Source organism: Doryrhamphus excisus, linkage group LG6 (assembly GCF_037039965.1).
Source record: "Doryrhamphus excisus strain RoL-2023G ecotype Guam linkage group LG6, RoL_Dexc_Guam_v1.1, whole genome shotgun sequence".
Classification (NCBI taxonomy): Eukaryota; Metazoa; Chordata; class Actinopteri; order Syngnathiformes; family Syngnathidae; genus Doryrhamphus; species Doryrhamphus excisus.
In genome coordinates, this window is record NC_136362.1 from 11370598 (window position 1) to 11586178 (window position 215581).

Below are 215581 nucleotides of genomic sequence, written 5' to 3' on the forward strand. Positions count from 1 at the left end.
ATGCCAATGTATCATCGCTGCTCACCCGCTTTATTTACAGGCTTATTACAACTAACAGGATTTAAATGAGCACTAATTTACCGCCACAAGTCATAAATACAGCTTTGAACGCACCAGCTCATGCTTTATTCAAACAACAACTAAGTGTAATTATCCAAAGTCATCGCCTCCACACCTGCCTTGAGTTAAAAATGAATTCTGCCGTTAATTACTTGGCCCACACAGTCGCTGCTCTCAGGAAGTATATCAAACGTCATGACAACTTCATGTGATTTTATTCTCAGGTTGAAAATATGGTGAGTAAAAGTAAAAAGCGCCATTAGACAAATACAGTATTATTCTTTTGTTTCCGGAGTTTGTGTTGATTTTGTGTGTGGATTTTAACATTATTGCAAAAAATAATGAATTCCTTGCAAGTGGGGTCTCTGCAGAGAAATTATATCACAATTTAAGTGTTGCACCTGCCGAATAAAGTTTGAAAGTATGCTTTAATTGCTCCCTATATTACAGTTACTGGTTATTTTATGTACTACATCCATGTCCATGGTGTTTTAGAGGCTGTGATGCAAATTAGATTGTGTGTGGCAATGCTATGAAGCAGCTACAGTGAAGGAATTTCACATCTCAAATAATGAATAATCATTTTTGCTAAGTAATTGTTCTGTATTATTAATATGTTTGAAAGGGTTCCGACACAGCCATGGAACTTACTAGCTTTCTTCGTCGCTAGTTGACAAAAATCACGGTTCACCTTTTGTTTACTCGCTGTTATGTGGATTTTGAATGTTTTTTTTAAATATATCCTTGAACATGCATTGTGTTCTCAACCTTATGGTGTATTAGAGCGATCTATCGGTGCTGTGTTGTACACTTGCGTGAGAGTTGAAGTGTCCAGCAGGAATAAAGATGTAGATGTAAAGATGCACTGCCGTTTTTTCCTGTTGAAGAAAGGCAAACGTTAGAATAATGTAAATTAATCTTCAATTTAAACATTACAAGACAAGAGTAATGCTTCTGAAGGCTAAGATATCACAAAACTACTATGATTGAAGACAAAACATGACAAAACATCACCTCATAGTACTACTACCCTACTTACTATCTGAGCAGCCATCAAAGTTCCTGGAGGAATCAACAAATGGGAATTGTAAAATGCAAACCAGACTTAATGAGGAACAAATGCAATATTTATTAAGATTCTAGTGATCTGATAGCACATACTAGACATTCAGCAGACATACATATGTAAATCCCATCATATTTCTATGCAAACGCTGAAGTGATTTCTTGTCCATTTCATGAATGGAATATTTTCAAATAGCATAGAAAATTTGTTTAGGACTTTCTAAATATAGTTTGTAACATTATTACAGTAATGTAGACATGAAATAACACCCATAGAACCACCTCTATATTATTTTTAAAAACAAATTGCTAACCTCTTATGCTGCAAGGACTCAGATGACTGCTCACTAGCAAGCTAATGAGCTAGCAAGCTAATGAGCTAACAAGCTAACGACCTAACAAGCTACCAAGCGAACAAGCTAACCATTTAGGCTGGAATGTTTTTCTTCTAAATTTAAGAAGCCAAAAAAAAAAATCCACACAGAATGGGATTACAATTAGGATTGAAACTTGTTTTCAGTCAAAGAATCAAGCAAAAAAAAAACCTTTTATGCTGCAAGGACTCACTGCTCACTAGCAAGCTAATGAGCTAGTAAGCTAATGAGCTAGCAAGCTAACAAGTGAACAAGCTAGCAAGCTAATGAGCTAGCAAGCTAACAAGTTAACCATTTAGGCGATGTAGCAAAAAACAAAGGATGAAGCAAAAAAACCTCTCGTGCTGCAAGGACTGCTCACTAGCAAGCTAATGAGCTAGCAAGCTAACAAGCTAACCATTTACGCCAGAATGTTTTTCTTCTAAATTTAAGAAGCCAAAAAAATTCACACGGAATGGGATTACAATTAGGATTGAAACTTGTTTTCAGTCAAAGGATGAGGCAAAAAAAAACCTCTTATGCCGCAAGGACTCAGATGACTGCTCACTAGCAAGCTAATGAGCTAGCGAGCTAACGAGCTAACAAGTTACCGAGCTAGCAAGCTAGCAAGCTAACGAACTAGCAAGCTAACAAGCGAACAAGCTAACCATTTAGGCTGGAATGTTTTTCTTCTAAATTTAAGAAGCCAAAAAAAAATTCACACGGAATAGGATTACAATTAGGATTGAAAGTTGTTTTCGGTCAAAGGATGAAGCAAAAAAAACCTCTCGTGCTGCAAGGACTTAGATGACTGCTCACTAGCAAGCTAATGAGCTTACAAGCTAACAAGTGAACAAGCTAACCATTTAGGCCGGAATGTTTTTCTTCTAAATTTAAGAAGCCAAAAAAAAATTCACACGGAATGGGATTACAATTAGGATTGAAAGTTGTTTTCGGTCAAAGGATGAAGCAAAAAAAAATCTCGTGCTGCAAAGACTTAGATGACTGCTCACTAGCAAGCTAATGAGCTTACAAGCTAACAAGTGAACAAGCTAACCATTTAGGCCGGAATGTATTTCTTCTAAATTTAAGAAGCCCAAAAAAAATTCACACGGAATGGGATTAAAATTAGGATTGAAACTTGTTTTCAGTCAAAGGATGAAGCAAAAAAACTCTTATGCTGCAAGGACTTAGATGACTGCTCACTAGCAAGCTAATGAGCTAGCAAGCTAATGAGCTAGCAAGCTAGCAAGCGTACAAGCTAACCATTTAGGCTGGAATGTTTTTCTTCTAAATTTAAGAAGCAAAAAAAACTCTTGTGCTGCAAGGACTCAGTTGACTGCTCACTAGCAAACTAATGAGCTAGCAAGCTAAAGCGAACAAGCTAACCATTTAGGCTCGAATGTTTTTCTTCTGAATTTAAGAAGCCCAAAAAAAAATCCACACGGAATGGGATTACAATTCGGATTGAAACTTGTTTTCAGTCAAAGGATGAGGCAAAAAAAAACCTCTTATGCCGCAAGGACTCAGATGACTGCTCACTAGCAAGCTAATGAGCTAGCAAGCTAATGAGCTAGCAAGCTAGCAAGCGTACAAGCTAACCATTTAGGCTGGAATGTTTTTCTTCTAAATTTAAGAAGCAAAAAAAACTCTTGTGCTGCAAGGACTCAGATGACTGCTCACTAGCAAGCTAATGAGCTAGCAAGCTAACGAGCTAACAAGCTAACGATTTAGCAAGCTAGCAAGCTAATGAGGTAGCAAGCTAATGAGGTAGCAAGCGAACAAGCGAACAAGCTAACCATTTAGGCTCGAATGTTTTTCTTCTGAATTTAAGAAGCCCCCAAAAAAATCCACACGGAATGGGATTACAATTCGGATAGAAACTTTTCAGTCAAAGGGTGAAGCAAAAAAAAACACTTACCTCGTTACGAAATCAAGTTTCAACTTGCTTTCTGATGGGTGGCTTCATGGAAGAACTGTTAAGAATGAACTCCTTATAAGATCCAATAATTGTAAATGTAAATTCTTGCAATTTTCCAACTTGTTTGATCAGAAATAATAATACAAAATTAATTGTTTGTTGTATTTTATGTATTTTCAGCCCCCATGTTTCCAAGAAGGCAGCAACAAGTGCCGTTTAAAAATGAAATAAATACACTTGAGTGTAACAACTATATTTTTTGCCAATTAAAAGTAAAATGCTGAGATCAAAAGCTTGTGTTTGGGTGTTCAAGTGGCCTTCTTAATTATTCCCTATCTGTGTAAAAGTGCCCTATGCAACACTGACACAAAGTTACAGAGTCAAATGGGAAAGTTCGTCTTTCTCTCCGCGGTCCGTACTAATCCCTGCTCTCCAAATAGCCCCCTTGATGCACTGGAACAAGGTAATTACCCGTGAAAAATGTAGCGCGACATTTACTCTGACAACATCTTCTCCATATTGTGTCCTAATTGGGTTGAATTAAGACACTCAGGTTCTATTGTGAAGATCACCCTCACTTAATCATCTGAGTGGGACTGGGTAGCTGATATTTTGTTGGCTTTCTAGGTCATCTCGGTGGTTCCGTCAAGGAAGATGTCTAGGCAGAGCAAAGGATCATTGCTTTAATGTCATGTAAATCAGAGGAACGGTTCAAACAGAGTGCTCTACTTTCTGTTATGTTGATCATTTGTTGTGGTTGATCAGATTTGCTTCTACTATCAACGTACTTGTCAATGTTCTCACCATGACATTGCAAATATTTCCATTTCTTCCTGGTTCTTTGGACTTGGTTGCTATGGAGAAGTAATAATTAATCACACAATTTTAAAGGTTTACAAATTGTATAAAAAAAAATTAAGAGCAATATATTTGGTTAGGGGCTGCACGGTAATTGAGTGGTTAGCGCGGAGACCTCACAGCTAGGAGACCAGGGTTCAATTCCACCCTCAGCCATCTCTGTGTGGAGTTTGCATGTTCTCCCCGTACATGCGTGGGTTTTCTCCGGGTACTCCGGTTTCCTCCCAAATTCCAAAAACATGCTAGGTTAATTGGCGACTCCAAATTGTCCATAGGTATGAATGTGAGTGTGAATGGTTGTTTGTCTATATGTGCCTTGTGATTGGCTGGCGACCAGTCCAGGGTGTACCCCGCCTCTCGCCCAAAGACAGCTGGGATAGGCTCCAGCACCCCCGCGACCCTCATGAGGATGAGGAATTAGGAATCTCATGAGGAATTAATATTTGGTTCGGGCGAGTGGTTAGCATGCAGGCCACACAGCTAGGAGACCCGAGTTCAATTCCACCCTCAGCCATCTCTGATGCGTGGCTTTTCTTCCGGGTACTCCGGTTTCCTCCCACATTCCAAACACATGCTAGGTTAATTGGCGACTCCAAATTGTCCATAGGTATGAATGTGAGTGTGAATGGTTGTTTGACTATTTTGTTTTGTTTTGTTTATCACATTATAACTCATACTATTTCAACTTCATGCAACCAAATGACGTTATTTTTCTCATAGTATTACGGTATTCTCATAAAATTACGACATTAAAACGTTTTGACTTTATTCTCTAATAAAACTCTATTTTTATAATGTACCACACTTTGGACACCCCTGCACAATTGGGAATGTATTTTATGTATTTATCTATTTTACTAATATCCACATTCCAAAAACATGCTAGGTTAATTGGCGACTCCAAATTGTCCATAGGTATGAATGTGAGTGTGAATGGTTGTTTGTCTATATGTGCTCTATGATTGGCTGGCCACCAGTCCAGGGTGTACCCCGTCTCTCGCCCGAAGTCAGCTGGGATAGGCTCCAGCACCCCCCGCGACCCTCATGAGGATAAGCGGTAGAATATGAATGAATACATTTGTCATACATTCCAAATCAAAACAATTCCATTCTTATTCCAGTGCAACATGATTACTGTATGTTAACTAAAGATTGTATGTGAAAAAAAAAATGCCTCACCTTGGTGGCGTCCACAATAGTCAAAGAAAGTCACCAAAGCTCTCGGGATATGTGTCGGGGGAGGCAACAATAACTTCCTTTAACTGTGATTGTCTTTCCCTAACTGTTTTGCTGAGAAGCAAATCATTCGGGATTGCAATGATCCAACGTAATCTCAGGAGGGTGCTAACATAATGGCAAAGTGGCTTCTAAAACCACCCAAAAGTTATTAAACTTCCATTACTTGTCTACGGTGATGCCTCCCAAATGGTTTTTAAGGCAATATTGATAAATCTTTATGATACCCCGCTATCCATTTATTCCTACCTGTGCCGAAACTCTCTAAAAAGAAATGGGGAATATGAAGGTGCTGGTAAATGCTAGTGGTAATAATAATAATGCCCTTCAGTCCTTATTTTGAGACACACAATTCTGCATCATACAAAACATAAGGAAATATCTGCAGTAATGTATTGTATATATATTGAGCAGACACAAACAGCTATTTGAGCATATTACATTATTTTCCCAGCCTCAGATTGCCTAACATTAGTTGTAGTTGGGGATATTGGTCATATTATCTGAGCACAGAATTGTGTGTCACATAATCCCGGGACCATGCTACATTCCCTCGTATCGTGACACATAACACACACCTCGTTCGGGGATTCCAGAACTGAGACAAACAGGGTACAATGATTATTGGAGAAATCAGTAGAAATGGTGAAACGAAGTTGAAACCTTGACGCTTGGGTGAAGACTTCGAAATAATGGTTCGGAGTGTGTAACCAAGCTGCAAAGATCATGTGACCAATGGCGTTAGGAGCATCATAAGTCAAAGCTACCAAACCACCAAACTATGTGGGCATGGAAGGAGAGGATTGGCTAGTTCTTTGGTGGCATGTCAAATTACCGGAATAGAAAATTACTGGTTTATTCCTGAATAGTCTAAGTGCATTTGAAATATTCTGACTGCATTCTGAGTGCATTCTAAATACTAGATGGAAGGATGGATGGATGGATGGACTTTCTTTATTGTCATTGCACAATAACACAGCAGTGAAATTGCCAACGAAATGTCGTTATCTGGCTCCCGCATAATAATAAATAATAACACGGAGAATAAATAGATGACATCAAATATGAACAATGTACAGCATAAACAGTTTACAAATAATTTATAGAAATGTATACAAATAATTTAAATCATTTAGAATCAATAATAATGATTTAAAATTTTGCGTGTGGGCAGGTAGAGGGGCTTATTTGGCATTCAGCAGTCTGATGGCCAGGGGGAAGTAGCTGTCTCGAAACCTGGTTGTATACTGTAATACTGTAATACTGCATTGCCCCGAATGTTTTGATCATGATACTTTTGAGGTGTCTTCAATGACTGCATTCAAAATATTGTTATGGTATTCAACAATCAGTCCAAACATTCTGATTCTGATCAGTCTGTCGAAACGTGCCTCACACTTGATGCTACGCCAAATCACATCACGCCAAAGAAAAAAAAAGCCAACTCCAAGAAGCCCTTAAAGAACCAGTGCCTATTCCTGATGATGTTGCACCTTCCAACCAGACTTCGGACTTTGCAGCAACTGAACAGTTCTCAAAGTTTTTGATTATGACTGCATTCTAGCTGTATTTTTAATTTGAGTCAAATGTCGAAGAATTATTCAAGACGGATTTCAAACCTAATCTTTGTAATGGGAGCATTCTGACCGATACTCTCCCAAATGTGACATGAAACCTTTTCATTCCGACTGGTTCTGCTTGATTCGTGTTTAGTGTGTGACAAGGTCTCTAGAAATGGCGACCAGTGTTCACTGTTTGGTGACATATATATACGTAGCTTGGTTTGATTCCACCAGATGTCCTAAATGTTGCTTTCACCAAAGCACTACAGCTCCAAATCTGTTCCGGCACAATTTGAAGGAAAGCCTCAAAGCTCCATGAGGCTTCAACACCCCATCTCCAGAAATCAGGCAACTGATTGACAGCACATGGGGATAAAAGAGCGTCAAAACAAGACTCGAGGGCAGCGGCACAATAACCTGCTTCACTCTGGCAGTGAATTGGAAAATTTGATCAGTACACACATGTACTTCTTTCGTGAAGGTAAAAGTAACCTTAACTGTTCATGTATCCCTCATTTGTTTTATGCATCTACAGCTACAATGGTAAAACTATAAAACCATGTTTTTTGTTAACAATTTTGCAACAGTAACTATGTTAGTTAGCCAAGAATTACAAAATCAACTGCTGATGACATCATAGACGGACACAAACCAAGGCAAAGATTTGGTGTACATTTTTTCATGTTAACCCAAAAACACACTAAACGCATGGTAAATGAGGTTCCGCTGTATAACTACATCCTTATTTGAGACACAAACACACGTCCTTCTTCTTTTTTTTGTGTTCTAAAGATATATATAAACAGCTAAAAAAAACAGCTATAATAATATAATTTTAACTTGAATAATAAAGTTACTATGGTACCCATTATGTCATTGTATGGTCATATCACCTTGTGCTTCGGTACGGGACAAAAAATTACAAAATTTTAAAAATTAAAAAAAAAAAACAAAAAACACTTAAACTGTATTATGGAAAGCAGGAAGTGAACAAATGTTACAGTTACTGATTGTAAAAGTACCAGATGGAGGGGTAGGATTTAATAAGCTTTGCTTCTTTCAACTCCTTTTGGACATGTGGAACTGTGAACTGATTATGGAAACGCAACGCAACGCAACGCAACGCAACGCAACGCAACGGAACGCAACGGAACGGAACGGAACGGAACGGAACGGAACGGAACGGAACGGAACGGAACGGAACGGAACGGAACGGAACGGAACGGAACGGAACGAAACGAAACGAAACGAAACGAAACGAAACGAAACGAAACGAAACGAAACGAAACGAAACGAAACGAAACGAAACGAAACGAAACGAAACGAAACGAAACGAAACGAAACGAAACGAAACGAAACGAAACGCAACGAAACGCAACGCAACGCAACGCAACGCAACGCAACGCAACGCAACGCAACGCAACGCAACGCAACGCAACGCAACGCAACGCAACGCAACGCAACGCAACGCAACGCAGAAAGCGAACAAATGTAACAGTTACTGATTGTAAAAGTACCAGATGGAGGGGTAGGATTTAATAAGCTTTGCTTCTTCCTACTCCTTTTGGACATGTGGAACTGTGAACTGATTATGTGATGCATTCAGTTGTAATCTGATGCACGTTCAAATGAAATTAAACCATTACGCTTATTTTTAACAATATAATCTCAAATAAGCCAAATTGGACAGAACAGATTTTTGGGCACAGAACCGCTGATGTTGTATTCCAAGCTTCTTCAAGCCCTCTTTTGAAACATCTCACATGAACTCCCCTTCTACTTCGACTCGTGCCCTCTTACTCCGTTCATCCTCCCCACCAACTCACACTCGTCTTCCATCAACGGTGGCCTCTCCCTCTGACAATGACCTTGAAAGACTGGCCACAGCAGCTCTGCAACTTAATATGCCGAGGGCATTAAGGAAAGCTCAGATGAAGTGTGACACCATGGATCATATAGATTTATTGTCCGCAGGTCCAAAATGAAGGTCTGCCACATCCCCTAGTTTATCTGGTCACGTGTGCCACCTGAGCCCCATGCTTTAAATGCTTGACTCACAGCCTGTCATAGCATGATACACGAGCAGAGAATATATCTTGGAGGGCTGCTGAGGAAGTACGCAATGTGAGAGGCCTGACATGATGATGCAGCACAACACCTTCTTCAAGACTGACAGGTGTCAAATGACTTGTGCGTCCCTGCACGTCTGTCGCCATCCTCGGGTTTACGGCGCCCCACTGGTTTGAGCAATAAAACCATGGAGACGATTGTAAAAAGAACACCATCAACCTGAGATGTGCCTGAAGTTACATTTTATTATTGGCCAGAAAGGTGGCCAGAAATATTTCAATATTGAACAAAGCAAAATTTGTTCTCAATCAAAAATCACTCCACACTCTTTATTGCTCTCTGGTTCTACCATATCTTGCTTATTGTGTGGAAATATGGGGTAGTAACTATAAAAGCAATATTCACTCGCTAAATGTACTGCAAAAAAGGTCAGTAAGGATAATTCATAATGCCGCCTCCAGAGAACATACTAACTCCTTATTTCTAAAATCACAAATACTTCAACTTGCTGATATAGTTCATCTTCAAACAGCTAAAATAATGTATAAGGCTAAAAATAACCAATTAGCTAAAAATGTCATCCAATACTTCTCTACAAGAGAGGAAAAATATGATCTCAGGGAAGAACTACATTTGAAACACTTATATGCTAGGACTACGTTAAAAAGCCATAGCATTTCAGTATGTGGAATCAAACTATGGAATGGATTGAGTAAGACCCTCAAACAATGCACAACGATGAGCCAATTCAAGAAACAATACAAGCAGTTGATGTTTGCTAAATACAAGGATGAAGAGTCTTGAACCAGTCATGATGTGCTATACATATCACTATATTGACACTTACTATGGTACCCATTATGTCATTGGATGGTCATATCACCTCGTACTTCGGTACGAGGTGCATTATTAAAAAAAAACAAGCAAAAAAAACCTTAAACTCGATTATGAAAGCAGGAAGTGAACAAATGTAACAGTTACTGATTGTAAAAGTACCAGATGTAGGGTCATTGTATGGTCATTGTTTTACATTGTATGGTCATATCACCTCGTACTTCGGTACGGGACAAAAAATTACAAAATTTAAAAATTCCAAAAAAAAAATTTCAAAAAACACACACACAAAAAACAAAACAACCTTAAACTGTATTGTGGAAAGCAGGAAGTGAACAAATGCAACAGTTACTGATTGTAAAAGTACCAGATGGAGGGGTAGGATTTAATAAGCTTTGCTTCTTCCTACTCCTTTTGGACATGTGGAACTGTGAACTGATTATGTGATGCATTCAATTGTAATCTGATGCATGTTAAAATGAAATAAAACCATTACCATTACCATTACCATTACCATTACCATTGGAAAACATGTTTTAATATGAATGTTGTAAACTCCAAACCATGGATTCCATCATGTTCCAACTTCCAATGTTCCAATGAGCAAATCTTCTACCCTACATCGGTTCTAGGGTCTTTGTGATGTCATAAATCGCTCCACCCCTGCTGGTGACATTTGATGTGAAGGTTGTTAGGAAGTGAGAGGTCTTAATAAAGGACACTTCATCAAAACTCCACTTTAGTTCATTGAGCATCTCCAATTTGCCACCAAAAAATCAAAATATTTTGCTAAATTATAGCTCAAGTCTCGTTCAACCTCAAATACGAATCTTAAATGATCCTGAATGTACTCGAAGATTCAATCACTAAGTGCTGCCTCCATTGTACGCAAAAACACCACGCATTTTTCCCTGACAGCAATCAGGTCATCTTTGAAATTATAAATATCGACGTGCACAGTTTTTTTTTGTGGAAATGTGTGCTTTTAGGTGTCTTAATTATGAACTACCTGCCTCTTACCACAGCAAGATACCAATTATGTTCTCAGTCAGCCAATTGTTCCCGAGCCTTTTCAGAGATCACATTTATGGCATTCATTCAGTCTATTTGTTGTCAAACAAAACTCTTTCAGGTCAGAGTACAATTAGTGCAGGACGAAGTGGTGCTAAAAGCGTCAAGCACTGAGGAGTATTGATCTGAGCAGTAATTGCTACAAAATGTGTTTTCATGCAACATCAACTACAATTTATTATTTTTGAATTGTAGCCCAAAAAACAACTAAACCAAGTGCAATGTCTTCTCAACTAAAAAAAACATCAAACTACAAGGTGGACCATACGTTTCTGTACATAGGAAACTCTATAATGATCTCAGGGAAGAAGTAAATTTGAAACACTTATATGCTAGGACTACGTTAAAAAGCCATAGCATTTCAGTATGTGGAATCAAACTATGGAATGGATTGAGTAAGACCCTCAAACAATGCACAACGATGAGCCAATTCAAGAAACAATACAAGCAGTTGATGTTTGCTAAATACAAGGATGAAGAGTCTTGAACCAGTCATGATGTGCTATACATATCACTATATTGACACTTACTATGGTACCCATTATGTCATTGGATGGTCATATCACCTCCTACTTTGGTACGTGACAAAAAATTTAAAAATTAATGAAAATAAAAAAACTTAAACTACATTAGGAAAGCAGGAAGTGAACAAATGTCATGATGTGCTATACATATAACTATATTGACTGTTACTATGGTACCCATTATGTCATTGGATGGTCATATCACCTCGTACTTTGGTATGGGACAAAAATTACAAAATAAAAAAGAAACAAAAAAAACCCTTAAATTGTAAAATTGTATTATGGAAAGCAGAAAGTGAACAAATGTAACAGTTACTGATTGTAAAAGTACCAGATGGAGGGGTAGGATTTAATAAGCTTTGCTTCTTCCTACTCCTTTTGGACATGTGGAACTGTGAACTGATTATGTGATGCATTCAATTGTAATCTGATGCATGTTCAAATGAAATAAAACCATTACGCTTAATTTTAACAATATAATCTCAAATAAGCCAAATTGGACAGAACAGATTTTTGGGCACAGAACCGCTGATGTTGTATTCATGATGTGCTATACATATCACTATATTGACACTTACTATGGTACACATAATGTCATTGGATGGTCATATCACCTCGTACTTCGGTACAAGGTACATTATTAAAAAAAAAACAAAAACAAACCTTAAACTGTATTATGGAAAGCAGGAAGTGAACAAATGTAACAGTTACTGATTGTAAAAATACCAAATGGAGGGGTAGGATTTAATAAGCTTTGCTTCTTCCTACTCCTTTTGGACATGTGGAACTGTGAACTGATTATGTGATGCATTCAATTGTAATCTGATGCATGTTCAAATGAAATAAAACCATTACCATTACCATTTCCATTATGTATATTTGTTTGTTTCAGTCCAGATCCCCATATCTCTCGCCTCTTGATTTCTATATTTGAAGGCACTTTGGAGATACAACATATAAATCATCTCAAGGAACGTATCACCAACGCCATGACAAGCATAACTTCAACCGTGCTAATGAGTAAGAGGGAGTTCCAAAGTTTGGAAGTTCCAAAGCTCTGCAACCTTTGGTGTTTGAGGTGAGCAGGTGGAACGTTGAGGTGGATGAAGGAGTAGGATATGAGGGAACGGCAGGAGATGACAATGATGAGGACATCAGAGAGGTAGCAGGGGGGCGAGCTTGTGGATAACCTTGAATGTACACAGCAAAAAAAAATAGATTCTGGATTTGACAAGGAACCAGTGGGAGGGGGGTGATCTGATGAATTGAAGCGGTAACGGTGATGATTTCTGGACCATTTGAACCTAATGGAAGGATTTGCGAGGGAGACAGACGAGATGAGACTGACAATAATCAATATGGGAGGTGACCAGAGTAGTAGTGTGGGGCCGAGGGAGGGGGGGGAGTAGGATATTGATGTTGTGTAGGTGTCATCTGCGAAGCAATAAATATGACTTGTATTTATAGAAGATAGGAGGAGGTAAATGATGAAAAGGAAGGGTCACAAGAAAGAGCCTTGAGGCATTCCTTAAGAAGCAGGGTAGGACTGGGTTCTGTGGGACTTCAGCTGAATGAACTCAGAGCAACCTGAGACATAAGAAGGGGACAGTGGAATCATCTATGCTTGCTGACTACTTTTGGAATAGTGATACCGAATTCAGGAAGTGATCCTGTACCCTCGATTTCAGCACCCACTTCAGATCCTTCTGCTGCTTCTCCACTGTAGTTCATGTCCTTCTAAGTATTGTGTTTACAGTGTGAGTGATGTAAAAGTACTATATCCAGGTGTAAGATTTGCCTTGCGTTGTGATTGTGTTTGTATAAAACATTAATTCATTTTCTACCGTTTATCCTCACGAGGGTCGCAGGGGGTGCTGGAGCCTATCCCAGCTGTCTTCAGGCGAGAGGCGGGGTACACCCTGGACTGGTGGCCAGCCAATCACAGGGCACATATAGACAAACAACCATTCACACTCACATTCATACCTATGGACAATTTGGAGTCGCTAATTAACCTAGCATGTTTTTTCAGAATGTGGGAGGAAACCGCATGCACGGGGGAAAACTAGTAAATTCCACACACAGATAGCCAAGGGTGGAATTGAACCCGGGTCTCCTAGCCTTTTAAACATTCATTCATTCATTCATTTTCATTCCTTCATTCATTCATTTTCTACCGCTTTTTCCAAACGAGGGTTGCGAGGGGTGCTAGAGCCTATCCCAGCTAACCCAAAACAGGTTTTGAGTGGCTAGACAACTGCCAGATGAAGAGGAGGAAAGAGGAAAGAGAGACCGACAACATGTGTGACAAAGGAATTATTCGTTAATTCATTCATTTTCTACCTCTTTTCCTCACGAGGGTCACGGGGGGAGCCTATCCCAGCTGTCTTTGGTCGAGAGGCGGGGTACACCCTGGACTGGTGGCCAGCCAATCACAGGGCACATATAGACAAACAACCATTCACACTCACATTCATACCTATGGACAATTTGGAGTCGCTAATTAACCTAGCATGTTTTTTCAGAATGTGGGAGGAAACCGCATGCACGGGGGAAAACTAGTAAATTCCACACACAGATAGCCAAGGGTGGAATTGAACCCGGGTCTCCTAGCCTTTTAAACATTCATTCATTCATTCATTCATTTTCATTCCTTCATTCATTCATTTTCTACCGCTTTTTCCAAACGAGGGTTGCGAGGGGTGCTAGAGCCTATCCCAGCTAACCCAAAACAGGTTTTGAGTGGCTAGACAACTGCCAGATGAAGAGGAGGAAAGAGGAAAGAGAGACCGACAACATGTGTGACAAAGGAATTATTCGTTAATTCATTCATTTTCTACCTCTTTTCCTCACGAAGGTCGCGGGGGGAGCCTATCCCAGCTGTCTTTGGTCGAGAGGCGGGGTACACCCTGTACTGGTCGCCAGCCAATCACTGGGCACATATAGACAAACAACCATTCACACTCACATTCATACCTATGGACAATTTGGAGTCGCCAATTAACCTAGCATGTTTTTGGAATGTGGGAGGAAACCGGAGTACCCGGAGAAAACGCACTTATGCACGGGAAAACTAGCAAATTCCACACACAGATAGCCAAGGATGGAATTGAACCTGGGTCTCCTAGCCTTTTAAACATTCATTCATTCATTTTCATTATTAATTTTCTACCACTTTTTCCTGACGAGGGTTGTGAGGGGTGCTGGAGCCTATCCCAGCTGTCTTCAGGCGAGAGGCGGGGTACACCCTGGACTGGTCGCCAGCCAATCACAGGGGACATATAGACAAACAACCATTCACACTCACATTCATACCTTTGGACAATTTGGAGTCGCCAATTAACCTAGCATGTTTTTTCAGAATATAGGAGGAAACCGGAGTACCCATAGAAAACCCACGCATGCACAGGGAGAACATGCAAACGCCACACAGAGACGGCAATTGTGGAATTGAACCCGGGTCTCCTAGCTTTATTAAACATACAACCTTGAAATAGCAATTGGGCCAGACAGCAACAACAATGAAGACGGGATTGCTAATCAGTCATGTCTGTATGGCAGACATGTTGCTATTCATATCTGAATGGAGAACCGTGCCTTTGGTTCATTAAAAAATCATTAAAATGGACCCTCTGACAGATTTTGTTTATGGCCTTCAACAACAACAACAACAACAACAACAAGGCTGCGTTGTACCGGGTTATCTTATCATAGGACTGCTAATCTCGGTGCCCAGTTGGATTCAAACCTCCCTTGACAAATCCCTTTTCGTTTCTTCACTGCCAAATAAGAGAGCAGTCCCTGTTGTTGTTTCACGCTCTCCAATAACTGTCATGTTTATGGAGTGACAGAGCGGGTCCCTGGAGTAAAATGATGAATAACGGCATGCATTGATAGACATTTTCTGCTTCCTCAGCTTGTCACTTTGGAAAACCGCTGTTGATCGCTGATGTCTGCTGGCGCAAACCGAAAGAGCCCTCATGGTGTGTTTACGCTTTCATTCATTTTTTTCTTCTCCGCTTATTTTGTCCATGACAAAGAGTAATGGCTGTCAAATGACAACCGTCGGGAGGGACATTGCTCCTGGATGCCAGAAAGATCTTCTCAACTTCTCCGTGGCTTCCCTATTTATGTGATCAACCTCCATGTGCAATATTAAGGCTCTAAATGCAATATATTATGTTTCTGTAATGCCTCATATTAACTCACTAGCAAGATCTCAGTGTATAGACTGGTCATATATCTCATCTCGTTTCATATTATCTGTTATATTATTATCTATTATATATATTATTATACTATTATATTATTTATGCAAATTATGCAGATTAAGGAATATCTTAATCTTAATCTGCATACTGTATTTGTATATAATTCTGGTTAAAACTGTTGATTTTGTTAATACTTGGGTTGTTTATATTGTTTATTTTTCTATATTGTGTATTTTGTACTGCTAAACTGATTCTGTACTCTTGCTGCTGTGCAACACAAATTTCCCCACTGAGGGACGAATAAAGGCATATCTTAATCTTAATCTTAATCTGCATACTGTATTTGCATATAACTCTGAGTAAAACTGTTGATTTTTTTAATACTTGGGTTGTTTATATTGTTTATTTTTCTATATTGTGTATTTTGTACTGCTTAACTGATTCTGTACTCTTGCTGCTGTGCAATGCAAAATTTCCCCACTGAGGGACGAATAAAGCATTATATTTCTTATCTTATCTTATTTCCCCCAACAAAGCGTTTTAATTTCACCTACAACTGTGTTAGTCATTTATTTTATTTTTTTTACGTCCCAATTATCCTGCTTCAAGGTTATTCACCGAAACCAATGACAGTTGCTCACTAATTTGACACTCGGCTCCACAGTTGCCATATATTGTTGTTTGTGGTGCTTTACTTACCCCTGTCGGGTTATTTTTGGCTCAACAATGGACAGTGCCACAAGGGAGTAATTGGCATCATAGGGCTTTTCGACCTCATGAAAAGAACGCAAATGACAAAGCACTATTATTAACGTGTAGTGAGCGGAGTATTGAGTAGAGTGTTAAATCATTTTTGTAATTTATGCTGCACTGCACATGTGCCATAATTACCATTTCTACTTGTTTAAATAAAGGAACTAATTTCAAGGCACAATTTCCGCTTGAATGAAGCGCATATTTTACACACACTGACTCAACGGTACGCAACATAATAGCAGAAAGTATTGTAATAACATCCTGAATTATATTGATGATGTGGCATGACCTTAAAAATGGCGCTTCTGCAAAAATGAGTGGGCCAAAATTCCTCCACGGTACTCACTGCAAGTTACCGCAAACATTTGATTGCAGTTGTTGCTTGGAAAAGGCGGTCCAACCAGTTCAGGTTCAGGGGAAATCACTTTTTCACACTTTTTTTTCCAAATAAATTATCCTTCTTTCTCTTCCGGCTTTTCCCTTCAGGGGTTCCCACAGCAAATCAATCTCCTCCATCCAACCCTGTCTTCTGCATCTGTGTCTCTCACTCCAACTACCTTCATGTCCTCCTTCACTACATTGATAAACCTCCTCTCTGGTCTTCTTCTACGACAATATATTCACTATCTCTCCTCTGGACATGTCCGAACAATCTCAGTCTGGCCTCTCGGACTTTATCTCCAAGGCCTCTAACATGTAATGATGTACTCGTTCCTGATCCTATCCATCCTGGTCACTCCCAATGAGAACCTCAGCATCATTATCTCTGCTATCTCCAGTTCTGCTTCCTGTCCTATCCTCAGTGGCACTTTTTCTAGACCAGGGATGGGCGAATATTTTGACTCGTGGGTCGCATTGAGTTAACAAAATTGTCCGGGGGTGCCAGAACAAATATTTAACACACACACACACACACACTATTTTATACTTATAATTTTTCTTGAATTATTTGTCTAATATTATCTGTAAAAGTGTTTACAGATCAGATCAGACCACATCAAACTATGTAATTTAATTTTACAGTTTTTTGTTTTTTTGACTAAATAAAAATAAATAAATATTAATAATAAAATAATAATAATTAATAATAATAATAATGATTTTTTTTGTTTTTTTTGTTTTTTTTTGTTTTTGTTTCTAGTTTGCTCACCCCTGCTCTGGACCAAACATGGCTGGTCTCACCACAGTTTTGTACACCTTTCCTTTCATTTTAGCTGAAACTCTTCTATCCCACTTTTTTTTTAACTTTACATTTTTTTCCAATAATAAATAGTAATTTATTTTACAATAAATTATTTAACTCTGGTTTCCTCCCACATTCCAAAAGCATGCTAGGTTAATTGGCGACTCCAAATTGTCCATAGGTATGAATGTGAGTGTGAATGGTTGTTTGTCTATATGTGCCCTGTGATTGGCTGGCGACCAGTCCAGGGTGTACCCCGCCTCTCGCCCCAAGACAGATGGGATAGGCTCCAGCACCCCCCGCGACCCTTGTGAGGAAAAGCGGCAGAAAATGAATAAATGAATGAATGAATAAATTATTTATTTATTAGTCTCCAGTTGTGTTATCCCTGACTAATATTCATCTTTGTGTTTGATGATCTGAGACATTTAAGTGTGACAAAAATAAAACCCCAGGAAGGTGGCAAACACTTTGTGTACAAACACTTAATGTAAACGGGGCCAAGTGTGCTGGAGCACAGACTTGATTACTTCGACCGAGTGGGGCCATTAAAGACAAATGAGCTTGAAAGGTGTTTCATACTGTCGTCGTATGTAAATTTAAACCTGCAAACTTTCAGCGCCCACAGAACCAATGACAGTTTATTGCTTGGGTGTTCTTTTATTATTAATGCTATTTGTATTATGCAATGGTTCCTTGCTTTCGTACTGTCTCGCAGCAAGAAAGCCTTCATTAGAATCCATGATTGTTTGCGTTTTGCATTTTATAAAAGTACTTTATGTTTATACTTTCATATGTCACACTATCATTCCTATAGTGTTCACTCTCTTTTTGCACCGCACCTCTTCACTTGCTTGTTTCGTAGTTCTCATTCATCTTTCTTTCTTCTCGTTCATTTCACCTATTCTATTCCCGAGACCCGGTCAGCTCTGCAGAGTAATTTGGTAGCTAGTGAGGCCTGGGCCCCGAATCTGTCACTGTGGACATATCAGCAAAGCAACACAAGTGATTTCCCACTGGGAGGAAAGACACTTTTAATCACATCCTGAGGGACCCGAGGAAATGGAGGGAGATGGTGAACAATAACAGACAGGTGGCGAGGAGGTAGGAATAGAGGGAAAGACCATTAGATAAATAGATGGGGACACAAGCACTTGTTGAAATGGATATTATTCCGCAAAATTAATCAGGAATGGGAACTGGGATTAACCTAACGCTAGTAGTTATTTTAATTTTAATTTTCATTCAAACAAACAGAATAACTCATATATTAGGCCTGGTTTAACAAATCTATTACAAAACTGGGACAATCTGATTGTCAGTCCGAGTACTCCCCTTAGAGTGTTATCGGCTATACATGATGTACGGCCACGGAATGTATAAAAGGGATCCAGACCAGATCACTTTGGAGAATTCCACCGGGATGTCTAGAGCAGTAGTTTCTCTACCTGATGGGTTGAGGGCCCCAGCTGTGCAATGTCTCGTTAGGTGTATATTAAGAACCACATGAACTCAGCTTTAATTACATTGCTCGATGAGTGTTGCTATGACAGATGACTTGAATTAGTTTCCTTCCTGCTCCCTCTCTATATGCATATTTACATAAATCTAACATGCCGAGGATGCCGATGAAGGGGACTGTTTCCACAGGAGTGCCTAGGTTGAGTGTGTTTTGACTAAAGGGACAGGCAACCTCTACCTATGCTTTAGGAAAGACTTATATCCAAGTACCTGCTGTACCTGTCAACTGGAAGTGGACAGGTGGAAGTAGGCGTGGACTGGAAGGCGCTCATCACTGATGTTTGTTGACAGCAGCAGCACCAGCTGGAGAGCAGCAAGTACACTGCATTAAATATATAGTAATGAATGAATGAATAGTAATGAATGAATGGTAATGAATGAATGGTAATGAATGAATGAAGTAATGAAGTAATGAAGTAATGAAGTAATGAATGAATGAATGAAGTAATGAATGAATGCATGAATTGATGAATGAATGAAAAAATGAATGAATGAATGAATGAATGAATGAATGCATGAATAAATGAATGAAGTAATGAATGAATGAATGAAGTAATGAATGAATGAATGAAGTAATGAATGAATGAAGTAATGAATGAATGAATGAAGTAATGAATGAATGAAGTAATGAATGAATGCATGAATGAATGAATGAATGAAAAAATGAATGAATGAAGTAATGAATGAAAAAATGAATGAATGAATGAATGAAGTAATGAATGAAAAAACGAATGAATGAATGAAGTAATGAATGAATGAAATAAGTAATTAATGAAGTAATGTATGAATGAAGTAATGAATGAATGAATGAATGAAGTAATGAATGAAAAAATGAATAAATTAATTAAGTAATGAATGAATGAAGTAATGAATGAATGAAATAAGTAATTAATGAAGTAATGAATGAATGAAGTAATGAATGAATGAATGAAGTAATTAATGAAAAAATGAATAAATTAAGTAATGAATGAATGAATGAAGTAATGAATGAATGAATGAAGTAATTAATGAAGCAATGAATGAATGAAGTAATGAATGAAAAAACGAATGAATGAATGAAGTAATGAATTAATGAAATAAGTAATTAATGAAGTAATGAATGAATGAAGTAATGAATGAATGAAGTAATGAATGAAAAAATGAATAAATTAATGAAGTAATGAATGAATGAATGAAGTAATGAATGAATGAAATAAGTAATTAATGAAGTAATGAATGAATGAAGTAATGAATGAATGAATGAATGAATGAAGTAATGAATGAAAAAATGAATAAATTAAGTAATGAATGAATGAATGAAGTAATGAATGAATGAATGAAGTAATTAATGAAGTAATGAATGAATGAAGTAATGAATGAATGAATGAAGTAATTAATGAAGTAATGAATGAATGAAGTAATGAATGAAAAAACAAATGAATGAATGAAGTAATGAATGAATGAAATAAGTAATTAATGAAGTAATGAATGAATGAAGTAATGAATGAATGAAGTAATGAATGAAAAAATGAATAAATTAATTAAGTAATGAATGAATGAATGAATGAAGTAATGAATGAATGAATGAAGTAATTAATGAAGTAATGAATGAATGAAGTAATGAATGAATGAAGTAATGAATGAATGAAGTAATGAATGAATAAATGAATGAAAGAATGAAGTAATGAATGAATTAGTGAAGTAATGAATGAATGAATGAAGTAATGAATGAATGAAGTAATGAAGTAATGAAGTAATGAATGAAGTAATGAATGAAGTAATGAATGAACGAATGAATGAATGAAGTCATTAATGAATGAATGAAGTAATGAATGAAAGAACGAATGGATGAATGAACGAACGAATGGATGAATGAACGAATGAACAAATGAATGAATGAATAAATGAATGAATATTACTGCCTAGATGGATGATTATACTTCATACAAAGCTCAACAGACTTTTACAACAAAGTATCAGCTTTTCCTGGAGAAATGTTTTTCAGTTAATAAAATAAATAACAAAACTAATATGTAAAATAAGTTGCATGGCGGTTGAGTGGTTATCGCGCAGGCCCGAGACCCCAGTTCAATTCCTCCCATCTCTGTGTGGAGTTTGCATATTCTACCCGTGCATGCGTGGGTTTTCTTCGGGTACTCCGGTTTCCTCCCACATTCCAAAAACATGCTAGGTTAATTAGCGACTCCAAATTGTCCATAGGTATGAATGTGAGTGTGAATGGTTGTTTGTCTATATGTGCACTGTGATTGACTGACCACCGGTACAGGGTGTACCTCACTGCACGGTGCCACTCTGCAACTTGCACCACATGACTATAAGTGACAATGGTGACGCAGGAGTGATGCTGGTGACAGACCCAGCTCGGCACATCCTGTCACGTGATTCAATCAAATCGACAGCATGAGCGAGATGGATGGACATGAATACATCTCTGCCCCCCCAAAGAACCCCAATTTGTGTAAAAATATGGGAGGCTTATTATCCCTACCTAAAGAAGTGCTGGGTCTAGTTAAGACATTTTGGGTGTTGAGATGGATGGAGACATGACAGAATGATCCCGACATTCGTGACACCCGGGTGACAGCTGTGATGACAGATGGAGAGAGACAGTATATGTTAACTTGGTGGCCGCGGAGTTTTGGAAATAATTGCCATACTTGCCTTCATTTGGCCTTATGGAAAATGAAATACACAAACATAGGCATTCATTCTATACCTTATATTTCTATATAGCTGGTACTCATTACGGTCACTGGTAGGAATTAGGAATTCTTGTTAAGAACTGCTACCTGGTGTTTCAATTCTTGGATTAATATGCCAATTTTTCCGGTGGGAGTGACGTCACCGCAGCAAGAAACGAAGCACGTTTCATAAAAAAAATAATAACACCAGGGCAAATTGCAATACAAGTACATTCATTCATTAATTTTTTACCGCTTTTCCTCACGAGGGTCGCAGGGGGTGCTGGAGCCTATCCCAGCTGTCTTCGGGAGATGTTGGTGTTTACGCTTTACTGCGCATGCCCCATTGACTATTCTGGTTGATTATAGCGGCGCATGTAGACACGCGATTGGAATATTCCTTTCCATGTATACCATTGCTTTCGGAAAGGTCATTCGGAAAGATTCCATCTTCTTAGAACTGGTCTCATGCAGATGTTGTCTAATGGTTATTGGGTGCATTCAAAGAGACAAAGCTTTATTGCCCAGAAAATCTGCACAATGAGTAAATTGGACCAAAAAAAGCTAGAAGTGTTGGTATTTAAAAAGTACTTTAAGGGAGAAAACATTTATTGGGTCCAAAAGGGTACATTTTAATGATGCACAGAGGTTATCATCAGTCCACAGCGGACACAGTGGGATATAAGAAGGTCAAATCACAGGTGTGAATCACTTCCAGCTAAAAGGTCTGGAATTTCCATTGTAATGTGTTCTGTGTGAGCAAGCTGTCAGGAACGTAATCTCCATCATGTGTCTATTTGCCAGCTCGAGCCACAAACTCATCAAGAACACAGTACGAGTCTGAAACGGAAACGGAGGCGTCGATGCACAAACTGGATTTACATCACAAAGATGTCGGCTCCGTGAAAAAGGCACTAGGGAAGCACAAATTAATCCAGGTCATCGGATGGACCAAACAAGTGCAAGCAGACAAAAATCAAAATACTGATCCTGATACTAATACTGATAATACTCATTCATTCATTTTCTACCGTTTTTCCTCACGAAGGTCGCGGGGAGTGCTGGAGCCTATCCCTGCCGGCCAATCACAGGGCACATATAGACAAACAACCATTCACACTCACATTCATACCTACCATTCATACATACCATTTGGAGTCGCTAATTAACCTAGCATGTTTTTGGAATGTGGGAGGAAAACCCGGAGAAAACCCACGCATGCACGGGGAGAACATGCAAACTCCACACAGAGATGGCCGAGGGTGGAATTGAACCCTGGTCTCCTAGCTGTGAGGTCTGCGCGCTAACCACTAGATAATACTGAAAATACTGATACTGTTCTTTCTTCCTGTTTGAGAAAGTTTGTACTCAAAATAGAACAAGTTTTCAGGTGAATTGTGCTTGTTGTGTGTGCCACATATCCAAATCCCATCACGTTTTTTGTGGTATGGATTCAGTCGCAGATATGTTTTGGTCTACTAGAATTGTATTCACGTTGCGTGTCAAGTGTCAGGTTTCAGAAAGATTAACATTTCATCCTCCTTAGCTGTCAGTCTGCACGTCCTTTGGAGGCTGAGCAACAGAGTTGGTCGCTGCTTCCTGAAGGTGCACAGAGAATGGCTTCAATGGCCGCTATCCATCTTTCATCTTAGCGCTAGATGACTGGAAAGACTCTGTATACTCTTTTTATGTTTGATCAAATTTGTGGGGAAATGACTATAACTGTTACATTTGTTCACTTCCTGCTTTCCATAATACAGTTTAAGGGTTTTTTTTTAATAACGTACGTATATAACCATACAATGACATAATGGGTACCATATTAAATTAAATTAAATTAAATTAAATTAAATTAAATTAAATTAAATTAAATTAAATTAAATTAAATTAAATTTTTTGGTCACATACCGAAGTACAAGGTGATATGAGCATCCAATGACATAATGGGTACCATAGTAAGTGTCAATATAGTGATATGTATAGCACATCATGACTGGTTCAAGACTCTTCATCCTTGTATTTAGCAAACATCAACTGCTTGTATTGTTTCTTGAATTGGCTCATCGTTTTGTTTGAGGGTCTTACTCAATCCATTCCATAGTTTGATTCCACATACTGAAATGCTATGGCTTTTTAACATAGTCATAGCTATGTCAGTGTTCTTCATATTTTTAAAATGATAGTATACCTTTATTCCCATATTTTGACTTTTTTTAATTTGATTTTGTTAGTACATTTGCAACTATTTCTTATTAGAATACAAAATTGTGATGATTTTGATGATGTTTGAATTATATTTTTTGGAGCTGTTTTTTTTTTTCATTTCTGCTTTCATTTTCCAACTATTTTAACATTCTTTTTGTACATATTTTTCTCAATTTTTTATTTTTTTATTCCCACAATTTGTCACTTCTCACTAAATTTTATTTTTTTTTCCACAACCAAATTTTCCCTAAATTTCTTTATTCTTCATGATATTACAACTTCCAACCATTTTCTATGCCGCTTCTTTTCAAATTACTGGTGATTTTTCCAATTTTCCTGCTGTTTTTTTTTGTGGTTTTCATGTTAAATTGCATTTTTAGATTGTGCCACAGGTAAATAAGCAGCTGTGGTGTGTATGTGTGTGTTTGTGTGTGTTTGTGCCCTACAGGTGGGACCGTGTTCAACCATCTGTTGTTTGATTGAATATCATTTCTAAACAGTAGAGAGAAAAAAAAAAAAAACATAATCTGGATATATATGTGAATTGCCAGTATGTACAGGAGAATAAAACTCTCCAATAAAGTCATTTTTATGCATCCAATTTTCTGTGCTGCTGAAATTAACATTTAATAATAATATGCCCGATTATGACTTACAGCATTCCCATCTTCCGAATAGCTTATTTTGCCAAATTACTAAATTATTTAAGCGTATAAAAGCCTGTAAGTCGGTTTCTCTTGCTATCCTTCTAACACAAACAAGATGGTGATGTTTCCTGGCCGACTTTCTTGTAGAATCGGTGCTGACCTGCCAGAGGTGACTGGCCTCTCCCCGGCTTGGAAACACTACTTCCTCTTTGGATAACAGATGACTTGTCAAAGTGCGACACTGGCGGGCATCTGCAGGGCACGGCAGGAAGCAATTATTACAGCAGCTGCTAATCATCGATTCAGCACACCGAACGTGAGTAATTGGCTTGATTAAAAAAAGCACTAAAGGCTCTGTTACCCCCATGTGAAGTCATTTGCCATCCCGCTAGAAATATTAGTTTAATTCATATAATTATGTTTTTTTTTTTTTTTTTTACTCCAATGGCGGTCTGGGAGGTAAATGTAATTTTTTTTTTTCAGCTGAGTACAATTACTTGTGACCTCCTTTTTCTGGTCTAATGAAAGTACATTAAAAAGGAGTTATACGTTGTCGCTGTAATTAGACTGAATTAGCATGCAAAACAACCTTTAGCTTGTACAAATAAGAATTCCGTAATATATCTGTCTGTCTGGCGGTTCAATCTGCCTGACACACTTATAAAATGCATTTTGAATTATAAAAAATGTTGAAGTACTCACCGTTAATGAATGATAATGTAAGGTGATGGATGAATACATTGGATTGGAGTCACGGTGTGGAACTTTCAACTGTGCCAAATGTCAACAGTTCGGCCGATGACTGGACAGTATGATGTAGCGGTCGAAACTGTGGTACTCTGGCATGCATCGGAGGCAGTATTATTTTGTGAAATATTGATTAAAAATAGTCAACGTTAGGAAAAAGCGACTCGCTATCGCTAGTAAGAATGCGACGAGGCATCCGCCAAGACATTATGTCTACCAGTTATGTGTTAAATGTATTTTTTAATTATATATGTCTGTGTTTTACATTTTTTAAGTTGCATTTTTTATCATAGGTTGGCTGTTCCTGCCACTTATACTCCAGAGCGACTTATAAATGAAAAAAGAAATAATAGAAAGAATAGAACTTGCCTTCCAAGATGACGTAATGTCTGTTTTGGTCAAGTAGTTAAAATAAATTACCCACAAAAATGCAACTTATACTCCAGTGCGATTCATAGTCCAAAAATTACGGTATATGTGATAAATGTAGTAGACATAATAAGACAAAATAAGACATATACAACACAATTTCTACTTAATTTTGCATTTTTGACCATGTGCGACTTATACTCTGTAGCGACTTATATTCCAGAAAATACAGTATATGTGATAAATGTAGTAGACATAATAAGACAAAATAAGACATATAAAACACAATATGGTCTCACATATTAGCAATAGGAGCGTTCCATGTTCTTTCATGTTGTGTAAAGTCTCATCAACAATGAAATGTAACAATGAAAACTGCCATGAAATGGACGTAATATATTTTTGAAAAACTGTGATAGAGTGACCCCAGGGTTCGATTCCACCCTCGGCCATCTCTGTGTGGAGTTTGCATGTTCTCCGCGTGCATGCGTGGGTTTTCTCCGGGTACTCCGGTTTCAATCCAACATTCCAAAAAAACATGCTAGGTTAATTGGCGACTCCAAATTGTCCATAGGTATGAATGTGAGTGTGAATGGTTGTTAAATGTAATTTGACATCAAAACTACAAAAAAAAACAGCAGGAAAATTGGAAAAATCACCAGTAATTTGAAAAGAATCAAGTAATAGTAACTATGATAGGAATATGTATCCCTGGTGCTATAGATTGTGCAATATATGTAGGTTGATGCAGTAATGCAAGGTACTAATATAATAAATATACAAACAATGCATTTCATCTGAGCAAGCATTTCAATGGAAGACCAGCGGCATAGAAAATGTATGGATGACGCTCTGTCCACCAGAGAGAACCAAAGGAGCCATAGGGAGGCTGACGTCAGTGCAGCACTCCAATGAATGCATTGCTCAGACGCATTATGGGGAAACTTTAAACAAAATAATTATAATAATAATAATAATTCAGGGCGGCACGGTGATCAAGTGGTTAGCGCAGGAGACCAGGGTTCAATTCCACCCTCGGCCATCTCTGTGTGGAGTTTGCATGTTCTCCCTGTGCATGCGTGGGTTTTCTCCGGGTACTCCGGTTTCCTCCCACATTCCAAAAACATGCTAGGTTGATTGGCGACTCCAAATTGTCCATAGGTATGAATGTGAGTGTGAATGGTTGTTTGTCTATATGTGCCCTGTGATTGGCTGGCCACCAGTCCTGGGTGTACCCCGTTTCTCGCGTGAAGACAGCTGGGATAGGCTCCAGCACCCCCGCGACCGTCGTGAGGACAAGCGGTGAAGATTTTAACTTTTAACGGTTATGTATAAAAACTGTATAACGTCTGGATTTAGATTCAAAATCAGATAACAAGAGAACATTCAATAAGGTAAAGAAAAGAGTATTAAAGTAATACAAATAAAAATCTGTAAAAGTAACATTTGTACCGACCAATCGGTTCCATTCATTAATAAACATGATCATGTTCCATTGATTAAATCCTTGTTTTGCTCTCTGTGTTTATCCATGGTGTTTGCTGTTATTGATTGCTTCTTGATTGGTTTTCTGACAGCAAAACATTCGGCTTCAAAACGAACACAAAGAAACAAGTCATCTACATACAGGATAGCCGATCAATAGTGTTGCCAAAGATGGAAAAACAATATGAGATTGGCAGATGGGAGCTTTATGATAGTTTACCCAGAGTTGGGATTTTCAAGGACATGCTGCTACCTGAGCAACAATGCAGCCCACAAACTGAGAATAATAGTTTTGGGGCTCCGGTTCGACCTCGGACTTTAATGAGCTGCCAGTGAGAGGACTGTTAACAGGGACCAAAGTGGCGATGGGATCACACCAGCCTCCTTAATGCCAGTCAGCACACTGACACGTGTTTGTTATTCCAAACACCGGTGCATGGACTTGTAAAGGAGCCAAGTAAACAACAGTCAGAAATAGTTATTAATAATAATGAATAATGTTGTTGTCTTGGAGATGAAAACAGGATTTGAGTGGCTAGACAACTGCCGGATGAAGAGGAGGACAGAGGAAAGAGAGGCAGAGAGACCGACAACATGTGTGACAAAGGAATTATTCATTCATTCATTCATTTTCTACCGCTTTTCTATACAAGGGTTGCGGGGGGAGCCTATCCCAGCTGTCTTTGGGCGAGAGGCGGGGTACACCCTGGTCTGGTGGCCAGCCAATCACAGGGCACATGTAGACAAACAACCATTCACACTCACATTCATACCTATGGACAATTTGGAGTCACTAATTAACCTAGTATGTTTTTGGAATGTGGGAGGAAACCGGAATACCCGGAGAAAACCCACACATGCACGGGGAGAACATGCAAACTCCACACAGAGATGGCTGTGGGTGGAATTGAACTTGCGTCTCCTAGCTGTGTGCCGTGCAGCCCCGAAATAATTATTAATAATAAAGAATAATGTTGTTGTCTTGGAGATGAAAACAGGTTTTGAGTGTCTAGACAACTGCCAGATGAAGAGGAGGACAGAGGAAAGAGAGACAGAGAGACCGACAACATGTGTGACAAAAAAATTATGACGCTGTTCAATTTTGACAGGGAAGACGAAGACTTCCGTAATTGTCGTTCCCAAGAGTACGGCGATGAATGATCAAAGATCAAAGATTCCAGAGAAAAGGCACGCGGGTCATTTTTGACCCATTTATGGTAATGGTAATGGTTTTATTTCATTTGAACATGCATCAGATTACAATTGAATGCATCATATAATCAGTTCACAGTTCCACATGTCCAAAAGGAGTAGGAAGAAGCAAAGCTTATTAAATCCTACCCCTCCATCTGATACTTTTACAATCAGTAACTGTTACATTTGTTCACTTCCTGCTTTCCTAATATATTTTTTTTTAATAATGTACCTCGTACTGAAGTACGAGGTGATATGACCATACAATGACATTATGTGTACCATAGTAACTGTCAATATAGTGATTTATGGAAGGTTGGGGTAGTAACACAAAAACAAAAATTTCTCAAAATGTATAAAAAGGTATGTTAAAAATGTGAACGGCATGATATCAAAAACATGTTTTTTGAGGAATACCTGGAATATGAAATGATAACAGTTTTTCATTACGAGATATTTCAAAAAAACAACCTCACCGGGTCATTTTTGACCCACTTGTGCATCTAAGGATTAATGTGCACTTTCAATAATGCCTTGCATACTGGCACCTCAATATTACTGTATTATCATTCACAGTAGCGACACCATAGTTCACATTCTTGATGGGCTTCTGGCTGGCTCATTCTTGCAATACAGCTTTTCTCTAAATGAAAAATCTTGTCACGTTTTAATCTGGTGTGACCCCTACTAAAAATCTAAGTAATTGAGACCTAAAAATGTCTTTTGAAAGCCTGGACTTCCATGCTAAAGTCTTCTGCTAGCCTGGCATTAACATTCAACTCCAATTTTGATCCACATTTGCAATAAAAGTCCATTCTAAAATGAGTTTTGTCATTTTGAATTAAAGTTAAACGCAACTGTCCAGAACTTACCCCAATGGCAGTGAAGATATCGTTCCTGTCCCCATCCGAGACTAGATGTTGGGCGGCTACCAAACAAACTGTCAGAGAGAAAGGTTGGGGGCCGCTTGATCTCGACAATCGGTCTTGCACCGACGCAGCGATTCTCTGTTAGATAGAAAAAAAACTATGTTGTTGGCAGGACAATCACTCCTCTGCCGCCAGTAAGAGGAAGATGACTCACTGCTAAAACGTTATATTTACACCGAAATTGATGTGCAACGACAGCCGCCAGACTCTTCAACCTGACGAGGTACTTTATAACGAAACACAGCAGCTTTGACAAAACGTATCCACTTGAAGACTTTGTTGTATGGTTTATACAGCAAATCTTTTGGGTGAACTTTTGAAATTAAATAAGGAGACCAGGGTTCAATTCCACCCTTGGCCATGTTCTCCCCGTGCATGCGTGGGTTTTCTCCGGGTACTCCGGTTTCCTCCCACATTCCAAAAACATGCTAGGTTAATTGGCAACTCCAAATTGTCCATAGGTATGAATGTGAGTGTGAATGGTTGTTTGTCTATATGTGCCCTGTGATTGGCTGGTGACCAGTCCAGGGTGTACCCCACCTCTCGCCCAAAAACAGCTGGGATAAATGAATGAATGAATGAATGAACGAAACAAAATTAAATACTCAGCTTGGAATTGAATGATAAACGATAAAAGTCAGATTTTAATGTTAAAATGTAAAAACTATGACATGCTCTACATTAATAATTAATACACGGGACGAGGCGGATACTCCTATTAGTATATATTTGCTCTTTTTAGTCCCCATTTTTGTTTTTTTTAATTTTTTTAAATATGTCAGTGTTCTTCACATTTTTTTAAATAATGTAACTTTATTCCCATAATATTTTGACTTTATAATTTGATTTTGTTAGTACATTTGCAACTATTTTTGTTAGAATTTGAAATGTTGATGATTTTGATGATATTCTGATTTTATTCTTTGGAGTTGTTTTTTTCATTTCTGCTGTTTCTTTGTTTTTTTCAACTATTTCAATATTCTTTTAATACATATTTTTCCTCTATTTTTTTATTTTTTTATTCCCACAATATTGTCACTTTATTCTCACTAAATTAAATTTTTTTTCCACAACCAAATTTTCCCTAAATTTCTTTGTTCCTCATGATATTACAACTTTGAATCATTTTCTATGCCGCTTATCCTCACTGGGGTCGAGAGTCGACCCCAGCTGTCTTCGGGCGAGAGGCGGGGCACACCTTGGACTGGTCGCCAGAATCACAGGGCACATATAGACAAACAACCATTCACACTCACATTCATACCTATGGACAATTTGGAGTCGCCAATTAACCTAGCATGTTTTTGGAGAACATGCAAACTCCATGCAAACTCCACACAGAGATGTGGAATTGAACCATGGTGTCCGAGCTGTGAGGTCTGCGCGCTAACCACTAGACCACCGTGCCGCAATCCATGTTAATTCCAGACTTATAATAAGGTACCGATGTAAGCCCCACCTAGTTCTGATTAAACCACGCCCACTTTGGGTGTATGCCCCACCCATTCCAAGGGCAAGGGGGGACGATCCCACCTTAAATAATAACAATCAGTTGTGACTTATTTTTCCTGAAAAACAGTCCATTTTAGAGGCTCCGCTAATCAAATTAATAGCCTTTTCACGCCTTTTTTAGAAGAAGAAAAAAACACAAATTTGAAAAGAACAAATTAGACTGTAGCACCCAAAATAAAATGACCATTCCGTAGTCAAAACTGTCAAATAAACACACATAACTTGTACAGCACAGCAAAGTATGTGGTGGTGCCTTCAGGTAAACTCCCATAGGCGAGTAAATGTATGGTTCACTGCACCGCTCTGTGAGGTATAATTGCAGCAAAAAGGCCATTTCACCAATAACTAAAGGAAGTGCTTAGAAAAGAAAAGGGGAGACAAAAGGGAGGACAATGGATTACCTTTCCCACCTACACACTCCGACACACTTAAACACAATTCCTCCCATAATGCCACTCTCCCAAGTCTTCATCACATGGGGTCAGAAGTTGTTCAATGCCCATAATGCTGTTCCCATGAGATAGAATTAAAGTGAGGATTATGGCAAAGATGATACATATCACCTTCAAAGCCGGCGCTAGATAAGCACCCAAAAGAAGTGTGTGTATGTGTGTGTACGTGTGTAGTCACAAGGTTGTTAGCTTTTAGCAGCCATTAAGCCACTGAAGATGGTGTCGTTTAGGTGTGTCTGCGCATGGAACATCACATCAGGTAACTTACAATAGTTCTTATAGCATTCAGACTAGTGGTGTGTCATTCATGAACGAATGGGTCACATGAACAATGTCCCCATCCCTAAAATACCCGTTCAGTCCGTTTAGTTGCAAATATTTTTTTTTGATTGGCTTATACTATCGTCGCGCCTCGCTCAGTGGGTGGGTGGGGTTAGCTGACTGAAAGACCGAGACAGAGAGATTGACTGAGACTCGTCGGCCGTTCATTATTTTTACATTTGTATATTGTTTATTTTAATATTTGTTTGTATGTTTAATATGCATTTGCACTTTCTGTTGATATTTTGTAGTTTTTATTATTGTTTTTAATGCACCTCAAGATAGTAAAAACCATTAAAAAACTTATATTTTTCGTTATTCCGACTATAATTTTATATTAATATTAATTACTATATATTTATATATTATATTATATTTATGATTATATACATTATATTTATTCATATTCATTATATACATTATATTCATTCATTATATTCATATATATATAATATTTATATTAATATATTACTTTTAGGGGGCTGCAAGACGGTCAAGTGGTTAGCGTGCAGACCTCACAGCAAGGAGACCCGGTTTCAATTCCCCCCTCATCCATCTCTGTGTGGAGTTTGCATGTTCTCCCCATGCATGCGTGGGTTTTCTTCGGGTACTCCGGTTTCCTCCCACATTCCAAAAACATGCTAGGTTAATTGGCGACTCCAAATTGTCCATAGGTATGAATGTGAGTGTGAATGGTTGTTTGTCTATATGTGCCCTGTGATTGGCTGGCCACCAGTCCAGGGTTGTACCCTTGCCCGAAGAAAGCTGGGATAGGCTCCAGCACCCCCCGCGACCCTTGTGAAGAAAATGAATGAATGATTATTAACACAATATTAATGGTTGCAGCATTGGATGGGGGTGGCGTGCAGCACAATTGCAGCGTCGGGTAGCGGGCAGTGGGCATTATGGGAATTGTGTTTAAGTGTGTCGTAACACCGGAACAGGGAGCTGAGACGCTCGGATCCGGAGGGCTGTCATAATACTTGACACGATACTTGAGTCGAAACAAACGTGAACATGATTAACCGGACTGACTCGACACGGCTGACCAGGTTTATGCACACGGTGAAATCACAGGCCAATTGACTTGAATGAAATGAACGGATCTTTTTTCACTGAATGAACCGGAATGTTCACTGAAATTAACAATTTTGCCCAACACAACCATGCTCACCTACCAACATGTACACATTTATAGTACTCAACATGCAATTTGACTGTCTGTACAGTACAGGTGGATGTAAAAAAAATGTCTGTCCCATGGGGGGGGGGGGGGGGGCATGAGAGAATTTAATTGAGAATCGCTACAATAAGGTGAAAAGAAATGGTCTTCACATCGGCTGGCCAATTATCCCCACTCATGCTGTTTTTTTGTTTTTTTTATATCAGCTGCTCATACACAGCCAGAGAGGCTGCTGTGACTCAGCAAAGCAGTAAAAGTAGAAACCTAAGGTTCCACTCAAGCAGACAATAATTCAATGTTCTGTCTGTGTGACAAACCCTTTGTGGAAATCCGATAAGAGCACTTCATCAAATTACGTGCTCAACAAGCAAAAAACATGAAGAGTGGCATCTCCAGCTGCTTGTCTCTAATGAAAAGGTTCCAATCAGATTACAAAACTAGAACTAAATTTACAAGTGGTGCATTCACCAAAAAGATTCATGTCAAAAATCATCTCCCGTGGTGGCGTTACAAACATGAAATATAATGAACAGCATGAATAGATGTTGCTGAATATACGTATGGTAATGGTAATGGTTTTATTTCATTTGAACATGCATCAGATTACAATTGAATGCATCACATAATCAGTTCACAGTTCCACATGTCCAAAAGGAGTAGGAAGAAGCAAAGCTTATTAAATCCAATTTAATTTAATTTAATTTAATTTAATTTTAGTTTAGTTTAGTTTAGTTTAGTTTAGTTTAGTTTAGTTTAGTTTAGTTTAGTTTAGTTTAGTTTAGTTTAGTTTAGTTTAGTTTACATAATCAGTTCACAGTTCCACATGTCCAAAAGGAGTAGGAAGAAGCAAAGCTTATTAAATCCTACCCCTCCATCTGGTACTTTTACAATCAGTAACTGTTACATTTGTTCACTTCCTGCTTTCCAATTTAATTTAATTTAATTTAATTTAATTTAATTTAATTTAATTTAATTTAATTTAATTTAATTTTAGTTTAGTTTAGTTTAGTTTAGTTTAGTTTAGTTTAGTTTAGTTTAGTTTAGTTTAGTTTAGTTTAGTTTAGTTTACATAATCAGTTCACAGTTCCACATGTCCAAAAGGAGTAGGAAGAAGCAAAGCTTATTAAATCCTACCCCTCCATCTGGTACTTTTACAATCAGTAACTGTTACATTTGTTCACTTCCTGCTTTCCTATTTAATTTAATTTAATTTAATTTAAGTTTAGTTTAGTTTAGTTTAGTTTAGTTTAGTTTAGTTTAGTTTAGTTTAGTTTAGTTTAGTTTAGTTTAGTTTACATAATCAGTTCACAGTTCCACATGTCCAAAAGGAGTAGGAAGAAGCAAAGCTTATTAAATCCTACCCCTCCATCTGGTACTTTTACAATCAGTAACTGTTACATTTGTTCACTTCCTGCTTTCCTATTTAATTTAATTTAAGTTTAGTTTAGTTTAGTTTAGTTTAGTTTAGTTTAGTTTAGTTTAGTTTAGTTTAGTTTAGTTTAGTTTAGTTTACATAATCAGTTCACAGTTCAACATGTCCAAAAGGAGTAGGAAGAAGCAAAGCTTATTAAATCCTACCCCTCTATCTGGTACTTTTACAATCAGTAACTGTTACATTTGTTCACTTCCTGCTTTCCTATTTAATTTAATTTAATTTAAGTTTAGTTTAGTTTAGTTTAGTTTAGTTTAGTTTAGTTTAGTTTAGTTTAGTTTAGTTTAGTTTAGTTTAGTTTAGTTTAGTTTAGTTTAGTTTAGTTTAGTTTACATAATCAGTTCACAGTTCCACATGTCCAAAAGGAGTAGGAAGAAGCAAAGCTTAATAAATCCTACCCCTCCATTTGGTACTTTTACAATCAGTAACTGTTACATTTGTTCACTTCCTGCTTTTCATAATACAGTTTAAGGTTTTTTTTTGTTTTTGTTTCTTTTTTTTGAATTTTTAAATGTTGTAATTTTTTGTCCCGTACCGAAGAAGGTCTTACTCAATCCATTCCATAGTTTGATTCCACATACTGAAATGCTATGGCTTTTTAACGTAGTCCTAGCATATAAGTGTTTTATTTAAATGTAGTTCTTCCCTGAGATCATATTTCTCCTCTCTTGTAGAGAAGTATTGGATGACATTTTTAGCTAATTGGTTATTTTTAGCCTTATGCATTATTTTAGCTGTTTGAAGATTAACTTATTTGTGATTTTAGAAATGAGGAGGATATCGACTGTCTCTGTGCCAGGTTTCAGGAAGTCTGCGCTTTAGCGATAGTATTGCAAGTTCCGACATCTGAGAACATCTTACTCCTGATTTGTTTGGCATCTGAAACGCACATCGCCGCTACCATCCTACAAGGGGTCAAGTAGCACAACAGACGTGAATGTGTGGGCTGTCAAGTCGTAGCTCGCAGTCAATTTCATTAGTGATGCAGTGTAAGGTGATATTTTTAAAAATAACAGTTGAAACATTTCACAGCTTTAATTTAGTTTCCGTTTGCGTGCATAACATCAGAAGAAAACAAAGTTCCTAATGTACTTTATTTATAAGGTTTTTTTAATGGCAAATATTGAAGTAATTTCTACCTTACTTTCCCTCTAAGAGGTGTGAAGTCCACCCATGTACTTTTGTTCTACCAGATCTTAAATAAGTTTTGAAATTCTAACTTACAAGGAATGGATACAGGGCGGCATGGCAGTCTAGTGGTTAGTGCGCAGACCTCACAGCTAGGAGACCATGGCTCAATTCCACCCTCTGCCTTCTCTGTGTGGAGTTTGCAACGAGGAGGCAGGCCGTCTCATCCAGGAGTCAGGAAATGTAGTCATGTTGCAGCATCCATGTGGAAAATATTCCATTCCGAATATATCTTTTCAAAACCGTCTACTAATTGTCATTTTATCGATCCATATGTTCAAGTCTAATATCTTAAATAGTACAATCATTCTTTACTTTATTTTTACTTTATTTGCCTTTTATTTAACCTACAAATGTGTCAGATCGGGCGTCACTGTGGTCTAGTGGTTAGCACAAAGACCTCACAGCTAGGAGACCACGGTTCAATTCCACCCTCTGCCATCTCTGTGTGGAGTTTGCATGTTCTCCTCGTGCATGCGTGGGTTTTCTCCGGGTACTCCGGTTTCCTCCCACATTCCAAAACATGCTAGGTTAATTGGTGACTCCAAATTGTCCATAGGTATGAATGTGAGTGTGAATGGTTGTTTGTCTATATGTGCCCAAAGACAGTTGGGATAGGCTCCAGCACCCCCGCAACCCTCGTGAGGAAAAAGCGGTAGAAAATGAATGAATGAATGAAAGGAATGGATACAAGCAATTGCAACGCCAGCGCTGGAGAGAACGATCAGCCCACCAGCCAAGGTCTAGTGATGGAGGTCCAAGTGGCCTCTAAAGTGTAACTGACTTCCTGTTACTCAAAAGCCTTCCATGGAGGCAGCCCCAAAAATGAAACTTCCTGTTGTTTGTTGGTGTATAAGTCTGATGTGGTTTCAACCAGTCCTGAACGAGGAGGCAGGCCGTCTCATCCAGGAGTCAGGAAATGTAGTCATGTTGCAGCATCCATGTGGAAAATATTCCATTCCGAATATATCCTTTCAAAACCGTCTACTAATTGTCATTTTATCGATCCATATGTTGAAGTCTAATATCTTAAATAGTACAATCATTCTTTACTTTATTTTTACTTTATTTGCCTTTTATTTAACCTACAAATGTGTCAGATCGGGCTAGGAGACCAGGGTTAAATTCCACCCTCGGCCATCTCTGTGTGGAGTTTGCATGTTCTCCCCGTGCATGCATGGGTTTTATCCGGGTACTCCGGTTTCCTCCCACATTCCAAAAACATGCTAGGTTAATTGGCGACTCCAAATTGTCCATAGGTATGAATGTGAGTGTGAATGGTTGTTTGTTTATATGTGCCCTGTGATTGGCTGGCCACCAGTCCAGGGTGTACCCCGCCTCACGCCCGAAGACAGCTGGGATAGGCTCCAGCACCCCCGTGACCCTTGTGAGGAAAAGCGGTAGAAAATGAATGAATGAATGTGTCAGATCATTTTTGCCTGACCCTGTAGAAACAGAAACGTATGATTATATTTCCGCAAATAGTCCCAGAGGGTGAAATATGAGGGTAAATCCTGGAAGGCCCATCTCAGCGTGTTCGTCTTCTGCTCATCGAAAACATTTCTCATGGAAAAAAATACAAAAACAAAAAGTCTGGTTCCCTGCCAAGCAAGGTCAGGCTGCAGCGAACAAATGCATCATTAATCAAGGATAACCATTCGCCATGACAAGCACACGGCCCCCGACGACCCACATTACAGAGAAAAAAGATTGATAGGGAAAGCGAGGACGAAACCAGAGAAGCAAAGCACAGATGATCGCTTTTCTCTCACCTGTATGTTCTTGCTGCGAGGGGGAGCCAGGAGATAGGATTGCTCGATTACTGAAATATTAATACATGACATTCCTTCGACAGATTCACTCCGCGCGTCAAGAAGTGACACATTCTCGAGATTGGGGCGATGATGACATTCAGAGTTGGGGGGGGGGGGAGAACACTTCACTTGCTGTCATTTGGAATGAGCAGTTGGTTTCTGTCAAGTCAACACTTCCACACAGATACACATTTTTATGGAAATTATAAGCTACCGACCGTCACCTCTGGGAGATAAAAAAACAAAGGTGCGTTATGGTGTATGTGTCACACAATGTACGATGGTGTAGAAGACCGACAAGTCAACCTCAACGACCACTTTTGATGAAACATATTCATGAGCCGTTGATTGATTGCATGTGTTCATCCATACTTGACTCTTGCAGAAGGGATCACCTTTCTTTGTGACCTTGTGTCTTCAATCTGCCCTTACCTTCAGAGTATGTATCGAAGTTGGGGGAAGGTCAAGTATATCTCAAGTCTTTACTCCCAAGTCTCAAGACAGATGACCGAAATCATGACATTTCTGCGTTACATTAACACACAGTTTGGACTTTTAGGAAAAACAATCCGACTGCACTTCTGGAATAACAAATAAAAAACAGACTGTGTACATATACAGTGCATCCGGAAAGTATTCACAGCGCTTCACAGCCTCATTCCAAATTGTATTAAATTAATCTCTTACCTCAAAATTCCACACAAAATACTCCATTATGACAATGTGAAAAAGTTTTTTTTTGACTTTTTTTGAATTTATTAAAAATAGAAAACAAAAAAATCACATTTACATAAGCATTCACAGCCTTTGCCATGAAGCTCAAAATTGAGCTCAGGTGCATCTTTTTTCCACTGATCATCCTTGAGATCTTTCTACAGCTTAATTGGAGTCCACCTGCAGTAAATTCAGTTGATTGGACATGATTTGGAAATATAATAACTGTCTATATAAGGTCCCACAGTTGACTGTGCATGTCAGAGCACAAACACCAAGCATGAAGTCAAAAGAACTGTCTGTAGACCTGCGAGACAGGATTGTCTTGAGGTACAAATCTGGGGAAGGATACAGAAACATTTCTGCTGCTTTGAAGGTCCCAATGAGCACAGTGGCCTCCATTATTCGTAAATGGAAGACGTTTGGAACCACCAGGACTCTTCCTAGAGCTGGCCGGCCTTCTAAACTGAGCGATCGGGGAAGAAGGGCCTTAGTCAGGGAGGTGACCAAGGCCCCGATGGTCACTCTGTCAGAGCTCCAGCGTTCCTCTGTGGAGAGAGGAGAGCCTTCCAGAAGGACAACCATCTCTGCAGCAATCCACCAATCAGGCCTGTATGGTAGAGTGGCCAGACGAAAGCCACTCCTTAGTAAAAGGAACATGGCAGCCCGTCTGGAATTTGCCAAAATGCACCTGAATGACTCTCAGACCATGAGAAACAAAATTCTCTGGTCTGATGGCTTTCGTCTTTCGTCTTGGCTTTCATAGAGGGTGGGAATTGAACCCTGGTCTCCTAGCTGTGAAGTCTGTGTGCTAACCACTAGACCGCCGTGCCGCTATTCTGTATATTTTGTATTTTTAATTTTTTTTTAATAGATGTGTCTGCACCTACTATACCAAAACAAATTCCTAGTATGTGTTTGATCATACCTGGCAATAAACCTTTTCTGATTCTGATTCTGATTCTGATTCTGATTCTGATTCTGATTCTGATTCTGATTCTGATTCTTGGCTGAACACCTCACCAGGGAGGAGTCAGGAAGGCATCCGGACAAGATACCCGAACCACTTGCTTATTCTTTTGGTCATGGACCCAAAGCTCATGACCATAGAAAGTGGGTACATAGATCAACCAGTAAATTGAGAGCTTTGCCTTCCGACTCGGCTTTCTGCTTCCTATGACGGTGTGGTACAACGACCGCATTACTGCAAATCTCTTTGTTGACCTCATGCTCCAACCTTCTCTGAGTGGTGAACTAGATCCAGAGATACTTGAAATTTTCAAGTCCTTGAATGAGGCCGATTCTGTGGGAAATGTTGGCAGGACTGGGGTCAGCTGGTAGAGTAGTCGTACCTGAAGGTAGTGAGTTTGATCCACTGTCCTGCTGTGATCATGTCGAAGTATCCTTGGGCAAGATACTGAACCCCCAGTTGCTCCTGATGCTGCGTCATCAGTAGGTAAATGTAAAACAGCGTCAAAGCGCTTTGAGTACCTTGGACGTGGAAAAGCGCTATACAAGTGAAAGACCATTTACCAGAATGACCCTGATAGTGAACCTCTCTCTGTCCACCAGAGAGAACCAGAGGAGCCATCGGGAGGCTGACGTCAGTGCAGCACTCCAATGAATGCATTGCTCAGACGCATTATGAGGAAACTTTAAACAAAATAATTATAATAATAATAATAATTCAGGGCGGCACGGCGGTCGAGTGGTTCGCGCAGGAGACCAGTGTTCAATTCCATCCTCGGCCATCTCTGTGTGGAGTTTGCATGTTCTCCCCGTGCATGCGTGGGTTTTCTCCGGGTACTCCGGTTTCCTCCCACATTCCAAAAACATGCTAGGTTAATTAGCGACTCCAAATTGTCCATAGGTATGAATGTGAGTGTGAATGGTTGTTTGTCTATATGTGCCCTGTGATTGGCTGGCCACCAGTCCAGGGTGTACCCCGCCTCTCGCCCAAAGACAGCTGGAATAGGCTCCAGCACCCCTTGTGAGGAAAAGCGGTAGAAAATGAATGAAAGAATAATAATTCTTAATATATTTATAAATAATGTGTTTTGCATTTTTAGTAGGTGGTACATCATTTTGACTTGGTCATGTCATAAGTAGCTCTAAGGCTGAAAAAGTGTGTGTACCCCTTATTTAGAGTATACACCCTCCAATTCAGAAGGTTGAGGGAATGGTTTCTACCACCAATTCAACCCGGATAAGAATAAGAACCTGTGTTTGAACCCCTGACTTGTAACACACAGACTTACCACAATCCAAAAGGGACACTTTGCACCATTCTTTGACTTATACTGCTCCATACAGCATGCAAATCGTAGCTTCCCCATGTCCATACAGTCCAAAACCAATGGTTGTTTATTTGGATAATTATCCTCCTGGGAAGGATTATGTGGAATTCCGAATAGCACAACAACATCTTCAATATGCGTGCATGTGTGGTCTGAATAAAAAGAAAGAGTTGCAGGTGATGTTCTGTTTTCTTGTCTTGTTTTTTTTTCTGACTTCCACCTGCAGCTGATTGCAATCAGCCTACTGGTACGCTGATGTTCTGATGTTCCAGGTGGAGGACATGGGATTATTGTCACGGTATTTATCTACTCCTGGTGTAGATCTCTGTTCTTATGGCTGAAATGCTACTTTAGTGGTCTAGCCATTTGATTGCTACCTGTCCTACTTGCCTTCTTGGAAGTTGTTTTTTTGACTTTTTTGCAAGGGGTTCGTCTCGTTACGAGCAATTTTTGTTTCAATTATTTAATAAGTTATTAAAAACACATGATAGACTTGTCTGGGACCCCCATGCACACATCATAGCAGCAATGAAAATATTTCATGGAGTTTAAATGGACTATCTGTTATCCATTTTCCATAGTGGTAGTCTCCCAACATGATCCTCGGTCTGAATGAGTATGAAGGAGGTAAATGTGCTAACATTAGCCACGTATACATGGACCCAAATATTCCAATTATTATTATGTTATATGTTATATTATGTTATTTGCTCAAACGGAAAGAATCTAACCTTTGTATACACCTCATTCCGAAAGAAAAGTGCCAATCCGAATGAATATATAATCGGATTCACATGGCTGGAATATTCCTTTCCCCAATCCGATTGAGGTATCTTGTACCTGCTCAAATGGAAAGTTCTTCTTCGTGGTGTTTTTCTTCTTCTGTTGTTTATTGGCGGTTGGCAAGCAGCTTTCGTGTGCATTAGCGCCATCTGTGGAACAGAATCTAAACCCTTCTATACGACATTCACAAGTCCAGTTTTTATTTAAAAAGAAAATATACATTTATATAAAACATGGAATTTCATCTTTTCCTGTTTAAATTTATCCCAGGTGTGTTCTTGACGTAACACGCAGCTCGAGACGTTCTTCAGTTTTAAAAATGGAGGCGACCAATCGGCACTGGACTGCTGCGGAAAATCCTTTTCCATGTATACCATTGTTTTCGGAAAAGTCATTCGGAAAGATTCCATTCGGAAAAAGGAAAAACTCCTCATGTAAACGTGGCTAGATATTTCCTCCTATAACCCAAAATCAAGCAGCATAGAATTGGAGACTAGGAATCCATGTCTAATTGTGAATGTTTGTTTGTTGTGAATAGTCGTCCTTTGTTCAAATTTAGTCCACAAATATACACGTTTAAGCAAAATGTACACATTTTGCCCTAAATAAAGTCTTCTCAAGCATAAAAATGATGAAATAAACAAAAATAAAAATATAAGACATTCAAAAAAACGCATTGAAAGACATATTGTGGTATGTAGTATTCTACACTGGTCACTAGGTGTCAGTAATGTTCCACTGATGACACAATAAAGTACCTCAAAAAAAAACAACAACAAGGAACTCTCCAAATGCTAACATCTGTGAGTCGAGGGTGTTAGTTCATGTCTTGTAGGCTTTTTTAATGTTAAAAACTGTATTTAGAAGGTCATGAACAGGTTGTTTATGCTCTAACTACAAAGATGTTCCACTTACATATCCTACTTTGCAGAAATTCACTGATTATGGTTAAGTCTGGAGCCAGTCAAGCACCATCTCAAGCCAAAAACATGGAAACCCAGAATGCTAATTCTGGATCAGCACCAAACGGAACACTAACAATATTAATGCATTATTTACTTAGAAATAATGAGTTCTGCCGTTAAGAAAAAGGAGGAAAAGTTACTGTTTGTGAAACTTTTATTCAGATTGCTCATGAAAATGATAAATTGAGGTGAAACTCGTCCAAATGTGTCAGTTGATTAATTCACATCTGATGAGGAGTGCGTTATAAAGTTTATAAAGGAGACACACTCGTGAACCCCCCGTGGAATATGGCTCGACCGCACCCCGCTGTGCATGACCTGTATGTCGTGTGGTGGGACAGAAATTATAGCTAAGGTGACATGTACTAGACAAACACCTCACGCGGAGAGCGCGGCGCCCACCCCCCCACCAAGTAACTGCCCTTTCTCATCACTTTAGTGCGCACATTGACATCCTCGATCCCTGCACACAACACATCATTGGCCGGCACCGACTAAAAGAACATTATCATGCCTGTTTGGCAACTGGTTAATGATTTAAGCCACTGACCTTTCTTGTATGGGGCTTCAAAGATCCTTTTGAGGGGTTATTCTTTTTTTCACTCCTGGGTGTGTCCCTGCTGACTCCATACATAAACAAGATAGCTAGCTTCTAAATTTAAATTACCACTGCCCTCGCATATGTTCAGCTTATTGAGCAGTGGATCCCAAACTTTTCACAGTTGCGTACCCTTTCAGATATCTGACAGGAAGTCATGTACCTTCAATACTGCACATTTAAAAACAAATCACACAATGAAACATCTTTGATATATTATTAAATATATTACCATAAATTAACAGCGGTGTAGCTAATTCATGGCTAACTTCTAATATTTTTCAGCTCTTTTACTTCAAAACCACTACAATTTATTTGAATTCTGTTTAAATACCGATTGTGAGGTAGTGAGGAAGTGGTAGTTTGTCAACACATTGTAAATCACAGCACCTCATTATATAGAACAATAAAAATATAACAGTCTCACATTGTAATCTGACACATTACAAAGAACCCTAAATTCATCAGACAACAACTTAACACTCGAAAGATGTACCTGATGAATATATAACCAATACAAGTTTAAGTTTCCCCATAATGCATCTGAGCAACAAATTCATTGGGGTGCTGCACTGACGTCAGCCTCCCTATGGGCTCCTATGGCTCTCTCTAGTGGACAGAGCATCCTCTATCCATTTTTTATGCTGATGGTCTTCCATTGAAATCCCCCTAATCCTGCATATTTAAAAACATAAATCACACAATTAGCGACACAGCTGTGTAGCTAATTAATTCGTGGCTAACTTCTAATATTGTGTCAGCTTCTTTACTTCAAAACCACTACAATTTGTTTAAATACTGTGTCGGTCATTATATAGAACAGTAGTACTGACAGTGTAACAATATAACAGTCTCACATTGTAATCTGATACATTACAAAAAAAACTAAACTCATCAGACAACAACTTAACACTCAAAAGGTGTACATGATAAATACATAACCAATACGAGTTTAAGTTTCCCCATAATGCGTCTGAGGAATGCATTCATTCGGGTACTGCACTGACATCAGCCTCCCTGTGGGTTCCTCTGGCTCTCTCTGGTGGACAGAGCGTCATCTATCCAATTTTCTATGCTGACGGTCTTCCATTGAAATCCCCCTAATCCTGCACATTTAAAAACATAAATCACACGATGAAACATCTTTGATATATTATTAAATATATTACCGTAAATTAACAGCGGTGTAAGTAATTCATGGCTAACTTCTAATATTGTGTCAGCCCCTTTACTTCAAAACCACTATAATTTGTTTAAATACTGTGCCGGTCATCATATAGAACAGTAATACTAACAGTGTAAAAAATATAACAGTTTCACATTGTAATCTGATACATTACAAAAAAACACTAAACTCATCAGACAACAACTTATGTTGGAAGAATTGTACATAAAGTTATTCTATTTTTACTATATTCTTATGACCTAGGTTTCTCATGACCTACAAACATTTTGTAACACTCACATAACAAAGTAAGATTAACGCTGTACATGTGCTTGATATCACTCACATAACAATGTAAGATTAATGCTGTGACGCCTGCACTCGTGAGTACATCGTGATTAAGGGAAGACAGAACATCCCTCAGCAGATAGTTTTTAACACCCTCAGGGGACACAGGCACGGGTCAGAAGTAGATGACCTCAAAGGGTATGTGTGTATCACCAGAGAATCACATGTCAAGGATGAAGATTGTTCACACATTATGGATAACATGTTGTACAAAGAAACTGGTTTCAACTGGAATAATTAAACCCCCCTTCCCTCAGAAAACTGATTGTAACCAGGGCCTTCCTTCAATAAAAAGGCAAGAGGGCAGGAACGGCTTCAGAGTGAGGTGGCGAATTGTTACTGAACGGTTCCTGATCACTCTCCTTGCAAGTAAAAAGAAACTCATCTCTCTGTGTCTTCTTTTGTACAGGCAGTGTTTTTTACAAGTGTTGGGGTTTAAACCTGACATTTTATTGGTCCTTCGAGCCGGATTCCAAGACACCTGACGATCCCAGCGGGCAAGCGAGATCCAGGCAAGACTGTGGCCACAGCATCAAGACCCTTTCCGGGACTGGTCCCTCTCTTGCGGGCTGGGATCGGAAGGTTGAAGGAAATCCAGAGACGCAGAGACTGTGAGTACAAATTTTGTTTAAAAGGAATGAATGTAAGAAAAGTAAAATAGAAGACAAACCCTGCAGGTTAGAAGAAGAAGAAGAGTAAAATAGAAGAAGAAGAGAAAAAATAAAAACGCGAAGTACAAACCCTGACAATACTAGACTCTATCAGGTCAGACAGTTAAATTCCGTGGAGGGTAGACTCCCCTAGTTGAAACAGACTAGTTAAACTCTACAGGATGCCGGAGTCCTCTGGGCTGGAAAAATAAAAACGCGCGAAGTGTGAATGTGGAAAAAAAAGTAAAATAACAAACCCTGACAATTCTAGGCTCTATCAGGTCCGACAGTTAAAATCCGTAGGTGGAGTAGACGCCCCTAGTTGAAACAGACTAGTTAAACTCTACATAGGATATGCGGAGTCCTCTGGGCTGGAAAATAACGCGCGCAAAGTGTGAATGTGAATGTATGAATGAAAATACAATTACCACTAGGTAACTGTGTTTTATACCAAACCAACAAGAAGCAAATGGTGAGCCTTTGTGGATGCTTGTAGGCAAGAAAATTCCACCTGAAAAGGTTGAAGAGAATTTTACCACAAAAGGTTGTTGATCACCATCTTGTTGAAGATAACCCCAGTGTTAGAACACGACAGGTGTTAAGAACCACTGGGTCCAAATTTAGTTCAAAAGGGGGAAGGGACAAAGTAAAGAAAAACAAAAAGTCCTTGAAGAACTTCCGTGCAAGGACTGGAAGGTAGTTGAAAAAGAGGATAGTCTAGCAGTAGACCCCTATATTATTGGATAAAACAGCACAAATTCAACGGAAAATTATCCACAGCATGTACTAGGGAGTTACAACAAAACATAAAAAAGAAATGTAAACAAAACGAGAAGAGAATGAAAAAGAAAGTGAGTTGTTTGGTCTTGTGGAAGGTCAGGTTATGACTGGCTTGGTAAGACAGGATAAGAAAAGCGAGAGATATATAAGATAGTAAGAGAAGTTTTACTTCATGAGTATCAGAAAGATGAAGAAAAAGTAATGAAGGAATAAAACCAGCAATAGAAGATTTGTTAAAAACTTAAGTCTTAGTAGAATGCGATAACCCACCATGTAATATCCCTATTTTCCCAGTGAGAAAAGTGCCACTCTCTGTGGGATGGAGAATGATACAGGACAAGTTGTAAATCAAGCTGTGGTGGCGAGAGCACCTTGTGTGCCTGACCCACACACATTGTTAAATTCTTTACCAACAGATGTCACATGGTTCACCGTAGTAGACACCAGGCATTCTTCTCCATTCCAATAGAGAAAGACAGTTCAGGTTCGCATTTACGTTTGCAGAAAAGAGAAAAAAAAAAAAAAAAAATAAATACATAAATAAATAATATATATATACATATACACGCTTACCACAAGAATATTGTGAACGCCCGACAATTTATTCACAAGCAATGATGGCCAGTATGTCCACGTTTGAACCCCCAAATGGAAGCCAGAAATTATTATATGTAGATGACATCCCTCCTGTAGGAAGTCATGTGAAGAAGACACAATAGCCTTATTGCACCATTTAGCGAAAGAGGGCCATAAAGTGAGTAAAGGCAAACTACAATTTTGTAAACAATCAGTGAAGTATTTAGGCCATCAGTTGACAGGACAAGGGCGAACCATTCTAACAGATAGAAAACAAGCAATCTTAAATGAAGCTAAACCACATTTAACACTTGAGCGATGCACCACGCTCAACCCAGCTACCCTTCTACCATTCCCTGAGGAAGGCCAACCACGTGATTGTTATGAGCTAACAACACAAACTGCAAAGTATAGACCAGACTTATTAGATCAGACACTAACAAAAAGGGGTGATTTTATAGATGGTTCCTCAAAGAAAAAAAAAAAAATATATATATTTGGGAAAAACAATAACAGGCTATGCAGTCATAGCGCTTACAGAAGCATGCACATTAATGAAAGGTCAAAAGGTGACAATTTATACTGATAGCCAATATTATATTCAACAGTACATATCTTTGCACAATATTGGCAAAACAGAGGTATGATAACATCAACGGGAAAACCAGTAACTCATGCATGATTATTAACAACTTTACGAGAAGCAGTGCAATTGCCAAAACAAATTGCTGTATGTAAATGCACGGCACATACTAATAATACGGATTCAATATCTTTAGGAAATATGTTCGCTGATAAAATGGTAAAACAAGCGACACTAAAGGAACTGAACCATCTTAACACAGAAAAAAATGACAAGTACACTTTGAGATCCTGGCAGACATGCAACACAGAGTCCAAAGCAAGAAATTGACCACTGGCTAAGGAATAAAGCAACCCTGGACAAAAATGTTAATATGTCGACAGATAATAAAACAATCTTGCCAAAAAATTGCATAAGTGGGACGCTATTTTGAGCCATGGTTTTACACATGTCTCAACAGGAGGGATATGTGCTGTGGCACAATAGTGTGCTATTAACACCCACTTTACTACGTAGGGATTGAATTCTTATTCAAAAAAGAAAATTTTTGTAGAGCGTGTTTAACGTGTGCAAAACACAATGCCCAGGGCAGCTTGCGACCTTGGCGTGGCCAATTTCAAAGAACCACAATACTTATTTCAAGAAATACACATGGACTTCATTGAACTCAACAACAGTGAAGGGAAAAGATTCTGTTTAGTGATAATAGACTCATTTTCAAAATGGATAGAACTGTTTCCAGTAGCTAAAGCTCTATGCAAAGGCATAATTCCACGCTATGGTATTCCAGAAAAAATTTACAGTGATAAACTATGACTAAATTATCCATCTCCATCTTAGTATTTACCCTAACTATACCTGTTTGCGTCATGATAATAGCATGGTGGTATCTGCTGTAGATTTGTAGCTCCTCAACAACCTTCAGAGGAAGTCCGGCTACAAAGGGGGCTGTAATTCTAGTTTGCAGTCGTCTCAAACCGGTGAAGATTGTCCACAACTCTGTTGCGTTATTAGGAGGGGTTGCAAGCCTGCTGGTAAGATGATCACTCAGACGCATAAAAATAAAAAAATAAAAAATAAAAATAATTAATTAGCAGCAGTAGGAGGACTGATCGGAGCAATAATAGTGATGTCACTGCCACTATGGAAAAAATAAAAATAAAAAAAAATCTTAACATGCAGAAAAGAAGGGTGGGGACCCTTAAAACACCTTGGATAATTAGGTGGGCATACAACAACTCCAGATGTATGACCATAGCCCCAAATTCGACTACCGAACTCCAAATACCCATATCATCATTGAAAGGATTTACAAACAGACGTCAGGTGTCAGGGGAGACATATGCTAGTTACTGGTGGTATGTTACTGGACACGTGTTAGATTTAAGTTGGGACACATTGATTACCACCCAGGAAGGTGATTACTGGGCACCTGGTACCACATTAGAAGCCAGGCATTTCCATAATAAAATTATGTTAAAGAAACATGGGGCCATATTAAGTATGACGTTTGCTTTTAGCTCAGCTAAACTCAACCCATATGACCGACCATTGGGCACTACTTTAAATACCCCGTGTTGGGGTTTCCTTTTATGGGCCTACTCTTCTGGGGCAGATCCCTACTTTCCTATAATTATTTGCAAAAATCAAACTATGACCCCTGTTGAACTGCCAATCACAAATAACTACACACATCACGCTGGAGTTAAAATAGCCGTAATTCGAAATACAGATGATTGGTTTCATGCCACTACGGGCATCTCACGACAAAGCAATAACTGGCTGCTGCTAGTGGAACAGGCAGCAAAAATGTCAAATCAAGGAGATTGTGTAGTATGTATAGGAGCCAGACCACTGTTACAAGTAGTGCCTTCAACTATGGGAATAGATTGTTTGATCGAAGTAATGAATAAAACCATTGCATAAGAAAAAAAAATAATAATAATAAATTGTTCACAATGGGATAAGGTCTATCCTCTTACTTCCACTGAAAAACAAAAACAGTATTTTCTAAAAAGGTAGCTATAGGAAACTTCTCTTGCATAAACAGAACAGGTGTTGGAATCAAATTAGGAAAATTGAAGGTAGCTGTAGGAAATTTCTCATGCATAAACGGAACAGGTGTTGGAATCAAATTAGGAAGATTGAATGATACAGAGTGTCAATCAATAGAGATGGCAGACATAACATTCAAACCCAGAATCAAAGAGATCAGTGTCAGGGTGGGATAAAAATGATCCCACCTACATAGACAGTATTGGAGTTCCGAGAGGAGTCCCTGATGAATACAAATTAGTCAACCAGATAGCAGCAGGTTTCGAATCATCAATTTGCTGGTGGTGCACAATTAACAAAAATGTAGACAAATCAACTACATCCACTATAACGTGCAGAAATTAGGAAACAACACTGAAAGAGGGTTCTCCGCCATCCATGAACAACTGTCAGCTACCTCCCTCATGGCTTTCCAAAACAGAATTGCTGTTGACATGCTCCTGGCGGAGAAGGGCGGAGTATGTACCATCTTTGGTGATCAGTGCTGCACGTTCATTCTGAACAACACGGCAGCGGACGGGAGTCTCACCAAGGCCTTAGAAGGTCTAAGGTCCCTTAACAGCAAGATGAAAGACCATTCTGGAGTTGACACGTCAATGTGGGATGGTTTTGGAGACGTATTTGGCAAATATAAACAACTGATAATGTCAGTTTTAATGTTAATCGCTGTATTTGCAGCTATTCTCACCTTATGTGGATGTTGTTGCATTCCCTGCATTAGGGTTTTTGTGCACCAGGCTAATCACCACTGCTATCCAACCAATTAAGCAAGAGGTGTCAGAAATATATGCGCTCCTTACTCCAAAAGGGGAGCCCCAAGAAGACAGCGACAATGAAGACACCGAAACTGAAGAGATAAATGATGAAACATCATGGCATTTTTCGGACTTGCCAGGACTGAAAATCTAAAAAGAAGAGGTCAACGGAGGATGGGAGAATATATTGCAAAATGAATAAACAGGAGGGAAATGTTGGAAGAATTGTACATAAAGTTATTCTATTTTTACTATATTCTTATGACCTAGGTTTCTCATGACCTACAAACATTTTGTAACACTCACATAACAAAGTAAGATTAACGCTGTACATGTGCTTGATATCACTCACATAACAATGTAAGATTAATGCTGTGACGCCTGCACTCGTGAGTACATCGTGATTAAGGGAAGACAGAACATCCCTCAGCAGATAGTTTTTAACACCCTCAGGGGACACAGGCACGGGTCAGAAGTAGATGACCTCAAAGGGTATGTGTGTATCACCAGAGAATCACATGTCAAGGATGAAGATTGTTCACACATTATGGATAACATGTTGTACAAAGAAACTGGTTTCAACTGGAATAATTAAACCCCCCTTCCCTCAGAAAACTGATTGTAACCAGGGCCTTCCTTCAATAAAAAGGCAAGAGGGCAGGAACGGCTTCAGAGTGAGGTGGCGAATTGTTACTGAACGGTTCCTGATCACTCTCCTTGCAAGTAAAAAGAAACTCATCTCTCTGTGTCTTCTTTTGTACAGGCAGTGTTTTTTACAAGTGTTGGGGTTTAAACCTGACAACTTAACACTCAAAAGGTGTACCTGATAAATATATAAACAATACGAGTTTAAGTTTCCCCATAATGCGTCTGAGCAATGCATTCATTGGGATGCTGCACTGACATCAGCCTCCCTATGGGCTCCTATGGCTCTCTCTGGTGGACAGAGCATCTATTTATTTTCTATGCTACTGGTCTTCCATTGAAATGCTTGCTCTGATGAAATTCATTGTTTGTATATTTATTAGATATATGTTAAGTTTCAGTGTGATGAATTTAGTGTTGTTTGTAAAATGATATCGTGAATTTATACTGTTATATTGAGTAATGACCGCCTGCAATTTCCAATGGATTGACAAGCTTGTCATGAGTTTTTCATTGCTCATAATTGGCTAAAAAAAAAACACATCATGTGCTAACAGTGCTCTACTAATGATCGTAATCATTGTTTTACAGTATTACATTACATCATATCATAAAGTGGATTGCTGGCTGACTGCTGGACGAATGTCTCTACTATGTTAAATCACAAAATCAATGCAATTGTTTTGCAAAGCATTTTTGAATACCAGATGAGATGTCACATGGCCAAGAACAAATTTATCATTTTACTTGAGTACTAATCAATACATGTGTGTGTGTGTGTGTTTGTGCTGCGCACCATCCATCCACAGTATATTGATACCTTGTCAGCTCCATGCAATTTACCAGTACAAACCATGTGGGCTTGAAAAATCAAATCTGTTAAAGAGACTCATTGCTGCTGTTGATGTGGATTGGGGGGGGGCGGGGGCGGGGTGGTGTTGATACGTGATGCATGAATGCCGCAGAGACGTGAAGTCAGATAATTTAGTTTAGAAGTATTTTCTGTGCTAATGGCAGCCTTCAGGGAGCCCAACTGTGTAGACAAGTGGTTGAAAAATTAAAGGAAAAAAAAAAAGCATAAAACACTTTACTCAATCTGATCGCTCCAAGGTTATGGTGCATACACAGATGGTTTTAATTCATATTATTTGTAGATTCATATACTATATACAGTGGTGTGGATGAATGTCACACTTCAATGTTTCAGATTGTCAAAGTAATTTAAATATGAACACAAAATGTAGTTTTTAATTGAAAAATATTGTTAAAGGAGATGAAAAAACTTGAAGATTTGTGTAAAAAAGTGATTTCCCTCTAAAGCTTGGGCCATTCTTAGCAGCAACAACTGCAATCAAGCATTTGTGATAACTTGCAATGAGTCTCTTACAGCGCTGTGGAGGAATTTTGGCCCACTCATCTTTGCAGAATTGTTGTCATTCAGACACATTGGAGGCTTTTCCAGCATGAAGTACCTGAACAGGATTCAGGTCAGGACTTTGACTAAGCCACTCCAAAGTCTTCATTTGGTTTGGTGGACTTGCTGGTGTGTTTTGGATCATTGTCCTGCTGAAGAACCCAAGTTGGTTTCACCTTGAGGTCACCAACAGATGGCCGGACATTGTCCTTCATGCCTCCATTTATCACAGCAAGTCTTCCAGGTTCTAAAGCAGCAAAACAGCCCCAAACCATCACACTACCACCACTATATTTTACTTTTCAGGTCATGCCACAGCATCTCAATAGGATTCAGGTCAAGACTTTGACTAGGCCACTCCAAAGTCTTCATTTGGTTTTTCTTCAGCCATTCAGAGGTGGACTTGCTGGTGTGTTTTGGATCATTGTCCTGCTGAAGAACCCAAGTTGGTTTCAAATTGAGTTCACCAAAATTCTCCTTCAGGATTTCTTGGTATACAGCAAAATTAATGGGTCCATTTATCAAAGCAAGTCTTCCAAGTCCTGAAGCAGCAAACAAGCCCAAGACCATCACACTACCACCACCATATTTTACTGTTGGTATGATGTTTTGTTTTTTTTTTACTTTTACGCCACACCTTCCCAATAGTTCAACTTTTGTCTCGTCAGAGTATTTTCCCAAAGGTCTTGGGTCTTGGTTTTGGTCTTTGAACTCTGCCATTCAGGCCGTTTTTGCCCATTGGTGGAGTCATGAATTCTGACCTTAACTGAGTCAAGTGAGGCCTGCAGTTCTTTGGATGTTGTTGTGGGGTCTTTTGTGACCCCTTGGACCTTTTGGACGGCTGCAATGTAGGTGTCATTTTGGCTGGCCGGCTAAAGACTCCAGGAAAGGTTGATCCATGTTTTTGACATTTGTGGCTAATGGCTCTCACTGTGGTTTGCTGGAGTCCCAAATCCTTAGAAATGGCTTTAGAACATGTTCAAGGTGAGTGTTATTGAGCATGAAAAGATGAAGCCTGCTTGGATGGGAGGCGAAATGTCTTCTAAAACCCTGAAAAAAAATGGTGCCCACATTATCTCGGATTAGTAAATAGTCAAGAAGAAGAAAGAATACATCACCATAAAGTCCATCATCTTCTGCCTTGGAATCACTTCTGCGAGTCATTTTGGAGGATAAGACCATAAATCAGAAAAATGTCTACTGAGGTCATGCCGGCCAGAATACATCACATTGGCGTGTTGACAGCGCTGACTTCTGGTCACATGACAGGGGCGGAGATGTCATTTTCAGAGAGTAGCAGTTTACGCGTCCACTGCTATCGGATTTTCCCACAAATCGGAAAAATATCATTTCAGGGCACACAGAATGCCACCAGTTCAGCATTTACTCCGCCTCATTCTCAAAATCAATAGACTTAATCTCCAGAATGAGCAGTACAAAATGAAAAAAAAACGGAAAACTAGAGCGGTAACAGTAAAAAAAGAAACAAAAAATATAACCTCTGACAGAGCTAAACCTATGTCCTGTCGGTAGCATTATAATCTGTTTTCACATTGATCATTTACAAAAGGTATTTTTGTATTGAAAACATATTTGCCTGTTACTGTTGCAACTCATCTAATCAACTTGTATTCTATGTTCTTTTGATGAAAGAACTGAAATGTTATATTATCCAAATTTACTTCTTTGTTGAAGTAAAAGGCACCAGTGCCATGCAAAGGACCCTTCTGTTGTTTTTGACGTGAAAAGAACACACAATCTACAGGCCGGCGATGGGTTATTACCGTTTAAATATACTTGAAACACAATGAATACAAATCATTTTCACATTCATCAATCCATTCACTCAGCCTCGCGCACGGAATAAAAGCCAGCAAATCTGCATTCATTATTCCTCCTCGCATTCATTAAACTTCAGGTATATCAGGGCTTGATTTTTGTTTCTGTTGTCATGCGTATTGGTAGCCTTGACTCTTTTCTCATGACGTGAATAAATCCTGTAATTTTGTGTTTTGTCTAAGTGTATTTTTTTCGGATGTTTAGGCTTTTTTCCCTCATTTGTAACGATATGTGTCCTTTTGCATTAGGTAAACGGAAGACTTTATTGTGGATTTCTGCAGTGTTTCAAATTACATTTTCTTTTTTTTACTATATACTATACACTGTATACACTTGGAGTAGTTTTCTGTGTGTATGTTTGTGTATAAAATAACATTTCCACAGATGTTGACAGCTTCCTCATAATTCACCAGGCTGGTCAATCTGGTCAAGCTCCAGAGATGATTACATCTTGGGACCACTGCCTCCAAAATAGATGACAAAGGATGGATGTATGTAACAATGACTCAGTACAGGCTTTCAGTGGAGGTGAGAGCAAATCAGTGTGGGCAGGTGTCGACTTTTCACACATGAAAGGAAGTTCAAAATGAGTTGGTGTGGTGAAAGGATGTAGCAAGGGACAAAATCTGGCAACATGTTGTTGAGGTAATATATATAAAATTCAAACCCACATGGGCCTGTGTGAAAAAGCGATTGCCCTCTGTTAAACATAACTGAACTTAACTGAAATTAATTGTAATCTTTCAGTGTGGAAAAGTTTAGAAAGCCTTCAGGACCCCAGCAAACCACAGTGAGAGCAGTGGAACCGCCAATGAAAATGGCCCCAAGTGCGCAGTGAGGTCACAAAAGACCCCACAACAACATCAGAAGAACTGCAGGCCTCAGTTAAGGTCAGTGTTCATGACTCCACCATAAGAAAGACACTGGACAAAAATGACCTGCATGGCAGAGATCCAAGACCAAAACCACTGCTGAGCTAAGAAGAACATTAAGGCTCATATCAATTTTGCCAGAAAACATCCTGATGATCCCCAAAATCTTTGGGGAAATACTTTCTCTGACAAGACAAAAGCTGAAATTTCTGCAAGGTGTGTGTCCAATTACATCTGGTGTAAAAGTAAAAAAATATTGTACGACCTGTAAAATATGGTGGTGGTAGTGTGATGGTCAAATCAATATTTGAGAGATTCTAGAGTTGAATAGAATGTCCAATAGTCAATTTTAGTGCAAATGTTGATCCAAAATCGGAACATCAACAGGACGGTTTGGAGGGGGAGGAGCAAGTCATGTGACAAAAGTAGACATTTTTACAGTCCTATCAACTGCCACGCAAACTGTAAGAGACTAATTGCAAGTTATCACAAACGCTTGATTGCAGTTGTTGCTGGCCCAACCAGTTATTAGCTTTAGGGGGAAATCACTTTTCCACAGTTAAAATTTCATACAAGTTTGCAAATGATCATTAATCATGATTAATTGATTTAAAAAAACTGATTAATTTAATCAATATTTGTACTGAGAGATTCTAGAGCTGAATATATTCCAACAGTCAATTTTATTGCAAATGTTGGTCCGAAATTGGAATATCAACATCAATCGAGCCAGACAGTTCGGAAGGCGGAGGAGCGAGTCATGTGACAAAAGTAGACATTTTTACAGTCCTATCAACTATTTGTACTGAGAGAAGGGGAGGATTCTTGAGCTGAATATAATGTAATAATTCCAACAGTCAATTTTATTGCAAATGTTGATCCAAAATCAGAACATCAACATCAAGCGAGTAGGACTGTTCGGAAGGGGAGGAGCGAGACGTGACAAAAGTATTTCCCCCTATCAACTGGGGGAAATCACTTTTCCAAAAAGTTAAAATTGATGATTAATCATGATTAATTGATTTGAAAACTGTGCTGAATTTAATCAATATTTGAGAGATTGTAGAGCTGAATATAATGTCCAACAGTCAATTTTATTGCAAATGTTGATCCGAAATTGGAACATCAACATCAAGTGAGCCGGACAGTTCAGAAGGGGGAGGAGCGAGTCATGTGACAAAAGTAGACATTTTTACAGTCCTATCAACTGCCATGCAAGCTGTAAGAGACTCATTGCAAGTTATCCCAAACGCTTGATTGCAGTTGTTGCTGCTAAGGGTGGCCCAACCAGTTATTAGCTTTAGGGGGCAATCACTTTTCCACAAAGTTCAAACGGCACATTTCATACAAAGTTGCAAACAATGATTAATCATGATTAATTGATTTGAAAACTGTGATGAATTTAATCAATATTTGTACTGAGAGAAGGGGAGGATTCTTGAGCTGAATATAATGTAATAATTCCAACAGTCAATTTTATTGCAAATGTTGATCCGAAATCGGAACATCAACATCTAGCGAGTAGGACGGTTCGGAAGGGGAGGAGCGAGTCGTGACAAAAGTATTTCTCCCTATCAACTGGGGGAAATCACTTTTCCAAAAAGTTAAAATTGCTGATTAATCATGATGAATTGATTTGAAAACTGTGCTGAATTTAATCAATATTTGAGATATTCTAGAGCTGAATATAATGTCCAACAGTCAATTTTATTGCAAATGTTGATCCGAAATTGGAACATCAACATCAAGTGAGCCGGACAGTTCAGAAGGGGGAGGAGCGAGTCATGTGACAAAAGTAGACATTTTTACAGTCCTATCAACTGCCATGCAAGCTGTAAGAGACTCATTGCAAGTTATCACAAACGCTTGATTGCAGTTGTTGCTGCTAAGGGTGGCCCAACCAGGTATTAGCTTTAGGGGGCAATCACTTTTCCACAAAGTTCAAACGGCACATTTCATACAAAGTTGCAAACAATGATTAATCATGATTAATTGATTTGAAAACTGTGATGAATTTAATCAATATTTGTACTGAGAGAAGGGGAGGATTCTTGAGCTGAATATAATGTAATAATTCCAACAATTTTATTGCAAATAATGATCCGAAATCGGAACATCAACATCAAGCAAGTAGGACGGTTCGGAAGGGGAGGAGCGAGTTGTGACAAAAGTATTTCCCCCTATCAACTGGGGGAAATCACTTTAAGTTAAAATTGATGATTAATCATGATTAATTGATTTGAAAACTGTGCTGAATTTAATCAATACTTGAGAGATTCTAGAGCTGAATATAATGTCCAACAGTCAATTTTATTGCAAATGTTGATCTGAAATTGGAACATCAACATCAAGCGAGCCGGACAGTTCAGAAGGGGGAGGAGCGAGTCATGTGACAAAAGTAGACATTTTTACAGTCCTATCAACTGCCATGCAAGCTGTAAGAGACTCATTGCAAGTTATCACAAACGCTTGATTGCAGTTGTTGCTGCTAAGGGTGGCCCAACCAGTTATTAGCTTTAGGGGGCAATCACTTTTCCACAAAGTTCAAACGGCACATTTCATACAAAGTTGCAAACAATGATTAATCATGATTAATTGATTTGAAAACTGTGCTGAATTTAATCAATATTTTTACTGAGAGAAGGGGAGGATTCTTGAGCTGAATATAATGTAATAATTCCAACAGTCAATTTTATTGCAAATGTTGATCCGAAATCGGAACATCAACATCAAGCGAGTAGGACGGTTCGGAAGGGGAGGAGCGAGTCGTGACAAAAGTATTTCCCCCTATCAACTGGGGGAAATCACTTTTCCAAAAAGTTAAAATTGATGATTAATCATGATTAATTGATTTGAAAACTGTGCTGAATTTAATCAATATATGAGAGATTCTAGAGCTGAATATAATGTCCAACAGTCAATTTTATTGCAAATGTTGATCCGAAATCGGAACATCAATATCAAGCCAACAGGACGGTTCGTAGGGGGGAGGAGCGAGTCATGTGACAAAAGTAGACATTTTTACTAGTCTATCAATTTTTATTGCAAGCAAGCTGCTATTGTGCAAGGTTCCAACCTTTCCAAACGCCCCCCCCCCTCCCATTTATTTAATTGAAATGACTCTTCAAGCGACATAACAGCAGTAACAATATACGTACATATACAGTAGGCCCGCTGCAGCCAATGAAATGCAGACGTGAGTGGAGCCCATTACTCACTGTCACACGGAGAATGACAGCAACATGATCCCTGAAAATGCACACGGAGAGCTATTTATAAATAACAATGTAAATTGCTTCAGGCTTGACGTCCCACTTCATGTTCCCCACCCTCCCGTGTGTCAATTGTGTACCTTTTTCCTAAACAGCTAGCACAGGTGCTGCAAAAAAAAAGTGTGCACAACTTATAGATTTCTTGCATAATATGCACATATTTAATATATATATATATATATATATATATATATATATATATACAGAACCTGATGTACCTTTGTGTACCTGTCAGGGGTTGGTGTCCATACATGCTCCTCCCCGGGAGCTACTCCCATAATTCCGGATTTGTTTTAATTGGTGGCAGTTCTCCCCGGAGTGAGGGATGCATGGAGCAGCAGTAATGGTTTGCCTTGGGAGCAACAACACAACACACGGCCATACTGGAACACCCCCATAACTGTCCCATATTGATGCCCCCACCGTTTGAGACGAGACACCCATATTCTGCTATGTCAAATTAAACAAGCAAACTGATCTAAATGTGGGAGCATGTGTTACTTTTTTTTTATAATATTTCTTTTTCACCGGTGTACAGTAATGGCTTTGAAAATGAGTTTCTGTGCCATGTTCTTATGCGCTTACGTCATGTCAGCAAAATCGATAGAAAAGCCGATAGGAACGACACTGAGCCATCTCCCCCCAGCTCCCTTAACACCTATACCTCATTGTGACCTTTAATCTGTGGGTTTGGTGACGAGGCCGATTCTGATTGGACCATTGAATGTCCAATTATCTGACCATGTCAATATCTACTGAGTTAAAGGACAGACATTTTTTTTTTGGAAAGTTAATTCATAGAAAAGGAAATATAAATAACTAAAATAAGAAATTGTTGTCAATTTGGTCCTGTAGAATAATATAATTTTCTTAGAGATCATTTTAATTAATAAAAAATAATAATTCCACCGTGAGCCACATAAAAAATGAAAGGGTGCAAGGGCCACTTTGATATTTTATATTAAAATATCATATTACTGCACGGGCATATTACTGTATGGGTAAGAACTTTTTTTCCTGCTCTATTGTTGCTGTTTTTTGTTTTTATTTTCCAAATATTTCAACTTTCATCTTAAATAGTCTTCAGAATATTTTTTCTTGTAATATTATGACTTTATTCCTGTATTATAAATTTTTTCAAACCCATATTTTTTTTTGAAAAAAAAATATAACTTAATTTTGTTGTTTGTGTTTCTTATAATATTTTATATTTTATTTTACAAAATATTTTACATTTTATATTTATTTCCTATAATATTTTAATAATAATTAATTTATAATATATATTATAGTATTTTATAATATTTTAATGGTTATAATTTTTCAACTCTAAGCTACTAAAGTTACATTATTTTACATTATTTACATTATAAAATTACATTATTACATTATTATATCCTTTATAGTATTATTATTGTTTTTTCCCCATTCGAAGAAATTTTTTTTCTCTTAATATTTTGACTCTGCGGTCGCGACCACTTAATTTTGTTGTTTGAATTTCTTATAATATTTTATAATTAATTTAGATTTTATGAAATATTTCATATTTATTTATTATGATATTTTAATAATAATAAATTTATAATATATATTATAATATTTTATAATATTTTAATGGTTATAATTTTTCAACTCTAAGCTCCTAAAATTGCATCATTTTGCATTAGTTACATTATAAAATTACATTATTACATTATTATATCCCTTATAATATTATTATTGTTTTTTTTTCCCCCATTCGAATACATTTTCTTTTCTCTTAATATTTTGACTCTGCGGTCACAGTCGCTGTACCGGACCGTCGTCTCCATTGATGTTCCCACCCTCACCTATGGTCATGACCTTTGGATCGTGAACGAGAAGGAACGACATTACCAGTCCAGGGTGTACCCCGCCTCTCGCTTGAAGTCAGCCGGGATAGGCTCCAGCATATACCCGCAACCCTTGTGAGGATAAGCGGTAGAAAATGAATAGATGGAACTTTCTCCCCAACTAATTTTCCAAACTTTATTTGATATGTTTCTCATAATATTACGACTTTTTTGTTAGATTCCAACTTTTTTACTGCTGAAAATTCCATTTTTGCTGTTTACTGCATGGGAGCAGTAACATATTATGATACATAGCGACTAGCCTGGAGTCTCAAAGGCCAGAGAAAAGACGCCAAGCTTATGACATCTGCACGTTAGGCAAACTGTGCCAATTTGTATAGAGCTTTGTTATCCTGATGCCCCCCCCCCCCCCCCCCCACACACACACCCCTCCACCATGACACCTGTGTTTTGTTTACCCTCACACTAACACAAGATGAGAATTGGAGGCGGACAGCATTGAGACGACCCTATATCCAACAGAGGACAAAACAAGCATAAACGGAACAATTAGACATAAAAGTAATAAAGCCGGATAATTTTTGAGAGACATTAGCGATTTTTACACAAATAAAAACAGATCCCATGTGTCATCACAAAAAGTTCGGGACATGCTTTGGTCAAAATGCCCCAAAGGTTCAACTCCTCTAAACATCACGGAAAATTGCTTTTCTGACTCAAATGCTGTTGTGGTTTTATTTCTCGGTTATATCCATAATGCAGTTCTTCCCATTTGGGCAATCATATCTTAGACAATTATGGCGGTGTGTCAATCTAAATTGGTTATTTCACCCCCCCCCCCCATCCCTAATTTTAAATGTTTTATGTTAGATGTTAATTGTACAACTTTAATTCAGTCTATTAGCTCAGTACATTTTCAATCTAATTCATAGAATTAAAGCATTTAAGGCTTTCTTGACACACACTCACATAGCACAATCAGAGTTGTAATTAATGTGACCTCTACAGTGGCATAACTCAAAATATTCCTCTTTAATTTGAAAACAGTTACATTTTGTGATCACTGACTACTCATTGACACACACTCACATAGCACAATCAGAGTTGTAATTAATGTGACCTCTACAGTGGCATAACTCAAAATATTCCTCTTTAATTTGAAAACAGTTACATTTTGTGATCACTGACTACTCATTGACACACACTCACATAGCACAATCAGAGTTGGGCAATCACATCTTAGACAATTATGGCAGTGCGTCAATGCAAATTGGTTATTTCACCCCCCCATCCTTAACTTTAAATGTTTTATGTTAGATGTTAATAGTACAACTTTAATTCAGTCTATTGTCTCAGTACATTTTCAGTCTAATTCATAGAATTAAAGCATTTAAGGCTTTCTTGACACACACTCACATAGCACAATCAGAGTTGTGATTAATGTGACCTCTACAGTGGCATAACTCAAAATATTCCCCTTTAATTTGAAAACAATTACATTTTGTGATAATTGACTACTCATTGACACACACTCACATAGCACAAACAGAGTTGGGCAATCACATCTTAGACAATTATGGCAGTGCGTCAATGCAAATGGGTTATTTCACCCCCCATCCTTAATTTTAAATGTTTTATGTTAGATCTTAATAGTACAACTTTAATTCAGTCTATTAGCTCAGTACATTTTCAGTCTAATTCATAGAATTAACAAAGCATTTAAGGCTTTCATGACACACACTCACATAGCACAATCAGAGTTCTGATTAATGTGACCTTTACATGAGCTTCAGTCCAGTGGCAAAACTAAAATTATTCCTCTTTAATTTGAAAACAATTACATTTTGTGATCCTTGACTACTCATTGACACACACTCACATAGCACAATCAGAGTTCTGATTAATGTGACCTCTACATGAGCTTCAGTCCAGTGACATAACTGAAAATATTCCTCTTTAATTTGAAAACAATTACATTTTGTGATCTTTGACTACTCATTGACACACACTCACATAGCACAATCAGAGTTGTGATTAAGTATATTTTAAGTATATTTTCAATTGGGAGAACAAATGCGTCATTTAATTAGATTTGACAAGGTTGTATAGACGATAAATAGAATGTGGATGTTTGATACCCTCCTAGCTACCTAGGGGGGTACACTGAGCCAACATCAGTACACTGAGCCATCCGCAGGAACACGTTTGATGTGCTATTGCTGGCGATTGAACGTTTTGCAGATTATTTGCTGCTGCTTTGCCTTTGTGAAATGTGGCTGCAGCCTTGTGTCCATGTTATTTTGTTTTTTTTTGTCAGAGATGCTCCTTTCATGTGGGAAAGTTTCCCTGCAAACCCCCCCCCCCCAACCCGGCAGGAACCTCCCATATGACATTTCTATGAATTTTATTATCTGATGACCCGAGTAATGATGTCACGCTTACATGAAAGACATTACCCAGGCTGTAGAAAGTCCTGGTGTATAATAAATGTTTATTATTGGACACATGCTGATAAACAGAAACTGGCAGGCGCCATGAGTCTTACACACTAAGCCAAGAAATGAGTTATTTTTACTTAAGAAAATGTTTAAAACGATTGGAATCATACAGAAAATACATTTATAATACAATTTAATGGAGAAATATTACATTTTTTTATGTTATTAGTCATTTTTGTAAATTTTGTTATACCTCCAGTGACTGTGCATCACTGCAAATGATCCAAAACATCAAACTAGTAGACAAAAGAGACATTTTAATGGCTGTGTCAATTATTAGTAGGGAATTAGTAGGATTCGCCATTAATAAATTGAATATTTTCATAGTTTCATAATGGAATCATACAGAAAATTCCTTTATTATACAGTTTTATATAAAATTTTAAAAACATTTTATGTTATTAGTAATTTTTGTAAATTTTATCATACCTCCGGTGACTGTGCATCACTGCAAATGATCCAAAACATCAAACTAGTAGACAAAAGAGACATTTTAATGGCCGTGTCAATTATTAGTAAAGAATTAGTAGGATTCACCATTAATAAATTGAATATTTTCATAGTTTCATATTGGAATCATACAGAAAATACATTTATAATACAGTTTTAATGGAAAAATATTACATTTTTTATGTTATTAGTCGTTTTTGTAAATTTTATCATACCTTGGTGACTGTGCATCACTGCAAACATCAAACTAGCAGACAAAAGAGACATTTTAATGGCCATGTCAATTATTAGTAGAGAATAAATTTAATATTTTCATAGTTATGACATAGAAAACCTGTTTACAATCTTCTAAATTCATTTTTTAACATTATTAGAGCCCTCTATACATGAAATAACACATGTCTTAGCCAATATAGTAAATTTAATCAATAAAAATTACACATATTACATATAAAAAGACAAGCAAATGCGTACTTCCTGTGGTGGTTATTGTCTCAAACACTCATATGATGAATATAGTGGACATAATAAGCATAACTACGCCATTTAGGATGTAAATAAAACTCCTGTTGGTGTGTGTCACAGTAAATATGTTCCCTAGTGGCGGTCGGAGTGATGTGTGGAAGACAGGAAGTCATGTCAAAGAGTCAGAGTTCAGTTTTAGTGTCTCATTTAAACTTGCAATAAAACTGATTCCGGCCTTTGTCTCACTAAACAGTGACATCTAGCGGCCAATGTAGAATAATACATGCATAATTACAATGCTTCTTCTGTTTTATGTTTGTTAATTTTTATTTTTATGCTTGAAAATGCTTAATTTAGGTTAGTTTCTGATTAATTAATGTGTGACCATGTGTTACTATGACGGACGTAGAAAGGCGTAGAAATTAAATTGATTCTTTATGTGTATAAAAGCGCTGTTTTGAAAGATGTTTATAATGCTAAGCTTGCATTTTTTTTTTTTTGTTAAATAAAATCGGTGATGACATTCTCTTCCAACAAATACATTTGAAGATACGACATGAATTAATCAATGTTGCAAAATGATCATATATATATATTCAAACTAGCAGGCGTTGTTCAATACAAAACACAAAAGCGCACAACTTGTCGTTCTCCATATTCCATTAACGTGGAGCGTGGTTCGGAATATGGCGCCTGGCAGAATCCATCCCGAAGCTTTTATGTTTTCCACCCTTTTATTCCCTTTGCTTTCCGTGTAGCATTGGAGACAAACAAGTAAATAAATGATAGCGCGGGCGCTCTTCAAACTAGCTTTAATTATCCCCGGGCAGCTTAATGGGAGAGAGGGATGTTTTTTCTGAGGGGTGACAACCTCTGTGCCTTGAACCTTGCAGGCGCTCGCACACACCAACACACATCGACAAGCGCTGCGAGAACACAGAGTCATTCATCATGGTGTCAGTAGGAGACTCCAGAGGAGGGGGGGGGGGGGGGTTCTCAAATTAAAATTCTATTGCCCATGTTTACTCAGCTCCTGTTTGTCTGTGAGGTCTGCAGCCTCAGGTTAAGTTGTATGTGTGTATATGTGTGTGTATATATATGTGTGTGTGTGTAGTTGCATACCATGATTAGGATTCAGTTTTAAATCAGTGCCAATTCTCGACTTCAACAATTAACTTCCGCTTGTCGGTGTTCGGCCACGGAATGAAATCTGCATTGGAAAGTACGTGAGGGATTATTAACGATGCACTTCCCTTCTTCTTCGGGGGGCTCCGCAGCGACTTCTGGTTTTCAATTACATCTCTTATGAGAAGATATTGAACCATGCATCAGCTATTCGAGCGTGAAGATAAGGAAATGTGATCCTGATTGCAAAGATTTCTTCTTTCCATACTAAGATGTCACGGAAAACAATATTCCTTCCAGGTATCATCGACAAAGAGTTCGAGAAAATCACTTTTTGTTCTGACGGCTGCTTGGCTTTGGTAGCAAAGCAAGCTTTTGCATCTTGCACAGCACACGACTATGGTGCGTTTAATGACCGCCAAACAAAGTTCGAAATCTCAACGCTTGACGAATGACTTTTTGTTTTTGGCCTGCTCGGCTCTGGAAGTGTTTTGTAGCCAAACAAGCTTTTGTATTTCTCAGAGCACACAACTATGATGCATTTAAGGACTGTCAAAAAAAGTGCGAGGTCTGTATTTTTGATGAAAAAACATTTGTTTTGAGGCTGCTTGGCTCTGGAAGTGTTTGGTAACCAAACAAGCGTTTGTGTTTCTCAGAGCACACAACTATGATGCGTTTAAGGACTGTCAAAAAAAGTGCGAGGTCTGTATTTTTGATGAAAAAACATTTGTTTTGAGGCTGCTTGGCTCTGGAAGTGTTTGGTAGCCAAACAAGCTTTTGCATCTCGCAGAGCACACAATTATGGTGCGTTTAAGGACCGCCAAACAAAGTGAGAAATCTCAACGCTTGATGAATGACTTTTGTTTTAGGCCTGCTGGGCTCTGGAAGTGTTTGGTAGCCAAACAAGCGTTTGTGTTTCTCAGAGCACACAACTATGATGCGTTTAAGGACTGTCAAACAAAGTGCGAGCTTTAGCTTTTGATGAAAAAACATTTGTTTTGAGGCCGGTTGGCTCTGGAAGTGTTTGGTAGCCAAACAAGCTTTTGCGTCTCTCAGAGCACACAACTATGATGCATTTAAGGACTGCCAAAAAAGTGCAAAATCTCAACGCTTGATGAAAAACTGGATTTTTGATAAAAAAAAAAAAAAAACATTTGTTTTGAGGCCGCTTGGTTCTGGAAGTGTTTGGTAGCCAAACAAGCTTTTGTGTTTCTCAGAGCACACAACTATGGTGCGTTTAAGGACTGCCAAACAAAGTGCGAAATCTCAACGCTTGACAAAAGAGTTCAAGAAAATCACTTGGCACATCAGTGGTAATGAGTAAAAAGTATAGCCTGAGTAAAGGTTATGCTTAAAAAGCTGTATACATGATATTTTTAGATATTCTAAACACGTGTTACTTTTTTTTTATATGGCAGGAAGCTTATGTCACAACAGCTGGTTTTCTATGTTGTGTATTTCTACTTTATGCTGCTTTTTATAGCACATGGGCCTGCATACACTCTCATATGCCACACTAATAAAAAGTTTTAATGAATTTATCATACAGTCAGGCTGCACGGAGGATGAGTGGTTAGTGCACAGGCCTCACAGCCGAGTTCAATTCCACCCTCGAGCATCTCTGTGTGGAGTTTGCATGTTCTCTTTGTGCATGTGTGGGTTTTCTCCGGGTACTCCGGTTTTTCTCCCACATTCCAAAAACATGCTAGGTTAATTGGTGACTCCAAATTGTCCATAGGTATGAATGTGAGTGTGAATGGTTGTTTGTCTATATGTGCCCTGTGATTGGCTGGCCACCAGTCCAGGGTGTACCCCGCCTCTCGCCCGAAGACAGCTTGGATAGGCTCCTCGTGAAGATAAGCGGTAGAAAATGAATTAAAGAATCAAACAGTCAACCAAAGGGCAGAAAAATTAGCATAAGAGGTCCCCTGGCATAAATAGACAAAGACAAAATAATAACATTTGGTATTATTCAACTACAAGTAAATTAATGCTGCACTTCATCCAATAAGGAGAATACATACCTGTTACTTATGGTAAAAAAAATTATGGTATATAATTTTAGCGTGGCTGATTGGCATAGTGGATAACAACACTTGTGGTTTCTAGAATCGAGATAAATCTTAAGTAACTTTGATCAAATGTCAAATTATTGCTTGGATATTAACAAAAATGGCAGCTGTTCAACACTAAAATGCACTGAGGTGGGTGGGATTGCAAGGTTTATGGTGTACATAAAGCCCTCCAAACCGGCCTCGCGCACCATAATAATATTCATAGTATATGGCTGCCCAGTTCTTGGGAGACAGTGTTTTATCCCCCCCCCCCACACACACACAATAGCCTTTAATAACAGCAAAATTAATGTCCATTCATAACTTATGATTATTTTAGCATTGTTTTCTGTAAAACAGTAACTATTCTCTATAAAATAGATATATTTTCAATATTTTTGGTTGTAAGGACCTGATTAATTGCATTACATCAAAACTTGTTTTGGTTTTCGCATTGTTCAGTTTCCATCTAACATTTTGGAACAAATTCATAACAAAAGATGAAGTACCATGATTGTTTTTTGGTCAGGTGCTTATGTACAGATGAATACAATATTGAGATAAATGGGAATGTTTGGTAGAATCCTCTCTACCTGGCATCCGTACACTGAACCATCCACAGGCAAATGTTTGATGACGGAATGTTTTGCAGATGATTCCCTGCTGCTGCTTTACCTTTATGTAATATGACCACAGCCTTGTGGCTATGGTAATTCTATTGTTTTTGTCAGAGATGCTTATTTCATGTGGGGAAATTTATTTCAGGGAAATTTTTGCTAAAAAAGAGACAGATAACTCATCATTCATCTCCTGCGCCTGACCTTCACTAGGAACTCTTCCAATGTGGTGACATCCAGGAAGTCATCAACTCATGGTGTATCCAGTTGTATAAGGCTGAGGCTGCTTGGCTCTGGAAGTGTTTGGTAACCAAACACGCTTTTGCGTCTCAGAGCACACAACAATGATGCGTTTAAGGACAGCCAAAAAAGTGCGAGGTCTGTATTTTTGACGAAAAACTTTTGTTTTGAGGCCGCTTGGCTCCGGAAGTGTTTGGTAGCCAAACAAACTTTTGTGTCTCTCAGAGAAGACAACCATGATGCGTTTAAGGACCGCCAAAAAAAGTGCAAAATCTCAACGCTTGATGAAAAACTTTTGATTTGAGGCCTGCTTGGCTCTGGAAGTGTTTGGTAACCAAACAAGCTTTTACGTCTCTCAGAGTACACAACTATGATGCATTCAAGGACTGTCAAACAAAGTGCAAAATCTCAACACTTGATGAAAAACTTTTGATTTGAGGCCTGCTTGGCTCTGGAAGTGTTTGGTAACCAAACAAGCTTTTACGTCTCTCAGAGTACACAACTATGATGCATTCAAGGACTGTCAAACAAAGTGCGAGATTTAAATGTATGATGAAAAAAACATTTGTTTTGAGGCCGCTTGGCCCCGGAAGTGTTTGGTAGCCAAACAAGCTTTTGTGTCTCTCAGAGAAGACAACCATGATGCGTTTAAGGACCACCAAAAAAAGTGCGAAATCTCAACGCTTGATGAAAAACTTTTGATTTGAGGCCTGCTTGGCTCTGGAAGTGTTTGGTAACCAAACAAGCTTTTACGTCTCTCGGAGTACACAACTATGATGCATTCAAGGACTGTCAAACAAAGTGCGAAATCTCAACAATTGATGAAAAACTTTTGATTTGAGGCCTGCTTGGCTCTGGAAGTGTTTGGTAACCAAACAAGCTTTTACGTCTCTCAGAGTACACAACTATGATGCATTCAAGGACTGTCAAACAAAGTGCGAGATTTAAATGTATGATGAAAAAAACATTTGTTTTGAGGCGCTTGGCTCTGGAAGTGTTTGGTAACCAAACATGCTTTTGCGTCTCAGAGCACACAACAATGATGCGTTTAAGGACCGCCAAAAAAAGTGCGAAATCTCAACGCTTGATGAAAAACTTTTGACTTGAGGCCTGCTTGGCTCTGGAAGTGTTTGGTAAGCAAACAAGCTTTTACGTCTCTCAGAGTACACAACTATGATGCATTTAAGGACTATCAAACAAAGTGCGAGCTTTAAATTTATGATGAAAAAAACATTTGTTTTGAGGCCGCTTGTCTCTGGAAGTGTTTGGTAACCAAACAAGCTTTTGCGTCTCTCAGAGCACACAACTATGATGCGTTTAAGGACTGCCAAACAAAGTGCGAGCTTTAAATATCTGATGAAAAAACATTTGTTTTGAGGCTGCTTGGCTCTGGAAGTGTTTGGTAGCCAAACAAGCTTTTACATCTTATAGCACACAACAGTGGTGTGTTCAAGGACCACCAAAAAAAGGTGAAAAATGAATAATGAAATGACCAAGTGTGAGATCTCAACACTTAAAACAAAGTTAACCAATATTTTCACAAAAAAAACCCCAATGAACATTAGACTGTTGTGTTTATGGACAGACGGAGTAAAGTTTATGACATCTTATTCAGTCATGACTACATGTGACTTTAGTGCAAAGAGCATTGAGTCTGCTCTTATGTGTCAAGTCATTACTTCTCAGATTGTTGTCATAGATGCTTCCTTTCGGTCCCCTTTGATGGGAAAGGTGAGCTGCCTGCGCTGAACATTGAGCCAGCTAATGAAAAACGAGTAAGCTATCTCTTTCAAATAGTTCATCTTTCATGGGTGAAATGAAAGTCTTTCATGTCGGAGGGACGCCAAAGGCCCGACAATAAAAGTAAACCTGTCAGACCTCGTTTTCAGACAAGCTCTTTTAATGAGTTCCTTTTGCCATATTTTTTTAATCCTAACCTTAAAATCACTTGCCTATAAAAAAAGTATATTTGCATTTGAATCAATATCAGTTAAAAAAACAATTAATATTCAAAGATGACATCAGTTATTATCACGTGTATAAGCGCACGATGCCTCAATCTGAGTGGAATGTGTTCGATATCCTCCGAATGCCAATCTGATATTTGACCCATCACAGCATTGGTGGTATAGTGGTGAGCATAGCTGCCTTCCAAGCAGTTGACCTGGGTTCGATTCCCAGCCAATGCAAAGGTGGTACAGTACCAAACATGGCGTCCGACCAAGAGGTTCACCTGACAATGGATGTCCATCTAATTTTTTTTCATGATTGTTATACACACGTTCTAATCTTGTTCATCTGTTACGTCCATATTTTGGTGGAACAGCTGGAATGGTTGTACCATTGTTGGTATAGTGGATAAAGCTGACTTCCAAGCAGTTGGCATGGGTTCGATTCCTTCCTTAAATATCCTCCCTAGTTTTCACGTCAAGGACCATTGAAGCTCATATCAGTTAACCTGATATTTAGTCAAACAGCATTGGTGGTATAGTGGTGAGCATAGCTGCCTTCCAAGCAGTTGACCTGGGTTCGATTCCCAGCCAATGCAGTTTTATTATATCCTCCCTGGATTTTGAATGGAATCTTGTTTTGACCAAACATGGCTTCCAACCAAGCGGTTGACCTGACTATGGACGTCCAGCAATTTTTAGTTTTGGTTAGGTTTCCCCTAAATTAGGGTTAGGATTAGGTGTTAAGGTTAGAGTTATGGCTTAGGGTAAGGTGTTGGGGTTAGGGTTAAGGTTACGGTTCGGCTTCAGGGTTAGGGTTGAGGGTTAGGGGTTGGTTAGGTTTGAGGGTTGGGGTTAGGGTTAAGGTTACGGTTAGGCTTTAGGGTTGGGGATATAGTTAGGGGTTAGGGGTTAGGGTTAGCGTTAGGCTTGAGGGTTAGGGTAAGGTGTTGGGGTTAGGGTTAGGATTGAGGGTTAGGGGTTGGGGTTAGGGTTAGGCTTGAGGGATAGGCTTGAGGGTTAGGGTTAAGGGTTAGGGGTTAGGGTTAGGGTTAGGCTTGAGGGATAGGGTTGAGCATTGCCGCAAGGCATGCTGGGAAGATCTATTCACATTCTATTCACATTCTGAAGAACTATTCATGTTGGATCTGTTGTTAAAATATTATAACATGATTTATTTCCTGTCCAATTTTAAGTTGGCTGCTGTTTTATTTTACAGGAATATAGTTGGATGTGATTTGAATTATTTTTAGTAATCCTATGTGTTTTTATTATGAATTGTGTTGGTGATCTTTAAAAAAAAATGCACCACTACACCAGGGAGGGTCACACAATGGAAAATGAAAAAATACAAGACACACTAAGACACTAAGAAGTTGGAGTCATAACCTTTTTCCAGACTGATAGACTTTTTAATGAGCAAGGCATTGTTAAAATCAGTCTCTTATCAGAAGTCAGCGGGAGTTTAAACACCGGTTGTGCTATTGGACGTCCATTGTGTTTGCATCATTGGGAAAACTTCTATCTTCATTTGAATATTTATTTTTGGACAAATCTCTGCCTCCAATAGCCTGATTTATTATCACGGCAGACCAGACAAAATTATATTTTGTGTACAAACACAGATAATACAACCGATCGGTTTATAAGCAAAAACAAACACATCTGTTCAAGCATGATCACGAAATATACTCACCTGACAGAACGCAAGATAATAATGCAAGGTTTTGAGTGACGCTGTCAGAAAGGATATGGTTAGAGATTAGACTCTCGTAGATGCGTGCTTGGCGCTTATAAATGTGCTTCTGCCACCTTGCGGCCATTTTTACAGCTTTAAACGGCACCATTCATGATCTTTTCTATTGTGGAGTTGCATCATCACCTGTTTTGCCTCACTCAAAAAAACGTATGAATACGTCTTGAGTTTATATGTTTTTATTGAGTATACATCATGTCCAAAAACAGGTCTTACTGTACATCATGTCCAAAAAAATGCCCGACTATTTATTGTGTTAGGATTTTGTTTTGTCGCTCTGCTGCCGCCTGCTGCTTCCTCCTTGCAGCGCATCCTGACCAGCAGCCACTCCTGCACACACCTGATTCCAATCATCATCCTGACTACTTAAGCTCAGCTCACAGCTGTACTGATCGCCAGATTGTACCTCCACCTTCCTCAAGTCCCTGACTGCTGCTCGTCTTCCGCCACATGCATGATGTCCTTGTTCCTTCGCTTTCTGGCGTTTAATCAGTAGTTGAGTGAGTACTTGCCCGTCGATATTCTTGCCACGGTTGTCTTTTGTTTTTCCATGTTTTGGTTTTTGCTGGCTGGCTTCTTACAGTTCCTGACACATTATGTCCAAAACAATGGCAAAAAAAAATTCCTTGGTACACGTCATGTTCAAAATATGCAAAAGAAAATGCCTTACTATACATCATGTCCAAAAAATGCAAAAAAATGCCTTACTATACATCATGTCCAAAAAATGCAAAAAAATACCTTACGCTACATCATATCCAAAAAAATGCCTTACTATACATCACGTCCGAAAAAAGAAAAAAAATGCCTTACTGTACATGTCCAAAATATGCAAAAAATGCCTTACTATACGTACATCATGTCCAAAATGTGCAAAAAATGCCTTACTATACATCATGTCCAAAAAATGCCTTACTGTACATCATGTCCAAAAAATGCCTTACTGTACATCATGTCCAAAAAATGCCTTATTATACATCATTTCTTTAAGAAAAATGCCTTGTTATACATCATATCCAAAAAATAAAAAAAATGCTATAAAAAATTCTATAAAAAATGCCTTACTATAAATCATGTCCAAAATATGCAAAAAAATGCCCGACTATACATCATGTCCAAAAAATGCCCGACTATACATCATGTCTAAAAAATGCCCGACTATACATCATGTCCATAAAAGTGCCTTGCTATACATCATATCCAAAAATAAAAAAAATGCCATACTATAAATCATGTCCAAAAAATGCCTTACTATACATCATGTCTTAAAAATGCCTTGCTATACATCATATCCAAAAATGTTTAAAAAATGCCTTACTATAAATCATGTCCAAAATATGCCAAAAAATGCCTTGCTATACATCATGTCCAAAATATGCCAAAAAATGCCTAGCTATACATCATGTCCAAAAATGTAAAAAAATGCCTTACTATACATCATGTCCAAAAAATGCAAAAAAATGCCTTACTATACATCATGTCTAAAAAATGCCTTGCTATAAATCATGTCCAAAAAATGCCTTGCTATAAATCATGTCCAAAAAATGCCTTACTATAAAATCATGTCCAAAAAATGCCTTACTATACATCATGTCTAAAATATGGCAAAAAAATGCCTTACTATACATCATGTCCAAAATATGCCAAAAAATGCTTTACTATACATCATGTCCAAAATATGCCAAAAAATGCCTTACTATACATCATGTCTAAAATATGCCAAAAAATGCCTTACTATACATCATGTCCAAAATATGCCAAAAAATGCCTTACCATACATCATGTCCAAAAAATGCCTTACTATACATCATGTCTAAAATATGCCAAAAAATGCTTTACTATACATCATGTCCAAAAAATGCCTTACTATACATCATGTCTAAAATATGCCAAAAAATGCTTTACTATACATCATGTCAAAAAATGACCTTATTATACATTGTGTCCAAAAAATGCCTTGCTATAAATCATGCGCAAAAAATGGCTTGCTCCATATCATCTCCAAAAGAAAATGCCTTACTATACATCACGTCCAAAGAAAATGCCTTACAAATGCCTCAACAATTCAACTTAGCAAAGGCTCCATTGCAACAACAACCACATGACCCTGAAGGCATCGTGTCTGTATCTCTGCATTGTGGTTATCCCGACATGATTGTGGGTCACCACAATGCTTTACAGACGATACTATTGTGATATTTGACTTGACTTTAAGACCACTACAGTCTGACTATGATAAATGAATTATAGGATTGAATGTTCAATGTTACTTTCATAGTTAGAGCAAATACAAAACAAAGCAAGCATATACGCTTCAGACATGTCAAGCTTTCCTGTTGCTTTTTAAAATCTTAGTAAAAGCATCATAGAGAGCAAAGCATTTGAGTGCAATTTTGCTGCAGAAATAGTAAGCTAAAGGCACCACTGCAACAAATGCAGGAAGTCAGACATAAAGGAGCGGCACGCAGTGAATGCGTATGACTGTGAAGAAGCACGATGAAATAAGTTGGATGATGGGTTTTGGCCAAGAGGAAGAGGAAGAGGAGGAGGAGGAGAAGGAGGAGGAGTATATAATGAGGCTTCATCCAGTGGTCACACTTCCACAGCGTTATATGATGTAACAGAAGGACGACTCCCCCACAAGGCTTGCTCTTCTTTAAGTACTCCATGACTCTTATTTGACTGAATAAGTTCCCCCATCCAGGTATCACATGACCCTTGTAGTGGCCCCCTCAAGTGCTCCCTTATGTGAGCAGTTTGGTGATGCTTATTGTTCCATATGGCCGCACTGTTCCTTTATGTTCCTGTGTGCTTGTATTGGAGGCAATGAGACTAATTTGGTGGCCAATTTAGAAAGTTTATTTTTTAATGACTGTTGGGCAATACAGACGGAAACAGATGGCAGATAAGGACGCTGCCCATCAGATACAGAAAACTGCATACGAGGGTTTTTAACCAACAAATAAAACCCCATTTAACAACTTGATTAAAATATAGCAAAACAAATATAAAGAGATGTACAAACAACTTGTCACCATCTCTGTGCTCTTTTAGAATTATATAACTTCATGAACAGTCCTTAAAGTCTGTCGTTTGACTTTTTATGTTTACACTCAACAAAGTTGTGGTTGTTGCTGTTTACGTCTGATGCTCTATATTATTTTATGTTCACATAGAAACAACAAACATTCTGGTATGTCAAATTTACTTTTGTAACACATATTTTATTGGTCAATGAATGCTTTACTATACACCATGTCCAAAAATGCATAAAATGCCTTGCTATACATCATGTCCAAAAAATGCAAAAAAAGGACTTACTATAAATCAAGTCCAAAAATGCACAAAAAAATGCCTTACTATACATCACGTCAAAAAAAAATGCAATTAAAGGCCTTATTATACATTATGTCCAAAAAATGCCAAACTATATATCAAGTCTACAAAATGCAAAAAAATGCAAAAAATCATGTCCAAAAAATGCTAAAGAAAAATGCCTTACTATACATCATGTCCAAAAAATGCAAAAAAGGCCTTTCTATACATCATGTCCAAAAAATGCAAAAAATGCCTTACTATACATCATGTCCAAAAAATGCAAAAAATGCCTTACTATACATCATGTCCAAAAAATGCCTTGCTATACATCATGTCCAAAAAATGCCTTACTATACATCATGTCCAAAAAATGCCTTGCTATACATCATGTCCAAAAAATGCCTTGCTATACATCATGTCCAAAAAATGCAAAAAATGCCTTACTATACATCATGTCCAAAAAATGCCTTGCTATACATCATGTCCAAAAAATGCAAAAAATGCCTTACTATACATCATGTCCAAAAAATGCCTTGCTATACATCATGTCCAAAAAATGCCTTGCTATACATCATGTCCAAAAAATGCCTTGCTATACATCATGTCCAAAAAATGCAAAAAAATGCCTTACTATACATCATGTCCAAAAAAAATGCAAAAAATGCCTTACTATACATCATGTCCAAAAAATGCCTTACTATTACATCATGTCCAAAAAATGCCTTACTATACATCATGTTCAAAAAATGCCATACTATACATCATGTCCAAAAAAATGCAAAAAATGCCTTACTATACATCATGTCCAAAAAATGCAAAAAAATGCCTTACTATACATCATGTCCAAAAAATGCCTTACTATACATCATGTCCAAAAAAAATGCAAAAAATGCCTTACTATACATCATGTCCAAAAAATGCCTTACTATTACATCATGTCCAAAAAATGCCTTACTATACATCATGTTCAAAAAATGCCATACTATACATCATGTCCAAAAAAATGCAAAAAATGCCTTACTATACATCATGTCCAAAAAATGCAAAAAATGCCTTACTATTACATCATGTCCAAAAAATGCCTTACTATTACATCATGTCCAAAAAATGCCTTACTATACATCATGTTCAAAAATGCCTTACTATACATCATGTTCAAAAAATGCCTTACTATACATCATGTCCAAAAAATGCCTTACTATACATCATGTTCAAAAAATGCCATACTATACATCATGTCCAAAAAATGCCTTACTATACATCATGTTCAAAAAATGCCTTACTATACATCATGTCCAAAAAATGCCTTACTATACATCATGTTCAAAAAATGCCTTACTATACATCATGTCCAAAAAATGCAAAAAATGCCTACTATACATCATGTTCAAAAAATGCCATACTATACATCATGTCCAAAAAAATGCCTTACTATACATCATGTCCAAAAAATGCAAAAAATGCCTTACTATTACATCATGTCCAAAAAATGCCTTACTATACATCATGTCCAAAAAATGCAAAAAATGCCTTACTATTACATCATGTCCAAAAAATGCCTTACTATACATCATGTCCAGAAAATGCAAAAAACATGCCTTACTATACAATATGTGCTTTTCCTATTGGTCACGGTGATGTGCCAACATTTTGATGAAGACTATCAAGACTATTAACGCCACTCCGTGTTTACTTCCTTGACGACATTTCAGCAAAAAATGCGACAAACACTGCAAAATATTAGAAAACACCACAAGCTACCCAGCATGCCTTGCGGCAGGACTATTTGGGTGTAATTTTGTTTAAGTTGAACTGTGTTTTTAATCATAAAACATTCTTATTAGCGGATGTAATAGCTTGCTAGTACAGTGGAAACAGAAACTGTAAGTCTGCCTATGATGTCATCATTGCTTGACTCTGTAGTTCTTGGCTAACTAACAAAGTTACGCTACAATATGTGCTTTTCCTATTGGTCACGATGATGTGGCAACATTTTGATGAGCATCAAGACTATTAACGGCACTTTGTGTTTACTTTCTTGACGACATTTCAGCAAAAAAACATGCCTTACTATACATCATGTCCAGAAAATGCAAAAAAACATGCCTTACTATACATCATGTCCAAAAATGCCTTACATCATGTCCAAAAAATCAAAAAATGCAAAAAAAATGCCTTACAATACATCATTTCCAAAAATGTAAAAATATCCCTTACTATACATCATGTCCAAAATATGCAAAAAAAGCCTTACTATACATGTCCAAAAAATGCCCAACTATACATCATGTCTAAAAAATGCCGTACTATACTTACTATTCTTTTCTTTTTTTGTGTGCTGTTTTGTGCTATAAACATTATCGATGGTGTGTGTTAGAAATTGGTCATTTTTCTTTAAAAAGTTGTGTGTCTCTGACTGTTTTCTAAAAAGCAAAAACAAACAGTGTATTTATATCGTGCTTACTTTACCACTAACTTCCCATTTTAACAAGACTATGACAGCTTTGTGTCTTGCTCACTGATGCAAATGGAGGGCGAGTCTTTGAGTCTTCGAGTCTTCGATTCATGAACGGGAAGAGCCGTGGATCTCTATGGAAGTGCCATTCCATAGATTAGGGAACTCCACCACCACTCCATCACAAATCCCGTCACTCTTCCCGTCTTGCTCCTAAATTACATCAACGTGTGTAATTCAATGTTTGAATGGCGGAACACCAGCAGTTCCATAAGTTCAATGTCAAAAACTTGACACATTCCCGGGAAGAACTGGTTCTAACAGATACCGCCTGCCATGTGCCCAGCTTCCTGCCGTGCCCTTGGGGGTCTGGTATCGATCAGTGCTTCCTTTTTTTTTTTTTTTTTAAACTTGTTACACTCAAACCTCATCATTTCTTTCTTTTTTTTTTTTAACACATCCCTCTGTCTTACACACACACACACACACACACATTAGTCTTGTGAAGAGCCGTCAGGGATGCCCGGGGCTGCTGGGTAAAACAGTGAACGCCACTGACAGCAGGGAAGGAGCACAAGGCAGGAACTGAAATGTAGCAGAATGATGAGAAGCGGCAGCAAAGTCGGGTAAACTTGTTGGCATCCCCCTTGCCATGAGGATCTTGGAAGTTTCCAAGGAATAAATCAGGCGAAAATCCAAATGTACTTCACTGTATCCATAGTTACGGATAACCTTTTCCAGGAAATCTGTCAACTTCCATGTAGCTAAATTCCTCTCTGACAATTCACTTACTGTTTAAATGGAGTACATGTGAAATAAACCTTATTACAGCCTGTTAACGCGTCATGGTAAACATACATACAAGTGCCCGCAAGGCATGCTGGGTAGTGAGCTATGAACAATAAAACATTGACTATCAAGACTATTAACTCCACTTTGTGTTTACTTCCTTGACGACATTTCAGCAAAAAAATGCGACAAACACTGCAAAATATTAGAAAACACCACAAGATACCCAGCATGCCTTGCGGCAGGACTATTTGGGTGTAATTTTGTGTAAGTCTAACTGTGTTTTTAATCATAAAACATTCTTATTAGCGGACTAATAGCTTGCTAATACACTGGAAACAAACTAAGTCTGCCTATGATGTCATCATTGCTTGACTCTGTAGTTCTTAGTTAACTAACAAAGTTACAGTACAATATGTGCTTTTCCTATTGGTCACGATGATGTGGCAACTTTTTGATGACTATCAAGACTATTAATGCCACTCCGTGTTTACTTCCTTGACGACATTTCAGCAAAAAAATGCGACAAACACTGTAAAATATTAGAAAACACCACAAGCTACCCAGCATGCCTTGCGGCAGGACTATTTGGGTGTAATTTTGTTTAAGTCTGTGTTTTTAATCATAAAACATTCTTATTAGCGGATGTAATAGCTTGCTAGTACACTGGAAACAGAAACTGTAAGTCTGCCTATGATGTCATCATTGCTTGACTCTGTAGTTCTTAGCTAACTAACAAAGTTACGCTACAATATGTGCTTTTCCTATTGGTCACGGTGATGTGGCAACATTTTGATGACCATCAAGACTATTAACGGCACTTTGTGTTTACTTTCTTGATGACATTTCAGCAAAAAAATGCGACAAACACTGCAAAATATTAGAAAACACCACAAGCTACCCAGCATGCCTTGCGGCAGGACTATTTGGGTGTAATTTTGTTTAAGTCTAACTGTTTTTAATCATAAAACATTCTTATTAGCAGACTAACAGCTTGCTAGTACACTGGAAACAAAAACTAAGTCTGCCTATGATGTCATCATCACTTGACTCTGTAGTTCTTAGCTAACTAACAAAGTTACACTACAATATGTGCTTTTCCTATTGGTCACGATGATGTGGCAACATTTTGATGAAGGTGAGAAACTATTGTATTCAAGAACAAAAATATGAACCACTTAGTGCTTTTTTGATGATAAACAGGTCAGTTTTGTCAGTTTTGGAGTTCAAATAACTTGACAGATGGAGCAGGGGAACATTCTTTAATTAGGAAATATTTTTAATTAGCTTTGCTTCATTTACCGGCATCTACCGGCAAGACGTCATGTCCTCTGGTGTTGTGGGCATCCATTCCAGATGATGTTCAGAAGAGATATTCACCACTTGATCAGTGTAGCAGATATATAACAATTCATTTTCTATCCTGTTCGGTGGGATGCGAGCCGGGGACTGTCCACTAAGGATCCGTCATTGGGATATACGATGTGTCGGTCCCGTCTTTTGTTGACCTGTGGAGAGAATGTTTAATTAGTTGTCATATTTGGAAGTATTGTAGTATTCTACTATGGTTATTAAGTGTCAGTATAATGTTACTTTAGTGTTCGGCGAGACACACAAGCACCAGATTTGATCACCAGAACAAATGTTTTTTTTTATTGTAGTTTATTTGAAAAAAAAAGCGACTACACAAGCATTAACTCAATGACTTCCTGTTCAGTGCAAAGCAAGCATCATCATGAAAGCAATTTGATCATGATGGAAATGATGAATTTCAATTGTAATCTAAATATGACAAATTGATATATTGTTTGTTTTTGTTTGTTTTTTTTTTACCAGCTAGATGAACATTATACTCAAATATTGCAATAATCATGTACTATATAACACATGGGAAAAAATAAAGTCAAAATATTAGAATAAAGTCTAATATTTTGACTATTTTTTTGACTTAAAATAAAGTCAAAATATTAGAATAAAGTCTAATATTTTGACTATTTTTTTGACTAAAAATAAAGTCAAAATATTAGAATAAAGGCTAATATTTTGACTATTTTTTCCCTATTTTTTTTTTACTTTTTCAAAATATTAGAATATAGTCTAATATTTTGACTTTATTTTTTCCCATGTGTTATATAGTACATGATTATTGCAATATTTTAGTATAATGTTCATCTAGCTGGTAAAAAAAAAACAATATATCAATTTGTCATATTTAGATTACAATTGAAATGCATCAATGCCATCATGATCAAATTGCTTTTATGATGACGCTTACTTTGCACTGAACATGAAGTCATTGAGTTAATGCTTGTGTAGTCGCTTTTTGGCTGCTTTGCGATCACGAGTACCCGGAGAAAACCCACGCATGCACGGGGAGAACATGCAAACTCCACACAGAGATGGCCGAGGATGGAATTGAACCCTGGTCTCCTAGCTGTGAGGTCTGCACGCTAACCACTCGACCACCGTGCCACCAATAAGGAATCACACTTCACGCAAAGTGTAGAACCAATTAGCGCTGATTGTTTATGTTGAGTTACGTTTATATAAGTTACAAGAACGACCAAATGGTAATTATGACTCACTAGAAAAGTTTTTAATATTTTGGGCTCAACTTTGAGGCACAATAATTGGGAATGACAGTGAAGTAATCCTGTCGCAGTGGAGTCAGGTTGATAACAACACACCTCAGAGTAAATGCAGACATTTTTTTTGAATGGAATGTACCGGTTAAAGAATATTACAGCTGCTTAATTAATGCAGGATCAGGTTTAATTAGTCTGAGGGGTATTTATCCCAATGAAAGGAAACGTGTAAGTAATAAACATTCCTCGGTCATGCAAATAAAACAAGGGTGGATTTAAGGCAGGTTTGGGTAAATATGAAGTATAATGAAGTCAGTATGCTTGGTTGAGCAGCACAAAGACTGGAAAGGAGGCAAAAGTATGTAAGCCCACCCGTGGCTGCAAAAGCCAGCTATCAGCTGTAGTCCAGAACTCCTGGAAGTCACAGCTGCCATCCAAGACTAAAACGTCAACATGACTTCATAGGTGAAAAAAAAAAAACAGGAGCGAGGACTAACTATTCTGCTTGTGTCAAATTAACCACGGGGAGGAACCGAGGGGAGACGATTAATCGCAACACCGTGCAGTTAAAAGGCTTTGGGGAAATGAATAAATACAGTGGGACTCATTTACAGGAAGTTGTGGCCACTTGTGTTAAATAACTCAAGTCTTCGTCACAAATGGGTGGGGGTGCGTTGGAGGCAGGAAGGACTTTGAATATTACTACTACTGTACAGGCCTGGCAACACTGTCTACATTTGACGTACTTTAGTAGTTTCGACTTCAGTCTGTTCAACAGATACAGTAAATAATAGATATTTTTTGATAGTATTTCAAACTGGGGGCCGCAAAAATATTTTTGTCACTCAGTGGGGGGCATGACAGAAAATAATTGCGAACCACCAGTTTATGTCCACATGGGTTGCATTGTAAAACGGCCTCATTATCGCAAAACAAAGCAGCTACACAAGCATTAACTCAGTGACTTCCTGTTCAGTGCAAAATAAGCTTCATAATAAAAGAAATTTGATCGCAATAATCATGTCGTTTAACTGTTTATTATCTGTTAATTATCTGTAATCTTGTACTCATTATCGCAAAGCAGAAACAAAGCGGCTACACAAGCATTAACTCAGTGACTTCCTGTTCAGTGCAAAGTAAGCTTCATAATAAAACAAATTTGATTATGATGGATTGATGCATTTCAATTGCAATCAAAATATGACAAATTGATATATTGTTGTTTTTTTTTACCAAGCTAGATGAACATTATACTCAAATATTGCAATAATCATATACTATATAAAACATGGGAAAAAATAAAGTCAAAATACTATGAAAATAAAGTTACATTGCAAGAACTAAATTTACAAGAAGTATCTTGCAATCTTGTACTCATGATCGCAAAGCAGCAACAAAGCGGCTACACAAGCATTAACTCAGTGACTTCCTGTTCAGTGCAAAATAAGCTTCGTAATAAAATAAATTTGACCGAGATGGAATTGATGCATTTTAATTGTAATCAAAATATGACAAATTGATATATTGTTGTTGTTTTTTTACCAAGCTAGATGAACATTATACTAAAATATTGCAATAATCATGTACTATATAACACATGGAAAAAAATAAAGTCAAAATATTATGAGAATAAAGTTATATTGCAAGAACTAAATTTACAAGAAGTAACTTGTAATAATTCAGTCACAAATATTAAGAGAAGGCTGTATGGTGAAAGAGTGGTTAGCGCGCAGGCCACACAACTCGGAAACCTGAGTTCGATTCCACTCTCAGCCATCTCTGTGTGGAGTTTGCATGTTCTCCCCGTGCATGCATGGGTTTTCTCCGGGTACTCCGGTTTCCTCCCACATTCCAAAAACATGCTAGGTTAATTGGCGACTCCAAATTGTCCATAGGTATGAATGTGAGTGTGAATGGTTGTTTGTCTATATGTGCCCTGTGATTGGCTGGCCACCAGTCCAGGGTGTACCCCGCCTCTCGCAGAAAATGAATGAATGAAAGAATATTCATAGAAAAAAGTTGCGCTATAATAAGCAAAGTGTCATCGTTTTTATGAGAAAAATACTTTTAATATTATAAGGAAAAATAATGTTATTTTGGTTGCATAAAGTCAAAATAGAAAATAGAAATAGAAAAAATAATTTTTTGACAGTTCACACATTCCATGAAGCAAGTGGATGGCTTTATTCATCTTCCAGCAGACAACGGCTTTTTCCATCGACAATTCTGTCAAAGATATGTGTGGAAAAACAGACATCTTATACTGTAAACAGTTGAGGGTGGGGGGGGCAACACACATACAATGTGTGGGTGTCAAGGGCACCTCATGTGGCTTCAGCGGCTTTATTATTTTGTGTCACACTATCATAAAGCCGCCGTCTGTCAGTTCAAAGACGACTGCCTGGGAAAAATACAACCCAATAAACACCTTATATAAAAAAACTGGGACTATTTACAGGAATTTCTTCCGTTTTGTCCGTGTTAGGGTAAATAGAACATTAAAAACAAAAACAAGACACTGTAAAAAAAAAGTGGCTATCCTTCGCTATATAAGTTAAGGTGCAAGTGTTTCCATAAACTACATTCTATGTACTACACTGTACATTATACATGGGTACCACCTACTGGTTCAAATGGGAATTACACCTCTCTTGACAATAATTTATGAAAAAATGGGAATGTTGTCGCTAATATTGATTATCGCTGATAATTTGCAAATATTTTAACTTTATGCTACAAATATGTCATTATTCCCATCAAATTTAAACTTTTTCTCTTTTTTTAAAACTTTTTTTAATCATTATTATTAACTATTATTATAATAATTATTAACTTTATTAACTTTTATTAACTTTATTATTTATTTAAAAAACACGAATATTCAACTTTATGCTAAATATGTCATTGTTTTTCCTCATAACATTCTAACATCATTCTCGTAAAATTGAAATTTGTTCTCGTTTTTTTTACTTTATTTATCATTATTTAACTATTATTAACTTTATTATTATTAACTTTGTTTTTTATTATTCTTTAAAAACACGAATATTTCAACTTTATGCTAAATATGTCATTGTTTTTCCTCATAACATTCTAACATTATTCTCGTAAAATTGAAATTTGTTCTTGTTTTTTTACTTTATTTATCATTATTATTTACAGTGAAGAAAATAAGTATTTGAACACCCTGCTATTTTGCTATTTCTCCCACTTAGAAATCATGGAGGGGTCTGAAATTTTCATCGTAGGTGCACGTCCACTGTGAGAGAGATAAACTAAAAAGAAAAATCCAGAAATCACAATGCATGATTTTTTAACAATTTATTTGTGTGATACAGCTGCAAATAAGTATTTGAACACCTGAGAAAATGAATGTTAATATTTGGTACAGTAGCCTTTGTTTGCTATTACAGAGGTCAAACGTTTCCTGTAGTTTTTCACCAGGTTTGCACACACTGCAGGAGGGATCTTGGCCCACTCCTCCACACAGATCTTCTCTAGATCAGTCAGGTTTCTGGGCTGTCGCTGAGAAACACGGAGTTTGAGCTCCCTCCAAAGATTTTCGATTGGGTTCAGGTCTGGAGACTGGCTGGGCCATGCTAGAACCTTGATATGCTTCTTACGGAGCCACTCCTTGGTTTTCCTGGCTGTGTGCTTCGGGTCGTTGTCGTGTTGGAAGACCCAGCCACGACCCATCTTCAATGCTCTGACAGAGGGAAGGAGGTTGTTCCCCAAAATCTCACAATACACGGCCCCAGTCATCCTCTCTTTAATGCAGTGCACTCGTCCTGTCCCATGTGTAGAAAAACACCCCCAAAGCATGATGCTACCACCCCCATGCTTCACAGTAGGGATGGTGTTCTTCGGATTGTACTCTTCATTCTTCTTCCTCCAAACACGCTTATTGGAATTATGACCAAAAAGTTCTATTTTGGTCTCATCTGGCCATAAAACTTTCTCCCATGACTCCTCTGTATCATCCAAATGGTCATATGCAAACTTAAGACGGGCCTTGACATGTGCTGGTTTAAGCAGGGGAACCTTTCGTGCCATGCATGATTTCACATCATGACGTCTTAGTGTATTACCTACAGTAACCTTGGAAACGGTGGTCCCAGCTCTTTTCAGGTCATTGACCAAGTCCTGTCGTGTAGTTCTGGGCTGATTCCTCACCTTTCTTAGAATCATTGAGACCCCACGAGGTGATATCTTGCATGGGGCTCCACTCCGATTGAGATTGACCGTCATGTTTAGCTTCTTCCATTTTCTAATGATAGCTCCAACAGTGGACCTTTTTTCACCAAGCTGCTTGGTAATTGCTCCGTAGCCCTTTCCAGCCTTGTGGAGGTGTACAATTTTGTCTCTGGTGTCTTTGGACAGCTCTTTGGTCTTCGCCATGTTACAAGTTAAAGTCTTACTGATTGTATGGGGTGGACAGGTGTCTTTATGCAGCTAACGACCTCAAACAGGTGCATCTGATTCAGGATGATACATGGAGTGCAGGTGGACTTCTAATGGGCAGACTAACAGGTCTTTCAGGGTCAGAATTCTAGATGATACACAGGTGTTCAAATACTTATTTGCAGCTGTATCACACAAATAAATTGTTAAAAAATCATGCATTGTGATTTCTGGATTTTTCTTTTTAGTTTATCTCTCTCACAGTGGACATGCACCTACGATGAAAATTTCAGACCCCTCCATGATTTCTAAGTGGGAGAAATAGCAAAATAGCAGGGTGTTCAAATACTTATTTTCTTCACTGTAACTATTATTAACTTTATTATTATTAACTTTGTTTTTTATTATTCTTTAAAAACACAAATATTTCAACTTTATGCTACTAATATGTCATTGTTTTTCCTCATAACATTCTAACATTATTCCCGTAAAATTTAAACTTTTTCTCTTTTTTAAACTTTATTATTTACTATTATTAACTTATTATTATTAAATTTTATTAACTTTATTTATTTATTATTAAAAGAACACAAATATTTCAACTTTATGCTACTAATGTCATTGTTTTTCCTAACATTATTCTCGTAAAATTTAAACTTTTTCTCGTTTTTTTAACTTTATTATTTATTATTAACTATTATTATTAACTTATGATAATTATTCACTTTATTATTATTATTAACTTATTAACTTTATTATTCATTTATTATTAAAAAACATGAATATTTCAACTTTATGCTACTAATAGTCATTGTTTTTCCTCATAATATTCTAACATTATTCCCGTAAAATTTAAACTTTTTCTCTTTTTTATACTTTATTATTTACTATTATTAACTTATTATTATTAAATTTTATTAACTTTATTATTTATTTATTATTAAAAGAACACAAATATTTCAACTTTATGCTACTAATGTCATTGTTTTTCCTAACATTATTCCAGTAAAATTTAAACTTTTTCTCATTTTTTTAAACTTTATTATTTATTATTAACTTATGATAATTATTCACTTTATTATTATTAACTTATTAACTTTATTATTCATTTATTATTAAAAAACATGAATATTTCAACTTTATGCTACTAATAGTCATTGTTTTTCCTCATAACATTCTAACATTATTCCCGTAAAATTTAAACTTTTTCCTGTTTTTAACTTCATTATTTGTTATTATTATTAACTATTATTATTATTATTATTATTATTATTATTAACTTTCTTATTCATTATTAAAAAACACTACTATTTCAACTTTATGCTACTAATATGTCATTGTTTTCCTCATAACATTCTAACATTATCTCCGTAAAATGTTAACTTTTTCTCGTTTTTTTTTTTCTTTATTCTTACTGCTGATTTTTGTTAATTTTTGCTGTTTTATTAATAAAATTTTTTGTTTGTTGATTTTTTGTTAAATAGTATTTTTAGACAATAAAAAATAGTTGTGGGTCGCAAGTATGACCCATCCCAGAATGCATTGCAGTGCCACTACACAGAGACTGAGGAAACGACGGACTGTATATGAATTTCACAGCAGCCGGGCTATGTGTGTGTGTGTGTGTGTGTGTGTGTGTGTGTGTGTGTGTGTGAGACAGGGAGCATCTTAATGAATCCGTGGTTGGAATTGTCTTCCTTCTGACTGTCATTCCATCTATTTTTGAGGTTGGGGTCCCAAATTAAACCTAAGCCCCAACCTGTCGAATTCCATGAAAATCTGTCAAACCATTCTCATGGTATTTTCACACACACACACACACACACACACACACACACAATTAAAGACATGGCTGGAAACGGTCCAAATCTCCTGCTGGCGGTATAATAATAAGCAAGCAACAACGTGATTAAGTTAAGATTGTTTGTTTATAATTTGAACAGCAGAGCCACTGGAGTCTGTCTGACGTTTTTACTCTTGAGCCATGGAAGCAACAACAAGAAATCAAAGTTCAATTGCGGCGTTTGTATTTCTTGGTGACTTTTTTTTTACATAAGCAATTTTTATTAAAGTAACCCCACATCATTTTGTCACGTTTGAACCTTTTCTGCTTAAAAGTATATGATAAGTGAAGTAAAATATAAGTATTCAAAGATGTTGCATTGATATGTAGTATTCTACCACGGTGCCTAGGTGTCCGTAATGTTACTCTAATGGTCAGCGAGACACACAAGCACCAGACTTCATCACCAGAACAACAAGCTTTTATTGCGTGTTTCAATTAATTCAAAACAGGCACAATTACCCCTAACACTGTCTACTATTGTGGCCGTAAAACCACGCTAAGCTAAATCTCAACTCTGATGTCACTTCCTGTCCACCTGGCACTAAGCTCCTCTATGACTGGAGTACATTTACAGCAAAACGCACAAGCACGAGTCTTATTTATGTCTTATTTTTTGTTATGTCTACTATATTGGGGAACACGGTTGTCAGGGCGACTGTAGGGGTGTTATTTTATGTTTAAAGCTCTCGAGCAACGTTAGAAACTGCATTTAGAAGGTTGTAAAGTGTTTTTTTAATGCTCTATGAAAATGTGACATAATAATTAGCTTGTATCAATTTTTCCAGAAAACACCTTGATGATTCTCAAGAACTTTGGGAAAATACTCGAGACAAAAAAATATGGTGGTGGTAGTGTGATGGTCTGGGGCTGTCTGAACTAAGCTCCCCTATGACTGGAGCATTTCCAGCAAAATGCACAAGTCTTATTTTCCGTTATTATGTCTATTATATTGGGGAACACGGTTGTCAAGGCAACTATAGGGGTGTTATTTTATATTTAGAGGTCTCGAGCAATGTTAGAAACTGCATTTAGAAGGTTGTAAACAGTTTTTTTTATGCTCTAACTATGAAAATATGGAATAACAATTCGCTTGTATCAATTTTGCCAGAAAACATCATGATGATTCTCAAGAACTTTAGGAAAATATTCGAGACAAAAATATGGTGGTGGTAGTGTGATGGTCTGGGGCTGTCTGAACTTGCTGTGATAAGTGGAACCATGAATTCTGCTATCTACCAAAAAAGTCTTATTTTCTGTTATTATGTCTACTATATTGGGTAACACGGTTGTCAGGGCGACTATAGGGGTGTTATTTTATATTTAGAGGTCTCGAGCAACTTTAGAAACTGCATTTAGAAGGTTGTAAACAGTTTTTTTATGCTCTAACTATGAAAATATGGAATAATAATTAGCTTGTATCAATTTTGCTGGAAAACATCTTGATGATTCTCAAGAACTTTGGGAAAATACTCAAGATAAAAATATGGTGGTGGTAGTGTGATGGTCTGGGGCTGTCTGAACGTCCTGCGATAAGTGGAACCATGAATTCTGCTGTCTACCAAAAAAAAGTCTTATTTATGTCTTATTTTTTGTTATTATGTCTACTATATTGGGGAACACTGTTGTCAAGGCGACTATAGGGGTGTTATTTTATATTTAGAGGTCTCGAGCAACTTTAGAAACTGCATTTAGAAGGTTGTAAACAGTTTTTTATGCTCTAACTATGAAAATATGGAATAATAATTAGCTTGTATCAATTTTGCTGGAAAACATCTTGATGATTCTCAAGAACTTTGGGGAAAATACTTGAGACAAAAATATGGTGGTGGTAGTATGATGGTCTGGGGCTGTCTGAACTTGCTGCGATAAGTGGAATCATGAATTCTGCTATCTACCCAAAAAGTCTTATTTATGTCTTATTTTCTGTTATTATGTCTACTATATTGGGTAACATGGTTGTCAGGGCGACTATAGGGGTGTTATTTCATGTTTAGAGGTCTCGAGCAATGTTGGAAACTGCATTTAGAAGGTTGTAAACAGTTTTTTTATGCTCTAACTATGAAAATATAGAATAATAATTAGCTTGTATCAATTTTGCCGGAAAACATCTTGATGATTCTCAAGAACTTTAGGAAAATAATCGAGACAAAAATATGGTGGTGGTAGTGTGATGGTCTGGGGCTGTCTGAACCTGCAAGACTTGCTGCGATAAGTGGAACCGATGTGGCTAAATGACAACAATTCTGCAAAGATGAGTGGGCCAAAATTCCTCCACAGCGCTGTAAGAGACTCATTGCAAGTTATCACAAATGCTTGATTGCAGTTGTTGCTGCTAAGAATGGCACAACCACTTATTAGCTTTTTCCTTAGTAATAAAAAGTTCCATTTAAAAAGTGCATTTGACATGCATTGACATATGACAAACATGCCAAAAAATAAGAAACCAGAAATCACACCACTGTACTGTAACAAATATTAAACGCAGTCTCAACATTTTAGTGAGTCATTACAGCTGTGAATTAGGTTTATGATCTAGTTTAGATTTTTCATATCCGTTCCTTTTTTGGTGTACGGCTCTGAAGTAGCTCTAAGCCGCACTATTGTAATATTTGTTATGGATTACCATGCTGACATCTGACAGCAGGATGTGAGGCTCCCATCTGTGAGAGGGTTTTTTTTTTTTCTTACCCCCAGGTTGTAAGTGTCTGTTTATAAAGAAAATAAGATGCCATCACACATTTGGCAATTTTGCTTTTGTTTACAATAATTGAAGCAATCTCCAGTCTGATCTGTTTTTATTCTGATAGTTTTTTTTTAGTGAGGTTTAAAATGCAAAAGAGAAAGCGCCGTTTGAAAGCCTTCGAAGTTGGAGGTGGTGGAGTTGTGGGGATCATGTCATGCCAATGTTGCTCAGAGATTTATTTATTGATGGCGGCCCGCCACAAATACATTTATACTGCCACAAATTCAGTAGATATGTCTTTCCCTCACAAACATATTTTTATGGGACTGTCTGTGAATGCAACTTGTCGTTCCAGCTTTGTACAGCAGTCAAAGAAGTCCAGCTGAAGAAGAAGAAGATGTAGCAAGAGAGATCAGTAGTGAGTATTCAGGTTCCTCTAGATCCTGGTCCTGGATGATCGGTATTGAAACATTTTTTTTCCCATTCGTGCTGTTCTGTTTTTTTTTTTAAGTTTCTACTATTTCAACTTTGTGAATTGTATTCTCATAATTACGAATTTATTCTCATATTATTTTAACTTTATTCTCACAACATTAGAACTTTGCCCAAAAATGACAACTTTGTGTTTTCTGATATTATTCCGACATAAATAAATAAAATAATGAATAAAAAATTAATTCCAACTTTTTTTTTTCCAGAGTTTCTGATTTCCAAATTTGTACAAAATTTTTTAAAAAATTGGAAAAATTCCAAAGTTGTAAAAACAATATGTTCATGACGAAAACAGTAATAAATACCATGTATTACCATATATAATAGAATATTTTATTGCTAAATTTCAATTGAAGGTCTATCTAAATAGAAGAAATAAAAGCACACAAAATAATATAAAAAATAAAATTAGTTATTTCAATCAAAATGCTGCAAACATTTCTGTTATTCTCGTGAAATTTCAAAAAAAAAAAAAAAAACTTTTTGACTTTATTCCTGTAAAACTACATTTTTGCTGCTGCTTTTTCTATTTTAAATTACAGTTTTTGTGCTTTGGGAGGTGAAAAAAAACCAGCCGCGGGCCGCAGTTTGGACACCACTGCCATTTGTTTTGCCTTTCTTCACTTTTTGTCTCCCACAGCATTCATAAAATTTCCATGCACATGCGTCATGGCGTCACCGCCCCCCCATCAGGTCCTGCGTAAGTCTGATGCCGCCGGTATTATTTTCTCCTCAAAATTCCCCTCCTCCAGCTGGCTGGTCCAAATGGAGCTCAGCATGTGTAATCTTGTATAATGTGTCTAGTGGGGGGGGGCTATTTTCACAGTGGCAGAACTTGTGGAAGACGTGGGAAGAACATGACCATCAGAGTGTGACTGCACTCTTCCGTTCTAAGTACTGTACACGAGATTAAAGCAAAAATACTGACATAATACACAATACTTTAGAGGACCGATTGCATCATGAGATGAGAGCTGATATATATTTTTGATATTTACTTTGGATATTTTACTTCACTTTTAGCTCATTTTCTTGACATTTGAGGATGAAATTAAATTGCGATTCTGAATGGTAAATCTAAGCGGTTAATATAAATACGTAATAAATCTATCTCATTCATTCATTCATTCATTTTCTACGAAGACAGTCCAGTACACCCTGGACTGGTGGCCAGCCAATCACAGGGCACATATAGACAAACAACCATTCACACTCACATTCATACCTATGGACAATTTGGAGTCGCCAATTAACCTAGCATGTTCCTAGCAACCTAGCTGAGAGGTCTGCACGCTAACCACTCGACCGCCGTGCCGCCGCTACATCAAGATGTCAAATCTAAATTCAAATGTTAAATGTAAATCCAAAAGTTCACACTTAATGTTAAATCTAGATAGGAAATCTAAATGTTAAATCCAAATCTAAGTGTAAACTTTAATCTAAATGGTCAAATTTAAATCTAAATGTCAAATATAAATCCATATATTAAATCCAAATATAAATCTAAACGTTCGATCTAAATGTTATATGTAAATGTAAAATCTAAATCCAAATGTATATCTAAATGTAAAAGTTAAATCCAAATCTAAATGTCAACTTTAATATAAATGTTAAATCTAAACGCGTAAACTTCTAAATCTAAATCCAAATATTAAATGTAAATCCAAAAGTTCACACCTGATGTTAAATGTAGATAGGAAATCTAAATGTTAAATCCAAATCTAAGTGTGAATTCTAATCTAAATGTCAAATATAAATCAAAATATTAAATCTAAATCTAAACTTTGATCTAAATGTAAATGTAAACTCTAAATCCAAATGTATATCTAAATGTGAAATGTAGATGTAAAATGTAAAAGTTAAACTAAATCCAACTGTGAAATTAAAATCCAAATATTAAATGTAAATCCAAAAGTTCACACTTAATATTAAATGTATGTAGATAGGAAATCTAAATGTTAAATCCAAATCTAAGTGTAAACTTTAATCTAAATAATCAAATTTAAATCTAAATGTCAAATATAAATCCAAACATTAAATATAAACATTTGACCTAAATGTTAAATGTAAAATCTAAATCCAAATGTAAAATGTAAATATTAAATCCAAATCTAAATGTCAATTTTAATATAAATGGTAAATCTGAATGCGTAAACTTCTAAATCTAAGTGTCAAATCTAAATCCAAATATTAAATTTAAATCCAAAAGTTCACACCTGATGTTAAATGTAGATAGGAAATCTAAATGTTAAATCCAAATCTAAGTGTAAACTTTAATCTAAATGGTCAAATTTAAATCTAAATGTCAAATATAAATCCAAATGTTGAATCTTAATGTACAATCTAAATATTGATTCCATCTTGATGTAAAATCTAAATGTTGAATCCACCTTAGTGTGGTGGTGGGTATGCTGGAGCCTATCCCAGCTGACTTTAGACTAAAGGTGTTGTACTACAATGTGTTGTCGCTATCGGAGTATCAATTATTGACACTCAAAAAAATGCCCTTCAGAATAACAGCGCAAGATTAAGACCTGTGACGTACCCACTAGTTGAGAATCGCCGCCTTTACGGGGTCAAAGGTTAGTGAAAGTAGTATCCATAATGGCAAAAATAGTCCCATATTCAAAGCAATGAGCAGTGTCAGCTGTTCTACCTCATCTCGAAGTTATCCAAGCATGCTTTTATAGCCTCGTTTTATGCACCGTGACACACACAAAAAAACCTTCCACAAACTTCTACCACAAAGTTGAAAAGGTAAAATCGAGGGGAGTCGCTTCCTCACCGTGAACTCATCATCAGTTGATGAAGAGGTGTATCTCAAGAATTTGTTTATCAAGATGTCTGCAGCGTAAGCATGACAAAATGGATGTTAGAAAGTCCAAACGGGGCACGGATGCTGCAGAGGATGCTATCAACTTTGCACCAACTATTATTATTCATAATAGCAGCCAAATATTTAAATGAGGAAACATCAAAAGCTGAGGGGGAATGATCTTAATAATTCCATTTATCTGGAAGACGGAAATGCGACTCAAAGTGAATGCTGATATTGTTGCATATTTGTGCATAGCAATCATATATTAGTGATATTATCTAATTCTGCTCTCGTTCTCGTAGAACCAGTCTCATAAAGCAGTCACACCCATATTATTTATTGATAATAATTAATACTTTTGTGGTTGCAACAGACTATTAGTCAAAAACTATTGAAAAAGACAAGGGACATTTCTTACCTATCTTTTGAGTGTTAAGTTGCAGTGTGATGATTTTAGAGCTCTTTCCCCGCTGGGACACAGCTGAATGACTCGACTGTAGCGTAATATCGGCAGCCATTAGCCAATGAAATGTATGATGGGAAGCCGTTTGCACTGGTACTTGTATATTTCTTACCTACCTTTTGAGTGTTAAGTTCCAGTGTGATGATTTTAGTACTCTTTCCCCACTGGGACACAGCTGAATGACTCGACTGTATCGCAACATCGGCAGCCAATGGCCAATGAAATGCATGATGGGAAGCCGTTTGCACTGGTACTTGTATATTTCTTACCTACCTTTTGAGTGTTAAGTTCCAGTGTGATGATTTTAGTACTCTTTCCCCACTGGGGCACAGCTGAATGACTCGACTGTATCGCAACATCGGCAGCCAATGGCCAATGAAATGCATGATGGGAAGCCGTTTGCAGTGGTACTTGTATATATCTTACCGACCTTTTGAGTGTTAAGTTGCAGTGTGATGATTTTAGTGCTTTTTCCCCGCTGGGACACAGCTGAATGACTCGACTGTATCGCAACATTGGCAGCCAATGGCCAATGAAATGCATGATGGGAAGCCATTTGCATTGGTACTTGTATATTTCTTACCGACCTTTTGAGTGTTAAGTTGCAGTGTGATGATTTTAGTGGTCTTTCCCCACTGGGACACAGCTGAATGACTCAACTGAAGCGCAACATTGGCAGCCAATGACCAATGAAATGCATGATGGGAAGATGTTTGCATTGGTACTTGTATATTTCTTACCGACCTTTTGAGTGTTAAGTTGCAGTGTGATGATTTTAGTGGTCTTTCCCCACTGGGACACAGCTGAATGACTCAACTGAAGTGCAACATTGGCAGCCAATGACCAATGAAATGCATGATGGGAAGATGTTTGCATTGGTACTTGTATATTTCTTACCGACCTTTTGAGTGTTAAGTTGCAGTGTGATGATTTTAGTGCTCTTTCCCTGCTGAAAAAAACGGCATACGTTGTGTTTTCGTGCTGGTATGCTAGTCTCCAGACCAGTATGCTGGCCTGGAGACAAGTATACCAGCATGAAAAAACAACATATGCTGGTTTTGCTGGTATGCTAGTCCCCAGACCCCATACATACGGACTGCACGATGGACGAGTGGTTAACCGTTGGCCTCAAAATCACTTCAGTTTTTAAAATGTTTTTGTTTTTTCTTTCAGAATGGTCTAACGCCACACTTTTATAGCCCATCCATCCATCTTTATACCTCACAAGGGTAGTAAGGGTATGCTGGAGCCTATCCCAGCTGACTTCGGACGAGAGGCGGGACTGGCCGACCGGCCAATCGCACTTTTCCAGCCACTACAGTCCAATTCAAAGCTTTGAATTCATAAAACTGTTCAATTAATTTCCTGTTCCCACTCCCCCCCACAATTATTTTGACATAACCTTAATTGAAATGTTTTGACACCCACTAAAATGAAATGTAATTCTTCAGTGTCAAATGCACACCTGTATGCTTCAAGCTGCCCAAACCCTGTTAATTAGACTCTGTAAGTTGTCAATAACGAGTCAAATGGAGCAGCGGAACAGGAGGGATGCTAAAAAAAAAAAACATAATCTAGGCAGTGCAACATCCCAATTAAGCTGCAAAGATGAAAATGAAGGGGAAAAAATGAATCATAAACAGGGAAAAGAGGTGAAAAATAATTTAGTAAAAAATACATTTATAAATCCGGCAGCATTAACTTCTCATGAACATTTCAATCAACCCAGAAGAGGAGAAACCAACACAACTAAGGGGGCACATACACAAAGAAAGAAAAAAACAGCCAAAAAAATATATATATGTAAAAGAAAAAAGGGACCAATTGTAAATTATGAGACACAACAAAGTTCACTTCAGTCCTCTAACATGTCTACAGCAGCTTGGTTCAAGACAAACAGCAACAACACACGGACAAAGTCATCACGCCAAACGCTAAGCTACTGAAAATGTTACCCACTATCCCCCCCCCCGTGCATCTGTCAATCATCTATTCTCCATGAAGACTTGACTCTTGATGCTCACAGCGGGAGCTTACCGTTACCGACAGCGGTCTTATTGCACATGAGAGAACATGAGTGACAGTTGTCACCCAGAATACGCCCACTAAGTCAGCACGCTCGTATGCAGATAGTAGATGGTTGAAGCAAAGAAATGCATATTTAAAATAAAATAAAATAAAAAAAAAACATGCATGCATACTGTTCTAAAGTTGTGTTGACCACTGAAAATTATTCTGGAATGTATTTTTTATTTCTATTTCTCTTTGAAAAAAAAGGCCTAAATCTTGGCTTTCATTGGTTATATATGTGGATACTCATTGAGGGGCTGCAGTTTTTTTTTCCCCACAAAGGACCGCATAGTACATGCATAAAGGATGCAGGGACCACTTTGATATCGGACATGTAGATATGCCAGGAAAAAACAGCTTTGTTATAGATCCCTGTGAAATCCGCAAATTCTATTTTTCATGTTTTCAGTTTTTAGAAGTCTGTTTTTTGCAACAAAAAAAACCCTGCAAAAATCACAACACTTATATATTATTGTGGCTTGGAAAACTTTTCTAATGTGTTGTCTCATCTTTAGAATATAATATAATTAACGCCGAGGGGGTAGGCTAGTGTTTGGGAGCGGTCCGCCGGGGAAATACTTCCCCACACCAATGTTTCATTCCATATTTATGTCAATTTCCGTGAGATCCAGAAAGTTTTGGGTTTTGGTACAATTTAGTAGTTTTTCTATTTTTGCTGGGTCGTCCTCCTCAAAATATTGCAGTTCAATGATCGCTCCATCGCTATATAGTTTTTTTTTTTTTATCACTATTTTGTAGGCTAGTCAAATGCAAGTGATATGTAGCAGTAGTAGTAGTAATGACACAGAACATTGAGACATTACCTTATGTTCTCCTCCCATTACGTGTGGAAGTGGTAAATTTTTGGCTTCTTAATTTCTCAATAAATACATTTGAAGCTAAAGTAATTATATTCGGGGTGTAAAGATGACTATAAGGGTGTAATTTCATGTCTAAAATTTTTATAGTATTTTTATAAGTATTTAGAATTTCTATGCTTTACCGGAATATTACATTTACTGACAATGAATCGTATTTATTGTGGTTGGGTCTGGAACCAATTAACCGTTATAAATGCCTGTACACAACTTTCTGTTTATGACTCTCTTATTCTACCAACCTAATTTTTCTGAAAATTTTCCAACTTTGTCATTTGTCTAATTTTAATTCCCAAATAATATTACAACTTTATTAATGTAAAAGAACGTGGTCAGTGATTTATGAAGCATGATTCCTTATTTAATATTTTGTAGTGAAACATATTTTTTTTTTCCAAATTAGAGCCCTCTAGACATGAAATAACACCCCTATGGTCACTGTTTCCTGTACAGCACTTCCTGTGGTGGCTATTGTCAGATCAATCTAACATTACTGATACCTTAAGAACAGTGTAGATTACTATACTTCATCACATTTTGTATTTGTAGGTCATTTAAAGAAGTTTACTTTAGGCCCAAAATACATAAATATGCTTTTAAATATTTTGAATGTTATTTTTAATACTTGCAACACCCCCAACATACTAAGTTTGTAAATTTGTAGATTATCTCACGGTTATATCAAAGCTTGTTGCCAAACAGAACATTCATGTGTGGGATTTTGACACTACCGCAACCTAACCGGACACTTGGGGTGAGTTTGGGCACGCTGTCCATGCAGGAGTGACCAATAAAACCACACTGTGTGACTAATTAATGGTTGACGGCTGGAATGCCATCCCACAGCAGTGTGTGGCCATGTGCTATTCAGGCGCCACAACAAGCCACTATGCTATATAAATATTTAAAGAATAAAATCAAAAATATAGTCTGCAGAGGCAGTGAAGCCGTGGGGGCAACATTCATATGCATTACTGCATTTTTGGTTACAAATGGAAATAAAAATTAATTGTCAGGACGCATTGAAAATTCAAAGTATAACTTTTGTGTATCATGTTCTGAAATAACACTTTGACTTACTAGTTTACTGTGCAGGGGTCTCAGCATCCGGTGCCTTCGCTCCTATTAATAACCAAATGGAAGTACTTCTTGTACAATGAGGCCTGTACACACAAATCAATGTTAGTTGCCACAGCAGGAGGATGAGGAGGTACGGTTTGACTCTTTGGAATTTGATCTGCAAACCAAATTGCTTCCAAGCGGTAATACATGCCCGGTGTAGGAGATTGGCTTTTAGCCTGACTTCAACTGAGACTAAAGTAAATTGCAGTTCTTGATGACCTCTTGGCATAGAGAGAGGGGAACGTTTTCAGCAAAGTGCTTCTGTGTAGTTGTGCCGTCCAACTCATTTTCACCTTCCGAGCAGACTTCCTTTAATGACTTTTAAAGATCAGAGAACGTCTCTCCGGTAATTGCAGCTCTAATAACAGAGTGATACAAAGGATCTTAAAAAAAGTGTGATCGCTATCAGGTAGCAATGTGACCAGTCCAAACTGGAAGCGTCTTTCACCCATGATAAACACCAATAGATGTGAAATGGCGGAGGTGGTATTTTGTGTTGAGTTCGGTGAAGCGTGTGTTTTTTCCATACTCTAACAGTCTTGTGACTGAGGGGTCACACAGGATCAACGTCGGCCATGTTTTATTGAGGATGAAGTTCCAATCAGGACTCTGCAGCCTGAGATGTCTGTCACCGTCTGCAAATATGAGAAAGATTTGAATTAGACTGAGAAAATACAGAATCGAACCATCCAACAAGTAACTTGGATGACTAAGAAACTTTTTCTTCAATGTGAGTAGAAAACAGAAAGTCATTGCATAGGTCATTCATGTTCCAACTTTTTCCCATGAGGGCTGCATTCTAAAATAAAAAATCAAAGTCAAAATTTGGGGGCTATTTTTTACATTTTCTAAACCAGTGATTCATATCAGTCATGCCAAAAAAAAAAAATGTGTAATGATCTGACGTCCATGAACGCACCTCGCATCTGTGCTGAATCAAGCATAACCAGCCATAATGATAAACTTTACACCACTTTCAGGAAAGGATTTGAAATTCTGAAGCCTGGCTCCATTTTTTCTTGGTGACATGGTGTGCCGTGGTGTGGTGGCAGCCGTTGGTGCTTGGTTTCTATTTTCATTGACAATGTGACATGATGTACCACTCATGGAACTTGGCTCCTCTTTTCCTTGGCGACATGACGTGATGTGCTGGTGGTGGAATTTGGCTTCTTTTATCCTTGGCGACTTGACATGATGTATCGGTCGTGGAACTTGGCTCCTCTTTTCCTTGTCGACATGACGTGATGTGCCAGTGGTGGAATTTGGCTCCTCTTTACCTTGGCGACATGACGTGATGTGCCGGTGGCGGAACATGGCTCCTGTTTTCCTTGGCGACATGACGTGATGTGCTGGTGGTGGAATTTGGCTTCTTTTTTCCTTGGCGACTTGACATAATATATTGGTCGTGGAACTTGGCTCCACTTTTCCTTGGCGACATGACGTGATGTGTCGGTGTTGGAATTTGGCTTCTTTTATCCTAGGCGACGTGACATAATGTACCAGTCATGAAACTTGGCTCCTCTTTTCCTTGGCAACATGATGTGATGTGCCTGTGGTGGAATTTGGCTTCTTTTATCCTTGCGATGCAACATAATGTACCGGTGGTGGAATTTGGCTCCTCTTTTCCTTGGCAACATGATGTGATGTGCCAGTGGTGGAATTTGGCTTCTTTTATCCTTGCCGAAGTGACATGACGGTGGTGGAACTTGGCTCCTCTTTTCCTTGGCGACATGATGTGATGTACCATTGGTGGAATTTGGCTTCTTTTATCCTTGGAGACGTGACATAATGTACCGGTCATAAAACTTGGCTCCTCTTTTCCTTGGCGCCATGACGTGATGTGCCGGTGTTGGAATTTGGCTTCTTTTATCCTAGGCCACGTGACATAATGTACCGGTGGTGGAACTTGGCTCCTCTTTTCCTTGGCGACATGACATGATGTGCCACTCATGGAACTTGGCTCCTCTTTTCCTTGGCAACATGACGTGATGTGCTGGTGGTGGAATTTGGCTTCTTTTATCCTTGGCGACTTGACATAATCTACCGGTGGTGGAACTTAGCTCCTCTTTTTTTGGCGACATGACATGAAGTGCCGGCTCCTCTTTTCCTTGGTGACATGACGTGATGTAGAGGTGGTGGAATTTGGCTCCTCTTTTCCTTGGTGGCGTATCCTGAGCTTGGCTCCTTTTTTCTTGGCTGCATGACTTGGTGTAAATAAAGGGACGCTTATAGTAACATTTCAGCAGCAGCTTGCGTCTTTTTTTTCCGAAATGCGATCAGAATATTTGGAATGCTGTTGGGAGTATCGTAAACGGCCCCAAGTAGTGCTACAGTTAAAGATTAGAGTGCACAAACACTTGAGACCAACCCACTTGGGTTTTGATCTGCACTAAGCTGTAAAAATGAAGCCTAGTGTCGCAGTACCTCTGTTGCGTTGTAGAGCCATAGTTATCCAACATCTGCGTACTGGCTTCTTCTAGGTTCCAGTCACACATCTCCAGCAGCTTTAGACACTCCGACCTGCTCCTCAGACCCAAACAGAACAACTGCTCCACCTGTGAGCATAAAAAAAAAAAGTTGATAAAAACTCAGGATCGGTATGCTTTTTACTACCAGACATTAACAAAAATAATCTTTGTTTGGAGCTTTTACAAGCACATTTTTAAATAGGGTAGTTCAAATACACATTCTTTGTTTAGATGGAAACAGACCTCTGGATGGCCTTTTTTTTATCTTCTAAACTTTGCTCGGGTTATTAAGCAGCAGTCAATTGCTCCCCGGAGTCCTTCGCTATACACACACACACACACACACACACACACACACCATGTAAGTAAGCGAGCCACCACAGACCCAACCAGGGAGGAGGGAGCGGCAGAAATATTTACAGCGTGCTCATCACTGCAACAATGGCCTGATTTTCCCAGAAGGATCAACAAAGCTCCTTGTCCTGCCCGGAGAGGAATCCACTTAGAAAAAAAATGGCACCCATCAAGCTTTCTATGGCTATTCGTTCGTTTGCAGTTACAGTAAGCTCTACATTAAAAAATGTTATTACCCTTGAATGGCACAGGAGCTGACCTGGAATGCACCCAACTGAATATCAGTAGCAAAGCGTCGCACTTTACCACCGAGGACTTCACCGAGCCGTAATTGTCTATTTCATAGGGCTTTTATTTTGATGGATTGCATTTCTCAAGTTACTTGCGGCTGTTAAAAAAAGTTTGCTCCTTTATTTTTTGGTGTTGGAGCTTTGGTTTGTGGGAGTTCATGTGATAGTTAATTTATGTCTGGAATGTGACTGATTGGAAGATTAACAGTATCGGTATTAGCCAACATTCAAGGCTACAATACCAGAGACGTGGTGGAGAAAGAAAGGTGTATCCATACCCCAGCATTCATTGGTAATGGTAATGGTTTGATTTCATTTGAACATGCATCAGATTACAATTGAATGCATCACATAATCAGTTCACAGTTCCACATGTCCAAAAGGAGTAGGAAGAAGCAAAGCTTATTAAATCTTACCCCTCCATCTGGTACTTTTACAATCAGTAACTATTACATTTGTTCACTTCCTGCTTTCCTAATATAGTTTAAGTTTTTTATTTCATTTTACTTTATTTTATTTTATTTACATAATCAGTTCACAGTTCCACATGTCCGAAAGGAGTAGGAAGAAGCAAAGCTTATTAAATCCTACCCCTCCATGTGGTACTTTTACAACCAGTAACTGTTACATTTGTTCACTTCCTGCTTTCCTAATATAGTTTAAGTTTTTTATTTTATTTTCTTATTTTACTTTATTTTAGTTTACTTTACTTTATTTTATTTTATTTACATAATCAGTTCACAGTTCATGTCCAAAAGGAGTAGGAAGAAGCAAAGCTTATTAAATCCTACCCCTCCATCTGCTACTTTTACAATCAGTAACTGTTACATTTGTTCACTTCCTGCTTTCCTAATAGAATTTCAGGGTTTTTTTTATTTTTATTTTATTTTTGTCACGTACCAAAGTACGAGGTGATATGACCATCCAATGACATAATGGGTAACATAGTAAGTGTCAATATAGTGATATGTATAGCACATCATGACTGGTTCAAGGCTTGTTTTGTTTCTTGAATTCGCTCATCGTTGTACATACCATTACCATTACCATTATCGGTATCAGCCAACATTCAAGGCTACAATACCAGAGATGTGGTGGAGATGGAAGGTGTATCCATACCCCAACATTCATTCATTCATTCATTTTCTACCGCTTATCCTCACGAGGGTCACGGTGGGGTGCTGGAGCCTATCCCAACTGTCTTTCACATCACATGCAAAAAGTGCATTGCCAAATATGTTGCTTTTCATTGCATACTAATAATAGTGTTTTTACCTTCAGGTAATGCACAGCTTTCTGAACATTCCAGTTGTGGTTCTGCAGTGCAGCTCGACACTCTTCTATCGTCACACCGTGAACTGCTTCCTGCACCTGAGTCACATGACAATTCCGGGTAAGGATGGATGTAAAGGATTACTGCGATCACAGTAGCTGCACCTACTAAGTAGAGTGTTATAACCGATTTCATTAGGTTCTCAAAGCATCGAAATCAGGTTGTAGGATTCAACAGTTCATGCTCTGGGACAATGTAAGTCCACATTTTGGGCTGAGAAGGATAAGACGCTACCTTTCTCCCACATAGCTGTCCTTTCATCACTTCCTGAAAGAGTCAATCGTTTAGCCGCTAACAAGTACAGCCACCTTTGTTTCAGGTGATACCACCCAAATGAGCAGAGGCCCCAACGCCATTGGATGGAACGGCCGTCATTTGAGACTACAAAAGAGTGACGCCATTCCTGTCTGGATATGCCTCCTCCTATAGAAAAATAATAGACTGGATCTTGTTCTCAGACTAGAGCTGTCCTATCTAGTCTGACCTGAGCATGAAATGATTTGGGATAAGAGGCGGAACGTCTTCTCTACAATGACTTGTATGAATGTGATTTTATTATGCAGTATTTTCGTACGGTCAATCCCCGTGTTCCGGAAGCACCAGCACACAGGTGTCTCCCCTTCTCGAAACCGTCTTTCTATCTTCACCTTGACATTTTCCTCCAATCAACATTTGCGACGACTGCAGTAATAGTTCTACTAAACTAAAAGTTCAGCTGTAGAACCCTCCTCTCTTCATTTGCCATTTAAATCGCAACACAATGCAGGTTTACTTGGACATTTCTAGTGTAAAACGTATAGGTGATCGCCACTAATAATAATGTCATATGATCAATTAACAGATAGCAATGGTGTCACGGTGCAGCCTTTGGCCTTGATTGTCAGGCTAGCAGGATAGAGACGAGCGTTTCTCCAAGTGTGCATGGTTCTAATTCCAGGAACGATTTACGATATTATCGCTCAAAGTTTCAATGCTGGATTGACTGTTGAAGGGCTGCCCAACAAAACACACTTGACAAAAAATATCAGGGGTGGGCAAATATTTTTGACTCATGGGCCACATTGAGTTTACAAAATTGTCCAAGGGGCCAGAACATATATTTTACACACACACACAATTTTATGCTTATACTTTTCCTTGAATTATTTGTCTAATTTGAACTGTAAAAGTGTTATACTATCAGCTGTATGTTCCTTTTTTCAGGAGCACTTTAAACATCAGACCACATCAAACTATGTAATTAATGGTAATGGTAATGGTTTTATTTCATTTGAACATGCATCAGATTACAATTGAATGCATCACATAATCAGTTCACAGTTCCACATGTCCAAAAGGAGTAAGAAGAAGCAGAGCTTATTAAATCCTACCCCTCCATCTGGTACTTTTACAATCAGTTAACTGTTACATTTGTTCACTTCCTGCTTTCCTACTATAGTTTAGTTTAGTTTATTTTTTTAATTTATTTTATTTACATAATCAGTTCACAGTTCCACATGTCCAAAAGGAGTAGGAAGAAGCAAAGCTTATTAAATCCTACCCCTCCATCTGGTACTTTTACAATCAGTAACTTTTACATTTGTTCACTTCCTGCTTTCCTAATATAGTTTAGTTTAATTTTTTCATTTTATTTTATTTACATAATCAGTTCACAGTTCCACATGTCCAAAAGGACTAGGAAGAAGCAAAGCTTATTAAATCCTACCCCTCCATCTGGTACTTTTACAATCAGTAACTGTTACATTTGTTCACTTCCTGCTTTCCTAATATAGTTTACGTTTTTTTTTTTTTTTAATAATTTTATTTTGTCACGTACCAAATTACGAGGTGATATAACCATACAATTGAATTTAATTTTACAGTTTTGTTGTTTTTTTTTTTTTTACTAAATAAGACATCCGACTTGCAAGTCATGTTGCTGGTTTGTATGTTAAAAGTTGAAATACTTAGAAAGCAACTGGCGCGCTGAATTCAAACACTTGTTGGACCACATGTGGCCCCCGGGTCGTAGTTTGCCCACCCCTAATCTAGATTGTATCACATTTACAAATGATTACCGACTTATATTTGACCTAAAATCGGCTAATTTGCGAGGATCCACAGTATATTTATGAGCCACACAGTGCATAAAAGGTTTAAATGGCAGACGATATAAATCTTTAATATTACCATTCTGACTCTGTCAGCTGAGTTTCCCAATCCGTCCGTCCTGGGACAGGTTGCAGTGCCTGCTGGTGCTGTCAAAGTCTCTCCGCTGATACCGGAGAGACTAACTGATGTCTTCATTCCTGTCCGTAGTCCAAGACTGCTGCTATTGTTAGAGGAGAAATTAGCCTTCAGCTCTCCCAGTGGGACAACGGCCTCTCCTTGGCCATGCCCCTGCCAAGTCTGGCCGCCGAGCACCAGGGGTCGAACGGTAGCAGTGTTAGGTTGACGTGTGTGCCTGTCATCCACACTGTTTCCACTCAAGCTCTCGGCTTCCCTGAAGAAGCGATCGTATCGGTCGAGGTAGGGCGGCCTCTCTGGCAGAAGGTAATAGTGAGTGTTACTGACTTTACGTCCATCACGGACTATAGGTAGGATGCAGGGGCCCTTGTTCGATAATTCCTTCCCCTGTGCTTGAATCACTTTGGGTGCCGTGTATTTGGGATCAGACGCAAAGCTGTGTGTGGTCGGCATGAATTTACTCGGAGAGGTAGAGAGGTAGGAGCTGTAGGTGTGTGTGGAGGGGCAAGTGGTGAGAGGAACTTGTGTGGTTGTGGGGCTGACGGAGTACACTCTCTGCTGCGGGGAGCCCACTACCAGACCCAAGGGGCTGGGGGTCCTGGAGCCGGGTTGTGACAACGGTTCCCTGGGAGGGATCTGCGGTGGCCGATCCTGTTCTGAGCTTGAAATGTCTTCTGTGACGTCAGCCGGGGTTGGAGACAGGGAGAGGTCTCTCGACCAACGAGGAGATGAGTAGTCGCCTTTTTTAATTGGGCGAGGGGGAATAGGAACACGAGGGGGGATCTGGGGTTTATCCTCAGTGGACGAGAGGTGTCCATGGTGGTGGGGTGTCTGCAGACACGAGGCAGATGTCGGCACATTGAGCCTCTTCATGCACTCTTGCTGCAGTTCGTGGAATATTTCTGCAGACTGGCAGAATGAGGTAGTGAGGACCTGGCTGGGATTGCTGCGGAGAAAGAGGTTATCCTCCAGGCCTTGTTTGTCTGGAACTGTGGAAACACTGGTTTCTGCATTGTGGACATCAGTTGGCTCTTCATCGTGATGCTGTTCTGTGCTGTTGATGGAACTCACCTTTTTGTGGAAAAAGAAGATTTCGATTAGCATGGGTACTGAAACTTGTTCATACTTTTTTCGTCGATTAATCGAATAATTGGGCTAGGCCTGGGTTAGGCCTTAAACCAGGGGTCGCAAACCTTTCCTAAAACTACTTTCTTCAACTCAGCGAGGTTGCGTTCACAGTCTTAGAAATATCTAGTATTTTTACTATCTTTTTGAAATATGCGAATTAAAAAAAAGGAAGCCAGCCAAAGCAAGTAAGCTGAAGAAACACGGGTTGCCGACCCCTGCCTTAGAAGAACCAAACCCCCAAGTCAATATCTTGTTTGCCTGAAACACAAACATGTCTGCTTTTGGGCATGATGAAGGAAATTAAATACTAACATTTCCAATCAGATCATATTTACATTTTTTAATTAAAAGCAGTTAATCTAACACCAAAATAGTTGTCGAATAATTGGATAATTGATTAACTGAAATTCAATTTATAGTAATTCTTAAGCTTCACACATATAGTACATTCCATATAAGCGATTCCTACACACAACTCCCAGACATGGATCCACCGAGGCAGACAATGTGGAGTTGTCTGGGTTTCACATTCTTGCTCAAGGGCAACTTAGCAGTGCTCAGAAAGCAAACCCTAATCCCAATTTCTACATGACTATCTCCGGTATGTCGCAATTAGATGAACACCGATACCATATCCTACCGCACCTCCATATCGTCTTCATCTTGGGCGACATCATCATACGCCGGGGGCGGGGGTAAAGGTCGAGCATCCCAGTCCACAACCGGCGTGGGGTGGAGAGGGCGGGGCAAAGATTTAGACGGACTCTGAGATGGCGTCCTGTCCAAGAGATTCTCCGCTTGCAAAGCTAGCTTTGCCAGACACGGGATTGGGATTTCCACCACGGATGACGGGGAAGGCGTGGGTAGGGAGAACTCCTCCTCAAAGTCAATGAGGGACACTTCGCTGCAAGGATGAGGGTTCTTGTCGCTCCCCTGTTTGGAGGAGGAGACCCATGCTGTTGGTTTAAGTTTGAGGCCTTTGACAGAGCTGGTTTTCTGTAGTGACAGCTTCTTCAATCCTGCAGATGTCAAGTCATCATCATCCTCATTCACCGGATCATAACAAGGCTCTGGAGAGAAACACACAACATATTCCAATACTTATGTGACACAAGAGGATGACTTGGCACCACAGAGTGCATACATCAGGACGCAGTATTGGGGAAAACAGTAAGGCAATGATGTTAGGGAATGAAAAATAAAAGTAAAGGCAGAATCACTGCAAACACAAGCAAACAAGAGAAAAAAAAAACATGAGGTGTACCTTTGAAGAGTGGAGCTAGAAGGGAACAGAGAGGGCAGGAGCAATGGGTGAGGAGCTGCTGAGAGAAAGCAGACTTACTCTTGATTAACACTGCTGGCTGAGGAGGGCGCGGAGGAGGCTCCTCTGGAAAGAAAATAGAGCCACCGCAGTGCAAAGAGTGAGCAGGGATTAAACAAAAAAAAAAAAAAACAGCGAGGAAGCAAAAAAGAGAAAGATGCTCTTCTAGCAAGTAAAATAAAAAAGTGGTTCAGGGGGCATTTTAAAGTGAAAAAAGTCGAAATTCAGGATATACGAGTATATAAATATAGCAAACTTATACTGCAGGACAGGATAGTATTTACTGCCTTACAGGAAATACAGTATCACAGTGGACCTATCATTTACGCTCCAGTATGCTCTGCACTATTCTTGTAATAAACAGGAACATCATAAATTTGGAGTTTCCACCTCATGAGTCCAAAATTAACATTTTTAGTGTCTCTGGCTCACTCCTTATTTCAAAGTTTGATGCAAAGAAAGCTTTAAAGGGGACCTAATATGTAAATTTTTCAACACTTTGTACTGAGTTGTGTACTATATAGTTGTCTACTAGCTTTATAGCTTTATAGTTATTCCAGAATCTGCACCTATTCCAGCTGTATTTCCTTGGATTTGGGCTTCCAGCCAAAACGGTCTGTTTGAATGCATGTCACGCACGGCGACGCCCACTCCGCTGTGATTGGTCACACGCCCAAAGTGCTTCAAACAACCTGTTTGAATTAATTTCATCCAAGGCCCTCCTCCGGCCACACCTACTCCATTGTGATTGGTCACATGCCCAAAGTGCTTCCAAACTAACAAAATGACCTGAATTTATATCAGCCATGGCCTGCCTCTAGCCACGCCCACTCCGCTGTGATTGGTCACATGCCCAAAGTGCTTCCCAACTACTAATAGAAGTTATAATCAATGAACATTCATTCATTCATTTTCTACCGCTTTTCCTCACGAGGGTCGCGGGGGGTGCTGTAGCCTATCCCAGCTGTCTCAATTGTTGGCCAGCCAATCGCAGGGCACATATAGACAAACAACCATTCACACTCACATTCATACCTATGGACAATTAACCTCGCATGTTTTTGGGAATGTGGGAGGAAACCGGAGTACCCGGAGAACGGGGAGAACATGCAAACTCCACACATGAGATGGCCGAGGGTGGAATTGAACCCCGATCTCCTGGCTGTGAGGTCTGTGCGCTAACCACTCGTCCGCCGTGCAGCCCTTAATAACATCTTTGGAGAGGTAATTAAAAGTGTTTAGGAGCTACTGGCAGCTCATAATCTACTGGCTGGAGACCCCTGGCTTACTGTGCATGAATTTAAGAGTGCTAACGTAGTACCGCTGGTGCGGTGGAGCTCAAAAGAAGTGTGGCAACATCGCCTGCCCCAGGAAGAGCGCTCATTGTGGGACAAACTTTGTCAGAGGCACCCGTTGGTGAAATAAACCACATTAAGTCCAACACCGGCTTTGCTAATTGATTAAGAAGTGTGTTTTGTTGATGTATTACTGCTATATTTCAGTGTCCTGACAAGGTGTATATTTGTGCTCTGTTTTCATTTGCTCACTTTTAGCTCGTCCTGGTAGCTGAGTGGGCCGAGCGGCACTGAGGTCCAAACCAAGAACATCAGGAGGATCCATGGGATTCCCAAGATACAACCTGAAAGAGAGTTGGACATACTTGAATGGGTACTAAAACCTAGTTTGTCCCAATTGTTGCAAGGAACTACTGCCATCTATTGGTCACAGCATCACAGTGCACCTACTGCCAAAACCTATAAATGATCTATTCAATTAGCAGTATTTACTCTTCAATCCTGTCTGGAAAGCCCCAGCAGCGATGAGGGTTAGCATCTCCATGGCCCGTGTGGATGAAGCTGTTCTTGAGTGGTCGGCTGATGTCATGAGCCGACAAACCCGCCACCGATGTCACTACGTTCCTGGGGAACTGTCCCACTTTCAGAGTACGTGTGTTCTGACCACGCCACCAATAGTTCTCCGCTCTGAAATAAGCAGAGAAAATTGAAGTGAATGAAACTCAACTGTTATGAGAATTTGGTGAAAAATTACAAGGATTTAAGACCTTATGTGTCTTGAAAAAAAAATGCAAAAAATAAATAAATACAGCTCGCTGGCTCCAACATTACGTATAATCGTAAGTCTAACCTGCCCTCAATGATGGTGATGACATCATCAGCCTGAATCCGCAGCTTGTCCTGCTCATCAAAGTCCTGCAGAGCGCACATGTCTGTCGGCATAGACTGAAACACACATGTAATGTTTTATATGTGGCGCTTTATCTGACAGAATATTTGTTTATTATCATGTCAATGTCATTGTGTGTGTGTGTACGTTTTAAACTTTAGAGTGGATGGGTTTGTCCAGAGATCATTTTTGGTATGTCCACACCTTTTTTAGTTGTAAATAATAACAATATTAATATGTAATGTTGTGTTATTTGAACAATTTGCTATGTGCAAGATTCATTCATTCATTTTTTTACCGCTTATCCTCACAAGGGTCGCGGGGGTGCTGGAGCCTATCCCAGCTGTCTGCAGGCGAGAGGCGGGGTACAACCTGGACTGGCGGCCAGCCAATCACAGGGCACATATAGACAAACAACCATTCACACTCACATTCATACCTATGGACAATTTGGAGTCGCCAATTAACCTAGCATGTTTTTGGAATGTGGGAGGAAACCGGAGTACCCGGAGAAAACCCACGCATGCACGGCTAGAACATGCAAACTCCACACAGAGGTGGTCGAGGGTGGAATTTAACTCAGGCCATGTTAAACCCTCAATTAATCCTTGATTCCTTTGGCTAGTTTAATGAAAAAGTTAGCACTTTTGACTTATTAATACACTAAATAATCATACATATCAACCCTCCTATTTTCCCTGGGAGATTTGAATTTATTGTCCTTATTTTCTGACAAATGTCCCTTATTTTCAAATTTTCAAGACATGAAGGAAGAGCTATTTAGAAAATGTCCACTAGATGTCGCTAAAGGACAATTTATGCAATTAAAGTCATCACCTTCAGTTTTGCATTGAAATGGAAAGTTTTTGAAAGCACACCCATCAACCCCAAAGAATACAAACAACTAAATAAAAATAAACAGCAGCTGCCTCACCTCAAGCAGGAACTCTCGCAGAGCCACAAAAGTGGGTCTGTCATCTGGTTTCTGCGCCCAACACTGCAGCATGACGTTGTAGATATCCTGTGGACAGTCCTCTGGCTTTGGGAGGCGTTCACCTTCTTTATCAATCTTATGCAGGATCTGGGATTTAAAAACAAAAGCACATCATTCAGTCACATCACTCATGGGCGTTTTTCCCCGAGTAAACACGTTTCTACCTGGCTGCCATTAAGGCCTAACCAAGGCTCTTGACCATGCGTGAACATCTCCCATAGAGTCACACCAAACATCCATGTGTCGGTGGCATGGGAGAACGTTCTAGTCTTCAGACTCTCGGGGGCACACCTGCATGGGTAAAGACAGTTCAAAGAACAAAAGGTGAACAGATGACAGGAATAAAGAAGTGAATACAGTCAAACCTCAGCTTTCGTAACCCCTAGTTTTGCTATGATTCAGGTTTCTTAAAAATCTGCAGGTTTAATATACAATTGCACTTGACCAAGGTTTGCTCTGAGTTTTTTTATTGAGTAAATAACCCCCCCATGAGGCCAAAGAAAGTTGCAAGTTCCAGCAATTTCATAAAAATGAGAAACACTATTGACTTCAATCTCGCTACAATGTATCGTAAGTCCGTTTCAGCGAAATACGTCTTTGGTGTAATGAATTCATTGCCTTTTGGAACAAAAAAATAATATAATACCAAGATCAGACAACAGTGATAAATTATTATTATTATCAGAAGATACATTTGTACTTAAGTCAACCCACCATGCAAAGGGAACCTTCCTGTGCTCCTGCATGACATAGTGCTCATGGTTGTTCGGCAGCGCCCTCATCAGGCCAAAGTCACCAATCTTCACCCTGTGAGCTGAAGCCAACAGAATGTTCCTGAAAAGACAAGCCACATTTTAATCTCATTGGAAAACAAAAAACAACAACAACAACAATGCAGTATGGAGTGCAGTTCTTGTGAATCGTTTTTTGGTCAATAAATTCAGAAAGGTGTTGTACTCTGGAATTGTTGGTCTTGTTTAAAAATGTGCACAATGTTAGAAACTACACACTAGAGAGAAAAAAAGAGGGAAAAAAAGTCAAAAAACTACAAACTAAACTCATCACACAGCAACTTAACCCTAAAAAGATACACATAATAAACATGTACAGGCACAAACATGTACCAATCAGAGTTTCAAGTGGAAAAAATATATAGTTTTCCTATAATGCATTGAGTCTGAGCAAAGTATTCATTGGGGGCGCTGCAATGACGTCAGCCTCCCTCTGGGCTTTGGGCTCCCTGTGGTGGACAGAGAGAACATTGTCGAGCCATCCAACATTTTCTGTGCTGCTTGTCCTCCAATGAATGTGTTGCTCAGATGAAATGCAATATGGAAAAACTTTTAGTTGCTGTGTGATGAATTTAGTGTTCCACGTAAAAATGCCACAGTGAGTCAATAAAAAAACATAAACGTACTACAAATGCAACCACAAATTTATTTTTCTACACTTGTTAAATAATTTTAAGATCAATTGAAGAAAAATATAAGTTTTTCTATGTGTTGCATTGACTTTGGATGTATTGACATTTTGTTTCCATCTATTTCATAAATGTAATGTTCTCCTCTAAATGTTGCAAACTATATACATATATATATATATATATATATATGGAAATAAAGAATGTGATGTAGTTGCAATACTATGGAATATATGAACTGTAACTTTTCATTGCCATGTTGATAATATCAATAAAATACAGATTTAAAAAAAGGCATGAAAATCATTTTGTGTGTTGGGAAAAAAAAATCAAACTTTGACACTAAAACATCAAATAAAACCAAAGCGTGAATTTTCTGTATGGTTGCATCCCTAATATGAAATGACTGACGTCTATTGAATTTAGGCAAGACCACCCAACATAACGCATGCCAAGATGTGACTCATTTAGCTCATGGGCCGAGTCACTCTGTAACGACCTATAAATGTCTGGGTGGAGAAGTGAGAAGGAAAGGCAATAAAATAACGTAACATGCTATAAAACATTTAGAGGGGAACATTCTAGTAAAAAAGTACAGAACAAACCAACACCACACAAAACCATTTGAAGCCATACGTAGACTGTGTACTAAAAAAAAAAGGCATGACGGTCTACCTGGCTGCTAGATCTCGATGGATAAACCTTCTGTGCTCCAGATAGGCCATGCCACAGGCCACCTGCACGGCATACTGACACAGTGTATGGATCAACACCGGGCCCTGTGGACAGATGCACCGCAAGCGATCCAGCAGAGAACCCAGTGGAGCGAGCTCGGTCACCTGTAGCACATGTAGACATGTATGATTGGTGTATATTAGTGAAAGTGTGAGAAGGAACATGGGAGATGATGTTGGTAATGGTAATGGTTTTATTTCATTTGAACATGCATCAGATTACAATTGAATGTTCACTTCCTGCTTTCCATAATACAGTTTAAGGTTTTTTGTTGTTGTTTTTTTTATATAATGTACCTCATACTGAAGTAGTATATGACCATACAATGACATAATAGGTATAAAATAAAATAAAATAAAATAAAATAAAATAAAATAAAATAAAATAAAATAAAATAAAATAAAATAAAATAAAATAAAATAAAATAAAATAAAATAAAATAAAATAAAATAAAATAAAATAAAATAAAATAAAATAAAATAAAATAAAATAAAATAAAATAAAAATTTGTCACATAATGGGTACCATAGTAAGTGTCTATATAGTGATATGTATAGCACATCATGACTGGTTCAAGACTCTTCATCCTTGTATTTAGCAAATATCAACTGCTTGTATTGTTTCTTGAATTGGCTCATCGTTGTGCATTGTTTGAGGGTCTTACTCAATCCATTCCATAGTTTGATTCCACATACTGAAATGCTATGGCTTTTTAACATAGTCCTAGCATATAAGTGTTTCAAATGTAGTTCTTCCCTGAAATCATATTTCTCCTTTCTTGTAGAGAAGTATTGGATGACATTTTTAGCTAATTGGTTATTTTTAGCCTTATGCATTATTTTAGCTGTTTGAAGATGAACTATATCAGCAAGTTGAAGTATTTGTGATTTTAGAAATAAGGAGTTAGTATGTTCTTTGTAGGCGGCATTATGAATTATCCTTACTGACCTTTTTTGCAGTACATTTAGCGAGTGAAGATTGCTTTTATAGTTATTACCCCATATTTCCACACAATAAGTAAGATATGGTAGAACCAGAGAGAAATAAAGAGTGTGGAGTGATTTCTGATTGAGAAGAAAATGTTGACAAAGTAATGTGACAAAAACAGGAAGGTTATAAGTAATGACTTGGCTCAAAAAGTATTTGGCACTCAAAAGGTGGAAAAGCAGAGACGTCAGCTGCTATTTTAGCTTTGTGTATACTTGCTCTCCTCCCTTCCTGTTTCTCCCTCCTTGCCTCCATCCTCATCACACTCACACAAAGGCCTTCAGATGCCCGTGCAGATTATATTCTAGACTGCTGGGTCATTATTACATAGTCACTATGAATGTGGTTCTATGATGCATATTCCTTCCTTTGTGGGTGCGGTTGTGTGTGTGTGTGTGCTTTACCATTTTCATTGGGTGTGTGAGCACCACACCGTAGAGGCGAATGAGGTTCTGGTGGTCCAGAGAGTGCATGGCATTGACCTCACAGATGAAGTCCTCCAGAGCATCAGGTTGGGTGAGCACATCTGTTTTCAGACATTTTACAGCGACGTTAATCTGAAAAGTGGGAAAACAATGCGGTAAGAAAACTGGGTTTATTATAATGAAGGAGCTACTGGCCATTTTGGATGATTTGGACTGATATTTCAGTCCAAATCCCAACTATCCCAACTGTCTTCGGGCGAGAGGCGGGGTACACCCTGGACTGGTGGCCAGCCAATCACAGGGCACATATAGGCAAACAACCATTCACACTCACATTCATACCTATGGACTATTTGGAGTCGCCAATTAACCTAGCATTTTTTTGGAATGTGGGAGGAAACCAGAGTACCCGGAGAAAACCCACGCATGCACGGGGAGAACATGCAAACTCCACACAGAGATGGCCGAGGGTGGAATTGAACCCTGGTCTCCTAGCCGTGAGGTCTGCGCTTTAGCCATATATATTTAGCCTTAATGTTTCAACAATGATACCACAGCATAAAAATGGTCAGTTTACATTATTTTTTTACACCATGAACTGTTTAAATTTTCACATTTGCAACTGAACTGTGCGTGTGCATGGGTTAAATTTCCGGCGAGATGCCTTTTCACTTCCTGGTTGCAGGGCGAGTTCTTATAAAATGCACTTTTTTTGCTTAAAACTGCATCATTTCTATTGTAGAGTTGCATCATCACCTTTTAGTGCCTCTTGTGCAAAAAAAACCACATAAAATATGCATAGATACGTCTTTTTTAGCGAATGACTTCATGAAATGTTACCATATTCCCTGCAGGAGTCAGCCACTCTCCTCTCTTCACGACACCGAAAGATCCATCCCCCAGCTTCTCAAGCAACACCAGGTCCTTTTCAGGGATGAGGCAGGTTAGAGCCTGCTGCTGGCCATCGAGAGGTGCACCTCCAGGGGGCTGCGTGGCCAGGACCCCCTCCATCAGGCCAAGAGGAGGTATGGGAGACATCTTGCGGAAGGAGGAGGCGGGCTGGCCTTGCTGGGAAAAATCTGCTCCGTCTAAACGTTTACCGCTAAAAACCTAGAGGGGAGAGAACAATAAATTGGAAGCTTGAATAAAAACGTATTCCAATGTTATATTACACCAATTTGCACTGTGTGTTTGTATTGTGTGCTGGAAAGCAAATGGGAAAAGTTTCACACCATCATCACACTATCATGACGTGGGTTAAAGCCAATGATGCAAAGACAAACAGTCAACAAAAATACTGAATTCACAGCCCATATGTAAATGGAATGTTTTTGACCCAATCTACATGCAATGCAGTCAGTGAGCAACTATGCATACGGGGCAACTTAAACACACACACACTGGCAACACAACAGGAAATTAACTGAGCTGCAAGGGAAGTGCACATCGGGCAAAGCGCTATTAGATTAAGTGAGCTGAATGGTCGCATGGATGAGGGTTGTTTGATCCCCTAAATTTGATATCGTACAATGTATGTGCTGTGCAGCACAATCATGGGCATACCCAGCACAGTCGTAGTAGTAGATACAGTAGTGCGAAATCTCACTTCCTGATTTCTTATTTTCTTGCAAGTTTGTCACACTGAAGTGTTTCAGATCAACAAATTTAAATATTATATTATAATATTAAAGTCATAATTGAACACAAAATGCTATATGTTTTTATACAAACCTACATGACCTTGTATGAAAAAGTGATTGTCCCCATAAATCTAATAACAGCCGCTCATCTTTGCAGAATTGTTGTCATTCAGCCACATTGGAGGCTTTTCCAGCATGAAGTACCCTTTTAAGGTCATGCCACAGCATCTCAATAGGATTCAGGTCAGGATTTTGACTAGGCCACTCCAAAGTCTTTATTTGGTTTTTGGTGGAATTGCTGGTGTGTTTTGGATCATTGTACTGCTGAAGAACCCAAGTTGGTTTCAAATTGAGGTCACCAACAGATGGCTGGATATTCTCCTTTATCAGAATTCATGCATTAACTTATCACAGCAAGTCTTTCCAGGTCCTTAAAGAGCAAAACAGCCCCAGACCATCACACTACCACCACCATATTTTACTGTTGAGGTCACCAACAGATGGCCGGACATTCTCCTTTATCAGAATTCATGCTTCAATTTATTACAGCAAGTCTTCCAGGTCCTTAAACAGCAAAACAGCCCCAGACCATCACACTACCACCACCATATTTTACTGTTGAGGTCACCAACAGATGGCCAGACATTCTCCTTTATCAGAATTCATGCTTCAATTTATTACAGCAAGTCTTCCAGGTCCTTAAACAGCAAAACAGCCCCAGACCATCACACTACCACCACCATGTTTTACTGTCGGTATGATGTTCTTTTTCTGAAATGTGGCTTTTACATCCAATGTAATGGGACACACACACCTTCCAAAAAGTAATTTTTTTTGTCTCGTCAGAGCACAGAGTGTTTCCCCAAAGGTCTTGGGGATCATCAATATGTTTTCTGGCAAAACTGAGACGTGGCTTAATGTTCTTTTTGCCCTTTAGTGGTTTTGTCATTTTTGCCCTGTGTCTTTCTTATGGTGGTGTCACGGACACTGACCTTAACTAAGGCAAGTGAGGCCTGCAGTTATTTGCCTGTTGCTGTGGGGTCTTTTGTGACCTCTTGGATGAGTCTTGCTGCACTCTTGGAGTCATTTTTGGTTCATTTCGGTTGGCCGGCCACACATAGGAAGGTTCACTGTTCCATGTTTTCACCACTGATGGATAATGGCTCTCACTGCGGTTTGTTAGAGTCCCAAAGCTTTGGAAAATGATTTATAACCTTCTTCAGACTCTTAGAGCTCCATGTAGGTTTTTTTTCTCTCTTTTAGTAGTAAAATGTTTAATTAAAAAACTGCATTTTGTGGTCGGTTGTGTTGTTATTAACTAATACTTAAGATTTGTTTAATGATCTGAAACATTTAAGTGTGATAAACATATGTATGTGCCCTGCGATTGGCTGGTGACCAGTCCAGGGCTCTCACCCAAAGTCAGCTGGGATAGGCTCCAGCATAGATAAGCGGTATAGAAAATGGATGAGTAAGTAACCAGTAACAAACTGATCTGTGAAGCATGTTAGTACAAATTTGAAGAAGTAACTACGTGAGATAGTAAGACAGTGTCACACATCAACAGCTGACATAATACTGTAAACCTTTACAAAAACACATCTCTGACACTGTTGGATTTCAAATAGGAGGCTGAACATTCAAAACATTCTAACAATGGCGAGCAGCACTCGTGTTTGCCCACACAGACGGCGGTGAGGAAGCACATTACTTAAACGGTGCCAGAGGAGGAAACAAGCAGGTGTAATTATAGACAGCAAGAGCTGCTTGCAAATTCTCCTTGTGGTGTATAATCACACACACTCAGCCTTCATTTTAATGCCTGGCACAAGTAAAGGTACTTTTATTTGGACAAATATAACCATGACAACAAAAATATATCATTTTTTTGGCAGTACAATACTGTAGCTATTGATGGAAGTGATCATCAAGAAAACTATGGAAATTTATTGATATCGGTTCTTAAAATTAAAATCTTTTGAGATACTTTTGTTATCATCATTATATCGGTCAAAACAAATGTACTGTTAGTTGTACCACAAGAGTGGTCTAATCATTTTTTGCATGGCTGTAGGTGGAAAAAGCATATTATTATTAGTATGAACTTCAATGTTTGCTCTTTTATTATTTTTATTTTAAAAAAATTCAAAATATTGAAACTTTTTTCATCAGTGTTTTTTAAATTTCCAACTTTTTTCTGTTGTTGTTTTGTTTCTCATAATATTTCAACTTTGAATCATTATTTTAATTCCAATATTCTTTTAATTGTAATATTTGAACTGAAACAACATTTTAAAAAAATAATATTACTCTATTAGTATGAACTTCAATGTTTGCTCTTTCTTTATTATTTTTATTTTAAAGATTTTCAAAATATTTAACCCCAGATTTTCAAAATATTTAACCTTTCTTCTTCTGTGTTTTTTAAATTTCCAACTTTCTTCTGTCGTTGTTTAGTTTCTCATAATATTTCAACTTTTAATCATTATTTTAATTCCAATATTCTTTTAATTGTAATATTTGAATTGAAACAACATTTTTAAAAAAATACCATTACTCTATTAGTATGAACTTCAATGTTTGCTCTCTTTATTATTTTTATTTTAAAGATTTTCAAAATATTTCAACTTTCTTCTTCTGTGTTTGTTTAATTTCCAACTTTCTTCTGTCGTTGTTTTTTTTCTCATAATATTTCAACTTTTAATCATTCTTTTAATTCCAATATATGTAATATTTTAACTGAAACAACATTTTTTTAAAAATAATATTACTCTCCTATAATTACGACTTTTTCTTGTTAAGATTACAAACTTTCCTCAGAATATTTTGACTTTATTCTTGTAAAATTGCTATTTAGTTTTCTTCTTACATGATATTTTTAAAATGAGCAGTGGGAATGTACACTAAACAGCAGTTAAGTACCACAGAATGTATAAAAATCAGTATGTTGAAGTATCTACAAGACATACTTTGTGTAGGAAGTGGCTTTTTTTAGGTGATTTTTTTAGCAGCCACAACCAGACTAATGGTATGTTCACATGAAAGTCCTGCATACTGTGAAAGCACAGAGAAATGACATCATGCATAGATAACACTAGCGCAATCCACCCTAATAAATGTGTTCAAAACACTGTGTGTGTGTGTGTGTGTGTGTCTTTTCTGTCTGCACCTTGCTCATCCAGGACTTGCGCTTGCACATTGCTTTCCTCCTCTTCACAGCCTCCCACAGTCGTCTCTGCCCTTTATGGAGAGAATAACCTCCATTCATTAAGACTGCATAAAGACAGCAGTGAAACACAATTGAGACACCAAGGGTATACGACTAATAGACTACATTTCCGCTAAGAATTATGGCCGTTTTGTGGAGTCGATTGTTGGTTAATCAGGCTATGAGTGGGGATGTGCCCATAGGGACATTGTTTTTTTATTCATTCATCATACTTTCAAGCAATTCAGGCAAAACGCAGTGGTAGTTTGGGACCACTGTAATAAATGGAAAATTCTAACATTAAAAAATTAATGCCTGAAATAAAAGTTACAAAAACCCAAAAATGACTTAAATTTAAAAGAATTAATACACAAAAAAATGTTTTAAAAAAGTTAAAATATAAAAATATAAAACTAAAAAAGTAAAAAAAAAAAAAATAAATGGCTTAGATAAAAGTAAAAAAATTCTATATTATACAAATAAATAAATACGGGTCATGACTTGAAAATAAAAAAAACTAAAATTTAAAAATTTAAAAAATTTAAAAAAATAACTAAAAAGGCTCAGGAGAATGCGCTGCAGAATATATACTTCTAATAGCATAGAAAGTGGCAATGGTTTTCAATATCTTGTTGTAAATGACAAATGACAAGTGGATCACATATTTTCATATTACATAAGTGACTTTACTCCCTTTGTTTTGGTCATACTGATGATTTTTCCAATTTACAGTATGATTTTTTTTTTCTCTTAACCATTTTAACTTAACCAACTGTCTGGCCTAAATAAAAGTAAAGCGATGGAGTAAATACATCATACTACTACTGCAATATTTCAGTGTCTAAAGGAGTAAGACACCTTGCCAGATGGAGAATACCACCACCAATGTGTGATTGAGGAGTGAATGAATAATGACTTCACTTTACTGTGAAGAGCTTTGGATGCCTTGAATTTCTACTGTCTGTCAAACGTTTGCAGCATTTCTTTAGCGATGCATTTTTACTACATGCTCCGTGAAGGCAGACACCATTGCACAGCTCCGTTGATCAGAAGATTAATCAGTCTCTTGCCTATCTCTATGTAAATATGGGACGATAGAAAGTGCTGCACATGACCCGAGAAAAAACAACCTGTTATTGTATATGAAACAAATACTCACCGGGTCGACCCATACCAATCTTCTCAAGGTCTTCATTCTTGACATAGTCGAAATGGGATAACCGTGTGACGTTTAGGTCATCTCTGATTCGCAGGAAGTATTGCTGCAACTGCACTTCGATCAACAGCTCCAGTAGCCATTCTGTCCCTTCCTCACACTGCATGCTAGTGCCAAGTTTCTGCAAAAATCACACACATATATACATCACTCCATTTATAAGATTGTAATAAAATTTTATGAGCATTATTTTTGACACTTCATCATCATCGCATCGAGCTTTCTGTAAGGACTGACATAGGAACATTGAGTCGAGTCTACGGGGCATAAAAGTCATGTTATGCCCCGGTGTAGTAATTAGGCTCTGTGAATGAGGAACTTCCTGTGTGAGGTTACAAGGTTCATAGGACAATGTCAGGAGGGTCATTGCACCCCCACCCCCGGTCATTTCACCATATTAATGGCTACGGTGAAAGGTCACTTCCTATTGCTGAACTACAGTGTGACCCGAAGTCATAAAAATGAGTGCTAAAACTCCATATCCAGAGGAACACACATGTATTGTTCCTTTTTAGTACTCAGGTTCAACACGACAGCGTTCATATTTATCCTTATGAGTGCAGGGGCTCAATCTGCAATGGTTCCTCCAGATGTCCAGAATTGTCCCAGTGGACATGAAACGAGGTTATGTGATATACTTAATATGCTTTTAGCAACGTGTGAACTTGCTATGGAGGGCAAATGAAAATAATACATACGTCATGGTGAGTCTTCTGCAGCATCATGGCTGCACTCTTATCCTGAGAAAGCTGATACAAACAGCATGTTTGCCCTGTCCATGACACGGCTGAGCTGTGTCAGGATGACAGATTGAAATAGTCGACAGTCTAGCATTGGTAAGATTGCAAAGTTTAGGGTTTCCCTGGACTCAATGCCGGGATGCTTATTTTTTGGGGTGGTATTAAGTGGTATTTCGGGCCGTATGGTGGACAAGTGGTTACCATGTAGGCCACACAGTCAGGAGATCGGGAAAACATGGGTTCGATTATCCGCTAGAACATCTCTGTGTGGACTCCAAATTGTCCATAGGTATTAATGTGAGTGTGAATGGTTGTTTGTCTATATGTGCCCTGTGATTGGCTGGCAACCAGTCCAGCGTGTACCCTTGTCTCTCCCCCAAAGACAGCTGGGATAGGCTCCAGCATACCCCTGCAACCCTAGTGAGGATAAGTGGCATAGAAAATGGGCGGATTGAAGTAGTATTTCAGGGTTGGCACACAGCCCGCCACAATTACATTTAGACCGCCAGAGATTCATTTGGTGCAAGAATTTTTTAATAGACCTGGTGATATCTGATGGTTGTCCCTCACATATTAAAACGGTCTATAGTCTATGTGCCCTGTGTTTGGCTAGCGACCAGTCCCACATGTACCCTTGTCTCTCGCCCAAAGACAGCTGGGATAGGCTCCAGCATACCCCCAGTGAGGATAAGTGGCATAGAAAATTGATGGATGGAAGTAGTATCTCAGGGTTTTTAGGCCCGCCACAATTACATTTGGACCGCCGCAGATTCATTTGGTGCAATATTTTTTTTTAATAGACCTGATGATATCTGATGGTTGTCCCTCACAGTAACATATTAAAACGGTCTATAGTCTCTATGTGCCCTGTGATTGGCTGGCGACCAGTCCAGCGTGTACCCTTGCCTCTCATCGAAAGACAGCTGGGATAGGCTCCAGCATACCCCTAGTGAGGATAAGTGGCATACAAAATTGATGGATGGAAGTAGTATCTCAGGGTTTTTAGGCCCGCCACAATTACATTTAGACCGCCAGAGATTCATTTGGTGCAAGAATTTTTTAATAGACCTGGTGATATCTGATGGTTGTCCCTCACATATTAAAACGGTCTATAGTCTATGTGCCCTGTGATTGGCTAGCGACCAGTCCCACATGTACCCTTGTCTCTCGCCCAAAGACAGCTGGGATAGGCTCCAGCATACCCCCAGTGAGGATAAGTGGCATAGAAAATTGATGGATGGAAGTAGTATCTCAGGGTTTTTAGGCCCGCCACAATTACATTTGGACCGCCGCAGATTCATTTGGTGCAATATTTTTTTTTTTAATAGACCTGATGATATCTGATGGTTGTCCCTCACAGTAACATATTAAAACGGTCTATAGTCTCTATGTGCCCTGTGATTGGCTGGCGACCAGTCCAGCGTGTACCCTTGCCTCTCATCGAAAGACAGCTGGGATAGGCTCCAGCATACCCCTAGTGAGGATAAGTGGCATACAAAATTGATGGATGGAAGTAGTATCTCAGGGTTTTTAGGCCCGTCACAATTACATTTAGACCGCCACAGATTCATTTGGTGCAAGATTTTTTTAATAGACCTGGTGATATCTGATGGTTGTCCCTCACATATTAAAACGGTCTATAGTCTATGTGCCCTGTGATTGGCTAGCGACCAGTCCCACATGTACCCTTGTCTCTCGCCCAAAGACAGCTGGGATAGGCTCCAGCATACCCCCAGTGAGGATAAGTGGCATAGAAAATTGATGGATGGAAGTAGTATCTCAGGGTTTTTAGGCCCGCCACAATTACATTTGGACCGCCACAGATTCATTTGGTGCAATTTTTTTTTTAAATAGACCTGATGAAGGAAGAGGAAGAGGGCGGGATATAGTATGTTTGAACCCCATTGCAGTACCTAGCTATGACAGGCTGAGCAATAATAAACCAACACCCGTAAGTCAACAACGTTATGTTCAGTTGTTTAAAAACATGAGCTTTTATGACGAAAAACCAAAAAGCTCAATTTTAACCATCGCTCAGTTTATTGTCATGGCCAATTATGGAAACTAGACGATGAAGTTTGTCTATGATAGGTATGTATTACGTTCCAGCTGGGACTTTAAGATGGTCAGCAGCGCGACTCGAGCATCAAAAGTGTATTATTTGATTCTTAAGAAATTATTGTCTGAAATTGATTGCTAAGTACTATAATTTCTGACTATGGAGCGCGGTATGTAACATATAACGGTATCAACATCCACGTACAGTAGATATCCGCCATGGCACAATTCCTGCAAGGAATTCAAGAATCTGAAGAAATTTCTCAACCTTGATGGAATGTTAACTCCATAAGATAACCTCATCGTTGTTTGCTCACTGATGTCATAAGTTCAACATGTGGAAACCTTTTCTGACACGGGTCTCTCAGAATGCTTAATGTATGCACTCATAGTGTAGTCCACTGTAAAGCATTCAGCCTGAGTTACTGCCGTTTTCCCCTACAAGGAAGCCTCCGGTATGACCTGCTTACGCAGTTACATGTATGTGTTAGTTCACCACAGCGGAAAAAGATGCAACTCTGCTTCCTCCCAGGCCCCCTTTACACACAAGTGTCACATCAGGGCGACGAATATGGGTTCCGTATTTTGTCAGATCATGCACAACAGTCACATTATATCACCTTGTACTTCGGTACGAGGTGCATTACAAAAAAAACAAACCTTAAACCAGGGGTCTCAAACACGCGGCCCGCGGGCCAAATGTGGCCCGCAGGACACTAGTTTGATGCCCCCGCCTTGATATGAAAGTTTAATGTTAGTGCGGCCCGCGCAAGTTTGATATGGATGCTGTATGGTATCATGTACCCAGAAAATATTAATACGTTTGATTAATGTTCATGTTAAAGGTTAAATAACTGTCAATAGTTATCCTCCCTATCCATGTGGAAGTGGTAAGTTTTTGGCTATTTAAGTTTAAAGGAAATAACTTGAAGGGTACTGTTTAGGTCGCTGGCTCTCTAGTTTGCGAGTTAGCATGTGTCTCAAGACCCTGCAGTTGCGCAATATGTTGTAAATAAAAAAAGTATAAATGTGACTATAGTCGTGTTTTGTCATGTCTACAGGGCTCTAATAATGCTTTGTTCATTTTAATCTGGAAAAAATAATTTGTCTACCCACCAACTATATGTGGTTTCTTAACTTTTTATTATTTGCAGTTTTATTATTATTATTATATTTATTTATTACTGATTGATTGATTTTCTTTATTCTTGATTTGTTTATTTATTTTTCATCTTATTTTGTGCAGAAAAATAAAAATTAAGATATTTGAGAACAGTGGAATGTTTTATCAAAGCTTTTATTGTAGAAAATCGGAACCAAAGCACTGAAAAAGTTTGTATATTTTTCTGTTTTTAATAAATGCGTTTTTTTTTTTTTTGAAAACCTGATGCGGCCCAGCCTTGCCCAGACCCTAGCTCCAGTGGCCCCCAGGTAAATTGAGTTTGAGACCCCTGCCTTAAACTGTATTATGGAAAGCAGGAAGTGAACAAATGTAACAGTTACTGATTGTAAAAGTACCAGATGGAGGGGTAGGATTTAATAAGCTTTGCTTCTTCCTACTCTTTTTGGACATGTGGAACTGTGAACTGATTATGTAAGTAAAGTAAAATTAAATACAATTAAATAAAACTAAATAAAATAAAATACTTAAACTATATTAGGAAAGCAAGAAGTGAACAAATGTGGAACTGTGAACTGATTATGTGATGCATTCAATTGTAATCTGATGCATGTTCAAATGAAATACAACCATTACCATTACCATTATTTTAAAGGTCGCCCACTATGGCTTTTAATGATATCTGTTGGTATGAGCACACAAGCATGAGCACCATGTGTAATGCTAGCATTGTACTGCTAGTCTTGTTAGCATTTGTGTCTGTTCATGTTCAAATGAAATAAAACCATTACCATTACCATGTGATATAAATCGGTCTACTATTCTTCATGTATATTGAATAATTAAAAACGTTTCCTTTAATAATGTAAAAGCCAAGACTTTTGGCGAGACCTTATACAAAATTACATACACATGACAAAAATACACCAGGTATTCCTTATAATAGCAGAGAAATGCACACATTGTGTCACAGACATATACTGTGGGAGTCTGCAGGCCAAAGTCATGACCTGTATCAGCTCTATTCAGCTCTGACATCCCCGCTGCAATAACAACAACTCCCCCAGTGGATAGCCTCGGTCCAGCTGCATACACAGTCTGACAGGCGTACACATAATCCTTACTAAAACTGTCAAAACAGAAAAACAAAGTCCCTCCGAATGTTCAATTGAAACTTACTCGATACACATGAAAGTGTGCCAGGAAGGGGAATGCCTTTTTCAGCTTGTCAAAGCGCCGCATCCTGAATTCCTCAGTTCACTTATGAGCAAAAAAATGTGCTCAAACGTGGATGCTTGTCATTAGAATTAGAAAGCATTAGAACCACTGGAAAAGCATGCAGGCGCTCTCCCCGCATCTGAGGAAATGGGTACACCAACTCCCTATGTAGTTTTGAACCCAAAAGCGGGGCAAAGAACGTCTTAAGATCCTTGGAGCGATTCTACAACATTCCATGGCAGGCCAATCCCTATTAAAGTCCGGTCTTTAGCTTTAGCTCCGTCACGTTGGCAAAGAGGCACTTCAGTGGACAAAAAAAAAAGAGGTCCTGCAGAGTCAGAGCTATGTGTTCACACGACACAGTAATGAGCCAATGATCCAAACTCTGCAGAACTTGAAATGAATCACTCCTCCCTCTGCTCTCTCTCTCTCTCTCTCTCTCTCTCTCTCTCTGTAAACCTCAGACTCCCCCATTGCTTGTCGTCGCGCTGTGTCTTGTTTGCTTTTCCATCCTTCCATCCAGCGTGGGGCTAAAAATAGGCGTGCCTTTCTCCCTTGTTCAATCACCCTCCAGTCATCCGGTCAGCACAGACTTGAGATGTGCAGCCAGTCGGGAATCTCTGATTTCATTTTCATCACCTTCTTCAGCAAGGGAATCATCATTCATTCATTCATTCATTTTCTATCGCTTTTCCTCACAAGGGCGGCGGGGGTGCTGGAGCCTATCCCAGCTGTCTTCAGGCAAGAGGCGGGGTACACCCTGGACTGGTCACCAGCCAATCACAGGGCACATATAGACAAACAACCATTCACACTCACATTCATACCTATGGACAATTTGGAGTCGCCAATTAACCTAGCATGTTTTTGGAATGTGGGAGGAAACCGGAGTACCCGGAGAAAACCCACGCATGCACGGGGGAGAACATGCAAACTCCAACACAGACATGGTCGAGGGTGGAATTGAACCCTGGTCTCCTAGTTGTGAGGTCTGCGCGCTAACCACTAGACCGCCGTGCCATCCTGGAATCATCATGATACTGGAAAAAAAAACGACCATAGGATCATGCTATGCTTCAGATGATCATCAATGAACCGCAGATCTCGGGTGGCCGGCAGCACTCATGCAGCCCCAGACCATGACGTGACACAAATTGTATTTATACTTGACCTAAATTTTCACACAGAAAAATGTCTACTTGTACTAACTACATTTACTAAAACACAATTACAAGGCAGAAGAAGCATTCAACTAGTGAATGTAATGTTGTATTTTGGCCACTAGGTGTCAGTGTTTCATGAGAGGCGCCAGAACAAGAATTTCATGTTTAAATTATCACACAAAAGGCACAGTAATAATAACCATAATAATAAAACAGGATACTGTTGGTGACATAACCCACCACAAGCTAAAACTGAACCCTGAACCTCCAACGTCACTTCCTGTCCTCCACACATCTGTCCGCCCGCTACTAAGGTCCGCCAGGGAACACATTTACTGTGACACACAAAAGCCCGGAGGTTTATTTACATCATAACTTACTTCTGTTATGTCTACTATATTGGGTAACATGAGTGTAAAGCAGGGCGGCAGGGCGGTCGAGTGGTTAGTGCACAGAGACCAGGGTTCAATTCCACACTCGGCCATCTCTGTGTGGAGTTTGCATGTTCTCCCCGTGGATGCGTGGGTTTTCTCCGGGTACTCCGGTTTCCTCCCACATTCCAAAAACATGCTAGGTTAATTGGCGACTCCAAATTGTCCATAGGTATGAATGTGAGTGTGAATGGTTGTTTGTCTATATATGCCCTGTGATTGGCTGGCCACCAGTCCAGGATGTACCCCGCCTCTCGCCCGAAGACAGCTGGGATAGGCTCCAGCACCCCTGTGACCCTCGTGAGGATAAGCAGTAGAAAATGAATGAATGAATGAATGAGTGTAAAGCCATCTAAAGCCGCCATTAAGCTACGTTCACACCGACGCCGAATCGATGGCGAATTAAATCGGCGAGCAAAGTGGCGGCAAAGCGTAACAAAGCTTAATGAAAGCGTAAAGACCGTAATACAGCGTAAGAAAGGTTTGAGCAATTCGGGACATTCTGCAAGAGCGCCAAAAATTTTTAAACTGTTTAAAAATTTGAGGCGATCTGTCACGAATTGCGTAAAGCGGGGAGAGCGTATTAAAGCTTATCAAAGCGTCACAAAGCTTATCAAAGTTTTGCTCAAAGCGTAGGAAAGCTTAACAGAGCTTGGTTCAAAGGATCAATGGATCTGCTGCATCTTTATATATTGTTATATATTGTATATTGGAAATTACACGACTGCGATCGCTGACAAGCTTTTTATTGCACAACAATAATACTGGCTACTGTCGGCCGTAACCACGCCGTTGCAACCATCGCCAGCAACACAACAGTACTTCCTCCACCAGACACGCCCCCAGCCCCTGGTGCATTCACAGTCACCCGGAACAGTCGGACACCCAAGAGCACAACGTCAACATGAATACGTCAGGGTCGCTACAATATGCTCTGGTTCAGAGGCGGGATGCAGTCGGGATCTCGAACTTTTCCATTGCGTAACAGAGCTTAACAGAGCCTATCAATGCACAAGAGAGCTTGATAATCGTATCAGAGCGCACCAAAGCTTATCAATGAGTATTAAAGCATATCAAAGTGTGATTTAAAGCGTAACAAATCAATCGGCATCAAAGCGTGAGTTGCCGTAGCAATTCGGGAAATAATTTGTTGCCTAAAGCGGGAAGGAATTTCGTATCAGAGCTTATCAGAGCTTAAACATATCTGAGGAGATTGTGAGATTTTTTGAAAAATGACGCCGAATTCGTCGCCGATTCAAAGTGCGACATTCGGCGTTGGTGTGAACGTAGCTTTACAACACATTGATGAGATTGAATAGCCACTGCAGGAAGTCAGAAAGTTCGCTGTCAAAGGAACTCCTAATGTATGAGTCTACTGTATGTCTAGTGTGTCTTATTTTCCCTGATTATATCAACTATATTGGGTAATAGAAATGCACCAAGGACTATAGGGGTGTTATTTCATGTCTAGAGAGCTCTAATGGAACGAATTAATCACAATAAAGGAGGGATGGCTGACTGTATGTCTATTCTGGTGGTTGCAGTTTGCACAGACCAACCATTGCAGCCTGATGACATTGTGCTGTGCTGTGCTGTGGACTTCCAGGATTTTTCTCAGCGCTCCTCACCCACTTCTTCCGCCCACCCTCCTCCTGTCAAGTCAGTCAGTGTAGTGCAGAGCAATGTGCGGTGCAGAGGACAGAGGCTTTATGGTATTCCACCCCAGAGGAGCATTTGATCCCAAGCCAAAGGGTCACATTCAACTGCAGGAGGGAGAGCTTGTTTCCTGTGATGCAATTGCCCCCCCCACACAAACACACACAAACATACACACACACACACCCGGCCTTCTCCCTCCTTATCTTACACATGGAGATTCCATTGTGAACAGACTTATGGAGAAGAAAAACAAAATAATTTCTCATCAAAGTTCTAGAATTGTATGATTATAGATCATACAATGTATTCTATACATAATCTAGCCCATGGAAGCCTGAATAATATGGAATGGTTTTTCCATATTAGGAAGGAAGGATTTATGGCAAATGCTTTTTTTGTATATCCTGATTTGTACTACTTCATTATCCGTAATATTTCCCTCTGCTCCCAAGTTTCCCTATCTCCCCAGGGTCTAACTGACCAATTGCATTTTCTTCTGTATTTGGTGCTGCCTTTTATTTCCTGCCACTAATCCTTCAAAAATACTCTCTCTCTCTCTCTCTCCCACTTGGCTGATCATAAACAAATCCTTTACCAGCTGCTTTTTAACAGCAGCATGCTTCCTATCAGTCTGCCTTCTGGGATTGCTGTGGACATTTTAGCATTATTTTCTTAGTCCATGAATCAGAAGCAGTCAGGAGATCTGGGTTTGAATCTCCATTGGGCATCTCCGTGTGGAGTTTGTATGATCTTCCTGTGCGTGGGTTTTACTCCGGGTACTCTGGTTTCCGCCCACATTCCAAAAATACATGCATTAATTGTCGACTCATATGGATGCAAGTGTGAATAATTGTTTGTCTACATGTGATTAACTGGCAACCAAGTCAGCTGGGATAGGCTCCAGCATACCCCCATCAACCCTAGGGAGGATACACAGCATTAAAAAATGGATGGATTAATCTGAAGCTTGTTGGTTTGGGTTAATCAAGTCATCGATTAAGCTGTAGACAGACCAAATCAGTTAGTGGTTTAGGGTGCAACATATCAGAAAAGACGCAAAAATGTTTGTTTATTTTCCGATATTAAAGTCGATGTGCGTAAATATTACGTTTGGCATAAAACACAAAGGACTGCGTTCATAAACAACTAAAGAAATTACATTAATATTCACATTTGAGAGGCTGAAATCAGACGATACCAAAATAGAAATCCAATACCAAAATAGTAATCAATTAATTGTTGCAGCTGTATTTATAACAGTTATATAATTGTATAACAATTGATAACTAATCATTTTGGTTATGTTTACGTATACAGCATAAATAAATCATGGCTGTGCTGCCTGTGTTCATGGAAATGCCATACATTTTGGTAAATTTGTGTTATATTTATGTAATATTATATAAATCTAAAATACTCATAACGAAGTAAAAAAAACATTTGAAACCCATTCAAACTTCAATTTTTGATCTAGTAACTTTTGACTATTTAGGCACGTCAACATTTATCTTCCAGCCTTTTTTTTACATAACACACTTTTTTTTAACATAACACTTCTTATTTTTTAATTTTGTTGCTGCTTCCGTCACTCATTGTATCTTATTTTTTGTACAGATAGTATTACTAATAAATAAAAAAAAAAAAATTCAGATGGGAATTCCATCTGGGCCTCTTCGGGCTCGCCACTTAGCTAATTAGAGGTGGTTAATTACACAGGATGTGAAAGGACGAGAAAAAAAATAAAGACCCTCCCCTTCATCATGTGAGTTGTTATTTCATTAAGTTGTCTGTCTGGTCAGGAAGGAATGTATCATGGTAAAGCTTCTTTGTGGAGGCGGGGCTACTAGTACAGCATGTTTACAGTCAGCTATGATGCAGGTCGTCCTCGTCCCCACTCCACACATCCTCCGTTTCACCCTCCTCTTACCCCTTCCACAACATGACAGGTCCTCTACAAGCGCTCCCCAATTTGCTTCCATCTTGTTAGACATCACAATCTACAGTTGTACCTCGGTTAACATCCGCCCCGTTAGCACGGTTTTCAGTTAACAACCAAACTTTTTGCAAAAATTTTGCCATGGCTTGCATTCACCCATTTGCTTAGCATCCAAAACATATTCCGGTTTGTTTACGCAGCCATCTTGGATCTCACACACACAGGAACATAGGATCGCAGAATGTATTATGGGCCGTGGGTATCATTTGCATAATGACTGCACTGACTTATCCAGCATCAAGACTCATGATAAACCTACTCCTTTAAACTGGCTTCCATTTTATTCTGAAGTGCCTTTGAGTTTCTTGAAAACTGCTTTGAAATAAAATGTATTATCAGGTCGGAAAGGTCTATCTTCTGATTTTCTGAAGACTACACTGTTGGAAATTAGTGACGTAAATCCTAAATTAAATGTCTTGACTGTGAACTCTAATTATTCATGAATTGAAATTCAATTAGCTGCTGGACAAATGAGATTATATGGAGAATGAAACAATGAATGAGGGCGACATTATGTCACACTCATTCGGCGAAATGATGTTCACTGTAAAACAGGCAAGTCAAGGCTCGCACTCGCATCCAGTCGCTTCAATCTAGTGGGAAGTGGAGAATGACACATCACACAGCCTCTGGCTACGGCCCGGCGTTCACAGAGACAGGGATGCGCCACTCTTGATCTCACAGAGCCAATGTCTGACTTTCAAGTTCCAATCCGAACCCCCCTTTTCTCATCCACTACACCTCGTCATTCACAGACTAAGAGGGCAAAGAGCAAATATGGAGGCGTATCAATGTACAAGAGAAGCGCTCGTGAGAATCAAAAATAGGATGTAGATCAGGGGTCTCAAACTCAATTTACTGGAGCTCGGGTCTGGGTGAGACTGGGCCGCATCAGGTTTTCCAAAAAAAAAAACCCAAAAAAACGCATTTATTAAAAACAAACATTTTTTAAAAACTTTGCTTTGGTTCCGATTTTCTACAAGAAAAGCTCTGATAAAACATTCCACTGTTCTCAAATATCTTACTTTTTATTTTTCTACACAAAATAAGATGAAAAATAAATAAACAAATCAAGAATAAAGAAAATCAAATCAATCAGTAATAAATATAATAATAATAATAAAACGGCAAATAATAAAAACTTAAAAAACCACATATAGTTGGTGGGTAGACAAATTATTTTTTTCAGATTAAAATGAACAAAGCATTATTAGAGCCCTGTAGACATGACAAAACACGACTATAGTCACATTTATACTTTTTTTATTTACAACATATTGCGCAACTGCAGGGTCTTGAGACACATGCTAACTCGCAAACTAGAGAGCTAGCGACCTAAACGGTAGCCTCCAAGTTATTTCCTTTAAACTTAAAAAAGCCAAAAACTTACCACTTCCACACGGATAGGGAGGATAACTATTAACAGTTATTTAACCTTTAACATGAACATTAATCAAACGTAATAATTTTTTCTGGGTACATGATACCATACAGCATCCATATCAAACTTGCGCGGGCCGCACTAATATTAAACTTTCATATCAATGCAGGGGCCTCAAACTAGTGTCCTGCGGGCCACAGTTTGAGACCCCTGATTTAGATACAATATTAACTAATTTAAGCAAACCTATAAACATATCTGGCACAATCACACACACACATACACCATTATGTCACCTCTACCATGAAACCACCATATACTACATCCGGTCTTTGAGCCTTTAAGAGTCAGAGCGGTGTTCAAAATGTTGGTACACACAAAGTACAATAAAACTACAGGCTTTCACTCATTCGAATTATAGCTTTTAAGTGGCAAATGTAATACTTTCAGGACAACAATATCGCCACTACTTCATACTTTAGCCTCCAGTAGATTTTCTTGACAATCATAAATCAAAGAAAAAGAGCATCAAGTTTCCACGTAGTCTAAACATGTTCAATGCTCAGTAAATAAACACCAATCGGTATTTCCATAGCAGTAACATACCGGTGCTTTATTTCAGTAGCGTTGTCAGTTTCCTCCTAACTGCATCGCTACTTTCTTCAATCTACCTCATCATATCAGGCAGTGAGTCTGTTTCCGTCCTAACTGTACAAAATAGCTCCTTCCTGCACAACTTCCTTTTTTTATGCCTTGCATGTCGCATAGAGTAACCATGGGGTTACTGTGCTTGAGCAGGGATTCTCAACTGGTGGGTTGGGAACTAAAAGTGGGTCGCATTGTTGCTTTCAGTGGATCGAGGGTCTATGTGTTGCCTGGCAAAATTTTATTAAGTACAGTATATAAAATTATTATGAGGTTCATTATTGTGGAATTTAGGAATTCATTCATTCATTTTCTACCGCTTTTCCTCACAAGAGTCGCAGGGGGTGCTGGAGCCCATCCCAGCTGTCTTCAGGCGAGAGGCGGGGTACACCCTGGACTGGTCGCCAATCAATCACAGGGCACATATAGACAAACAACCATTCACACTCACATTCATACCTATGGACAATTTGGAGTCTCCAATTAACCTAGCATGTTTTTGGAATGTGGGAGGAAACCGGAGTACCCGGAGAAAACACACGCATGCACGGGGAGAACATGTAAACTCCACACAGAGATGTCCGAGGGTGGAATTGAACCCTGGTCTCCTCGCTGTGAGGTCTGTGCGCTAACCACTCGCCCACCATGCAGCCCAAATTAGGTGGTTGACTACTATTTTATTTACTATACTAAATACCTCAATATCTTCAGAAAGGCATCAGGGGTAGCAACATTTCCGTAACAAAAGTTGTCACATTATGTTTTTCGAAGTCAGGTGAGATATATACTCAACTGTATATACAAATGTATGATTTCTAACCAGAGAATTTAAGTCTACATGCATGACTAACCAATGAAATAAACATTGGACAACAGAAGGGCAAACCGCCAACGTGTTCAAAAAGCAGCTCTCATTGCTATTTTGCTAGCTGCAACCAAAACATCACCTAAACATGAAAAAACCCACACACTGTCTACTACCATTTTCACTACAAACTATTTAAAACAACAAACTACAAACTATGCTGAAGAATGCATAATATTTAGAATGTTTACCTTTTGGAATTAAAGGCTGACTCATGCACACATACAGTAGCTTCTACATCCAAACGCCCAAAAAACCCTCAAAAAACCACACACTGACCCCCTAGCGGTGTCACCTGAAACTGCACCGTAAACCGTTTTTTCACTGTGTTACATATATCTGGGCAAAACATATATATAATGACCAGAATCCTATGGGCGACTTGAGAGAGAAGAGAAGGTAATCAAGTGGGGTGTTACAGTGCCGCCCGTCGTCCTACACACAGTTGTAGATATCTGCTGGAGAACAGAGACAGGACTTTTCACCACTGCAGCTCACAATCCTTATAATATAAGATATCTGAGATGTTAAGATTTGAAAAAAAAAACTGGCACTTAGCTACCGGAGTCGGCTTACATTGTTTCTACAGGATGGAATTCATAGTATATCTTGTGTATATAATCCGTCAGAACTATGCTATTATGGCGCTATACCTCTTCATCATCGCTGGGTACACAGTTGTAGTCAGATTCCGAGGTCTCCTGTAGTCTCTGGTATTCCGCTGTCTCCCCCATGGCGGTCCTTTAAAACCCGGCTTGTGTCCTCAAAGGTCCAGATCAAGTGAGCTAGTCTGAAATGATTGGTTGTTTCAAGTTGGGTGCCTTTGTTAAAGAAATTGTCATCCGCAGACAAACATTAGCTTTTTTTTTTTTTTTTGCCCAGATGACATACTGTAATACTCCCCACCTTTATTGTTGTGCTCATTTTGGTTGAGTCAGCCTAGACAAAGAGTTCACGGTTCACTGCTAACGCCTGTGCTCACTGACCAGGTGCTGGTCTTGGCAAGAACTGATTTGATGGAGCATTCTGGTGAACGCTGGAAAACATAATCCTCATTGAAGATAGAATAGCGTCAGTAATTTGTGTTGTCCACGCTTTTTACAGGGGGAGGAAAAGGAAATCCATCAAAATGCATTTCCTCGCATCTTGTGGTTACGGCGGTCAGCTTTCATCACTTCATCAACGGGTCCCCTTCAGTGGCGCTGCTGCAGTCGGAATGGAGCGCTGAAACCGGACGTGATGGCTCTATTTCTACTGGACTGAAAAGTCCTTCATGTCCACTGTTAGCGTTGACGAGTTCTCGAGCAAAATCCAGTGATCCGTGTTTTTTGTTGGTTCTCGATGTTATTCCATCCTTCCTGTTCTCTACGCAGATCTGGAGCAGCTGTAGCAAACACTGATTTAAAAAGCGACTTGCTGATTGCTCGATTGATGCCTAATCCCTGGCTGTTGTTGCTGTTATTGTGCCCCCCCCTCCCCCGCCCCTTTCTTTTTTGAATCCGTACCCTTTAACCTGATTTCCACGCCCCCCTTCATTTATTTCAACGCCGGCTTTAGCGAGTGGCCGCCTCTTCTATTACAGCGGTGACGTCCACCCACCCCTCTATCTGCCCACTCGACACGGCGGTACAAGCAGTGGTCGTCCTGATAGAAGCAGCCAATAGCGGCATGGCAAAGTGAGGAGGGGGGGGAGGAGTAGGAGGCGGTAGGGGAGCCCTAATGAGGGGAGTTAATCTTCCATCTGAGAGGGATAAAAAAAAAAAACAGCCAGGATGCTTTGTGTGTTTGTGTGTGTGTGTGTGTGTCGAAAAAGCACCTCTCCCACTACTGGGAGGGTATCCAGGCCATCTGGAGCCACGTTGAGTGGACATCTGGATGGAGAGGAAAATAGAATAAAAGAACAATGTGTGAGAGACCACGAGTGCATGTGTTTTGGGCATGATAGCGCCTGCTAACCACTTCATTATATCGACTTCTATAGCAACCCCATTCGCTATTATTCCTAAATATAACCATTCCGGTTTTGTTGATGTCCTCAGGCCGGTTATTCGCAACATTAGCTTTTTGCTCTCATTTCCTCTCCCCCTGCTTTGACCCTCTAGCGGCAGGTGGTAACACGTGAGCGACACACAAACATGGGGAACTCCATCAAAACCCAGCACACAAACATTAGAATTAAGATGCTTTCTTCTTTCGTTTGGGGAAAATATGGCTTTGTTTTCCTGGTTTCTACAGCCTGTGGTTAAAAACCTACAAGGAGCGATCCATATTGGTCACGCTTTACTCCGGAGCAGCCAATCAGATTCAGAGTCAAGGGGCTTAGAGCCACGCTTAGCCCCACATCAGCGACTAAATCAACATCTCTGATCCTCAACTCACTTTATCTGTGTACGCTTTTTGGATCAGTTTTATGTCATTTTCAAGATAAAATTGATGAATCATGAATGATTACATGTCTGATATTAACTTTAGTGAAAACCTGTGTAAAACGGCGTCATTTTCCAGATTATAGCGCGCACCGCTATGTAAGCCGCAGCCACTGAATTTGAAGAGAAAAAATGGATGAATGGACATATTTAGGCCACATCAACATTCGATATTTAGTACACAGAAAGATTCTTCAAACTTTTGATTAAATGCTTTTCCCCCCCAAACAGAGCCAAACATGGCTAGTTTAACAGTAGCCTGCATACCATTGTGTTGCTGGAGCCTATCCCAGTTGTCTTCAAGCGAGAGGCGGGGTACACCCTGGACTGGTCACCAGCCAATAACAGGGCACATATAGACAAACAACCATTCACACTCACATTCAATTAACCTAGCATGTTTTTGGAATGTGGGAGGAAACCACGCATGCACGGGGAGAACATGAAAATTCCACACAGAGACGTCCGAGGGTGGAATTGAACTCGGGTCTCCTGAGCGCTAACCACTTATCCGCCGTGCAGCCCCGTGTCGCGTCAAACAGTGCATGTAATATGACTAGTTAAACAGTGTGTGTGACGTGTTGGCTAGTAGGCTACCTACCATTGTGTTGTACAGTCCATAGTACCTCCATGCCTGTTGTTTTGCAGGTCTACGCTTCAAAAAATGTATATAGGCACAAAAAAAAATCCTTCTTGTCAGTATATTGAAACCCAAACCTTGAGACTCAACCACAGTATAGCTCTATGATTTCCGCATTAATGGAATTGTGGAACTGGCCAATAAAAACAGAATGTACTGTAAAATGCGGACTCTCGCAGAAGAAGTATTTCCCTGGTGGATCACCCCACTGCCACGCCCCCTCCCGAACTAAACATGTCGAAACGGCTACATACATGGGCAAAATAACTTTGAATCTTCTCACCAACAGCATGTGAATGTAACCAACTGCTTTTTGGTAGTTTAGCACGCTAGGGTGGCTGTGTATGTGTGACACTGTATGACCCTACACTAACTGAAACTCTATTAACTTAAATACAATTCTATTATATATGATTTGATAAGTTGCTTCACCGAAAACTAGATTTGAAAAACTGCCTTTGGAAAACCTGGAATATGTGTTGAGCAAAAAAAAAAAAAAAAATTCTGGAGCTTTACCCTATGACCCCAACAGCTTCATTTGTCAGGCAATTTGAGTCCGGGAGAAAGTAAAGCTGAGGCTGTTAAAACATGTAAACGCCTTCTCTTTTCCATATGATGGAACGCCAGGAAAAATACATCAAGACAGGCTGTGTGGGTGTAATGGTATAGAACTGAACCTCTCAGACCAAACACCACCGCTAAGAGACCACTGAGGGTCCTTAACCCCTTGCAGGATCATGACTCCACGGTCCCACCTGTCTCGTTGCGGGGAGACCGCGGTCTTTTGGGGACAGCAGTAAGCTGTTGAACAGGAGTCGGATGAAATCCCTGATGTCTACTGGAAAAATAATGCAGGTGGAAAAATAATCAGTTTTAACTGTACAGATATGTTTATAATCACACTTCATCTGTGTAAGTGTTTCATGCCTCAGGTCATTGCGGTGGGTACTTTTATTAGGAAATACTATATTAATATAGTATTATATATAATACTATATAATATATTTTGATATAGTTGTCAATTCCCTGTGACAAATATATTAAAAAGATCTCTGCAACGATTTCTAAGTTCTACATTTTGAACTAGTTCGGCACACTTCCCGAGAACTCACAAGGGTCACAGGCGTGCTGGAGCCTATCCCAGCTGTCTTCGGGCGAGAGGCGGGGTACACCCTGGACTGGTGGCCAGCCAATCACAGGGCACATATAGACAAACAACCATTCACACTCACATTCATACCTATGGACAATTTGGAGTCGGCAATTAACCTAGCATGTTTTTGGAATGTGGGAGGAAACCGGAGTACCCGGAGAAAACCCACGCATGCATGGGGAGAACATGCAAACTCCACACAGAGATGACCGAGGTTGGAATCGAACTCGGGTCTCCTAGCTGTGAGCAGCCCAGTCTCAATAATTCATTCATTCATTTTCTACCGCTTTTTCCTCACGAGGATCGCGGGTGCTGGAGCCTATCCCAGCTGTCTTTGGGCGAGAGGCGGGGCACACCCCGGACTGGTGGCCAGCCAATCACAGGGCACATATAGACAAACAACCATTCACACTCACATTCATACCTATGGACAATTTGGAGTCACCAATTAACCTAGCATGTTTTTGGAATGTGGGAGGAAACCGGAGTACCCGGAGAAAACCCACGCATGCACGGGGAGAACATGCAAACTCCACACAGAGATGGCCGAGGGTGGAATCAAACTCGGGTCTCCTAGCTGTGTGGCCTGTGCGCCAACCACCCGTCCATCTGGCAGTATATTTTCATAAAATCATTTAACACAAAAGCTAAGCATTTTTTTCATTTTATTTCTGTACTGTACCAAGGAATGTACTGAACCGTAAAGATGCCATATGGAAAATGGCCACGAGTCATCGTGTTCCGTTACTGTCCGTTACTGTCATGGCAGCTGCTACCGTGCACAGCTTTTGAGTCCGTAGGTGTGGAGCTAATGGAAAATGCATTGTTGAACGACGGCTCGCTTTAAATCAATCAGGGTTAGTCCGGTTCAAACATTCTAACGACTTCCATTTACAGTTCAGAACACAATACAAGTTGTAGGGAGAAATATTATCCTCTTTTATTGCCACTTTCCCAGAAAGATTTCCACTTCGGCTCAGTGTATGTATGTGTGTGTGTGTGTGTGTGTGTGATACATGCAACATAATTCACAGCTCTCATGCTGTCTTTCTAGGAAACGTCAAAGGCACGCACGGGCTTGGGAGGTGTTGGCTTTCCGGCGTCCCTTCAGGCTAAACAGGTGGGATTTAAGAGAGCAAAAGCCTGGTGAGCGGTGCAGGGCAGCGAAGTGCAGGATTAGGAGGGGGGGGGGGGACACAAGTATGACAGGGGGGCCCCGGTGGCTCAGCTATACGTGCGTTTACGCCAAGGTCGCAGGTGATGAGCTTTGCAAGTCATCAGGAGCTAATCTGGATGCCTGCTCATACATGTCATTCTTGGGGGTTTATATTGTGTTAATAATATCGCTATTATTGTTTTCAAATCATATCTTTTCTTGTGCATTATTTCATAACATCACGCTGTATTTCAATTTAACATCTCTGTGTCATTTGCATAGGTCCACGCCACAAAACATAAGAGTATGCACATTGGATATGTTCCCTATATGGCCACAAGGGGGCAGAGTGAGGCAACTCTGTATTAGGAAAGTGGCACTGGACTTTATATTTGAAATGTGGATCTTTACAGCATGGGAAATGGCCTGCAAATACTCGTAATAAATAATAAATAATAAATAATAAATAATAAATAATAAATAATAAATAATAAATAATAAATAATAAATAATAAATAATAAATAATAAATAATAAATAATAAATAATAAATAATAAATAATAAATAATAAATAATAAATAATAAATAATAAATAATAAATAATGGGCTGCACGGCAGTCGAGTGGTTCGCACGCAGACCTCACAGCTCGGAGACCAGGGTTCAATTCCACCCTCGGCCATCTCTGTGTGTGGAGTTTGCATGTTCTCCCCGTGCATGCGTGGGTTTTCTCCGGGTACTCCGGTTTCCTCCCACATTCCAAAAACATGCTAGGTTAATTGGTGACTCCAAATTGTCCATAGGTATGAATGTGAGTGTGAATGGTTGTTTGTCTATATGTGCCCTGTGATTGGCTGGCCACCAGTCCAGGGTGTACCCCTGCCTCTCGCCCAAAGACAGCTGGGATAGGCTCCAGCACCCCCGCGACCCTTGTGAGGAAAAAGCGGTAGAAAATGAATGAATAATAATAATAATAATATAATTGAATAGCAATGTTATCTAAAATATGCAAGGTTCCTTCCTGGTTCCAACAAGTACAATAAATGCAGGTGTGTGTGTGTGTGTGTTTGAGCAGTGATACGGTGTCACTTTTGGCCACTGCAGAATTGCATCACCTCTACGTGTGTGTGTGTGTGTGTGTGTGTGTGGTCAGTCAATATGCAATCAGCTCTTCCGGGCTTAGCCACCCAGAAGTGAGTGATTGAGCATAGTAGAAGATAAGAAAGACAACACAACACATTGTGCACCGCGGCCTTGAGTGTGTACTGAGTGAGTACACAATGGAAAAATGGGGTAAGTTTAAAAAAAAAAAAGCACACATATTTAGTACACAACCAGATATGAGGAGTGCAGCAGTGGGTGGTATGGTGTGACAGCCGGATCTACGGTCAGGGTTAAAATAACACTGACCTGCCTCTCACCCCCCACACACACACACCCCTCGACCCCAACCAGTAATACACACATACACAAATACATGTACACACACACTTAGACTCCCGGAGGCTCCCTTTCCTCCTCTGTCTACCCTGTCAGTCTAAGCCCCCGAGGCCCTCCAAGCATTTGGAGACACTCTCCACAAAAAGCTCACTCACTGGTCTCTGATGCTATTCTAGGAGGTTTCTATCCCCACATCCTTTATTCCCGACCCTCCATCCTCTCAGTGCGTGGTTTCCGTCTACTCTTTATTGCATGACATGATGAGGCTCGACCTCCTAAGTTTTTGTGTGACCTTTAAAGCATATTCTTCACCAAATTTATGGAAGTAGTCAAATAATGACCATTTATTTTATGAAAATGAAATAATCCCATGCATTTTTCAAAAGATAACCCCTTCACTATCTGTGAATTTAAATTATTTTACACCGATTGTTGTGTTCTATGGCTAAATGAACATGGAACCTACCAAAAGAAAGATAAAACCATGGCCTATACATAAAGCATGGTACCCATAAAAGAGCAACATTCATTCATTTTCTGGACTGGTGGCCAGCCAATCACAGGGCACATATAGACAAACAACCATTCACACTCACATTCATACCTATGGACAATTTGGAGTCGCCAATTAACCTAGCATGTTTTTGGAATGTGGGAGGAAACCGGAGTACCCGGAGAAAACCCACGCATGCACGGGGAACACGTGGAATTGAACTCCGGTCTCCTAGCTGTGAGGCCTGCACGCTAACCCCCCCGTGCAGCCATGACCATAGGTGAGAGTGGGAACATAGATCGAGAGTAAATCGGGAGCTTTGTCTTCCGGCTCAGTTCTCTTTTCACCACGACGGTCCGGTACAGCGACCGCACTACTGTAGATGCTGCGCCGATCCGTCTGTCGACCTCACGCTGCAACCTTCCGTCACTCGGGAACAAGACTCCGAGATACTTAAACCTCATTCCCAATCTGGTTCTTAGGACATGGGACGATTATCGTCCAGAAACATATGCTATAAATTATGCTAACTGAAATAGCTTGGAGTCGCCAATTAACCTAGCATGTTTTTGCAATGTGGGAGGAAACCGGAGTACCCGGAGAAAAACATGCACGGGGAGAACATTCAAACTCCACACAGAGATGGCCGAGGGTGGAATTGAACTCGGGTCCCCTGGATGTCCGCCATGCAGCCCAAAAAAGCAACAAAATGACGAATTAGTTGGTCGTCAATTGTAGAAAAGAGCTTTTTTGTCAATGATTGGTGAACTAGTAACAAAAGAATATTTCCAGAGGAGTCTTGTCTGACTTAAACAGGTTTAAGATTAGCATCTTTGACATCAGTGGCCGTCATGCTACTAACATAAACACTGATGGTCTGGCCCTGATAAGTAGACATCAAGGCTGGCAGTCGTGTTCTGCCATTTAAAGAAACATACACGGGTGCACATGCCAACAAAGTTTAAAAATCTTGCAGACGCCAGCATCTTCGGACTCGGATAATCAGGTGACTAGGACATTCGCCATGCATTAACTGCTACGTGTGTTTTAATGGTGCACAAAGAATTCCTACCTGAGATGTTTAAGCCTGAGAAATGTCGTTTTCCAACACAGACGCTGTTCTCAGGTGGACGATAGAAGGTCAGACAACCTTAGACAAGGCCCCCAGTCCATTTGTCCAGCTCCAAGCCCATGGCGCCTTGATTTCATCGCCATTCATTGGTCGAAACTAATCCAGGTGTGTCTCCTGAGAAAAATCAAACATGGCTGACATTACTCTCTGTTAGAAAGTAATTTATTTTCTCTATTCTCATAGAATTGTTCATATAAACGATATTCATATAAACATTCTTTGGGTGATGATTACATTATTGCCATAATATATGGACTTTAATCATATCACGGAACAACTTTATTCCCACAATTATAACTAATTATTATTAGGTTACAACTTTTTTTCCGGGTGGCACGGCGGTCTATTTGTTAGCGCGCAGACCTCACAGCTAGGAGACCAGGGTTCAATTCTGTGTGGAGTTTGCATGTTCTCCCCGTGCATGCATGGGTTTTCTCCGGGTACTCCGGTTTCCTCCCACATTCCAAAAACATGCTAGGCTAGGTATGAATATGAGTGTGAATGGTTGTTTGTCTATATGTGCCCTGTGATTGGCTAGCGACCAGTCCAGGGTGTACCCCGCTTCTCGCCCAAAGACAGCTGGGATAGGCTCCAGCACCCCCTGCGACCCTTGTGAGGAATAAGCGGTAGAAAATGAATGAATGAACTTTTTTTCCTGTCAATATTTTGCACTTTTTCCAAAACATTACACAGCACACAAAATCACAGCCTTCAAAATAAGTCACATGTTTTTCTCCCCCCCCCCCCATTTCCTGGGGGGGCCGTCAGCCACCAGCCGCCCACTCATACTGTAAACACATGTCGTCAGTGTTGACAAGCGGCATTAGTCATTTTGTCCAAATGACCAAAGTGAAACCAAACCAGTCAGTCCTATGAAATGCACAAGTTACCCTAACATGACCCGCTCTGCCGTAAAAAACTAAATCTGACATCAATGATTGGCAGTAAATCCATAAAGCAGCGTTTCATATTCTTTGGCGTTATGATGCACTGTGGACTGCAAAATCAATAACACTGTAGTGGGAGCAATTTCCAGTGTTGGATGTAAATTGAATTGACATTGTTCCAAGTCTGGAAAAAAAAAAAATAGCACAGTGATGGTGAATGGACAGAAACAAGAACACAAGTCACACAGCACTAAATAAAAGTAGCTGGCCGGAAATGTGTTTTCTATTAGCCCTAAGCTACATGAGCTATAGTGTTATTTACTTCATGGAATGTACCAAAACAAAGATTAGACTCCTGTCTATCATCAGGAAAAAAAAGTTTGTTTCTACCATTTTCCGTTCTTTAGGAATCAGCTATAGAACATAGGTAAGTTTCAGGAAAATATCAGTTCCCAACTAAAAAAGGGTTGACGCAAATATGTTTTGTTTTTGCTTGTGGCTATTTTTATGGCTTAAAAGAGCTTTGAAATATTAACGCATTAATGCAATGTTGCATCATTGCTCAAAAAGATGTTTTGGTTATATCAATATGTCTTAGGTATTAAAATAAGTCATGCACAAAACATATCAATTTCATGCATGCGGTTCCTGCTGTGAATAAACACACATAAGCAATATGGCAAGTAAAAATGGCTCCATCCTTATTTCTTTCTTCAGTGAGTCCAGAAGAGTCAAAAAAAACAATCTGTCCCATCCCAAACCCAACCTCACATGACACATTTACATACGTTATGCAACCATGCCAGTGGGCTGGACAGGAAGTAGGTATTTTATAGGTTACGTCCCTACCAAGGTCCGTATAAACAGAAATAAACATCAAAGACAATGCATGCACACCAACCACAAATGTGGAGAGGAGTTACTGCGCTGACCTCGGAAGTTACAACAAAGTCAGTAATTTAGAATTCCAAAGACATTTTGGAGGAAAATACATAAGTAGCACAAAAAAAACGATGCGAGACCTCAGCAAATTGACACATACCGTATGTTATATATATGTTCTTATTATGTCTACTATATTGGGTAATACGAGTGTACAACTGACTATAGGGGTTATTTCACGCCTGTAGGGCTCTAATAATGTAAACTCAAACAGGTTTTCTAGGCTCTAACTATGAAAACATTCCACTTACTAACTCATTCATTCATTCATTTTCTATCGCTTAGCCTCACAAGGGTTGCTGGAGCCTATCCCAGCTGTCACCCTGGACTGGTCGCCAGCCAATCACAGGGCACATATAGACAAACAACCATTCACACTCACATTCATACCTATGGACAATTTGGAGTCTCCAATTAACCTAGCATGTTTTTGGAATGTGGGAGGAAACCGGAGTACCCGGAGAAAACCCACGCATGCACGGGGAGAACATGCAAACTCCACACAGAGATGATGTTGTATATATGCTCTTATTATGTCTACTATATTGGGTAATACGAGTGTACAACTGACTATAGGGGTGTTATTTCATGACTGTAGGGCTCTAACAATGTAAACTCAAACAGGTTTTCTAGGATTCCACTTACTAACTTTGAATCCAATATGGTGGTTGGGTTTGGCGTAATTTAACTACTACAAACAAGGGATGACTCTATTTTTTAGTATATTTTAGGGAATACAAAAGCTCCAAATACAAAATATCACACATTTTTCCTTCAAAACCGAACTAAAAGTTTGTGACTTGGAACTGAAAGAACCCGGGTTCTTGGCAACAAAAGGAAACAGTGATACTGTGACGCAACATTTGCCTTTTGAAGTAGCTCTCAGTCCATCTGAATGAACTCGTTATGAAGAGAATGGCTTCCTCCCCTGTCCTTTCATTACCAATTCTCTCCTCTGACAACAAAAAAAAACCTTTCTTGCTGCTTGCCAGTACTGAAATAAACACGGCACCTCCCAGCAGAGAGTGTCAAACACTCAATAGCGTGGAAATACTGTGTCACGTGGACCATTATCATAGCATGAAGGAGCAGGTTCATTCGATATTGCAGAAAACCGATCATTCTCTGATGGTCATAGGTGAAGATGAGACACTGTGGGAGAGGTGAACATTATCCTCTTTTCTGAAAGACGAGATAGCACAGGGAGTCGTTCAGTTTCTGTTGCTGTGTTACACATTCACATTTTCAAGTAGCCACGTTTACATGAGGAGTTTTTCTCTTTCTGAATGGAATCTTTCTGAATGACCTTTCCGAAAGCAATGGTATACATGGAAAGGAATATTCCAATCGCGTGTCTACATGCGTCGCTATAATCAACCAGAATAGTCAATGGGGCATGCGCAGTAAAACGTAAACATCAACATCACGTGATACCGACTTCCCCGAGTTTTTGTTTCACTTGTTGGAATAACTCCGTATTGCCAGTTTTTCCTTTGTCCAGTCTTGAAAACAAACTTTCCGCAGCAGTCCAGTGCCGATTCCTAGCCTCCTTTTTTAAAACTGAAGAACGTCTCCAGCTGCGCGTTACGTCTTATCTGCTTGCCAACCACCAATAAATAACAGAAGAAGAAAAAACACGACGAAGAAGACCGCACCCTAACAACTTTCCGTTTGAGCGGGTACAAGATACCTCAATCGGATTGGGGAAAGGAATATTCCACCCCTGTGTATCCGATTATATATTAATTCGGATTGGCACTTTTCTTTCGGAATGAGGTGTATACAAAGGTTACATTCTTTCCCGTTTGAGCAAATAATCCGAATGGAATTGGAATATTTGGGTCCATGTAAACGTGGCTAGTCATAAGTAGCTACACCATTCTTATTATTCATTTCATTCATTCATTTTCTACCGCTTATCCTCACGAGGGTCGCAGGGGTGCTGGAGCCTATCCCAGCTGTCTTCAGGCAAGAGGCGGGGTACACCCTGGACTGGTCGCCAGCCAATCACAGGGCACATATAAGACAAACAACCATTCACACTCACATTCATACCTATGGACAATTTGGAGTCGCCAATTAACCTAGCATGTTTTTGGAATGTGGGAGGAAACCGGAGTACCCGGAGAAAACCCACACATGCACAAGGAGAACATGCAAACTCCACACAGAGATGGCCGAGGGTGGAATTGAACCCTGGTCTCCTAGCTGTGAGGTCTGCGTGCTAACCACTCGACCGCTTTGCATCACCTCAAAAATTGGTTTGGGTATGTTTGATGCCAGAGTTTTCAGGAAGATTGTGGGAATATTGGTCCAGGTGGCTTCACGGAGGGCATCCACTGTCAAGGAACTGATGTCCAGTTTCATAAAGTTCCCCTTGCCATCCATCCCCAAATGTTCTCAATTGGATTTAAATCCGGGGGACACGTTGGAAGGTCCCAAAAAATGAGGTGGAAGTCCTTTGTCAACCACAAAACAACAGTAATTGATTCTTCAAGTCTCAAGCTTTGACCTGAATTTATCATTCCTGATGAGTCTATGATGACTGTCCTGCTAAACTATATTTACAATGTAGCCAATGATAGCATTTGATTGTGAGATTATTAGCTTGTCAGCACTAAGAGCAAGGAACGCCCTCAGAGGTGATATTTTTTTTTTATGAGATACCCAACCCCCAAACTATGTTGCGTCCTGACTCCAAGACATTCTATTTCATAGAATCTGTTGTAAGTCAGCCATAAATGGAGCTAACACAATTACTGGCGCAAAGTCGGTCATCTTCGTCAATTTCCTCACTGATTTAGTTAGATGATGATGTTGTCAGACGACATTTGGAGGTCACAGGATTAGGTCCAGTAAAGACACCCTTGTCTGTTAGGAATTCTTAGTATTCGTAAAAAAGAAGAGCGACAAGGTCTAATGTCCATTCCTATTTTCTATTTGACGATGCGCTGTAGTCTTACCATTCTGCATTCCTGCATTCTGCGTTCCTGGATTTTGACCTGCCGTAAGCTTCCGTCTGCCACAGATAATTGATTGTGTAGGCTTACACTTCCTTTAAGCATTATTAGCAATTTCAGTTAGCATATTTTAGAGCATATTTTGCTGGACAATAATCGTCCCATGTCCCAAGAACCAGATTGGGAATGAGTTTTAAGTATCTCAGAGCCTTGTTTCCTGAGTTACATGTCCCAAGAACCAGATTGATAATGAGGTTTAAGTATCTCGGAGTCTTGTTCCCGAGTGACGGAAGGTTGCAGCGTGACGCCGACATCCGGATCGGCGAAGAATCTGCAGTAATGCGGTCGCTGAAAAGAAAACTGAGCCGGAAGACAAAGCTCTCGATTTACCAGTCGATCTGTTTCCACTTTCACCTATGGTCATGGCTGAACGGCGACCGAATGGTTAGCGTGCAGGCCTCACAGCTAGGAGACCCGCATTCAATTCCACTCTCGGCCATCTCTGTGTGGAGTTTGCATGTTTTACCCGTGCATGCGTGGGTTTTCTCCGGGTACTCCGGTTTCCTCCCACATTCCAAAAACATGCTAGGTTAATTGGCAACTCCAAATTGTCCATCGGTATGAATGTGAGTGTGAATGGTTGTTTGTCTATATGTGCCCTGTGATTGGCTGGCCACCAGTCAGTAATGCGAAAATCATAGAGCCAGACTCCAAATTGTTCATAGGTATGAATGTGAGTGTGAATGGTTGTTTGATTGGCTGGCAACCAGTCCTGGGTGTAACCCGCCTCTCGCCTGAAGACAGCTGGGATAGGCTCCAGCACCCCCGTGACCCTTGTGAGGATAAGCAGTAGAAAAACGAATGAACGAACGAACCTATGGTCATGAGCTTCGGGTCATGACCGAAAGCACGACATTGTGATTCTTGTAATTGAAATGTAATTTGTAATGCCATTTGCTTTTATTGGATATTTTACTCATGCTTTAACTGTGTATAAACAAATGAATGTTATATTTTAACGTATCTTTTACTCTGTTTGCTTGCTTTTATTCAATTCCATTTTTCTGTAAAGTGAGTATTTTGAAAAGCGCTATACAAATAAAATGTATTATTATTATTATTTTATTTTATTGGACGAGCGACCTGACTCAAAAAAGCCTTACCAATATTGTTGCTCATCCTGTGTATTAATAAACGCTCAGTATCAAACGGGATCGGAAGCCAAAAAATGTGGACATCCCTTCTAATAATAATGGTGATAATTAAAAATGGCTCTGAAATTTATGTTTCTCTGTCTTTTTTCCCCCCCAAACTGTTCTTCCCTGCGAAACACGACGAATGACAGCAAAGTGGAATTTGCCCTGTCAGGAGACAATGGGTCAACTGCATTTTATTGTCAAACACAACCTTGGCAACCTTTACTGTTTAACTGTAGCACTAAAAATGCAGTTTATGTGCAAATGGATTTCATAATGCAAGATAATGAGGATAAAAAAAAACATGATTATTTCTTTTTCGCAGATAACAAAGGAAATTACGTCAGCCTGGTGATATGCATATGACGGCGATAAACGCTGACAACAATCAACCCCTTATGCTTGTGTGTGTGTAAGTGTGCATGTGTGATAAAATGTTGAAATGTGGGGGGCAGGAAGTAGAAAGTTTTGCTGTGGTGCCTTCAGGCCTCGAACCTGATACCAGGTGTGTGTGTGTCGATGTCAGGAAGTACAAGTAAATAGAAAAAGTCAAGATAAATTACATCTGGTGAGAACAAGAAACACTTCCCTAAAACTAACCTGCATATGTTTTACACATTATAATGCACCCTGTCTGACAGAGAAGAAGAACATGTAGCAGGAGAGAGCTGTGATGCCAACTTGTCAGTATATTTATCAAGTCATCATACCCCCCCAGATACTCCTTTTTTCCAAAATTGACTTCGACAAATCTAGTAAAGACTCTTTTGGAGAGTGAAAGCATGTTGCTCATGTTGCTATGAGCCCCTTCACATTAAAATACAACAACAAAAAGCAACAGAAAAAAGCTAATTTGTAGTTCTAATCATACGTGTTTTGGTTGTCATGTTTCTTACGCTAATTCATAAGGCCTTTGTAAATCTAAGCCTGTTAGAGACATCTGGACATGAGCTAACACCCCTATAGTCTCAGCTTTATTCATATTTGCCAATATAGTAAACATCATAACAAAAGATAAGCCACCTAAGACATAAATAAGACTCATAGTCACATGAGTGGTTGTAAATGTGCTACGTTGACGTAGACAGGAAGTGATGTCAGCGGTTCAAAGATGAATTTTAGCTTGGCCTCAACTGTTGCAAGAGTCAGGGATTATTGTACCTGCTGGGGGAGATTATTCAAGCCCGCAACAAAAGCCTGGTGCTTGTGTGTCTCACTGAACATTACAGTCACATTACTGGCACCTAGGGCGGCACGGAAGGACGAGTGGTTAGCGTGCAGACCTCACAGCTAGGAGACCAGGGTTCAATTCCACCCTCTGCCATCTCTGTGTGGAGTTTGCATGTTCTCCCCGTGCACTCCGGTTTCCTCCCACATTCCAAAAACATGCTAGGTTAATTAGCGAGGTATGAATGTGAGTGTGAATGGTTGTTTCTCTATATGTGCCGTGTGATTGGCTGGCGGCCAGTCCAGGGTGTACCCCGCCTCTCGTTCAAAGACAGCTGGGATAGGCTCCAGCGACCCTCGTGAGGAAAAGCCGTAGAAAATGAATGAATGAATACTGGCACTTAGTGTAATACATGTCTTATATTTGTATAGCCGTTTTTATGCTTGAAAATGCTTCATTTTGTCAAATTTGCTTAAATATGCATATTTTGTAGCTGATAATAGACCGTATTCAACCACTAAACAGCATTATTTATTCATTAAACCGTGATATAGTTGTGGTTCGAGAAATGACTGCAATGTTTCACAACACCAACCGACAGCTCACCTGCTGGCTCCAATTCCCGCCTTATAAGTCTCTTCGACTAACTTAAAAAGTGAGTTTTAAACGAGAACGCTACAATTTGTCAACCACGATAAATTGCTAAATTGATGCTAGCATACTTTATAGCAGATAAGTGTTTGAGGCGCGTGCACGTACCTGTCAATCTGTGCTCCTGTCACTTGTTGTCACCTCCTTTTCCGGTGCCCTGGTGTTTGAGTGACAGCCCAGCACGTTAGACGGGAGCTGACGAGGAGTGACGTATTTGACGCTTTGCGTGGTCAAACAAAGCCCGCATGTACTGTGAGTTCAATATGTCCAATTGTTCGCCGGTAGCACTCAAGTCCCGTCCCAAATAACACACACGCAGCACTGAAGCCTCTAGCGTCCGTTCTGTGGCGTCTTTGTACCGGACAAAGATCGTTTAAACGTGAGGTGAGGCATCACTCCGCAAGAAATTCCTTTACATCTATGGCGCATGGTAATTTGTATTACAAACGTTAAGAGTAAAAACACACAGGTTATAGCTATGATCTATTTCTACTGTGCATTAAAAGGAACATTTTAGAGCTACAACTACAAATGTATAACAAGCTTAGCTGTATACGTATACAATACCCCCGTACTATTAAACACATTAAATATATTGCAAAATATATGTACAAACTATATTAAATTGTATATTACATCGATTAATTTCGCCGTCTTGTTGACGTTTTCTATATACTTTGCAATATTTGTGCGGTATGGGCAATCCAAAGCGAAGTGGGCCCTCCTGTTTATCTTTATCTGTGATATTTATGTCGTCCCACTCTTAAAGGGACATGCTACCATTCACAATATTATTGTTGTATTGTATATATTAGTTAATGTGATGGATTTTTTTAATGCACAAAAAATATACAGAACAAGCGATTTCGAGCAAAAAATTTTGTTGTAGTGGTAAAGAACTATAGGTAACTATTTAGAGTTTAAAAAAATATTCCAAAAGGTTTAGTATGTTTACTACTAAACAGAGTTTGGCTGAATAATAAAAGATAACGATGGAAATGTAATTTTTTTAAACTCAATTTAGGTCGCTTTTATGAATTGACTCTGGCTCCATCATCTGGTGAAAAGCGAAATTACATTTTTCTGAGTAATGGATAGTTATTTCCTAAATGGAAGTACGGTATTGTCAGTGAACTACAAAAAAAAAGAAAATAATAAAATAAAAACATACATATATATTAAATAATTTCTTCATAAACCCTGTCAACCCTTAAAATAATTTTCCAGGTTGCTTCAATTGCATGTTTAAGTTGTGGGAGGTGGGGGGAACCTCCAACACCCTCATAGTGGGTTCTGGCAGCACCCAAAAAATGGCAGAAATTGCCTTTTTTCAAGGGGATGAGACATAACGCAATAATATCTCTGTACTGGCAATAATAACTAACTCAGGCTATTGTTGTGGCTGTTATTAGATAAATATTCATTCTGAACGGCTCCAGATTTTGAAGTTTAGAGACGATGTATGCAAAGGGTTAACTGTGTTTCCTGCTGTCATAATAATGGTATTAATCCCCAATTCTGTAACTCCATGCATTCTTTTATTGTTATATATTATTGAGGATAATCCTAAATGGATGACCCACTCACTGCATGTTGTGTGAGAATCTCAAATCAAACAATTATGAGATGATTGTTTATTTGCAGAAACAGAACTGTAACATGGCACACAAAACATTTAGGAAGAAAATACACTGATTTGCCACCTTGAGCCCTGAACACCACATCATCGTAAGGCTACCGTGCTAAAAACAATGACACAATTTTTTTTTTAATGCTCTACGTGCAACCTGATTTAGTTTAGTATATAAATGACATATAAATCATTTCACTTCTTCTCTTTTGATTGGTAGCTTAACTTACTGAGTCAATATGTGTGATGGATGGCAAGACCAGCTTTTGAGTCAGTAACTTTTGATTGTGGCGGAACAGTCGTAAAAAACACCCACTCAAGGACATGCATACAGAAATGTAACTAATCAAATTCTAATGCTATACCCTTAGAATTAACACTTTCAGCACTGGTAAGTAGAAGAAGCAGCGATGCAGTCATGAGAGAAAAGGCACATGTGACCTTTACACACCCAAAATGAAGGTCAAACACAAATGTTACTCCGATCGTCTAGATCCGTCACATAAACCTCCTGATTGTAATTTTAAGACCAGTTGAACCAAAGAGTTTCGAAGTACAGCTTCAAAATGGAAAAAGAAGAAATGAGAGTGGCATACTTTTTGGCATTTGGGTGTGTTTGATGCCAGTGTTTCCAGGAGGCTAGTGGGAATTTTTCTTTGACCCCAAATGTTCTCAATTTGATTTAATCAGGTGAACACGCATGATGGTCCAAAAGAGTGAGCTTATTCCTCTGGAAAAGTGAGTCATCGCCATATAACCAGTTGCCGTTTGACGCCCCTGCACAACCCAAAGCTCCATTGTTCCATTGAAGGATAATGGAGGTGCAATTATTGAGCCATGTGGAATATATCTCCTTATCATGCCAGTAAAGTTGGAAGCCATCAAAACTAGCAAGGTTACATTATTCTTCCACCTTTCAATGTCCCGTGTTGTTTGTGTATTGGGAAGGTTTGTGTCATTGATGACAATCACGATGGTCACGTGTCTTGACAGACAGCCAATAGGATCATCCTGCTGCGTGAGGCCTTGCTTGTGCAGCTCAACAATCCAATCGCGTTCAAAGAGAGAAAGCTTTTTATCTTCCACCTTTCAATGTCCCGTGTTGTTTGTATATTGGGAAGGTTTGTGGCATTGATGACAATAATGGTCACGTGTCTTGACAGACAGCCAATAGGATCATCCTGCTGCGAGAGGCCTTGCTTGTGCAGCTCAACAATCCAGTCGCGTTCGAAGAGAGAGAAAGCTTTTTATCTTCCACCTTTCAATGTCCCGTGTTGTTTGTATATTGGGAAGGTTTGTATCATTGATGACGATAACGGTCACATGTCTTGACAGCCAATAGGATCATCCTGCTGCGAGAGGCCTTGCTTATGCGGCTCAACAATCCAATCACGTTCAAAGAGAGAAAGCTTTTTATCTTCCACCTTTCAATGTCCCGTGTTGTTTGTATATTGGGAAGGTTTGTGGCATTGATGACGATAATGGTCATATGTCTTGACAGACAGCCAATAGGATCATCCTGCTGCGAGAGGCCTTGCTTGTGCAGCTCAACAATCCAGTCGCGTTCGAAGAGAGAGAAAGCTTTTTATCTTCCACCTTTCAATGTCCCGTGTTGTTTGTATATTGGGAAGGTTTGTGGCATTGATGACGATAATGGTCACGTATCTTGACAGACAGCCAATAGGATCATCCTGCTGCGAGAGGCCTTGCTTGTGCAGCTGAACAATCCCATCGCTTTTAAAGAGAGAACGCTTTTTATCTTCCACTTTTCAATGTCCCGTGTTGTTTGTGTATTGAGAAGGTTTGTGGCATTGATGACGATAACGGTCACATGTCTTGACAGACAGCCAATAGGATCATCCTGCTGCGAGAGGCCTTACTTTGTGCAGTTCAACAATCCAATCACGTTCAACGAGAGAAAGGTTTTTATCGTCCACCTTTCAATGTCCTGTGTTGTTTGTGTATTGAGAAGGTTTGTGTCATTGATGACGATAACGGTCACATGTCTTGACATACAGCCAATAGGATCCTCTGGCTGCGAGAGGCCTTGCTTATGCGGCTCAACAATCCAATCGCGTTCAAAGAGAAAAAGCTTTTTATCTTCCACCTTTCAATGTCCCGTGTTGTTTGTGTATTGGGAAGGTTTGTGGCATTGATGACGATAATGGTTTGGTGTCTTGACAGACAGCCAATGGGATCCTCCTGCTGCGAGAGGCCTTGCTTGTGCGGCTCAACAATCCAATCGCGTTCAAAGAGAGAAAGCTTTTTATCTTCCACCTTTCAATGTCCCATATTTGGTGCTCTAATGCAAATTCCAAACAGGAAATTCAGTGGCGTTGAAGGAGACAAGGCCTATAAAAGGTTCTTCTCTGGCAGATGGTGTCTGATGGTTATTGGACTATACTTGGCATTGAGAACAACCTTCATTTGGGTCTACCACTTGCCTTTTTTGTTCCATAAATGGTTCTTCGAAAACATTTCACGTGTCTTACTGTGTCCAACCTAAAGTCACGCTGCTGGAGGTCTTCCTTATAAAGAGAGAAAGCTGTTTTGCCTTTGCCATCAGGACGGTGTGACACCTGACAGAAAATGACAAGCTTTTAGGCTGTGGTCTTCAAACTACATTTTTTATTACTCGATTTTTGGGGGGTTGTCTCATTCCCATTTCTTCTTTTTGCATTTTGAAGCTCTACTTAGAACCTCCATGATACAAAAATGTAACTGGCCTTCTAATTTTAATCAGGAGTGTATTCTGATTGATTTGATACAAATAAAATGCTATTAAAGAAACGGTTTTGATAACTGTGAGCAGAAAAATGCAGCCTTCATTGGACGTGGCAAGAAAGTACATAAACTAGTAAAGTTGAGCGACTGTATATACAAAGATTATGGGAAACACTGTTCCCGATAATATAAAAAATCCACCCCCTACAGTGAAATATGGAGGGCACTGCCTCCGATACAGACACACGTTGGTAGGCAAAAACTACCTTCTTGGTTTCCCCATTATGGAAGACGCTGCTCCCGATAATGCTTGTCAAGATGGGAAGCGTTACATCAGCACATGAGCTCTGATGAGGACTCCAGTGTTTTTAAAAAAACTGCGCTCCTCGGTGCGTTGGCGCTTCTTTTAAGCAGATGCTGCTTTTGTCATTTCGACAGTATAACTGTCATAATTATGGAAGGCACTGCTTCCGATAATTATACATTTTCTATAAAAGGTCATATAAAAAAAACTATTTATAGTGAACCCTGCCACTGATAAATAAATAATACAATAAATAGTTTTCTGTTTCAGTGCTTTTTTTTGTTATTTTTTTTTCTTATTGGACTTTTTTTTTTTATGTCATCAGTGCAGCACATGGATCAAATGGTGCCTAGATGTTCCTAATCTATTGTAGCTGTTATCGATTCCATTCAATTTATTGCAAATGACTGTTATTAGATGTTATTACAGCAGACGCAAAACAATGACTTGATCGAATCATAATGCCCGTTTGGTGTTTTGCAAGTCTGCAAGTTAAAGTACTGGCATTTGTGTGATACGGTTTGGATTTTGCAGTAGCAATGAATATAAATAGAATAGCACCAATGTTTTAAGCAAACCTTCTTTCGGCAAAACAGAACGTTTAAGAAAATACTGTGTTAAAGTTGTTAAAGTGGAAAGCCTGTCATCTTTAATTAAAGAGTAAAGAGAGATGAGGCAGCTTTTACTTGGTATATATATTATTATCATCATCATTATTATATTATTATTATTAAATTTTACGTAATATATTTTTTCACAATTAGGACCATGTGAAAAAACAAGAATTACTTATTACATGTCGTTATCATACGGCCAAATGTCCCCTGCTAGTGCGTTGGCACATCCCTGAAGCATCCAGGTTGCCAAGGCAAACTGGTTTCGGAACTCATCTGTGGTCGCTGGTGGGTTGTCGGTCCTGAGGGAGTCAAGGTGGTCGGACAGCCCCTTCAGTGTGTGTGGACCAGAGCCGAGCAGGATGTGGCGGAAAGGACTTTCTTTGGCGGACACATACGCTGATAAGAAGTTCCTCTCCACCTGAAGAAAGAAGGAGCGTTTTTTTTTTTAAATGGCTGAGATTGAATCAGTTAATATTGTTGGCTGTGTGGGAAATGCATTATGGGAAAACTGTGAGAGATTTTCATCAGACACTTTGGAATAAATCAATAGCCATGTATACATGGACCCAAATATTCCAATTCCATTTGGGTTATTTGCTCAAACGTAAAGAATGTAACCTTTGTATACACCTCATTCCGAAAGAAAAGTGCCAATCCGAATGAATATATAATCGGATTCAAAGGGGTGGAATATTCCTTTTCCCAATCCGATTGAGGTATCTTGTACCCGCTCAAAAGGAAAGTTCTTCTTCGTGGCGTTTTTCTTCTTCTGTTGTTTATTGGCGGTTGGCAAGCAGCTTTCGTGTGCATTAGCGCCATCTGTGGAACAGAATCTAAACCCTTCTATACGCCATTCACAAGTCCAGTTTTATTAAAAAAGAAAATACACATCTATATAAAACATGTGCCGAGCTTAATTATAAAATATTAGCAAGATTGAACTTTATCTTTTCCTGTTCCCGGGTGCGTTCTTTCAGCGAATGCTGAGATATGACGTAACACGCAGCTCCAGATGTTCTTCGATTTAAAAAAATGGAGGCGAGCAATCGGCACTGGACTGCTGCGGGAAGTTTGTTTTTGATTCAAACTAAATTTCAAGACTGGAACGAACGGGAAAAACTGGCAATACGGAGTTATTCCGACAAGTGAAAGAAAAACTGGAGGAAGTCGGTATCACGTGATGTTGGTGTTTACGTTTTACTGCGCATGCCCCATTGACTATTCTGGTTGATTATAGCGCCGCATGTAGACACGCCATTGGAATATTCCTTTCCATGTACACCATTGCTTTCGGAAAAGGTCATTCGGAAAGAGAAAAACTCTGGCTAGTGATGTAAACCGAGAATGTGTCCAAACACAAAGCTCAGCAATTCTTACCGACATGATGCGGTCATTGTATATGCGACACATCTCAACGTCCTCCAAGTCGCTATTTTTAATATCAGTCATCAGGTTACGAGCAGCTCGGCTGTAGGAGCTGGCGGCCGAGAACAGCCACTGCATTGACATGGGTAGGAGATGAGGCTGCATCTGGACACAGGAGATGAGTTAAAGGTGATGTATCTTCTCAGATTAGATTAGATTAGATTAGGTTCAACTTTGTTATTGCTCAGGTCACTGGTACAGGGCAACAAAATGCAGTTAGCATCCAACCAGAAGTGGAATTTTATAATCAGATGATGACAGGAAAAGATGGAACTCCACCTTACCCTCTCAACGGTATCCACTTTCTTGTTGATCTGAATCACGTGAGAACGAATAACCTTGTCGTACTTCAGCAGGTCCATCGGCAGCAGATGGTCGTGGACAAGCCTCAGCGCGATGTGGCCTGCAAATTTGGCGGCGGCTTCAACCAGCTGTAGATGCTGGTTGGACGTGATAGAAATCAGCTTTTCTTGGGTGTCCAGTAACGTGCCAAAATATGGATAGTCCTAGGAAGGAGCATAAATTAATACGACAGATTTGGAGACAGGTTGGAGATATGTCATATATATATGTGAAAGCACTTAAATCAAATCAAATCAACTTTATTTGTATAGCACTTTTCCTGCAAAGACATGCAACACAAAGTGCTTTACAGAATTAAAACAATTACCACAATTAAAAGGAAAAAACTAAGAAACAAAAGAAAGCACCTCCTTCCCACCCTCCATACTAGTGAAGACTAAGAGCATAAAATAGGACTAAAAAGATAAAAAGAAAACACTGGAGTTAAAAGCTGAAGACTAAGAGCATAAAATAGGACTAAAAAGATAAAAAGAAAACACTGGAGTTAAAAGCTGAAGACTAAGAGCATAAAATAGGACTAAAAAGATCAAAACAAAACACTGGAGTTAAAAACTGAAGACTAAGAGCATAAAATAGGACTAAAAAGATAAAACCATAACACTGGAGTTAAAAGCTGAAGACTAAGAGCATAAAATAGGACTAAAAAGATATAAACATAACACTGGAGTAAAAAGCTGAAGACCAAGAGCATAAAATAGGACTAAAAAGATAAAAACATAACACTGGAGTTAAAAGCTGAAGACCAAAAGCATAAAATAGGACTAAAAAGATAAAAACAAAACACTGGAGTTAAAAGCTGAAGACTAAGAGCATAAAATAGGACTAAAAAGATAAAAACATAACACTGGAGTAAAAAGCTGAAGACTAAGAGCATAAAATAGGACTAAAAAGATAAAAACAAAACACTGGAGTTAAAAGCTGAAGACCAAAAGCATAAAATAGGACTAAAAAGATAAAAACATAACACTGGAGTTAAAAGCTGAAGACTAAGAGCATAAAATAGGACTAAAAAGATATAAACATAACACTGGAGTTAAAAGCTGAAGACCAAGAGCATAAAATAGGACTAAAAAGATATAAACATAAGACTGGAGTTAAAAGCTGAAGACTAACAGCATAAAATAGGACTAAAAAGATAAAAACAAAACACTGGAGTTAAAAGCTGAAGACTAAAAGCATAAAATTAGGACTAAAAAGATAAAAACATAAGAAAAGTTTAAAAATATTAGTTAAAAGCCTGATTAAAAAGGTGCGTCTTTAATCTTTTTTTTTAAATATCAACAGTCTCCGCAGTCCTGAGGCCCTCCGGCAGGCTGTTCCACAGGTGGGGGCCATAGTGGCTAAATGCTGCCTCACCGTGGGTTTTAGTTCTGGGTTTTGGTATTGTTAAAAGGCCAGTGCCGGAGGACCGCAGGGTCCGCGGGGGTTGATATGGTTAAAAGCAGATCAGATAAATACGAAGGGGCAAAGCCGTTAAGACATTTAAAAACCAGTAAGATAATCTTAAAATCGATCCTGAAACAGACGGGGAGCCAATGTAGCGACTTTAAAACTGGTGTAAACTTACTAAATTACCAGACGTGAATCTAAATGACACAGATGGGATTCCAGAGAAGGCGATGAAAGGATAAGCAGCGTTATCCATCTGCAGGGGTTCCAGCCTGAAACAGACAGAAAGCCGACATAGTGAATCGAAACGTGATACCACACATCTTAACCCTCCTCTTGTGTTAGGGGTCGGCATCGACCCGTTTTACATTTTAATGCATAAAAAGAATCACACAACATTTGTTTATTGCATCAAGGCTTTTTGACTTTGTCAGGAAACTCTATTTCAACAAAATAAAACCCCAAAAATAATTTTTACTACATTTTAAAATGGTCTGGTTGAAATTATGACCACTGTATTGTGAGGGTCGGTTAGCATGTTTTTGGAATATTGGAGGAAACCGGAATACCCGGAGAAAACCCACGCATGCACGGGGAGAACATGCAAACTCCACACAGAGATGGCCGAGGGTGGAATTGAACCCTGGTCTCCTAACTGTGAGGTCTGCGCGCTAACCACTCGACCACCGTGCCGCCCTTTTTTATTTCAGTTTATACTAAAGTTCTGTTGCTGAAAACAATAACCTTTTCTTGACATTAATATATATGGGTCAAAATTGACCCGAACACCATAGATCAGGGGTCTCAAACACGCGGCCCGCGGGCCAAATGTGGCCCGCAGGACACTAGTTTGAGGCCCCCGCCTTGATATGAAAGTTTAATGTTAGTGCGGCCCGCGCAAGTTTGATATGGATGCTGTATGGTATCATGTACCCAGAAAAAAAATATTACGTTTGATTAATGTTCATGTTAAAGATTAAATAACTGTTAATAGTTATCCTCCCTATCCGTGTGGAAGTGGTAGGTTTTTGGCTTTTTTAAGTTAACTTGGAGGCTACCGTTTAGCTCTCTAGTTTGTGAGTTACCATGTGTCTCAAGACCCTGCAGTTGCGCAATATGTTGTAAATAAAAAAAGTATAAATGTGACTATAGTCGTGTTTTGTCATGTCTACAGGGCTCTAATAATGCTTTGTTCATTTTAATATGAAAAAATAATTTGTTTACCCACCAACTATATGTGGTTTCTTAAGTTTTTATTATTTGCCGTTTTATTATTATTATTATAATTAATTATTACTGATTGATTGATTTTCTTTCTTCTCTTATTCTTGATTTGTTTATTTATTTTTCATCTTATTTTGTGTAGAAAAATAAAAAGTAAGATATGTTTTATCAGAGCTTTTCTTGTAGAAAATCGGAACCAAAGCAAAGTTTATTCATTTTTCTGTTTTTAATAAATGCGTTTTTTTTTTTTGGAAAACCTGATGCGGCCCAGCCTCGCCCAGACCCTACCTCCAGTGGCCCCCAGGGAAATTGAGTTTGAGACCCCTGCCATAGATGTTTCCTTAGTGATTAATACTAAAATGAGAAAATAAATCAAACTAATCGATTTAAGAGATATGTTCTATAGCCCTCAGTAATAGCCAGGTAACAAAAGAACCTTCAATTTATTAATATGATTCTTTTGAGGTTCATGTTACCATTTTTGGAAATTGAAATGGAGGAGTATAGTGACAACAAAAAAGGCCTACATGCCCACACCAAAAGTATTAAAACCAATATTTTCATGGATGAGGAAGCCTAAGAAGGTAACCAAGACATGAGAACCAAATTTGATTGTAAATTATTGTTTTTAGTGTATTTTATAGCTGATTTAATACATGGGTCAAAACCGACCTGTTAACATAAGAGATGATACCAGAAAGCTAACACAAAAATAAGGTTAAACACTTAAACTTACACATTAGCTTGCCAGTTGTCTTTTCCAAACTGAGAGAATAGGGGCACGGCCTCATTCCGAAGGGTCACCTGAAACGTACAATTTTACTTGTATGTGCAATCCTAGTATCATTTACCGCTTTTATGACCCTACCTCTTTGAGAGTGCGTTCAATCAAAGTGTACATCATAGGACTCGCTGATACTTTAAAGCCACTGTGACCTGGGACAAATACACACAATAATTATTCCAAAAGTATCATCTTTGAATGGATATTTGCTATGACAATAAGCACCTGTTACAATGCCATCAAGGTTGATATAAGAGAAGGCCTTCATACTAAGAGATGACACATAGCCCTGAACACAACAAAGAAATATATTGTATTATATATCTATACTATATCATTAATAGAGTGGTTTGTATGTGGAAATATCTGCAATTCGTACCTCCAGCCACTCGGTGGCGCCAACACTCCCGTATTCTCCAGCACTCCAGCTTGCAAACACAATGCTCCTCCTTGGTTTGAAGCCGCCTGTTCAAAAGGATAAAAGAGAAGACAATATTACTCCATTATGAGTTTCAACAGCAGTACACAAAGTACTTACCTTTCTTTACCATTCTTGAGATGGAACGAGCCAGTTCCACCAGAACACTGGTTCCGACGGTTGACGCAGCAAAACCCGGACCCCAGGCATCCCTTTTGGCACCAATGACCACGTAACGATCTAGAATCCAAACAGTTAGAAGATACTAAGTTCTCATATTTGTATTTTAAAACAGGAGTCATGATAATTATACAGTTGGTCCTCGGTTTATGACACACGGGTATAAATGAATTAGAAAACTGGAGACTGGCTCGAAATGTTTGTTTGTTTACACTTCAGTATGTCTGATTATGCATCACATAATCAGTTCACAGTTCCACATGTCCAAAAGGAGTAGGAAGAAGCAAAGCTTATTAAATCCTACCCCTCCATCTGGTACTTTTACAATCAGTAACTGTTACATTTGTTCACTTCCTGCTTTCCATAATACAGTTTACTTTTACAATCAGTAACTGTTACATTTGTTCACTTCCTGCTTTTCATAATACAGTTTACTTTCACAATCAGTAACTGTTTCATTTGTTCACTTCCTGCTTTCCATAATACGTTTTTTTTTTTAAATCATGATATGACCATCCAATGACATAATGGGTACCATGGGTACCAAGTGTCAATATAGTGATATGTATAGCACATCATGACTGGTTCAAGACTCTTCATCCTTGTATTTAGCAAACATCAACTGCTTGTATTGTTTCTTGAATTGGCTCATCGTTGTGCATTGTTTGAGGGTCTTACTCAATCCGTTCCATAGTTTGATTCCACATACTGAAATGCTATGGCTTTTTAACGTAGTCCTAGCATATAAGTGTTTCAAATTTAGTTCTTCCCTGAGATTGTTTGCATTATTGAATGCTAATAAATGCAAAAAGGTCATGTATTCTGTGTGCTGTTCTTTGAGAAGAAGAGGTGAGTTCTGTAGCCAATGAGAGTACATCGCAGTCTAGGAACGGAACCCGTTCGCAACCCGAGGACCACCTGTATATGTTTCATATCTGTTTATGTAAATAAGAAATATTTGTTAACACCTGCATCCACAAAGCCCTTGATGACCCCAAAGACATTGTTGATCTTTTTTTCAACAAGATTGTTGTTGACCTCCACAGTGACGACATCGCTGTCGCTGCCAAGTTTGTTGAAACCTCCCCACTCTTCCGGGACATTCTGACCCCCCAGTTGTCTGTGGGTAGTGAATGGAATGAACGGAGGTCAAATTTATCATTTTTTATATTTTTTTCATGGGGATATTTTAGTTCGAAAAACCTTACCTGAGAAAGTTGGTGGCCGTGCGTGTGGTGATAGTTTGAGCCAAGATATTTGGCAGGCCGGAGGACTGGGCAGGTGGAAACTGGGTGTGGTTGAAGGAGGGAAAGCCAGGGGTGTATGGATCCCCTGAACCCAAATGGACCTTTGAAAAATACAGAAAAAGATGACTAAAATACTAAATTTGCATATGGTAACCATTTTTTCCATTTTTCTGATTAACCACATAAACTGTGTCTGTTGTTCTTAATATACGCCTGGCTATACCATAACCCCACAGTCGCCATGGGCCCCTCTAAAAGGCTCCAGACTCACATGACCAAAGAGTTGAGTGATCTCTTCAGTAGGGTAATCTGTGGCGTCTTGGTAGATCAACACAGCAGAGGCCTTCATTTTGGCAGCATTGGCTACCTGGGAAAACAAATGAAACAGATTAGGTACATACTGGTATGTTGTAACACAGGGTGCCTCCCCTAGGGGGCGCCAGAACAACAAAATAGGGAACAATCAGGCCATTTGTAGAAAAGAATATTAAAATTTACAATACGGGCTACTTCTTGTGGCGTTATTAATACACTGTGTTAGTCCAACTGTGCTCTTAATGTATATTTGATCAAAAACCCTACACATTGCACAAAACCTGTCGTCATTAAAAATGATCCTTCTTGACGATGGACTTGAATCCCCAAATCATAAAATTGATACAGAGATGTTTTACATGAGCAGCGTTTCCAATAGTCACTCATTAGATTTTTCTTTTAATATTTTGACTTTATTGTTATAAAATTATAACCATTTTCCCAACCTAATTTTCCAAACATGACAGCTTTATTTTGTTCTGCTTGTTATTTCAACTTCAAAAAATTGCGGTAGGTTATTTTTGTATATTTTATGTCTGTGCTATTGAATTGACATTATTTTTCCTCATCCTATTCTGACTTTATTCTTGTAATATTTTTATATATATTATTATTATTATTATTAATATGTACATATTATCTTGTAATACTTTTTTGCAACCAAATTTCTTAAAAAAATTGTAGCAGCCTATTAGATTGATAATACATGGAACAGTTCTTTGCTAACTAACACAGTTATGCAGCAAGTCTCAACAATTCATTCATTCATTTTCTACCGCTTATCCTCACGAGGGTCACGGGGGGTGCTGGAGCCTATCCCAGCTGTCTTCGGGCGAGAGGCGGGGTACACCCTGGACTGGTGGCCAGCCAATCACAGGGCACATATAGACAAACAACCATTCACACTCACATTCATACCTATGGACAATTTGGAGTCAAACTCTGGAACAATTAATGTAATAATACTCACTATTTTTGATATTGTTGATATTGGAGTTGCTAATTAACCTAGCATGTTTTTGGAATGTGGGAGGAAAACCCACGCATGCACGGGGAGAACATGCAAACTCCACACAGAGATGGCAGAGTGTGGAATCAAACTCGGGTCTCCTAGCTTTAAGCAGCCCAGTCTCAATGATGTTAATACAAAACACGTTTTTGTAGTTTTACAATTATAGTTATTATAATATGTATAAATACATAGAAAGGCTGAACGAAGGGATGAATTAACATTTAAGGGTACTTTTACCTTCACTGAAGACGTTAAGTTACGGTACGGTGTGGCAGCAAGATCAACACAGACACCACAGCAGACCACATAGGTGGTGTCCATGTTGATCTTGCTGCCACATTGTGTCTTTGACCACAATCAGGTCTTCAAACATTAATTTAGATAGTGTTAACATTTGTGGAGTTCCGTAATTGTATTTACACTATTTCTTATAGGAAACATCAATTTCAAGCAACACCCACTTTTTCTGCAAAGCTGATCAGTCCAGCTCTGATCAACATAACTCTGCCACTCATGTTGATGTTTCTGTCCCGCAGCAATCGAAAGTCACTTTCCTGTCCATAGTGGGCGTACAGGATAGCTCCCTGGATGAAACAAAAATATATGTTACACATGGCACTGTAACCCATAAAAGTGGAGACATATTTTGTCTTCTTTGTCTTGTAAAATACCTGCACTCTTCCATTGGCACTGTAGGAAAGAAATCCATTTTGACGCTCCTCTACGCCATTCTTAATAATTTTGTTAGAGCCAGAAAGCGGAGGGTCCTGCACTTTGACAAAGTGCTCATCAGTCCAGGTTTTCATGCCATATTCTTTAAACGTCCTGACCACTTTGTCTCCCAACGCGTCATCGCCTGAAGAACCAGCCCGATGGCTCGCAAGGGAAAAATCACTAAGGAAAGACAATTAAGAAAATGTATTAGATACAGACAACTGCAATTCTCACCAATTGAGTATGTGGTCCACAGTCACCTAAAGACGGTTTTGAAGTTCGATGTAGTCAGTTTCTGAGCAAGCTCATCCTTGACCTTCTCCCAGTTCATGACGGGAGCAGCTCCAGTCTCGTGGATGACTGGCACATCAGGAAGTTGCGCGGATGCTGCGCAGCTGGGAGGCGAATCGGTCTTCCCATGGACCAGATAGCCAATCAAATACCCTGAAAGTAGCAGGCGTTTGTTTTAGCCCATAGAAAGCCAATACAGTAATCCCTCGTTTATCACTGGTATAACTGGTTCAAGACCCTGTGATAATAGTATTTCGTATTTCATTAATTCATTCATTTTCTACCGCTTATCCTCACAAGGGTTGCTGAGGTGCTGGAGCCTATCACAGCTGTCTTCGGGCGAGAGGCAGGGTACACCCTGGACTGGTCGCCAGCCAATCACAGGGCACATATAGACAAACAACCATTCACACTCACAGGATGTTTTTGGAATGTGGGAGGAAACCCGGAGAACATGAAAAATCCCCACAGCGATGGCCGAGGGTGGAATCGAACTTGGGTCTCCTAGCTGTGAGGCCTGCCACTCGCCTGCCGTTCATCCAATTCCGTATTTATAAATGAAATATAAATGTATTTGTTGTAGTTAGAGCATAGACAACCTGTTTACCAGCTTATAAATATGTATTTAACATGATTAGAACCCTCTAGAAATGAACTAACACCCCTATAGTCACCTTCACACTCATTTTACCCAATATAGTAGACACAATAGGAGTAATTAAGAGTGTCATGAGACAAACAGAACAGTGTGTGTAACATGACTCGTTGGCTAGTAGGCTACCTACCATTGTGTTGTACAGTCCATAGTACCTCCAAGCCTGTTGTTTTGCAGGTCTACGCTTCAAAAAATGTATATAGGCAAAAAAAAAAATCCTTCTTTTCAGTATATTGAAACCCAAACCTTGAGACTCAACCACCATATGGCTCTATGATTTCCGCATTACTGACTGGTCGCCAGCCAATCACAGGGCACATATAGACAAACAACCATTCACACTCACATTCATACCTATGGACAATTTGGAGTGGCCAATTAACCTAGCATGTTTTTGGAATGTGGGAGGAAACCGGAGAAAACCCACGCATGCACGAGGAGAACATGCAAACTCCACACAGAGATGGCAGAGTGGAATTGAACCCTGGTCTCCTAGCTGTGAGGTCTGCGTGCTAACCACTTGACTACCATGCAGCCGATTCCGTATTTATAAATGAAATATAATTGTATTAGAGCATAGAAAACCTGTTTACCACCTTATAAATATGTTTTTAACATGATTAGAACCCTCTAGAAATTAACTAGCACCCCTATAGTCACCTTCACACTCATTTTACCCAATATAGTAGACACAATATGAGTAATTAGGGGTGTCATGAGACACCCAATTACTAATAAAGAATACTAGTGTCCTTCGGTATGATTGTGAGTGTGAAAGGTTGGTTGTCTATATTATGTACCCTAATGAAGCAGTTTTCAACCACAAAAAAACATAATTTTGTTTTTTGTGTTCATATATTGTTGGAAACACTCTGAACAGAGTTAAGCTGCAAAATTCAACTACTGTCGCACTGACCTGGAGTCAGCATTTTGCAGTTTTGCTGCGCCAGCAATGTGCCATACTGTGCAGATCACGTAACGTAAAAACCCACAAGCTCAGAGACGGCATCCAGTTCCATCTAGCATGTTGTTCATCTAGCTTACTGAACAAAATAAATACATAATTCATTTAACAAGCCCTGCTTACCGATGATCAAGATGAGGACGATGGTGGCAACCATAAAGCAAAGGTTCTTGGGTGTGCGTCCAAACTTGGAGTTCATGTAGGATTTGTGGTTGCCGTTATGACTGAGATGGGCTCCAACTCCATTTCCTCCGACTTCTTCTTCCATGTCGGACGACAGCTTCATCTCCACTTGGCTGTTGTCGCCTTCCATGTTCTGGGTCAAGTTGAAACGTGTGTACGAGTGTGGTTCCCCATTGAACTACAGTCGGAGAGACAAGAGTATGAGCGTTCTGCATTCAATATTTCAGTGACAAATTAGGGTTAGCTTATTTTAGCATTCATTCATTTTCTACCACTTATTCTCACGAGGGTCGCAGGGGGTGCTGGAGCCTATCCCAGCTGTTTTCGGGCAAGAGGCGGGGTGCAACCTGGACTGGTGGCCAGCCAATCACAGGGCACATATAGACAAACAACCATTCACACTCACATTCATACCTATGGACAATTTGGAGTCGAACTCTGGAACAATTAATGTAATAATACTCACTATTTTTGATATTGTTGACCTGGCCTGGTCCATCGTTGCTTGACAGAAGTCTAGGAAAGGAAAGCAAAGAATCAATATTCAACTCCAGGATTGGTATTCAGGTTGCATTCCGAGAAACTCAGCCAATGACAAGATACCTTTACTATTTTAACGCCTATTTTATAGCATTGTAACTAATTAGAGGCCTTATACAATTATTATATGTTTATGTTTAGTTTTACACATTAGGAGGCATACAGTATACAATATTGTACGTACAAAATGCATAGATTTTTCAAAAAACAAACTACCAAAATAGTTGTGAATTATAGATTAATCACAGAGCAGCTCTAGTCCATACTATAAAAAAGTAAAAAAAAAACAAATGGTTTACATTTTAAAGCAGAGAAAAGAAATCTGGGGGAGCAAATCTCTCTGCAACCACATACACAGTCAAGCATGTAAACATAACGTAAAGATGATAAAATATTGGGTTAGTTACAGTCACCCCTCGTTTATCGCAGTCAGTTGGTTCCGAACACGACCGTGCTTTCCACAAGGAGTAAAATTCCTTATTTATGAATAGAATAGTTTTATGGTTACAGCATAGAAAGCCTATTTACGACCTTCTAAATAGTATTTAACATGATCATTAACATTATTAGAGCCTTCTAGACATGAAATAACACCCCTATAGTCACCATCACACTAGTATTATCCAATATAGTAAACACAATAAGAGAAAATTCGCCATTTAAGACATAAATAAGTGTTTTGCTATAAATGTGTTCCGGTGCTGGACAGGAAGTGACGTTAGTTTGCCGTAGGTTATGGCCGCAATGGTAGCGAGTGTCATTATACTATTAGTACATATTATTACTGTGTTAATTCTACAGTCTGTTGTTCCGGCAATCAAGTCCAGTGACCAATGAACACTATATTATTATTAATGAGTTATTTTCATGCTTGAACATGCATATTTTTTAAACCACTAATGGGCCATATTACTATGAAACAGCATGATTTATGATATTTTTGGAAAGCGATGATAGAGTAAAGCTGCAACCACAAAGGGACAACATTTAAAAAACAGTTCAGTTTCTATGGTGGACTATAGAATAGGGCAACATTCAGGTAGATTTTAAAAAATGTACAGAGGTCAGTTTATTATTTTTTAATTTCTGGGAATAATAGGGTGTCCAAACACATATCCCACCTCTTGTCCAAACAAATCTTGCAGTTTCCTTTGCAGCATACAAGAAAGGCCCAATTGTTTCAGAAACACAAAAGACTGGTGTCCAACATTGGTCACCGCAGGCTGCATGGGAACTCCTGATGTTACAATGATACAACAACAAAAATAACTGGCTTCCCGCGCGTCCTCGGCCAAACAAAGCGAGGTTCAAATTTTAACAAAACATTAAGACCTGAAATGCAACACTTATGTAAATACATGAAAGTGGTCATCCTGAGAAGAGCCGATGCTTCAGTCATAGAAAGTCAGGTACTTGTTTGAACTATTTAGCATGTTAGCTTGCTGTCTTGAGCAAACAATTGTAATTAAAGAGAGAAGGAGAGTGTGATTGCAGCTGGAATGGATTGATACGTGACTTAAAGCACATCACTGCAGATGAAAGGATTTTTATAGAGGTGCGTGTCACGCTACACAGTAAACCCGAATGTTCAAAGTACTTAAATAAATGAAGTTATGCATACTCAAAGTTGTTTAAAAAGTTCTAATAACTTAATTAACATGTTGTTCCATTTTGAGTACTTTTAACGTTTAATGTTTTGATTAAATTGAACTATGGCTATATTCATTCATTCATTTTCTACCGCTTTTCCTCTTCAGGTACACCCTGGACTGGTTGCCAGCCAATCACAGGGCACATATAGACAAACAACCATTCACACTCACATTCATACCTATGGACAATTTGGAGTCGCCAATTAACCTAGCATGTTTTTTGGAATGTGGGAGGAAACCGGAATACCCGGAGAAAACCCACACATGCACGGGGAGAACATGCAAACTCCACACAGAGATGGCCGAGGGTGGAATTGATCTCACTGGTCTCGTAGCTGTGAGGTCTGCGCGCTAACCACTCGACCACCGTGCCGCCCAACTATTGCTATATTAAGTAAGATTAACTTAAAAACATAGTTTACATACAACTTAAGACACTGTAAATCGGAATGCTCAAAATAATTAATTGGTATAAGTATAGTTAACTTGAAATTTTCTTAAAAGTTCTACTTATAAATGTTGATTGCCAGTTGCATTATCTGTCTTTTCAGTTTATTTAACTTGTAATTTTTGATTAATATGAACTTTTTTTTTACTCAGATTTGTTTAACCTACCTATAATTCGTAGTTACTTATATAAAAAAGTATCTATTAAACATGAATAAATCAAACCAAGAATCAATTAAGAATAAAACAATTGCATCAGATAGATTTGTACTGTGTAGGTTACTTCTTCCTATGGAAAGAGTTGAAATGAGAACGAAAATTAAAGAATGGAGAATGCATGGCGAAAAAGAGGAGAATGCGAAAAAAGAAAGCTATTTCTCTCTTCACCCCCAAAATTAATAAAAGTACGTATATCTAATATCAACTCCAAATATTAAAGCTCTGATATACTCAAATGTTTGAGTTTATGAACTAAAAAAAAAAAATGTGGCAACTGATTGCCTCACTTCCCCCTAAAGCCTAAAGCGGTTGACCAAAACTGAACTTTACCCCGCGTTCCAGTGAAGACCTGACCCCAGATAGCCTGGTCTGACCTTGAGTCAAAAATAAACCCTGGTTGACAACCTTGGATTTATCAACACTTGAAGGTTAATCCAACACCTTTTTGAAAACAATCATTGAACGATAGATTGTTGGGACATGACACTGAACTTTGCGCTAAATAAAAAGAGAGTGGACTGCAGAAATGTGTGCAGTCTACAGTTAAACGGTAAGGAGACTTAATGACCTCTCTGGGCCAATTTATGAGCTCCCCTGGAAGCTAGACATTGCGTGAGGAGAGCTTGTGGTGGGCAAATGCCAAGAGGCCACAAATGAGAAGAAAGGTCTGGCCTAATTTACTCAACTGACGCAACCTTGCCAACGTTTCCAGGGTAGACAGGTGCTTATGCCCATATAATAAAACTAATTTTGACCTGCTAACCGTAAATGTCCCTACACTATAATCTTAATGGTAATGGTTTTATTTCATATGAACATGCATCAGATGACAATTGAATGCATCACATAATCAGTTCACAGTTCCACATGTCCAAAAGGAGTAGGAAGAAGCAAAGCTTATTAAATCCTACCCCTCCATCTGGTACTTTTACAATCAGTAACTGTTACATTTGTTCACTTCCTGCTTTCCTAATATTTAATTTAATTTAATTTAATTTAATTTAATTTAATTTAATTTAATTTAATTTAATTTAATTTAAATTAATTTAATTTAATTGTATTTAATTTAATTGTATTTTATTTTATTTAATCCTAGCATATAAGTGTTTCAAATTTAGTTCTTCCCTGAGATCATATTTCTCCTCTTTTGTAGAGACATAATTGGTTATTTTTAGCCTTATGCATTATTTTAGCTGTTTGAAGATGAACTATATCAGCAAGTTTAAGTATTTGTGATTTTAGAAATAAGGAGTTAGTATGTTTCTCTGTAGGTGGCATTCTGGATTATCCTTACTGACCTTTTTTGCAGTACATTTAGCGAGTGAAGATTGCTTTTATAGTTATTACCCCATATTTCTACACAATAAGTAAGATATGGTAGAACCAGAGAGCAATAAAGAGTGTGGAGTGATTTCTGATTGAGAACAAATTTTGTTTGTTCAATATTGAAATATTTCTGGCCACCTTATGTTGTATATTTGTAATATGAGGTTTCCAGCTCATATTTTCATCTATTGTGATCCCCAGAAATTCATTTTCGTTCACCCTTTCAATGTCTACACCGTCTATTTGTATTTGCTGGTGCGTGTCCTTTCTGCTGTTACCAAACAGCATGTTTTTAGTTTTATTTAGGTTCAAGGACAATCTATCATCATCAAACCATCTTTTTAGTGTGACCATTTCTCCTCTGACCTTTATAATGATTTTGTGTGTACTCCCTCCAGAACAAAAAGCAGTGGTATCATCCGCAAATAATACCAGCTTTAAGTCTTTCGTAACTTTGGAGATATCATTGATGTACAAGTTGAACATGTTTGGGCCCAGTATTGACCCCTGGGGAACTCCACACGTAATATATGAACTTGCAGATGTGTATTTTTCTAGCTATTGCTTCCTGTCAGCTAAGTAGCTTTGAACCTTGGTTCAAAGCCATTAAATACTGCAGGAAAAAACACTTTTTTAAATGTAAACCAAAAACAGGACTATGCTATGGACTCTGAAAAATGACAGACAGAAATTACCTGGTCTATAAAAGTAATTGGTCATTTAAGTTGGTAGAGAAATGTCTTTAATCTTACATGCCAAACATACCGCACCTTAACCAGCTAATACTTTAATCAGATTAGCTGTTCTTTCACTCTCGGTTGAGAGCCAATATATAAACAGAACAGACAAATCGGCAGACACAACCTAGTTCTGCTATGAATGAACTTCCTGTCCACATGGTGACCATGTGCCTGATGAGGCATGCTCTGTATCTCTTATTCCGCGAGTGTTGTGACTGATGGGTGTGCATCAGAGATAGTAAGCCAAGTTGCGTCACACCCTTGTGGGAGCAACGCAAACGAGAAGAGGGCGGGTTCAGCGGTGTCACTTGAGCCATGAACGTTTCGGACCGTTTAGCAATTTGAAAACCACCGACCGAATAATTGTATTCTTACTCTAGAACAAATAGAAAGTGGTTGCTGTGATGCATTCAGGGGTTCTTAGTAACAGAGCTAATTCCTTTTGACAAAACTTTAGTAACCATGACACTACGAAATAACGTCATACATAAGTTTGATAGATGCTATCAACAAATAGTCTTCCAATTCATTCATGTTTTAGAAAAATCTGCAATTATGAACACTGGGTATTATTCCATAACAGCAATGTTTAGCGAACGACACCGTCTATGAGCGCGCACCATTTTGTGCTGTTTTGTTTATATTTACTTTGCCGACCAATCGCCTCAATAAGCGTTGACCAGTTGGGAAAATCTTAGCGGATGGATTCCCCTTTTTTTTCGTCTCATCTTGCTAATTCTGTTTACCAACCAGAAAACTAACTATTCCCACACTAGGACTGTGGCATTTGGTTTCGAAACCATCATTTCCGTGCCTTCATTCATATTTGCGTTTGCTTACTTGCTGGCTGCAGCACTGTGTGTGCACACGCTAGGGGCCCCGCCTCTTACAGAAAGAGACTGAATGACTGCTTCCTCTTCTTATAAGATTTCTTTCAAAGTCCAGATTTCTGAATGAATTCAAGCCATTTCAACTGTCAAACTCTTCAACATCAGGCTAACTATTATTCAGATGACACATTTTCTCATTTTATGCTAAATTATTTCTGTAAAATCGTATCAGTTGGTTCATGGTAACACATTGCTCTACCGTAATAGAACATAGAACATAAACATTGACTGTGCAGAATTCTGTCAGTGGAGTCAAACTGATGGTTGATTCACTGAGGCAACATGGAGTGCAGCACACAACCACAAGAGGTGCTGTGGAGTCAGTATTTACCTGGTATCAGATCAATACCATAATTTGTAGTATCACCCATCTCTCTATGGTAGCTCATCCTCTTAATATTTTGACTTTATTCTAATAAAATGGCAGATTTTTTCCATATATGATGTTTTTTCCAAATACTAATTTTTGGTCTTTTTCTTAAATATTTTAACTTGATGCTAATAAAATTAATTTTTTTGTCATAATATTACATTATTTTCATAAAATTATGACATTTTCCTCGTTACATTACAACTTTTTTCCTTAATATGTTGACTTTATTCTAATAAAATGGCAGATTTTTTTTCCATTCATGATTTTTTTTTGCAACTACTAATTTTTTTTACTTTTTAAAAAATATTTTAACTTGATGCTAATAAAATTAAATTCTTTTTTGTCATAATAGCACATTATTTTTATAAAATTATGACATTTTCCTCGTTAGATTACAACTTTTTTCCTTAATATTTTGACTTTATTCTTGTAAAATTGACACCGTTTTTTTCCCCATTTTTGCTATGTTTTGGTTAAGTTTTTTTGTTAAATTACAGTATGTGCCCCAGCCTGCAAATGACCCAAGGGCTGCACTCTGGACACCCTTGGAATAATATATATGACTTTGCATAATGCAGTCCTAGTCCTAGTTCTAGCTCTAGTCCTAGTCCTTCAAAAAGGACATGCAGACACATGGAAGAAGACTTAGGCATGCAGACATAGTGAGAACAAGAGCAACTCCACAAAAAGCTGGTGCGCACCGTGGGAGTGGGGTTAGGGGGCTGCATTGAAGTCATTGTGCAAATCATGTGAGAGTCACACTGGAGGAAAACCATGAGAAAGTGACACCAAAAAAGTAGGACAGTGAGGCACACGAACTACAGTCCAAGTCCAAATTAGTCAACAAAAGAAAGTCCCAGGCCATGACCTGAGGGTCCCTTTTGCGAGACAAACACCTTCTGCCCAGAAGTAGCAGGAAATTACATGAAATTAAAAAAAAAGAATAATAAGAGCTAGACTCTCAATATGATGTGTAGCTAACATAAGAGCTATGCTAAGCTAACACTTGTCAAGTTCACCTGCTGCTTGTCTAAACAACATGACCTTAGACCCCTAAAGAGACCTTTTCAAGTTGAACAAATAAACCCTGCTTTACTTTAAGCTAGTAGATAGAAGTATAATATTATACATTATACATACATGTATACATTATACATGCATAGCAGGGTGAATACCTAATGACACAGTAACCCCGGAGCTGGAAGGTCACACTGAGGGTAGCTAGCCAGCCGGCTAGCCAGTTGCTGGTTAGTCGGATTCGGACGTGACTACCAGGCTTCCCAGTGATGGCGCCGCGGTTGCTCTGGCAACGTGAAGCGTGTACTCGCTTCTCATTGTTCTCGTCAATAACAAAAAAAAGAGCTTCGGCGGTCATTTATTAGTGCCAAAAAAGTACATGGGCGCTTGTGACGTCACGAGAGCAGTTATTAACGCTTGTACGCTGCACGTGCATGACATTCTATGCTATGACAGTATGGATTACCGTATTACCGTACATTAAAACACCTCCAAATATCACGACCATTAAAACAACGACGACAGCCCCTTCATTTAGACTTATCTCATTGATATAATAAGTGGTATAGTAAAGTGTCTCTTTTCTGAGCTTACCTTCTTTTATCGTAAATCGTCTTTGGTCGTCTGACAACACAAAGTTTCTTGCTGCTTTCTAGCAATGGTGGTCTGTTAGCCGTGTGTGTCCTTCAGCACATGCTGCCTGGTCCTGCTGCTTATATCTGGTTACGCTCAGGAGGGGGCGGGGGAGCGCGCGCGAGAGAGAGAGCGTTGACCTTTTACAAGCCTCTTCCGGTTGTATTTGGATACAATAAAAATACACTCACTTCGTTAATTGGTTCAAAAACATAGAAAAAACATGGAAAAATATATATATAATATTATATATATGAGAATAAAATTGTGAATTTACAAGAAAAAGTGAACAATGGTAATCTCAACCAAAAATTACAACCATTTTTATTGCAAATGTTGATCCAAAATCTGAAGAGAGCATCAACGTCATGCTAGCAGTAGAATTTGGCGACTATTCAAAAACTTCAAGTCTATTTAACAAGAAAATAATAAGAATAATTTTGTAATACTACAAGGGAAAATAACGTCAATATTAAAGAAAAAGTCATACAATTATGAGAAACAAACACCGTGAATAAAGCAATTTTGTTGGAAAATTAGGATGCAAAAAAAACATCTAATGTTATAAGAATGAAGTCAAAATATAATAGGAATAAAGTCGTAATTAAATAAATGTTCATTATTATAAAAAAAATAATTTTAGCACCATAGAGTTGAAATATTAAAGACTATATCTAGAGTTGTAATATGATAAGAAACAAACAAAACAAAAGAAAGTTGTAATTTTAAGAAAATGTGGTTGGGGAAGAAGTTCTAATAGGGGAATAAAGTCTGAATATCACAAAAAAAGTTAGACAGAAAGAAGAAAGCTAAAATATTTGGAAAATTAAAAACAGTTGTAATTTTGTGAGAATAAAGTCAAAATATTGAGAGAAAAAAAGTTGTAGTCTAGTAGCAAAAAAAGTCAGAGAATAAAGTGAAAATATTCAAAGAAAACATTTTTCAACAGGAACTTTGCAATTTTACGAGAGTAAATGTTCATTATTATAAGGAAAAATAATGTAATTTTAGCACCATAGAGTTGAAATATTAAAGATATCTGGACAAAAAAAAAGGTTAGAAAGAAAGAAGAAAGCTAAAATATTTGGAATATTGAAAAAACAGCAGTAGAAATAGAAAAAAAAAACAGCTGTCATTTTATGAGAATAAAGTCAAAATATTGAGAGAAAAAAGTTGTAGTCCAGTAGCAAAAAAAAGTCGCAATTTTACATGAATAAATATGCAATATTATGAGGAAAAATAATGTCATTTTAGTAACGTAAAATTAAAATATTGAAGAGAAAATATGTTATTTATACTATATTTAAAGTTTGAATTGCCGCGGTTTGGACACCCTGTGCTTCTAAGATCTAAGAAGCGAATTTCCAAGTGTTTCAAGACACTTGAAAGGGTTAAAAAAAAAAAAAAAGCCAAATTGTGGTGCGCCTTCACCTTGAAATGAGAACAAACCAAATACCAGGGCGAGCCAGACTGTTAGGAATGGACAGAACAGGTGGCTTTTCCTACAGCTGTGAAAATATGGTCTTTAATAGAAGGAGCGGGGGGGGGGGGGGGGGGGGGGAAGTGGAGATATATTTAATGTGGTCATCAGGTTGCTGACTAAGTGAGAGGTCCGGATTTTTTTTTTTTTTTCCAGTGAAGATTTTTTTCCCTCCTCTTGTATGGAACCAGGCTAGTGTTTTATTTTGTAAACTGGCATCACAGGCAGAAAAACACACAAAAGTGGTGCCAACAGTTAAGAAAGGGGGACGGTATTGTGTCACGGCAGACGGGGATGGCAACTCAGTCACCGCTGGGATTGGATACGTTTGGTGGGCAGGGCGCAAAGCAGACGCCGGTGATGGTCAATTATTAGTAAATCTTTTCGTCTGTTTTCAAAATATTTGCCATGATTATTTTTTTTACAATGATGTCACCCAAACACTTCTGAGAAAAGTAAGGATTTTGGTGTGCCTAATGGAGATGTAATTGCATGTTTCTGCTCGGCTGCAGACCTGCTAACGTGTATTTTAGTGTCAGCCAGCCACTGGGTGGTCTGGGCTCGGGTTTGAACCATTTTCCCACGACTGTCACTTGAAATTATTGCTGCGTATTAAGGCTGGGCAGCAGAGTTTAGCCATCAGATGAAGGCATGGGTGATTCTACTAATTTCATATCGATCTGATGCCAAGTACTACAAGGTCGGTATTGCATAATATTCTGACTTTTTACCTCAAATTTTTATTTAAACATAACACATTTTAATATGGTAATATAATACAGGGGTGTCTAAAGTGCGGTCCAGGGATCATTTGTGGCTCACAGTTTTTTCTCTCGTGGCCACATTCTAAAAATATAACAGGAAAACTAACAAAAAACAACAGCAAAAATTGAAAAAAATTACAAAATATTAAGAGGACAAAGTTGTAATCTCATATTGTCATATTGTGAGAACATAGTAACGTCATTTTAGTAGCAAAACGCCACAGAGCCCCCAAGGGGACATAGAAAAAAAAAATGATGGGTAAAAAAAAAAAATTTTTTTTGCGAAATGTCACAAATGTTTTGCGTTATCTCACAATGTGATGCTATGTGATGCTACAGCAAGCAAAAAAAGACATATCGCGAGAAAACGCAAAACTTTTGTAAAAGAATGCAAACGTTTTGTGTCACCTCGTAAAAGTATGTGACGCTATAAGACACAAAAAAAAATAAGAGCTGGCAAAGAAAATGCCAAGAAAAATGCGAGAAAAATGCCAAAGTTTTGCGCTAACTCGCAAAATTATGTGATGCTACCGGGCACACCAAAAAAAATTATTTTTGCGAGATAACACAAAACCAGAGAGAATACAAACGTTCTATGTTACCTCACAAAACTGTAATTTTTGCGAGAGTTGGCAAAAAAATTGAGAGAATTAAGAAAGAATGCAAAAGTTTTGTGTTATCTCGCAAAAAAATTCTCGAGTAAAAAATTAAAAAATAAGTAAAAATATTGACAGATTTTTACAAGAGCTAGCAAAACTTTTGCGAGAGAATGAAAAAGTTGTATTCATCTAGCAAAAGTATGTGCGACTACTGGACAAATGTCTGGTCATAGCTTTTGCAAATCGGAGGAGAACTTCAGCATCACGCGAGCGGGAGTGTTTGAAGGGGGAGGAGCAAATGACATTTTTATGGACATTTTCACTCCTTGCTGTAGGTTCCGAAAGGTAATCCCACAATATTTTCCTGTGTCTAAGTCAAAATCTTTCACTTTTTTTTTTTTTTTTAGTTGGGAACTAATATTTTCCTGAAACTTACCAAAGTTCTACTGCTGATTACTAAATAACGGAAAAGGGTAGAAACAAACTTTTTTTCCCGATGAAAGATGGGAGTCTAATCTTTATTTTGGTAGGTTCCGTGTTTATATACCCAGAGAACACAATAATCTGTGTGCCTTGAAAGATCAGTCAAAATCATCTGAAATGACCAGCCCTTTGAAAAAGAGTATGTAATATTGAACTAACCCTACTAACTCTTCTACTGTACTATCGAAAAAGCTCTGCTCAGCATCTTCCTGCTCCTTGTCAGGCACGTCGAATTATGCTCTCGTAAACATGTACATACCTCAATGCTAAAAATGAACTAAACTATAAACATTGCAACAGTGCATGCTTTTCACGGACTTAAGTTGAACGTGAAGGCAGGAAGATGATGTTGAAGATGGAATGCCATATTTTTGGGAATTCCCTAACTATACAGTACTGTATATGCTAAGTCCTTTTGTATGTGATGAAAAACCAAGAGTCAACTATTAGTCCTCCTCTACTTAAGACCGCACACAAATGTGATTTATTTCCGTCCTCTGTTTGAAAGTGACACTTTTACCCCCGAGATGCTGTCTTGATTTGGGGCTCGGAAAGTTCAGCTGCATTCTTAAATTAGGCGTAGCGATAGTCTCATATAGTGAAGGTCTGGAATGTGAGGTAACCAATGAGCCGTCAGCGAGAATTTAATGTTTTCGTCTTGTATAGAATCTTTACAGAGAGGCGCTGCTTCAACATGGAATATAAGGCATTTGTAGTGGTAAATAGATAATAGTTAAATATGTGAAAAAACAAATAATAATAGTAGGCTTCTTTACCTATATCACAAAGCTGATATGCTAGCTTAGCATATCAGGTGTTGCTTTACAAAATATCAGAGTGGAAAAGTTACATCCTTTCATTTTTCACTACGTGGCACTCGCTGGAAAATCCTTATTTTCTACAATACTATTTTATGCTAATATATCACCCGCAAGGCATGCTTGGTAACTTGTGTTATGTTGTGGTATTGTCGTTTGGATATTTCAGCTGTCACAAAATATTCATTCATTTTCTACCGCTTTTCCTCACAAGGGCCGCGGGGGGTGCTGGAGCCTATCCCAGCTGTCTTTGGGCGAGCCAGCCAATCACAGGGCACATATAGACAAACAACCATTCACACTCACATTCATACTTATGGACAATTTGGAGTCGCCAATTAACCTAGCATGTTTTTGGAAACCCACGCATGCACGGGGAGAACATGCAAACTCCACACAGAGATGGCCAAGGGTGGAATTGAACCCTGGTCTCCTAGCTGTGAGGTCTGCGCACTAACCACTCGACCACCGTCACAAAATATATGTGTTCAATTGACAGCTATGCAGCTGTACGGCACACGAGCAGTTAGCACGCAGGCCTCACAGCTAGGAGACCCTAGTTCAATTCCACTCTTGGCCATCACTGTGTGGAGTTTGCATGTTCTTTCTGCATGGGTTTTCTCCGGGTACTCCGGTTTCTTCCCATATTCCAACATGCTAAACATGCTAGGTTAATTGGCGACTCCAAATTGTCCATAAATATGATAGGTCTATATGTGCCCTGTGATTGGCTGGCGGGGTACAGGGTGACAGCTGGGATAGGCTCCAGCACCCCCACGACCCTCGTGAGGATAAGCGGTAGAAAATGAATGAAAGCTATCTTTTCAATCTTATTTTAGTCGGGAACTGATATTTCCCTGAAACATAACTATGTTATACAGCTGATTACTATTTTTTCTAATAAAAGACAGGAGTCTAATCTTTCTTTTGGTAGGTTCCTAAAGCGTAAACTGCGATGAACTGCACAATAAGTGGACTTATTTGGATGAGTGGAATGTGCTGTGGCACCGTGCTTTGCCGCGCTCCCACAGGGAATCATGACGCCGCAGCTGTTTATACAAACTATGCCACACAACTACACCACACACCTGCAAATGAGGAACAAGACTGGCCGCAAAGAAATCCCCGAGACAGCAAAAAAACGGTTGTCAACAGACTAGTGCAGATGCATACTGTAGATAGGTTATTTGTTGTATAGGTATATTCACAATTACTGTAAATTATTCATAAAGAAAAAATACATATAAATATATTTTATAATTAAATTTTAGGAGCGACACGGCGGTTGAGTGATTAGCGCACAGACCTCACAGCTAGGAGACCAGGGTTCAATTCCACCCTCGGCCATCTCTGCATGTTCTCGTCTCTGGGTACTCCGGTTTCCTCCCACATTCCAAAAACATGCTAGGTTAATTAGCGACTCCAAATTGTCCATAGGTATGAATGTGAGTGTGAATGGTTGTTTGTCTATATGTGCCCTGTGATTGGCTGGCGACCAGTCCAGGGTGTACCCCGCCTCACACCCGAAGACAGCTGGGATAGGTTCCAGCACCCCCGCGACCCTCATGAGGAAAAGCAGTAGAAAATGAATGAATATTTTGTGACAGCTGAAATATCGAAACGACAATACCACAACATAACACAAGTTACCAAGCATGCCTTGCGGTGATATATTAGCATAAAATAGTATTGTAGAAAATAAGAATTTTCCAGCGAGTGCCACATAGTGAAAAATGAAAGGATGTAACTTTGCCACTCGGCAAAGTCACTATTTTGTAAAGCAACACCTGATATGCTAAGCTAGCATCTCAGCTTTGTGATATAGGTAAAGAAGCCTACTATTATTATTTGGTTTTTCACATATTTAACTATTATATATGTGCCCTGTGATTGGCTGGTGACCAGTGTGTACCCCGCCTCTCGCCCAAAGACAGCTGGGATAGGCTCCAGCACCCCTGCGAGGAAAAGCGGTAGAAAATGAATGAATTACATTTTAGTTGAACTTTCCCCATTACTTTCTCCCCCGTTGAAAAATGTGAACATGTTCAACACAGGATGTGAGGAAAATAAGTCATATGTGAGAAGAGGTAGGATGAAATCAACTCTGCTTCATCCTACCCCTTTTCCACCACGCTTGAGAACGAACGCACCCTCTTCAAGCCCGCCTGATTCGTTTCAGTTTGCGTCACCTCCCCGTGGCCCAACAGCTCTGTGTCACTTTCTTGGAAAAAAAAAAAAAAAATGCCGTTTTATCACTGCCACACCCTTGACTCAACAATCAACAGTTGTGAGCTTTTTTTTTTGTTTGTTTGTTTCTCCGCCCCCGCCCAACCCCCACACAACATCCACAGCAGACACATTAAAGGGGATAATGGAGTCCTGCGGTGGCTCAAAATAAAAAGTAAACTTCCTTTGGAAGACGTCATTTGTGAAGTGCAGTTCAGCCGTTTGACACCCCTGCACAACCTGAAACTCTATTGTTCCACTGAGGCATATATATATACATATCACTTACTGCAAATTATTATTATTTCTGTCTCACTCCCATTTCTTCTTTCTGCCTTTTAAGCTCTACTTTGAAGCGTACACAACAGGAAGTAGAAGTAAACAGAGCTTACTGAGGTGGCATCTATGTAGAATATATCTATAACGGCTGATGCAACTCTCGCCCAGGGTGAGGTGAACTGGTGTTCAGTGGTGGTGGTGGGGGTGGGGGGTTGAACATCTCTTCAGGGCGTGCTCAAGGCTCACGATACGCTATCTATCTCCAAACATATGCACACAGAGGAGATACGTGTGACATAACTCATTGATGAGCAGCAGCCGCTTAAGTGCCGCTTAGCGTATAATAATAATAATAATCTGTCAACATTCGGACATCAGTGCCCACTAGTGGTGACAGTGAGCCATGTGAGTGGATAAACATGTAGAAAAATATTTATTACAGACACATGTCAGTCACACAGACTCAATCAGACATCAGTGTGCTTATTAATAATATAATACATTAAACATTTTACACACCCAAAACTCACACAGACGTTCAACTCACAAGATGCTTGTCTTCAGTGGCTGGGCCGGAAGGGGAAGGGTATCCCTGTCATGAAGGGCTGAGCGGGGTACTGTGGATGGGAGGCGGAGTGCGAGGCCAGCGGCGTGTGGGGCGCGTGTGCCGGGTGTATGGGGTGCGAGGCGATGGGGGAATGGGATGCGTGCGGGCTGAAGGTCAGAGGTGGGGTGTGGATGTTGTTGTAGTACATCACTGGTCCTGACAACACCAGCTGGAGCAAGCTGTGGGAACAAACACACATGGTTTCATATGGATCAGGGGTCTCAAACTCGCGGCCCGCGGGCGAAATGCGGCCCGTGAGATGCTAGTTTGAGGCCCCCACCTTTGATACCAAAGTTTAAAGTTGAAATGACAGCTTAAAGCTGTGTGCACACCGGACACAATTAACATGATTTTGCCCTGCCCATACTGTTACCCTACCCTGTTACCCCGTCCCCTGTTTTGCTTTGGATTAGCAATGAAGCTAAAGGCTTATGATGCTGGATACAAATAAATGCAGGAAATGATTTGGAATAAAAGGGAAAATACACGTCAAGATAAAGCATGTTGTTAAAGTTACGACGCTGCTCCCAGATGGAACTGAGTACGATGCTAACTTGCTAATTGGGTAAAATTATTAAGTTTCATTAATGTTCATGTTCAAGGTTAAATAACTTAATACTGTACATTTGAATCTGAAAAAAATAATTTCTCTACCAACTGTATGGTTTCTTACGTTTTTCTTATTTGCTGTTTTATTATTATTTTACTTATTTATTACTGATTCATTGATTTATTGTCTTTATTCTTAATTTGTTTATTTATTTTTATATTTTATCTTATTTTGTGTATAGACAAATAAAAATTAAGATATTTGAGAACAGTGGAATGTTTTATCAGATATTTTGGTGTGGAAAACCGGAACCAAAGTACTGGAAAAGTGTAGGGTATAGCAGAAGCAAAAGTATTGAAGATAGTTTTTTTTAATAGTTTTTTTCCCCCAGTTTTTAATAAATGCGTCTTGGTTTTTTTTTTTAAAACCTGATGCGGCCCGGCTTCACCCAGAACCTAGCTCCGGTGGCCCCCAGGTAAATTGAGTTTAAGACCCCTGATATAGATGATTTTGTAAATGTCAAGACAATATACATATAATGGGGGGGGGGGGCTAAGTTGAATTTTACAAGCTACTTACTAACCCCACCAGATGGCGACAAAAAGCCATGAGATGAATCCAATGGTCCTTTTAGGGGAAGCATGTGGACTAAATGGACAAAATCCCTAAGCTACTGTACAGTAAATAAGGGACCAGAAAGTCATTCTTACCACGGAGGAATATTTACTCGCCATTTTTGACTGACTATTATCTGGCTATATAAACATGGAACCTAACAAACTAAAGATTAGACTCTCGTCTTTCATTAAAAGAAAAAAGTTTGTTTCTACCTCTTTCCGTTCATTAGTAATCAGCAGTAGAACATAGGTAAGTTTCAGGAAAATATTTGTTCCAAACTAAAAAAGGGGAAAGATACATTCATTCATTCATTCATTGTTTACCGCTTATCCTCACGAGGGCCGCAGTGAGTGCTGGAACCTATCCCAGCTGTCTTCGGGAAGCGAGAGGCGGGGTACACCCTGGACTGGTGGCCAGCCAATCACAGGGCTCATATAGACAAACAACCATTCACACTCACATTCATACCTATGGACAATTTGGATTCGCCAATTAACCTAGCATGTTTTTGAAATGTGGGAGGAAAACCCACTCATGCACGGGGAGAACATGCAAACTCCACACAGAGATCGCCGAGTGTGGAATTGAACTCAGGTCTCCTCGCTGCGAGGCCTGCGTACTAACCACTCGTCCATCCATCATATTGAATGAGTTAAAATGTTTGAATGTTCAGCACAAATGAAATGATAAAATATAAAACTTTAACAAATATTAAGTGCAGCAGCTGGAGAAAAATAAAGAAAACATTTTAAAAATCTGCCAAGCTAACTTTCGCTATCAAAAGTGTGACGACTCCGTACTGTGGATTGTGATGTTCCTACACACGTATGTGAAACACCACAGAAAACACTAATACTGTGTTGCCTTTGAGTTGACTCAAGTACACAGGGGTCCAAAACCACCAAAAATAAATAAAATTGTAAATAACTACATGAAATGTTACGTATATTGATATCATTTTGGAAATTTATTCATTATTCTATTCCAAAAATGACATGAAGTTAGAAATCCCATAGTTTTTGCATGTTACGTGACCTGTCCCACTTTGTTCAAAGGTCCTTGAATACACCATCCCTTCATTGATGCTGCACAGAAGGACCACTGTACTGCATGTTTGCTGTTTCTCCTTTCACCTCATATATAAGGTAAGGTTTGGTTCGCACTTTTTTTTTTAAATTTTGCTTATTATTCACAGTCCTGATAAACAGGAAGTTGCTGGTTTCTTACTTGTTGTGTGGGAGGCGTGAACAGATGGCTCTCAGATCCTCTGTAAGGACAAGACAATAACACATGATGCACGCGGTACCAAATAAATGTAAACACATGTTCTCTTGTCCCGGTGGCTGACACGCTCACCTCTCGAGCAAAGCAACGCTCCGTTGGCCATGGCGACCTGCAGGGCCTGAGCCAGCCGGTCCAGAGCCAGCTGAGGTGGCGCATGTACGTCGGCGGCTGGCGTGTGCGTGTGTTTGTCAGCCTGGTCCAGCAGCCGTGAAAGGTCGGACGTTAGTGAGGCCAAGGAGTCCATCTGGAGGAGGGCCAGGCGACCGAATATGCCTTTCTCGTTGAGTATGTTTGGCAGGAGCATGAAGACCTAAAACAGACAAATATTTTCCAATACAAAAATTTATATATTCATATGTGGAAATATCCAAAAATGGGAGCAAATGAACCTGTAGGACGCTCAAATGGAGTGCGGAGAAAAGGCCCGCTACTTCTTGTTCACTGCCTGAGTTGCTATGGGCCGACATCTGCTTCTTGTCCTTCTTGTACGCCAGCGGGGCTTTGACACACCAGCGCACGAGTCCGCCCAGAGGTGTGATATCAAGCGAGCTGCTCGGCTGGCTGCCGGACAGTGGCGAGTTCAGGAAAGTGACGAGGACGATGCCGGGGTCCTCTTGGATCCACGACACAATCATCTGGAGGAGTTCTAGAGGAGGCGTGAGCTCCTCTAGGAAAAAAAAACACATATTTCCTCAAATAGTGTCATATCAGTGTACATTCATTTACACAAATAAATAAAAAAAAACACAGAACGGTCCTGTCTGCTTCATACACAACTCTTTTTCAAAAAGCTGACTCGCACATACAGTAACTGTGGTGCGTTCAAGGGCGTATGAATGAAAATGAAACAATGGCATATGTGTAAACATATTGAGTTTTCTAACAGAGATTGACATTAAAGTATGCATTGGTACTGCTGTGAGTCCCTGCACCATGGTAATGGTTTTATTTTGTTTGAACATGCATCAGATTACAATTGAATGCATCACATAATCAGTTCACAGTTCCACATGTCCAAAATTATTTAGAAAATTATTTTAGAAATAAGGAGTTAGTATGTTCTCTGGAGGCGGCATTATGAATTATCCTTACTGACCTTTTTTGCAGTACATTTAGCGAGTGAAGATTGCTTTTATAGTTATTACTCCATACTTCAATACGACATTCTAACACTACTTTTAAGTCAAGTAAGAAAAAAATATGGCAATATATGCAGTCTATTAACTTAATTTCTATTACTCTTCTACGCTGTCTTCCAGAGACTGAGACAAGAGAGCCTCACTCCATTCACAGCAAGGTCAGAAACCTATGCCCAGAGTGAACTCTCCTCCCTGAAGCCCTACTAAAGCAGGCCCTGCGTCCAAAGGGAGTACCTGAGGTGAGGTCATAGAGTGTGGTAACAGCAGTGATGAACTGGCAGCAAAAGCGTGGACTGGCGCTGTGGATGTTCTGCAGGGTGGGCACGGAACCCGGCATCATGCTGCAGTAGTCATCCACCAGAACTTGGGCCAGACGCACACAATAAACGCAGTGGGTCCTCTGCCAGACAGAAAAAAAGTCATATTGTTATCAAGTATTGTATTGTAGCTCATTCAGCAACTGTTTGAACATGCTTGAACATTCTTAATTTAGGCAAAAATATTGTTTCAATATGCATATTTTTTTTTCAACCCCTACTAGACATGTATTGGACATTGAACTTGATTGATGATGCACATGTGTAAGTGTGTGTATTTGGACTTAAATGCTCACCTGTAGCCAGATGGCTGCGCATTCCAAGATGGGAACCCGGCTGACTGCGACCGCCATTGAGACCAGCTTTCCTAGCAGTCCCATTCGGCTGTCGTCTGCCTGGTTGCCTTGGAGGCTGAAGAGGGCGGAGAACATAAGCTGACGAACCGTATCACGGCTTTGCTCCTGGAAACAGCTGCACATGATCTCCAGCAGCTGGAGTTCCTGCAGCGCACTCATTCTCTTAAAAAAATAAAAATAAAACATCATTTTTTTGTTATGTTTTATAAACAAATTCAGTGTTCAAGCTGATACGTCATGACCTTACCCTGGTCAGAGCACTTCTGTCCTTGGGTGCATGCAGAATAAATTCCTCCACAAGTTCGAGGGTTTTAGCGTCCACCTGAGGAGGCTGCCTCCCTGACTGAACCAGGTTACTGATGTAGATGTCCAGGTGGTAGAGCAGCTCCTTGGCGGCACTTAGCACATCACGAGGCAGCAGGGACTGACGTATGTCACCCATCACTTACCTAACGGACAGGAAGATTACATTTTGCAAACAGTAACTCCACATTTTGACAGATTTAAATGAACAAATTGACAACCTGCTTATTTTTGCGATTACAGCTCATCGTCTGTTGTGCTGGAGTAGCAATTTATAGTCAGATATGATGCATAAGTGTATAAAGTAAATACTGTGAGTACTGTGAATCTTCTCAAGCGTGTTATTTTACAGTAGCTCTACATTATTAATTATATAAGCAGTACACTGACTACTCTAAAGGAGGGGTGCCCAAAGTGTGTCCTGTTTTTTTTTTTAGCTTTTTTTAAAATATAAACAAACAGAGCAAAAAAATGTGCAGTAATTTTACAGGTACAAAGTCAAAATATTGAGGAAAAAAGTTGTAAATTAACAATAAAAACTGTATACTTTTACGAGAATAATGCTGTATTTTTGAGTATTTTTCATTTTTTCAGTATGTGGAAAAAGTGGAAAGGTTTGTAAAGCATATTCTATTTCTATGGTGTTGCCCCTTGAGAAAATATACTGTCATAAAAATGATTGCTGAAATGTACGGTTTCAGAATGGGTTCACAAATTATAAGGCAAAGGCTTATAAATAAACATTCTCAAGTACTGCACTGCTACAGTTTATATATTAGTTTTAAACCTGTAAATGATAAAATAAACAAGCTCTTTCGAACACTTTCAGTGAGCACCAGAATGACGGGTCTCCTCCATCCTGCTTCGGCTAGTGTTAGCATGCCATGCTAACGCCACCGTTTCCCACTCCCCAAAACAACGTGGCCATAAATAACTCGGTACTGCTGTTAAATATGTATCCCGTGCATTGAAATAAGTTCTTACCTGTGGTAGAATTTGCAATATGTGGTTATAACAGAAGGATGGCGAGACTACAGAATGGCCTCTGAATGTTGTCTGGGCGACTTCCTGTTACTACGGAAAGCACCGTGGGACAAAAGTGTTGCAAGTGTAAAAGAAGCATTGCGTTTTAAATTTTAGCTGTTATCATTTTAGTTATCTTATAATGGTATATTATAAATTTATATTCGCCTGACTTTTGCAAGAATTGTACGTATTGAAACGCCAAATAACAGGAGTTTGAGGCGCAGTGGCGAACGCAGGAGCAAACTTTATTTTCTTGTACTACATGAACATACGCTCGTGACTGCCGGGAAAAGAAACATCTAATTTAAAGCACCACCCCGGGTGGCAACAACCTTTTTCCATTAATAGTTCCGGGTTAAATTATGTACCAACCCCCTATAGCACTGCAGTATAAATATATATTTTTAATTAATTAAACTGTGCTTTTCGGATGTTTTTGATTGTGCCATGGAAAATCATGTACACTAAAAACCTCTTTTTTTGTTTCATGTTGTAAAATGTGATGTACTTTTCTTTCGTTATGTTACTAGCACACGTAAGAATGTTCCCCCCTACACATAAAAAAACACTTTCACGCTGTAATCCGCTTTGATGTCCGCTGGGGCTCTCACCGTGGTTAAGAGGAAACCGTGCACGATGTTTTATGCGCGCTCCCGCCGCTGCTTCACCCCACTGTCACTGTTTGTATCGTCCCGTCGAGTGGAAACATCCCACGGCACCCACGATGACCATCAACACCCTGGCGAGAGGAGGCTGGCACCGGGAACAAATGACATGCTTCCGCAAGGTAAACCTCGTTGATTATTATTATTTTATTAAACTACAACAGGGCTACAACAGCGCTCTTACATCTCCAACAAGTCTTAAATAAATGCCAAAAATGCGGAAATTAGTGAGAAAAATATTTTTTCAATTGGATCTTTATGGCTAAAAGGGGAGAAAAGGGGAACAAAATCTAATAAAATACTACTTACGCTGCAATCCTAATAAGACCAAGTTGAATATGATATCAACATCTATATATGAATATCAATATGAATATGATATTTTGTGTACACAAAAACATATTTAAAATCTCTACTTAATGAGAGCTAGTCCAAGATCCTCTATATATGTTAAGACCACGCTGCTGTTTTTAAGAACCAACCACAACAAAGCTAGTCAAAGATCAACTATATGTGAAGAAGCTATTGTGACAAGATCATCTATGTGACAGGAGCTTTCTCGTGTGCCGCAATAAAGCCGTTCAAAGATCCTTTATATGTATCAAGAGCTACCACTACAAAAATGCCAGTCAAAGATCTTCTACAGGACAGGTGCCCTTCTCTGTTTTTAAAGACCGAGTGCAATTAAAGTAGACAAAGATCCTCTCTTTGTGTCAAGAGCGCTCTGCTGTTTTTAAGGACCTCCCGCAAAGCTAGTTAAGAGCACTCTGCAGTTTTACAGTACTGTAGAAGACCATCTATACAACAGGAGCTCTGTGCTGTTTTTAAGAACCTACCGTAACTAAGCTAGTCAAAGATCCTTTAAATGACAAGCACCCTCTGCTATTTTTAAAAACCTACTCTGATAAGATCATCCAGAGTTATGTAACGGGAGCGCTCTATTGTTTTTAAAGACAAATGCCAGTCAAAGATCTCCTAAACGACAGCTGCCCTCTGCTGTTATTAAAGACTAACTGCCAAATACGTTTGTCAAAGATCCTCTATGTAACAGGACATTTCTGCTGTTTTTAAGGACCTACTGCAACAACACTCGTCAAAGATCCTCTGTATCGCTCAAGGGTGTGCTGCTATTTTTTAAGAATTTACCATGACAGGAGATCTGTGCTGTTTTTAAGAACCTAACACAACAAATCTAGTAGACTAGAGTAGCTTTCTGCTATTTTTAAGGACCTACTGTGACCACCATGCTAATCAAAGATCCTCTATTTGTTTTTAAAAACCTCTACATAACAGGAGCTCTGTGATGTTTTTTTTTCAAAGATCCTCTCTATGTCTTAAGAGCCCTCCGCTGTTTTTAAGAATCCACTGTGACAGGGCAAGGTCCTCGATGTAAGAGGAGCTATGTGCTGTTTTTAAGAAGCTCATGTGACAACATCCTGTCTCTGCTGTTTTTAAGCATCTAACACAACAAATGTAGTCGACAAATGGTAGCGTAGCCTTCTGCTATTTTTAAGGACCTACTGTGACCACCATGCTAATCAAAGATCGTTTGCTGTTTTTAAGAATCCACTGGGACAAGGCAAGGTCCTCGACATAAGAGGAGCTATGTGCTGTTTTTAAGCACCTAACACAACAAATGTAGTCGACAAATGGTAGAGTAGCTTTCTGCTATTTTTAAGGACCTATAATAATAGGTATGTCTTAAGAGCCTTCTGCTGTTTTTAAGGATCCACTGTGACAAGGCAAGGTCCTCGACGTAAGAGGAGCTCTGTGCTGTTTTTAAGAACCTCATGTGACAAGATCCTGTCTCTGCTGTTTTTAAGCACCTAACACAGTAAATCTAGTCGACAAATGGTAGAGTAGCCTTCTGCTATTTTTAAGGACCTATAATAATAGATATGTCTTAAGAGCCTTCTGCTGTTTTTAAGGATCCACTGTGACAAGGCAAGGTCCTCGACGTAAGAGGAGCTCTGTGCTGTTTTTAAGAACCTCATGTGACAAGATCCTGTCTCTGCTGTTTTTAAGCACCTAACACAGTAAATCTAGTCGACAAATGGTAGAGTAGCCTTCTGCTATTTTTAAGGACTGTGACCACCATGCTAGTCAAAGATCATCTGCTGTTTTTAAGAATCCACTGTCACTCCTGTGACAAGATCCTGTCTCTGCTGTTTTTAAGCACCTAACGCAACAAATGTAGACATATAACAGGAGCTCTCTGCTGTTTTTTGGGACCAAGTCAAAGATCATCTATATTAGATATGTCAATAGCACTGTGCTGCTTTTAAGAACATGCTGCAAAAACGACCCTCTATACTGTATGACAGGTCCCTTCTGCTGTTTTTGATGACCTACTTCAACTCTTTGATGATGCTTGTGTTTAAAGGTTTAAATAGCTAACGCTACCATATTGAAATACAGCCTAGCACCTGAGAGGACTAAAGGAGGACACAGCGAGTGTTTGCATGTGATGATTTAAGCCGAATGAGGTCTGAGGAGGGCACCAGATGGCAGAAAGTGATGCTTAATGGATGGGAATCATTAGACAGGAAGGATTCTCCGGTCTTATGTAAGTGTTTGTTGAAAATATCCTATGATGTGTACTGACAGTAATGCCACAGCAGACATGATCAACCATGATTTAGTATATTTATAACAGTGTCGGGGCGGCATGGCGGTCTAGTGGTTAGCACGCAGACCTCACAGCTAGGAGACCAGGGTTCAATTCCACCCTCGGGCATCTCTGTGTGGAGGTTGCATGTTCTCCCCGTGCATGTGTGGGTTTTCTCCGGGTACTCCGGTTTCCTCCCACATTCCAAAAACATGCTAGGTTAATTGGCGACTCCAAATTGTCCATAGGTATGAATGTGAGTGTGAATGGTTGTTTGTCTATATGTGCCCTGTGACAAGACAGCTGGGATAGGCTCCAGCACCCCAGCGACCCTCGTGAGGAAAAAGCGGTAGAAAATGAATGAATAATATTCATCATAATATGATGTAATTTCACAAAATTTTTATCATTATGTTTTTTCTTGTAAAATTACTGTAGTTTTTTTATATACCGTATATAATATTATATATTATTATATTTTTAGAATATGCCACATTTTTAGAATATGTATTTGACATAAAAGGTCAAATACAGGCTGAATATTGTTGACATATCGCCAAATTGTACAAAGATACTAATGCTTGGCTTGGTTATCGGTTACGATTATTGTCTTAGTCGATTAATCTGAACCTTGTTGTTTTGATTAATCGAATAATCGGTTAGGCCCGACGAGAGCACGGGTGTCCTTGGCCTGTGGCATATTCTAAAAATATAATAATATATAATATTATATACAGTGTATAAGAAAACAAAAAAAAACAACAGCAAAAAAAACTACAGTAATTTTACAAGAAAAAAATAATGATTAAAATTTTGTGAAATTACATCATATTATGAAGAAAAATAATGTAATTTTAGCATTAAGCTGAAATATTGAAGAAAAAAAAAAGATGTCGTAATATTCTAAGAAACAATATAAAGAAAATTTGATTGGGGAAAAGTTAAAATACGACAGGAATAAAGTCAAATTGTTATGGGAATAAAGTCATAATATTACAAGAAAAAAAACATGTCATAATATATATATATATAACAGTGTCATCAAGATGCTGTCATGGGGACAGTGGTCATGTCAAAAGTCCAGCATGGTTCCAAAACACACCAATAAAGACATTTCCAGTAGCGTCGTTATAATAGTCGCCGGCAGGGCAATTTTTTTGCCTGCATCATGGAGATATGATATGCCGCAGCATTCTATTTCGGAGGGAGGATCCATCCCATGGGATTGTAACGTGGATGTAATAACCCTTGTATTAAAATAAAACCGTCCTCACGCTTATGGTGTCTGTTTTTGAACTTCCAGATGGAGAAAGTGATTGTGGCCATGCAGGACCCCGACATGGGCGTCAAGATGAGGAACCAGAGGCTCCTTATAACTGTCATCCCGCACGCCATGACAGGTGCGCATGTGTAGAAACGCACGCTGCAGCGCGTGTCGGCGTCCCAGCGGTCATGCATAATGCAAAGGATGGATTTTTTTTTGGAGAATACTGTGTGTCGTGCAAGAAGAACGAGTGAGGAAGTTTGTCTTCTTTTTGCAGGCCGTGACATCATTGAGTGGCTGGTACACAAATACAACATATGTGAAGAAGGTGAGGATTTGCTGTTATTGCCTGTCACTTTAAACAAACAGGAGGTGTGTGTGTGTGTGTGTGTGTTTGTGTTGTTGCAAGAGTGTTGCCTGGACATGCCGTTTTCCATTAGGCAGAAATGTAGCGTACCCTCCAGAGGATCCAAGCCTGATGATCTGCTTTGATTAGGATCCCATGTGGAGTTTTGTCGTCTCAGGAGACTTTATGGCACCTGGACTAAATTAGAGGTCGGAAAAATGGTTTTAATTGAATTGAAACGAATTGTTTAGGTATGTACGTCCATCATAAAAGGTCAAATACAGGATGAATATTGTTGACGTATCGCCAAATTGTACAAATATACTAATGCTTAGCTTGGTTATTGGTTATGATTATTGTCTTAGTTGATTAATCTGAACCTTTTTGTTTTGATTAATCGGATAATCGGTGAGGCCCGACGAGAGCACGGGTGTCCTTGGCCTGTGGCATATTTTAAAAATATAATAATATATAATATTATATATGGTATATAAGAAAACAAAAAAAAAAAACAACAGCAAAAAAATGACAGTAATTTTACAAGAAAAAAATAATGATAAAAATTTTGTGAAATTACGTCATATTATGAAGAAAAATTATGTAATTTTAGTACCATATAGTTGAAATATTGAAGAAAAAAGAAGTCATAATATTCTAAGAAACAATATAAAGATTTGATTGGGGAAAAGTTAAAATACGACAGGAATAAAGTCAAATTGCTATGGGAATAAAGTTATAATATTACAAGAAAAAAACATGTCATAATATTCTAAAAAAAAAAAAACAATATAAAGAAAATTTGATTGGGGAAAAGTTAAAATACGACAAGAATAAAATCAAATTGTTATGGGAATAAAGTCATAATATTACAAGAAAAAAAAACATGTTAAAATAGTTGGGAAAAAATAGAAGAAATGGACTAAACATCTGTAATTTTACAAGAATAAAGTCAAAATATTAAGAGAAAAAATATTAATATATTAAAATATTAATAAGAAAAAAAGTTGCAATTTTCCAAGAATATTAAGAGGAAAAAGGATTTTTGAAATTAGTCCTGTTTAGTTTATTCATTAAAGAAAAAATATGATTTTTTGTTTGTTTTAACATTATGAGAAACAAACAAAACTAAATATTATTGTTGTAAGTTTTGGGAAATAAGATTGTGGGAAAAGTTCATTATTATTATTTATTATGGCAATAAAGTCATAAGGAGAAAAGTGAAATAGACTGTGGAAAAAGTAGGAATGGGAATTTTTTTTAGAATATAAAAAAATTATCAAATTATTAAGAGAAAAAAAGCCATATTCTAATGAGAAAAATTAACAATTTTACCAGCATACACTCATAATATCATGAGGAAAAAATTATACAATATTAAAATAGCTATGACAATAATGATGATAAAATCAAAGTATTCAACTCTTAGGGAAGTGTGTGGGGGTCCCAGCATGCCTTGCGGGTTATAAGGGCGGGTTATAATATGTGGGCGTCACTATTAAAACTTTACCGTGGTGTTTTGTGCCAGAGGCTTTGCATCTGGGTGGCATGCTGGTGAGGTATGGCTACATGTACCCTCTCAAGGAGCCCCGATCCCTGGTGCTGCATCCCGACGAGTCGCCCTACCGCTTCCAGGTATAAATGGATTGCACTTTTCCTTTATAAAAAAACTGACAGTGAGCAACCCGTCAACATGTATTTAGTTGTGTAAGTTTTAAAATCACTACTTCGAATCCATGCCACCGTATATCACACACGTCATCACCCTACCAGGAATTGAAAAAGTTGTCTTTTTCAGACGCCTTACTTCTGGACCAGTACTCGGTGGCCTGCTTCTGAGCTGGACTATGGTAAGACTAGAAGCTGAAGGTGCAGTAGTTGCCAAGACAACCCCCCAACCCCCACCCCTGTCATCATCATCACTCATATAATACACTTTGTGATTGTGTTTCTAACACCAGCAATCTACCTGGCTAAAAAGAACATCAGAAAACAAGGAGAGCTGATGGAATATGAAAAGGTGAGGTGTAAATATGTGTGCATGTGATTGCCGATTGTGTAGGTCGGGGGTGTCGTCGCTTTGTCAAATAAACTGTAGTATATCAGGGCTAGTCAACTAAATGATCCTCCGTATGACAGGACCACACTGCTGGCTTCAAGGACCTTCTGGAAAAATGCTCGTCAAAGATCGTTTGCATGACATGATAAGTCCGCTGTTTCAACAACTGCAAAAATGCTGGTCAAAGATCCTCTGTATGTCAAGAGTGCTGCTTTTCAAGGACCTACTATGAAAAATCTAGTCAAAGATCCTCCATATGACAGCTGTTGTTTGTTGATGTAAACAACAACTGCAAAAATGCTGGTCAAAGATCCTCTGGATGTCAAGAGTGCTGCTTTTCAAGGACCTACTATGAAAACGCTAGTCAAAGATCCTCTGTATGTCAAGAGTGCTGCTTTTCAAGGACCTACTATGAAAACGCTAGTCAAAGATCCTCCACATGACAGCTGCTATTTGTTTATTTAAACAACAACTGCAAAAATGCTGGTCAAAGATCCTCTGTATGTCAAGAGTGCTGCTTTTCAAGGACCTACTATGAAAAATCTAGTCAAAGATCCTCCTTATGACAGCTGTTGTTTGTTGATGTAAACAACAACTGCAAAAATGCTGGTCAAAGATCCTCTGGATGTCAAGAGTGCTGCTTTTCAAGGACCTACTATGAAAACGCTAGTCAAAGATCCTCTGTATGTCAAGAGTGCTGCTTTTCAAGGACCTACTATGAAAACGCTAGTCAAAGATCCTCCACATGACAGCTGCTGTTTGTTTATTTAAACAACAACTGCAAAAATGCTGGTCAAAGATCCTCTGTATGTCAAGAGTGCTGCTTTTCAAGGACCTACTATGAAAAATCTAGTCAAAGATCCTCCATATGACAGCTGTTGTTTGTTGATGTAAACAACAACTGCAAAAATGCTGGTCAAAGATCCTCTGGATGTCAAGAGTGCTGCTTTTCAAGGACCTACTATGAAAACGCTAGTCAAAGATCCTCTGTATGTCAAGAGTGCTGCTTTTCAAGGACCTACTATGAAAACGCTAGTCAAAGATCCTCCACATGACAGCTGCTATTTGTTTATTTAAACAACAACTGCAAAAATGCTGGTCAAAGATCCTCTGTATGTCAAGAGTGCTGCTTTTCAAGGACCTACTATGAAAAATCTAGTCAAAGATCCTCCATATGACAGCTGTTGTTTGTTGATGTAAACAACAACTGCAAAAATGCTGGTCAAAGATCCTCTGGATGTCAAGAGTGCTGCTTTTCAAGGACCTACTATGAAAACGCTAGTCAAAGATCCTCTGTATGTCAAGAGTGCTGCTTTTCAAGGACCTACTATGAAAACGCTAGTCAAAGATCCTCCACATGACAGCTGCTGTTTGTTTATTTAAACAACAACTGCAAAAATGCTGGTCAAAGATCCTCTGTATGTCAAGAGTGCTGCTTTTCAAGGACCTACTATGAAAAATCTAGTCAAAGATCCTCCATATGACAGCTGTTGTTTGTTGATGTAAACAACAACTGCAAAAATGCTGGTCAAAGATCCTCTGGATGTCAAGAGTGCTGCTTTTCAAGGACCTACTATGAAAACGCTAGTCAAAGATCCTCTGTATGTCAAGAGTGCTGCTTTTCAAGGACCTACTATGAAAACGCTAGTCAAAGATCCTCCACATGACAGCTGCTATTTGTTTATTTAAACAACAACTGCAAAAATGCTGGTCAAAGATCCTCTGTATGTCAAGAGTGCTGCTTTTCAAGGACCTAGTATGAAAAATCTAGTCAAAGATCCTCCATATGACAGCTGTTGTTTGTTGATGTAAACAACAACTGCAAAAATGCTGGTCAAAGATCCTCTGGATGTCAAGAGTGCTGCTTTTCAAGGACCTACTATGAAAACGCTAGTCAAAGATCCTCTGTATGTCAAGAGTGCTGCTTTTCAAGGACCTACTATGAAAACGCTAGTCAAAGATCCTCCACATGACAGCTGCTGTTTGTTTATTTAAACAACAACTGCAAAAATGCTGGTCAAAGATCCTCTGTATGTCAAGAGTGCTGCTTTTCAAGGACCTACTATGAAAACGCCAGTCAAAGATCTTCCATATGACAGCAGCTGTTTGTTTATTTAAACAACAACTGCAAAAATGCTGGTCAAAGATCCTCTGTATGTCAAGAGTGCTGCTTTTCAAGGACCTACCATGAAAACGCTAGTCAAAGATCCTCTGTATGTCAAGAGTGCTGCTTTTCAAGGACCTACTATGAAAATGCTAGTCAAAGATCCTCCAAATGACAGCTGCTGTTTGTTTATTTAAGCAACAACTACAAAAATGCTGGTCAAAGATCTTATCACAAGGGCTGTGCTGGTTTTCAATGATCTATTGTACAAAATGCTGGTCAAAGATCCTTTGACAGGAGCGCTCTGCTGTTTGTTTGAAGGAAATACTGCAAAAATGCTAGACAAAGATCCTCTATATCACAGGATATCTGCTGTTACTCAAGCACCTACTGTAAAAACACGAGTCCGCCATATGACATGAGCACTTTGCTGTTTGTTTTAAGACACTACGGCAAAAACGCCAGTCAAAGATCCTCTAAATGACAGGACACGGCTCTGCAGTTTGTTTCAAGGAACTACTGCAAAAACACTTGTTAAAGAACCTTTACATTGCATGATATGTTTGCAGGCTTTTAAGAACCAACTGCAAAAACAGCAGTCCAAGATCCTCTATATGACAGAACTTCTCTACTGTGAAAACGCTTGTCAAAGATCCTTAAATGACAGGATAGGCCTAGTGTTTGATTTTAAGATCGACAACAAAAACACGAGTCATAGTGCGTTTATTTTAAGTACTACGACTATAGGCGGCACGGCGGTCGAGTGGTTAGCGCGCAGACCTCACAGCTAGGAGACCAGGTTCAATTCCACCCTCGGCCATCTCTGTGTGGAGTTTGCATGTTCTCCCCGTGCATGCGTGGGTTTTCTCCGGGTACTCCGGTTTCCTCCCACATTCATGACACTCTTAATTACTCCTACTATATTGGGTAAAATGAGTGTGAAGGTGACTATAGGGGTGCTATTTAATTTATAGAGGGCTCTAATCATGTTAAAACATATTTATATGGTGGTAAACAGGTTTTCTATGCTCTAACTACAACAAATACATTTATATTTCGTTTATAAATATGGAATCGGCTGCACGGCAGTCGAGTGGTTAGCGTGCAGACCTCACAGCTAGGAGACCAGGGTTCAAGTCCACCCTCGGAACTCCCACATCTCTGTGTTGGGTTTGCGTGGGTTTTTCTCCGGGTACTCCGGTTTCCTCCCACATTCCAAAAACATGCTAGGTTAATTGGCGACTCCAAATTGTCCATAGGTATGAATGTGAGTGTGAATGGTTGTTTGTCTATATGTGCCCTGTGATTGGCTGGCGACCAGTCCAGGGTGTACATAATACAACTACTACTGCAAACATGTTATGCTAGTCAAAGATCCTCTATACGACAGCATGCCACCACTTGTATCCATTAAGTATACATTACAGTACATATTATCTGTCTGCATTTACGTCCGCCTCCTGGCTTTTTAGGAGCGGTACAGTCTGTTGCACAAGCGGATCAACCACACCTGGGACTTTGTGGTGATGCAAGCCAGAGAGCAGCTCAGGTACACACACTCACACTAATACCATCACACACAACCACAATGTATCCTCATAGTGTCCTTTTGGCTTAGAGCATCCAAACAAAGGCGGAAGGCGGACCGTATTGTTCTAGAATGTCAGGAGCAGGCGTACTGGCTCATCAACAGACCCCCGGTATGTATGTACTAGTAGCCATGCTAGCGTATGCTATGCTATGCTACGTTGTATTGTGTTTTAGTACTCGTCATGCTGGCATCTCACCCTTTTGTTGTTGTGCTATGCTATGTTAATAGCATGTTGAAAGACTGTTCTAAAAAAAATAATTAATAATTGCTCACGGTGCAACAAAACACAACACATCCACAGCAAGTTAACGCATCACATACATATAAATCAACAACTAAGGGGCTCAACATAACACAACTTGAAACAGTTATTTCTGAATGCCCGCAAGGCATGCTGGGTAGTCCAGCTGCCACAACAATATGAGCTATGAACAGTAAAACATTGGATATCTAAAGGATGTTAACTCATTGTTTACTGGTCTGATGACCTAATAAAAACATATCTAACAGGGTAAAAGCTACCCAGCATGCCTTGCGGCTTTTCATGTTAAAGGTTTAAAAAAATAATTTGTAAATGGATTAATGGTAGAGTAAAGTATGCAAATGATGTGGTTTGTTTGATACTATACAATAGCTAAAAATAACCCAAAGCTAAAGTATACTATGCAGTGTTATTGTATTGTACATACATAGATTTGCAGCCTACTTCTAAAATGTCCTTCATTTTATGCTGAGAGAGCTACTAAAAAAAGTGACTTCAAGGCCACAAATGGCCCCCCGGGGCCAGACCACAATATGTGCACCCCTGGTTTGTATGAAACTGTGTGCCAATACATCAGTGCACTGTCCATGGTGCTGATTTCGCTTCATGTAATATCCTTCTTAAACTGTAATGTTCCATAAACGACACTAAACTGGCAAATACTCTCAATGTACTTAAGGTTGTGGTCAGTAAGTGTGTACTGGTACTACAGCAATAGTAATATTTAAAAAAAAACAACAGCAAAAAAAAAACTGCAGCAATTTTCATGATAAAAGTTCATGATAAAATTATGTGAAATTATGTGAAATTATGAAGAAAAATTATGTAATTTTAGTCATGTAAAGTTGAAATATTGAAGAAAAAATATGTCATAATATTCTAAGAAACAATATAAAGAAAATGTGATTGGAGAAAAGTTAAAATACGACAGGAACAAAGTCAAATTGTGATGGCAATAAAGTCATAATATTACAAGGAGGGGGAAAATCAAAGAAATGGACTAAACATCTGTAATTTTACAAGAATAAAGTCAAAATATTAAGAGAAAAAAGTCATATTCTAATAAAAAAAGTTGCAATTTTTCGAGAATATTAAGAGTTAAATTATTTTTGAAATTAGTCCTGTTTAGTTTATTCATTAAAGAAAAAATATGCATTTTTTTTTTTTACACTAAACTGGCAAATACTCTCAATGTACTTAAGATTGTGGTCAGTAAGTGTGTACTGGTACTACAGCAATAGTAATATTAGGTAGTAGCAAAAAAAAAAAAAAAACAGAAAATTTGATTGGGGAAAAGTTAAAATACGACAGGAACAAAGTAATTTTGTTATGGGAATAAAGTTATGGCAGTCAAGTCAAAATATTACAAGGGGGAAAAAATAGAAGAAATGGACTAAACATCTGTAAATTTTACAAGAATAAAGTCAAAATATTAAGAGAAAAAAGCCATATTCTAATTTTAAAAAGTTGCAATTTTTCAAAAATATTAATAAATATAATATTAATAAATATATAAATAAATATTAATAAATTTATTTTTGAAATTAGTCCTGTTTAGTTTATTCATTCGTTTTAACATTATGAGAAACAAACAAAACAAATATTATTGTTGTAAGTTTTGGGAAATAGGATTGTGGGAAAAGTTCATTATTATTATTTATTATGGCAATAAAGTCATAATTCTGTGAAAACAAATTTACATGTAGATACATGAACATACATGTAGTCTACATTTTTTATGTCTTTATGCATAAATGATGATGGTTTTTTTTCGGGAAACGTTGTGATTTTCCACCTTGAATGCACCATTGTGAAGCGAGATGATGAAATTAGAGCAAATGCTGATCCAAAATCAGAGAAGAACGTCTATTTATAGCTAGCAGAGTAGTTTGTAGTTCTATTTTTGGACAAATAAGCACTATTTAATGATATAATTTGCACCCGGTGTACTTATTATAGTTAGGGGATATTTTTTATGCTAACCAGAGAAAAAAAAATCACCTGCTTGCTGTAACAAAAAAAAAAAAAAAAGCTAGAGGACCCTGTAACATTCAGCTCCAATGCTTCTGCCTCCTGCATGAAATATTCAACCCATCTGGTAAAAGCCTCCACTGACAGCTGTGGAGGAACACAGAGTGAAAAAAAATATATATATACACAAAAACATCTAATATGATATGCTGTGATGTTGTTAAAATAGAGAACAGGAAAGGGGAGGGGTTATGCGGGGAAAGGGGGGGCGTGATTGGGAGTTCCTGTCAAGGAGATAACGACAACAAGAGGGAAGCTGAGGACACGACTTTGGAGGAGGAGGGACTCCATCTTGCCCTGCCTGCATGAATTAGGAGGAACGAGGGCACGGACGGAATGAAAGGGAAACCTGGGAATAAAAAAGGCTCAAGCAAGCGAAGTGGAAAAGCTCAAAGCTGGCTGAATGCTCACTCACTCACCCCCCCCCCCCCCCCCCCCCACCCCCCACACACACACAAGCTATTAATGTGCCAATGCTTGTTTATGTCTTTCAGCCCGGGGTGCATAACGTGCTCGACATGGGTCTTGAAAGACCAAAAAACTACAATTTACAAGTTGTGCTGGTCAGTGAAGGCATCACAATGCTGTTACGCTGTCACGTGATCAATTAACACAAATTCCTTTCCCTGTTTTGTGTTTTCGCTTCCTCGCTGCTGGGATTGTTGGAAGTAAGTGTCGACATCGTGACGAAGCAAACACAGTTAGATTCGCTTTCTGGTGGCTTTCTGTACTTTATCATGACGCAATTTAAGTCATTTTTTTTTCAACAAACTGTGTATATATCATAAATAAACACACAATAATTGTGTAATTAAATTACGTACTAGATATAAATAATGGTGAATTAAATTACCTAAAATTAGATACAATTATTTGTATAAACCTATTTGTATTATTATTAATACAAAATGTTAGTCAAAATATATTTAAAAATGATCACATCTAAACACATGAAAAATAATGAAAAAATGTAACATAAAAACAACTAATAATTAATAATACAAAATGTCAAAATCTATTAAAAAAGAATCACACATAAGCACATAATGATTCATTACATTACTAAACAATCAATATTGAAAAGAATTATAATTATTGACCATAATAAAAACAGTCAAAATATTTATGTTATATTCTCTTAATAATGATACATAAACACATAATGATGAATTACATTATTTAAGTGAATACAATTTTATTCTTAATAATTAATCATACAACATAGATTTAAAAATTAATAAACACAATAATGGTTGATTAATTATTAACAAAAATAAAGTACTAATAATACAAAATGTCAAAGTATATTTTTAAATATATATATATATATAAACACATAATTCATTACTTTTAAAAACTAAAACCGTTATTATTATTACTAATTAATAGAAAATGTTAAAATATACATATTTTAAAGCTAATCACATATAAATAATGATTAATTACATTATTTTTTAAAGTAAGGGCAATACTTAGGATTAATAATAATTATGCATGCAAAAGGTCAAAATATATTTCTAAAAAATATTCTTTTTAAAATACAAATTGAATACATTAATAACAATAATTTAAAAAAATGTCAGAATCTATTAAAAAAAATTCTACAAACACATAATGATTATTTTTTTAAATAAAATGAACCTTTTCCCTTGTGTTACGTGAGCACTAAGACGCGTTGTATTGTTCTTCAACAGATCTAGAATAGCGACTACTACAAAAGAGAGGTAAACTACATTACCTTATTATTATTATCATAAAGTGTGTTCTAATCGGTCTTGTTTTGCTTCTCCAGTCATTTTATGTGTGTTGTTTCCCAGATTGATACATGTAGAAGGGCCCTGGGAAGGAACCGTGTCAAGTCATCCATTTGCTTGGAAGGGTTTGTACTGGCGACACACACACACACACAAAACACACACACAAGGGTTAATGCTCTCACTCTAGAAGAGCCGCTAATGGATGCTTCCTGAGGCAAGTTGGAATTAGTGGCCTTTAAGTGCTATGATCTGAAGTACTAATACAATAATGTGTGTGTGTGTGTGTGTGTGTGTGTGTGCTTGAGCAGTTTTTTGAAATTCAGCGAGCAGTACCAGAACCACGATCCCATTATGCAGGGCTGTCTTCCCAGTAACCCCTGGATCTCTGATGACACCGCACTTTGGAGCATGAATGCCGACATGTGAGAGAATACACACATTCAAAGTACAGTATGAAGTACTGTACACGCGCTATTCTTACTTAATCCCAGCCTTTGTAATACTGTGTGTTATATTACTAGAACATCAAATAATAATAATGAAATTATAAATAATACAATTAAAATAAATAAATAATAAAATTAAATAAATAAATAATAGACTTAAATAAATAAATAATAAAATTAAATAAATAATAAAATTAAATAAATAAATAAAATAAATAAAATAAAAAATATGAATACAATTATAATAAAAAATTATAATATCATACCATCATTTCATATTGTAATATGTCATATGGCGGCTGTTTTCTGTTTTGTTTTTTTATTTTTTTTTTTATTTAAAACATCTTGTGTATATTTATTTATAATTTTCCCCAAATAATAATGATTTTTTTTCTTATTTTAGTTTGTTTCAGATTTTATTTTTAGTCATTTTATATATTTGTTTCTATGTTTCTATGCCTCCAATAAACTTACCTCATCATATGTTATTTGTGTGCCTAGGGTCCCCGTCCCGACTCGTCTTCGTGTGGAACGCTGGAGCTTCAGCTTCATGGCGCTTCTCAATGACACCATGGGGAGGCGGGAATTCATGACTTACCTGGAGAAAGAGTTTAGCGGTAAGAAAATAAACATGATATGATGTCAAACCGGTTCAAAAATTCAATATATTGTTTTTTGTTTTTTTTTTTTTACCCCATCATCAGCGGAGAATTTGTGCTTCTGGCAGGCCTGTGAGGATATCAGACACGGGGAAAGTTCCAAGATTGTAGAGAAGGTGGAAGAAATATACAAGTAAGTATGGTAAAAACGGACACGCCGGACACGCATACACACGTTAGGGGGTTTACCTTTTCGTGATCGATCCTTCGCCTCCGTGTGAAACAGAAACTTCTTGGCACCCGGAGCGGCACGCTGGGTGAACATTGACAGTAAAACCATGGATAAGACCTTGGAGGGCATCAAACACCCGCATCGCTTCGTCATGGACGATGCCCAAATGCACATCTACTTCCTCATGAAGAAGGTCGGGGGTGACACAAGCTGATTCTATGCAAAGCTAACATGTAGCTAGGAAAGCACATCAATGGATACCATCAATCGTCTTAGATGTTGATAAAAAAAAGTTTCAGAGGGAAAAAAAGGTGTAAATTAACGGGAAAATTTTTTTTTAAATGTATGGACAAAAAAAGTTAGAATAAAGTCGTACATTTCATGACTTCATTTTTGTAAATTTACAACTTTTAGTCTCCAAAAAATTCAGAGAAAAATTTTACACATTTTGGAGGAAAAGAATCGTACATTTACAAGAATAAAGTTGTAAATTTACCATACAAAAGTAGTACATTTACGAGAATAAAGTCGGAAAAAAAGTACCAAATTTACTAGATGTTGAGAAAAAAAATTGTACGTTTCAGAGGAAAAAAAAGGTGTAAATTAGTGGGAATTTTTTTTTTTAATTTATGACAAAGTTGTAAATTTACTATAAAAAAGTAGAATAATAAAGTTGTATACTTACAACTTTACTCTCAGAAATTTAGGACAAAAAAGTTATGATAAAGTCGTACATTTCATGACTTCATTTTTGTAAATTTACAAATTTTAGTCTCCAAAAAATTCAGAGAAAAATTTTATACATTTAGTAGGAAAATAATTGTACATTTACAAGAATAAAGTTGTAAATTTACTCTAAAAAATACTCTCAGAAATTTAGGACAAAAAAAGTTATAATAAAGTCGTACATTTCATGACTTCATTTATGTAAATTTACAACTTTTAGTCTCCAAAAAATTCGGAGAAAAATTTTATACATTTTGGAGGAAAATAATCGTACATTTACACGAATAAAGTTGTAAATTTACCATACAAAAGTAGTACATTTACGAGAATAAAGTCGGAAAAAAAGTAGCAAATTTACTGTATTAGATTTTGAAAAAAAAATTGTAAGTTTCAGAGGAAAAAAAAGGTTTTAAATTTTTTTTTTTAAATTTATGACAAAGTTGTAAATTTACTATAAAAAAGTAGAATAATAAAGTTGTATACTTACAACTTTACTCTCAGAAATTTAGGACAAAAAAGTTATAATAAAGTCGTACATTTCATGACTTCATTTTTGTAAATTTACAACTTTTAGTCTCCAAAAAATTCAGAGAAAAATTTTACACATTTTGGAGGAAAAGAATCGTACATTTACAAAAATAAAGTTGTAAATTTACCATACAAAAGTAGTACATTTACGAGAATAAAGTCGGAAAAAAAGTAGCAAATTTACTGTATTAGATGTTGAGAAAAAAATTGTTTCAGAGGAAAAAAAAGGTGTAAATTAGTGGGATTTTTTTTTTTAATTTATGACAAAGTTGTAAATTTACTATAAAAAAGTAGAATAATAAAGTTGTATACTTACAACTTTACTCAGAAATTTAGGACAAAAAAAGTTATGATAAAGTCGTACATTTCATGACTTCATTTTTGTAAATTTACAACTTTTAGTCTCCAAAAAATTCAGAGAAAAATTTTACACATTTTGGAGGAAAAGAATCGTACATTGACAAAAATAAAGTTGTAAATTTACCATACAAAAGTAGTACATTTACGAGAATAAAGTTGGAAAAAAAGTAGCAAATTTACTGTATTAGATGTTGAGAAAAAAATTGTAAGTTTCAGAGGAAAAAAAAAGGTGTAAATTAGTGGGAATTTTTTTTTAAATTTATGACAAAGTTGTAAATTTACTATAAAAAAGTAGAATAATAAAGTTGTATACTTACAACTTTACGCTCAGAAATTTAGGACCAAAAAAAGTTATAATAAAGTCGTACATTTCATGACTTCATTTTTGTAAATGTACAACTTTTAGTCTCCCAAAAATTCAGAGAAAAATTTTATACATTTAGGAGGAAAATAATTGTACATTTACAAGAATAAAGTTGTACATTTACCATACAAAAGTAGTACATTTACGAGAATAAAGTTGTAAATTTACCATACAAAAGTAGTACATTTACGAGAATAAAGTTGGAAAAAAGAGTAGCAAATTTACTGTAAGAAAGTCGTGAATATAATGAAGGATAACATTGTAAATTTACAATAAAATACATTGTAATATTACAAGAATAAAGTCATAGATTTATGAGAAAAATGCTCACATTTAGGAGGGAAAAATTTGTAAATTTACCATACAAAAGTAGTACATTTACGAGAATAAAGTCGGGAAAAAAAAGTAGCAAATTTACTGTAAGAAAGTCGTAAATATAATGAATACATTGTAAATTTACGACAAAATACGCTGTAATATTACAAGAATAAAGTCATAGATTCACGAGAAAAATGCTCACATTTAGGAGGGAAAATTTGGAAATTTACAAGAATAAAGTCATAATTTTACATTTATGACAATACGTTGCAAATTTACAATGTTAGGCAACATAAGAGAATAGAAGTGGACCCGGCGTTGACCCATGAGGGACACCGCTGTAATTCTATCATTTTACCCTAAATCTGCCAACTTTTAAGGTGACTTTTTAAAACATTTGACTGTTTTGCGTGTGCAGGATTCTTATCCCAGATATCTTAAATCGGATCTTTACAAGAACATGCTGGCCCGAGCCATTATTCCTCAGGAGACCAAGAAAAGGTGAATACTCACCTGCACCGCTCATTCACACGCTAATGTATTTTTACATTATCATGTGACCTTTTCGTCCTTCGCCAGCGTGTTCCCCTTCATGAGGAAACAACGGCACTCCAGCCCCTCCCCTGCTCAGGCGGCCAGCCGTGAAGACGGGCATGCCAAAGGGTCTGGGCAGGCGGGTACCAGCTCTGCGGCCGTCTGATGCCTGATCCAGGCATTCAGTCCAACTATGCAACAGCTAAAGCTTCTCTCTCTCTCTATACAGTATGTAATCCTTATGCAAGAAATAAATGACATATATATATATATATATATAACATATATACAGAGCACATAGCGATGCACCTCAGCAAGCATCAAGTTGCATTCCCAAAGCACCAGCAGTTTACAAAAGAGCTTTTAGTGCAATAGCAACACCCTGCAGAGTATTCAATATGATGCACATCCTCTCTCAGTCCTAAAATGTTTGATATTGACTCCTGGTTCATTTATCTCCGTCCATTTTATAACCGTCTTACTCATTTTATGGGAAATGGATGTTCCTATAGAGCAATAGAGGCGGCCATTTTGACATTTTTCCTCTCAGCATGTTTGTATGGTTTAGCGTATAATTCAGGGGTGTCCAAACCTTTTCCAGCCAGGTCCATACGGTGACAAAAGGATGCAAGGGTCATGTTGATATTTTGCGTAGCAACACATGTAGATACTGTATGCTAAGAAGTTATATACGTTTATTATTTATGGTTTTGGTTTTTTTAATTAAATAATTAACTAAATTAATTATAATACAGTGGTCATTAAAGCAGCAGCAATAATAAATTACAATAATAATAATAATAAACAAATACTTATAAAAACTTATAATGTAATTAATAATTTAATTAATTAATAAATAGTAAATTTATTTATTTATTTAATAATCTTCAGAAATGTTCTTTACTTTTTTTTACTTTTACACCAACCTATTTTTTTTTGCTTTTTTCCTCATAGTATTATGATTTTTTTTTATACAAACTATTTTTTTTTGTAATATTTTTTTGTATATTTTATTTTCACTCATAATATTACAAATTTATTCTTGTAAATTGTGACTTTTTTCTCAGTATACTGCTTTTTTCTCTTAATATTTTGACTTGAATAAGAGCTGTTTTTTTGGAATATTTCAACTTCATGCTACTAAAATGATGCTGTTTTCCCTTATATTACATCATTATTTAATCACAACTTTTTCTTGTTTTTTTAAATTGTTGTAGAATTAGAGCAGATTTTTCCATTTTTGGTGGTTTGGGTGGTTTTCTTGTTAAATGATGTTTTTGGACTGTGCTGCAGGCTAATAAAGGAGGGCTCCCGGGCCGCACTTTGGACACTCCTGCTTTAATGGCTGCTTTTATTCATCCCCAAACTGGAGTAACCGATTGTGACCACTGTCATGTTTGCTTGAGCATGTTTACATCGCAATAAAACATCATTATTACTTCAATTGTTGAAGTTGTGGTTCCTTTTCCACGGGATGTGTTTCAGGCCGACTGGCTCCCTCTGTTGGTCAACACTGGTAACGCTACAAAGGAGTGACGCAGGATCCTTACAAATTGTACTAGGTCGGAATTTGATCTCGTCATGGGCCTCACCCTCAACATTACCTGAAAGAAGACCTATCATGCTAATTTTCGGCCCTTTGTATTGAGTTGTGGTCTACTAAAGAGCAGCCACACATTATAACCCACATAAAGCTTTCTAGATCTTCCAGATTCTGCACCTATTTGTGCAGCGTTTCCAAGGATTTCCTGCTTCCTGTTTCATAAAAAAAAGGCACACCCATGCCACTGTGATTGTTCGTAATCCCATGTGCTCCCGAGCACTTCCAGATACGTAGGTCCACGTTTAGAGCATTCAATAGGCTAATCCGTTCGAAAAAAAACAGATCGTTCAGAGCCGTCCCAAACTTCTATCATGGCTCACTTCCAAATGTACAAACCTCATTATCTGAAACTTTGGCATCGTTTAACCCAGCAAACTTTTTGACTCGCGGGCCGCTTTGAGTTAACAAAATTGTCCGGGGGGCCAGAATATAAATTTAAATTTGTTTAAAATTTTACGCTTATAATTCTAACAGTCTGCACTGAATTATTTGTCTAATTTTATCTGTAAAAGTGTCGTACTATAAGCTGTATGTTCTGTTTACAGTTTTGTTTTCATTCATTCATTCTTTTTCTACAATTTATTGTCACAAGGGTCGTGGGCGGTGCTGGAGCCTATCCCAGCTGTCTTCGGGCGAGAGGCGGGGTACACCCTGGACTGGTGGCCAGCCAATCATAGGGCACATATAGACAAACAACCATTCACACTCACATTCATACCTATGGACAATTTGGAGTCGCCAATTAGCCTAGCATGTTTTTGGAATGTGGGAGGAAAACCGGAGTACCTGGAGAAAACCCACGCATGCACATGGAGAACACGCAAACTCCACACAGAGATGGCCGAGAGTGGAATTGAACCCGGGTCTCCCGACTCTCCTAACCACAAAATTTAATTTTACAGTTCTTGCAAGTTATGTTGCCAGCTGTTGAATGTTAAAATTTGAAATACTTACAAATGGCGGGCCGGATTCAAACGCTTGGTGGGCCGCATGTGGCCCCCGAGCCGTAATTTAACCTGAGAATACAACATTCAAAAGGTGGGAAAAGCATAACCGACCCTCTTTAACACTTCATGAAGTCACAAAAATGCATTTCATGTGGTCATCATGTGGAACCAATTAGCTGTTGTATTGATTGTAAATATTAAAATCAATTATCAATTATAAGCAGGACTTATTTACTCCTCAGTGCCTGATCTATCTCATACTATAGAATATATAGCATATGCCAAATCGAACCCAAGAGCCTAAGAGTTGAGCAATGTGACGTAAACAATAAACAATAGGAGTGTAAAGGTGTTATTGAATGTCTACAGTACAATACTGTAATAGTAATTGTATGCCATTCCATATTGATGCTGGTGGTGGCGCTATTCTTGATACTTTTACTAAATTTACTAAAATACCGTACAGCTGTTTTCTCACGGAAACCTTAAACTCGTTCGAGTAGGAAAGTAGAAGCTTTTGAATGCCGGCGTTATTTTTATCACTCGCTCAGCTTTGCAGCATCTATCCAATTTACTAATGGTCGTCTTTCAGCACTTTACACACTTTCCATATTTCTGAGGATTACGGTAATCCTGCTTCTATCCACTCCCGGTGTTGGATGCGTGTTAAACAATACAACACATAGAGCAATAATAAAAAACGGCGTCGATATTGTTGATAAGAGATTTATATTTGCTAGGTTTGTAAGTCAAACAGGCAAAAAGAGGCAACCTGGTCACTTATGTGTTTCTTATGGTTATAAATATGAATTAGACATTTGGAGGGAAAGGAATGAGGCAAGAAACGACAAGGAAACAATAAAAAAAACAAAAAATGTATGCATCTACAGTACATTCATAAAGTTTTTAAGGAAATCACATACACACATAATTAAAAGTGCTTGAGAATAAATCAATAGAAATTCATTCAAATGACTTCATGGTGAGAAAGTTAGCAAAAAAATAAACCTGGGATCGGAATTGGATATAAGAAAGCTTTAAATGCGATGAGGTTGACTAGAAACAAACATCTGGTCATGAGGTTAAAGGTTTTAGGAGGTTTGCAAAGTTGCTTTGTTTGTTTGTTTTTTTTGTTTTTTTTTCCCAGCGTCAAAGTGTGAACGTATACGTCAAAAATGCCAGAATCAGGTGCTCCGTGTTTAAAGTGCGTCTTCTGTGACTGACCTCTGCAGCGGCAACGATTGTTACGTGACCGTGTGGAGCTCGTCTTTGCCGCTCGGGCACAGTGTGTATCCACACACTCGAGGACTCCAGTCCCAATTCCAGTTGAGCCTCCAGCCCTTGGACCAGCCCACGGCGGTCAGGTTCTTCTCCCTGGGAGGAAGCAGGAACACCACGCAGGTGGCCACCAGGATGTGCCACAGGGAGTGAGTGTAGTAGTAGTTGGCTTCCGTCTCTGCAAAAATGTACAAGCACACCCCGATGAGAGCGCACAGCGCCCCGGGGATAAGGTAGAAGACCCATCTCTGCCAGGATGGCGGGTAACAATGGCGGCGTTGCACCCCTCGGTACATCTGTGAACACAAAGAGGACCACACTGAGTGGAGGTCTACTTAATATGGAATATGTGCATTGTTTAAGGAATGGGTCACTGGTGGGATAAGTAAATTTAGTATTGCAGTGGAATAATAATAGCAGCAACTGGGAGGATGCATCCATGAGCACGGCAGTGATAGTAATCTGCCACTGAAACGTGCATTGGATGATGCAATTTTTGCTGGGTTTTTTTTTTTTTTTAACACATTTCAAATTTCTTCTTACATCATCTTTAGAAACTGTTTTTTGTAATATTATATTCTTCTATTTTCTAACTTCCTCACTAACTACATTTTCCCAAAATTTATACATTTTATCTGGTTTGTTTGCATTACTATTAAGATGTTCACATTTTTTAATATTTAGCATAATAATAATATAATAATATGATTAATATTAATTAGTAATAATAAATAATATATAAATTAATAATATATGATTATCATAATAATTATTAAAATATAATAATATTTTGGGTGTGAAAATGCAACATTTTACACTCTTAATATTTTGACTTTATTTTTGTAAAATTACAGCTATTTCTGCTATTTGTTTCTTTAAGAATTACGATTAAGATGTTCACATTTTTTAATATGTAGAATAATAATAATATATTATTAATAATATTAATTAATAATGAATGTATGATTATTATAATAATAACTATAATAAATATAATAATAATATAATATTATCATTAGTATTAATTAAAAATAATTAATATATAAATTAATCATTCATATATTATTGTTGTTATTATTATTATTAAAATATAATAATATTTTGGGTGTGAAAATGCAACATCTTACACTTTTAATATTTGGACTTTATTTTCGTAAATAATTACAGCTATTTCTGCTGTTTGTTTCTTGTACATTTTTTCGCTTGCAATTATAACTTTATTCCCATAATATTTTGACTTTATTCCTGTTACATTATAACTTTTTCCACAATGTAATGTTCCAATTTTCTTTGTCATAATATTACAACTTTAAAAAAGAATTTATTACAATCTTTTTGTTGTACTCGTTCACCTTTGTGCTATTATTATTATTTTATTATTCATATTCTCATGAAAGTAATTTTTTTTACAATTTAATCTTTTTGCTGGCCGCACTTTGGACATCCCTAGTTTAAATGTGCGTCAGGCATAATTCCAGTCACTTTTATTGCAAATGTTGATAGGTGTATGAGTTATTGGTGGTTTTTTTGCCAGTCTACAGTACTCCGGTGTCCTCCCACACAGTCCGAACAGTAAAAATCACACCAGTTTAGGTACTAAATTGGAGACCCGAAACTATAACTGAGTGGGAATGGCTGTTTGTGAGTTTGGCACCGTAGCACCCCGCTTACCCAAGCAGCCACCAGGAAGAGTATGGCACAGAGGATGGGGCCCAGCAGGTTCCACAGGCCTCTGCGGTCCAGTTGCAGCGACATGGCGATCAGCAGAGCCCCGAGCAGGAACAGAGTCTTCATACACAAAAACACATAAGAACAAACAATGATGTAAATGCTTGTGGGAAAACATTCATCAACAGTCAAAGTTCCTCCGCTTTTACGTATTTGAGCGTGTCCCTGACGCGAGCCATGCACAGGATGGTGACCCAGATGGAACAGATGGATCCCAGGAAGTCGCAGTACTGGAGCGTGTCGTAGCTCATTATACACAGGACGGCTACACCTGGCTGGTCACAGGCGTGGTAGAACTGCACAAATCGTGAAGAAATATTCCAGAAATATCCCAACGGACTCTTGGCCATGAATTTGCTGGAGCGTTACCGTGGAGAAGAACATGGTAAAGAGGTAGACGGAAGCCTCTGTGATGTAGAAGCGTCGGACGGCCACCACAATGGCCGGCAGGAAGGAGAGGTTACTGAGCGTGAGCAGCAGAGTGGCCGTGAACTGGCGGCTGAGCGAGAGAGCCGTGGAGTTGTCGGTGCAGCCCCAACCCCTCCAACCTGCAGTCAAAGATATGTAGTTTTCGGTACCGGCCACTAGGTGTCAGTAATGTGCGTGTTTAGTCTAGTTCACACTACCCACGCTATTAGGAGTGGATCATTATGTATGTGTGTGTGTGTTTATGTCATACCAGCCTTGCATGAACAGGCAGTGTACAGGTAGGTGTAGGAACTCAGTAGTCTACATTCTCCAAATGTGCCGCAGTCCTCCACACAGGCACTGACAAAAACCTCCGGGACCACGGAAACCACAGACACATTCCCACAGTCACTGCTGGAAAAGCACACCCAAAACATTTTTTCTGATTACATGGAATATTTTCCTATTAAAAAATGATCTCAATACTATACTATACATCCACCAGTTATATAAAAATAATAATAAATAGCAAAATCACACAATTATGAAGGAGCCATAATAGACGGAAATAGACCACCATTGTTTCTTCACTGGCGGCACGGCGGCGTTAACGCGCAGATCTCACAGCTAGGAGACCAGGGTTCAATTCCACCCTTGGCCATCTCTGTGTGGAGTTTGCATGTTCTCCCCGTGCATGTGTGGGTTTTCTCCGGGTACTCTGGTTTCCTCCCACATTCCAAAAACATGCTAGGTTAATTGGCGACTCCAACTTGTCCATAGGTATGAATGTGAGTGTGAATGGTTGTTTGTCTATATGTGCCCTGTGATTGGCTGGCGACCAGTCCAGGGTGTACCCCGCCTCTCGCCCGAAGACAGCTGGGATAGGCTCCAGCACCCCCGCGACCCTCGTGAGGAAAAAGCGGTAGAAAATGAATTAATATTATATACATATATTATATATATGTTATTATATTATATATTATTGTTAATATTTACACTTATTTTGAACAGCACCTGCCACTTTTAGATTTATATTGTTATTCCTTGTTTTATTTTTATCCTTTTCCTTAATCTTATTTTTACCTTCTACAAAATGCACCGTGGATTTGCACTCAAATTTCGTTGTATGCAATACAATGACAATAAAGGCGATTCTGACTCTTGTGTAATGAAGATGTGTCATCCACTTCACACCCACGTCTTAGTTACCTGTTGCATGTGAGCTGCAGAGTGAGGTACCATGTTGTTGACGGCGGGAAAGGCAGATGCACCGCAGCTTTGGGAGAGCTGGCGTTCACGCTAACGCCGTAGCCTCCAAACAGAGCTGCATAAACGCAAAAAACGAATCATGTGTTTTGTATAAATCATCATCAAGGATGATGATGATGATGATGATGCATACCTGTGCGACACGGTTGAGAGTTGTTGAGTTCAAGGACCGGTGCTCGGGGAGAAAGGCAGGCCACCACAGTACTGCTGTTCCCCAGCGTTATATTAGTCTTTTACCGACACAGCACACAAATCCAAGTAAGACTCCACACAAACACGCACACACCTTTCCACGGAGAGCACATGTGTGTACGTCAGCGGTACTCACGGTGTTCAGTGTGAGCTTCAAGTTCAGCGTCCCGCCTGTGGCTTGCGCTGGCAGCGGGTACGTGAGGAGTGTCGCTTGCGTGGCGGCCACGCTGACATTGGGTCCGTTAACCGGGGTGAATCTGAGAGACAGAATATCGGCTTCCTCGTAGAGCACCGGGATGCTCCACACACACGTGGACGGCGTCAGAAGCGGAGATCCACCGGAGACGGTATCGGTCGGCACAGAGCTGTTGAGCGCTGCAGCGGCTGAGGAGTTGGCGTTGCTGCCGAGGTTGCTGATGTTATTATCGGCTGCAAGACCCACGCTTTGTGGTTTACACCCCACTGAAACACAGTGAAAATTGATGATTGATTGATGTGAAGTGGACCAATATAGCGCAGACCTCATAGCTAGGAGACCAGGGTTCAATTCCACCCTCGGCCATCTCTGTGTGGAGTTTGCATGTTCTCCCCGTGCATGCGTGGGTTTTCTCCGGGTACTCCGGTTTTCCTCCCACATTCCAAAAACATGCTAGGTTAATTGGTGACTCCAAATTGTCCATAGGTATGAATGTGAGTGTGAATGGTTGTTTGTCTATATGTGCCCTGTGATTGGCTGGCCACCAGTCCAGGGTGTACCCCGCCTCTCGCCCCAAGACAGCTGGGGTAGGCTCCAGCACCCCCGCAACACTCGTGAGGAAAAAGCGGTAGAAATGAATGAATGAAGGAAGGAGGGAAGGAGGGAAGGAGGGAAGGAGGGAAGGAGGGAAGGAGGGAAGGAGGGAAGGAAGGAAGGAAGGAAGGAAGGAAGGAAGGAATAAAGGTGGGAAGGAATGGAGGTGGGAAGGAATGAAGGAATGGAGGTGGGAAGGAATGAAGGAATGGAGGTGGGAAGGAATGGAGGTGGGAAGGAAGGAAGGAATGGAGGTGGGAGGGAAGGAAGGAAGGAAGGAATGGAGGTGGGAGGGAAGGAAGGAAGGAAGGAATGGAGGTGGGAGGGAAGGAAGGAAGGAATGGAGGTGGGAGGGAAGGAAGGAAGGAAGGAAGGAATGGAGGTGGGAAGGAAGGAAGGAAGGAAGGAAGGAAGGAAGGAATGGAGGTGGGAAGGAAGGAAGGAAGGAAGGAAGGAAGGGAGGGAGGTGGGAAGGAAGGAAGGGAGGTGGGAAGGAAGGAAGGAAGGAGGGAAGGGAGGTGGGAAGGAAGGAGGGAAGGAAGGAAGGAAGGGAGGTGGGAAGGAAGGAGGGAAGGAAGGAAGGGAGGTGGGGAGGAAGGGAGGAAGGGAGGGAGGAAGGAAGGAAAAAAGGAAGGAAAAAAGGAAGGAAAAAAGGAAGGAAAAAAGGAAGGAAGGAAGGAAGGAAGGAAGGAAGGAAGGAAGAAAGGAAGGAAGGAAGGAAGGAAGGAAGGAAGGAAGGAAGGAAGGAAGGAATCAATATAAACCTAATAATCAGTTTTCCAGCACTTTTCTTTTGCAGCAGGGTACTTCAGTGTGCCAACAGTAGGGTTGGATATCCCATACCTGTGTGTAAACTGCTACTTAAACATGGAAAATTACATCCAAAAACAATGTGTTTTTATCATGACAGAACTTTATGACATGCAAGTTGAACGGGATAGTACCATGGAACCTTGGTTAGCGTCATTTATCCACTCCAAAAGAAGCGACTCTAACCAAAATGCATTCACACCAAATAACCTCATAAGAAATACAATAATCCCTTGTTTAATATCATTCATTCATTCATTTTCTACCGCTTTTTCCTCACAAGGGTCGCAGGGGGCGCTGGAGCCTATCCCAGCTGTCTTCGGGCAAGAGGCGGGGTACACCCTGGACTGGTGGCCAGCCAATCACAGGGCACATTTAGACAAACAACCATTCACACTCACATTCATACCTATGGACAATTTGGAGTCGCTAATTAACCTAGCATGTTTTTGGAATGTGGGAGGAAACCGGAGTACCGGGAGAAAACCCATGGGAGAACATGCAAACTCCACACAGAGATGGCTGAGGGTGGAATTGAACCCTGGTTTCCTAGCTGTGAGGTCTGCACGCTAACCACGCGTCCACCGTGCCACTCTCATACCATTTATTAACTTTATTAACATTACCTTGGTAGTTGGATATGATGCCGAAGGTTACGGTCTGGTTGTCTTGAACACTCGCTACGACAACTCGCAACCAGGTGTCCCAAGGTGGGTTGGTGAGAGAAGCAGAGCAGCGGCTCCCTGAGCAGTTTACTTTAACCGGGCCGTCCACAAGTGAATCTGAGCCCAGGCTGAGGACCAGTGAACAGCTTTCACTTCCTGTGCCCTCCACTGGTGCACAATCGTCCACAGAGACAGACAGAGACGAGGCGAACTGTGGGACATACAACCTAAAGAGACAAGCGTGAATTGTATGACAAGGAAGTCATAGTGGAGTTAAAATGACATACAGACATCATACTTAAGGCGTGCAGGGTTGTTAGGGGTCACGGACTGTTGCAATGACAGCCCACGCTGTAAAATGGGTGTGTCAACTGCCCTTCTGATTGACAGCTGTGGCTGGAATAAATAGGAGCAGGATGGGAAGCCCTGAGGAATATAAAGAACACATAGAAATACGGTATATCCCTGCTAAATCCATGCAGTAGGACGCCAATGCACTTAAGTTTGTTAAAAGTTGATGTGACATAACTATTACATGCATTATATGATGCTAATTGCTAACTTTAGTAGACACCAAAAATTGCCAAGAGAGTGAGGTTTATGAACGTGCAGCCAGACCGGCTGGCGCCCGTTACACGTACCTTCTGCTCAATGCGCCCGTCATCTTCTGGCAAGTGTGCAGCCACAAACCAGTCCCCGGGTGCAGGATAAGACAGGTTGAACGTTGTCGAGCTGAGTGAGGTCACAGGGAGGGTCAGGGTGAGAGAAGGACTCCACAGTGCCGCGTTTGGAAACACTGTGCCAGTCGGGTTTATCACCGGAGGAGCCCCCTGCCTAATATGGCTGCAAAGAAGAGATGATGTGTCAATTCGGCAGTGATAGTTTTAAGCGAGTGACATACAGAAATAATAAGAATCTTACATAGTGACATTACGTTGCCTGCAGTGAAAGATGTGGCCTTTGGTGACGGTGAAGATCCAGCGGGCGATGGCGGTCTCCTCAGGTATGTGGAACCTCTGCAACCTCACGTTACCATACCAACCATACCTTGACAGCTTTTGAGCAGGCTTGGATGAAAGCTCTGATACGAATGTCACCTCTCCATCTGTGAGAGATGCGTTTTCATAAGCATAAAAATATTTGTAAAACGTTCGTTTTACATAAAGTAAAGCACAACAGTGCTGTTGTATAACAACACCGGTGTTAGTTTGCTGTTGTTTTTCTTTTTTGAATTGAGATTTACAGGAAACTATGTAATTAAAGAGGGGTCGCAAAATAGTATTTGGACACTTACCAACTATGTAGAATGCACCCTTCAAAGTACACATAAGTAACACTCGCCCTGCACAGGTATGTGCACTTTATCCCCGAACACCTGCCTAGCCAAACAGGCTACTGAATGTGTCGTTCCTACCATATTAGTTGGCGCTTACCGTCTCCAAATGCCGTACTTGCAAGGGCGAAGAAAAGAAGACCACCTGTGAGATAAATTCCCATGTTTCCGTCGCGGTTGTGGGAAGCATTACATCGTATATTTTGAGGTATCAACGCCTGACAAATGTAATGTCGACACCGAGCAGCGTTCGCGTCGCTTCCGGGTTCATGGTGTACATACGTGACGTCACAGGAGAGGTTCGCGCTGCGTTTGAATAATCGGAATTTCCGCTGCTCCTTTTCGAAGTAGTGATACAATTGGGACTTAATTTATAATTTCGTGTTTTTACGACAGGGTTGAATTCCATCATTAAGTGTGTTTCGGTCACGTGGTGGCCACGAGACAGCAGTGTTTTTTCTTTGCTTTAGTTAGAATCAGGTGGTTCCGTCCAGTTTGATGCATTGATGCTTATCACGCCATTAAATGAAATGTAAAACCAACATTGTAAGGACTGCTATATCTCTGATAAAAGACTGAATAATCAGTACACAT

At 38.8% G+C, this 215581-nt stretch overlaps 5 protein-coding genes, 1 long non-coding RNA gene and 2 other non-coding genes across 16 annotated transcripts; 4 read left to right on the forward strand and 4 right to left on the reverse strand.

The window, feature by feature from the left end:
• Positions 1 to 69093: 69093 nt before the first annotated feature.
• trnag-ucc (transfer RNA glycine (anticodon UCC)) lies at positions 69094 to 69165 on the forward strand. Its single transcript has one exon. It is a non-coding gene; the product is annotated as a tRNA-Gly (tRNA).
• A 287-nt stretch (positions 69166 to 69452) lies between these two features.
• trnag-ucc (transfer RNA glycine (anticodon UCC)) lies at positions 69453 to 69524 on the forward strand. Its single transcript has one exon. It is a non-coding gene; the product is annotated as a tRNA-Gly (tRNA).
• Positions 69525 to 71158: 1634 nt separating this feature from the next.
• LOC144898621 (uncharacterized) lies at positions 71159 to 101201 on the forward strand. Of its 2 annotated transcripts, XR_013627525.1 has the most exons (4): positions 71172 to 71181; positions 89114 to 89176; positions 96575 to 96689; positions 100995 to 101201. It is a non-coding gene; the product is annotated as an uncharacterized LOC144898621 (long non-coding RNA). The 2 variants fall into 2 exon arrangements; XR_013627524.1 differs by lacking the exon at positions 89114 to 89176 and having other exon boundaries at positions 71159 to 71181; positions 100995 to 101200.
• tnk2b (tyrosine kinase, non-receptor, 2b) lies at positions 95604 to 148422 on the reverse strand. Of its 3 annotated transcripts, XM_078791416.1 has the most exons (20): positions 148157 to 148422; positions 140185 to 140358; positions 132460 to 132596; positions 118474 to 118651; positions 117276 to 117346; positions 113307 to 113576; positions 112446 to 112598; positions 110995 to 111158; positions 109614 to 109733; positions 109064 to 109190; positions 108840 to 108986; positions 107867 to 107961; positions 107509 to 107703; positions 107269 to 107360; positions 105665 to 105787; positions 105046 to 105470; positions 103216 to 104343; positions 100989 to 101084; positions 99026 to 99156; positions 95604 to 97236 (listed from the first exon to the last, which is right to left on the reverse strand). In XM_078791416.1, exons 3-20 carry the CDS (start codon positions 132538 to 132540, stop codon positions 97230 to 97232), a joined length of 3603 nt encoding a protein of 1200 aa, XP_078647542.1. In that variant the 5' UTR covers positions 132541 to 132596; positions 140185 to 140358; positions 148157 to 148422; the 3' UTR covers positions 95604 to 97229. The 3 variants fall into 3 exon arrangements, with proteins under 3 accessions (XP_078647542.1, XP_078647544.1, XP_078647543.1); XM_078791418.1 differs by lacking the exon at positions 132460 to 132596; XM_078791417.1 differs by lacking the exons at positions 140185 to 140358; positions 148157 to 148422 and having other exon boundaries at positions 132460 to 133297.
• A 1245-nt stretch (positions 148423 to 149667) lies between these two features.
• Positions 149668 to 172384, reverse strand: LOC131126539 (transferrin receptor protein 1). Its single transcript, XM_058069194.2, has 18 exons — positions 172286 to 172384; positions 164954 to 165003; positions 164428 to 164665; positions 162655 to 162838; positions 162352 to 162574; positions 162142 to 162264; positions 160625 to 160720; positions 160315 to 160454; positions 160075 to 160226; positions 159047 to 159166; positions 158888 to 158973; positions 158734 to 158797; positions 158593 to 158660; positions 158461 to 158528; positions 156679 to 156772; positions 155033 to 155254; positions 154701 to 154853; positions 149668 to 153741 (listed from the first exon to the last, which is right to left on the reverse strand). The coding sequence occupies exons 2-18, from the start codon at positions 164984 to 164986 to the stop codon at positions 153499 to 153501; spliced, it is 2307 nt and encodes a 768-aa protein (XP_057925177.2). The 5' UTR covers positions 164987 to 165003; positions 172286 to 172384; the 3' UTR covers positions 149668 to 153498.
• Positions 172385 to 178923: 6539 nt separating this feature from the next.
• Positions 178924 to 201112, reverse strand: ints15 (integrator complex subunit 15). Of its 4 annotated transcripts, XM_058068202.2 has the most exons (9): positions 200997 to 201112; positions 200778 to 200901; positions 184092 to 184293; positions 183785 to 184006; positions 183406 to 183571; positions 182422 to 182699; positions 182105 to 182342; positions 181976 to 182015; positions 178924 to 179759 (listed from the first exon to the last, which is right to left on the reverse strand). In XM_058068202.2, the coding sequence occupies exons 3-9, from the start codon at positions 184284 to 184286 to the stop codon at positions 179534 to 179536; spliced, it is 1365 nt and encodes a 454-aa protein (XP_057924185.2). In that variant the 5' UTR covers positions 184287 to 184293; positions 200778 to 200901; positions 200997 to 201112; the 3' UTR covers positions 178924 to 179533. The 4 variants fall into 4 exon arrangements, with proteins under 4 accessions (XP_057924185.2, XP_057924186.2, XP_078647547.1 ...); XM_058068203.2 differs by lacking the exons at positions 200778 to 200901; positions 200997 to 201112 and adding an exon at positions 185132 to 185302 and having other exon boundaries at positions 184092 to 184288; XM_078791421.1 differs by lacking the exons at positions 200778 to 200901; positions 200997 to 201112 and adding an exon at positions 185129 to 185302 and having other exon boundaries at positions 178925 to 179759; positions 184092 to 184289.
• Positions 185780 to 204238, forward strand: rgs11 (regulator of G protein signaling 11). The gene is made up of 17 exons (XM_058068200.2): positions 185780 to 185960; positions 189750 to 189846; positions 189988 to 190038; positions 191582 to 191688; positions 191852 to 191903; positions 192015 to 192073; positions 195689 to 195765; positions 195835 to 195916; positions 198595 to 198663; positions 199801 to 199824; positions 199918 to 199979; positions 200166 to 200279; positions 200805 to 200920; positions 201008 to 201095; positions 201189 to 201327; positions 203849 to 203931; positions 204010 to 204238. The coding sequence occupies exons 1-17, from the start codon at positions 185817 to 185819 to the stop codon at positions 204128 to 204130; spliced, it is 1485 nt and encodes a 494-aa protein (XP_057924183.2). The 5' UTR covers positions 185780 to 185816; the 3' UTR covers positions 204131 to 204238.
• Positions 204231 to 215281, reverse strand: pgap6 (post-glycosylphosphatidylinositol attachment to proteins 6). Of its 3 annotated transcripts, XM_078791420.1 has the most exons (14): positions 215088 to 215281; positions 214576 to 214759; positions 214296 to 214497; positions 213953 to 214080; positions 213616 to 213881; positions 211526 to 211851; positions 211331 to 211427; positions 211138 to 211252; positions 210200 to 210342; positions 209890 to 210068; positions 209670 to 209816; positions 209464 to 209580; positions 207739 to 208088; positions 204231 to 205719 (listed from the first exon to the last, which is right to left on the reverse strand). In XM_078791420.1, exons 1-13 carry the CDS (start codon positions 215149 to 215151, stop codon positions 207759 to 207761), a joined length of 2298 nt encoding a protein of 765 aa, XP_078647546.1. In that variant the 5' UTR covers positions 215152 to 215281; the 3' UTR covers positions 204231 to 205719; positions 207739 to 207758. The 3 variants fall into 3 exon arrangements, with proteins under 3 accessions (XP_078647546.1, XP_057923188.2, XP_057923187.2); XM_058067205.2 differs by lacking the exon at positions 204231 to 205719 and having other exon boundaries at positions 207290 to 208088; positions 210200 to 210339; XM_058067204.2 differs by lacking the exon at positions 204231 to 205719 and having other exon boundaries at positions 207290 to 208088.
• Positions 215282 to 215581: the final 300 nt, after the last annotated feature.

Coding starts and splice junctions, on each gene's coding strand:
- tnk2b (XM_078791416.1), bottom strand. CDS start 132,540: ATGGGGGAGACAGCGGAATACCAGAGACTACAGGAGACCTCGGAATCT. Junction 107,361..107,508: donor TTTCCAGACAGGATTGAAGA/GTAAATACTGCT, acceptor ACTCTCTTTCAG/GTTGTATCTTGGGAATCCCA. Junction 105,788..107,268: donor GCTACCAGGACGAGCTAAAA/GTGAGCAAATGA, acceptor TTTTCTTTCCAG/AGGAGCCTCCTCCGCGCCCT.
- LOC131126539 (XM_058069194.2), bottom strand. CDS start 164,986: ATGGACCAGGCCAGGTCAACAATATCAAAAATA. Junction 162,839..164,427: donor CGTCCTCATCTTGATCATCG/GTAAGCAGGGCT, acceptor TGCTACTTTCAG/GGTATTTGATTGGCTATCTG. Junction 162,575..162,654: donor AACTTCAAAACCGTCTTTAG/GTGACTGTGGAC, acceptor GTCTTTCCTTAG/TGATTTTTCCCTTGCGAGCC.
- ints15 (XM_058068202.2), bottom strand. CDS start 184,286: ATGGGTGACATACGTCAGTCCCTGCTGCCTCGTGATGTGCTAAGTGCC. Junction 182,700..183,405: donor ACTCTATGACCTCACCTCAG/GTACTCCCTTTG, acceptor TTTTTTTCCTAG/AGGAGCTCACGCCTCCTCTA. Junction 179,760..181,975: donor TCACGCCTCCCACACAACAA/GTAAGAAACCAG, acceptor TTGTTCCCACAG/CTTGCTCCAGCTGGTGTTGT.
- rgs11 (XM_058068200.2), top strand. CDS start 185,817: ATGCGCGCTCCCGCCGCTGCTTCACCCCACTGTCACTGTTTGTATCGT. Junction 195,766..195,834: donor CAAGCCAGAGAGCAGCTCAG/GTACACACACTC, acceptor CTTTTGGCTTAG/AGCATCCAAACAAAGGCGGA. Junction 199,980..200,165: donor TCATCCATTTGCTTGGAAGG/GTTTGTACTGGC, acceptor GTGCTTGAGCAG/TTTTTTGAAATTCAGCGAGC.
- pgap6 (XM_078791420.1), bottom strand. CDS start 215,151: ATGGGAATTTATCTCACAGGTGGTCTTCTTTTCTTCGCCCTTGCAAGT. Junction 214,081..214,295: donor ACGGGCGCATTGAGCAGAAG/GTACGTGTAACG, acceptor TATATTCCTCAG/GGCTTCCCATCCTGCTCCTA. Junction 213,882..213,952: donor AACAACCCTGCACGCCTTAA/GTATGATGTCTG, acceptor TTGTCTCTTTAG/GTTGTATGTCCCACAGTTCG.